The sequence below is a fragment of the Protomyctophum parallelum genome (genome assembly GCF_964188405.1).
Source record: "Protomyctophum parallelum genome assembly, chromosome: 1".
Classification (NCBI taxonomy): Eukaryota; Metazoa; Chordata; class Actinopteri; order Myctophiformes; family Myctophidae; genus Protomyctophum; species Protomyctophum parallelum.
The window spans coordinates 75,968,993-76,257,350 of NC_139697.1; the positions used below are offsets into that span (position 1 = coordinate 75,968,993).

The 288,358-nt window shown below is 41.7% G+C and overlaps 9 protein-coding genes, 1 long non-coding RNA gene and 1 pseudogene across 16 annotated transcripts in view; 4 read left to right on the forward strand and 7 right to left on the reverse strand.

Annotated features, from left to right (window-relative positions):
- Positions 1-100,734: 100,734 nt before the first annotated feature.
- Positions 100,735-108,307, reverse strand: LOC310866737 (putative fibroblast growth factor 1). Its single transcript, XM_083776457.1, has 4 exons — positions 108,140-108,307; positions 104,528-104,783; positions 103,769-103,872; positions 100,735-102,158 (listed from the first exon to the last, which is right to left on the reverse strand). The coding sequence occupies exons 1-4, from the start codon at positions 108,164-108,166 to the stop codon at positions 101,973-101,975; spliced, it is 573 nt and encodes a 190-aa protein (XP_083632583.1). The 5' UTR covers positions 108,167-108,307; the 3' UTR covers positions 100,735-101,972.
- A 678-nt stretch (positions 108,308-108,985) lies between these two features.
- LOC310863508 (ADP/ATP translocase 3-like) lies at positions 108,986-109,936 on the forward strand (the record flags this gene model as incomplete). The annotated part of the gene is made up of 1 exon (XM_083771910.1): positions 108,986-109,936. The coding sequence occupies exon 1, from the start codon at positions 108,998-109,000 to the stop codon at positions 109,934-109,936; it is 939 nt and encodes a 312-aa protein (XP_083628036.1). The 5' UTR covers positions 108,986-108,997.
- A 2,990-nt stretch (positions 109,937-112,926) lies between these two features.
- LOC310862685 lies at positions 112,927-121,219 on the reverse strand. 3 transcript variants are annotated; one of them, XR_014569600.1, is made up of 12 exons: positions 119,078-119,176; positions 118,215-118,273; positions 117,917-118,010; positions 117,621-117,679; positions 116,743-116,836; positions 116,447-116,505; positions 116,152-116,245; positions 114,687-114,743; positions 114,382-114,475; positions 114,101-114,159; positions 113,805-113,896; positions 112,927-112,972 (listed from the first exon to the last, which is right to left on the reverse strand). It is a non-coding gene; the product is annotated as an uncharacterized lncRNA (long non-coding RNA). The 3 variants fall into 3 exon arrangements; XR_014569601.1 differs by lacking the exons at positions 112,927-112,972; positions 113,805-113,896; positions 114,101-114,159; positions 114,382-114,475; positions 114,687-114,743 and adding exons at positions 115,573-115,666; positions 115,871-115,929; XR_014569599.1 differs by lacking the exons at positions 116,152-116,245; positions 116,447-116,505; positions 116,743-116,836; ... (2 more) ...; positions 118,215-118,273; positions 119,078-119,176 and adding exons at positions 120,234-120,322; positions 120,538-120,600; positions 120,818-121,219.
- A 4,360-nt stretch (positions 121,220-125,579) lies between these two features.
- Positions 125,580-132,363, forward strand: LOC310862912 (ras-related protein Rab-34-like). Its single transcript, XM_083771033.1, has 10 exons — positions 125,580-125,695; positions 126,205-126,296; positions 126,437-126,502; positions 127,262-127,363; positions 127,846-127,910; positions 129,625-129,676; positions 129,790-129,871; positions 130,607-130,697; positions 131,159-131,266; positions 131,696-132,363. Exons 1-10 carry the CDS (start codon positions 125,651-125,653, stop codon positions 131,755-131,757), a joined length of 765 nt encoding a protein of 254 aa, XP_083627159.1. The 5' UTR covers positions 125,580-125,650; the 3' UTR covers positions 131,758-132,363.
- A 1,215-nt stretch (positions 132,364-133,578) lies between these two features.
- Positions 133,579-160,712, reverse strand: LOC310860944 (transcription elongation factor SPT6-like). Its single transcript, XM_083768162.1, has 33 exons — positions 160,598-160,712; positions 158,544-158,648; positions 156,889-157,083; positions 155,858-155,931; positions 155,148-155,331; positions 153,471-153,552; positions 152,532-152,787; positions 151,843-151,944; positions 151,376-151,489; positions 150,866-150,955; positions 150,227-150,369; positions 149,941-150,086; positions 149,598-149,708; positions 149,033-149,162; positions 147,349-147,850; positions 145,865-146,001; positions 145,474-145,591; positions 145,263-145,339; positions 145,015-145,150; positions 144,134-144,271; positions 143,144-143,311; positions 141,808-142,143; positions 141,442-141,589; positions 140,645-141,124; positions 140,017-140,162; positions 138,830-138,922; positions 138,262-138,375; positions 138,017-138,141; positions 137,582-137,694; positions 137,394-137,471; positions 137,007-137,188; positions 136,356-136,636; positions 133,579-135,884 (listed from the first exon to the last, which is right to left on the reverse strand). The coding sequence occupies exons 2-33, from the start codon at positions 158,644-158,646 to the stop codon at positions 135,695-135,697; spliced, it is 5,292 nt and encodes a 1,763-aa protein (XP_083624288.1). The 5' UTR covers positions 158,647-158,648; positions 160,598-160,712; the 3' UTR covers positions 133,579-135,694.
- A 1,590-nt stretch (positions 160,713-162,302) lies between these two features.
- LOC310854970 lies at positions 162,303-194,979 on the reverse strand (annotated as a pseudogene). The gene is made up of 9 exons: positions 194,967-194,979; positions 192,994-193,138; positions 192,223-192,395; positions 191,849-191,855; positions 165,343-165,392; positions 164,847-164,914; positions 163,820-164,053; positions 162,976-163,259; positions 162,303-162,752 (listed from the first exon to the last, which is right to left on the reverse strand). The product of its transcript is annotated as an uncharacterized misc_RNA (transcript).
- Positions 194,980-195,755: 776 nt separating this feature from the next.
- LOC310875261 (putative monooxygenase p33MONOX) lies at positions 195,756-211,442 on the reverse strand. Of its 2 annotated transcripts, none has more exons than XM_083788440.1 (9): positions 211,143-211,442; positions 209,509-209,649; positions 207,279-207,343; positions 205,634-205,797; positions 204,813-204,936; positions 204,059-204,186; positions 201,814-201,917; positions 201,512-201,687; positions 195,756-198,147 (listed from the first exon to the last, which is right to left on the reverse strand). In XM_083788440.1, exons 3-9 carry the CDS (start codon positions 207,301-207,303, stop codon positions 197,945-197,947), a joined length of 924 nt encoding a protein of 307 aa, XP_083644566.1. In that variant the 5' UTR covers positions 207,304-207,343; positions 209,509-209,649; positions 211,143-211,442; the 3' UTR covers positions 195,756-197,944. The 2 variants fall into 2 exon arrangements, with proteins under 2 accessions (XP_083644566.1, XP_083644565.1); XM_083788439.1 differs by having other exon boundaries at positions 195,756-198,150; positions 211,143-211,433.
- A 1,294-nt stretch (positions 211,443-212,736) lies between these two features.
- Positions 212,737-213,414, forward strand: LOC310854979 (charged multivesicular body protein 5-like; the record flags this gene model as incomplete). The annotated part of the gene is made up of 1 exon (XM_083759768.1): positions 212,737-213,414. One exon carries the CDS (start codon positions 212,737-212,739, stop codon positions 213,412-213,414), a length of 678 nt encoding a protein of 225 aa, XP_083615894.1.
- Positions 213,415-221,794: 8,380 nt separating this feature from the next.
- LOC310854984 (von Willebrand factor A domain-containing protein 7-like) lies at positions 221,795-228,101 on the forward strand (the record flags this gene model as incomplete). The annotated part of the gene is made up of 8 exons (XM_083759780.1): positions 221,795-222,097; positions 222,192-222,285; positions 222,914-223,048; positions 223,315-223,366; positions 223,961-224,133; positions 224,364-224,373; positions 224,897-225,047; positions 225,313-228,101. The coding sequence occupies 8 exons, from the start codon at positions 221,795-221,797 to the stop codon at positions 225,757-225,759; spliced, it is 1,365 nt and encodes a 454-aa protein (XP_083615906.1). The 3' UTR covers positions 225,760-228,101.
- coro6 (coronin 6) lies at positions 227,137-265,082 on the reverse strand. 2 transcript variants are annotated; one of them, XM_083764377.1, is made up of 12 exons: positions 264,898-265,082; positions 263,722-263,867; positions 260,600-260,799; positions 253,499-253,621; positions 247,425-247,554; positions 239,958-240,136; positions 239,231-239,350; positions 238,634-238,738; positions 236,793-236,938; positions 235,807-235,864; positions 229,585-229,812; positions 227,137-228,228 (listed from the first exon to the last, which is right to left on the reverse strand). In XM_083764377.1, exons 3-12 carry the CDS (start codon positions 260,795-260,797, stop codon positions 228,106-228,108), a joined length of 1,410 nt encoding a protein of 469 aa, XP_083620503.1. In that variant the 5' UTR covers positions 260,798-260,799; positions 263,722-263,867; positions 264,898-265,082; the 3' UTR covers positions 227,137-228,105. The 2 variants fall into 2 exon arrangements, with proteins under 2 accessions (XP_083620503.1, XP_083620502.1); XM_083764376.1 differs by lacking the exon at positions 263,722-263,867.
- A 3,629-nt stretch (positions 265,083-268,711) lies between these two features.
- Positions 268,712-288,358, reverse strand: part of ssh2b (slingshot protein phosphatase 2b) — a 40,268-nt gene continuing 20,621 nt past the window's right edge. The window contains exons 1-14 of one of the 2 annotated variants that reach the window (XM_083764558.1): positions 287,498-287,922; positions 281,962-282,074; positions 281,548-281,612; positions 280,863-280,984; positions 280,176-280,241; positions 279,227-279,292; positions 278,682-278,876; positions 276,909-277,002; positions 276,156-276,284; positions 275,145-275,191; positions 274,665-274,811; positions 273,945-274,145; positions 272,769-273,843; positions 268,712-272,145 (exon numbers count right to left, since the gene is read on the reverse strand). In XM_083764558.1, the coding sequence (XP_083620684.1) occupies positions 270,751-272,145; positions 272,769-273,843; positions 273,945-274,145; positions 274,665-274,811; positions 275,145-275,191; positions 276,156-276,284; positions 276,909-277,002; positions 278,682-278,876; positions 279,227-279,292; positions 280,176-280,241; positions 280,863-280,984; positions 281,548-281,612; positions 281,962-282,074; positions 287,498-287,595 (3,813 nt within the window). In that variant the 5' untranslated portion in view covers positions 287,596-287,922 and the 3' untranslated portion in view covers positions 268,712-270,750. Of the gene's footprint in view, positions 272,146-272,768; positions 273,844-273,944; positions 274,146-274,664; positions 274,812-275,144; positions 275,192-276,155; positions 276,285-276,908; positions 277,003-278,681; positions 278,877-279,226; positions 279,293-280,175; positions 280,242-280,862; positions 280,985-281,547; positions 281,613-281,961; positions 282,075-287,497; positions 287,923-288,358 lie in introns of those variants that run through there. The other variant, XM_083764557.1, reaches the window with a different exon arrangement.

Here is a 288,358-nt window from a genome sequence, read left to right on the forward strand (position 1 = left end):
ACGGTGTGCTATAGTATGCCGTACGATATGGGCTATAGCTCATGGTCCAAAATGATGAAAAACGAGGATTTTAAAAAAATCAAAAAAACGATGGGCTATAACCCATCGTTTTTTTCATTTTTTCATTTTTTTCAAATCCTCAAAAATGATGAAAAACGGCTTGCTATAGTATGCCGTACGATTTGGGCTATAGCCCATGGTCCAAAATGATGAAAAACGAGGTTAAAAAAAGAATCAAAAATTAAAAAAAAGATGGGCTATATATAACCCATCGTTTTTTTCATTTTTTCATTTTTTTCAAATCCTCAAAAATGATGAAAAACGGCGTGCTATAGTATGCCGTATGATTTGGGCTAAAGCCCATGGTCCAAAATGATGAAAAACAAGGTAAATTTTTTTTATCAAAAATTCGAAAAAGATGGGCTATAACCCATCGTTTTTTTCATTTTTTCATTTTTTTCAAATCCTCAAAAATGATGAAAAACGGTGTGCTATAGTATGCCGTACGATATGGGCTATAGCTCATGGTCCAAAATGATGAAAAACGAGGTTAACAAAAAAAATAAAAAATTCAAAAAAGATGGGCTATAACCCATCGTTCTTTTCATTTTTTCATTTTTTTTCAAATCCTCAAAAATGATGAAATACGGCGTGCTATAGTATGCCGTACGATTTGGGCTATAGCCCATGGTCCAAAATGATAAAAAACGAGGATAAAAAAAATAATCAAAAATTCAAAAAAACGATGGGCTATAACCCATCGTTGTTTTCATTTTTTCATTTTTTTCAAATCCTCAAAAATGATGAAAAACGGCGTGCTATAGTATGCCGTACGATATGGGCTATAGCCCATGGTCCAAAATGATGAAAAACAAGGTTAATTTTTTTTATCAAAAATTCGAAAAAGATGGGCTATAACCCATCGTTTTTTTTCATTTTTTCATTTTTTTCAAATCCTCAAAAATGATGAAAAACGGTGTGCTATAGTATGCCGTACGATATGGGCTATAGCTCATGGTCCAAAATGATGAAAAACGAGGATTTTAAAAAAATCAAAAAAACGATGGGCTATAACCCATCGTTTTTTTCATTTTTTCATTTTTTTCGAATCCTCAAAAAGGATGAAAAACGGCTTGCTATAGTATGCCGTACGATTTGGGCTATAGCCCATGGTCCAAAATGATGAAAAACGAGGTTAAAAAAAAGAATCAAAAATAAAATAAAAGATGGGCTATAACCCATCGTTTTTTTCATTTTTTCATTTTTTTAAATCCTCAAAAATGATGAAAAACGGCGTGCTATAGTATGCCGTACGATTTGGGCTATAGCCCATGGTCCAAAATGATGAAAAACGAGGATAAAAAAAAAATAAAAAAAACGATGGGCTATAACCCATCGTTTTTTTCATTTTTTTCATTTTTTTCAAATCCTCAAAAATGATGAAAAACGGCGTGCTATAGTATGCCGTACGATTTGGGCTATAGCCCATGGTCCAAAATGATGAAAAACGAGGTTAAAAAAAAGAATAAAAAATAAAAAAAAAAGATGGGCTATAACCCATCGTTTTTTTCATTTTTTTCAAATCCTCAAAAATGATGAAAAACGGCGTGCTATAGTATGCCGTACGATTTGGGCTATAGCCCATGGTCCAAAATGATGAAAAACGAGGATATAAAAAAAATAAAAAAAACGATGGGCTATAACCCATCGTTTTTTTCATTTTTTTCATTTTTTTCAAATCCTCAAAAATGATGAAAAACGGCGTGCTATAGTATGCCGTACGATTTGGGCTATAGCCCATGGTCCAAAATGATGAAAAACGAGGGGAAAAAATCAAAAAAACGATGGGCTATAACCCATCGTTTTTTTCATTTTTTCATTTTTTTCAAATGCTCAAAAATGATGAAAAACGGCGTGCTATAGTATGCCGTACGATTTGGGCTATAGCCCATGGTCCAAAATGATGAAAAACGAGGTTAACAAAAAAAATCAAAAATTCAAAAAAGATGGGCTATAACCCATCGTTTTTTTCATTTTTTCATTTTTTTCAAATCCTCAAAAATGCTGAAAAACGGCGTGCTATAGTATGCCGTACGATTTGGGCTATAGCCCATGGTCCAAAATGATGAAAAACGAGGGGAAAAAATCAAAAAAACGATGGGCTATAACCCATCGTTTTTTTCATTTTTTCATTTTTTTCAAATGCTCAAAAATGATGAAAAACGGCGTGCTATAGTATGCCGTACGATTTGGGCTATAGCCCATGGTCCAAAATGATGAAAAACGAGGTTAACAAAAAAAATCAAAAATTCAAAAAAGATGGGCTATAACCCATCGTTTTTTTCATTTTTTCATTTTTTTCAAATCCTCAAAAATGATGAAAAACGGCGTGCTATAGTATGCCGTACGATTTGGGCTATAGCCCATGGTCCAAAATGATGAAAAACAAGCTAATTTTTTTTTATCAAAAATTCGAAAAAGATGGGCTATAACCCATCGTTTTTTTCATTTTTTCATTTTTTTCAAATCCTCAAAAATGATGAAAAACGGTGTGCTATAGTATGCCGTACGATATGGGCTATAGCTCATGGTCCAAAATGATGAAAAACGAGGATTTTAAAAAAATCAAAAAAACGATGGGCTATAACCCATCGTTTTTTTCATTTTTTCATTTTTTTCAAATCCTCAAAAATGATGAAAAACGGCTTGCTATAGTATGCCGTACGATTTGGGCTATAGCCCATGGTCCAAAATGATGAAAAACGAGGTTAAAAAAAGAATCAAAAATTAAAAAAAAGATGGGCTATATATAACCCATCGTTTTTTTCATTTTTTCATTTTTTTCAAATCCTCAAAAATGATGAAAAACGGCGTGCTATAGTATGCCGTACGATTTGGGCTAAAGCCCATGGTCCAAAATGATGAAAAACAAGGTAAATTTTTTTTATCAAAAAATCGAAAAAGATGGGCTATAACCCATCGTTTTTTTCATTTTTTCATTTTTTTCAAATCCTCAAAAGTGATGAAAAACGGCTTGCTATAGTATGCCATACGATTTGGGCTATAGCCCATGGTCCAAAATGATGAAAAACGAGGTTAAAAAAAAGAATCAAAAATAAAAAAAAAGATGGGCTATAACCCATCGTTTTTTTCATTTTTTCATTTTTTTCAAATCCTCAAAAATTATGAAAAACGGCGTGCTATAGTATGCCGTACGATTTGGGCTATAGCCCATGGTCCAAAATGATGAAAAACGAGGATAAAAAAAAATTCAAAAATTCAAAAAAGATGGGCTATAACCCATCGTTTTTTTCATTTTTTCATTTTTTTCAAATCCTCAAAAATGATGAAAAATGGCGTGCTATAGTATGCCGTACGATTTGGGCTATAGCCCATGGTCCAAAATGATGAAAAACGAGGTTAAAAAAAATAATCACAAATTAAAAAAAAAGATGGGCTATAACCCATAGTTTTTTTCATTTTTTCATTTTTTTCAAATCCTCAAAAATTATGAAAAACGGTGTGCTATAGTATGCCGTACGATATGGGCTATAGCCCATGGTCCAAAATGATGAAAAATGAGGATAAAAAAAAAAGTCAAAAAAACGATGGGCTATAACCCATCGTTTTTTTCATTTTTTCATTTTTTTCAAATCCTCAAAAGTGATGAAAAACGGCTTGCTATAGTATGCCATACGATTTGGGCTATAGCCCATGGTCCAAAATGATGAAAAACGAGGTTAAAAAAAAGAATAAAAAATAAAAAAAAAGATGGGCTATAACCCATCGTTTTTTTCATTTTTTCATTTTTTTCAAATCCTCAAAAATTATGAAAAACGGCGTGCTATAGTATGCCGTACGATTTGGGCTATAGCCCATGGTCCAAAATGATGAAAAACGAGGATAAAAAAAAATTCAAAAATTCAAAAAAGATGGGCTATAACCCATCGTTTTTTTCATTTTTTCATTTTTTTCAAATCCTCAAAAATGATGAAAAATGGCGTGCTATAGTATGCCGTACGATTTGGGCTATAGCCCATGGTCCAAAATGATGAAAAACGAGGTTAAAAAAAATAATCAAAAATTCAAAAAAAAGATGGGCTATAACCCATAGTTTTTTTCATTTTTTCATTTTTTTCAAATCCTCAAAAATTATGAAAAACGGTGTGCTATAGTATGCCGTACGATATGGGCTATAGCCCATGGTCCAAAATGATGAAAAACGAGGATAAAATAAAAAGTCAAAAAAACGATGGGCTATAACCCATCGTTTTTTTCATTTTTTCATTTTTTTCAAATCCTCAAAAATGATGAAAAACGGCGTGCTATAGTATGCCGTACGATATGGGCTATAGCCCATGGTCCAAAATGATGAAAAACGAGGTTAAAAAAAAGAATAAAAAATAAAAAAAAGATGGGCTATAACCCATCGTTTTTTTCATTTTTTTCAAATCCTCAAAAATGATGAAAAACGGCTTGCTATAGTATGCCGTACGATTTGGGCTATAGCCCATGGTCCAAAATGATGAAAAACGAGGTTAAAAAAAGAATCAAAAATTAAAAAAAAGATGGGCTATATATAACCCATCGTTTTTTTCATTTTTTCATTTTTTTCAAATCCTCAAAAATGATGAAAAACGGCGTGCTATAGTATGCCGTACGATTTGGGCTAAAGCCCATGGTCCAAAATGATGAAAAACAAGGTAAATTTTTTTTATCAAAAATTCGAAAAAGATGGGCTATAACCCATCGTTTTTTTCATTTTTTCATTTTTTTCAAATCCTCAAAAATGATGAAAAACGGTGTGCTATAGTATGCCGTACGATATGGGCTATAGCTCATGGTCCAAAATGATGAAAAACGAGGTTAACAAAAAAAATAAAAAATTCAAAAAAGATGGGCTATAACCCATCGTTCTTTTCATTTTTTCATTTTTTTCAAATCCTCAAAAATGATGAAATACGGCGTGCTATAGTATGCCGTACGATTTGGGCTATAGCCCATGGTCCAAAATGATAAAAAACGAGGATAAAAAAAATAATCAAAAATTCAAAAAAACGATGGGCTATAACCCATCGTTGTTTTCATTTTTTCATTTTTTTCAAATCCTCAAAAATGATGAAAAACGGCGTGCTATAGTATGCCGTACGATATGGGCTATAGCCCATGGTCCAAAATGATGAAAAACAAGGTTAATTTTTTTTATCAAAAATTCGAAAAAGATGGGCTATAACCCATCGTTTTTTTTCATTTTTTCATTTTTTTCAAATCCTCAAAAATGATGAAAAACGGTGTGCTATAGTATGCCGTACGATATGGGCTATAGCTCATGGTCCAAAATGATGAAAAACGAGGATTTTAAAAAAATCAAAAAAACGATGGGCTATAACCCATCGTTTTTTTCATTTTTTCATTTTTTTCGAATCCTCAAAAAGGATGAAAAACGGCTTGCTATAGTATGCCGTACGATTTGGGCTATAGCCCATGGTCCAAAATGATGAAAAACGAGGTTAAAAAAAAGAATCAAAAATAAAATAAAAGATGGGCTATAACCCATCGTTTTTTTCATTTTTTCATTTTTTTAAATCCTCAAAAATGATGAAAAACGGCGTGCTATAGTATGCCGTACGATTTGGGCTATAGCCCATGGTCCAAAATGATGAAAAACGAGGATAAAAAAAAAATAAAAAAAACGATGGGCTATAACCCATCGTTTTTTTCATTTTTTTCATTTTTTTCAAATCCTCAAAAATGATGAAAAACGGCGTGCTATAGTATGCCGTACGATTTGGGCTATAGCCCATGGTCCAAAATGATGAAAAACGAGGTTAAAAAAAAGAATAAAAAATAAAAAAAAAAGATGGGCTATAACCCATCGTTTTTTTCATTTTTTTCAAATCCTCAAAAATGATGAAAAACGGCGTGCTATAGTATGCCGTACGATTTGGGCTATAGCCCATGGTCCAAAATGATGAAAAACGAGGATATAAAAAAAATAAAAAAAACGATGGGCTATAACCCATCGTTTTTTTCATTTTTTTCATTTTTTTCAAATCCTCAAAAATGATGAAAAACGGCGTGCTATAGTATGCCGTACGATTTGGGCTATAGCCCATGGTCCAAAATGATGAAAAACGAGGGGAAAAAATCAAAAAAACGATGGGCTATAACCCATCGTTTTTTTCATTTTTTCATTTTTTTCAAATGCTCAAAAATGATGAAAAACGGCGTGCTATAGTATGCCGTACGATTTGGGCTATAGCCCATGGTCCAAAATGATGAAAAACGAGGTTAACAAAAAAAATCAAAAATTCAAAAAAGATGGGCTATAACCCATCGTTTTTTTCATTTTTTCATTTTTTTCAAATCCTCAAAAATGATGAAAAACGGCGTGCTATAGTATGCCGTACGATTTGGGCTATAGCCCATGGTCCAAAATGATGAAAAACAAGCTAATTTTTTTTTATCAAAAATTCGAAAAAGATGGGCTATAACCCATCGTTTTTTTCATTTTTTCATTTTTTTCAAATCCTCAAAAATGATGAAAAACGGTGTGCTATAGTATGCCGTACGATATGGGCTATAGCTCATGGTCCAAAATGATGAAAAACGAGGATTTTAAAAAAATCAAAAAAACGATGGGCTATAACCCATCGTTTTTTTCATTTTTTCATTTTTTTCAAATCCTCAAAAATGATGAAAAACGGCTTGCTATAGTATGCCGTACGATTTGGGCTATAGCCCATGGTCCAAAATGATGAAAAACGAGGTTAAAAAAAGAATCAAAAATTAAAAAAAAGATGGGCTATATATAACCCATCGTTTTTTTCATTTTTTCATTTTTTTCAAATCCTCAAAAATGATGAAAAACGGCGTGCTATAGTATGCCGTATGATTTGGGCTAAAGCCCATGGTCCAAAATGATGAAAAACAAGGTAAATTTTTTTTATCAAAAATTCGAAAAAGATGGGCTATAACCCATCGTTTTTTTCATTTTTTCATTTTTTTCAAATCCTCAAAAATGATGAAAAACGGTGTGCTATAGTATGCCGTACGATATGGGCTATAGCTCATGGTCCAAAATGATGAAAAACGAGGTTAACAAAAAAAATAAAAAATTCAAAAAAGATGGGCTATAACCCATCGTTCTTTTCATTTTTTCATTTTTTTTCAAATCCTCAAAAATGATGAAATACGGCGTGCTATAGTATGCCGTACGATTTGGGCTATAGCCCATGGTCCAAAATGATAAAAAACGAGGATAAAAAAAATAATCAAAAATTCAAAAAAACGATGGGCTATAACCCATCGTTGTTTTCATTTTTTCATTTTTTTCAAATCCTCAAAAATGATGAAAAACGGCGTGCTATAGTATGCCGTACGATATGGGCTATAGCCCATGGTCCAAAATGATGAAAAACAAGGTTAATTTTTTTTATCAAAAATTCGAAAAAGATGGGCTATAACCCATCGTTTTTTTTCATTTTTTCATTTTTTTCAAATCCTCAAAAATGATGAAAAACGGTGTGCTATAGTATGCCGTACGATATGGGCTATAGCTCATGGTCCAAAATGATGAAAAACGAGGATTTTAAAAAAATCAAAAAAACGATGGGCTATAACCCATCGTTTTTTTCATTTTTTCATTTTTTTCGAATCCTCAAAAAGGATGAAAAACGGCTTGCTATAGTATGCCGTACGATTTGGGCTATAGCCCATGGTCCAAAATGATGAAAAACGAGGTTAAAAAAAAGAATCAAAAATAAAATAAAAGATGGGCTATAACCCATCGTTTTTTTCATTTTTTCATTTTTTTAAATCCTCAAAAATGATGAAAAACGGCGTGCTATAGTATGCCGTACGATTTGGGCTATAGCCCATGGTCCAAAATGATGAAAAACGAGGATAAAAAAAAAATAAAAAAAACGATGGGCTATAACCCATCGTTTTTTTCATTTTTTTCATTTTTTTCAAATCCTCAAAAATGATGAAAAACGGCGTGCTATAGTATGCCGTACGATTTGGGCTATAGCCCATGGTCCAAAATGATGAAAAACGAGGTTAAAAAAAAGAATAAAAAATAAAAAAAAAAGATGGGCTATAACCCATCGTTTTTTTCATTTTTTTCAAATCCTCAAAAATGATGAAAAACGGCGTGCTATAGTATGCCGTACGATTTGGGCTATAGCCCATGGTCCAAAATGATGAAAAACGAGGATATAAAAAAAATAAAAAAAACGATGGGCTATAACCCATCGTTTTTTTCATTTTTTTCATTTTTTTCAAATCCTCAAAAATGATGAAAAACGGCGTGCTATAGTATGCCGTACGATTTGGGCTATAGCCCATGGTCCAAAATGATGAAAAACGAGGGGAAAAAATCAAAAAAACGATGGGCTATAACCCATCGTTTTTTTCATTTTTTCATTTTTTTCAAATGCTCAAAAATGATGAAAAACGGCGTGCTATAGTATGCCGTACGATTTGGGCTATAGCCCATGGTCCAAAATGATGAAAAACGAGGTTAACAAAAAAAATCAAAAATTCAAAAAAGATGGGCTATAACCCATCGTTTTTTTCATTTTTTCATTTTTTTCAAATCCTCAAAAATGCTGAAAAACGGCGTGCTATAGTATGCCGTACGATTTGGGCTATAGCCCATGGTCCAAAATGATGAAAAACGAGGGGAAAAAATCAAAAAAACGATGGGCTATAACCCATCGTTTTTTTCATTTTTTCATTTTTTTCAAATGCTCAAAAATGATGAAAAACGGCGTGCTATAGTATGCCGTACGATTTGGGCTATAGCCCATGGTCCAAAATGATGAAAAACGAGGTTAACAAAAAAAATCAAAAATTCAAAAAAGATGGGCTATAACCCATCGTTTTTTTCATTTTTTCATTTTTTTCAAATCCTCAAAAATGATGAAAAACGGCGTGCTATAGTATGCCGTACGATTTGGGCTATAGCCCATGGTCCAAAATGATGAAAAACAAGCTAATTTTTTTTTATCAAAAATTCGAAAAAGATGGGCTATAACCCATCGTTTTTTTCATTTTTTCATTTTTTTCAAATCCTCAAAAATGATGAAAAACGGTGTGCTATAGTATGCCGTACGATATGGGCTATAGCTCATGGTCCAAAATGATGAAAAACGAGGATTTTAAAAAAATCAAAAAAACGATGGGCTATAACCCATCGTTTTTTTCATTTTTTCATTTTTTTCAAATCCTCAAAAATGATGAAAAACGGCTTGCTATAGTATGCCGTACGATTTGGGCTATAGCCCATGGTCCAAAATGATGAAAAACGAGGTTAAAAAAAGAATCAAAAATTAAAAAAAAGATGGGCTATATATAACCCATCGTTTTTTTCATTTTTTCATTTTTTTCAAATCCTCAAAAATGATGAAAAACGGCGTGCTATAGTATGCCGTACGATTTGGGCTAAAGCCCATGGTCCAAAATGATGAAAAACAAGGTAAATTTTTTTTATCAAAAAATCGAAAAAGATGGGCTATAACCCATCGTTTTTTTCATTTTTTCATTTTTTTCAAATCCTCAAAAGTGATGAAAAACGGCTTGCTATAGTATGCCATACGATTTGGGCTATAGCCCATGGTCCAAAATGATGAAAAACGAGGTTAAAAAAAAGAATCAAAAATAAAAAAAAAGATGGGCTATAACCCATCGTTTTTTTCATTTTTTCATTTTTTTCAAATCCTCAAAAATGATGAAAAATGGCGTGCTATAGTATGCCGTACGATTTGGGCTATAGCCCATGGTCCAAAATGATGAAAAACGAGGTTAAAAAAAATAATCACAAATTAAAAAAAAAGATGGGCTATAACCCATAGTTTTTTTCATTTTTTCATTTTTTTCAAATCCTCAAAAATTATGAAAAACGGTGTGCTATAGTATGCCGTACGATATGGGCTATAGCCCATGGTCCAAAATGATGAAAAATGAGGATAAAAAAAAAAGTCAAAAAAACGATGGGCTATAACCCATCGTTTTTTTCATTTTTTCATTTTTTTCAAATCCTCAAAAGTGATGAAAAACGGCTTGCTATAGTATGCCATACGATTTGGGCTATAGCCCATGGTCCAAAATGATGAAAAACGAGGTTAAAAAAAAGAATAAAAAATAAAAAAAAAGATGGGCTATAACCCATCGTTTTTTTCATTTTTTCATTTTTTTCAAATCCTCAAAAATTATGAAAAACGGCGTGCTATAGTATGCCGTACGATTTGGGCTATAGCCCATGGTCCAAAATGATGAAAAACGAGGATAAAAAAAAATTCAAAAATTCAAAAAAGATGGGCTATAACCCATCGTTTTTTTCATTTTTTCATTTTTTTCAAATCCTCAAAAATGATGAAAAATGGCGTGCTATAGTATGCCGTACGATTTGGGCTATAGCCCATGGTCCAAAATGATGAAAAACGAGGTTAAAAAAAATAATCAAAAATTCAAAAAAAAGATGGGCTATAACCCATAGTTTTTTTCATTTTTTCATTTTTTTCAAATCCTCAAAAATTATGAAAAACGGTGTGCTATAGTATGCCGTACGATATGGGCTATAGCCCATGGTCCAAAATGATGAAAAACGAGGATAAAATAAAAAGTCAAAAAAACGATGGGCTATAACCCATCGTTTTTTTCATTTTTTCATTTTTTTCAAATCCTCAAAAATGATGAAAAACGGCGTGCTATAGTATGCCGTACGATATGGGCTATAGCCCATGGTCCAAAATGATGAAAAACGAGGTTAAAAAAAAGAATAAAAAATAAAAAAAAGATGGGCTATAACCCATCGTTTTTTTCATTTTTTTCAAATCCTCAAAAATGATGAAAAACGGCGTGCTATAGTATGCCGTACGATTTGGGCTATAGCCCATGGTCCAAAATGATGAAAAACGAGGATATAAAAAAAATAAAAAAAACGATGGGCTATAACCCATCGTTTTTTTCATTTTTTTCATTTTTTTCAAATCCTCAAAAATGATGAAAAACGGCGTGCTATAGTATGCCGTACGATTTGGGCTATAGCCCATGGTCCAAAATGATGAAAAACGAGGGGAAAAAATCAAAAAAACGATGGGCTATAACCCATCGTTTTTTTTCATTTTTTCTTTTTTTTCAAATGCTCAAAAATGATGAAAAACGGCGTGCTATAGTATGCCGTACGATTTGGGCTATAGCCCATGGTCCAAAATGATGAAAAACGAGGTTAACAAAAGAAATCAAAAATTCAAAAAAGATGGGCTATAACCCATCGTTTTTTTCATTTTTTCATTTTTTTCAAATCCTCAAAAATGATGAAAAACGGCTTGCTATAGTATGCCATACGATTTGGGCTATAGCCCATGGTCCAAAATGATGAAAAACGAGGTTAAAAAAAAGAAAAAAAAAAAAAAAAAAAGATGGGCTATAACCCATCGTTTTTTTCATTTTTTCATTTTTTTCAAATCCTCAAAAATTATGAAAAACGGCGTGCTATAGTATGCCGTACGATTTGGGCTATAGCCCATGGTCCAAAATGATGAAAAACGAGGATAAAAATTTTTTCAAAAATTCAAAAAAAGATGGGCTATAACCCATCGTTTTTTTCATTTTTTCATTTTTTTCAAATCCTCAAAAATTATGAAAAACGGCGTGCTATAGTATGCCGTACGATTTGGGCTATAGCCCATGGTCCAAAATGATGAAAAACGAGGATAAAAAAAAATTCAAAAAGATGGGCTATAACCCATCGTTTTTTTCATTTTTTCATTTTTTTCAAATCCTCAAAAATGATGAAAAATGGCGTGCTATAGTATGCCGTACGATTTAGGCTATAGCCCATGGTCCAAAATGATGAAAAACGAGGTTAAAAAAAATAATCAAAAATTCAAAAAAAAGATGGGCTATAACCCATAGTTTATTTCATTTTTTCATTTTTTTCAAATCCTCAAAAATTATGAAAAACGGTGTGCTATAGTATGCCGTACGATATGGGCTATAGCCCATGGTCCAAAATGATGAAAAACGAGGATAAAAAAAAAAGTCAAAAAAACGATGGGCTATAACCCATCGTTTTTTTCATTTTTTCATTTTTTTCAAATCCTCAAAAGTGATGAAAAACGGCTTGCTATAGTATGCCATACGATTTGGGCTATAGCCCATGGTCCAAAATGATGAAAAACGAGGTTAAAAAAAAGAATCAAAAATAAAAAAAAAGATGGGCTATAACCCATCGTTTTTTTCATTTTTTCATTTTTTTCAAATCCTCAAAAATTATGAAAAACGGCGTGCTATAGTATGCCGTACGATTTGGGCTATAGCCCATGGTCCAAAATGATGAAAAACGAGGATAAAAAAAAATTCAAAAATTCAAAAAAGATGGGCTATAACCCATCGTTTTTTTCATTTTTTCATTTTTTTCAAATCCTCAAAAATGATGAAAAATGGCGTGCTATAGTATGCCGTACGATTTGGGCTATAGCCCATGGTCCAAAATGATGAAAAACGAGGTTAAAAAAAATAATCAAAAATTCAAAAAAAAGATGGGCTATAACCCATAGTTTTTTTCATTTTTTCATTTTTTTCAAATCCTCAAAAATTATGAAAAACGGTGTGCTATAGTATGCCGTACGATATGGGCTATAGCCCATGGTCCAAAATGATGAAAAACGAGGATAAAATAAAAAGTAAAAAAAACGATGGGCTATAACCCATCGTTTTTTTCATTTTTTCATTTTTTTCAAATCCTCAAAAATGATGAAAAACGGCGTGCTATAGTATGCCGTACGATATGGGCTATAGACCATGGTCCAAAATGATGAAAAACGAGGTTAAAAAAAAGAATCAAAAATAAAAAAAAGATGGGCTATAACCCATCGTTTTTTTCATTTTTTTCAAATCCTCAAAAATGATGAAAAACGGCGTGCTATAGTATGCCGTACGATTTGGGCTATAGCCCATGGTCCAAAATGATGAAAAACGAGGATATAAAAAAAATAAAAAAAACGATGGGCTATAACCCATCGTTTTTTTCATTTTTTTCATTTTTTTCAAATCCTCAAAAATGATGAAAAACGGCGTGCTATAGTATGCCGTACGATTTGGGCTATAGCCCATGGTCCAAAATGATGAAAAACGAGGGGAAAAAAACAAAAAAACGATGGGCTATAACCCATCGTTTTTTTTCATTTTTTCTTTTTTTTCAAATGCTCAAAAATGATGAAAAACGGCGTGCTATAGTATGCCGTACGATTTGGGCTATAGCCCATGGTCCAAAATGATGAAAAACGAGGTTAACAAAAACAATCAAAAATTCAAAAAAGATGGGCTATAACCCATCGTTTTTTTCATTTTTTCATTTTTTTCAAATCCTCAAAAATGATGAAAAACGGCTTGCTATAGTATGCCATACGATTTGGGCTATAGCCCATGGTCCAAAATGATGAAAAACGAGGTTAAAAAAAAGAAAAAAAAAAAAAAAAAAGATGGGCTATAACCCATCGTTTTTTTCATTTTTTCATTTTTTTCAAATCCTCAAAAATTATGAAAAACGGCGTGCTATAGTATGCCGTACGATTTGGGCTATAGCCCATGGTCCAAAATGATGAAAAACGAGGATAAAAAAAAATTCAAAAATTCAAAAAAAGATGGGCTATAACCCATCGTTTTTTTCATTTTTTCATTTTTTTCAAATCCTCAAAAATGATGAAAAATGGCGTGCTATAGTATGCCGTACGATTTGGGCTATAGCCCATGGTCCAAAATGATGAAAAACGAGGTTAAAAAAAATAATCAAAAATTCAAAAAAAAAGATGGGCTATAACCCATAGTTTTTTTCATTTTTTCATTTTTTTCAAATCCTCAAAAATTATGAAAAACGGTGTGCTATAGTATGCCGTACGATATGGGCTATAGCCCATGGTCCAAAATGATGAAAAACGAGGATAAAAAAAAAAGTCAAAAAAACGATGGGCTATAACCCATCGTTTTTTTCATTTTTTCATTTTTTTCAAATCCTCAAAAATGATGAAAAACGGCGTGCTATAGTATGCCGTACGATATGGGCTATAGCCCATGGTCCAAAATGATGAAAAACGAGGTTAAAAAAAAGAATCAAAAATAAAAAAAAAGTTGGGCTATAACCCATCGTTTTTTTCATTTTTTTCAAATCCTCAAAAATGATGAAAAACGGCGTGCTATAGTATGCCGTACGATATGGGCTATAGCCCATGGTCCAAAATGATGAAAAACGAGGTTAAAAAAAAGAATCAAAAATTCAAAAAAAGATGGGCTATAACCCATCATTTTTTTCATTTTTTCATTTTTTTCAAATCCTCAAAAATGATGAAAAACGGCGTGCTATAGTATGCCGTACGATTTGGGCTATAGCCCATGGTCCAAAATGATGAAAAACGAGGATAAAAAAAAAATAAAAAAAACAATGGGCTATAACCCATCGTTTTTTTCATTTTTTTCAAATCCTCAAAAATGATGAAAAACGGCTTGCTATAGTATGCCGTACGATTTGGGCTATAGCCCATGGTCCAAAATGATGAAAAACGAGGTTAAAAAAAATAATCAAAAATTCGAAAAAGATAGGCTATAACCCATAGTTTTTTTTTTTTTTCATTTTTTTCAAATCCTCAAAAATGATGAAAAATGGCGTGCTATAGTATGCCGTACGATATGGGCTATAGCCCATGGTCCAAAATGATGAAAAACGAGGTTAAAAAAAAGAATTAAAAAAAAAAAAAAAAGATGGGCTATAACCCATCGTTTTTTTCATTTTTTCATTTTTTTCAAATCCTCAAAAATTATGAAAAACGGCGTGCTATAGGAAGGCCGTACGATTTGGGCTATAGCCCATGGTCCAAAATGATGAAAAACGAGGATTAAAAAAAAATCAAAAATTCAAAAAAAGATGGGCTATAACCCATCGTTTTTTTCATTTTTTTCAAATCCTCAAAAATGATGAAAAACGGCGTGCTATAGTATGCCGTACGATATGGGCTATAGCCCATGGTCCAAAATGATGAAAAACGAGGTTAAAAAAAGAATCAAAAATTCAAAAAAAGATGGGCTATAACCCATCGTTTTTTTCATTTTTTCATTTTTTTCAAATCCTCAAAAATGATGAAAAATGGCGTGCTATAGTATGCCGTACGATTTGGGCTATAGCCCATGGTCCAAAATGATGAAAAACGAGGTTAAAAAAAATAATCAAAAATTAAAAAAAAAAGATGGGCTATAACCCATATTTTTTTTCATTTTTTCATTTTTTTCAAATCCTCAAAAATTATGAAAAACGGTGTGCTATAGTATGCCGTACGATATGGGCTATAGCCCATGGTCCAAAATGATGAAAAACGAGGATAAAAAAAAGAATCAAAAATTCAAAAACAGATGGGCTATAACCCATCGTTTTTTTCATTTTTTCATTTTTTTCAAATCCTCAAAAATGATGAAAAATGGCGTGCTATAGTATGCCGTACGATTTGGGCTATAGCCCATGGTTTTTTTTTTTTTCATATTTTTCAAATCCTCAAAAATGATGAAAAATGGCGTGCTATAGTATGCCGTACGATATGGGCTATAGCCCATGGTCCAAAATGATGAAAAACGAGGTAAAAAAAAAGAATTAAAAAAAAAAAAAAAAGATGGGCTATAACACATCGTTTTTTTCATTTTTTCATTTTTTTCAAATCCTCAAAAATTATGAAAAACGGCGTGCTATAGTATGCCGTACGATTTGGGCTATAGCCCATGGTCCAAAATGATGAAAAACGAGGATTAAACCCATCGTTTTTTTCATTTTTTTCAAATCCTCAAAAATGATGAAAAACGGCTTGCTATAGTATGCCGTACGATTTGGGCTATAGCCCATGGTCCAAAATGATGAAAAACGAGGTTAAAAAAAATAATCAAAAATTCGAAAAAGATGGGCTATAACCCATAGTTTTTTTTTTTTTTCATTTTTTTTAAATCCTCAAAAATGATGAAAAATGGCGTGCTATAGTATGCCGTACGATATGGGCTATAGCCCATGGTCCAAAATGATGAAAAACGAGGTTAAAAAAAAGAATAAAAAAAAAAAAAAAAAGATGGGCTATAACCCATCGTTTTTTTCATTTTTTCATTTTTTTCAAATCCTCAAAAATTATGAAAAACGGCGTGCTATAGGAAGGCCGTACGATTTGGGCTATAGCCAATGGTCCAAAATGATGAAAAACGAGGATTAAAAAAAAATCAAAAATTCAAAAAAAGATGGGCTATAACCCATCGTTTTTTTTCATTTTTTCATTTTTTTCAAATCCTCAAAAATGATGAAAAACGGCGTGCTATAGTATGCCGTACGATATGGGCTATAGCCCATGGGCCAAAATGATGAAAAACGAGGTTAAAAAAAGAATCAAAAATTCAAAGAAAGATGGGCTATAACCCATCGTTTTTTTAATTTTTTCATTTTTTTTCAAATCCTCAAAAATGATGAAAAATGGCGTGCTATAGTATGCCGTACGATTTGGGCTATAGCCCATGGTCCAAAATGATGAAAAACGAGGTTAAAAAAAATAATCAAAAATTTAAAAAAAAAGATGGGCTATAACCCATATTTTTTTTCATTTTTTCATTTTTTTCAAATCCTCAAAAATTATGAAAAACGGTGTGCTATAGTATGCCGTACGATATGGGCTATAGCCCATGGTCCAAAATGATGAAAAACGAGGATAAAAAAAAGAATCAAAAATTCAAAAACAGATGGGCTATAACCCATCGTTTTTTTCATTTTTTCATTTTTTTCAAATCCTCAAAAATGATGAAAAATGGCGTGCTATAGTATGCCGTACGATTTGGGCTATAGCCCATGGTTTGTTTTTTTTTCATATTTTTCAAATCCTCAAAAATGATGAAAAATGGCGTGCTATAGTATGCCGTACGATATGGGCTATAGCCCATGGTCCAAAATGATGAAAAACGAGGTTAAAAAAAAGAATTAAAAAAAAAAAAAAAAGATGGGCTATAACCCATCGTTTTTTTCATTTTTTCATTTTTTTCAAATCCTCAAAAATTATGAAAAACGGCGTGCTATAGTATGCCGTACGATTTGGGCTATAGCCCATGGTCCAAAATGATGAAAAACGAGGATAAAAAAAAAAAAAAAAAAACGATGGGCTATAACCCATCGTTTTTTTCATTTTTTCATTTTTTTCAAATCCTCAAAAATGATGAAAAACGGCTTGCTATAGTATGCCGTACGATTTGGGCTATAGCCCATGGTCCAAAATGATGAAAAACGAGGTTAAAAAAAATAATCAAAAATTCAAAAAAAGATGGGCTATAACCCATAGTTTTTTTCATTTTTTTCATTTTTTTCAAATCCTCAAAAATTATGAAAAACGGTGTGCTATAGTATGCCGTACGATATGGGCTATAGCCCATGGTCCAAAATGATGAAAAACGAGGTAAAAAAAAAATCAAAAATTCAAAAAATATGGGCTATAACCCATCGTTTTTTTTATTTTTTCATTTTTTTCAAATCCTCAAAAATGATGAAAAACGGCGTGCTATAGTATGCCGTACGATATGGGCTATAGCCCATGGTCCAAAATGATGAAAAACGAGGTTAAAAAAAAGAAAAAAAAAAAAAAAAAAGATGGGCTATAACCCATCGTTTTTTTTATTTTTTCATTTTTTTTCAAAAGCTCAAAAATGATGAAAAACGGCGTGCTATAGTATGCCGTACGATTTGGGCTATAGCCCATGGTCCAAAATGATGAAAAACGAGGATTAATTTTTTTTTTTTTTAAACAATGGGCTATAACCCATTGTTTTTTTCATTTTTTCATTTTTTTCAAATCCTCAAAAATGATGAAAAATGGCTTGCTATAGTATGCCCTACGATTTGGGCTATAGCCCATGGTCCAAAATGATGAAAAACGAGGTTAAAAATAATAATCGAAAATTCGAAAAAGATGGGCTATAACCCATCGTTTTTTTTATTTTTTCATTTTTTTCAAATCCTCAAAAATGATGAAAAACGGCGTGCTATAGTATGCCGTACGATATGGGCTATAGCCCATGGTCCAAAATGATGAAAAACGAGGTTAAAAAAAAGAATCAAAAATTAAAAAAAGATGGGCTATAACCCATCGTTTTTTTCATTTTTTCATTTTTTTCAAATCCTCAAAAATGATGAAAAACGGCGTGCTATAGTATGCCGTACGATTTGGGCTATAGCCCATGGTACAAAATGATGAAAAACGAGGTTAAAAAAACAGAATCAAAAATTTAAAAAAAAAGATGGGCTATAACCCATCTTTTTTTTCATTTTTTCATCTTTTTTCAAATCCTCAAAAATGATGAAAGACGGCGTGCTATAGTATGCCGTACGATTTGGGCTATAGCCCATGGTCCAAAATGATGAAAAACGAGGATAAAAAAAAAATCAAAAAAACGATGGGCTATAACCCATCGTTTTTTTCATTTTTTCATTTTTTTCAAATCCTCAAAAATGATGAAAAACGGCGTGATAAAGTATGCCGTACGATTTGGGCTATAGCCCATGGTCCAAAATGATGAAAAACGAGGATAAAAAAAAAAAAAAAAAAACGATGGGCTATAACCCATCGTTTTTTTCATTTTTTCATTTTTTTCAAATCCTCAAAAATGATGAAAAACGGCTTGCTATAGTATGCCGTACGATTTGGGCTATAGCCCATGGTCCAAAATGATGAAAAACGAGGTTAAAAAAAAGAATAAAAAATTCAAAAAAAGATGGGCTATAACCCATCGTTTTTTTCATTTTTTCATTTTTTTCAAATCCTCAAAAATGATGAAAAATGGCTTGCTATAGTATGCCGTACGATTTGGGCTATAGCCCATGGTCCAAAATGATGAAAAACGAGGTTAAAAAAAATAATCAAAAATTCAAAAAAAAAGATGGGCTATAACCCATAGTTTTTTTCATTTTTTCATTTTTTTCAAATCCTCAAAAATTATGAAAAACGGTGTGCTATAGTATGCCGTACGATATGGGCTATAGCCCATGGTCCAAAATGATGAAAAACGAGGATTAAAAAAAAGAAAAAAAATGATGGGCCATAACCCATCGTTTTTTTTCATTTTTTCATTTTTTTTAAATCCTCAAAAATGATGAAAAACGGCTTGCTATAGTATGCCGTACGATTTGGGCTATAGCCCATGGTCCAAAATGATGAAAAACGAGGTTAAAAAAAAATCAAAAATTCTAAAAATATGGGCTATAACCCATCGTTTTTTTCATTTTTTCATTTTTTTCAAATCCTCAAAAATGATGAAAAACGGCTTGCTATAGTATGCCGTACGATTTGGGCTATAGCCCATGGTCCAAAATGATGAAAAACGAGGTTAAAAAAAAATCAAAAATTCTAAAAATATGGGCTATAACCCATCGTTTTTTTCATTTTTTCATTTTTTTCAAATCCTCAAAAATTATGAAAAACGGTGTGCTATAGTATGCCGTACGATATGGGCTATAGCCCATGGTCCAAAATGATGAAAAACGAGGATAAAAAAAAAAAAAAAAAAACGATGGGCTATAACCCATCGTTTTTTTCATTTTTTCATTTTTTTCAAATCCTCAAAAATGATGAAAAACGGCTTGCTATAGTATGCCGTACGATTAGGGCTATAGCCCATGGTCCAAAATGATGAAAAACGAGGTTAAAAAAAAGAATCAAAAATTCAAAAAAAGATGGGCTATAACCCATCGTTTTTTTCATTTTTTCATTTTTTTCAAATCCTCAAAAATGATGAAAAATGGCTTGCTATAGTATGCCGTACGATTTGGGCTATAGCCCATGGTCCAAAATGATGAAAAACGAGGTTAAAAAAAAGAATCAAAAATTCAAAAAAAGATGGGCTATAACCCATCGTTTTTTTCATTTTTTCATTTTTTTCAAATCCTCAAAAATGATGAAAAACGGTGTGCTATAGTATGCCGTACGATATGGGCTATAGCCCATGGTCCAAAATGATGAAAAACGAGGTTAAAAAAAAAACAAAAATTCTAAAAATATGGGCTATAACCCATCGTTTTTTTCATTTTTTCATTTTTTTCAAATCCTCAAAAATTATGAAAAACGGTGTGCTATAGTATGCCGTACGATATGGGCTATAGCCCATGGTCCAAAATGATGAGAAACGAGGATAAAAAAAAATAAAAAAAAACGATGGGCTATAACCCATCGTTTTTTTCATTTTTTCATTTTTTTTCAAATCCTCAAAAATGATGAAAAACGGCTTGCTATAGTATGCCGTATGATTTGGGCTATAGCCCATGGTCCAAAATGATGAAAAACGAGGTTAAAAAAAATCAAAAATTCTAAAAATATGGGCTATAACCCATCGTTTTTTTCATTTTTTCCAAATCCTCAAAAATGATGAAAAATGGCGTGCTATAGTATGCCGTACGATTTGGGCTATATCCCATGGTCCAAAATGATGAAAAACGAGGTTAAAAAAAATAATCAAAAATTAAACAAAAAGATGGGCTATAACCCATAGTTTTTTTCATTTTTTCATTTTTTTCAAATCCTCAAAAATTATGAAAAACGGTGTGCTATAGTATGCCGTACGATATGGGCTATAGCCCATGGTCCAAAATGATGAAAAACGAGGATAAAAAAAAAAAAAAAAAAACGATGGGCTATAACCCATCGTTTTTTTTATTTTTTCATTTTTTTCAAATCCTCAAAAATGATGAAAAACGGCTTGCTATAGTATGCCGTACGATTTGGGCTATAGCCCATGGTCCAAAATGATGAAAAACGAGGTTAAAAAAAAATCAAAAATTCTAAAAATATGGGCTATAACCCATCGTTTTTTTCATTTTTTCATTTTTTTCAAATCCTCAAAAATTATGAAAAACGGTGTGCTATAGTATGCCGTACGATATGGGCTATAGCCCATGGTCCAAAATGATGAAAAACGAGGATAAAAAAAAAAAAAAAAAAACGATGGGCTATAACCCATCGTTTTTTTCATTTTTTCATTTTTTTCAAATCCTCAAAAATGATGAAAAACGGCGTGCTATAGTATGCCGTACGGTATGGGCTATAGCCCATGGTCCAAAATGATGAAAAACGAGGTTAAAAAAAAGAATCAAAAATTAAAAAAAAGATGGGCTATAACCCATCGTTTTTTTCATTTTTTCATTTTTTTCAAATCCTCAAAAATGATGAAAAACGGCGTGCTATAGTATGCCGTACGATTTGGGCTATAGCCCATGGTCCAAAATGATGAAAAACGAGGATAAAAAAGAAATCAAAAAAACGATGGGCTATAACCCATCGTTTTTTTCATTTTTTCATTTTTTTCAAATCCTCAAAAATGATGAAAAACGGCTTGCTATAGTATGCCGTACGATTTGGGCTATAGCCTATGGTCCAAAATGATGAAAAACGAGGTAAAAAAAAATAATCAAAAATTCGAAAAAGATGGGCTATAACCCATAGTTTTTTTTTTTTTTCATTTTTTTTAAATCCTCAAAAATGATGAAAAACGGCGTGCTATAGTATGCCGTACGATATGGGCTATAGCTCATGGTCCAAAATGATGAAAACGAGGATTTAAAAAAAAACAACAAAACGATGGGCTATAACCCATCGTTTTTTTCATTTTTTCATTTTTTTCAAATCCTCAAAAATGATGAAAAACGGCTTGCTATAGTATGCCGTACGATTTGGGCTATAGCCCATGGTCCAAAATGATGAAAAACGAGGTTAAAAAAAAGAATCAAAAATTAAAAAAAAGATGGGCTATAACCCATCGTTTTTTTCATTTTTTCATTTTTTTCAAATCCTCAAAAATGATGAAAAATGGCTTGCTATAGTATGCCCTACGATTTGGGCTATAGCCCATGGTCCAAAATGATGAAAAACGAGGTTAAAAAAAATTATCGAAAATTCGAAAAAGATGGGCTATAACCCATCGTTTTTTTTATTTTTTCATTTTTTTCAAATCCTCAAAAATGATTAAAAACGGCGTGCTATAGTATGCCGTACGATATGGGCTATAGCCCATGGTCCAAAATGATGAAAAACGAGGTTAAAAAAAAGAATCCAAAATTAAAAAAAGATGGGCTATAACCCATCGTTTTTTTTATTTTTTCATTTTTTTCAAATCCTCAAAAATGATGAAAAACGGCGTGCTATAGTATGCCGTACGATTTGGGCTATAGCCCATGGTCCAAAATGATTAAAAACGAGGTTAAAAAAACAGAATCAAAAATTAAAAAAAAGATGGGCTATAACCCATCTTTTTTTCCATTTTTTTCAAATCCTCAAAAATGATGAAAGACGGCGTGCTATAGTATGCCGTACGATTTGGGCTATAGCCCATGGTCCAAAATGATGAAAAACGAGGATAAAAAAAAAATCTAAAAAATGATGGGCTATAACCCATCGTTTTTTTTCATTTTTTCATTTTTTTCAAATCCTCAAAAATGATGAAAAACGGCGTGATAAAGTATGCCGTACGATTTGGGCTATAGCCCATGGTCCAAAATGATGAAAAACGAGGATAAAAAAAAAATCTAAAAAACGATGGGCTATAACCCATCGTTTTTTTCATTTTTTCATTTTTTTCAAATCCTCAAAAATGATGAAAAACGGCTTGCTATAGTATGCCGTACGATTTGGGCTATAGCCCATGGTCCAAAATGATGAAAAATGAGGTTAAAAAAAAAATCAAAAATTCGAAAAAGATGGGCTATAACCCATAGTTTTTTTTTTTTTTCATTTTTTTCAAATCCTCAAAAATGATGAAAAACGGCGTGCTATAGTATGCCGTACGATATGGGCTATAGCTCATGGTCCAAAATGATGAAAACGAGGATTTAAAAAAAAACGATGGGCTATAACCCATCGTTTTTTTCATTTTTTCATTTTTTTCAAATCCTCAAAAATGATGAAAAACGGCTTGCTATAGTATGCCGTACGATTTGGGCTAAAGCCCATGGTCCAAAATGATAAAAAACGAGGTTAAAAAAAAGTCAAAAATTCAAAAAAAGATGGGCTATAACCCATCGTTGTTTTTCATTTTTTCATTTTTTTTAAATCCTCAAAGATTATGAAAAACGGCTTGCTATAGTATGCCGTACGATTTGGGCTATAGCCCATGGTCCAAAATGATGAAAAACGAGGTTAAAAAAAAAATCAAAAATTCGAAAAAGATGGGCTATAACCCATAGTTTTCTTTTTTTTCATTTTTTTCAAATCCTCAAAGATTATGAAAAACGGTGTGCTATAGTATGCCGTACGATATGGGCTATAGCCCATGCTCCAAAATGATGAAAAATGAGGATTAAAAAAAAAAAAAAAAAAACGATGGGCTATAACCCATCGTTTTTTTCATTTTTTCATTTTTTTCAAATACTCAAAAATGATGAAAAACGGCTTGCTATAGTATGCCGTACGATTTGGGCTATAGCCCATGGTCCAAAATGATGAAAAACTAGGTTAAAAAAAAGAATAAAAAATAAAAAAAAAGATGGGCTATAACCCATCGTTTTTTTCATTTTTTCATTTTTTTCAAAAGCTCAAAAATGATGAAAAACGGCTTGCTATAGTATGCCGTACGATTAGGGCTATAGCCCATGGTCCAAAATGATGAAAAACGAGGTTAAAAAAAATCAAAAATTCAAAAAATATGGGCTATAACCCATCGTTTTTTTCATTTTTTCATTTTTTTCAAATCCTCAAAAATGATGAAAAACGGCGTGCTATAGTATGCCGTACGATTTGGGCTATAGCCCATGGTCCAAAATGATGAAAAACGAGGTTAAAAAAAAGAATCAAAAATTCAAAAAAAGATGGGCTATAACCCATCGTTTTTTTCATTTTTTCATTTTTTTCAAATCCTCAAAAATGATGAAAAATGGCTTGCTATAGTATGCCGTACGATTTGGGCTATAGCCCATGGTCCAAAATGATGAAAAACGAGGTTAAAAAAAAGAATCAAAAATTCAAAAAAAGATGGGCTATAACCCATCGTTTTTTTCATTTTTTCATTTTTTTCAAATCCTCAAAAATGATGAAAAACGGCTTGCTATAGTATGCCGTACGATTTGGGCTAAAGCCCATGGTCCAAAATGATAAAAAACGAGGTTAAAAAAAAAAGTCAAAAATTCAAAAAAAGATGGGCTATAACCCATCGTTGTTTTTCATTTTTTCATTTTTTTTAAATCCTCAAAGATTATGAAAAACGGTGTGCTATAGTATGCCGTACGATATGGGCTATAGCCCATGCTCCAAAATAATGAAAAACGAGGATTAAAAAAAAAAAAAAAAAAACGATGGGCTATAACCCATCGTTTTTTTCATTTTTTCATTTTTTTCAAATCCTCAAAAATTATGAAAAACGGCTTGCTATAGTATGCCGTACGATTTGGGCTATAGCCCATGGTCCAAAATGATGAAAAACGAGGTTAAAAAAAAAATCAAAAATTCGAAAAAGATGGGCTATAACCCATAGTTTTTTTTTTTTCATTTTTTTCAAATCCTCAAAGATTATGAAAAACGGTGTGCTATAGTATGCCGTACGATATGGGCTATAGCCCATGCTCCAAAATGATGAAAAATGAGGATTAAAAAAAAAAAAAAAAAAACGATGGGCTATAACCCATCGTTTTTTTCATTTTTTCATTTTTTTCAAATACTCAAAAATGATGAAAAACGGCTTGCTATAGTATGCCGTACGATTTGGGCTATAGCCCATGGTCCAAAATGATGAAAAACTAGGTTAAAAAAAAGAATAAAAAATAAAAAAAAAGATGGGCTATAACCCATCGTTTTTTTCATTTTTTCATTTTTTTCAAAAGCTCAAAAATGATGAAAAACGGCGTGCTATAGTATGCCGTAAGATTTGGGCTATAGCCCATGGTCCAAAATGATGAAAAACGAGGATTAAAAAAAAAATCTAAAAAACCATGGGCTATAACCCATCGTTTTTTTTATTTTTTCATTTTTTTCAAATCCTCAAAAATGATGAAAAACGGCTTGCTATAGTATGCCCTACGATTTGGGCTATAGCCCATGGTCCAAAATGATGAAAAACGAGGTTAAAAAAAATAATCAAAAATTCGAAAAAGATGGGCTATAACCCATCGTTTTTTTTATTTTTTCATTTTTTTCAAATCCTCAAAAATGATGAAAAACGGCGTGCTATAGTATGCCGTACGATATGGGCTATAGCTTATGGTCCAAAATGATGAAAAACGAGGTTAAAAAAAAGAATCAAAAATTAAAAAAAGATGGGCTATAACCCATCGTTTTTTTCATTTTTTCATTTTTTTCAAATCCTCAAAAATGATGAAAAACGGCGTGCTATAGTATGCCGTACGATTTGGGCTATAGCCCATGGTCCAAAATGATGAAAAACGAGGATAAAAAAAAAATCAAAAAAACGATGGGCTATAACCCATCGTTTTTTTCATTTTTTCCAAATCCTCAAAAATTATGAAAAACGGCTTGCTATAGTATGCCGTACGATTTGGGCTATAGCCCATGGTCCAAAATGATGAAAAACGAGGTTAAAAAAAATAATCAAAAATTCGAAAAAGATGGGCTATAACCCATAGTTTTTTTTTTTTTTTTTTTTTTTCAAATCCTCAAAAATGATGAAAAACGGCGTGCTATAGTATGCCGTACGATATGGGCTATAGCCCATGGTCCAAAATGATGAAAAACGAGGTTAAAAAAAAGAATCAAAAATTTAAAAAAAGATGGGCTATAACCCATCGTTTTTTTCTTTTTTTCATTTTTTTCAAATCCTCAAAAATGATGAAAAACGGCTTGCTATAGTATGCCGTACGATTAGGGCTATAGCCCATGGTCCAAAATGATGAAAAACGAGGTTAAAAAAAAATCAAAATTTCAAAAAATATGGGCTATAACCCATCGTTTTTTTCATTTTTTTCAAATCCTCAAAAATGATGAAAAACGGCGTGCTATAGTATGCCGTACGATATGGGCTATTAGTGGAGGATATTAATGACACGATCGTTCACTTTATGGTACAAGCACCAAGTTTAGTGCTTCAGAACCTACTCTCTCAGAAAAGTACGTTGTCCACTTGAAAAAACTAAATGGCCACCATTTTTCAAGATGGCCGCCAAATGAAAAGGGCCTTTTGTGGCGGTTCTGGACAACCGTGGGTCCGACCGACTCGAGACCGGGCACTGCACTCCCTGTGGGTGTGTGGAACGTGTGTGTCGAATTTGAAGTCGGTGGGGCGAACGGTTCTCGAGTTATGTGGATTACAGATGTACAGACACACACACAGACTTGAATATATGTCAATGGGCAATGCCCATTGGGGTTTTTTTTAGATGATGGGTAAGAAGAGAGAGATGTGATGTCAGGTGGTGTGGGCTAAGAAGTGGTCAGGGCTATTTGAGATGTACAGTAAGTGCAAAGAGAGATGGTGAGGGAGGGAGAAAATTATTTGTACCAATTGACCAGACAATAGACAGTGGTGTAACAGGTTAAGGTGAGTATAGAGATGGAAATGTTCTAGCAAGAGAAGCCAATGTATTGAGAATATGGGACATATTATGGGGCAGGAAATATTTGTGACAGAAGGCTACCAGTGAGAGGGAAGATGTATACGATGGTAGTGAGACCAGCCATGCCGTACGGTTGGAAACGGTGGCACTGATGAAAAGGAGGCACAGCTGGAGGTGGCAGAATTAAGGATGCTATGGTTCTCATTAGGAGTGAAAAGGAAGGACATAATCAGAAATTACTGAATTAGAGGATCAGCCCAGGTTAGAAGGTTTGGGGATAAAGCAAGAGAGGTGAGGTTGAGATGGTTTAGACATGTGAAAAGGAGGGATGAGGGTACATTGGGAGAAGGATGCTGAAGATGTAGCTGCCAGGTAAGAGGATGGCCAAAGACGAGGTTTAAGGATGCTGTGAGAGATGACATGAAGGTGGCAGGTCACAGAGGAAGATGCAGAAAACAAAACCAAATGGGGTCCATGTGTGGTCCAGCACTATGGAATGTAAAATTCAAGCATGTGCTAATGAAAAGTATTTAAAATATATAGTTTTGATGCTCATCCTAGATCCTACTACTATAGGGGATGCAAAGCAATATGTCCGTTTATCCGTCCGACTTCTCCTACCAAATCACTCCGTTATCACACATCTCTCTATGCACAAAAATTATGCATGCCACAGAAATCCATCTGCACTACATTGCATCCATTTCATATTTACTGTACAAATATTGCTTTTGTATGACATACTGTTATTGCACAACATTTCACTGTGACACAAATTACATTACAATTTCCACATTAACCGACCCCTCCCTTTTCCCTGCACGTGCACACACACACACACACACACACACACACGGTACTGTACAGTACACTATAGTATGTTACAGTACAGTATGGTAAAGTACAGTACGGTACAGTAACGTGCGGTACGGCATGGTACAGTATGATACCATAAAGTATGGTACAATACAGTATGATGCCGTACAGTACAGTACGGTACGGTACAGTACAGTACGGTACAGTATGGTACCATGCAGTACGGTACAGTACAGTACAGTACGGTACAGTATGGTACAGTATGATACCATACAGTAAGGTACAGTACGGTACAGTATGGTACCATGCCGTAAGGTACAGTACGGTACAGTATGGTACAGTACAGTACAGTACGGTACGATACAGTATGATACGATACAGTAAGGTACGGTACAGTATGGTACAGTACGGTACAGTATGGTACCATGCAGTACGGTACAGTACAGTACAGTACAGTACAGTACAGTACAGTACAGTACGGTACGGTACGGTACGGTACGGTACGGTACGGTACGGTACGGTACTGTACTGTACTGTACTGTACAGTACAGTACAGTACAGTACAGTACAGTACAGTACAGTATGGTACAGTATGGTAGAGTATGATGCCCTACAGTGCCGTACAGTATTATACAGTAGTATGGTACAGTACATCACAAAGGTATAGCCAAATATATGCTGAAATGCAAAACCAGTCTAATTTTGGTGGCCATCTGGAAATATCACCGCCATATTGGATTTTTGGATGGCTCGGTTAAAAAAGTTAAAGAGTTGACCAAAGGAATGTTAACGGCAAATGTCACGCTTGTATCACCAAGCGAACAACCGTTCCAATGATCTGCTAATTGCACAAATTCTGTGTGTGTATACGTCTGTAATACACGTAACTCGAGAACCGTTCGCCCCACCGACTTCAGATTCGACACACACGTTCCACACCCCCACAGGGAGTGCAGTGCCCGGTCTCGAGTCGGTCGGACTCACGGTTGTCCAGAACCGCCACAAAAGGCCTTTTTCATTTGGCGGCCATCTTGAAAAATGGTGTCCATTTTGTTTTTTCAAGTGGACAACGTACTTTTCTGAGAGAGTAGGTTCCGAAGCACTCGTGTGCCAATTTTTGTGCTTGTACCATAAAGTGAACGATTCTCATGAAATATTGACTTAATATCCTCCACTATATAGCCCATGGTCCAAAATGATGAAAAACGAGGTTAAAAAAAAGAATCAAAAATTAAAAAAAAGATGGGCTATAACCCATCGTTTTTTTCATTTTTTCATTTTTTTCAAATCCTCAAAAATGATGAAAAACGGCGTGCTATAGTATGCCGTACGATTTGGGCTATAGCCCATGGTCCAAAATGATGAAAAACGAGGATAAAAAACAAAACAAAAAAACGATGGGCTATAACCCATCATTTTTTTCATTTTTTCATTTTTTTCAAATCCTCAAAAATGATGAAAAACGGCTTGCTATAGTATGCCGTACGATTTGGGCTATAGCCCATGGTCCAAAATGATGAAAAACGAGGTTAAAAAAAATAATCAAAAATTCAAAAAAGATGGGCTATAACCCATAGTTTTTTATTTTTTTCATTTTTTTCAAATCCTCAAAAATTATGAAAAACGGCGTGCTATAGTATGCCGTACGATATGGGCTATAGCTCATGGTCCAAAATGATGAAAACGAGGATTTTAAAAAAAACAAAAAAAACGATGGGCTATAACCCATCGTTTTTTTCATTTTTTCATTTTTTTCAAATCCTCAAAAATGATGAAAAACGGCTTGCTATAGTATGCCGTACGATTTGGGCTAAAGCCCATGGTCCAAAATGATGAAAAACGAGGTTAAAAAAAAAAGTCAAAAATTCAAAAAAAGATGGGCTATAACCCATCGTTTTTTTCATTTTTTCATTTTTTTTAAATCCTCAAAGATTATGAAAAACGGTGTGCTATAGTATGCCGTACGATATGGGCTATAGCCCATGCTCCAAAATGATAAAAAACGAGGATAAAAAATAATAAAAAAAAACGATGGGCTATAACCCATCGTTTTTTTCCATTTTTTCATTTTTTTCAAATCCTCAAAAATGATAAAAAACGGCTTGCTATAGTATGCCCTACGATTTGGGCTATAGCCCATGGTCCAAAATGATGAAAAACGAGGTTAAAGAAAATAATCAAAAATTCGAAAAAGTTGGGCTATAACCCATATATATATTTTTATTTTTATTTTTTTCAAATCCTCAAAAATGATGAAAAACGGCGTGCTATAGTATGCCGTACGATTAGGGCTATAGCCCATGGTCCAAAATGATGAAAAGCGAGGTAAAAAAAAAAAATCTAAAATTCAAAAAATATGGGCTATAACCCATCGTTTTTTTTATTTTTTCATTTTTTTCAAATCCTCAAAAATGATGAAAAACGGCGTGCTATAGTATGCCGTACGATATGGGCTATAGCCCATGGTCCAAAATGATGAAAACGAGGATTTTAAAAAAAACAAAAAAAACGATGGGCTATAACCCATCGTTTTTTTCATTTTTTCATTTTTTTCAAATCCTCAAAAATGATGAAAAACGGCTTGCTATAGTATGCCGTACGATTTGGGCTAAAGCCCATGGTCCAAAATGATGAAAAACGAGGTTAAAAAAAAAAGTCAAAAATTCAAAAAAAGATGGGCTATAACCCATCGTTTTTTTCATTTTTTCATTTTTTTTAAATCCTCAAAGATTATGAAAAACGGTGTGCTATAGTATGCCGTACGATATGGGCTATAGCCCATGCTCCAAAATGATAAAAAACGAGGATAAAAAAAAAAAACGATGGGCTATAACCCATCGTTTTTTTCATTTTTTCATTTTTTTCAAATACTCAAAAATGATGAAAAACGGCTTGCTATAGTATGCCGTACGATTTGGGCTATAGCCCATGGTCCAAAATGATGAAAAACGAGGTTAAAAAAAAGAATCAAAAATAAAAATAAAGATGGGCTATAACCCATCGTTTTTTTCATTTTTTCATTTTTTTCAAAAGCTCAAAAATGATGAAAAACGGCGTGCTATAGTATGCCGTACGATTTGGGCTATAGCCCATGGTCCAAAATGATGAAAAACGAGGATTAAAAAAAAAAAAAAAAAAACGTTTTTTTCATTTTTTAATTTTTTTCAAATCCTCAAAAATGATGAAAAACGGCTTGCTATAGTATGCCCTACGATTTGGGCTATAGCCCATGGTCCAAAATGATGAAAAACGAGGTTAAAAAAAATAATCAAAAATTCGAAAAAGATGGGCTATAACCCATATATTTTTTTTTTTTTCATTTTTTTTCAAATCCTCAAAAATGATGAAAAACGGCGTGCTATAGTATGCCGTACGATTAGGGCTATAGCCCATGGTCCAAAATGATGAAAAGCGAGGTTAAAAAGAAAATCAAAAATTCAAAAAATATGGGCTATAACCCATCGTTTTTTTTATTTTTTCATTTTTTTCAAATCCTCAAAAATGATGAAAAACGGCGTGCTATAGTATGCCGTACGATATGGGCTATAGCCCATGGTCCAAAATGATGAAAAACGAGGTTAAAAAAAAGAATCAAAAATTAAAAAAAGATGGGCTATAACCCATCGTTTTTTTCATTTTTTTATTTTTTTCAAATCCTCAAAAATGATGAGAAACGGCGTGCTATAGTATGCCGTACGATTTGGGCTATAGCCCATGGTCCAAAATGATGAAAAACGAGGATAAAAAAAAATAAAAAAAACGATGGGCTATAACCCATCGTTTTTTTCATTTTTTCATTTTTTTCAAATCCTCAAAAATGATGAAAAACGGCTTGCTATAGTATGCCGTACGATTTGGGCTATAGCCCATGGTCCAAAATGATGAAAAACGAGGTTAAAAAAAATAATCAAAAATTCGAAAAAGATGGGCTATAACCCATAGTTTTTTTTTTTTTTTCATTTTTTTCAAATCCTCAAAAATTATGAAAAACGGCGTGCTATAGTATGCCGTACGATATGGGCTATAGCCCATGGTCCAAAATGATGAAAAACGAGGTTAAAAAAAAGAATCAAAAATTTAAAAAAGATGGGCTATAACCCATCGTTTTTTTTATTTTTTCATTTTTTTCAAATCCTCAAAAATGATGAAAAACGGCGTGCTATAGTATGCCGTACGATATGGGCTATAGCCCATGGTCCAAAATGATGAAAAACGAGGTTAAAAAAAAGAATCAAAAATTAAAAAAAGATGGGCTATAACCCATCGTTTTTTTCATTTTTTCATTTTTTTCAAATCCTCAAAAATGATGAAAAACGGCTTGCTATAGTATGCCGTACGATTTGGGCTATAGCCCATGGTCCAAAATGATGAAAAACGAGGTTAAAAAAAATAATCAAAAATTCGAAAAAGATGGGCTATAACCCATATTTTTTTTTTTTTTTTCATTTTTTTCAAATCCTCAAAAATTATGAAAAACGGCGTGCTATAGTATGCCGTACGATATGGGCTATAGCCCATGGTCCAAAATGATGAAAAACGAGGTTAAAAAAAAGAATCAAAAATTTAAAAACGATGGGCTATAACCCATCGTTTTTTTATTTTTTCATTTTTTTCAAATCCTCAAAAATGATGAAAAACGGCGTGCTATAGTATGCCGTACGGTATGGGCTATAGCCCATGGTCCAAAAAGATGCAAAACGAGGATAAAAAAAAATTCAAAAAAAAATGGGCTATAACCCATCGTTTTTTTCATTTTTTCATTTTTTTTCAAATCCTCAAAAATGATGAAAAATGGCGTGCTATAGTATGCCGTACGATTTGGGCTATAGCCCATGGTCCAAAATGATGAAAAACGAGGTTAAAAAAAAAGTTCAAAAATTAAAAAAATGTAGGGCTATAACCCATGTTTATTTTTTTTATTTTTATTTTTTATCCTCAAAAATGATGAAAAACTGCGTGCTATAGTATGCCGTACGGTAGGGGCTATAACCCATGTTCAAAAATAATGAAAAACGAGGTTAAAAAGTAAGTACAAAAATTCAAAAAACGATGTTTTTTGAAAAAAATTCAAATCCTCAAAAATGATGAAAAACGACGTGCTATAGTATGCCGTACGGTAGGGGTTATAGCCCATGTTCAAAAATGATGAAAAACAAGGTTTTAAAAAAATCTAAAAATCTAAAAACGATGGGCTATATCCCTTTTTTTCCCTTTTTTTTTTCAAATCCTCAAAAATGATGAAAAACGGCGTGCTATAGTATGCCGTACGGTATGGGCTATAGCCCATGGTCAAAAATGATGAAAAACGAGGTTAATTTTTTTTCTCCAAAAATTCAAAAAACGATGGGCTATAACCCATGTTTTTTGAATTTTGGAACTTTTTTTCAAATCCTCAAAAATGATGAAAAACGGCGTGCTATATATAGTATGCCGTACGGTAGGGGCTATAGCCCATGTTCAAAAATGATGAAAAACGAGGTTAAAAAACAAATTCAAAAATTCAAAAAACGATGGGCTATAACCCATGTTTTTTTAATTTTGATTATTTTTTTCAAATCCTCAAAAATGATGAAAAACGGCGTGCTATAGTATGCCGTACGGTATGGGCTATAGCCCATGGTCAAAAATGATGAAAAACGAGGTTAATTTTTTTTCTCCAAAAATTCAAAAAACGATGGGCTATAACCCATGTTTTTTGAATTTTGGAACTTTTTTTCAAATCCTCAAAAATGATGAAAAACGGCGTGCTATAGTATGCCGTACGGTAGGGGCTATAGCCCATGTTCAAAAATGATGAAAAACGAGGTTAAAAAACAAATTCAAAAATTCAAAAAACGATGGGCTATAACCCATGTTTTTTGAATTTTTTCATTTTTTTCAAATCCTCAAAAATTATGAAAAACGGCGTGCTATAGTATGCCATACGATTAGGGCTATAGCCCATGGTCCAAAATGATGAAAAACGAGGTAAAAAAAAAAGTTCAAAAATTAAAAAAATGTAGGGCTATAACCAATGTTTATTTTTTATTTTTTATTTTTTTATCCTCAAAAATGATGAAAAACGGCGTGCTATAGTGTGCCGTACGGTAGGGGCTATAGCCCATGTTCAAAAATGATGAAAAACGAGGTTAAAAATCAAAATCAAAAATTCAAAAAACGATGGGCTATAACCCATGTTTTTTTGTTTGTTTTTTAATCCTCAAAAATGATGAAAAACCGTGTGGTGAAACGAGGTAAATTTCTTTTTCAAAAATTCAAAAAACGATGGGCTATAACCCATGTTTTTTGAATTTTTGAATTTTTTTCAAATCCTCAAAAATTATGAAAAACTGCGTGCTATAGTATGCCGTACGGTAGGGGCTATAACCCATGTTCAAAAATAATGAAAAACGAGGTTAAAAAGGAAGTACAAAAATTCAAAAAACGATGTTTTTTGAAAAAAATTCAAATCCTCAAAAATGATGAAAAACGACGTGCTATAGTATGCCGTACGGTAGGGGTTATAGCCCATGTTCAAAAATGATGAAAAACAAGGTTTTAAAAAAATCTAAAAATCTAAAAACGATGGGCTATATCCCTTTTTTTCCCTTTTTTTTTCAAATCCTCAAAAATGATGAAAAACGGCGTGCTATAGTATGCCGTACGGTATGGGCTATAGCCCATGGTCAAAAATGATGAAAAACGAGGTTAATTTTTTTTCTCCAAAAATTCAAAAAACGATGGGCTATAACCCATGTTTTTTGAATTTTGGAACTTTTTTTCAAATCCTCAAAAATGATGAAAAACGGCGTGCTATAGTATGCCGTACGGTAGGGGCTATAGCCCATGTTCAAAAATGATGAAAAACGAGGTTAAAAAACAAATTCAAAAATTCAAAAAACGATGGGCTATAACCCATGTTTTTTGAATTTTGATTTTTTTTTTCAAATCCTCAAAAATGATGAAAAACGGCGTGCTATAGTATGCCGTACGGTATGGGCTATAGCCCATGGTCAAAAATGATGAAAAACGAGGTTAATTTTTTTTCTCCAAAAATTCAAAAAACGATGGGCTATAACCCATGTTTTTTGAATTTTGGAACTTTTTTTCAAATCCTCAAAAATGATGAAAAACGGCGTGCTATAGTATGCCGTACGGTAGGGGCTATAGCCCATGTTCAAAAATGATGAAAAACGAGGTTAAAAAACAAATTCAAAAATTCAAAAAACGATGGGCTATAACCCATGTTTTTTGAATTTTTTCATTTTTTTCAAATCCTCAAAAATTATGAAAAACGGCGTGCTATAGTATGCCATACGATTAGGGCTATAGCCCATGGTCCAAAATGATGAAAAACGAGGTAAAAAAAAAATCAAAAATTCAAAAAATATGGGCTATAACCCATCGTTTTTTTCATTTTTTCATTTTTTTCAAATCCTCAAAAATAATGAAAAACGGCGTGCTATAGTATGCCGTACGATATGGGCTATAGCCCATGGTCCAAAATGATGAAAAACGAGGTTAAAAAAAAGAATCAAAAATTAAAAAAAAGATGGGCTATAACCCATCGTTTTTTTCATTTTTTCATTTTTTTCAAATCCTCAAAAATGATTAAAAACGGCGTGCTATAGTATGCCGTACGATTTGGGCTATAGCCCATGGTCCAAAATGATGAAAAACGAGGATAAAAAAAAAATAAAAAAAACGATGGGCTATAACCCATCGTTTTTTTCATTTTTTCATTTTTTTCAAATCCTCAAAAATGATGAAAAACGGCTTGCTATAGTATGCCGTACGATTTGGGCTATTGCCCATGGTCCAAAATGATGAAAAACGAGGTTAAAAAAAATAATAAAAAATTCGAAAAAGATGGGCTATAACCCATAGTTTTTTTTTCATTTTTTTCAAATCCTCAAAAATGATGAAAAACGGCTTGCTATAGTATGCCGTACGATTTGGGCTAAAGCCCATGGTCCAAAATGATGAAAAACGAGGTAAAAAAAAAAAGTCAAAAATTAAAAAAAAGATGGGCTATAACCCATCGTTTTTTTCATTTTTTCATTTTTTTTAAATCCTCAAAGATTATGAAAAACGGTGTGCTATAGTATGCCGTACGATATGGGCTATAGCCCATGGTCCAAAATGATGAAAAACGAGGTTAAAAAAAAGAATCAAAAATTCAAAAAAAGATGGGCTATAACCCATCGTTTTTTTCATTTTTTCATTTTTTTCAAATCCTCAAAAATGATGAAAAATGGCGTGCTATAGTATGCCGTACGATTTGGGCTATAGCCCATGGTCCAAAATGATGAAAAACGAGGTTAAACAAAATAATCAAAAATTCAAAAAAAAGATGGGCTATAACCCATCGTTTTTTTTCATTTTTTCATTTTTTTCAAATCCTCAAAAATTATGAAAAACGGTGTGCTATAGTATGCCGTACGATATGGGCTATAGCCCATGGTCCAAAATGATGAAAAACGAGGATAAAAAAAAAACGATGGGCTATAACCCATCGTTTTTTTAATTTTTTAATTTTTTTCAAATACTCAAAAATGATGAAAAACGGCTTGCTATAGTATGCCGTACGGTATGGGCTATAGCCCATGGTCAAAAATGATGAAAAACGAGGTTAATTTTTTTTCTCCAAAAATTCAAAAAACGATAGGCTATAACCCATGTTTTTTGAATTTTGGAACTTTTTTTCAAATCCTCAAAAATGATGAAAAACGGCGTGCTATAGTATGCCGTACGGTAGGGGCTATAGCCCATGTTCAAAAATGATGAAAAACGAGGTTAAAAAACAAATTCAAAAATTCAAAAAACGATGGGCTATAACCCATGTTTTTTGAATTTTGATTTTTTTTTTAAATCCTCAAAAATGATGAAAAACGGCGTGCTATAGTATGCCGTACGGTATGGGCTATAGCCCATGTTCAAAAATGATGAAAAACGAGGTAAAAAAAAATTAAAAATTCAAAAAAAGATGGGCTATAACCCATCGTTTTTTTCATTTTTTCATTTTTTTCAAATCCTCAAAAATTATGAAAAACGGCGTGCTATAGTATGCCATACGATTAGGGCTATAGCCCATGGTCCAAAATGATGAAAAACGAGGTAAAAAAAAAATCAAAAATTCAAAAAATATGGGCTATAACCCATCGTTTTTTTTATTTTTTCATTTTTTTCAAATCCTCAAAAATGATGAAAAACGGCGTGCTATAGTATGCCGTACGATATGGGCTATAGCCCATGGTCCAAAATGATGAAAAACGAGGTTAAAAAAAATAATCAAAAATTAAAAAAAAGATGGGCTATAACCCATCGTTTTTTTTATTTTTTCATTTTTTTCAAATCCTCAAAAATGATGAAAAACGGCGTGCTATAGTATGCCGTACGATTTGGGCTATAGCCCATGGTCCAAAATGATGAAAAACGAGGATAAAAAATAAATAAAAAAAACGATGGGCTATAACCCATCGTTTTTTTCATTTTTTCATTTTTTTCAAATCCTCAAAAATGATGAAAAACGGCTTGCTATAGTATGCCGTACGATTTGGGCTATAGCCCATGGTCCAAAATGATGAAAAACGAGGTTAAAAAAAATAATCAAAAATTCGAAAAAGATGGGCTATAACCCATAGTTTTTTTTTCATTTTTTTCAAATCCTCAAAAATGATGAAAAACGTCTTGCTATAGTATGCCGTACGATTTGGGCTAAAGCCCATGGTCCAAAATGATGAAAAACGAGGTTAAAAAAAAAAGTCAAGAATTCAAAAAAAGATGGGCTATAACCCATCGTTTTTTTCATTTTTTCATTTTTTTTTAATCCTCAAAGATTATGAAAAACGGTGTTATAGTATGCCGTACGATATGGGCTATAGCCCATGGTCCAAAATGATGAAAAACGAGGTTAAAAAAAAGAATCAAAAATTCAAAAAAAGATGGGCTATAACCCATCGTTTTTTTCATTTTTTCATTTTTTTCAAATCCTCAAAAATGATGGAAAATGGCGTGCTATAGTATGCCGTACGATTTGGGCTATAGCCCATGGTCCAAAATGATGAAAAACGAGGTTAAAAAAAATAATCAAAAATTAAAAAAAAAAGATGGGCTATAACCCATCGTTTTTTTCATTTTTTCATTTTTTTCAAATCCTCAAAAATGATGAAAAACGGCTTGCTATAGTATGCCGTACGATTTGGGCTATAGCCCATGGTCCAAAATGATGAAAAACGAGGTTAAAAAAAAATCAAAAATTCAAAAAAAGATGGGCTATAACCCATCGTTTTTTTTCATTTTTTCATTTTTTTCAAATCCTCAAAAATGATGAAAAATGGCGTGCTATAGTATGCCGTACGATTTGGGCTATAGCCCATGGTCCAAAATGATGAAAAACGAGGTTAAAAAAATAATCAAAAATTCAAAAGAAAAGATGGGCTATAACCCATCGTTTTTTTCATTTTTTCATTTTTTTCAAATCCTCAAAAATTATGAAAAACGGTGTGCTATAGTATGCCGTACGATATGGGCTATAGCCCATGGTCCAAAATGATGAAAAACGAGGATAAAAAAAAAACGATGGGCTATAACCCATCGTTTTTTTAATTTTTTAATTTTTTTCAAATACTCAAAAATGATGAAAAACGGCTTGCTATAGTATGCCGTACGATTTGGGCTATAGCCCATGGTCCAAAATGATGAAAAACGAGGTTAAAAAAAATAATCAAAATTTCAAAAAAAGATGGGCTATAACCCATCGTTGTTTTAATTTTTTAATTTTTTTCAAATCCTCAAAAATGATGAAAAACGGCGTGCTATAGTATGCCGTACGATATGGGTTATAGCCCATGGTCCAAAATGATGAAAAACGAGGATATATTTTTTTTAAACGATGGGCTATAACCCATCGTTTTTTTTTATTTTTTATTTTTTTTCAAATCCTCAAAAATGATGAAAAATGGCGTGCTATAGTATGCCGTACGATTTGGGCTATAGCCCATGGTCCAAAATGATGAAAAACGAGGTTAAAAAAAATAATCAAAAATTCAAAAAAAAAGATGGGCTATAACCCATCGTTTTTTTTTCATTTTTTTCAAATCCTCAAAAATGATGAAAAATGGCGTGCTATAGTATGCCGTACGATTTGGGCTATAGCCCATGGTCCAAAATGATGAAAAACGAGGTTAAAAAATAATCAAAAATTAAAAAAAAAGATGGGCTATAACCCATCGTTTTTTTCATTTTTTCATTTTTTTCAAATCCTCAAAAATTATGAAAAACGGTGTGCTATAGTATGCCGTACGATATGGGCTATAGCCCATGGTCCAAAATGATGAAAAACGAGGATAAAAAAAAAACGATGGGCTATAACCCATCGTTTTTTTAATTTTTTCATTTTTTTCAAATACTCAAAAATGATGAAAAACGGCTTGCTATAGTATGCCGTACGATTTGGGCTATAGCCCATGGTCCAAAATGATGAAAAACGAGGTTAAAAAAAATAATCAAAATTTCAAAAAAAGATGGGCTATAACCCATCGTTGTTTTAATTTTTTTATTTTTTTCAAATCCTCAAAAATTATGAAAAACGGTGTGCTATAGTATGCCGTACGATATGGGCTATAGCCCATGCTCCAAAATGATGAAAAACGAGGGAAGAAAATAAAAAAAACAATGTGTTTTCATTGCCAAAATGTGGTCCAAAATGTGGTCCAAAATGATGAAAAACGAGGTTAAAAAAATTATCAAAAATTCGAAAAAGATGGGCTATAACCCATAGTTTTTTAATTTTTTAATTTTTTTCAAATCCTCAAAAATGATGAAAAACGGCGTGCTATAGTATGCCGTACGGTATGGGCTATAGCCCATGGTCAAAAATGATGAAAAACGAGGTAAATTTTTTTTCTCCAAAAATTCAAAAAACGATGGGCTATAACCCATGTTTTTTGAATTTTTGAACTTTTTTTCAAATCCTCAAAAATGATGAAAAACGGCGTGCTATAGTATGCCGTACGGTAGGGGCTATAGCCCATGTTCAAAAATGATGAAAAACGAGGTTAAAAAACAATTTCAAAATTTCAAAAAACGATGGGCTATAACCCATGTTTTTTGAATTTTTGATTTTTTTTCAAATCCTCAAAAATGATGAAAAACGGCGTGCTATAGTATGCCGTACGGTAGGGGCTATAGCCCATGGTCCAAAATGATGAAAAACGAGGATTTAAAAAAAAATCAAAAAAACGATGGGCTATAACCCATCGTTTTTTTTCATTTTTTCATTTTTTTCAAATCCTCAAAAATGATGAAAAACGGCTTGCTATAGTATGCCGTACGATTTGGGCTATAGCCCATGGTCCAAAATGATGAAAAACGAGGTTAAAAAAAAGAATCAAAAATTCAAAAAAAGATGGGCTATAACCCATCGTTTTTTTCATTTTTTAATTTTTTTCTAATCCTCAAAAATTATGAAAAACGGCGTGCTATAGTATGTCGTACGATATGGGCTATAGCCCATGGTCCAAAATGATGAAAAACGAGGTTAAAAAAAAAGTTAAAAAATTCTAAAAACGATGGGCTATAACCCATGTTTTTTTGTTTTCTTTTTTAATCCTCAAAAATGATGAAAAACCGTGTGGTAAAACGAGGTAAATTTCTTTTTCAAAAATTCAAAAAACGATGGGCTATAACCCATGTTTTTTGAATTTTTGAAATTTTTTCGAATCCTCAAAAATGATGAAAAACTGCGTGCTATAGTATGCAGACGGTAGGGGCTATAACCCATGTTCAAAAATAATGAAAAACGAGGTTAAAAAGTAAGTTCAAAAATTCAAAAAACGATGTTTTTTGAAAAAAATTCAAATCCTCAAAAATGATGAAAAACGGCGTGCTATAGTATGCCGTACGGTATGGGCTATAGCCCATGGTCAAAAATGATGAAAAACGAGGTTAATTTTTTTTCTCCAAAAATTAAAAAAACGATGGGCTATAACCCATGTTTTTTTAATTTTGGAACTTTTTTTCAAATCCTCAAAAATGATGAAAAACGGCGTGCTATAGTATGCCGTACGGTAGGGGCTATAGTCCATGTTCAAAAATGATGAAAAACGAGGTTAAAAAACAAATTCAAAAATTCAAAAAACGATGGGCTATAACCCATGTTTTTTGAATTTTGAATTTTTTTTCAAATCCTCAAAAATGATGAAAAACGGCGTGCTATAGTATGCCGTACGGTATGGGCTATAGCCCATGGTCAAAAATGATGAAAAACGAGGTAAATTTCTTTTCTCCAAAAATTCAAACAACGATGGGCTATAACCCATGTTTTTTGAATTTTTGAACTTTTTTTCAAATCCTCAAAAATGATGAAAAACGGCGTGCTATAGTATGCCGTACGGTAGGGGCTATAGCCCATGTTCAAAAATGATGAAAAACGAGGTTAAAAAACAAATTCAAAAATTCAAAAAACGATGGGCTATAACCCATGTTTTTTGAATTTTAGATTTTTTTTCAAATCCTCAAAAATGATGAAAAACGGCGTGCTATAGTATGCCGTACGGTATGGGCTATAGCCCATGGTCAAAAATGATGAAAAACGAGGTTAATTTTTTTTCTCCAAAAATTCAAAAAACGATGGGCTATAACCCATGTTTTTTGAATTTTGGAACTTTTTTTCAAATCCTCAAAAATGATGAAAAACGGCGTGCTATAGTATGCCGTACGGTAGGGGCTATAGCCCATGTTCAAAAATGATGAAAAACGAGGTAAAAAAAAAATCAAAAATTCAAAAAAAGATGGGCTATAACCCATCGTTTTTTTTTCATTTTTTTCAAATCCTCAAAAATGATGAAAAATGGCGTGCTATAGTATGCCGTACGATTTGGGCTATAGCCCATGGTCCAAAATGATGAAAAACGAGGTTAAAAAAATAATCAAAAATTCAAAAAAAAAGATGGGCTATAACCCATCGTTTTTTTCATTTTTTCATTTTTTTCAAATCTTCAAAAATTATGAAAAACGGTGTGCTATAGTATGCCGTACGATATGGGCTATAGCCCATGGTCCAAAATGATGAAAAACGAGGATAAAAAAAAAACGATGGGCTATAACCCATCGTTTTTTTAATTTTTTAATTTTTTTCAAATACTCAAAAATGATGAAAAACGGCTTGCTATAGTATGCCGTACGATTTGGGCTATAGCCCATGGTCCAAAATGATGAAAAACGAGGTTAAAAAAAATAATCAAAATTTCAAAAAAAGATGGGCTATAACCCATCGTTGTTTTAATTTTTTAATTTTTTTCAAATCCTCAAAAATGATGAAAAACGGCGTGCTATAGTATGCCGTACGATATGGGTTATAGCCCATGGTCCAAAATGATGAAAAACGAGGATATATTTTTTTTAAACGATGGGCTATAACCCATCGTTTCTTTTAATTTTTAATTTTTTTTCAAATCCTCAAAAATGATGAAAAATGGCGTGCTATAGTATGCCGTACGATTTGGGCTATAGCCCATGGTCCAAAATGATGAAAAACGAGGTAAAAAAAAATAATCAAAAATTAAAAAAAAAAGATGGGCTATAACCCATCGTTTTTTTTCATTTTTTCATTTTTTTCAAATCCTCAAAAATGATGAAAAATGGCGTGCTATAGTATGCCGTACGATTTGGGCTATAGCCCATGGTCCAAAATGATGAAAAACGAGGTAAAAAAATAATCAAAAATTCAAAAAAAAGATGGGCTATAACCCATCGTTTTTTTCATTTTTTCATTTTTTTCAAATCCTCAAAAATTATGAAAAACGGTGTGCTATAGTATGCCGTACGATATGGGCTATAGCCCATGGTCCAAAATGATGAAAAACGAGGATAAAAAAAAAACGATGGGCTATAACCCATCGTTTTTTTAATTTTTTCATTTTTTTCAAATACTCAAAAATGATGAAAAACGGCTTGCTATAGTATGCCGTACGATTTGGGCTATAGCCAATGGTCCAAAATGATGAAAAACGAGGTTAAAAAAAATAATCAAAAATTCAAAAAAAGATGGGCTATAACCCATAGTTTTTTAATTTTTTAATTTTTTTCAAATCCTCAAAAATGATGAAAAACGGCGTGCTATAGTATGCCGTACGGTATGGGCTATAGCCCATGGTCAAAAATGATGAAAAACGAGGTAAATTTTTTTTCTCCAAAAATTCAAAAAACGATGGGCTATAACCCATGTTTTTTGAATTTTTGAACTTTTTTTCAAATCCTCAAAAATGATGAAAAACGGCGTGCTATAGTATGCCGTACGGTAGGGGCTATAGCCCATGTTCAAAAATGATGAAAAACGAGGTTAAAAAACAATTTCAAAATTTCAAAAAACGATGGGCTATAACCCATGTTTTTTGAATTTTTGATTTTTTTTCAAATCCTCAAAAATGATGAAAAACGGCGTGCTATAGTATGCCGTACGGTAGGGGCTATAGCCCATGGTCCAAAATGATGAAAAACGAGGATTTAAAAAAAAATCAAAAAAACGATGGGCTATAACCCATCGTTTTTTTCATTTTTTCATTTTTTTCAAATCCTCAAAAATGATGAAAAACGGCTTGCTATAGTATGCCGTACGATTTGGGCTATAGCCCATGGTCCAAAATGATGAAAAACGAGGTTAAAAAAAAGAATCAAAAATTCAAAAAAAGATGGGCTATAACCCATCGTTTTTTTCATTTTTTCATTTTTTTCTAATCCTCAAAAATTATGAAAAACGGCGTGCTATAGTATGTCGTACGATATGGGCTATAGCCCATGGTCCAAAATGATGAAAAACGAGGTTAAAAAAAAAGTTAAAAAATTCAAAAAACGATGAGCTATAACCCATGTTTTTTTGTTTTCTTTTTTAATCCTCAAAAATGATGAAAAACCGTGTGGTAAAACGAGGTAAATTTCTTTTTCAAAAATTCAAAAAACGATGGGCTATAACCCATGTTTTTTGAATTTTTGAATTTTTTTCAAATCCTCAAAAATGATGAAAAACTGCGTGCTATAGTATGCCGTACGGTAGGGGCTATAACCCATGTTCAAAAATAATGAAAAACGAGGTTAAAAAGTAAGTTCAAAAATTCAAAAAACGATGTTTTTTGAAAAAAATTCAAATCCTCAAAAATGATGAAAAACGGCGTGCTATAGTATGCCGTACGGTATGGGCTATAGCCCATGGTCAAAAATGATGAAAAACGAGGTTAATTTTTTTTCTCCAAAAATTCAAAAAACGATGGGCTATAACCCATGTTTTTTGAATTTTGGAACTTTTTTTCAAATCCTCAAAAATGATGAAAAACGGCGTGCTATAGTATGCCGTACGGTATGGGCTATAGCCCATGGTCAAAAATGATGAAAAACGAGGTAAATTTTTTTTCTCCAAAAATTCAAACAACGATGGGCTATAACCCATGTTTTTTGAATTTTTGAACTTTTTTTCAAATCCTCAAAAATGATGAAAAACGGCGTGCTATAGTATGCCGTACGGTAGGGGCTATAGCCCATGTTCAAAAATGATGAAAAACGAGGTTTAAAAACAAATTAAAAAATTCAAAAAACGATGGGCTATAACCCATGTTTTTTGAATTTTAGATTTTTTTTCAAATCCTCAAAAATGATGAAAAACGGCGTGCTATAGTATGCCGTACGGTATGGGCTATAGCCCATGGTCAAAAATGATGAAAAACGAGGTTAATTTTTTTTCTCCAAAAATTCAAAAAACGATGGGCTATAACCCATGTTTTTTGAATTTTGGAACTTTTTTTCAAATCCTCAAAAATGATGAAAAACGGCGTGCTATAGTATGCCGTACGGTAGGGGCTATAGCCCATGTTCAAAAATGATGAAAAACGAGGTTAAAAAACAAATTCAAAAATTCAAAAAACGATGGGCTATAACCCATGTTTTTTGAATTTTGAATTTTTTTTCAAATCCTCAAAAATGATGAAAAACGGCGTGCTATAGTATGCCGTACGGTATGGGCTATAGCCCATGTTCAAAAATGATGAAAAACGAGGTTAAAAAAAACGATGGGCTTTATATAACCCATGTTTGTTGTTTGTTTTTTTCAAATCCTCAAAAATGATGAAAAACGGCGTGCTACAGTATGCTCTACGATATGGGCTATTAGACGAGCGTCTAAAAATGGGATAAAAAACGTCTAAAAATATACGTCTAAAACACGTCTAAAAATAGACGTGTTTTAGACGTCTATTTTTAGACATTTGTTAGACAAAATGATGAAAAACGAGGATAAAAAAAAAAATCAAAAAATCAAAAAAAGATGGGCTATAACCCATGTTTTTTGAATTTTATAATTTTTTTCAAATCCTCAAAAATGTGGAAAAACGGCGTGCTATAGTATGCCGTACGGTAGGGGCTGTAGCCCATGTTCAAAAATGATGAAAAACGAGGTTATTTCTTTTTTTTTTTATTCAAAAAACGATGGGCTATAACCCTTTTTTTTTTTTTTTTAATCCTCAAAAATGATGAAAAATGGCGTGCTATAGTATGCCGTACGGTAGGGGATAGCCCATGTTCAAAAATTATGAAAAACGAGGTTAATTCTAGAAACTCTATTCACACTTTTTATTATTCAGCTTACTGTGGAGACACATGCTGGAACTTTTTTTATTTTTAAATGTTTTGTATTTTATGAGTTATTTAAAGATGGAGTGCCGTGATTTCTTTCCACACTTAAACATGATCATCAGGTGTATTTAAGTGTATATGAGGTATAACTTTTTCAAAAAAGTGTACAGTATTTGTTAAAATGATGCTTTTATGTGGACACACCCACCAGTTCATTAGGTATGCGTGAGTTTAACCATAGCACCACCCACCTAATCCAGTCCCTCCGCCTCCTCCTTTAAGACCACCCACTTGTCCTAGTCCCTCCCCCTCCTTATAAAAGGACAGCCCATGGCTCTGCCCTTTTGTTTACAAAATGGCAAATAGGTGTCTGTAATGTAACAAAAACTCATGTTTTTGTGAATGTTAGAAGTGAACACTTCCCAAATTTCTGAGATATCGTATAGGCACCAATGTGCACTTACACTGCCACCATCCATGTATTTATTTATGTATTTATTTATTTCCTCCAATTATATTGACCCTATTGTCGCAATCAGCTCAGCTCATCATCCAATTCGATCATAGTTTAACAGCAGAAACAATTAGTTTGATATATAATTTAGCCTACAATATATTGTAGGCTATTGATTTCCTCCAGCTAAGCACCCTGGCATTAAAACTGTCCTTTATCTGACTGCATTGAGTTTCAGCAAAAGTCGCCAGATTTAAAGAAACAAGCGGCCAGGTCCACAAAAATAGGTCACAGAAATTGCTGTGAATATTTAGGAAAACGTTTCAACAACACCAATCCTTTTAACAACATATTAATCTGAGGGTCCTTCACATGAACCATTGGTCAAGTCAACCACATCTCCCCTGAAAGTTACTTATATTAAAACAAGCCCAAGTCGCTTGTAATAGCCAGACATGGCAACATGACTTCCAGCGCGACACAACATACTTCTAATTATTGACTTTACAGCCTCGTATAAGTATTAGGACCTACATACATATTGACTACAACAGCCAACAAGAATGCACACTGTGACACTACACTCTGTATCAAAGCCCGACCACTGTGATTATAAAAGAAACAACCTACTCCTTGAGAAGAGCATGAGCAACTATACAGCAGAGCAGGTAGGCTATAAAACTGGTTTGTTGTGGTTTTCCTTGATTAATCCTGAGGACCCGACGTGAACATTTACTTGCTTCCAATCTAACGAAAAACAGTCTGCTCTGCTGTGAACTGGTAATGTGTGAAATGACTGTTAGACACAGAGCAGCAAAAGCTAACTGGCTGTGTTCAGTTCACACGTGTGTATGTGGCAGGCAGCTCCGCCCACAGAGGTTGTCGTATTTAAAAAATATGTATAGAGGGGGAGGTGCGTGTGTGCGTGCAATATTTTTACGTCACACTATCCGTGTTTACTTCATTGGCCCGTTTGACCGTCAAGGGTTCAGCCTCCAGGAAGAAACCCTAAATACAAAGTTATTACACCATTGGACATAAAAACGACTCTAGGGTGTCTAATGAAGTACTGTCACCCCATAGACACATGAAAAGCTGGAAAAATACAAAAATTGTGGCACTCCATCTTTAACTTAAACACCCAATGCATTCTCTATGGCAATAGAACAAACTTTGGCATGCTACTAGCATACTTACACCTAGCAACCCCATTCTAGCCTACTTAGGTTCATCTTACGGTGGACATGTTTGCCTGAAAATAAATCTTTGAAATGTTTCATAGTTTTAGAAATATAGTGCTTTCAAATTTACAATGGGGCTCACTGGCACAAATTGGCATGTCAATAATCACTTTCACCTAGAAACTCCATTCACACTTTTTATTATTCAGCTTACTGTGGAGACACATGCTGGAACATTTTTTTTAAATGTTTTGTAGTTTATGAGTTATTTAACTTAAACCCCAAAGCATTATCTATGGCAATAGCACAAACTTTGGCATGCTACTAGTCCTACATACTTACACCTAGCAACCCCATTCTAGCCTACTTAGGTTCATCTTACGGTGGACATGTTTGCCTGAAATGGAATCTTTGAAATGTTTCATAGTTTTAGAAATATAGTGCTTTCAAATTTGAGACATTTACAATAGGGCTCAATGGCAGACATTGGCACGTCAAAAAAGCACTTTCACCTAGAAACTCCATTCACACTGTCGTGTAATTTCTACTTCAAGTTACACTAAAAACTTAGACAAAATAGACAAATAAGGCTGAAGAGTTGGCGTCAAAGCCTCAGACGGTCGGATGAGGAAAAACACGCAGAGATGTGAACTGAAGATCCATGGATTGTATTTATTGCAGTCAGACCAAGAACACAGCAGAGCTTCCCCGTGGACCAGGCGAGCTGGCCCACGGGAGCAGGACAGCCTAACCACTCTCGTGGCTCGCCTCCTATAAGACTCCCCTAACATTATTTTCAGGTGCTTATATGCTCACATCAAACATTGGTGTCCCTGGGAGGACAGACGGTATTTTTACATACGAATGTCATTGAGATGCAGATAGAGTGACGTATGAGACTTAATCAACGGGCCTCTTGGTTTAAACAATAGCATGCTAATTCCTGTCACACCTAGCAGAGCCAGGTACTGTATATGCACAGACTGCAATATTGATTCCCACAGTGACTTTAGCATAGGTAGAATTATGCGTCCAGATACGACAACACTTTATTATTTTTTATTTCAGTCAGACAACTCACGAATAGATTAAACAATATTTATTGAAGAATGAGTAATGAGTGTGCATATGATATTTGACTTGGCGTTCGGCTCTGCTGGATTTCTCCCTGCTCGGCATGATTAAGCAACATCATAAAACATAAGAGCAGGGAGATAGATATACAATAACCCCCCCATGGGGAGCATAGATAGCAGAGCCCACCGGTGGTGCTGGGGTGGTGGTGGGAGAAAACATCACATACAACCGGGGAACCATGAGCAGAGGAAGGCAGGAAGAGGATGGAGTCTAGTGAGCTTAAGTAGCCTGCCCACTTAGTCAGCTGACTGCCGCATCAGCGAATGACGTGAGAGACTTGCACACACGTATACTCCCACATAGTAATGCAGCATGTTAACCCCTTGAGCATAGTATGGGCCTTTGAGCAAGCAAGAACCTCCCTTGAGGTTGACTGACTGAACTGACTCCGCCGCTCCGCGTGCTGCGTTTGATTTCAGTCAGACAACTCACGAATAGATTAAACAATATTTATTGAAGAATGAGTAATGAGTGTGCATATGATATTTGACTTGGCGTTCGGCTCTGCTGGATTTCTCCCTGCTCGGCATGATTAAGCAACATCATAAAACATAAGAGCAGGGAGATAGATATACAATAACCCCCCAACACACATACCTTTCGGTGAACTCTCACCGTCGATCCGGGCAGGTGACCCACTATGAATGCACAGTGACGAAATGCAAATATGCATTTCTGGAGCCTGCACGGATTGCTAACCCCCCCAACAAAGCAGAACCGAGAACGCCCTACGGGCACACCCGGGCAGATGTCCCACGCATCCGGGCAGATATCCCACACGATAGTGACGAAATGCAACGGCTATGCATTTCTGGATCTTGCGCGGATATTTTAACTTTACGTGAGCTATGTGTAGCCATGACTGCGAGCCGTGAGGCTTATCTGTGAGAAAGTAATGTGTGGGGTGAAAGCCGGACTCAAAACCCATTGGTTTGGAGTACAAGCATATACTAACCTTAAGCTTAAGCTGAAAAAGGCCAGCATGGCTGCGCTCGCCGATAGGCCATTCCTCTATGCCACTATAGAGGAATATTCTACGCTGCTTTTGCAGGGCTTACGTGTAGTGCAACGCCAATGTTCCTCTACTGCCAGTATGAGGACACACCATTGGCCCAATTACGCCGACGTTCCTTATGAGGAAACGCCATCAGCCTACGGGAATTCTCAACCGATACACATCCGGGCAGATGTCCCACTCGATAGTGACTCGAGAGTGCAAGCTATGCATTTCTGGATCCTGCACGGATACACGTGAGCTACGTGTAACTATGGCGCATGCCATAGCCGTGAGGCTTACCTGAACTATTTCACAGATCTTACATGTAGTGCAACCATTTATGTTACCCCAACGTTCCTCTAACGCCAGAGTGAGGAAACCACAATTACCCCGATGTTCCTTTAATGCCACTGTAGAGGAACATCAACAAACCATTATTAACATTAGCTTGTGACATGCCACCAATTGAACTACCCCCAGCGACCACCGTATATGAAGGTAATAAGATTACCATTCCTGATCGAATACAGCACTTGCACTCATTACATCCTGAATAAACAACTGAAAGCTCTTCCGATTAGATGCACATGATGATGATTCATGGGCAGATGAGGACCATGGCCTGAGTTTCAGGTGGCGACTGGTGCATCAGCGTGGCAGTAGAATCGGGAGTAGCCAGGGAATGTGCTGAGGAGACCGATAGCCGATTAAGCAGGGCTTACGCCACCTTACGGAATCCGGAACGCAGCCGGAGCAGGTTGCCCAATGTAGAACTAAAAGACACGAGCAGAGACAGAGTTACTTATACTTCATCCTGACTGAATGAATTAAAGAGTGAATAGGGGATCCTAAGCACGGAGAGACTTCCCACACCCACGAGCCGAGATACCAATACTTAAAGAGAAGCCTTAGATCTTAATCCTAAACTATTTAAACACCCAAGTGATAATAATAATAATAAACTTTATTTGTATAGCACCTTTCATCCATAAATGCAGCTCAAAGTGCTTCACAGGGCAGGACACAAAAATATAATACAATAAAACACAAGTAGTTAAAATGATAGAACAATGGCAAAGAACGAAATTGAATATAAGAACATAAAATAAATAGAAACAAATAAAAACACCACATGCAGCAAATCAGTCAGGGCAGGGTAGGAACGTGCATAGTAAAACTCAAGTAAAAGCAAGAGTGAAGAGGTGAGACTTGAGTTGAGATTAAAAAATGTCTACAGAGGGTGCGTGTCTGAGCTCGAATGGAAGTTTATTCCAGGCTGTTGGGCCGTAAAAGCAAAAAGCTGCCTCTTTTTGTGCACATTCTTTTAGGCACTTCAAGTAGGCCAGCATTGGAGGACCTGATAGAGACCCTTTATGAATTAACTTACATGAGCGGCATATGCTCTCAAGCGGCCTTTGAGCAATTGATTCTGAGCTTTAAAGAAGTTAAGCTTCATGTCATGCAGACCCGAGAACTGTTCGATACCACTCTCGTCCAGAACTAAGATGAGATGACCCATGCAAGCAATCTATAATGCTGGAGGATCGACGGCGCTGCAGCCTGCACATGGGTGATGGTGATGGACTTACTTCTTCGCTAGATACTAGAACCATCACTTCCGAAGAAACCCCAACCGGCCCACGCCGGCTGAAGAAGCATTGGTGAATCTCCTGACTGAGCGACCCGGGACATCTGTGATTGTGCTGAAAGAAAGCTTTGGACCAAAAGATCATCTGGGGGTCATGACCTGATGAACGAATGAGCCACAAATAACAGATAAAACATGATATGCTTTGAGAGAAAGCATGCCTATATATGTGCCTGTCCTGAATAGCCACTTTTTTGTATTAAATATTAGTTATTATTAATAATTAATTAATATTATTAATTAATTTAACACAACATTAACAGCTTCTATGAAGAAGCAATGACAAAGGCTACAGTTGATTGACAACATCTATGCAATTAACTATGAATTGATTACTGTCATCCAATGCCATTAGTTGCAATAACTAAGATGAGCAGAAACTGCGACGTTGAATAGGTTAACAAGATATACTGGCCATCTTGCACGACTATAGACTACTTAACATAGACGTTTAATGAGCACCATGAGCCAAACATTTGGATCCGTCGTCCTGATGACACACTGCATGAGGTCACACAACTAACCAGGGGTGGCCTTAGGAATCTGGAGGCTCGTTTCGAGACCAGATATGAGGCCTCCATGTATACCCATGACATAATTATCCTGTTGGGTTAGGGTTAGGGTTACACTTGGATACATTTTGGTTACATTTTCCTAATGCTGTTACTCAATACTATAGTGGCACTGAGCGACATCAAATCAATTACTGATCTGAATACAACTGGCAGAGTACATTCCCCAGACTGCACCGGGGAAACCACAACCGATAGGTCGCACAAGCACTGCGACACGGAAGCCAAGCTTGCTGCGAACATAGACATAGTCTATGGCTGCCTTCCTTCGACCCAGATCCTCTCACGGATAAGTGATGAATTATGCTTAGGAGTTTCAATTTAGAGCTCCTGGCAGTGGATGTTAGCTGTGCAGAAATGAAGCAACACGGCGAGCTGCTAACCTACCACCTTCTGAAACATCTTCAGTCCCACGAAGCAACTGCCATTACCTAATCCCACTCAAGGACTGATCAACAGAACATACAATATGAATCTGAGACATTAAAGTGACAAATGGGCAATGGGACGCACGGTGACAAGACACTATATACGTATACGTATATATTGATCTGAACTTCTGACCTCAAAGAGAGTGAGGAGGGTATACACTAGAGTGACTAGACCGACAGCTAGATAGGCTTGAGGGGCGGACGGAGGCAGCAGTTTGTTAAGGCTTTCAACTCTTCTCCAAGACAGCTCAACCCGTATAGAGAAGCTGAGACATGATACCACGACAAAGGAAGTACTAAGTAAATGCCCATTAAGAAATACATCCAAAATAAACAGCTAGAAACTAATCTTACAGAAGTAAATAAACTAGACAGAAGGCTATGACACTTGACATGAGATTACTGCAAATGCAATTTGCAATCTTAACCTACTTTAATATGACACTGGACATAACTGAATCGATTGAGATGAATTAACAATAACTTATGATACTATCCTGAATGGAAACATGGAAAACTTTAAGAATAATAACTATGCCACATATAAATTCAAAACTGAAACATAATAAATCACAGGGAGAAAGGGTGCTAGCTTTAGCATTAGTTTAGCATGAACGAACCCTCATGGCAATGAGGAACCTCAACAACCACATGGCTACAAAGCAGTAAAGCGCCACATCTATAGAGATTGCCATTAAGGTAGTTAACTCACGTCAATACTTTCAAGCACATATAGAAAGTGTTAAGTAATACTAGAGTATGCGTGTGACTGAAGTCTTGCTTCAAAATGAATGAAACTGAAGACAAACAGGCAGCAGAGTTGCCAGATCTTGCGAAAGAAAGCAACTAGGTGTAGAACCATCCCATACCTAGGACTCGCCACGTGAGAACTTAGTTTACAATATATATTCCCTAATGACTACAATGACTTGAAACAATACATTTCATGGACAAGGTCATTTGGATCTATGACAGAACCCCAGAACAACGGTTTACTAAAGAAAACAAGCCCAAAGTTGCTTATAAAAGCGCATGTGACAACCACTGCACATGAGTTGAGGACCCATAGCTGGAGGGGACAAGCACTGCACCTGAGCTGACTTGGCAAAACATCAGCAAAATGAAAGCGTGGCTTTGACTGTAGACACTAGACACGTACCACATTACAATAGAAGCTGCAGCACTGTCTGTGCATCCGGCTTAATTACCAGAACAGGCTATTATGAAGCTTGTTGAAGCCACATAATCGAGCTCAGCAGCATTAGCAGAATCATAACAACTTAATATTTTGCATACAACCTGCAGGCCCTTATCACAGCATGGACAGAAGCTGAGAAGCATAATTTAAGCAGCAGTAGCTGCACACGCGGACAGCAAAGGCAGCAGCAATAACCACGAGGAACAGAAAACATCACATACAACCGGGGAACCATGAGCAGAGGAAGGCAGGAAGAGCATGGAGTCTAGTGAGCTTAAGTAGCCTGCCCACTTAGTCAGCTGACTGCCGCATCAGCGAATGACGTGAGAGACTTGCACACACGTATACTCCCACATAGTAATGCAGCATGTTAACCCCTTGAGCATAGTATGGGCCTTTGAGCAAGCAAGAACCTCCCTTGAGGTTGACTGACTGAACTGACTCCGCCGCTCCGCGTGCTGCGTTTGATTATTACCAGGCGCTTGTAAAAATCTAGGGAATGAATGCAATTCTAATTCAGCTTCATGTAAAATCCTGCTGGAAGCGATCATTTATCCAAATAGTTTCAAAGAACACTGAAATGTTTAAAACTGTCGTTTCTGAGAAGGGGCAGTATGGACCACAAGGCCAAGAACGATAACTGTATGTTTTTCTATGGCAGAGATATACCACAACTAATTGTAATGCCAGTAGACATTGACAGTGGTGAACGGCAGTCGCTGGCATCTATTTCAGAGGAATTAGAATAATGCAAACTCTTAACAGGCAATCAAATTCTGTATTGTGTAGGCCATTCTGTAGCTCATTATTAAATGTGCCAATTGTTATTGAGTCATAACAAATCTTTCAAATATCACTTAATCAAATTAAAGTAGCCTACCATCAGTGTATGACTTACACTAAAATACAGTAGCATACACATACCCTGTCCCATAATGACTATATACTAATACTATATATATATATATATATATATATATATATATATATATATACTAATATATTATTTTTAAACTCATATCTTTTAAAATTCATGGATATAATAGAAACTAAAACTGCCCTTATAATGTACAAAGTAAGGAATAATCAACTACCTGGAAATATTAAGCATATAAGCAATGCCCAAGTGTGAACCAGTTTAAAAAAAGATATAAAGAATACATTATTAAGAGGTATAGAGAGGAAGAGTTACAAAACACTGACTTATCATTTAGATAATTGTACTTAATTGATTGTATGTATATATATATATATATATATATATAAAATATACCATATGTATGTATTATATTAAATATATAAATATTTTTTTATTGATCATAATATGATATATAGAATAGATTATATTATAGCGCATATACAATGACTTACACTATTACACTATTTAATGTACTTGGTTTCTCTGTCAAGCGATGACGCTGAAATTAAGCTATAAAGGGGTAGGGTTATATAAGTTTTTTACTTCAACCTACTCCTTTCTGAACATACAAAAGTTAAAAAAATAAAATAAATAAAAAAAGAATAAAAAAAGAAGAGAACAAAAACAATTATACTTACGCGGCCAGTGTGGCTTGTTTATTATTATTATAATTATTATTATTATTTTCTCTTATTGTTTATACTTTGGGAATATTATTATTATTATTATTATTTCTATATTGTACTTCTGTTAATTCTTTGACTTGTTATGTTCAGAATAAAGTTTTTCATTCATTCATTCATTCATAAAATATATGAACCATGTTAGGTTATTATTAATACAAGTGAACTTTATATGCACAGGGTTTGAGACACTGCAATTTCCTGACATTTAAACATCACCCTCTAGTCTAGTATGTCCTAGGAGGAGCTGAAGACATGGTGGAAGATCATTCTAGAGGTCCTTTGTTGTCTATTCTGACACCTGTGACCTGACACACAGCCTCTTTGGACTTTGTCAACAGCTACAGTGAAATTGTTCATTTTTTACTGGACAGTGTGACAATGAATTGAGTGATAACATTTCCTTGTAAACAAACGGTGGCAACGGTGAGACAGACAGCAGTGCAAGGATTTGAACCCTGATTCTAGCAATGTAGAATGTATCAACTACCACTGCTTGTTTTCTGACATCACCATCCGTACTTCATGTCAATACAGAAAATATTAAAATAGGGAGGAGTAACCTGTGTTGCAATTAAATAAAGAACCGTCCAAAGCATCAACTCTAAATATTATACTAGTTAGCAGCATGCTGAACACAAAGCATCCAATTATGTACACTACAAATAAAGGCCTACACAACACAAACGGTACACCCTAGTGAACAGCAAACAAGAACATTGTCACGGTGGCAGAAAGACTGAACCCAAATGCAGAACAGAGTAGTTTAAAAAACAAAGTATTTATTTAAAAAACCCTGACAAACATAGGTTGCCCCATTTGACATTTACAGCAATACTATAAAATTGTAACTCTAAGAGTATACAAATGGAACCAAATGGATCTGCCCTATCTTCTACAGAGCATAGGAGCAATAAATAAATAAAATATCAAGTACAGTAAACATATCTGCAATGCATATTGTCTAAAACCATCAATCACTCATTTGATTTCTCACTGTTGTAGCATTTGGCAATTCTGGCCTATAGCATCAAACACATTTTTACCCATTATAAAATGTTGCCTAGTTGCGCAAGCAGAGCAAGCAAGTAATGTTGTTTGTCCGGTGCTCCACATCGGAGCGGACATATACATTATATTATACAAAGAGGCATTTCCTTGAATCCACCTGACAATGAAACATATCTTTATTACGTCACCAGCCAGTTATACCCTGGCATTGGTACATATCTTCATCACATCATACGCAGCTACGGACATACGCATCAAACGACCCAAGTATCCACAGTATACTGCTTCAACTTACTTGCGCAAGCAGAGCATCCAAGTAATGTTGTTTTTCCGGTGTTCTGATGCGTATGTCCGTGGCTGCATATGACGTAATGATTAATTTGTGCTTGATATGGCATTGGTTTCACATTACATACATGTATACATAGGGGCATGACCTTTAATCCACCCGACACTGAAACATATCATTATTACGTCACAATCGACAAGCTCTACTGGTTTCCTTTATCATGGTGTCTCACAGAGTCCATGATGTTATCTGTGCTGCTTAGTTTAGTTCAGTTTAGTTTTATTTTCAGAATAAAAATTGGACATAGAGTACATTGGCTACCTTACTTACTTACTTAAAAAAAAAAAAAAAAAAAAAAAAGGTTTTGTTGTACAGTTTTGTAGCAAAGGCTTGTCAATATCTGATGTGAGAAAGCACATGGGGCCATACAGGGGAAACCCTTTACTTGTACAGTTTGTGGTAAAAGCTTTGTTTCAACTTTATTATGTGTCCTGCCTTGATCTCCTTGCCCCTCCATTCTTCCCTTTATTTTTTACTTGGAAAAACGACGCGATGGGAACTGTGCAGTGTGCACAAAAACACAGTTAATTCACCCACTTTTTTACTTTTTTTACTTTACCGATTCTGAAGAGAAATATTAAATAATAAAAATTGGCATATAGGCAAGACAATTAGGAAATTGTTAGGATAGTTTATGTGTGGTTATAGGGCCAGGTTAGAGTTAGCGAGTTGATCTACAAGCTCACAACGTGTTGCTTGCAGCACGACGCATTGTGAGCTTGGCATTTGCCATTATTCCTTTTGATGTCCTCACAAGTATAGTTAATACCAATATGCATGTGTGTCACTTCTTGCGTATGTTGTATGTTCTTTTATTTATTTTTTAGGTTTGTTTCTAAAGTGTAGTTTCTTATTTGGGCTTGTTGTACAAACCTATGGTTCTCAAACATTATCATGTCTTTATGAAAAGATTTTTGTCTAGCCTACCAAATTTGAACACTCACCACCTGATACTGGCCGGTGATCTGAATTGTTTTATAGACAATCTTCTTGACAGGTCTAGTACCAGAGTAGCCGTGCCCTCAAAGATGTCTAAAACCTTTTCTACCTTTATGAACCAGTGTGGCTGCATCGATCCATGGAGATTTCTACACCCAACGGTAAAAAAGTTTTCTTATTTTAGTCATGTCCACCATTCGTACACACGCATAGACTATTTCTTTCTTGATAGGGTTTTGCTGCCGTCCCTGGTCTCAGCAGACTACTCTGCTATAACCGTCTCTGACCATGCCCCTGTAATCCTCGATCTAACCTTTAGGTCTAGGCCCAAGGAGACTCGGGTTTGGAGGTTGGATGTTTCTCTACTCTCGTCTGATGAGTTTTGCAGTACTATCTCACAAGCTATAGACGTCTTCCTTATGACTAACAAGAATAGTGAAACTTCACCTCATTACTATGGGAGACATTAAAGGCAAATATCAGGGGAGTAATAATTTCGTATACGGCACATGCCAACAAGCTTCGTCTCGTTAGACAAAGAGAACTGTTAGCTCTTATCACTGATATTGATTATCATTATGCCATTGGTCCGACTCCGGAGCTTTACAAGGACAGAGTTGCATACCAGACAGAATACAACCTTTTAACAACTAGGGATGCAGAGCGGCTTCTTCTCAGATCTCGTGGTACTTTGTATGAGCATGGGGACAAAGCGGGGCGTCTTCTCGCTCACCAGTTAAAGAGTAGATCGGCCTCACAATCAATTTCCCAGATTCGTGACAGTTCAGAATCACTGACTACAGATCCCAAATTAATAAATAACACTTTTAAGACATTTTACTCCCAACTCTATACGTCCCAGGCGCCAGAGGACAACTTGACTATGCTAGAGTTTTTCTCAAAACAAACTATTCCCAAGATTTCCTCAGAGGATTGTCGTGGTCTAGATCGACCTCTGGCGCTTGGAGAGATTATATCAGCTATCCGGCTGATGCAAAGTGGGAAGTCTCCGGGCCCTGACGGCTTTCCGGTAGAATTTTTTAAGAAATTCACAGACCAGTTGGCTCCTCTGCTCCTAGAAATGTTTGAGGACTCGTTACAAGAGGGTGTTCTACCACCGACCCTTACACAGGCATCCATTTCTTTACTTCTTAAAAAGGATAAAGATCCCACTTGCTGCTCTTCGTATCGTCCAATTTCACTTCTCAATGTGGATGTAAAAATATTGGCTAAAGTGCTAGCGGGTAGACTGGAAACGGTTCTTCCCACGGTAATATCTGAAGATCAGACGGGCTTCATAAAGAATCGCCACTCTTTTGCTAATGTCCGTAGACTACTGAGCATCGTCAACTCAAACATTATCATGGCCAGGACCCCCAAATTAATATGTAATTGTCGGCATATAGCCATATGAAAACCATCTTGCCAGGGTCCCCCGTACCAGATTTGTATTTAAATTTGTGTTGTTAAAATAAAATGTTTAAATTTTCCCCCTTTCCGCCCCCTGGGAAATAACAGATCTACAGCGTGTTGTGAGCTTGTAGATAGGCTATTTTCAAATAACCAACGTAACGTAGCTTTAAGGTGCTCATGTAGCTAATAGTCACTTCTTTTGGGCTTATTTTCATAGACCTGGTTGCTTTATCTCTTGCAGAATCTGGCAACAGTGCTCAGTGCGTTGTTTCCCTGGGTTCTCAGGTGAAAGGGAGCCCAATGAGAACAAGCAGCTCCCAGTGTCCCATCAGGCCACTGAGCCTCTCCTGCTTCGCAAGCCCACACAAAGATTGTTTCAGTGCCGGGGACGCTTTTGGAGAAATTCAACCCAAACACTATAATGACCTGCAAGCTTTGGAAAAACAGGGACATGAGCAGGGCGGGTGTCATTAGCTCAGTAATACCGGGAAAGCCTGCCCTATATGTTGTTATACCTTTAAAGGATAATTCCGGAGTATCCGTTTCCTTACAGAATTCTGATGTTATTATATCTATTAACCAGTGGTAAAGGTGAAAAAGAAAAGAAAATGCGACAATATTTTGATTTAGTTTACATCTGTCTTTCAGAATCATGAATGTCTGACTGAAATATGTCCACAGAGTTTCGTTCCAAATAGGCTTTCGTCTATGGCGAGCGGCCTTCACCTCACCTGCATAATATTCCTCATATATAATATTCCTCAATAGTCATATCCAGTGGACACCACTCAAGCTAATCAGGCTGTCTCTTGTTTCTGTGAGGTACTTGGAATTATGTCTCTTGTACTCTTGTTATGTGAATGTGTTTCTGAACAAGCGCCAAAGTCAGACGCAGTGATAATTCAAATGAGAGAGACAGACAAAGAGAGAAGGTGAGGGAGAGAGGGAAAGATGCGGCGTATATTTCCTGTGGTAACTTCACATTAAGAAAGGCACAAACTCCCTTTATATCACACTCTCTTCAATATGGCTACATTTCTCCACCACTGCTGGCAGAAGAGGAAGAGAACCCTTTTAACATGACCATAGGGCAAACTGCCAACAGCTCCATCTCCTGACATGACATAATATGACAACTATGGCATGACCATTAAAAGCAAGACCATATACAACACTTCCTGTTGTGAATGGTGCTCTGAAACAACACCGGGTACAGAGCGTGGAGTTCCACACTGCTCTAAAGAGCTGCTTCACTCCCATGCCAAAATAATAATCATGCAGAAGAGAAGAGAAGAGAAGAGAAGAGAAGAGAAGAGAAGAGAAGAGAAGAGAAGAGAAGAGAAAATATCACAACTACAAAACTGTTTCAGCCATGCCAAAAACAGGCACAATTGACCATCAACGTCACAATCCGTGAATCAATTATATTCCTCTGAGATAGACGCCTGCTGGTATCAAAGAGACGGAGACCATGAAGAGGACCAGCAGCAGCCACGGTTCACATACATGAACTAATAATATAAAGACGGAACAAAAAGCAGGTGATGACAGACAGTATGTGCATTATGCTCAGTGTGTGACCACAACACAGGGTCCGATGGTAAACATGTGTGGGTGGGTGGGGTGGTGTGGGCTTGTCTGGCTTCCTGCAGGTTGAAAGCTATGCGCTTTATTTTTATTTCTGTCTGTCTGTCTGTCTGTCTGTCTGTCTGTCTGTCTGTCTGTCTGTCTGTCTGTCTGTCTGTCTGTCTGTCTGTCTTTCTGAGAGACAGACAGAAAGTCATGTAGGAAAAGAGAAGTCGTGTATATTTATAGCTGTATAGCTATAAAAAAAAACCTGTCTCTTTTGGTTCTCACCCTGTGCTCAACGGGGACAACTTGCATCAGAGAAAATAATATCTGTGCACTTCAGGGCGGAAGACAAAGGTGGAAACATCATCAGTCACCCCATGGCCCTTTCTGAAACCAGTCCCTTGACTTGAAGTGCTCTCAGGAGGTTCCCTCGTCAGGAAGTGCCCCTCCAGCTGAATCAAGTTCCCTTGATTAGGGTGCTGGGTATAAAAAACTCGCCCTCCTTGTGCAGAAACAGGAAACAGACACCATTCGTTGCCATGGTTAACATCATGCAATTGTGTTACCTGTTATTTTGTTTGTACAGTTATATTGCATCGTGTATGTTTGTGTGATTGTGTGGATTTCATTCGTATGGAAAAAGGAAATGCAGCGTGACTGTCAAAAATGACATGTCATATACATCCATGGTGTTTATAAATCATTGTTAAAAGTTGTTTTGTTTGTGTGGTTTCATTTATAGTTTTTCACGGTGGGGTAAATAAAGACAATCGAGTCTAGATCGGCACAGACTCGCTCTTGAGGGCTTTATAAGCCACTTCCACTCAAGGCTGCTTGGTTTCGGACGAAACTTAATATGGCGCAGCCTCGCGTGAACACGTATATCGAGGGCAAGTGTGTAGGGCGAGTGGCGAGGAGCTGGTTTCAGAAAGGGGGCATTTCTTGGCCTTGGGTGTGGCTCTGGGTGTGGCTCTCAACCTGTCTGGTCAGCCACAGTATGAGGCTTATGAGGCTTGGTGCTTGTACAGTCAGTACAGCAGCAGCATTGTACAAAGTGACAGCCCCCCATCAAAGACACCGGGGCTCGAATAAAAGGACGTTTTATGGCTCTCCCCCTTCAAAGAACAGTTTGAGGAGTTCAAAGCGCACACACATACGCACACACACACGCACACACAAGGAGAGAGGCGAGGCAAGAGCTGTGGATGGAAAGTTCAGCACAAAAAGAGAGAGAGAGAGAGAGAGAGAGAGAGAGAGAGGAGATAAAAGGGAAAGGGGGGGCCCTCAAAAGCTATTTGATATCTGTCATGAAAGAGTGAGTCTAACCTGCCCCACTCTGTGTTTCCACCTCGCCAGTAAATCTTGGCCACGGGCTTGTCATTCTCTTCCATGGACTTACTACCGTTCTGACCGCAGACAGACAGCCAATGGCTTTTGATCAGCTGTGCCCGTTATGTGTACGCTTGCTTTTTCTCTTTCTTTTTTTTTTACCACAGACGGTGAACACACGTGTTTTGCTTCTTTTTTTGACATGCATGACGATGATGTTATCTAAATTGAGTAGTAATGAACATTCTGATAAGGCAGTGGTTCTCAACCAGTGGTCCGGGGACCCCCAGTGGTCCTTTGAAGGGGTTCCAGGTGGTCCCCAGCTAAATAATGGAGAGTTGGTAACCAAATGGACCCTTGTAGATCTTTAACTCTTGAGAGTGTAAAATTAAACCAAATGGAACCACTAACAACTGTATACATATTGTATGCATTGGCCATTCCAAAATAGCAGATATACAAACTTGTACATGTGCTATTTCGGATTTTCTTTTTATATTGAGTCTTTTTAAATGGGAGACTGGGAAGAGGTCAGGCAGGTATAGGCTCTGTGCACAGCTGTATAGTCCCATGCAGGTTCCCAGAAGTTGGAATACCAGTTCACTACTCCAGAATTGTCCGTATCCCATATAGCTTTGTTTAATTGGCTCGTAATTAGATCTACAGTTCACACATTATGAAGGTGTCTGATTGGCTCGTCATTAGATCTACAGTGTTCCATTCACCTCCACCACCTGTTCTCTCCCCTCCATAGGATTGCATCCAGTTTAGTTCAATGATGTGCTATCAAAGCCCATTGCTTTCAGCGTGTTAATCAATATTGAGTGATTTACATACGGTGTCAAATGCCTTTTGGAGATCCAGTAAAATGTGTTAATATTACTAATGTTATAATATCATTCAAAACGTAATTTTAAAGGGTAAGACCACTTTTCTGGAGGTTTGGGTTGTTGGGTTGTTTGGGTTTGGGTTGTTTGGGTTGTTCACTCCCAATCTTCCGCCGTAGTCTGAAAACCCACCTTTTTAGACTCCATCATGGCCCATAGCACTTACCCTACCCCCTTAGATAGCATCTGATACAGACTTATAGCATGTTATGTAGACGGCACTATAATTGCATTGTATATAGTCATAGCACGCCATAGTACATATGTACTGTATAGCATAGTAGTATATATATAGCTTATATGTATAGTCTCATAATATAGATATTCCACTGTTACTTTCTTAGCTTACGCATGTTTTATGATAAATGCTTTTGTGATGTATTCCCATGCTTTTGTTCCTGATTATTGTAAGTCGCTCTGGATTAAGAGCGTCTGCTAAATGCCTAAATTGTAAATTGTAAATTGTTTTCTTACCTTGTTATGATCAAACTAGTCCATTCTATGAATTATTTCGCTCTGTAACGGGGAAACGACTCTCAAAGTCACTCTTTTAGCACATAAACGAACGCAACAAAAGCTGATTCTAACAGTATATCAGAGTATATTACATTCTATCAGTATATATCAGGGAAAACTCATGCAGTGTTGTTTTTAATAAAAAAAATCAACTTTGTCTTGTTTTGACTATTTTGTGTAGAAAGAAGATCCAGATATTATTGGAATGCAGTTGAGCCATTACATGTAAACAAACGGATTTGATGTTGTCTGCTTGTCAGTAGAAAACATACACAATGGACGTGTTTAAGGGAGACACATTAGAAGACACTTTAGAAGAAGTGTCTGACTGTGTCTGGGACTGCTCGTCTGCGAGGCTGCAACTGGGTGCCTCTCAAACAGCTTGTTTTTTAAGATGACCCCGCGAGAGTTGGGAACGCCACAGTACCGCTTCAGTATATCTCCAAACTAAATAGTACCTTTATAAATCTATCTTCAAAGACGAAAATAATGCAGCATGAGTTTTCCTGATGTGATACTGTCAGAATCAGCTTTTGTTGTGTTCGTTTCTCCGTTTATGTGCCTTTGAGAGCCCCGTTAAAATGGAAGTCAATAAGACTCTATTTTTAATTTGCTATTAAACTGCACAACAGAGCGAAATAATTTATGGAATGGACTAGTTTGATCCTAACAAGGTATAAAAAAAACACCCCAGACCTCTAGAAAAGTAGTCTTACCCTTTAAGCATTTCTTTTTCATAACATAACTTCAACCCCCAAAATGAAGTTGATTTCCATACCAAATAATATAGGGTTATTACTTTCACTAAACATAGAATAAGCACCAACATACGTTTTCCTCATCTTATAAATTGTACCTCTAAGATTACAGAGTTGTTTTCAAACCATTTCTTTGAAAACGTGTGGAAAAACTGTGAGTTTTTGGTACTTTAGGTACGTTTTGATGGTACACTCAAGTAAATATTGCATTCCGGACTTTTACCTGTTTTACTTTTATTGAGTATTTCTTACATTGTACTGATACTTTTACTTAAGTAACAAAATTGAGTACTTTTGGTTGTAGGTGGCTATATCCCCCCTTAACCATCCCACCACCAGCAGCACCACCCACCTCCTCTCCTCCTCCTCCTCCTCCTCCTCCTCCTCCTCCTCCCAGTAACAAAGGCCTGCTTCTCTGCTCTGCTGGACGTCCTGCCTCGGCCTCCAGGCCCAAAACGCCTCCTGTTTACAATTTGACTATTGCTCCACTCCGAGAGAGACAGAGACAGAGACAGAGAGAGAGAGAGAGAGAGAGAGAGAGAGAGAGAGAGAAAAGCGAGAGAGAGAGAGAGAGAGAGAGAGAGAGAGAGAGAGAGAGAGAGAGAGAGAGAGAGAGGCCACAAAGGTAGTGTTTTGTCCGACAGGAACAAGGGAGCTATTAGGGGAGAGACAGAGGGGGGAGGGAGGTAGGAAGGAAGGAAGGGAGATCTATGGAGAGAGAGAGAGAGAGAGAGAGAGAGAGAGAGAGAGAGAGAGAGAGAGAGAGAGAGAAGGAGAGAAGGAAAGAAGGAAAGAAGGAGAGAAGGAGAAGGCCCCATTAGGGATTAGCTATAGGCCAGCTGCTCCTTTTGGTGGCAGGCAGACATAAAGAGACATTTCTATTCTGACAGGAAGAGCAAGTGGAAGAGCATAAAGAGAGGGAGGCAGTCAGGGAGACACAGGAAGCTAACGATGCCAGCCGTGTTTACAGTACACTACCCATTATACAGTACGTCTCTCGGGTGGAAACCTCATATGTCCAAAACTGTTACTGATTCAAATTAAATCATATAGCGCAGTCGTTATATTAACATTGATTTTACAATTATAAAATGTCAAACTGGGGGTCCTTGAAATTAAACAGGTTGAGAGAATCACTGCTAATTTTGAGGTACTTGAGTGCTTGAGTGTTTCGAATTTCCAATACGTTTCCTGCTACTTCACTACATCTCTAATCCAAATATTGTACTCTTACCAAAGTATTGTAGATCTACTTAAGTTAAAAAAATGAATTTTAGTATTTTAAATTTCCAATACTTTTCAAAAAACATTTTAGTCGACTAAATCAACTGTAGATTTAGTCGATAAAATCGTTGTTGACTTTCTGTTTTCTTTCATTTCGGTATAGATGCAAATTAGCATCCAGCGAATAGTGATGCTGGGCAAAGTACAACAATGTGAAAACACAGCATTCGAATCATGAGCTGCTGTGATAGGAGAATGATATCAAATACATGTTTGCTGAGAACCTGAGAAGTTCAGCAGCTGATGGAGAGCCACTGGCGTAACATAAGGGGGTGCAGCCAGTGCAGTGCACTGGGGCCCAGCGCCCCCTAGGGGCCCATGAAGGGGGAAGAAGAAGAGAAGAAAACGAGTCAGGACGAGACGACGGTGAAAGGCAAGCCTGGTTTCAGAGGCTATCGGTCGCAGGAAGAGTAACACCAAGGATAAGTCAGCGATGTCACTGACTGACTGGTTTATAAACAGCTTCAAGTCCATAATACTTCCCTGTTGCATAACAGTGACATCACTGTCCTCTCCTTGTTATCTTTACCACCTTGTTTCACAGTCTATCTATGCCTCTATGGTGTGTATACTGTGTTCATGGCGCGCTGTCTGTGCCTGTCGTCAGCACAACAGGCTCAGCTGTAGACTATTTTGTCACGTTCCGTCGCGCTAATGAAACACTAGATGGGAATCATGGGATTATTATGTCATGTCAGCAGTCAGCACTATCAGAAGATAACCCAGGTAAAGATATCTGTCACTCTGCAAGTTTAACTAAAGTTTGTCCAAAGTAATTTCTGATAGCCAGGCTGCAGCCCTGCAGTCCTACAGATTGATTGAAAGTGAAACATGCAAATACATACATACAGATTGAATTAATATTTATATATCAGATCGCATCACAACCCCCCCCCCCCCCCCCCCCCCCCCCCCCCCCCATGCCACAGATTTTGGGAGGCCCACACAAGATATCTGCACTGGGGCCCACTGTGGCCCAGTTACGCCACTGTGGAGAGCCCTCAGACCCATACTCTACCACAGGACCACCCCGGCTCAACCAGAGACACCAGCACACACCACGCTGGCCAAAGGAAAGGAGCCTGACATCAGACCAGTTGAACAGAGCCCAGCCTATATACAAGAGGTCAGCCTACCAGAACCCAGCCTATACCAGAGCTCAGCCTATACCAGAGATCAGCCTACCAGAGACCAGCCTACCAGAGCCCAGCCTACCAGAGCTCAGCCTATACCAGAGCTCAGCCTATACCAGAGCTCAGCCTACCAGAGCCCAGCCTACCAGAGCTCAGCCTATACCAGAGCTCAGCCTATACCAGAGATCAGCCTACCAGAGACCAGCCTACCAGAGATCAGCCTACCAGAGCTCAGCCTATACCAGAGCTCAGCCTATACCAGAGATCAGCCTACCAGAGACCAGCCTACCAGAGCCCAGCCTACCAGAGCTCAGCCTATACCAGAGCTCAGCCTATACCAGAGATCAGCCTACCAGAGACCAGCCTACCAGAGATCAGCCTACCAGAGCTCAGCCTATACCAGAGCTCAGCCTATACCAGAGATCAGCCTACCAGAGACCAGCCTACCAGAGATCAGCCTACCAGAGCTCAACCTATACCAGAGCTCAGCCTACCAGAGCTCAGCCTACCAGAGCTCAGCCTATACCAGAGCTCAGCCTACCAGAGCTCAGCCTATACCAGAGCTCAGCCTATACCAGAGCTCAGCCTACCAGAGCTCAGCCTATACCAGAGCTCAGCCTATACCAGAGATCAGCCTACCAGAGCTCAGCCTATACCAGAGCTCAGCCTACCAGAGCTCAGCCTATACCAGAGCTCAGCCTACCAGAGCTCAGCCTATACCAGAGCTCAGCCTATACCAGAGCTCAGCCTACCAGAGCTCAGCCTACCAGAGCTCAGCCTATACCAGAGCTCAGCCTATACCAGAGCTCAGCCTATACCAGAGCTCAGCCTATACCAGAGCTCAGCCTACCAGAGCTCAGCCTATACCAGAGCTCAGCCTATACCAGAGCTCAGCCTATACCAGAGATCAGCCTACCAGAGCTCAGCCTACCAGAGATCAGCCTATACCAGAGCTCAGCCTACCAGAGATCAGCCTATACCAGAGTTCAGCCTATACCAGAGCTCAGCCTACCAGAGCTCAGCCTATACCAGAGCTCAGCCTACCAGAGATCAGCCTATACCAGAGTTCAGCCTATACCAGAGCTCAGCCTACCAGAGCTCAGCCTATACCAGAGCTCAGCCTACCAGAGCTCAGCCTACCAGAGCTCAGCCTACCAGAGCTCAGCCTATACCAGAGCTCAGCCTATACCAGAGCTCAGCCTACCAGAGCTCAGCCTATACCAGAGCTCAGCCTACCAGAGCTCAGCCTACCAGAGCTCAGCCTATACCAGAGATCAGCCTATACCAGAGATCAGCCTATACCAGAGTTCAGCCTACCAGAGCTCAGCCTATACCAGAGCTCAGCCTATACCAGAGCTCAGCCTACCAGAGCTCAGCCTATACCAGAGCTCAGCCTACCAGAGCTCAGCTTACCAGAGCTCAGCCTACCAGAGCTCAGCCTACCAGAGCCAGAACTCAGCCTACTAGAGCCCAGCCTACCAGAATCCAGCCTACTAGAACCCAACCTACCAGAGTCCAGCCAACTTGACAGACTGTTGCTTGCTCCTACTAGTTCGAATTGTATGTTGATATTGTTTTTTTTAAATATGTTTGCTTTGTTTTTGCTGCAATTTATACTTTGGCAATACTGTAATTACATTCATGCCAATGATGCTATTTGAATTGAATTGAAAAATTGAGAGAATGAGAGTGAGAGAGAGAGACAGAGAGAGAGAGAGAGAGAGAAGTTTCCCTTTCCTTTCCCTGTTGTCTTTCTCTCCTTTCGTTCTCCATATGGCAGCCATTTGTCTGGAGGAGGTCTGTCAGACATAAATAATAGCTTATGAAAAAAGCCGGGGGTGATGGAGGGGGGCCGGGTGCTTTCTCCCTCCTGAGGGACGGGATCTCCGGAGGACTGGTGTCCTTCACAGAGAGGGAGACAGAGACAGAGACAGAGAGGAAATACAAACCGTTGACGAATAAAACAGTGAGATCCCAGGCAGGAGAAGTCATGTATAGCCTACTGTATGTAGGAATGTTGGAAAGAGAGCTGGAGAGTCCAATGACATGTGCACACCGTACCAACCCACCGACAGTCAGTCAGAGACATGTGCACACCGTACCAACCCACCGACAGAGACATGTGCACACCGTATACCAACCCACCGACAGAGACATGTGCACACCGTATACCAACCCACCGACAGAGACATGTGCACACCGTACCAACCCACCGACAGAGACATGTGCACACCGTACCAACCCACCGACAGAGACATGTGCACACCGTACCAACCCACCGACAGAGACATGTGCACACCGTACCAACCCACCGACAGAGACATGTGTGCACACCGTACCAACCCACCGACAGTCAGTCAGAGATATGTGCACACCGTACCAACCCACCGACAGTCAGAGACATGTGCACACCGTACCAACCCACCGACAGTCAGTCAGAGACATGTGCACACCGTACCAACCCACCGACAGAGACATGTGCACACCGTACCAACCCACCGACAGAGACATGTGCACACCGTACCAACCCACCGACAGAGACATGTGCACACCGTACCAACCCACCGACAGAGACATGTGCACACCGGGCGTACAAACCCACCGACAGTCAGTCAGAGACATGTGCACACCGTACCAACCCACCGACAGAGACGTGCACACCGTACCAACCCACCGACAGTCAGTCCGGCCTCCTGCAAGCTATTATTCACCCAAGTCTTGGTTTTCAAGCGCCAGTGTGTTTTATCATGACACTGAGGCTGCACGCCTGCACGCCTCTCAGAGAAATGTGTTGTCGAGTTCTTAAGACCAGTGGATTCCCGGATGTCCGAGAGGGTTTGGATCGATTGACCGTGGGGACCTGTGTGTGTGTGTGTGTGTGTGTGCGCGCGCGTGTTAGAGAGAGAGAGAGAGAGTGCAAGGCAGAGTAATGAACATTAAGAAGTTAAGAACCTCTCGTGTTTATGTGCAATGGCAGCGACGACTTTCATCTGAAACCAATTAGTTCCGAGCCACGAAGACAACACCAAGCCATGCGTTTTAAAAACATCCACTCTCTGCCCATCCCTCTCTCTCTCTCTCTCTCTCTCTCTCTCTCTCTCTCTCTCTCTCTGCATGCTTCCTCTGTCCACCCTGCCTCTCTGCTCAGCCTAGAGTAGTGGAGACTCCCTCTCTCTCTTGTGTTGTGTTTGTGTCACACACACACACACACACACACACACACACACACACACACACACACACACACACACACAGGCTCAAGGCATCGTGATTAACATTCGCCCCAATTCTCTGAGGGACACGCATTCTAAGCCCTTCCTTCCTGCTCCGAGTGGAATTCTCATTAGCTGATAACTGCTTTTCAAGAGACTGCTGCATTCCACTGCTGGATACCAGGGGGGATACCAGGGGACTGGATACCAGGGGCCTTCCACTGCTGGATACCAGGGGCCTTCCACTGCTGGATACCAGGGGCCTTCCACTGCTGGATACCAGGGGCCTTTCACTGCTGGATACCAGGAGCCTTCCACTGCTGGATACCAGGGGCCTTCCACTGCTGGATACCAGGGGCCTTCTGCTGGATACCAGGGGCCTTCCACTGCTGGATACCAGGGGCCTTCTGCTGGATACCAGGGGCCTTCTGCTGGATACCAGGGGCCTTCTGCTGGATACCAGGGGCCTTCCACTGCTGGATACCAGGGGCCTTCTGCTGGATACCAGGGGCCTTCCACTGCTGGATACCAGGGGCCTTCTGCTGGATACCAGGGGCCTTCTGCTGGATACCAGGGGCCTTCTTCTGGATACCAGGGGCCTTCCACTGCTGGATACCAGGGGCCTTCCACTACTGGATACCAGGGGCCTTCCACTACTGGATACCAGGGGCCTTCCACTACTGGATACCAGGGGCCTTCCACTGCTGGATACCAGGGGCCTTCTGCTGGATACCAGGGGCCTTCTGCTGGATACCAGGGGCGCGGCGCGAAGTGTCGCTGTGAGCTTGTAGGTGCTATCTTTGAGTAGAGCGCCGCAGTCCCACCCCCTATCAGAACTACGAGGGCCCAGGAAATAATTCCCCGTTCATTTTCCCCATAGACTTTTCAAAAAGTATTTATTTAAAGACGTTTACGCCGGGGACAAAACCAACTCAGGACAACACAATGTTTTGGGCAGATCAAAAAATTTGTAAGAAGAAAAAAAGGGCAGGGTACAACACTTTTTGTTTTGTTTTTCTTCTTACTAATTATTTGATCGGCCCAAAACATTGTGTTTATTGTCATGTTTTGTCACAAGAGTTGGCTTTGTCCACGGTGTAAACATCTTTAAATAAATGCTTTTTGAAACGACTATGGGGAAGATTAATGGGGAATTATTTCCTGGGCCCTCGTCGTTCTGAAAGGGGGCGGGACTCCGACGGTATAGCACATTTTGTTTGGGGATGCACTGGAACCCCTCCAAGGGCTCATGGGGGTCCCCGAACCCCACTTAGGTAACCACTGTCTGTATAGCACAACATGTAACCAGACGGGTCAATTTTGCCGGGTTTAAGGTAAGTGCATGATCAGATGGGTGCGCTGTAAAAAGAAAAAAAAACTTTAAAGATGGAGTGCCGTGATTTTTTTCCACACTTAAACATGATCATCAGGTGTATTTAGGTGTATATGAGGTATAATTTTTTCAAAAAAGTGTACAGTATTTGTTAAAATGATAGCTTTATGTGGACACACCCACCAGTTCATTAGGTATGCGTGAGTTTAACCGTAGCACCACCCACCTAATCCAGTCCCTCCGCCTCCTCCTTTAAGACCACCCACTTGTCCTAGTCCCTCCCCCTCCTTATAAAAGGACAGCCCATGGCTCTGCCCTTTTGTTTACAAAATGACAAGAACTCATGTTTTTGTGAATGTTAGAAGTGAACACTTCCCATATTTCTGAGATATTGTATAAGCACCATTATGCACTTATACTGCCACCATCCATGTATAGGCATATAATCCACGCATCCATACCATATCAGATCTGTTTTTTCTGATTTTTTATAATCATTTATTTATTTCCTCCAATTATATTGACCCTATTGTCACAATCAGCTCAGCTCATCATCCAATTAAATCATAGTTTAACAGCAGAAACAATTAGTTTGATAGATCATTTAGCATGAATAATTTTATTAATTTGCCAATATATTGTAGGCTATTGATTTCCTCCAGCTAAGCACCCTGGCATTAAAACTGTCCTTTATTGACACAAAACACTTGCACTGCCCTAGGCACATGATGCTCTGGACAGAAGACTCTCCACTCTTGCTCTGATCAAACTCAATTTACAACATGAATGTTCCTTCTGACTGCATTGAGTTTCAGCAAAAGTCGCCAGATTTAAAGAAACAAGCGGCCAAGTCCACAAAAATAAGTCACAGAAATTGCCTTGAATATTTATGAAAACGTTTCAACAACACCAATCCTTTTAACAACATATTAATCTGAGGGTCCTTCACATGAACCATTGGTCAAGTTAACCACATCTCCCCTGAAAGTTACTTATATGAAAACAAGCCCATGTCGCTTGTAATAGCCAGACATGGCAACATGACTTCCAGCGCGACACAACAACAGATTCTAATTCTTGACTTTACAGCCTCGTATACGTATTAGGACCTACATACAACAGCCAACAAGAATGCACTGTGACACTACACTCTGTATCAAAGCCCGACCACTGTGATTATAAAAGAAACAACCTACTCCTTGAGAACAACAAGAGCAACAACTACAGCAGAGCAGGTAGACTATAAGGCTGGTTTGTTGTGGTTTCCTTGATTATCCTGAGGACCCGACGTGAACATTTACTTGCTTCCAATCTAACGAAAAACAGTCTGCTCTGCTGTGAACTGGTAATGTGTGAAATGACTGTTTGAAAATCTGCCACACAGTTAGGCACAGAGCAACAAACTGGCTGGCTGCGCCGTTCAGTTCACACGTGTGTATGTGGCAGGCAGCTCCGCCCACAGAGGTTGTCGTATTTAAAAATTATATATAGAGGGGGAGGTGCGTGTGTGCGTGCAACTTTTTTACGTCACACTATCCGTGTTTACTTCATTGGCCCGTTTGACCGTCAAGTGTTCAGCCTCCAGGAAGAAACCCTAAATACAAAGTTATTGCACCATTGCACATAAAAACAACTCCAGGGTGTCTAATGAAGTACTGTCACCCCATAGACACATGAAAAGCTGGAAAAATACAAAAATTGTGGCACTCCATCTTTAAAATATTCAAGTGGGCCCTGATCCGACCGACCGTCAGACCGACAGACAGAGAGACAGACAGACCATCGGCGGTGATATCCTTTCTGGATATATCCTGTCGCATAGAGGAAGAGAGTGCTTCTCTTGTTATTAGATTCTCACCAGAAAAAAAAGGTTCTGAAAAAAAGGCACTGAAACCTAACTCTCCCACATCACAATCATATCTCACTCACTCACTTCCCTGGACCTGGGAGAGAGACAGAAAGGGAGGGAGAGAGAGTGAAAGAAAGAGAGAGAGATAGTGAAAGAAAGAGAGAGAGAGAGAGAGAGAGAGTTAGTTATCTTAAGTGTCTCTCGAAGACACTAGATGGCGCAGACCCACAGAACTTTTTCATACACTCACAAGAAAATTATTGGATCGTGGAGCTGTCGCTCAAGGTGAGGTCACTGACTGACCCAGCCCTTCAGGTACAAAAGCGGTGGGCTGGCTCCGCCACCTCATTCCTGTACTTCTCTGCATAAGATGCACGCATCTCTCTTGCTAAAGAATTTATGAGAGAAATTATGAAAATCATGAAAAACTACTTCATTTGAAAGCCGTTTCACTCGGAAACCGTAAAGCAGAAAGTGAATAATCGCCATGTACTATAACAGGTCCCCGCAAATGTTATTTAATTCACCCACCAAAAGTTACATTTTGTTTAGAGAAATGAGGCGCAAATCAAGCTTGTTTTGATCCAAAAAGAAGAATCCGAGATATTACGATTCTAAAAACTGTGTTCCCATATAGACAGCATAAGCCAGCAGAATTGTCACTTACGTATTTTAATTTTATAAAAAAAATTCATCACACCCAAACCAGAGTGTTAAGAGCATTTATCTTAATCTGAGCCCTAAAAATTCTGAATTTTCTGAATTTTCACATTCCGAAAATCCACACGTACAGACAATTGCGCATGGTTTGTTTCCATATGCGCTCTAGAGACTCACTAAGCTGTTTACACAGATATTTTGGGTGTAAAGGACTTTCCAAACTTCCCACGTTAGTTAGTAGTCTAGAATAAGGCATTCTAATGACATACAGCAAGCTTTGGTCCTGAATCGTATAAGTCTGCATCCGAGCAGACTTGAGAAAGAGCGTCCCTCCACAAAATACACAGACAAAACAAAATAATACTGAATCAGACTATACCAACGTGGGAAAGTTTGTAAAATTCGTAATTTGTCGATGTGATCAACACGGATCTGCACCATTTCCCATCTTCCATCGTGATTGGCTAAGATTGGCGTCCAAATCTCACATGATTGGTCTGTTTTAAACAAAATGCCACAAATCACAAACACAGTGTGCAATTTCCGTGAAATTATAAACGCACACTTACACTAGGCCGAGGACTACTTGCCAATTTTTTTTCTCCAAATCAGCCTCACGGTGGCGCTATAACAGAGCAATTCCTGTTTTTACCTATAAATGCATCGATCTGTATACAGATGCTATGAGTGATCTGGCTCTGCATTTCCTCTACAAAATGAAGAAAACAAACAAACGTGTTATAAACATGTTTATATTACTAAACATTGTGCCAAACATCACACACACTCCTATCCTCCTGGTGGAGACCTGTGCCCAGAAGGGCACTTTTTCCTAGTTGTTTTTCATGAAAAACAACATACTATATTAATATTATATATTAGTGTTAGAAAATGTTTTGAAATAATAACAATTGAAATCAAATTGTATTGGCTATAGCACAAATGGCTATAGAACAAAATGGCTATAGCGCAAATGGCTATAGCGCAAATGGCTATAGCACAAATGGCTATAGCACAAATGGCTATAGAACAAATGGCTATAGCACAAATTGTCATGGTCTGTCGCTCTACAGACCATGCCACCACATCAGCCACTCCCACTCTCCATTCCCCCTTTCAGTCCTTGTCACACACCTATTTCCACCCCCTCTTCAGCCCAACAGTGCCATGCCCATTCCACACCTGAGAACACTTCTGCAATCACCCTGCTCCCTATAAAACTGGACTCATTACACAAACACACTGTCAGGACATACATTGTTGTTCCAGTGATCTGCCTTGGACTTCTGGTTGCTATTTCCCTCCTAAAAGGTATCTTGGATTGCATATGCTTTGTGTGACTTCTGGTTTATGCAGTTATGCTTTGAAAGTATGCATTTTTGGACTTCTGTGTTTTTGCATTTTTCCTTCACTGCGAACCGTGACAGTATGTCCTGACCATAATGAACCCAGCAGAGCTAAAGCTTTTTCATAGAAAGGTGGCAGAATTAGAAAATGTGGTTTCTCGTCTCTTGGCCTCTCCACCTAAACTGCGTACTGAACTCCAAGTGGAGATATCAATACAGCAGCATTGGTTCAAGGAGAGACCATGGGTAAGCCATTTTGTCCCCCACCTGGATGTGGTGCGTGGGAGGCTTAAGGACTTTGAAGACGCCTCAATACCACATGTTTCTCAGCCAGCTCCCAACTCCATTAGGCTTGGAGTAGTGAGTCTGCAATCAGCCTGCCCTGTTCCAGACCAACAAAGGAACCAACCCTTGGACTTATTTTCATATTTTTGTAAACATGTGAAAATACCTGTGTACTCTGAGCCGGTTCAAGTCCAGGACCCATTTGAGGCGTCGCGCCTAGCCTTTTGTGTGGGGAACCGTGGGCCTGCTAGGGGAAGGCGTGGTTGCCATGGCCCTCTACATCCCCAGCGGTCGTCACTGCCCAGCACTTCGCTGCCTGGTGTCCAGACCACCCTTCTGCCCAGCACACCGCCGCCCAGCCTGCCTGGCTCTCCGCTGCCCGGCTCTCCGCCACCCAGCCTGCCTGGCTCTCCGCTGCCCGGCTCTCCGCCGCCCAGCCTGCCTGGCTCTCCGCTGCCTGGCTCTCCGCTGCCCAGCCTGCCCAGCTCTCCACCACTTCCTGTACCTGCAGTCCAAGCTCCAGAATCTGCAGCATCCTCCTCTCCTGGGTGTGCAGTGTCCTCTGGGGTCCCGTCTGCAGCATCCTCCTCCTTGCCTGGGTGTGCAGCGTCCTCTCCTGGGTGTGCAGCATCCTCTCCTGGGTGTGCAGTGTCCTCTGGGGTCCCGTCTGCAGCATTCTCCTCCTCGCCTGGGTGTGCAGCGTCCTCCTCTCCTGGTTGTGCAGCATCCTCCTCTCCTGGGTGTGCAGCATCCTCCTCTCCTGGGTGTGCAGCATCCTCCTCTCCTGGGTGTGCAGCATCCTCTCCTGGGTGTGCAGCATCCTCTCCTGGGTGTGCAGCACCCTCCATGTCTCCTCGGTGTGCAGCTCTGCCTACAGCACCTCCGGCCCCACCTCCTGAGGCTGCAGCTCCGCCTGCAGCCCTCCCTCCTGAGTCTGCAGCAATGGCTCCTGCAGGCCTGACACCTGCAGCTCTGGCTCCAGAGCCTGCAGCTCCTCCTGTGGTGTCGCCTCTGCCTGCAGCCTCTCCTGTGGCGTCGCCTCTGCCTGCGGCATTCCTGGCGTCGCCTCCAGCCTCTGCGGCATCCCTGGCGGCTCCTCCCAAATTCTACATCTCGGCTCCGCCTCCTGGCCGACCTCCAGGCGACGCATCCTTCGTCTCCTCTCGACCTCCTGTCCGACCTCCAGACGACGCGACCTTCGTCTCCTCTCGACCTCCGGGCCGACCTCCAGATCCGTCCTTCTTCTCGTCTCGGCCTCCTGGCCGACCTCCAGATCCATCCTTGGTCTCGTCTCAGCCTCCTGGCCGACCTCCAGATCCGTCCTTCGTCTCGTCTCAGCCTCCTGGCCGACCTCCAGATCCGTCCTTCGTCTCGTCTCGGCCTCCTGGCCGACCTCCAGATCCGTCTTTCGTCTCGTCTCGGCCTCCTGGCCGACCTCCAGATCCGTCTTTCGTCTCGTCTCGGCCTCCTGGCCGACCTCCAGATCCGTCCTTCGTCTCGTCTCGGCCTCCTGGCCGACCTCCAGATCCGTCCTTCGTCTCATCTCGGCCTCCCAGTCGTCCGCCCGACGACAACTTGACCTCCTCGTCTCGGCCTCCCGGTCGTCCGCCCGACGACAACTTGACCGTCTCGTCCCAGCCCCCAGGCCGTCCACCTGACGCCTCATCCCAGCATCCTGGCCGCCCACCTGACGTCATCTGCTCAGCATCAATTCCCTTCCCCCAGACCCCCTCCACCCACCCTGCTCTGTGTTCCGGGCCAGCATGGTGGGACGTCTGGAAGCCGTCCCTTAAGGGGGAGGTACTGTCATGGTCTGTCGCTCTACAGACCATGCCACCACATCAGCCACTCCCACTCTCCATTCCCCCTTTCAGTCCTTGTCACACACCTATTTCCACCCCCTCTTCAGCCCAACAGTGCCATGCCCATTCCACACCTGAGAACACTTCTGCAATCACCCTGCTCCCTATAAAACTGGACTCATTACACAAACACACTGTCAGGACATACATTGTTGTTCCAGTGATCTGCCTTGGACTTCTGGTTGCTATTTCCCTCCTAAAAGGTATCTTGGATTGCATATGCTTTGTGTGACTTCTGGTTTATGCAGTTATGCTTTGAAAGTATGCATTTTTGGACTTCTGTGTTTTTGCATTTTTGCTCCTGAAGTTTTGCCTTTTTTTGGATTTACATCTTGCATTGACTATTTACTTTGGCTGTATGCTTCTCTGCTTTAATAAATACTTTAATTTAAGACTATTCTGCGTTTGGCTCTGCACTTGGGTTCAGTCCTTCACTGCGAACCGTGACACAAATGGCTATAGAACAAATGGATATAGAACAAATGGCTATAGAACTAATGGCTATAGCACAAATGGCTATAGCACAAATGGCTATACAAATGTCTATAGCACAAATGGATATAGCACAAATGGCTATAGCACAAATGGCTATAGAACAAATGGCTATAGCGCAAATGGCTATAGCGCAAATGGCTATAGAGCAAATGGATATAGCGCAAATGGCTATAGAGCAAATGGCTATAGCGCAAATGGCTATAGCACAAATGGCTATAGCACAAATGGCTATAGAGCAAATGGCTATAGAGCAAATGGCTATAGCGCAAATGGCTATAGAGCAAATGGCTATAGCGCAAATGGCTATAGAGCAAATGGCTATAGAGCAAATGGCTATAGCGCAAATGGCTATAGAGCAAATGGCTATAGAGCAAATGGCTATAGCACAAATGGCTATAGCACAAATGGCTATAGCACAAATGGCTATAGAGCAAATGGCTATAGAGAAAATGGCTATAGAGAAAATGGCTATAGCGCAAATGGCTATAGCACAAATGGCTATAGAACAAATGGCTATAGCACAAATGGCTATAGCACAAATGGCTATAGAACAAATGGCTATAGCACAAATGACTTGCACAAATGGCTATAGCACAAATGGCTATAGCACAAATGGCTATAGCACAAATGGCTATAGAACAAATGGCTATAGAGCAAATGGCTATAGCGCAAATGGCTATAGCGCAAATGGCTATAGAGCAAATGGCTATAGCGCAAATGGTTATAGCGCAAATGGCTATAGCGCAAATGGCTATAGAGCAAATGGCTATAGAGCAAATGGCTATAGAGCAAATGGCTATAGCGCAAATGGCTATAGCGCAAATGGCTATAGCACAAATGGCTATAGCACAAATGGCTATAGCACAAATGGCTATAGAGCAAATGGCTATAGAACCAGTGCTCTATAGTGAACATGCCCACCCACCTCAGTGAACTGTAGCTCTCTTGTTCAGTCATTTGTCTGTCTCCTCTCTCTCTCTCTCTCGCTCTCTCTCTCTCTCTCTCTCTCTCTCTCCCTCCCCAGGAACACTTCCTCTCAGCCTGTAAAGTGATCACCGGATGGATGGCTACTTCACCCCCCCCCCCCCCCCCCACCCCCTCCTTCCTCCCCTCCTTCATCCTCCCCTCCTATCTCTCTCAGTGGTGGAAGATAGTTTGGGGTTTTTTTACTTAAAGGACCACTCCACCTACATTCAACCTATATCGTCATATTAAGGGTCCTCACTGCTCATTATAATAGAATACCAGAGTCCTGCCGTCACTGGCTCACCCCCTTACCTGGGTTGCGGAAGTAATTTCTCTAACAGGGTCAACTGAGAATCGTCTTGTATACGAATTGTGGTCCAAAAGAATAAACAAACTGTCTCTGCGATATTGTTGGGGAGGTGGCTCTGTTCGTTCACTTATAACTCATAATTGAAATGAAACAGTCTGTTTCTGGTGAACATTTTAAATTCGGCGGCAGTAACATTAGCGTCAGTTGATTCTTCATATCCATATACTGTATGAGTGAAACCATCGGGATCATTGTTTATTGTTGGAACACATTCTTATTTGACGCAATATAATAAAAGTCTATTGGAATTCAGAATGGGGAAAGAAATACGCAAACCGGGTGTGAAATTAGTCTACGAAGTCTGCCGTAATCTGCCGTAAGACATCATCATCATACGCGGAAGATATGCGGGAATGCCTACTGAGTGGCAAAAAACTCAATTCTGGCCATGACAGCCCATACATCCAAACAGAAAAGTCCTATCTGATTGCATTAAACAACCTTAAACTCACTTTTCCACTCACTTTGCCTGCATGCGCATATAACCTCTATAGCTAAACAGAACAGCTAACTATTGGTGAAGCCTGTTTGCGGGAATCTCATGTTCTTGGTTGGGGTTGCAGTGGATAATGAGTTGTAAAATGGTTCCATTTGTACACTCTCAGAGTTACGCAGGTCTTTAAAATAAAATAATACGTTTGATAATCACTATAACCAATGTTTCTGAAGCCCCTGAGGCTTTCTGCACAATTTTACTTTTGGTAGTTTTGATGCCAATACTTTTGTACTTTCACGTATACTTTTCAAGTATATTTTTAATTCCGGTCTTTTACTTGTATTTCTATAATATGTTTTACTTACATAATGATATTGCGGTATTGCTACTTTTACTTTAAGTAAAACAGAGTACTTCCCCCCCCCCCCCCCATGCACGGGGGCTTGCATGGTCAGACAGGCCGAGGGGCCCCTCCATCTCTCCACTGGCTGACTCCACTTCTTTTCAAATCGGGGTCTTCCGCTGTCGCATTCATAGCCCTCATGGTCCTGTACACACACACACACACACACACACACTGCACACACACACACACACACACACACACACACACACAGAAACAGAAACACGTGGAAACTGACAGCCAGGCACAATCAGTCTCAGACACAAACAAAGGTACAAAAGGCACACTAATATTTTTACATGCACCATATATACCACACACACACACACACACACACACACACACACACACACACACACACACACACACACACACACACACACACACACACACACACACACACACACACACACACACACACACACACACCAGGGGTGGGGAGGAGTAAGGGCAGGGGGTCCGGGAGGCAGGGGGGGGCAACCGGAGGCACGCTTCTAGACTTGTGGATGAGGCAGAAAAGCCATTATGGATTGTTATGGTTGGCTGATCGCTCCCATTCAGCCACTGAGCTGCACACAAAGGCACCCCCCCACCACCCCCACCCCCTCCAAAACACTACCATCATCACAACCCCTACCGGCCTACCCCACCTCTCAAGAGTAGTGTACATATGATTTGATATGATCACAGAGGTGCGTGCGTTTTGTGTGTGTGTGTGTGTGTGTGTGTGTGTGTGTGTGTGTGTGTGTGTGTGTGTGTGTGTGTGTGTGTGTGTGTGTGTGTTCACTGTTTATATACAGCAAGAACATACGTTTGGAATTACACTTAGAACTATAGACAAAGTGGTCCTCGGAGCACAGGTCTCCGCCAGGTCAGGTAGATTATTGTGGGCCAATCAGACTGGAATATAACAAATCGGACAGATCCGTCTTGATCACATGACCACATAGAGACCGGTGGTGCCCGTGTTTGTTCCCAGTCCCACAGCAGTCCCACTGTAGATAGGCCAGGGGTTTTCAACCCTTTTCCTATCAAGGCCCATATGTATTCAGCATTTGAGGCACGGACCACCATTTTGATGAGATTTAGACTCTCAGACCAAGAATATTTTGTTGTCGTTGTGGGGTACGATTTAGTAAATAAAAAATAACAATTCTTCAACATTCTCTAATTGCGTAAACGTCTTGTAAATTAAGTAATGCAGATGTTTAGCAATAATTTAACATGAAACCAAATGGACCAAACCAAACCAAAAATAAAGATCTGATAAGGGTCCCTTTGGGTACCAACTCTCCCATCATTTATAGCTGGGGAGGGACCACCTGACTGGAACCCCCTCAAGGACCACCGGTGGTGAACCACTGAAGTATAGGATATAGTCAAAGACTGACTCACTTCCCCCAGTGTGGAATATGCAACTATCAGTCCAGCTGTGTACAAACCTCTGCCTCTTCCTGACACGAGTCAACACAGGAATGTATGCTTCCCCGTTTTCCCACGGCCAGTGCTGTGCAGATGTTTCATTTTTGACCTGTTGTTTTTTTACAGTCAAAATCCGGTACGGATGACACAGGGCTCCGGAATTCTTTGGAATGAATTACACTTTTTTTTTTACCATCAGTTTGCAATGAGGTCATCGTGTGATTGGTTGGTGTTATGTAGTGACATGGATTGCTGATGTTCAAATACATTACAATGGAAATGTACTTAAACTCAGTGGTGGAAAAAGCACTCAAATGTTTAATTTAATTAAAAGTATCAATAATGCAATCTAAAAATACTCCTTTACAAGTACATGTCCAGAATTCGTTCATGAATGCAATACTATGACGTAGATAGGCCCAAAATTGGCGGAGCCCACCACTTTTCCAACCCGGACGGAGGGGTGAAAAGGGAGTATGAGCTCGGTGAGCAACTCCATGCAAGTGGATGGGAGGGGAATTCCGGTGCCGTCTCTGTTATTTATAACTCTATGGTCTGGGAGGCAAAATCTCATCAAATGGTGGTCCGTACGAGGCTCAAATGCCAAATAAACAATGGACTTTGATATGAAAAGGGTTGAAAACCACCGACCTATTAATAGAATGCCATAAAGACCTGATGCCTTTTCCCACAGGTGAACATGAGTCCACACAGTACCAGCCCTTAATTGGACTGGGCTCATGTCTCCTCCCACATACTGAAGGAAGTGACCTACTGTTCGTACAGTCAGAGGGTGACTTCCTCCCTTTGTGTCTGTCTGACACACACACACACACACACACACACGCCGCCCACTAATGTAGTGCCCATGTGACGTTGATCAAAAGATATTTTTAACTCCTTTTCTGTGTTGCCAGGTGAGGGCTATGAATAGCGTTCTGTTGCGTAATAGCTTGACACATTTCAAAATAAAGGGTTACAGTTGTCTTTTTACCCTCTGTGTATGGAAAGTGTGTGTGTGTGTGTGTGTGTGTGTGTGTGTGTGTGTGTGTGTGTGTGTGTGTGTGTGTGTGTGTGTGTGTGTGTGTGTGTGTGTGTGTGTGTGTGTGATAAGTTTATATCTCTTGTCTCATTGTTGAACTGATAAATAAAGGCTTTTTAATCAACTGTAGTCGACTAAAACTAGACAAAAAATAAAACATTTCAGATGATTAAAATATGACTAAAAATGTATTAAAAGTATTATTTTCCTTGGCACAACATATTTTCAGATGGGGGTCCGCCTTGATGTGAAAAGGTCAAATGAACATCTTAATATATTGTACACTTTGATTGATTGATTACTTTAGTGCAGTGCTTTTTTAAGTGATTGTAATGTCTGATTGTTGTGTTGTCATGTATTGTTCTGTTGTATGTGGGGAAAAAAGAAAAGAAAGAAAATTCAATAAATATATGCCCACGACTCACGAGTGCCTTGATTGCTAGTTTGTTCTTGCATGTTTGGCATTTTTTTCCCATTGTACCTATACGCTTGTGTCATAGACAGTACAGTATATGTACTTCTAATGTGTGAGGGGTCATGATTTTTCAATGACTTTTTTCATTTATTTTATATAGTTTTTTATTTGAAAGTGAAAATAATACATAGTGTTTTGCCAATTATTTGGGGGCCCGCTTGCAATACCCTCACCGCAGCCCACAGGTTTAGAATCACTGGAGATAGCACAGCGTTACAGAGCACAGAGCAAATCAAAAGACTATGACTAAAACTGAAATCAAAATGTGATTGCTGTAAAAATCACCGCTGAACAGAGATGGGAGGATTTTTTCCGAGTGACGGTGGCGTGTTGTAGGTTAATGTTAGTTCAACTCCCAAAGTCAGAGAGGACAGCACGGGAGGAGAGGAATGGGACAGCATGGGGTTAATGACCTGTGTGGGTTCACTCTAGTTCACGCAGATCTATATCGGGTTTCATTTCCCCTGCGCTGGAATTTGTCCAGCGTCCCCCTATGAGCGTCCCAGAGCAGATACAACTCATTTAACCCCCCCTATGAGCGTCCCAGAGCAGATACAACTCATTTAACCCCCCCTATGAGCGTCCCAGAGCAGAGTACAACTCATTTAACCCCCCCTATGAGTGTCCCAGAGCAGAGTACAACTCATTTAACCCCCCCTATGAGCGTCCCAGAGCAGAGTACAACTCATTTAACCCCCCCTATGAGTGTCCCAGAGCAGAGTACAACTCATTTAACCCCCCCTATGAGCGTCCCAGAGCAGAGTACAACTCATTTAACCCCCCCTATGAGCGTCCCAGAGCAAAGTACAACTCATTTAACCCGCCCTAGGCTATGAGTGTCCCAGAGCAGAGGACAACTCATTTAACCCGCCGAGACCGCTCCAGGAAACCATCTGTGTGTCCTTTTATGTACTTTGGACCCCAAAAAATCCGATATCATTTTCATTTTGGGTTGTCCTTGACATGAAATAAAGTGTGAGAACCACATAAAACTATGAATATACTTTTTATTTTTATTTATTTATTTTAAAACTGTTAGAAGTCATTTTGTAGAATCGGCCTCAGGTCTGGTTGAAGGGGAACGCCGTTTGATTTAAGCGTTCCTGTGTTAATCTTATGGTCTGGGGGGAAGGGGGGGTAGAGTCTCTGATTCAAAATGACTCGGGCAATGCCAGAAAGCAGAGACAGAGCAACAGTGTTGATGACGAAAAATATAAAGACTATAAATATATTATATTGACAATTTGGTCAACAAATAAACTAGACTAAATGTTAGGGAGGTACTAGTGGAGATTGAGAAGAGATCCAGTATATCTAAAAGACAAGTAATTTTATGTTTGGTTACACTGAAAATATTTTTAAACTATTTTCAGCAGGCAACCAAGTGTAAAATCAGCCATTATGATGCCATCAAGACCCGACAAAATACATTTTAGTCGACAAAATCAACAGTAGATTCAAATAGTAGATAGTAGTAGATAAAAATAGACTAACAAACATTTCAGATGACTAACGTATAACTAAAACTAAATAGATTTTACTCAAACTCTAGCTGTCTCAAAATCAACACTAGAGCAGAGAGCTTAATGCTGGTGGTGGGGTTGTGATCAGAAGGTGCATATGGAGCTGCATGCTCCCACAGACGCATGGAACCCAGAAGAGCACTCATAAAGGTGAGAGCATTTATTCACAGACAATCAGACTGACATTTCAATGCTGCTGTTGATGTTCCTCAGAGTCATGACTCTGAGGAACATGCGGCATAGCACCGAAATGCCAGTCTTATTATTAAAGGCCTTCAATATAATGTCCGAGCTGCAGTGGTGGGCAAAATATACTCACATTTCAATTACTTTAGTAAATGATTCAATACTGCAATGTAGAAACACTCCCAGAACTCCTTTCCTTTCAGTATTTGCGATTATATTGTGGGTGAAGTATAAGAGGGAGAGCTTACGCAAGATGCAGTGACTGTTTTAGGATTCTGTTAAAGAAACCCAGGCGCACAAGCAAGCGATCTCTTTTGTACACTGGGTCTCACCACCTCCATGGCTCTGTTGAGGAACCTGGCCTACAAATTCATGTGCAGACTGGATCTCTCATTGAATGGATTAATTGGACAAATTAATGACAGACCCTGGCCGTAGTTCTGTCAGGTATACATCTATGATTAGAGGACACTGGCATGAGTGCCTCTCTTAGATTATAACCTGGGGCTGGGTAAATGTACTGTATTGTATCCTTTTTCTTTTCTTTATTCTTTTTATATGTGATGTATTGTTTTTACCTTGTGGGCCATGAGCCTGTAATAAAGTTTATATATAAGCATGCGTTGCCAGATTGAATGAATCCCAATAAGAACACACTCGCCCAATCTCGCTCCTTATACCCCTTAAGGCCTATATTATCCCGAAACGGCTTGCCTTTTTTGGGGCCATTTTGAAAAACATTATAAAATAGTTCACACTAGCCTAGATCTACAGGCTCACAACGTGTCGATGTAGACGGCTAGTTGAACTATTTTTTTAATGTTTTTCAAAATAGCAAAATAAATGGATAATAAGTTAAGACCTAAAGGGTAATGTTATTATGCACAAGATGAATTGTTTTTCATATAGTGCCTTATCTTTGCATTCCATATCAGATTACAATATCATCCAACTCAGTAATAATAGTTTATTATTTAATTTGAAATAACTTGCAGTAAACGGTATGCTAGATAGGCTGCAGTAGGTAAGGGATAATGTATGGCTGAGTGGTCATTGTTTATAGATAAATCACCAACAGGGTGGTTAATCAGCCTGAAGGAAATAAGAGAAAGTGATATGGCCTGATGTCAGCTGAGTATTTACCACGTACTCATTTAGTCACCTGTGATAATCTGTTCATAAGTTCTCTTTACATTTTGTGAATGAAGCCTTATTTTGTAAGTTCATCATCATTAATCACAATGCTTTTGTTCATTGAGGTCTAGCCTTGGAAATGTGGCAGTTTAGTAGGCCCTATACTACCAGTATAACAGAATACTCCCAGTAGGCCCTATAGAGCGTCGCAGTCCCTCCCCCTTTCAGAACGACGAGTGGCCCAGGAAATGAAATGCAATGCATTTCTCCCATAGGATTTTCTTTAAGTATTTATTTAAAGACGGTTACGCCGCGGACAAAGCCAACTCGGATCGTGACAAATCATGACAATGAACACAATATTTTGGGCCGATCAAATCATTAGAAAGAAGAAAATAAAGGCAGGAGACAACACTATTTGTTTTGTTTTTCTTCTTATAAATTATTTGATCGGCCCAAAACATTGTGTTCATTGTCATGATTTGTCACGATCCGAGTTGGCTTTGTCCGCGGCGTAACCGTCTTTAAATAAATACTTAAAGAAAATCCTATGGGAGAAATGCATTGCATTTCATTTCCTGGGCCACTCGTCGTTCTGAAAGGGGGAGGGACTGCGACGCTCTATACTACCTAGTATATACCAGAATACTCCCAGTACCTAGTAGGCCCTATACTACCTAGTATATACCAGAATACTCCCAGTACCAGAATAACTCCCAGTATTTGTACTTTACTTGAGTATTTCCAATTTCACCACATTATTTTTGGAGAGGTCCCCAGATTTTGAGACATTTTTAATACCTCAAAAAAGAAAAGAAAAAGATCATTACTGCACCAAAATAATCAACAACTACAGAAACAGAAACTAGTCAATCACTGGCTAAATTGTCCAAAAATATAAGAAGAGGCCATTAAATGGGGACCCGTAGATTAATATGCATGTCAAACTGGGGGTCCTTGAAATTAGGTTTGAGAATCTTTACAAGCTCAGAAAGCGAGGCCTTGTGAGCTTGTAGATCTGCTATTTTCACAATATGTATCTGTGGAACCGAAAATTGAACGTCTCGACCAATTCCTTTAAACAAAATGATCATTTTGGGGGGTCACAGCCTGAAAAGGTTGAAAAACCATGGTTCCCAAACGTTTTCTGGTCAAGGACCCCCACATTGACATTAACTACCCCCATTTGAAAGGATTCTCAAACCGGAGGACCCCCAGTTTGACATGCATATTAATCTACGGACACCCATTTAATGGAATTTCTATCTCTGCGACCCCCAATTTATATTGTAAAATCAATGTTAATTTAACTCTGAGGGCTGTATTTTGCGTGTCTTAAGTACCAGGTCTTATTACTTAACTTAAGACCTGGAGGCGTGGTCAATGCTCTTTGGCCACTCAGAATAGCCAAATGGCATTGATCACGCCTACAGGTCTTAAGTTAAGTAATAAGACCTGGTACTTAAGACACGCAAAATACAGTGAGAGTGTATGGAATGAAACAGACCCTAACCAAACGGACCCCTGGGGCTGGGGGTCCCCGGACCCCACTTTGGGAACCACTGCCTTAGACGACCCCTACTGCAACATGCGTGCTGAAGATGCTGCGCTGTGTTTCTGTATAGACGACAACATGCATGGGTGAAAGCCCTCCCCTACATAAACAGAGGCTGAAATGTCCACTAACAACTGACTTGGGTGAATATGTTCAAATAGCCATAAAACACGATGGGAACGCACTTCCCCTGTGTGCGACTTTGTGTGTGTATTACCTCGGAAACATTTTGTCTTTTGTAATCGGTGTGCTCTCTTTCTCTTGCTTCTCTCTGGGGAGGCACGCACGCACGCACGCACGCACGCACACGCACACGCACGCACACACACACACACACACACACACACACACACACACACACACACACACACACACACACACACACACACACACACACACACACACACACACACACACACACACACACACACACACTTGCCCAGGGCACACAGTGTACAGTTACTCACATCCCCAGGAAGCGGAGAGGATGACATCACCCTTATCATCTTCTCTGGGCCCATGGGAGACCATGCAGGAGAGAGAGACATAAGATAGAGAGAGCAAGAGAGAGAGAGATGGAGATAGAGAAGGAGAGTGAAAGTGAGACTGCAGCTGAGGCAGAGAGATGGGGAGGCGAGAGAGAGAGAGTGAGAAAGACAGGGGGGTGAGACAGATTCTGTGATGAGAGTGATTCCGACGTCACGTTCAGCATGACAGAAGAATATGACGAGATGGTGCTCCAAATGAACACGCAAAAACACGTACTGCATTGCATGTGCACTTTTTACACATTATGTAATGTGAGCATGAGCATCGATCATAAAAGACCCGTTTTGTGTATTTTGAATTTCTGATGTCATTTCTTATATGTTGATGAATAGGAATAGGACCCCAATGGAAACAAGACTGCAAGGACCTTTTTGTGTAATCCTAATTTGCCATTTTTTACTATTTTAAAACATTTTAAAATAGTTAAAATAGCTGATTCTAAAATATTAGCACAACTTTAGTTCAACTCTATCACATGGAACTATTTTTTGGGCGTAGTGATATGGATACAAAAAACATAGTTCTGTGTGATAGAGGGGTAAAAAATGAACGAGAGTTGCAGCACTATAGGTCAACAATACAAATGACGCTAGTTTTGTGGATTAATTTACTTCTAATGCGTGGCCCCCTGTGCCCCCCACAAAATGACCGGAACTATTTAACATCGCACCAAAACTAGAGCAGAACTCCCACCGCGGACTCGGGCAATCAATTAATACAGTTGCAAACACTATATTAATGGCAAGTATTTCATACAGCTAAAGTAACTACCCCTTTAAGTAAATTGTACCGAGTATGTCCTCCAACACTGGTATTTGGTGTCCATCCTCTTTTTGTGAATGGCCTGTTTGCTTTGTGACGCCATGTAAAGTGACCTTTACTTGTGCAGCACTATATTCCAGTGTGGTAATTATACACACAGACAGAACAGAGCGACTGTCCCATGCTTATGTGGGCCTGTGGGCAAAACGAAAAACAAAACAAAAACACACACACACCACATTTCCACAAGCCCATCCGCTTCGTGTAGCCTGGCATCATGACCAACCCTCCCACTGCTATATTGAGTGAAGCGCTATTTTGAGAGGGCAGTTACTTGGTATTTATTTTCGGTAAAATTACACGGACACGGAAAAAAGAAAACAGTGGCAGGGGAGAGATGGTTTTCAGAAGAGATTTCCCCTCATCCTGCATCCCTTTAAAGTTTTTTAACCCATTTAGCTGAGACCTGAGGCAGATTCTTTAAGAATGTCTTCTAAATCCAAACAGATTTCTGAAAAACGTATCAGTGGTGCTGAAACTTGCTCATGTAAAGGACCCCCAATGATTTGCACACATTTTTACTTTTTTTTTCATAACCTAAAATGACAGATTCCCGGTTTTACACTAGCCATTACAAGCAACACATGCTTATTTGTATATCGGATATTTACATCTTACGATGTAGCATAAAGCATTTAGAATGCAGATAAAAAATAGCAGCTGGCTGAATTATCCGAGAGCCCCTGATATAAAAAAGGAGAAAGCTGCCAAGGAGCTATAGGGCATGTGAAAACAACTCTCCCACACTGCTATTCCAGCAAGTTATGCTAATGTTTTTTTGCTAGTAATATCCTGGCCTCTCTCGCTATCACTATTTTAATGACGTCACGTGCAATTCCTATACAGGCATGGATGTTCCCGCACATGAGAGCACAGAACAGCTCCATTTACATTGCAGACACCTCTGTCATTTAGTTCATGAACATGTCAGCCGTTGTTCTCTTTGGACTGCTTCAGAACATCTGACAGTATGCCTATACCTATACAGTACTTGGTCACAACATTGACCATTGATATGCATCCAGCCAGGGTCATTCCTGTTAATTCCAGCCTGGTCGCCAGTGAAAACCTACATGACTGTATATGTTTGGCAAGAACGTACAGTGATGGGTGGGAAGACGTTGGGATTCCGATTTTATGGGGACCAGTTTAGAATTGTGGTCGTCCGTAGGTGCCTTTTGAGAGCGGTTTTGAAGGAGTTAATGGATTTCCATGTCTTAATGACTGTTGGTAGGGCGTTCCACCTTTTGGTGGCTTGTTTGTGCCGAATCTGGGTTGCACAAGGTTTGTTGAACTCCCTCTGGTGTTGTGGGTGTGGACATCGTTGACATTAAGGAAGTATTTAGACAGGTACATGGGTATCTTGGTGGTGTAGCGAATCTTGTGGACCAGACCCATTGCAAGATGCTGTACTCTGTCGTCAACCCCAAGTCATTCCAGCCATGTCAAAGTGGGCTGGGGTGAGGTGGGTTCGGGGAGTGAGGCCAAGTAGTAGCCTGACCAGTTTGTTTTGGGAAGTCAAACTTCCCGACAACCTCAGGGAGGGAACTGAGATAGACTCACGACACGAAAGACGTGGTCTCTCTCTGGTTATTACTTTCTCGCTGTCTCTCTCTCTCTCTCTCTCTCTCTTTCTGGACCCCCCCTTGATCCTTTAACGCCCCCTTCCCCCTCTCCAGTTCCTCCCTCCCTCTCGCCTACATGTGGCTGTGGGACAATGGACCACTTCAAAAGGCGAGGTTTTGCCTTCAGACATTCCCGTCAGACACGGGACAATTATAGCCCGCTCCTCCGGCCCGAAACCACAAAAAAAGGGAGGAGGAGGATGCTCTTTAAAAAACGGGAGGAAGAGGAAGAGAGAAAAGAGGGTGAAAAAGAAAATGTGAATGAGGGGGTGGTATTGTGGAAGAGACCGGGGGGCGGGGGGTCAGATTCACCCAGTCAACCTTTGGGCCGGCTGTACTGTAGTTGAGTGGGTAGAGAGGTCGTCTCGTGGTAATCAAATGTGTGCGTCACCCGTTCTTCTCCCGGCCTATGTGTCAAAGTGTCTCCGAGCAAGGCACTTACTGTAACTCCTAACTCCTTAGTGTCTATATGGTACTGGTCAGTGTATCCCCATAGCATGGTCAATATGTCATGATACTGACATGAAAAACCATGATATACTGACGTGAAAAACTATGATACTGTCATGATACTGACCATGATACTGACCATGATACTGACATGATACTGAACATGATACTGACATGATACTGACCATGATACTGACATGATACTGACATGATACTGACCATGATACTGACCTGATACTGACCATGATACTGACATGATACTGACCGTGATACCGACATGATACTGACCACATGATATTGACATGATACTGACATGATATTGACCATGATACTGACATGATACTGACCATGATACTGACATGATACTGACCATGATACTGACATGATACTGACCATGATACTGACCATGATACCGTCATGATACCGACATGATACTGACCATGATACTGAGTTACTGACCACATGATATTGACATGATACCGACATGATATTGACCATGATACTGACCATAATACTTACATGATACTGACCATGATATTGACATGGTACTGACCGTTATACTGACATGATACTGACCATTATACTGACATGATACTGACCATGATATTGATATGATACTGACCATAATACTGACATGATTTAGTCACCAGAGGACTTTAGAATCGCTGATTGTATTGCGATGCCAGTTGAGCAAGTGTCTTGCTCAATTCAACAACACAAAGCCAAGGAGGAGCCGGGAATCAAACCGGGAACCTGTCGATATAGCTACCTGCTGCTAATCCAGTATGGCAATCAAAACACAGTGAATTACATCAAGGAGGGAGGGGGACAGAAATGGACAGACAGACAGACACACGGGAAGAAAGAGACGTTTGTCCTCCGTATCCTGTGCACCGACGCAGCCAACAATGCAAGCCAGAAACACCACAATCTGTCTGTGACGAGTGGAATGCGAAGCATTTGCCATAAATAGAGCTCCCTGACCGTCTGTTTGTTCAAACTTTTACAAATCTATTTTTCCTTCGTGGCTGGCCCGGGTCTGGGGTTCTTTCTCTTTGTTGTCCTCCTTCATCTTCTGAATGACAGGAAGAGGGGAGGGGAAGAGGAAGAGATAAACATTTTGAAACGCAGACGTCTCTCTTCCCTCGCCGTAGACTAGAGGACAGCAGGCAGGGAGAGACGTGGGCGTTACCGCTCGTGTTGCTTACGTACTGTACTCTCAACTCACTCCCCAGAATAGCCTTTATTCCATGGGCCGCTTCTAGGGAAAATGCAAGAAGACCATAGTGTTGTATATCAGCGCTTCCCAAATACTGGGTTGGGAAGCGTTAGGAAGACACTTTTTTATGGGTCCCTACATTTTGTTTTGAATTATTATTTCAAAAACATTAAAAAAAAAAAAAAAAAAAACAGTTCCGTGCTCTGCTCAGCCAATCAGCTGATCGCAATCTGTGCTCATACGGACAGATCTCAGCCAATCAGCTGAGCGCATTCCAGACATATACACACAATGCTGTGAATAGGAGCGCCGCTCAATTTCTTTTCGAATTAATTTGAAATATTCCAAACATATTCCAAATTTAAAATTATAAAAATTTAAAAAAAAGATGTAGAAGCTTGCAGCGTGGCACAAAGTGACGCGCTGTGACAAGTGACAACCAATGTTTTTTAGAGCACCGGTTCCAGAAAGTGGGGCCACAAACGTAGCCAAATAATACTCTCAAAGCCATCATTGACAAACTCATTAAAAATGCATTCAACCCATTTCTGTAAACCGGGTAGAGGTGAGCAGCTCTTCTTCCTACCCTCCAAAAAAAAGAAAATAATACTGCCTCACAAGCGTCATCAGGAAGGACATCACACTGACTTTGAATTGGACGGTTAATAAAAGGTGTTTCCGCTGAGAGGCAGAGGGGAGTTGACTGGATGTTGAGTCATCCATGGAGAAGATAAGCAGCACATCATAGAGGGAGGGGGGGTGAACGCCATGATTCACCTTCGTAGCAGTAGTAGTAGTAGTAGTAGTAGTAATGGCTTAAATAGAATACTCTGATCATGGTCAGTATCATGGTCAGTACCATGGTCAGTATCATGGCAGTATTATGGTCAGTATCATGGTCAGTACCATGGTCAGTATCATGGCAGTATTATGGTCAGTATTATGGTCAGTACCATGGTCAGTATTATGGTCAGTACCATGGTCAGTATTATGGTCAGTATCATGGTCAGTACCATGGTCAGTATCATGGCAGTATTATGGTCAGTATTATGGTCAGTACCATGGTCAGTATTATGGTCAGTACCATGGTCAGTATTATGGTCAGTATTATGGTCAGTGGTGATACTGCATGCATCCACTATACGGCAGGTGCTGGACAAACGGTAATACAGGAAGAAACAAGAATTGATGACATCAATTCATTACCAGCTGCTGCCTTATATCCCATGGCTGAGAGGTCAGCTAGAGGCACAAAGTGTGTGGTTGCCTAGAGACGAGGCAGCCAATCAGGACGATAGCTTGTCAGTACAGCCGATGAGAAACATAGTTCTCAACTACAGCAAGTGGGCGTGAAAGCACCACAGAGAGAACATTGACCAGATGTGCTTGCACAGCAGCTGGTAAAAATAGAGTAAACTGGTAAATAAGACTCAGCTCCACTAGTTTATTGCTTCAACGATTTGATCCAGTTGGATCTTCTTCAATAATAATATACAATATATTATTCCTGAAGAATGCTGTTTGAAGTTGTAAGATGCGTGTCATAGATTGACTCCCAAAAATAAGGAACAAAGTGTGTCCTTTTATCAGTTCAAAAAGGGACATGACTTTTAGTTTCCAAATAAGGGAGGATTCGGTAGGGACGGTCAGCAACCCTGCTCGCCGCTATTCCATTTAGGGTAGATTTGAGCTATTGTGGGCGTCATCGCATCAATGTGTTTCCGTGCATCAATTTATTATTGATATATGGATATATTATTTAGAGACATTAGAGTCGGGAAGAACATATCAGTGTGTGCGTGTGTGTGTGTGTGTGTGTGTGTGTGTGTGTGTGTGTGTGTGTGTGTGTGTGTGTGTGTGTGTGTGTGTGTGTGTGTGTGTGTGTGTGTGTGTGTGTGTGTGTGTGTGTGTGTGTGTGTGTGTGAGAGTGTGTGCGTGCATGCGCGTATGCAATGTACATGTGCGCAAGTGATGATGACAATCTCGGTTCAAACCACTGAGGTCTGGTGATGTTGTAAAGGTTAACAAAACAACTCACCCCGTCCCCGCTTTTCCTCCCGGGATTTTCCCCAGTGAGGGGTGGGAGAGGCCAGACGGTCGGCAACCTTTCCAGGAGTATCTTTTTAATATTTTTACAAAAATAATACAAACAGCCAAATGAGCCAAATAGCATATTACAAGTTATGAATCGTGAACCTAAGGCAACAATTGTAAAGGTTGTTTGCTGTAGTAGTACATAAGGCAGTGTGTTGAATCTGCATATAGGGCCTTGCGCCTTGCCCCCCCTCCCACCCCTCACTGGGGACATTTCCGGGAGGAAAACGGGCAAGCACGGGTGAGTTGTCCAGTATTCGGTGTAAGGACCAGCACAGCCTCTAGGCGGCGTCAAACAGGGCTTTTAGACTTCTCGTTCCTCAAGGAACTATAGTAATATTCTTAGCGTTCAAATAACTCTCAGAGCGCACAAATGTACCCAAATGGGAGGGTTAATTTGGTTACACACTCTCAGTTACATTAACACTGAGGGTTTACATGAGTTAACCCATTACCCCTGGGGACCTATACCACGGGTCCAGTTTTTCCAGTATCAATAGCCTACTGTAAAATACTCTGTTACAAGTAAAACTCCGGAATTCAAAATGTATTGTGTAAAAGTACAAAGGTTTTGGCATGAAAATGTACTTAAAGTAGGCCCTACCAAAAAGTAAAACTACTCATTATGCAGTCTTTTTTTGCTATTAATTTAATGTTGTTTTTGTTTATGTTTATTTTTGTAAAAGGTTGTTGAAAGTGTATTTTTTTCCCTTCTGAAAGGCCATTGAATTGGCCTCAGGTTAAACCAAAACATGGGCCATCCAAATGGGTTAAACCAAACTTGGGTTAAACCAAAACAAAGACAAATCTTGCAGAATGTATTTTTTTGCTATTAATTGAATGTTGTTTTTGTTTATTTTTGTAAAAAGTGTATTTTTTTTTCACTTCTGAAAGGCCATTGAATTGGCCTCAGGTCTTAATGAGTTAAACCAAAACAAAGACAAAGGCAAATCTTGTCTTTGACAAATGCCATCCTGTCTTCCGGCATGCAGAATAAATGAGAGAGAGAGAGAGAGAGAGAGAGAGAGAGAGAGAGAGAGAGAGAGAGAGAGAGAGAGAGAGAGAGAGCCATTAGAATGTGTCTATCCAGCACAAAGCATGTATTAATAAAGCATTTGCTGTTTGGGTCAGCCACAAGCATCCTGAGAAGAATTCCATGAGCTCTCTCTCTCTTTCTCTGCAGATGGAGGGGCCCGTGTCAGCAGTTCCACTTGGATCAGCTGAGAGATACAGCTCCATCTCAATGAATTAGAATATTGTGTGAAAGTTAAAGTTCTTCCGTAAAATAATTCAAAATGTGAAACTTTCATTTATTCTCAATTCATTGTGCATAATAAAGTATTTAAAACCTTTTTTTGTTTTAATCTAGATGATTATGGCGTACAGCTCATGAAAATCAAAAGATCCTCAAGTTCTCACTGGTACAGTATAGGTTATACTCAATGCACTTTACAACATTTTTACCTTTTTAAGACACGTGTACACAAAATTATAAAACCTTATAACACTATCTTAGCCGGCATATCAAAATGAAACAAAATAAAATTAGTACTCAAAACCACCGTTGCAGGCCTGATACTGTATTGTGAGTCAAAGCGGGCAAACTTACATTTCAGGAGAATGGTGATGGTGGTGTTGTGACTTGTGAGCACTGTGTGTGTCTTTGATGCACTGTAGTGGCCTACACGTGCAGGTTGTCTGTGAGCAAAGACTGAGCAGAGTCTGTCAGATGAGATGAGGAGGGGCAGATCCCACGTTGCCAGAGGAAGGTTAGAGCATTTTGCCTGGTAGCTCAACCCGCTATCTGGGATGTCTTGCTGCAGGCGACGTCCTCTTCAGGAAGGTTTAGTAGCTTAGAAGTGGACTGCTTTAGCTAAACAGGCTACCTCCTCCCACTATCATGATACACTGTCCTACTAGCTTAGCCAACTAGCATGCAAACAGCATACACATGAGTCACACTTCTGAAAGCACTGTTCATCAACCAGTCCAACTCAACTCTACAGATTACTTTGTCACCAATCTAAAGTCTAGTAAACAACCTGTGTTACATTCTTCTCATCAGCAAACATTTCTCCTTCCTTCACTCTGTCCGTCTGTGCCCCACAGCTGTGCCCAATTCACTCATACACAAACACACACACACACACACTTCCTTCAAATAAGTAAAATCAGACCCGTCTGAACGGAGTGGTGGTGCTGTACTAGTACTACTGTACTGTACTGTACTGTACTGTACTGTACTGTACTGTACTGTACTGTACTGTACTGTACTGTACTGTACTGTACTGTACTGTACTGTACTGTACTGTACAAGCCCTCCTCCCTGGCCTGTGTGTGTGTGTGTGTGTGTGTGTGTGTGTGTGCGTGCGTGTGTTAGGCTGTGCAACAGTGACACTTGGTGGCCAACAAACGCTATTGCATAGTCTGTACTGCTTACACTAAAAAAATCAGCTTCCCATCATGCACCTGTGCACAGTGTGAAGTTCAACAGCTAGGGATAGTGAGGGACACACATTGCTGATCCTTGGAGTGGCCGCACCGCTCAAAAATAAAAATCTTTACAAACAGGTAAACCGACAAACAAAGGGTTACATTTCTTTCTTTTTTTTTCTTCTTCTTTTTTTTAACAGTAAACATGAAAAAAATACCAACTGGGATCTTGCTCGTCTTTGTGATTTTGTGATTGGAATTGCGTTGCTTTTCTGGAAATGGAAGTTCCAAAGGGATTTCAATAGGTAGACAAGACATGCTGTACACATTTACACTAGTATGTAATGACCGGTGTGGAAGGAGGGAGGAGGAGGGAACCACAGACAGGCAGGCAGGCAGACAAGCAGACAGACAGACAGGCAGGCAGGCAGACAGACAGACAGGCAGACAGGCAGGCAGGCATAGGCAGGCATAGGCAGACAGACAGACAGGCAAGCAGACAGGCAGGCAGGCAGGCACACAGACAGACAGACAGACAGACAGACAGACAGACAGACAGACAGACAGACAGACAGACAGACAGACAGACAGAGGCTAGAAAGTGGGAGACAGACAGGAAGAGAATTTGAAGAAAAGGAAATTAACAGATGAGTGTGTGCGTGCGTGCTTGTGTGGTCTTTGTACTTGTACAGTATCTGCTGTATGAATATTATGTGCAGGCATGTGTGTGTGTGTGTGTGTGTGTGTGTGTGTGTGTGTGTGTGTGTGTGTGTGTGTGTGTGTGTGTGTGTGTGTGTGTGTGTGTGTGTGTGTGTGTGTGTGTGTGTGTGTGTGTGTGTGTGTGTGTGTGTGTGTGTCTGCTAAAGTGGTTTGTGTTGCAGGGATGATGTTGGCTGCAGCCAGTCTGCAGGGAGGCCCACAGGAAGTCACTTCTTGTTCACATTACAGCAAACTGTCCTGCACTGGACAGTGCAGGACAGTTAGAGTCAGTACAGTGCAGGACAGTTAGAGTCAGTACAGTGCAGGACAGTTAGAGTCAGTACAGTGCAGGACAGTTAGAGTCAGTACAGTGCAGGACAGTTAGAGTCAGTACAGTGCAGGACAGTTAGAGTCAGTACAGTGCAGGACAGTTAGAGTCAGTACAGTGCAGGACAGTTAGAGTCAGTACAGTGCAGGACAGTTAGAGTCAGTACAGTGCAGGACAGTTAGAGTCAGTACAGTGAAGGACAGTTAGAGTCAGTACAGTGCAGGACAGTTAGAGTCAGTAAAGTGCAGGACAGTTAGAGTCAGTACAGTGCAGGACAGTTAGAGTCAGTACAGTGCAGGACAGTTAGTCAGTACATTGCAGGACAGTTAGAGTCAGTACAGTGCAGGACAGTGCAGGACAGTTAGAGTCCAGGACAGTGCAGTCCAGGACATTGATTGATTGAATTATGTATTAACAGTTTGCAGAATGGGTACATTTCACATTAAAGCACCACTCAATACAAAGACTGTTACTGTGGATGACACACTGATAAAGCATTACACTTGTTTACAACAGGGTCCATTTTCAATTAATCAGAAAAAAAGGGACAGGACAGGACAGTGCATGAGTCATTACAGTGCAGTCCAGGACAGTGCATGACAGTGCAGTCCAGGACAGTGCAGTGCAGTCCAGGACAGGACAGTGCATGAGTCATGACAGTGCAGTCTAGGACAGTGCATGAGTCATGACAGTGCAGTCCAGTGCATGAGTCAGGACAGTGCAGTCCAGGACAATGCAGGACAGTGCAGTCCTGCCTGGTCTCCTGGCTGCACTACCCTGTCCTGCACTGTCCTGTCCTGTCATGGCCAGTGTCTGTGGCCAAGACGCTGTTAACCCTCTATTGGTAATATAACAAACCAGAGCTCAACTGTACTGGTCTGTAGGTTCCTTCAACACTGAAGGAACCAACAGACCAGTTGAGAACACTTTCCTATTTCGCAATAGGGCGACCACAGCCAGAGGGCTCCTCAGTCCTTGTCCTGCAGAGGACCTCTTCATACGATCCTCGGAATTGTGCGTGTGTGCGCGTGTGTTCGTTCATTCCTGCCCAGCCTGCCCTTTCTAATTTCCTTTTAGATGTTCCGAAGCCAAAAAGGACCAAGAGAATCAATTCTAACCGTTCCAACCAACATCCACATTCCAACGACAAAGACCTTAACCTCTAGAATCACAGAGAAGCCAGGAACCAGAGCGATCCTCTTTAATACCTTTAAACCACATACCACTGTTTCCTGACCCCCCCCTCCCCCCACGACTCTCTGCCCAGTGGTGTAAAGTAAGTAAAGTACATTTATTTACTAAAGTACTTGAGTTTTGAGTAACGGTAACTCAAGTTTTGAGGTTTCTTTTCATTTTACTTTTTTTTCTACTGGAATATTTCAAATTTGCAAAAGGCCTACTTTTACTTCTAGGCTACTCCACTACATCTCAGAGGCAAATATTGTGCTAATATACTCCACTACAATTATTTGAAATACTAGTAATATAGTAGTATACTAGTTGCTTTGAAGATTTTGAATATTATTACAAAACGTATACATTCACCATTTCACACACATAATAATGTGCGTTGGCTAGTATCTACAAGCTCACGACGCCATTTTCAAAAGAGTTGTTACATAGGTCTACACATTGATCCAGTCTGCATAATGAGTTAACATTATTTTTGGTACATTAAGTACATTTTGATGCCAATACGTTTGTAAATTTTTAATACCAGACTTTTACTTGTAAGTACCAGTAATCCTACGTTGTGGTATTGATACATTTACTTAAATACTTCTTCCACCACTGCCTCGGGCCAATCGGAAAGCCTCACTTCTCTGAAACAGCATTTTAGGGGCCATGATCTGTTTCAGCCATTACACATAAGTGCGGATTAGCGTGTGCGTTAAGGAATGCAAGTGAGCTCTTGCTTCCAAAAATGTGGCGAAAGTACTTAAGCTAAGAATGAGTGGAGGGCTTTTTCCTTGCCGTCAGGCACCGTGTACTGACAACTGGATTTTTCTCTCCTACTGAAATTCAGTTTCTATAATGTTTCATTCGGTATACGGGTAAAATACATAACTCTATGGTAAAATGACATACAAGGTGAAATTCTCAGTGTAAATGTATCTAAATGTAAATGTGAGAGTGCACAACATGGAACCAAATGTACCCGTAACACTCTCAGAGTTACAGACCTGTTATGGTCATTCACTTTTTACGCATTTCTGATCATATTAGTGTCCACTCTGTGTATATGTCCATGGCAAAAATTGAATTTTTATTTTCATCCAGGCCAGGCCTGGACTGGACTGGACTGGACTGGCCACTTGATGTACAGCCAGGTAGAGTATCTGCTTGCCGGTTGTGGTGGGCCGGTCTGGGCCAGGGCCGAATTCTTGACCCAGTCCAGCACTGTGTCCATAGTCCATCCCACAAGCCAGAATAGTGATTACCCCTACACAGGAAGCACTTAAGAAGGAACACAAGGAAATAAAGAACTAAACCACGACGACTGCAGTGGAGTCAAGACATAACATATAGCAAGGAAGCACTGGGAACAGAGGTATGAATACACAAGGACTAGCTAGACACAGGTGAACTTACTCACTGGTTAGACAAGACATGCAGGTAGAGATCAGCAACAGAGGAAACCCAGGAGACACTAGATAGGCCTACTACTAAATAAAAAGGTACAGTAAGTGTAAAGTAAAACATTAACTTCTGTCCCAGCCAGGGACCCAAGGAAGACAAGATTGTGTTTCCAAACAGTTTCAATATACGAGTATTTTTGTGGGGAGCTATAGCCCTTCTTATGGCCAGCTTTGTCTGTTTGTGTGAACACAAACACGATTTTATATAGCGATGATTTGATTGGCTGAGAAAAGTACATCAGTACATTTCCATCAGGCCCAATCAGAATTTTTAGTTGTTGAGAAAGGGGTTCCACAATCTTTATTAATGATTTATCAAAAATTATGTCTAACTGCTCTATGCATTTATATGACGATACCGTCATTTATACATCAGAATCAGATCCAGATATATCCAAAATACGAAGATCGTTACAATCAGAATTTTGTTTGGTTCAGGAATGGCTTTCAAACAACAACTTAGTTGTAAACAAACAGAAGTCTTGTAGTATGCTTTTTGGCACTAGATACCATCTTAACCGTGCTCCGTCTGTTGTGATGTTTAAATACCTGGGTCTTTGGTTGGATTCTGAGCTCTCCTTTGGACCTCGTATTGAGTTTATTAAAACTAGGATTAATATTAGTCTCAAGATAATGTACAGGTCTATAAATTGCTTTACTTTCACAATAAGAAAACGCATTGTTCAACAACTCTTATTTCCTGTTATTGATTATGGTGATATCATTTATCAGAATACTACTGAAGCTCATCTCCATTCATTAAATGTTGTGTATAATAGTATCTGTAGATTTGTCTTGAGGTGTCCCTATCAGACACACCACTGTGTCATGTATGATACCTTAAATTGCCTCCTCAAACGAGGAGGCAATTCCACTGGTTGCTTTTCATTTTTAAGTGCATTTACTTTAATTTAATTTAAAACAGTTATTAGTTACATATAACTCTAGATACCCTCTTAGACATACTCAACAACTTTATTTTTCTGTACGCCTAACGAAATTGGGAGACGTGCTTTTCAGTTTAAAGCTCCATCTGATTGGAACAACTTTCTTTGAGATCAATTACATCATTTAACATTTTCAAGGCTTCTTTACTTGTAGACCTGAAACCCATTTGTACTTATTTTTGGAGAGAGGTGTGTACTTTAATGCTTGATTATTCAAAATTATTCTTTATTTATTATTTTCATTATTAGTATCACTATTATTAGTATTTTGTTAGGTGTTTCAGTGCAGTTGCTTCTGGTCTTGATGTAGTGTTTGAATGGTTTGGAGAGCATACTATGTTTTGGTGCCCGAGGACCCCCTCTAAAACGAGATGATACATCTCAAGGGGCTATCCTCTAAAGGAAATAACATTTAAATATATACATATTGAGGATAAAAAGTGACGTTTCTGCCCTCACACAGTGAAGATGCCGAAAGTGAAAGGCTGGAATGACATTTGTGATAATTTGATTGGCTGAGCATGGAATGTGATGTATGATGACATGTGTGATTAAAAGAAAATGTTCAAGCAGATGTACAAGCTCACAGCATGCATGGCACAGATGTACAAGCTCACACACAGCATGCATGGCACAGATGTACAAGCTCACACACAGCATGCATGGCACAGATGTACAAGCTCACACACAGCATGCATGGCACAGATGTACAAGCTCACACACAGCATGCATGGCACAGATGTACAAGCTCACAGCATGCATGGCACGAAGTGATGCAATGAAAGTGTGAGCTCATCAGAAATGTACCTGGACTTTTTAGTCCAGAGATGCTTGACCGGGAGAGGGTGGAAATGCTTCTAATTAAAAAGAGATAGCATTCCAACCATGTACTCAATTCTGAGCAACAGGAGTGGACACATAACTAACTCAAAGAAATACTTTGGCGCCATCGTGTGTTTGTGCTGTGGTAATTCGTGGCACACACAATAAAGAGTAGAAAATAACTTTATTAATAATTCATATTATAGGTCTCCACTGTAATGCATTAACATATTGCATTCATACATTAGTAATTACTTAAAAAGGGTGACTGAACAGCCATTTTTGGTCTTTAATTATATATATATATAAATTGCATAAACACAATCTATGCATCATTATTCAACATCAATAAATATTCACAATTAAGACTTCCAACAATAATTGTATGAAAAGCAATATGCTTGTTCTAAGAAAGGGAATAAAGATAATAATGGAATAAGTTTCACAGGGTCCATTATTACTTTGTTGTAACCACCATAGATTTAACACAGTACTCAATAAGGTTATGCGTGAGGCTGTGAGCCGTTTCTTGATCTTTTGAATAAGGCAACAACCATTTTTTATCACAGGTGACTTATTTATCAGACCTAACTAGGATAGAAAACTAGCAGCAGTCCTGGGTTCTAATAAGATAGAAAGCCAGCAGTACTAGAGGTCCTGGTAGAATAGAAAACCAGCCGTTCTAGAGCAGTGGTTCTCCATTTGATGCTCACTTTGCGCCCACGGCATAACTTCACGCCACATTGTAAGCTTGTAGATCGCCTATTCTCACTACTATTTAAACATTTGTTTTCTAATATTCGGAATTGCTTAGATTTGTCTTTGATTTCTTCAAGAAATTACTGAAAGAAGATGTTTTTAATTCATGAGAACAAAATGGTAGGCCTATAGGAAAAAATAGGGACCCATAAAAATGTGTCCGCGACCCACAAATGGGTCCGGACCGACTCTTTGGGATGGAAATAGAAATTAAATACTAAACTAGGTTTAAATGTGACCACTATCCTACGGCAGAGTGTTGTACAACTGGTGGTTCATGGGTTTGCTGGCGTGCTTGTCCTGTTCTGAACAGATTCTAGCTGATCATCAAAGACACATTTTGGATGCCCTTCTTACTGTGCATTCATTGTCATAATCACAAATATCCCTGCATATGTACCTGCATTATACAGAATAAATTAATCTGTGTATGTATATATATATATTAAATGAAGCATTCTGGCTAATACTTTCACTATTATATACAGTTTCTCATGAAGTGGATATTATTTTGTAGGTGGAATACGCTGTGCACACACACACACACACACACACACACACACACACACACACACACACACACACACACACACACACACACACACACACACACGCACACACACACACACGCACACATACACGCACACACAGTTGATTTACAGGCTGCCTACAGGCCTGGGCAGGAAATAGATGGCCTTCTGCCCCTGGTGGGTGTTTGGTCCTGGCTTGGGTTCACCGCTCCGCTTCAGAGCCACATACCAGCTGTACTTCTGAGAGTGATACGTGTTGTAGTGGTTCTCCTCGTACTTCTCACAGAAGTAGCACTCATCCGTCAATGCCAGCTGCGAGCAAGAGACACTCATGTTCAGTTTTGAGGTACTTTTGCTTTACCCGAGTGTTTCCTTTTCTTGGCACCTTATACTGCTCTACTCCACTACACCTTTAACTCAAATGCGATTATTTGACAGCTGCAAAGTTACTAGAAAAACTGTTACAATATGCATTAAAAAACATAGATTCACTGGTAAACGATTATGTATTGATGAAGCACAGCGCACGCCTCAGATGTAATCAGCTGTCAGCTGATTGTATCAATCAGCCTGGCTTCCTCATTCACATCTCAGCTGATCATTACGTCACACATCCATACTCCAATCAGAGATCACGCTCAAACATAGCGTTCCCTTTAAATACGGCTTTGCATTCACTTCATCTCTGCTTGTCATCCGCTGCTGCTTAGCTGCCTCCTCCACCCCAGCCTCCACCTTTTGATCAGAGTCTGGCATAGGCTCAAACACTATTTAGCTGCTTCAAGCTAAATATCAATGTCAATGTATTGCTTATGTAATACTATCGTATCCCTATGAGGGTTTTGCTTAACGTTCCCTGATTTTGGTTAGCATGCTGATTAGACAAAATTCAGAGAACATCTCCCAGAGCGGAGCCTTTAACGCCAAGTTTAACTATAATATTCCATTCGTTGCAATAAAAGGTTAATCTACTTTGACGTGAGTGTTTCTCTCAGAGTTATAGGTTAAGCTACGCAGCAGCACACAATGTAATTCAAATCAGCCCCACCTTTACCAACTGTAACATTAAACATGAATGCATTATTGTGAAATGATCTTTTTGAGTACTACAGGACTTTTAATTTCTACATTGTGGACGTGCTGTTTTTTATCAAGTAAAACATCATAGTATTTATTCCACCACAGTTAACAACTGTGTATGACATATGAAGCCTACTGTACACACAGCAGTCTAATGTACAGTTCATATTTAACTAATGCGTATGACATATGTAGCCTACTGTACGCACAGCAGTCTAATGTACAGTTCATATTTAACTAATGCGTATGACGCACGCACAATGTACAGTTCATATTTAACTACTGTGTATGACATATGCACTGTACGCACAGCAACAGTTTAATGCGTCACATCTAAAAGGTATCTGACGTTCTACCTTACTCATCATCTTATGATTTATAGCATTATGGACCCATGGCACCACTTTCACTATTGCTCATGCTGATTACAAGGTTATGCGGAAAATACTAAATACTTCTATCCTGTAGTTTTCCACTGCTCCGCAGTAAGCTGGAAAGAAATGGCCTCCTCTATAAAATATCGCTGTGATTCTTGACTTTATCTAATTTAAAGGGTACTGTATCTGTTTTCACAAAATAAATGTACCCATTGACACATACGTTTACCTTGTACTTAATCAACATTGCAGAGTCCCTGAAAGTATGAATGAATATTATATTTTACCTACCGTGTGGGCATGTGTTTCTTTTTTTGTGTTTGGCTATAATTAATGAATGTGACTCCGGATTAGTTCTTTATCTGATGTTTGGTACCATATATGTCCCGGCGCCCAAGAAGAGTTGCCTATTATGACCAATAGAAAACCAATGGATCAATATTTGACCTATGAGCCTATACTCACCGATCCGTAGAGGTGTCCGTCTGTGTTCATGGCCAGGTAGCGGCCTGTCTCCTCCCCCCTGAGGACCACCACCCCTGCACTCACTGCCTTCACTCGCAAGATGTCTGCAGGAACCAACACACAACAGAGACAATGTCAAGATGTCTGCAGGAACCAACACACAACAGAGAGACAATGTCAAGATGTCTGCAGGAACCAACACACAACAGAGAGACAATGTCAAGATGTCTGCAGGAACCAACACACAACAGAGAGACAATGTCAAGATGTCTGCAGGAACCAACACACAACAGATATGTAGACCAATGATTCAATGTCTACAGATACTGCTGTATGTAGGTTCACATCGCTGCCATTGAGCTAAACAACACAATAATCTACACGTCAATTTGACTGCAGGGGGCTCCTGATGACACCTGCCTCTGCCCACTCTGTAGCATAATTATATCTATTTGCTTACCCCCACCAGCATTCCTACATCTCACACAAGCTGAGACATCCCAAACGTGTTGTGCATGTGTGCACACAAACAAACGCAAAAGGTAAACTTATTCTAATAGCAAATAGCAAAAATAGCAGATCTACGAGCACACAATGCCTCACATCGTGATGCGTTGTCAGCTTGTAGATATAGGACGTTTTGGAAATGTTTGGATCTTGAAAAATGTTGGCTATTCTTGAAAATGTTATGATTTCCATACAGCATGTTTAACAGGGTTTTACATTGTAAAATACATCAAACGTGTGTTTCTGTCTCACCGTAGGGGTCATTGTCCTGCCTGCCTCCGCTCACGGTCCCGTCGGGCAGCATCCTCAGGTGGAAGCCTCCGTTCTGGCAGTACAGTCTGGTCAGGGAGCAGCGCTGGTCGAGCCGCGGCAGCAGGACGTCCCCCGCCGTGCCGGGTAGCGTGGTGACGTCTCCCTCGCTCATCATCATCCCGTACAGCGTGGCCGCCGGTGGTGGAGGAGGAAAGGCTCCGCCGGACGACCCCAACAGAAGCCCCGCCGCCTGTGGCTGGAAGGATGGAGGAGGGCGGTCGTTCAGCGACAGAAGAAGATCCATAACCTTTTACTATATGATCACCTGCTCTGCGTTTTGTTATTGCTCTGGGACAGGAACAGGAACAGACCGGCTGCCGTAGGTGGTTTGATGAGAGTCAGTCTGTCTGTCTGTGTTTGCCTCCTCTCTCTAATCTCTCTGTGCCTTTTAAGGCATTCTGCTTTACGTATGAACCGACGCAGCCAGCCAGCCAGCCTGCCAGGGGAATCAGATGTGGTCGAGGGCCAAGTCAAATCTACATGACCGGACTTGTTTTCAAAGCCGGCATCACTGAGATTCTTTCTGGTAAATGACTTCCAGATGATGGTGATGTCATCTTCACCTGAAATCAAAGGCTATAGCCTAGGCTTTACAGAAGGACCGGCACAGAGTCATATAAAACAACATCCCCGAAGCAGAGGCTTCTAACCATGGCTTCTCAGCTGAACAATATACAATATTTGAATATTACTTAACCATTAACCCCCAGCATCTGTATTGTGGGGGATACCATTGCTGAAAATAGCAGATCGAGAAGGTCACAACCTGACGCAAGAAAACAGAAAATACACTAGAGAGCCCTGAGGGTCGGGACCCCGCGAAGTTGTTCACTTCAAATCAAGGACAAAATTGCTGTTTTTAAGTGAAAAGATTTAACTAAAGATATTACAGCAGAATCTGTTTATCATCAGGGTAAAAGTCGTCAAACCCTGCCTAGACTAGACCTCCCTACACCAGGCAAACAATCAATGCAATTGTTAAGGAGCACCAATAAAACATTTGAAAGTTGAACAATTCAATTTGAAGTGAAATACATTACCATGCTGTCAAAACAAACATTTACATCTCCTAATGTGCATAATAGGGCCTAGACAGTTCACAGTTCACACCTGTCACTCAACCATTTCAAATCAACCTGGCTGGCAACCAAATCCAATTCTCTCAACTCCACGAGAACGAATAAAAAAGGGAGGAAAAAAAGAAAAAACAACTGTCCAATTTCACTGCCAAAATATCTGAGTAATCTCATACATCCTTCCTGGAAAGAGAGAGAGAGAGAGAGAGAGAGAGAGAGAGAGAGAGAGAGAGAGAGAGAGAGAGAGAGAGAGAGAGAGAGAGAGAGAGATATCCCATTCCCAGCAGCAGCTGTCATGACGACTGTACACAAGTCTGCGGATGTGGGAGAAACAGAAGAGAAAGGAATTAAGAGAAGAGAAGAGACCACATGGACAGGAGGAATGTGAGGCATACAGTACACACTCACACAGGCTGCTGCTTTTTTCCCCTGAGCGAGTGAGCGAGAGGCTGGGAGCTGCACAGCTCTGTTCTGTTGTGTTACGGGATGTGAGGTTTTGGTTTCCCCTCGCAGGGACCTTTGGACAGACCTCCTAGTGCGAATGACGTCAACCCAACGCACCGACCCATGGAGAGTGGGTGACAGGAGACTACGTGACCTCTGTGCGTGTGTGTGTGTGTGTGTGTGTGTGTGTGTGTCAGAGGTACACTTTGAGTGACATTCATGTATGAATTTTCATTTCAAGGATCCTCGTATCTGTACACTCTCAGAGTTACAGACCTGTAAGGGTCCATTTGGAACCCCCTCAAGGTACCCTGAGGGTCCCTAGACGGTTAGACCCCACTTTGACCTCCAAATAACTAAATACATGTGCATTCAATATAATAAGGCTATCACCCGACCCGAGTCAGACCAGAGAGATGTTTTTGTGTCCCTAATTGTCCTACAATAGGCTATTCAACATAAAACAACAACACAACCGATGATTCTTACGTCATTTAACTCTGGGGTCGGGTGGTACTTTGAGTCACGACTGAAAGTACCACGACACACTTTCCCCACATCTAAGTTGACCGCGCTGCACTGTGAGCAGTGTTGTGAGCTTGTAGATCGGCTTTTTTCAGCATGAAACCAAGTCTAAAATCTGACATTACGACACCATTAAGGCCTACCAAAATACATTTTTGTCGACAAAATCAACTGTAGATTAGGTCGACTAAAATCACATGTTTAGTCGCCCAAAACTAAAGCATTTCATATGACTAAAACGAAATAGAATTGTATTCAAAAGACTACAACTAAATAAAAAATTGCTGTCAAAATCAACACTGGTTGATCATGAATGAATGCTCCTGACTCCAGTAGTGAATACTGCTAGACTCAAATAAACTGCCACCAAGATGATACATGTAACACGAGACTGGACGACAGCCCTTGCAAACATCACAGCCAGGTATACCAGGAACTACAACTGCCATGATTCAGTCAACCCATCACAGTGGTCCCCAGGTTGAAGAGGTTAAAGACTCATTCATAAGTCTGAATTTTCTGTGGTGAGGTGACCACCGAACTACAACATGACGTCATGAGCCGCAGTGAAGAGCAAACCACCGCCCCAGCCCTTCTCTCTGTTTTTTAGTCACCACCGCTCAACGTTATTTCAGCTCCGGTGGTCACCTCACCACCGAAAATGCAGACTATGAATGAGCCTTAAGTCTGGTTCACAATCGGTTGAAAATCCCTGCTCTACAAGCTCTTGGGACAGATTGTAGATTTGCTATTTTCACCAAACGATCGCCCCATAATTGGGATACTAGGTTTCAAATCCCAGCAAGCACGGTCAGGACCTGGATGAATTGGTGACGTCTTGATTGCGGTCTGGCCCAGAATAAGCTATATTATTTCAACTGGTGAAGATCATCCCCATATGGGCTGTGATCTGGCCTAGTCCTGAATTGATTGATTAATTGAAATATTTATTAACAGTTTGCAGAATTACAGTACATTTCAAGCACAACTCAATACAAAGACTGTTAACTGTGAGTGGACGACCCAATAAAGCATTACTCTTGTTTACAAGAGGGTCGTCACTGGAGATCATCATCATGATGTCATTCGGCTTGCTGGGATTGCTAAAGCAGTGGTTCTCAAACGTTGTCTCTGGTCACCCCTTTAGGACTTAAAAGTGTGACCAGAGACAGTTTGAGAACCACTGCTTAGCTAAGTAACATTTTCATCTTGAATTACATTGTTTTTATACCTTACATATATGTCATATTATGGTATACATTAATATGCAAATATTTTCCCTATAAGATACAGTATGTCACAAGTATGAGAGAATATCAGTTCCCATTTAGGATAGACTGAAAATAACTACACTCGATGTTTAACCATTAGAGCCCAGGCCAGCATGGCAGCATCCCTATTGTGGTAAATTCAGCAAACCTCTTCACCACAAATAGCAGGTCTACACCTTGTTTTCCAGATGGTGCCCCCCTGTCCCACTGGCTTGTCCCATCCCCAAGTCTCTTACCTGTGGATGTCCCATGTGAGCCAGCATGATGTCCTCTTGTCCTCACTGAATGAATGAATGGGTGAAGCTGTGGCTTGGTGCCTACGTGCCAGACGTCCCTTTCGTTCGTTGGTTGGTTCGCTGCTCTCCAGAGATGTGCCTCCCCCTTCCACGTTTCCCTGCTGTGGTGGCTGCTCCTGGCAATGTTCAGGAATCTGAACAAGCGTCTCTATTTGTACACCGTCACTGCCGTCCCTCTTCTATCAACGTCACAGGATCACTTTCAGCTGGTTGATGGTGGAGCTAAATTTACCACGCTGGTAAGTGTGTGACAGAGAGAGAGTGTGTGACAGAGAGAGAGAGAAAGAGAGAGAGGGGAGGGGGGCAGAGAGAAAGAACTAGTAATTGAGACAAAGTGACATATACAGTAAATGTCTCGGCTGTGGGAGCCAAGAAGCAGTGGGAAATGATCCGTCCATGTAGGGGACAGTCTGTCTGTCCTGCGATACATTCCTGTCAGCCTCCTCCTGGAGACACTGTACTTCCAGCAACACAATACAAACATTTGTTGTATTCAGAAAGAAAGCTGAATTCATTTCCCAGAATATACCCGCCTCAGAACCCCAATATTACCCTCCCCCTGCATTCCAGTTCCTGTAACACTGAGGTCAGCTTCTGTAAAAGACATAACATTGTGATATAGTGTTTAGGCCGGCTTTAGGGACCTTGAAGTCTTATGCAAAGGTTAAAATGTGGTTTAGATCCATATATGGGCTATAATATCTCGTTATGACGACGAGATATGAGGAAACTAGGTTTAAAAGCGTGCTCCCACTCTCAGTCTCTTTTGTCTGTGTGCATCCACGTTGTCTTCACTGCATGTTGCTTGTTGTAAAATCTATATTCAACATCTTTACAACCATGAATGAAACCGTTGTGTCATTCGCCAAGGACTTCTTGGCTGGCGGCGTCTCAGCTGCCATCTCGAAGACCGCCGTCGCCCCCATTGAGAGAGTGAAGCTTCTCCTTCAGGTCCAGCATGTCAGCAAGCAGATCGCAGCAGATCAGCAGTACAAGGGTATCATAGATTGCTTCGTCCGCATTCCCAAGGAGCAGGGCGTCCTCTCCTTCTGGAGAGGTAACCTCGCTAATGTCATCAGATACTTCCCCACTCAAGCTCTTAACTTTGCCTTTAAGGACAATTACAAGAAGATCTTCCTCGATGGTGTCGACAAGAAGACCCAGTTCTGGAGATATTTCGCCGGCAACCTGGCCTCCGGTGGTGCGGCCGGAGCCACCTCCCTGTGTTTCGTATACCCACTCGACTTTGCCAGAACCCGTCTGGCCGCCGACGTCGGCAAGGCGTCGGAGAGAGAGTTCAACGGCCTGGTAGACTGCCTGGGGAAGATACTCAAGTCTGACGGTCCTAAAGGCCTGTACCAGGGCTTCAATGTGTCCGTGCAGGGCATCATTATCTACAGGGCTGCCTACTTTGGCATGTACGACACAGCCAAAGGTATGCTTCCTGGAGATCCCAAGAACACACACATCTTGGTCAGCTGGGCAATCGCCCAGTCTGTGACCGCTGTTGCCGGCATAGTGTCCTACCCCTTCGACACGGTCCGTAGGCGCATGATGATGCAGTCTGGGCGCAAAGGAGCCGACATCATGTACACTGGGACCATTGACTGCTGGCAAAAGATTGCGCGTGACGAGGGCTCCAAGGCTTTCTTCAAGGGAGCCTTGTCCAACGTTTTCCGAGGCATGGGTGGTGCTTTCGTCCTGGTGCTATACGATGAGATGAAGAAGGTCCTTTAAAACAACAATGTCAAAATATGCCTACGGATGACATCATTTTAACAGCAGACAGTTAGCTAGTTATTAATCCCCACACCACAGTATAATAATATATTAAATAAAGTATAAAGATGACAACACCAGACCTGGCCTTCTGATCGTGTCTATCACCAATGGGTCGAAATGGAGGTGAAGGTAACATTTGCGTTCAATCACAAAACGAAAGTCGTTAACAAAAAGCAAAAAGCAATATAAATAAGAGACTGGCTGTAAAAAGCCATGAAGTTCTACACTATACTATACGAATGATATTCCTGTTAAAAGGACATATGCACCGTTCTTTCATTCAGCAGGTTTGTATGATTACTTTATTAATTTATTCTGAAATATGCAACTTAGTGCGTCTGAGCTTTAGAAATATTAGTGAAACATGTTAGTCAAGATGGAAAGGAAAGACGAGTGATAACCAAGTAGAGACGCCTGTGTGGTTTGAGCGGGAAGTGGAAGACAGACAGATTATTTAAGTCAAGCAGTCATCTTTTTCCTTTCTTTTTTTTCCCCTTCTTGAAGGTCAGTTATTTCAAAACAGATGTCATCAATATTAAGTCCGACAAGACCCGGCCAGCCGGCCCTCATCAAACCCTGTACACTCAATACACTGCCACCGCTGTCACCCTTAGATCTCCATATATGGAGCTAATCTGTTCTGACATTATTATGTTGATCTGACCACATCAAACCCTGGCCAGTACAGACTTCATTCCATATGCTGATCTGACCCCCCATGCCAAAGTGCCAGTGCTCGCCCAGCAGTCTGCTGTCACCCGGTGGATGCGTGCAGGTGACCTCGCCCGTTTCTCGCCCTCTGGTGTCTTAGTGGTTATTAGGCCAATTCCAATAAAAGCATAAATATCTATTTAAAACTTTTTTTTTAAATTAAGTCGTTTAAAATAAATCAAAGAAATTCCATAAATTAGAAAACAAAACAAGTGTTTAAAAAGTAGCTCTACATTCTACAAGCTCGCACCACGATTAGCTTGCATCTGCTTATTCACTATAGGGTCCCAGCTACTAGCCTGGTTAATAAACCAGACTCTGGTTTATTAACCAGGCTACCCAGCTACGGGAAAAACGTCTAATTTCTCTCCCGTATTAACTACTAGGATGTAACGCTACAGCAGTTGTTCATGACGGCCACCAGGGAGTGCCATTTGTCAAGGAGAGGACATCGTAAATAATTCAGTTCATTCAAGTGACAAGTCACATGCTATGACATTTTCTAAATGTTGCCATATAGCAGCTTTGGAACAAATTGAGGTGATACACCTTCATGAACACATTGTGAAGAAAGCTATAGTGGTAGGCTTGTTTTTGCTAATTTGCCACATATTTCACCAACTTTCTCCAACTAAGCCCAGATTGTTCAACCATGTCATGTGACATGTCAGTTGAAATCCACTCTCCAAAATATGCTAATGTGAAAACTCACAATACATGGAGGGGCCGTTTTGCCAACATCCATTGGGACTTCCTATTCAGGTTCTATACAGTATGATTTGGGGTCCATGGAACGGTTTAGGAAACCTAGCTGGCTTGACAGGGTAACAGATATTGTACTGTAGGTAGTATGTACAGATTAAGACTGACACATTCATAGTATGCCTTCTGCCCCCCTGTACAGATCCCAATTTCTGTGGTACAGTATAGCTGTACATATTCACCAATTTGATACTGTAGGCTACTTTCAGAAACCTTTAAATAAAAACCTGTTCAAGTCATAAAGTCATGTTAGCACTTTTAGATTGAAAACCTACACTTTCAGACATCCTAGGCCAGACATTTTTTCAAAATATCAGACCAAGCTCACATCAGGTTGCGCTTCAGCCATTTTTGCACAATGGAATACAAAGTCTCATCATAATACCTAGGGTCTAATCATTGCATTATACTCTCAACGACATGCATTTGATTCTTTCCATGATTCCTGAAGTTTACTTGGCATCAATGTCTAGATTTTAATAAATGTATTAAAAGGCAAACAACGAATTCTGTCCAATACATTTTTTATTAAAATATTCAACCAAGAAATTCACACTGGGGTCCTTAAACAAGCAAAAGTAATTAAGAATCTTCCAAAAGTGCCTTGTGGAACAGGATACGTGCACACATCAATCCCATAACAAGTCTTCAACACGTTGACCACAGCAGTAGTCTGATCTATGGAAAGAGTTCAGAGTCAAATTCTGATCAATCATTTTCCAGGCAACAATCTCCAGTGCTGCTTGATGTTAACGTTCAGAAAACCGAGTCTCACCACTAAACAATCTGACGGTAATTCCAGCTATTTCAGTTTAAGTTTCATCACAGTTAACAATTCAATCCCCCCCTCCCAGTTAAATTTAAGGACCAAATACCTGAGTGCGTGAAATCTCCCTTCAGCAAACTTCAGTTCATATCGAGCACTGGATGACACCTAAAGCAAAAAAACAAGTGTAAATGGAAGTGGGCAATTTAAACGTTTTGCAAAGTTTCATATTGTTAAATTAACTCAACGATGAATGTGTAAAGCTTTTAAGTCTCAGAACATGAGGAAAATCGTCAGTTGTCGCATCGGACGGCACTTCCTATTAAAGTTGTCATCACTGACAAAGCTTTATTAATCTGAAATTTTAACATTTCATTCATCAAGCCTTACAAGATGTGACTTCTCCTTGGATGCAGCGCAGACCCACCAGGCCGTCAGCCGTTGTCGGAATTTAACCGGAAGCGCATCACCATGCCAACTCCACCTGAGGAATGACCAAAATTTAACCTGTTTAAAACCATGTCATTTAAGATTTGCGCTACAAGCATTTTATGCCACGTTAACGTTCAGAAAACCGAGTCTCACCACTAAAAAATCTGACGGTAATTCCAGCTTATTTCAGTTTAAATTTCATCACAGTTAACAGTTGCCAATTCAATCCCCCCCCCTCCCAGTTAAATTTAAGGAACAAATACCTGAGTCCGTGAAATCTCCCTTCAGCAAACTTCAGTTCATAGAGCACTGGATGATACCTAAAGAAAAAAACAAGTGTAAATGGAAGTGGGCAATTTAAAAGTTTTGCAAAGTTTCTATTTGTTAAAGGACAACTTTAGTTTTTTTCAACCAAGGTTCATGTTTTAGGTTGTTAGAGAAACTAAAAGATGAGTATTCTTTTTTTTCCATTTGCTGCTTTTTCGTTTTAGGGATTTTAGCTGTTTTTGACAGGGGGGCGGGGGCATTCGAGCATGGGGCTAAATATGTAATTTTTTTACAACATTTTATAGCGATTTCTTTTTTAATTATTTACTATAGTCCTAATAAACCCCTGGAAATTTCATCTGGCCACAAAACATCACGAGATCTACTGAATGTGTCAAACTGACATTGAGCCTATGACACAGTGTGGCTTCCCCCCAGTAGGCTACCTTCACATTCAGTAGATCCTGTTATTTATTTGTGGCCAGATGTAATTTCCTGGGGTTTATTAGGGCTATAGTAAATAATAATAAAAAAATCTCCATAATATTTGTAAAAAAAGAAATACATATTTAGCACCATGCTCGAATGCCCCCGCCCCTGTACAAAACAGCTAAAATCCCTAAAACGAAAGAAAGCAGCAAATGGAAAAAAAAAAAACTCATCTTTTACTTTCTCTAAAAACAACCTAAAACATGAACCTTGGTTGAAAAAAACTAAAGTTGTCCTTTAAATTAACTCAGAAGGATGAATGTGTAAAGCTTTGAAGACTCAGAACATGAGGAAAATCGTCAGTTGTCGCATCGGACGGCACTTCCTATTAAAGTTGTCATCACCGACAAAGCTTTATTAATCTGAAATTTTAACATTTCATTCATCAAGCCTTACAAGATGTGACTTCTCCTTGGATGCAGCTCAGACCCACCAGGCCGTCAGCCAGTCAGAATTTAACCGGAAGCGCATCACCATGCCAACTCCACCTGAGGAATGACAAAGATTTAACCCGTTTAAAACCATGTCATTTAAGATTTGCACTACAAGCATTTGATGCCACGTTAACGTTCAGAAAACCGAGTCTCACCACTAAACAATCTGACGGTAATTCAAGCTATTTCAGTTTAAGTTTCATCAAAGTTAACAGTTGCCAATCCCCCTCCTCCAAGTTTAATTTAAGCACCATATACCTGAGTCCGTGAAATCTCCCTTCAGCAAACTTCAGTTCATATCGAGCACTGGATGATACCTAAAGAAAAAAACAAGTGTAAATGGAAGTGGGCAATTTAAACGTTTTGCAAAGTTTCATATTGTTAAATTAACTCCAACGATGAATGTGTAAAGCTTTTAAGTCTCAGAACATGAGGAAAATCGTCAGTTGTCGCATCGGACGGCACTTCCTATTAAAGTTGTCATCACCGACAAAGCTTTATTAATCTGAAATTTTAACATTTCATTCATCAAGCCTTACAAGATGTGACTTCTCCTTGGATGCAGCGCAGACCCACCAGGCCGTCAGCCATTGTCGGAATTTAACCGGAAGCGCATCACCATGCCAACTCCACCTGAGGAATGACCAAAATTTAACCCGTTTAAAACCATGTCATTTAAGATTTGCGCTACAAGCATTTTATGCCACGTTAACGTTCAGAAAACCGAGTCTCACCACTAAACAATCTGACGGTAATTCCAGCTTATTTCAGTTTAAATTTCATCACAGTTAACAGTTGCCAATTCAATCCCCCCCCCTCCCAGTTAAATTTAAGGAACAAATACCTGAGTCCGTGAAATCTCCCTTCAGCAAACTTCAGTTCATAGAGCACTGGATGATACCTAAAGAAAAAAACAAGTGTAAATGGAAGTGGGCAATTTAAAAGTTTTGCAAAGTTTCTATTTGTTAAAGGACAACTTTAGTTTTTTTCAACCAAGGTTCATGTTTTAGGTTGTTAGAGAAACTAAAAGATGAGTATTCTTTTTTTTCCATTTGCTGCTTTTTCGTTTTAGGGATTTTAGCTGTTTTTGACAGGGGGGCGGGGGCATTCGAGCATGGGGCTAAATATGTAATTTTTTTACAACATTTTATAGCGATTTCTTTTTTAATTATTTACTATAGTCCTAATAAACCCCTGGAAATTTCATCTGGCCACAAAACATCACGAGATCTACTGAATGTGTCAAACTGACATTGAGCCTATGACACAGTGTGGCTTCCCGCCAGTAGGCTACCTTCACATTCAGTAGATCCTGTTATTTATTTGTGGCCAGATGTAATTTCCTGGGGTTTATTAGGGCTATAGTAAATAATAATAAAAAAATCTCCATAATATTTGTAAAAAAAAAATACATATTTAGCACCATGCTCGAATGCCCCCGCCCCTGTACAAAACAGCTAAAATCCCTAAAACGAAAGAAAGCAGCAAATGGAAAAAAAAATAACTCATCTTTTACTTTCTCTAAAAACAACCTAAAACATGAACCTTGGTTGAAAAAAACTAAAGTTGTCCTTTAAATTAACTCAGAAGGATGAATGTGTAAAGCTTTGAAGACTCAGAACATGAGGAAAATCGTCAGTTGTCGCATCGGACGGCACTTCCTATTAAAGTTGTCATCACCGACAAAGCTTTATTAATCTGAAATTTTAACATTTCATTCATCAAGCCTTACAAGATGTGACTTCTCCTTGGATGCAGCTCAGACCCACCAGGCCGTCAGCCAGTCAGAATTTAACCGGAAGCGCATCACCATGCCAACTCCACCTGAGGAATGACAAAGATTTAACCCGTTTAAAACCATGTCATTTAAGATTTGCACTACAAGCATTTGATGCCACGTTAACGTTCAGAAAACCGAGTCTCACCACTAAACAATCTGACGGTAATTCCAGCTATTTCAGTTTAAGTTTCATCAAAGTTAACAGTTGCCAATCCCCCTCCTCCAAGTTTAATTTAAGCACCATATACCTGAGTCCGTGAAATCTCCCTTCAGCAAACTTCAGTTCATATCGAGCACTGGATGATACCTAAAGAAAAAAACAAGTGTAAATGGAAGTGGGCAATTTAAACGTTTTGCAAAGTTTCATATTGTTAAATTAACTCCAACGATGAATGTGTAAAGCTTTTAAGTCTCAGAACATGAGGAAAATCGTCAGTTGTCGCATCGGACGGCACTTCCTATTAAAGTTGTCATCACCGACAAAGCTTTATTAATCTGAAATTTTAACATTTCATTCATCAAGCCTTACAAGATGTGACTTCTCCTTGGATGCAGCGCAGACCCACCAGGCCGTCAGCCATTGTCGGAATTTAACCGGAAGCGCATCACCATGCCAACTCCACCTGAGGAATGACCAAAATTTAACCCGTTTAAAACCATGTCATTTAAGATTTGCGCTACAAGCATTTTATGCCACGTTAACGTTCAGAAAACCGAGTCTCACCACTAAACAATCTGACGGTAATTCCAGCTATTTCAGTTTAAGTTTCATCACAGTTAACAGTTGCCAATCCCCCTCCAAGTTTAATTTAAGCACCATATACCTGAGTCCGTGAAATCTCCCTTCAGCAAACTTCAGTTCATATCGAGCACTGGATGATACCTAAAGAAAAAAACAAGTGTAAATGGAAGTGGGCAATTTAAAAGTTTTGCAAAGTTTCATATTGTTAAATTAACTCAGACGGTGAATGTGTAAAGCTTTGAAGACTCAGAACATGAGGAAAATAGTCAGTTGTCGCATCGGACGGCACTTTTCATGTTATCACAGACAAAGCTTTATTAATCTGCAATTCTAACATTTCATTACAGCCTTTTCATTTAATTCATCAACAAGCCTTACAAGATGTGATTTCTCCTTGGATGCAGCGCAGACCCACCAGGCCGTCAGCCATTGTCAGAATTTAACCGGAAGCGCATCACCATGCCAACTCCACCTGAGGAATGACCAAAATTTAACCCGTTTAAAACCATGTCATTTAAGATTTGCACTACAATCATTTGATGCCACGTTAACGTTCAGAAAACCGAGTCTCACCACTAAACAATCTGACGGTAATTCCAGCTATTTCAGTTTAAGTTTCATCACAGTTAACAGTTGCCAATCCCCCTCCTCCGAGTTTAATTTAAGCACCATATACCTGAGTCTGTGAAATCTCCCTTCAGCAAACTTCAGTTCATATCGAGCACTGGATGACACCTAAAGGAAAAAAACAAGTGTAAATGGAAGTGGGCAATTTAAACGTTTTGCAAAGTTTCATATTGTTAAATTAACTCCAACGATGAATGTGTAAAGCTTTTAAGTCTCAGAACATGAGGAAAATCGTCAGTTGTCGCATCGGACGGCACTTCCTATTAAAGTTGTCATCACCGACAAAGCTTTATCAATCTGAAATGTTAACATTTCATTCATCAAGCCTTACAAGATGTGACTTCTCCTTGGATGCAGCGCAGACCCACCAGGCCGTCAGCCATTGTCGGAATTTAACCGGAAGCGCATAACCATGCCAACTCCAACTGAGGAATGACCAAAATTTAACCAGTTTAAAACCATGTCATTTAAGATTTGCACTACAAGCATTTTATGCCACGTTAACGTTCAGAAAACCGAGTCTCACCACTAAACAATCTGACGGTAATTCCAGCTATTTCAGTTTAAGTTTCATCACAGTTAACAGTTGCCAATCCCCCTCCTCCGAGTTTAATTTAAGCACCATATACCTGAGTCCGTGAAATCTCCCTTCAGCAAACTTCAGTTCATATCGAGCACTGGATGATACCTAAAGAAAAAAACAAGTGTAAATGGAAGTGGGCAATTTAAAAGATTTGCAAAGTTTCATATTGTTAAATTAACTCAGACGGTGAATGTGTAAAGCTTTGAAGACTCAGAACATGAAGAAAATAGTCAGTTGTCGCATCGGACGGCACTTTTCATGTTATCACAGACAAAGCTTTATTAATCTGCAATTCTAACATTTCATTACAGCCTTTTCATTTAATTCATCAACAAGCCTTACAAGATGTGATTTCTCCTTGGATGCAGCGCAGACCCACCAGGCCGTCAGCCATTGTCAGAATTTAACCGGAAGCGCATCACCATGCCAACTCCACCTGAGGAATGACCAAAATTTAACCCGTTTAAAACCATGTCATTTAAGATTTGCACTACAATCATTTGATGCCACGTTAACGTTCAGAAAACCGAGTCTCACCACTAAACAATCTGACGGTAATTCCAGCTATTTCAGTTTAAGTTTCATCACAGTTAACAGTTGCCAATCCCCCTCCTCCGAGTTTAATTTAAGCACCATATACCTGAGTCCGTGAAATCTCCCTTCAGCAAACTTCAGTTCATATCGAGCACTGGATGACACCTAAAGAAAAAAACAAGTGTAAATGGAAGTGGGCAATTTAAACGTTTTGCAAAGTTTCATATTGTTAAATTAACTCCAACGATGAATGTGTAAAGCTTTTAAGTCTCAGAACATGAGGAAAATCGTCAGTTGTCGCATCGGACGGCACTTCCTATTAAAGTTGTCATCACCGACAAAGCTTTATTAATCTGAAATTTTAACATTTCATTCATCAAGCCTTACAAGATGTGACTTCTCCTTGGATGCAGCGCAGACCTACCAGGCCGTCAGCCATTGTCGGAATTTAACCGGAAGCGCATCACCATGCCAACTCCACCTGAGGAATGACCAAAATTTAACCAGTTTAAAACCATGTCATTTAAGATTTGCACTACAAGCATTTTATGCCACGTTAACGTTCAGAAAACCGAGTCTCACCACTAAACAATCTGACGGTAATTCCAGCTATTTCAGTTTAAGTTTCATCACAGTTAACTGTTGCCAATTCCCCCACCCCCCCTCCCAGTTAAATTTAAGGACCAAATACCTGAGTCCGTGAAATCTCCCTTCAGAAAACTTCAGTTCATATCGAGCACTGGATACCTAAAGCAAAAAAACAAGTGTAAATGGAAGTGGGCAATTTAAACGTTTTGCAAAGTTTCATATTGTTAAATTAACTCAACGATGATTGTGTAAAGCTTTTAAGTCTCAGAACATGAGGAAAATCGTCAGTTGTCGCATCGGACGGCACTTCCTATTAAAGTTGTCATCACCGACAAAGCTTTATTAATCTGAAATTTTAACATTTCATTCATCAAGCCTTACAAGATGTGACTTCTCCTTGGATGCAGCGCAGACCCACCAGGCCGTCAGCCATTGTCGGAATTTAACCGGAAGCGCATCACCATGCCAACTCCACCTGAGGAATGACCAAAATTTAACCCGTTTAAAACCATGTCATTTAAGATTTGCACTACAAGCATTTTATGCCACGTTAACGTTCAGAAAACCGAGTCTCACCACTAAACAATCTGACGGTAATTCCAGCTATTTCAGTTTAAGTTTCATCACAGTTAACTGTTGCCAATTCCCCCACCCCCCCTCCCAGTTAAATTTAAGGACCAAATACCTGAGTCCGTGAAATCTCCCTTCAGAAAACTTCAGTTCATATCGAGCACTGGATACCTAAAGCAAAAAAACAAGTGTAAATGGAAGTGGGCAATTTAAACGTTTTGCAAAGTTTCATATTGTTAAATTAACTCAACGATGATTGTGTAAAGCTTTTAAGTCTCAGAACATGAGGAAAATCGTCAGTTGTCGCATCGGACGGCACTTCCTATTAAAGTTGTCATCACCGACAAAGCTTTATTAATCTGAAATTTTAACATTTCATTCATCAAGCCTTACAAGATGTGACTTCTCCTTGGATGCAGCGCAGACCCACCAGGCCGTCAGCCATTGTCGGAATTTAACCGGAAGCGCATCACCATGCCAACTCCACCTGAGGAATGACCAAAATTTAACCCGTTTAAAACCATGTCATTTAAGATTTGCGCTACAAGCATTTTATGCCACGTTAACGTTCAGAAAACCGAGTCTCACCACTAAAAAATCTGACGGTAATTCCAGCTTATTTCAGTTTAAATTTCATCACAGTTAACAGTTGCCAATCCCCCTCCTCCAAGTTTAATTTAAGCACCATATACCTGAGTCTGTGAAATCTCCCTTCAGCAAACTTCAGTTCATATCGAGCACTGGATGATACCTAAAGAAAAAAATTGTAAATGGAAGTGGGCAATTTAAAAGTTTTGCAAAGTTTCATATTGTTAAATTAACTCAGACGATGAATGTGTAAAGCTTTGAAGACTCAGAACATGAGGAAAATCGTCAGTTGTCGCATCAGAAGGCACTTCCTATTCAAGTTCTCATCACTGACAAAGCTTTATTACACCACCTGCAACTTTCCAAGAACCAACCTTACAAGATTATGAGAGGTCTCCTCAAGCCTGCAGACACACCAGGCTGGCAGCCATTGTCAGCATTTAATCAGAAGGGCAAAGCCATCTCCACCTAAGGAATGAACAGTCATTTAAACAGATTGAGAATGGAGTAAAGTGATTGACACAGTTAACAATGCAGAACAACTTGTCAGTGTTCAGAAAACCAAAGGGTCACCACTAAACAATCTGCCGGTAATTCCAGCTAATTTCAGTTTAGATTTCATCATAACTGACACGATGATGCTGCTTGCTAATAGTTTAAATGAACAGCAAATATTTACTTACTGCCATACAGCCTCCACAACTCTGTGCATGCATGTTTTATTGCACTGGGTCAGCATCACCAGCCTTGAGAAAAACACAAGTGGGCAGAATGGTGAAGACATGCATAATGTCATTATAAGATAAATGCTTATTACAAACTTCTCGATGTTTCAGAAAACCTTTAAAACACCACTAAACAATCTGACGGTAATTCCACCTTATAAAGTTTAGCTTTCATCAAAACAATTAGAATTAAATATATTTCGAGACACTGCTAGTTTGATTTATAGTAGTTACTTACATGCGTGACCCATCCATATATTGCCCTACGTCAGATGTGACGTGACTGCTCGAGGAGTCGAGGGCCTTGCATGAGGAAGGACTGGACTACCTTCCTCAAACGCTCATGAAGAATTCTAGCTAAAGCAGCATTCACAAACTTACTCCAGTCTGAATGAATGCATGCTGCTAGAAGGGGGGGAAATCCATTCGTTTAGTTGCTCAACTAACATAACGTTGTTTAATGGCTTTCTGCGGTCTAGATCGCAACGGCCATTGCATAACCGGAGGGGCATCGTATCGGACTATAGTTCAGCAGTCGTAAATAACGAACACCAACGGTATTATTGAGCTATCCTACTAAAGTAAACGCACGGCTATAATAACAGAAGCGACATAAAAACAGAACACACGTCCACACAGCACGGAGAGCAGGCGCGGTCAGAGGAACGACAGCGTGGTCTCAAAGTATTTATAGTCTACCGTCGCCTGAATAACGCGTCACACGAGGGGAAACAAATAAAACTGCCTCCAACCAACCATGCAACCAACCAGCGAGCGAACACACAGCGTAATACAAAATAGAATAAGTGAACTACAGCAGGGAAACTTATACAATTAAACAATGCAACATCGTTCGAGTATTTGTAAATTGTTATAACCGTGACAATGACAATGCATTCATGCAGTGTGTGAAAGCCTTCGCTAGATGGCGCCATATCTCCAGAAACGCATTTAGTATAGCCTAACATGCACATGCACATACATCAATATAGTAAATCATCATCAATTCATCATCATCATAATCACCACCACCAGTGCGCCACCATCATATTCATAAACTTCATTGTTTTGTTTTTAGATCCGTCGTTAGATCCTTTGTTATTGTTATTCTTGTTGTTGCTGTTGTTTCACAAGACTTAAGTGGAACGGTTGGAAATTGGAATTGGAACCGATTGATTGATTGAAATATTTATTAACAGTTTGTAGAATTTACAGTACATTTTAAGCACAAACTCAATACAAAGACTGTCAACTGTGAGTGGACGACCCAATTAAGCATTACACTTGTTTACAACAGGGTCCACATTGTTCAATTCATCAAAACATTTAAAGACATACAGACATTTAGAGACATACAAATAGACATTTCTATGTAGCTAAAGTACAGAACAGGAATTCATCATATGGGAAGCAAAAAAGGGAAAAGATACAATATACAGTGAGGGAAAATGGGGGGGTGGGGGGGATTCAGATTTTACAGAGGCCAGTTTCGAATTGCAGCCATCCGTAGGTGCCCTTTGAGAGCGGTTTTGAAGGAGTCAAGGGATTCACATGTCTTAATAACTGTTGGTAGGGCGTTCCACATTTTGGTGGCATAGGAGCGAAAAGAATTTAGTCCCTTGTTTGTGCCGAATCTGGGTTGTACATGGTTTGTTGCACTCCCTCTGGTGTTGTGGGTGTGGACTTCGTTTACATTAAGGAAGTATTTAGACAGGTACATGGGTATCTTGGTGGTGTATCGCATCTTGTGGACCAGACCCATTGCAAGATGCTGTACTCTGTCGTCGACCCTAAGCCATCCCAGCCTGTCAAAGTGGGCAGGGGTGAGGTGGGTTCGGGGGGTGAGGCCAAGTAGGAGCCTGACCAGTTTGTTTTGGGAGGTCTGGAGCCTTGTTTTAAGGGCCTTTGAGGTGCTGTGGTACCAAGAGGTGGAGGCATAGTCAAAGAAACCTGTTAACCTCCTGTTAAGGTCTTCAAGGTGTTTTTGCTGACCAGTGAGGAGATCCTGTAAAGGAATCTTGTTCTTTGATTGACTTTTTTGATTACGTTGGTGGCCATTTTATCACCGGAAAGATTGGCCTCCAGGATGGAACCTAGGTAGGTAATTTCATCTTTTCGTGTGATAATATTGTCACCCACTCTAACCAAGAAGCCATCTGCCTTGCTGAGTTTACTATTTGATCCGAAGAGGATGGATTCAGTTTTTCCCAGGTGTAAGGATAGTTTGTTATCAGCGAGCCAGGTGCAGATTCTACCGAGTTCAGAGCTGAGGGTCTTTTCAACCTGCAGTTTGTTCCTGTCCGAGACCAGCAGTGCTGAGTCATCTGCGAACAGGAACAAGTTGCAGTCACAAGCTGAAGTCATGTCGTTAACATAAATTAGGAACAGTAAAGGCCCTAGTATGCTTCCTTGTGGGACGCCACAGCTCACTGGGAGGGGAGGGGACAGTGTTCCGTTCACCTCCACCATCTGTTCTCTCCCCTCCAGGTAGGATTGCATCCAGCTCACTGATGTGCTATCAAAACCAATAGCTTTAAGCTTGTTAACCAGTATGGAGTGGTTCACGGTGTCAAAAGCCTTTTGGAGGTCCAGCATGACCATGCCGCAGTATTTTCCAGCATCCACCTCGTGTTTGATGTGATCGCTCAAATAGAGGAGGCATGTGTCAGTGGAGTGGGATGTTCTGAAACCAGATTGGAACTCGTACAGCAATGTATTAGAGGCAAGATACTTTTCAACCTGTTCATAGACTATTTTTTCCATCACTTTCGAGATGGAGTCAAACTAAATGGAATGCCTCCACTTGTACATTCCAGGCAAGAGTTATTGTCCGGTTGTGTTGTGTGACAGCCTAAGGCGGAATCGGCCACAGACGGGATTAAAACACTTCTTTATTGAAAACAGGTAAGCGGCCTCTCAAACATTTGGGGCATCAGAGGGTATAGGACATTAAGGACAAGCCAAGGTATATTTTGCATTTGACTTGACTACCTGTCACCGTTCGTTCGGAATCCCAAGATTTCAGCGTCCTTTCTCCCCCTCAGGGAAATTAACACAGGTCTCTCATAGACTGAAAAGGTCTAAATCGATACAGCTACGACTTTTTACGAGAAATCTAGGCGTGGTGTGTGTGATAGCCCTGAAACATGACTGCCATGATGATTATCATGACAGTCATGCAGAAACTTAGCCCTGTTTTTGGCGCTCGCTGCATTTACAAGATTTCCGTATATATAAACATTCAGATTTCAAATATAAAGTACTCACAATTTGTCCCACGGGTGTTAGTTAGTAGCAGCGATTAGAATTGCTGCATCCCGCGTTCTTTAATAAAAAGCTTTTTTAACCGAGCGCCCCGGCTACTTTTTTCAAACGGGGTTCGTTTGGGAAATCCACAGTTGCACACCGGGAGCGCACTCGCCTATTAGTCTGTATCGGCAGGGCGGTCAGCGTACCTATATCGAACACATCGAGTGCCACCCTCCTCTCGACCGATAGGGGCGCGTAGTTGAAAGCCAATGGCAAAATAACAGCTCGGATAAAAATGCTTTTTGTTAAACAACGCGGGATGCAGAAATTCTAATCGCTGGAGCTGCAACTAACTAACACCCGTGGGATAAATTGTGAGTACTTTATATTTGAATTCCGAATGTTTATATATACAGAAATTTTGTAAATGCAGCGAGCGCCAAAAACAGGATGCAGTTACTTCATGACTCTCGTATGAATACGAGAGTCATGAACCATGTCTAGGTGTGTGATGTGTCGTGTGCCCCCAGCTCAAATTATGTTTGGCGTTCACAGAGTTCACACCGCCTGAAAAGGTTGAGAACCACGAGATTCGGTCACAAACCGTGAAAAAGAGGTGGACTTTCAAACTGACCACAGCAGCATGCAGGGAGGAGTGATGGTTACCATGGTTACATGATGATCACAGAGACGATCGAGAGACCAGCGCAGATGTCTCTCCCGTTCCCTCTATAACCACCGTCCGTCGGTCTTCCTGCAGTGCATTATTATTATTTATGTACTTATGGAGTCCATAAATAAGGAGTAACCGGATGAATGTTTCTAAGAAAACGGGACTGTTTGTTTTCCTTTTTTCCCTGTTTTTACACTTCGATCTTCTTGTTTGCATTTTCCCCCAACAGCCAGCCTTCAAAATATGCCTAAACTTCAAGGTACAGATGAAATGATCTTTAGGAAAACCTACTACGATAGTCTATATGAATTATACGGAATGTTCTATAACTTCTGTCTTGTGTTGTGAGTGATGTGTTAGCCTAAATTGCTTTACATTCAATACATCATTTCTAAACGATATCCTCTGCTGCTCTTTAATTGCATTTTCTCTGCAGCCTATAGTAGTCCAATTTAACAAATGATTAATCCACACATTCTGTCACTTTGGCAGCAAGCTAAAGCAATATGCTGCCATATATATTTGCACCTTAGTCATACAGTAGACATGTTACATTGGCCAAATGAGTCTGTTGATTATGCATTCTCGATTGCCTATTATAGTGCTGAGATAGTGACTAAAAGGTATCATCGTGATTCGTGACAGGGCAAACATAATGACAATGTTTACCTCATGCTATGCTCTGCAGCTCTTGTCATGGAGACAGCTGCGTAGTAAACAGATAAATTACCTCTGGAGCCAAGAGGTAATTTAATTGTCTAGTCTAGAGAACAATATAGTTCTCAAACTTTTACAAGCAACTTAAAAATAGTCTTGGCTGGGGTGCAAGTAGACATTAAAATGACCCAAAACATGCTTGGTATCAAATGGGTGTCCTTGAAATTAAAAGGGTTGAGAACTTGTCTACACAACTATGGTTATGCATTAATTATCCAACATTTCCTTCAGGCAACTATTCAATTCAGTACATGAATTGATTGTGTCAGTAGTAAAGTACAGTGTTTTTTTTAGGTGTTGTTGAACTTGAAAGCTGAAAAGAAAAACGGGTTCTTTCTCTCTTCTAGTGAACGTGAGTGACGTCATGTTAGTGTGAGTGAAAGCTGCTGAAGACCTGAGGTTGTGCATATCTGCTTCACTCTCATTCAGGCTATGTTGCCTGTGAAACAAGACCGGATCATTACTCACCTCCCTAAGGTAGAACACGCACACACATACACACACACACACACACACACACACACACACACACACACACACACACACACACACACACACACACACACACGCACACACACCCTCACACACACACACACACACACACACACACACACACACACGCATTACACACAAATATCCCAAATTACAGCTATTCTGGTGTGCTTTATGATGTAAAGCATCGTAAAATCAGTACTTAATATGATGGTTTATTGCGACCGCAAATCACATTTACTATTAAAACGTGCATTTCCTGTCAGTCCGTCTGTCCATCACCCACCCCATGCCTCCATATATGGTTAATTTGTTGATATGGGAGAAAAAAATAAACCTGGTCCTAGATTATTGTATTTCAAGATTAGGTCAGTTATTTGTCCTAAATATTTGTTTTAATATATTTTTGGTTAATCTTACATCATACATATACTGTACATATATCATCATCACATACATATCCTCCCTGTTCCTGTTGTGTTTGACCTTTGCAGGCCTTTAGTCCAAATGCTGCGCTGGACACCAAAGATGGCTTCCATAAACAGGTGACGGCTGCCTGCCAAGAACAGAAGACCTCTACAGAGGGGTGAGAACCCTCTTTCCCCCTCCACACAGACACACACGAATGCACGCACACACACACACACACACACACACACACACACACACACACAGACTGACTGACTGAATCAGTATTTATATGGACTCTTGTTTTTGTGTTCCCAGCTTAAACATTGCCAAGGTGATTGTAGTGGGTGATGTTGCGGTTGGGAAGACATGTCTAATCAGCAGGTATGGAAGCTATCAGGATTCATCCAGCCCGAATCTGTTTGTGTTCACCTCACCACATGAACCCTAGTGCAGTGCTTCTAGTTTAGTTTAGTTTATTGCGATCATCATAAACTATATAACGTCATTACAAATGATGTTACATCCCACATTTATTTTTTTGGTTAATCGAAAAGGCATAGGCCGAAGCTCAAACCTTAATAATACTGTCTGTTTAAAATTTGCAACCGTTCATATTGAATGGTTCTCAAATCTTTTCATGTCAAGGACCCCCAAATTGATATGAATTTGGCTGCGGACCCCCATCTAAAAATGTTAACAACAATAATCCAATATGCCTTTCCTTTTCCATATTCTAGAATGCACATTCTCTGGCCAATTTAAAATGCCAGTGTAATATGTATTCACTGTATTCAAACATTCAACAAATTGAACAAACGTTTTTGCAGGCACATAATAATCAGAGAAAGAACCTGCCGTTGTACCATTGTAGTCCAAACCACATTCACAGGTGAAGACAGATTGTACACACCAGCATATAAATGACGCTTTACAGTATGTTTCTGGGACTTGTGCATGGGTTCCTTAATTGGTTTGAACAGGTGCGAAAGAAGAAAACTGACATCATTTCTTTCATGTCCTGTGAGGTCGTTTTGTTGTAGACAGGTGGATCAGCTCTCTGTTAGTAAATTAGAGTGATGGCACCGGTGTAATGAGAACGTTCACGGTTTCAAGCGGTTTCCGTTTCTACCTGTCCTGTAGGTTCTGCAAGAATGCGTTTGATAAGAACTACAAGGCAACCATAGGGGTGGACTTTGAGATGGAGCGCTTTGAGGTGCTAGGAGTGCCCTTCAGTTTACAGCTGTGAGCATATATCATGGAACTTCACACACACACACACACACACACACACACACACACACACACACACACACACGTTCATGTTACTATATTGTGATCAACATTAGTAGATCAGCTATTTTCTGGTTTGTGGCATTCGCCGCACAACTAACCTGACCTCTACATGTCTAATCATAAATGTAACTGTAATGTAGCTGACTGTAAACCTGTATTTAAAATCCTCTTTAAACCTTGAAACAGCCATTTCTCATATGTCTCTACTATACTCGTGGGGACATTTGTAATTTGATGGACATTCGGTCCTCACAACTCACTCACAAGTATAGTAAGGCGCACGCACACACACACACACACACACACACACACACACACACACACACACACACACACACACACACACACACACACACACACACACACACGTGATACATAACCGCTAAGGGCCACTAACTCTCTGTTCCCTCTCTCTCTGCCACTGTGGTCAGGTGGGACACAGCAGGACAGGAGCGCTTCAAGTGCATCGCCTCTACATATTACAGAGGAGCACAGGGTAAATGTCCTCTACATATTACAGAGGAGCACAGGGTAAATGTCCTCTACATGTTACAGAGGAGCACAGGGTAAATGTCCTCTACATGTTACAGAGGAGCACAGGGTAAATGTCCTCTACATATTACAGAGGAGCACAGGGTAAATGTCCTCTACATGTTACAGAGGAGCACAGGGTAAATGTCCTCTACATATTACAGAGGAGCACAGGGTAAATGTCCTCTACATGTTACAGAGGAGCACAGGGTAAATGTCCTCTACATATTACAGAGGAGCACAGGGTAAATGTCCTCTACATATTACAGAGGAGCACAGGGTAAATGTCCTCTACATATTACAGAGGAGCACAGGGTAAATGTCCTCTACATATTACAGAGGAGCACAGGGTAAATGTCCTCTACATGTTACAGAGGAGCACAGGGTAAATGTCCTCTACATGTTACAGAGGAGCACAGGGTAAATGTCCTCTACATGTTACAGAGGAGCACAGGGTAACTGTCCTCTACATATTACAGAGGAGCACAGGGTAAATGTCCTCTACATGTTACAGAGGAGCACAGGGTAAATGTCCTCTACATGTTACAGAGGAGCACAGGATAACTGTCCTCTACATATTACAGAGGAGCACAGGGTAAATGTCCTCTACATGTTACAGAGGAGCACAGGGTAACTGTCCTCTACATATTACAGAGGAGCACAGGGTAAATGTCCTCTACATGTTACAGAGGAGCACAGGGTAAATGTCCTCTACATATTACAGAGGAGCACAGGGTAAATGTCCTCTACATATTACAGAGGAGCACAGGGTAAATGTCCTCTACATATTACAGAGGAGCACAGGATAACTGTCCTCTACATATTACAGAGGAGCACAGGGTAAATGTCCTCTACATGTTACAGAGGAGCACAGGGTAAATGTCCTCTACATGTTACAGAGGAGCACAGGGTAAATGTCCTCTACATATTACAGAGGAGCACAGGGTAAATGTCCTCTACATGTTACAGAGGAGCACAGGGTAAATGTCCTCTACATGTTACAGAGGAGCACAGGGTAAATGTCCTCTACATGTTACAGAGGAGCACAGGGTAAATGTCCTCTACATATTACAGAGGAGCACAGGGTAAATGTCCTCTACATGTTACAGAGGAGCACAGGGTAAATGTCCTCTACATGTTACAGAGGAGCACAGGGTAAATGTCCTCTACATATTACAGAGGAGCACAGGGTAAATGTCCTCTACATGTTACAGAGGAGCACAGGGTAAATGTCCTCTACATGTTACAGAGGAGCACAGGGTAAATGTCCTCTACATATTACAGAGGAGCACAGGGTAAATGTCCTCTACATGTTACAGAGGAGCACAGGGTAAATGTCCTCTACATGTTACAGAGGAGCACAGGGTAAATGTCCTCTACATATTACAGATGAGCACAGGATAACTGTTGTGAATTGTTTCAATGAATAAAATGAAACATCGAACAATTTAGGACTGAGAGGCGGGATAAACACTGGTACCTATATTTATATAAAGCTAATGCTCCCTGCCTATATTTGCCCGAGTTTAAATAAAGGTGATGATGATGATGATGATGACATAAAAAATGTGATATACACTCACTCAAGCACACGTAAACAAATGCACGCACGCACACACACAAGCGTTTCTTTGTACTAGTACTGTTACTAATGTGCCTGTCCATTCATATTTTCCCAGCTATCATAGTGGTATTTGACTTGAGCAATGTCGGGTCTTTAGTACATGCCAGGTAAGCCTTATTATTGTTATCTTATGCAACTGAAGTACAATATTACACAATTATCAATTATTTAAGTATTTGTAACCCCTTTCCCCCCTTCTCTCTGTGCGTGTGTTGTGTAGGCAGTGGCTGGAGGATGCTATGGTGGAGAATGACCCATCCAGTGTGTTGCTGTTCCTTGTCGGTACCAAGAAGGACCTCAGTGTGGGTGGCATTAACAACTCAATCAATGCATAATCATTTATACTTAACCGTGTGAACGTCTTATTTTTGGATAGAGCAGTGATACCCAAACCATGGCCTGGGAGAAAGGACCATTTTTGGGTCGCAAATTTAATTTAAAAAAACTGAATCTGACTTCTTCAGAAAAACTAAAACAAATAATATATCTTAAATAAGTTTCTTATCTACAATTGATTGATTGATTGACTTAATACTTTATGTAAACAGCACAGAGGTACAGTACAGTAAAACAGTCTAAAATGATAACACAACAAAGTGTAGATTTAATAATATTAATTTTCCATTGACAATGAATGGAGAATGTACGCGGACGAGCAAATCGACATGTTACGTCATGATGATGTACGATGATAAGAGCGCCCCTTACTTCACACGGGGGTGATTTTTATTATCTTTCTGACCTAAAGTTAACACAATCAACAGCCAATGAATGGCGCCACAAGCCCTTGTCAGGGCTTCAAACCCAGTACCACACAGTCCAGTTTCCCTGTTAGGCCCTGGAGAGCCAAGGGCCCCTGGACCCCAGCCCCACTGGCCCAATGGCTGATTTGGCACTGACCGAGAGACATGGTTGTGTTGGTGGAGCCTGTGGTTCACCTGCCTGTTCTTCCCCTGCTGTAAACTCCACCATGCACTGTCTCTCTCTCTCTCTCTCTCTCTCTCTCTCTCTCTCTCTCTCTCTCTCTCTCTCTGCAGTCTCCTGAGCAGCTGGCTCACATAGAGCAGGAGGCTGTCAGACTGTCAGAGGAGATCAAAGCCGAGTACTGGCCTGTGTCCGCTAAGTCAGGTGGGACACTCACACAGTCGCACACATTTGTATGAATATACCGTACTTGTGAGGACATCAAATGGATGTAAGCTCACAATGGCAATTTTATTAACACAAGAGCGGTGCCCGTTAACCATCATTGTGATGTCAGAACAGGCCAGCTCCATATACGGAGATCTAGGGGTGATCATTTGGGCTCCGTCCAGAGCCCGGGCAGAGGCTTTTGTGTCATTGTGATGTCAGAACAGGCCAGCTCCATATATGGAGATATAAATTGGGCCCTGTCCATAGGCCTGTATGCTTAACTTCTCTTCTCATATACAGCTATATTTCTGTCTTTCTTTTGTCAGGGGACGGTATCAGGAACTTATTCTGTCTTATTTCTTTTGTCAGGGGACGGTATCAGGGACTTATTCTGTCTTCTTTCCTTTGTCAGGGGACGGTATCAGGGACTTATTTTGTCTTCTTTCTTTTGTCAGGGGACGGTATCAGGGACTTATTCTTCCGCGTGGCGTCTCTGACGTTTGAAGCCAACGTCCTGTCGGAGCTCGAGAGGAACGACTCGAGGAACGTTGGTGATATTATCCGTGAGTTGGCTTCCTCAAATAATGACTCGTTAATCCAGTGGTTCTCCACTGTTTCCATGTCAAGTACAGATACGCAAAAACTGTAGTTACGTAACAGCACTCAATTAAACATACAGAAAGAAAAACTGTCAACCACCAACTGTGAATGCCATGTAATAACTTTGAAGTGGGACCAAACCATAGGCCAATTGTGTGACTTTGCTGGCTATGTGACTTCCCTATGGCTTTGTAAAACAAGTGTCTCTTGACAGTGTCAGCAGACAAAAATTAAGCATCTTCAAATGTCATATACATATAAAACAGTTTACTGTGTTGCTTGCATGGAATGCTTGTGATCACGACTGTAAGTTCATTTTCATGTTACATGTTTCAAAGTGTCTCCTAATGTGAAATGTACAGCACGTGATTTCATTTGGTTACTCTCCCCAGGAATCACTGGGAGCACAGAGGAGAAATGCAAACCCACCAACAGGAAAGCTAATTGTTGCTGAAAGAAGAAAAAAACTTCAGCCACTCTGGAGATTTGAGGGACGACTGAAGTCACTGAACTCACGACCGACAAGAAAAACAGAAAAGCACATGGATCAGATAATTCACTTAAGTGCCGACAACACGCGCAAACACAAGACAGACTTTGTATTTCTTTAGTCGTGCCCTTGAAAAGTAAAGTATAATAAGGGCACGGTCGCTCCTGTTCACTTCCATCTACAATAGTATGTGAGCGTAGAGGGGAGGAAATGTCATTTGCGGTGGCAAAGCAAATTCACACACGTCGGCTTTGCCTGGAGTTCAACTTTGGTGAACTTTGACCACCAGGCCTCAATCAATAGCAAATAGTGGTTGAGCCTACTTGGTGAAATGTCTTCTGCGTGTGAATAAGACGTCAGCAACGGACATAAAGTCTCTTTGTGTTCTCCTCCTGGCTGTCATGTGTCTCTCTCTCTGTGCTAATGTGATGCACACACCGTCTCCCATGACTGCTCTCACTACTCGCGCGCACGGCTCGTCTTCCCTCTGACATTAGGAACTCTCATGATCTAAAAAAATGGAGGGATTGTTTTTGGAGACCGTGTTTACATCTGTGACCAATTGATTTACTCTCCCACAATAAAACAATAAAGCATTTGTTGGGTGCTATGTTAGGGTTCAGGGTTCCCAACCTTTTCTGGATCAGGGCCCACCCATATGTCCACTTAACACGGAGTGTTGGTCAGATGGGGTGGACCTCGTGTATTTTCAGAGCAAGTTTGGGTTTAGGTTTTCTGAGCCCAATTGCACCCAAAACAAACTGAACTTTTAACATTCAGTAGATTTTCTGTGGTCTGCGGTTTTCTTGCTCACACAAGTGCTCTGATTTGCCTGTGGATTGTGAGGTAAGAGTCCACAAATGCCATGACATAGGAATCTGCCAGTTTTCACGGTTTTGCCTGTTTTCATTGCAGCTCAAAAGGCTTCAGAACACACAAAGACAATCCCAGACCACAGAAAATCCACTCAAAGTTCAGGTTGTGTGGGTGTAATTGAGGTCATAAAATAAATAAAAATGTATGTCATGAAACCTTTAATGATCAATCAATCGATTGTGTTCTGCCTTGGATCAATGGAAATACATTTCTTATTTATCTGTAGGCCTATCACAAATGAAAACACATTTTTCAAGGTTTTAAAAGAAAACATGCCTTGACAAATTTTTACATTTAGTATTGGTTATATCATCAATAAAATGTGTTTTTGATGATGGCCTAAAAGTCATGAATCGCTGCTCTGGCACTAACCACATCATATACCGTAATTTCCGGACTATAAGCCGCGGCTTTTTACCCATGATTTGAACCCTGCGGCTTATACAACGGTGCGGCTAATCTATGGATTTTTACAGCTAACGCAGAGCCATCTCAGGCTCTGAGCTAACGTAGCTGCGGCTTATAGTCCGGTGCGGCTTGTATATGGGATTTTCCCTAAATTTGGCTGGTGCGGCTTATATTCAGGTGCGGTTTATAGTCCGGAAATTACGGTATATGTGTAGGATGACCAATATATTTTTATGGATAATTGATTATATTATAAATGATATACCAGAGATATTGTTGCTGCAATCCTCCTTCTCAAAATAGGAACACTAAATTGCATAACTTAAGTGTCAAATGACTAAATTGCATAACTTTGTGGCAAATATACGGAAATTCCCTACATTCTTTGCCCGGCGTGATCCCAGTTCTACAAATAATACATTCCAACACAGACTTACTCCATGACAAATTGGCCTTCAGTGTTGTGTTTGTGTCCATATTAACAACAAACAAGCCTTGGGATTCCATATTAACACTTTTATTAAAGGGATCACAGGTGGAAAAGGTCAACAGCAGTAGAATAGCAGAGAAATCACCTCCTACCACCGATAACCAATCGCAACCTCTTGGGAGATAGCTGGATAGTCACAGTAAATGCACCACAGAAAGGTCAAAATGCATTCGTACTCTAAAGTAATTTGGAATTTACTCAGCCATTTGTTTAAAAATAAACGTTTATTGATCCGTTACTTTTCAGTCTCCTAAATAAAGCTCAGCAATGCATACTGGCACCATCTGTTTGGACTGGGACACACACACACACACAGTAATAAAATAAAATAATAAAAAAAGAACATTAGCCAGAATGCTTAACATTTTGTGAGGCATGCCGACAGCCCAAGAAATGGCTCATGGAGATCATAAAAGAATCAATGTTTTCAAACATACTGTTAAAACTATATTAAAGAATATTCTACCGTTGTGGAGTTAAGCTGGATAATGAACTGGTTTTGTCAGTAATCATCTGCTGCTCTTAGTGTAAGATTGTGTAAAGAATAGTTATTTATGCTTAAATAAATCTGGGCCCCTGCTTTTCAATGGGCAGCTGTAATCCTCTTTTCAAAAAGCACAATACCTGCCATGACCTACATCACGTTACTCTTTTTTTTTTTACTTGTGGGATGAAGTTCAGTAATGATGTACCATGAGATCAAATGCTAGTGTACATGGCAAATGAAAAAAACATCCACTGATTTGCAAACTAACCAGACCAAGCACATTAAAAACTGATGCTTTGCTAAACTAGCATGGACACTCAACACAGCAGGGAACACTCACGTTACATCTGCCAGCAAAGTAATTGACACAGCAAAAGCAACAAAAAAAGTATTAAGTGTAACTCCTCACTATTCCACCATTAACTCTCAAGTTAACGTCATGCGAGCAATGTTACCATACTTATCTGTAACATGGTCATTTCTATCATAGGAACAGTTCTCTTAGAGGGCCTCTTTAACAGTCAGCACGAGAATACATAAAGAGTCAAGACCTTTTATCAAAATACATATTAGGCTCTCTGATAATACGGTTCTGGTTGGTAGACCCAGTAGCAGGCTTTTGTTACACAAGGGAGAAACTTAAAGGTGCCATGAATGGGTTTTTTTTCTGTCACTTCTCCCTGGTTTCTAGACATTATTCAGCCCCCTCATTTGAAGGAGTCATCATAGTGAATAACATGACAGACCAGACTGTCTGCATGTGCTACCTGTGTTGTGTGATTGCCTTGACAGATGTGAAGAGTGCAGGTTTCTGGCTCAAACTGGAAAAAGGTGTCTTTATTCATGTTGCATATGAAAACAAAACAACGTGGTCAATTAGCTGATCAGCTTGGCAAAGCGCTCGTTTGGCAAAATCCACCCGTCACAAGGAGGGGGCGGGGGAACTGGTGGGTTTTTGAAACTACAAACTAGGGGGGGAAAGTCATGATTGCCCACTGTCAAAACCACTAAATTAACCAAACGAAAGCCACCAATTACCAATGATGATGATAACGGCTGTTATCAATATATACAGTAGGTCCATGTCCTATTTGCAATCGCAGTCAGTCATTTCAAGTGTATTTGTGTCATTATCACGACTTGCTGAGTGACATGATACAGTGTTATGTTTACTATATAAAATACCATGTGGCCAGAACCAGCAACAGAAGCTGAGGGAGGAGAGATATTCATTAAAAGAACAGGCAAGATAGGAGAAAACCGATGGGACACAAGGGAACATAAAAGAAACTCATACAGGGTGTGGATGGCAGCAGGACAGTGGTTCTCAAACCTTTTCATTTCAAGGGCCCCTGTGACTCTCTGAGGGTCCCTGGACCCCACTTTGGAAACCACTGTTGCAGGAGATGGGAGTAAAAGTTTGACTGCAGGTGGACAACGAGATGGATGCAATGAAGGGAGCGGGAGCGTGGGGTGACCAACAACACACTGGTTGGTTGGAAAGCCACCCAAAAAAGAGAGGAACAAATGACAACTAATGAAGTGTATGTAGATGAGGAGATGGTAAAAAATGGAAGGACTAAGGTCTTGGGTGAGGGGGGAGCAGAGCTGCAGGGACAAAAGCGCCCCCTCTGCCTGTCCTATCGGTCCATTTCGTCCAGCAGGGGCGTGGCGTCTCCAGCGATGGACATGGGCGTGCTCTCGATCATGGGGCTCGGCGACGGCCGTGGGGTCATACGTGGTGTCTTCTTCCTGCCCTCTGCCTCCTTCTCCTTCAGCCACTGCTCGGCCATCTTGCCCCAGTCCACTGCTGAGCTGCTGGTGGTGGATCTGAAAATAGACACATGCATTCGTTAAGTACAGGGCTGATGTGATTGATATGTATTTGGACGCCCCTTTGAGTCCCCCTTAAGAAATAGTTCAATGTTTGGCAAAGATTTGTCAAAAACGTTTTGAAAATAGGCTTTCTAGTTTCTACAAGCACAAAGTTTGTAGATTGAGCTAGTCGATTTTGAATCTACAAGCTCGTGAGCTTTTAAATCTTCAAATAGCAGTGTTTTAAACCGTTCCTCATTTTGTTCTACATTATGGGTCGCGACTGAATATCTCCCTCCTTTTTCATACATTAAAAATAAAATCTAACAATTTTTCCAAAGAATTGCATGAATACATTTAAAACAATCAAAAGAAATTCAAAACAATTCCACAAATGTAACTTTTACGTGTAAGTGACAAGCTCGCAACACGCCGACCCTTTAGGGCCACAGGCTAAAAAGTTCAGGAACTACTTGCTCTACATACTTTGGCTGCGACGGCTGTGGCGTCACTGGCGTGCGGCCCCTGGACGAGGTGGTGGAAGAGGGCGTGCCGGACGAGTGTGCGCTATGGTGAGCGCTGTGATGTCCGCCGTGGTGCGACGAGTGTCCTCCTCCTCCGCCGTGGTGATGTGAGTGGGCGTGAGCCGGCTGCGGGGTGGAGCCGGGATACTGCGGCGTGCCCTGGGCCTGGTGGCTGGGCGTCGTGTACGAGTAGCTGGGCGTCAACATGGGCGTGGTCATGGGCTGCTGAGGCGTGGCGAACACCTGCGAGGAACATGGTGGGTTGTTTGATTGGGGTTCATCTTTGCGTTATATTACAAAATATAACGCTTAAAGAGTCAAATAATAGATCCATAATATAAATTAGTTATGATAATTTTACGTTTTCCATAGTGGCGTGTCAAGGTTGATTTATACTTATTGCGCACTGAATATAGCTGATTTACAAGCTCACAAAATGTTTCAGCGCAAGCTTGTAGACGTGCCGATTTCTACAGGCAAAACAGTGTGCCGCCAAGTGTACAATGGGCCCTTTATAAATCCCTGACACTGCAAACTAAGCACCTAGTGAAACACACATGGCTGTGCATTTCACTTTTACGGTGAAGAAAACATGTCCCCGTCTCACACTCACGTGATAGGCCGAGGAGCTGCCTCCGCCGCCTCCCCCGGTGCTGCCACCGTAACCGTACTGACTGGAGCCCCACTGGGCCGGCGTGGTGTTGGGGTTCTGGCCCTGGCCCGTCACCGCCGCGATGGCACTGAACATCTGGTTGGTCATGGTGCGTGGCAGAGCGTTGACGGCTCGCGTCAGGTCTGGCAGGGAAGAAACGAGAGGAGAAAAAAAAGAAGTTGGACTAACTCAAAACAGCATGTGAGATAGAACCAGGAGGACGTTAACACACCGTCCTTCCCGGTTCCCGCTGAGCTGTAGGAGTTGCTAATGCAGTGACAGAGTTCACCCAAACCCTACCAGTTTCCCCAGCCAAGCCATCCATGGAGGCAAAACCCGGTAACTTACCCGCAATGTTAATATTAGCCGGCGTGGCATTTAGTGACGCAGGTGTCCTTGTTCTGCTGCTGTTGCTTGGGGTGATGCCTTTAACAGAAAAATATGATATAAAATAAATAAGGTGTGATAGGGAATTGATAAACCTTGACATCTGTAAATATGTGCATTCTAGTAGTAGTACTAGCATGGTTACACACCTGGTAAGGGCTCTTGGTAATGGTCTTTGAACCAGCGGAACAGTCCGTTAACTGAAGGGAACATCTGAGAGCGATAACGGAATCCATCTGGGGTGATGGTCACATATTCAACCCTGAGGAAGCACCACAGTAACCACAGCATGTAGGGTTAGGTCAAACATCAAGTTCAAAACATCCGCTTTAATGTTAATTAGCTTTCCTGCATAGCCCTTTTTTTTATGGTATTAAGCAACAGCAATGCCAAATAATTTAATTAACTACATTTATCATTCAAGTTGAGGGAAATAAAATGTATTCAATTTACAAAATGGATAGGAAAATGATGGCTAAACATTTACAACACTAAAACACAGCGCCAAAGTGAGCGCTTATATGGAGAAATGTAGAAGCTAGGCTGTTTTAGTTGTTGACAAAGTTGAAGACATTGACACTGACCGTGGTTTCCCACGAGGCTGGTAGCCAAGAATGAATTTCCCTGGCAGGTCTTTACAGGCCGAAATAAAATATGGAATAAATGTGGGTTTCTCCCTCTTCGTCTTGACCAACATCTCTTCCATTTTCTAGTGGAGAAAGGAAGACAGAATCAGCACTGAAAAAAGGGCAGTAGTACAAGTATTATCTAACTACAACACAGTTAATACAGAAAAATTACAGTTGAGCCAAAGACTCACTAACATTACCTTCCTGTCTCCTCCATTACAATCGTGGAAGTACTTGTGTGTTAGTAGATCCCGGGCAAAGGCGGCCATTGGCTGAATGAAGCGAGCGGTGATCTCATCGAGATCTTCAAACTCCTGCAGAAGGAAGAAAGCAGCAGCTCTTTTAGAGCATCCACAGGCACGATGCCACCACCATGATTCTACTGTACACGCACAAGCACGTCGCCCACTGTACAATGCATACAATCAGTGTTCATTTTCACAGCACATTTTGATGTAGTTTTAGCTATAGTCTTTTGAATAAAATCCCATTTAGTAGCCATACTAAATGGAACGTGTTGTGAGCTGGTAGAACGGCTATTTTCGGAGCGTGATGCCCACACATAGCCAAGCATAACATACTGTAGTTTTCTTAAATCTAAAATATTATGGAGGGATTAGTGCAGTAGTACTGTAGATCCTACTCAGGAGTAGATTCTACTGGATCTCTTCTCCACTAGTCCCAGAACATAACATATTAGTCTATTTTTTATTTGTTGACAGTCGACAAAATGAACACCGCATACGATAACAAGCGAGTGCCACCAACCTCTGTGCCGATCCATAGCGTGTGTCCCAAGCTGAAGGCGTTCTCCTTGCCTTCTTCTCTCACGTCCACGTGCTGGTAAATTCCATCTCCCACCTACCAAATCACAGCATAACAAAGAATGATGCAGTGTGGCCTGTGGCTCACTGGTTCTGGCACCCTTCTGTGACAGTTGAATGTTGTCTGGGCTAACTACCAAGGGTTCTGACGAGTCTGACGACGATTGCAGGGGAAATTATTAATCAAGCGATCATCAGATAAAACATCAGTGATGAAAATCAAACAAAAAGAATGTAACCATTTGAATAATCACTCAGTGATGCAAAAAATTATATTATACTATGCACTCTAAAAACTGAACATATTTCTGTCTCGCTGCTGCAACTTGTGGAAAATGTGGGTATCATAGAATGAGCACAAAAGGACCAAATATACAAAGGTTCTGAATTTGATTGGGCTATATAGACATCACAAAAACCATAAATTCTGGGTGTACAGCAAATGCTGTACGTTTCTGTCGTTTCTGTCGTTTCTTTATTGCTTGTTTTCTCCGAAAAACACTCCAAAGTGGTTTTAGTCCAATCCGCCCGACGTTCAGATGTAGATTTCTGATCGCATCGTGCAAGCCAAATTACTGCTTGTGGTGAAAACTAAGACATGTCGGCTGATACTCGGAAAAACGTTTTGATCCTCCTCTCGGGCGGAAGTGGTTGGCGCGAATACACACAGATATACCCTGGCTGCCTGCAGTCATTTCAAATGAACACCAGGGAGCGCTGAAAATGTTGCGTTTCTCAAGCCTTCCAAAATGTTCAAACGCTTCCGTCATACAGTCTGTATAACGGAAGCGCTGAAGTGAATGGAAATGACAAAAACTGCTTCCAGAATCGGCTTTCATGCGATGGCCCATATGGTGATAAATATCGTCGAGACGATATGCCTTTTCAGAGATATCGTATATATCGTGATAAAGTGAATGCACAGTCAATGATTTGCAGTTCTATACCTTAACGTATTCAATGCCAGACAAAATATTTTAATTCACCCAGTGCCAGTGATTTTGCGGGTTTTTTTCTTACTTTTTAAGTAGTCACAGAATATTTATGTCCACTATGATTGATCCCCCAACCGTTGATAATTACTTCCTTTCACTGGCTGTCCGGAATGACAAGGTAAGCATCAGTGCTTACCTTCCAGGTCACAGTGAGGTGGTTCTCCCCTTTGCTGCTGGGCCTGATGACCAGGTCTCCCTGGTCTAAGGACTCCATCATCTTCTCTGCCTGCTTGAAACTGATGTTGTGGAAGCTGGGGTGGGCGATCACACGCTTTATGTAGGCTGGAAGAGAACATATCAGTTATTAGTAGTGCACATAGCGTTCTGAGTTCTTATTTTATTTTTTCACTTAGTTTCTCAGTCTGGTACTGATCCTATTTCCAAGATTCAGCCCCTGCCATGGCTTCTGATAGGTCAGTGAGGGGGTGGGGGTTTGGGACCATTGGCTACCCATGTAAAATTCGAGTCACTTCCTGACTTGCCTACGTAATTGGTGACATTTGGAAATGCGGGTCAAATAGGACCATGGCCAGACAGACAAAGTGAGGAAAAAGTATGCAGAACGGAGCGAATCACTCGATTGCAGGCTAACACATTCCATCTATTGAGACCACATTGTCATGGCGAGTGTAATAGGATTTGTAATCTACTTGGTTCATTCTTGAACTTTTGTACTTTCTGTACTTGTCTATAAGAGAAAAAGAAAAAGAGTAAAGTTATAATAATAATTAATAATTGCTGCGTTGCTGCTCTGTCATACTGACGTGTTCGCTGTTGTTTCTTCTTCAGTTCCTCCTCCCTCTTCTGGTCCTCTGTCTCAACGTCAAAGTCGTAGTAACTGTCCTTGGGGAGCTTCCACTCGTTGCTCTTGTCCATCAGGTCGGAGGTGCGACACGTCAGGTCAACACTGAACTTCTCGATGTCGATCTTCATGATCCGGCAGTGGACCGTCATGCCCACCTTGACCCTCTCCTCTGGGTGTTTGACCACCTTGTCGCTGAGGAACTTGGTGGGGATGAAGCCCTGGACGCCGTTGTCCAACCTCATCCGAACACCGATGGCCTGGCCCGGACAGGAGCCGCTGTCAAAGTGGTTCCACACCTCGCTGAGCTCAGGGAAGTTGTCCTGCTGGCAGAAGGGACACTGCCACAGCCCTGTGGAGTCGTTGCGGATGGCCTGGTCGTAGCTCTCCCCTTGGGGCCGCCGGTGAGCGATGCCCGTCACGTTGCTGGTGATAAGCTTCCCTGGGAATCAAAGAAAAGGGTGTTCATGGATACAGCAGCAGCTGCCTTTTGTAGAAAATTAAGATTCTAATGATGACTGAAATACATGCACAGTGAAATAAGTGCTTCATATGACTACTTATTGCTTCCTTTTTATTGGGACAGCCCCAAATGTAATCCATTAATAAACTCTGCTGTTATGTTTCATGCTTTTACATTGCATGTACGACATATGACTGATATTTGGGCAAGATTTCAGCCCAAAACTACTGATACAAAGTTTTTGGCAAAATTAGTCTCATCTCAGAGCCTCTTCTAATCTAGACCGTTTGGGTTACCTATATAGAAGGTCTCTGGCGTCTCCTTTGTGAGCAGGTTAAAGACCTCCTCGGTGTTGGGTTGTCTGTAGGTAACTCTCAGGTCTTTGTACCTGCAGCTCAGCTCAGCGCGGATGTCATAAAGAGTGATCCCCTTGTTGCCATAACCCTACAGGGGCAGAGCAAACAAAACATAGTCATAATGGGTGAAGGCAAGTGACGTACAGTATACGCCATGCCACTCCGTTTAATTGACGAGAATTTAATAACAGAAATATATTTCAGGTGACTAAAATATGACTAAAACCAAATCAAAATTTGCTACTGTCAAAATCAACACTAGTGAGAGCTGTAAGCAAAGCAGCTGTGCTCCGCAGGGACACTCGCCTGTCTCTCCAGCTCCTCTGCGAAGGCGTCCAAGTCCAGGTCTTTGAGACGCTCGGGGTTCTCCAGGATCTCCTCCAGGGCTCCGGCCGGGTTGGCGTCCTCCGCCGACTCGTCATACTCCAGGGCGTCCACGGCCATCTTCCTAGCCCACTCGTACGTCTCTGGGTGGACCCGGGAACCGTCCAGAACCTCGATGTACGAGTCTGTGCTGTCTCCGAGTGACGCCGTGTCAATCTTGATGAAACCGGCACAGTTGATGAAGACCTTGGGCCCCATGTGGCACATGGTGACCAGCTGGGTCCTGTTTTCCAGACGAGTGTTGTTCTGTTTCAGAATCTGAAAAGACAGGGGGAAATCTGCATAAATAGGCACACTAATATATAGCAGGTATTGGGGACAATAATCTCTAGGCACCTGACGATTCGATTACGATTCGGAGGGCTGCAATGTGATTATAAATCGATTACCGATGCATCGCGAGTCGCGACTACAATACTAAAATAATCGGTTTTATTTACCACCCCTAGCAGGTATAGTAAAATGCAGCTCAGAAAAGGAAATCTCACATGTAGCCGGTGCAGTTTGAATTCAGAAACATTAGATTTTTATTAAGGATCTTGATTTTTATTAAGGATCCCCATTAGCTGGTGCCATAGCAACCAGCTAGTCTTCCTAAAACAGAACTGCATGTTACCAATCTTTGGCTCATAACATGCCCTGCTCCACAGTCCACCCTGTCACATCTGAACCATAGACTGTAAAAAAAATATGGACAAAGCGTTCTCCGGGTCTGATATGGACGTAAGATGAAGCCTGTCAGTCCTTGAATTGTAAATCGCCATCTTTCTAGATCAATTTGGGCCCAGCTGGGCATTGGCTGGCCCAGACAACGAGGCGGGACTTCCCCCCTTCTTCTTCGTTGGTTTTTATTTTTACTCGAGCAGGGGGTGGCTCCCGATCATAGACTGTAACGGTAGCCACGCCCCTCAGAACATACTCGACTTTATGGTAATTATTTTAATAAATTGGACCATAATTTTCCAAAAAGAATATTATGACATGAGAAATGAGACTTTAAACTAGTGACTGGAAGCAGAAAGTATTCATGATCATGTTTATTAAGGTAAAGTTGGGCCCAAATACATGGACCTCTATGGAGATATGGGGCTTTTTGGGCCCAATGACAGCGCCACAACAGGCCATTATAAGAACTTTCAGGAAGTCCCGAATCCCGATTTCCTTAGTGGCTTCACAAAATTTCTGTCTGACTGCCCCCCTGATCTGAACCAGGCCTGTCCCATATTAATAGGTGCTCATGCTGAGGAGGATCACACACCTTGAGGAGGTGAGAGCCCTTCCTGGGTCCAAGGCCGCACACAAACTGGACCAGGCTCTGGGTGTAAGGATGGGCGATGGCTCTGTTCACATCCACTCCAACCTCGTTCACCCGGTTGATGAATTCACAGTACAGAGCGTTGAGCAGGTCTTCTTTCACGACTTGCTCCTGATGGACGGGGGGGGAAAAAAAAGAAAAAGGGACAGGGTAACATTGCAGTTATTCAGTTAAAGGACTGCATCCTACCGTTGGTTGCAGGGGCATACTAGTTTGGGAACTATGCCATGTTTGGGAACTATGCCATGAATGTCTTTATTTTTAGTGTTTGTTTGTTTACATTCATTACAACATTACAGAACTTTCCTGAATAATTTAGTTAATGTAAATGTTTAGTTAAAGTATTTTACCCCATATTTCCAGGCATATAGCAATCATACTGTGCAATGAGGGAGCGCTTAAACCAGTGTGCTATCAATGCACCAAGACAGACTGGAGCGAAGGTGTCACGTGACAAAAAGAATAGATCTATAAGCTAACAACTCACTGCATTTTACCATGTTACATGGACAAAACCAATGTATTTATCAGAAACGTCTTATCTCCATATTTGAACTTTGTGGGTTTTTTGTAAATTGACGCCCTACTTGATCATACAGCGTCACACAAAAGCATCAAAAGTAGTGGATCCACAAGGTCGAAATACGGCGCATAGCAACACATTCTCAGCTTGTAGATCTACTACTTTTGCTATTTCTTTTGTTTTGGACACATGAGGTTTCCTCCCGGCAGAGACAAAATGTGTCTCTGTCGGGAGGAAACCTCATGTATTTAATATACACAACAACATTTTCCAAAACATTTGAGTAATGCCAAACCTTTTCGTGCTCCAGTTTTTCTAAATTTCAAAAAGCATGTCATGGCCGTGGGAGCAATGCATATAGCACTTGCACCGCCTGACCTCCACCCTCCACGCCCCCCGTCACCTCTCACCTGCAGAGGGTGCAGTTTGAGGCAGAGGATGTCCTCGTCGGTGCTGCAGACCTGAGAGTACTCCACCAGAGGATCCTGGATCTTCCTGGCTATGGACACAGCCTGGCGCAGCAGGGGAGGGTAGTCTCGGAAATCAGCCTGGACACACGGGGGACAGACAGAGAGGGAGGACAGGACACGCATATATTACAACACGTCTGGTAGGAGAAGAAGATGACGCCATTAGCTGTGGCAGTGCTGTGGTAACTTGTGGGTGTTCGTCAACTTTTACAAGTTTGGGCAGACATGAAATACATCATAGTATATGATTTTTCAGGTGCAGAAACATTGTTTTTGGCTAATTGTGTTGAGCCACTGAATACATACCTGGCTCAGGTACTAGTGCTAAAACCTGATTATATAGAGCGTCGCAGTCCCGCCCCCTACCTGGGCCCAGGAAATGATTCCCCGTTCATTTTCCTCAGACATTTCAAAAAGTATTTATTTAAATAACTTTTAAGCCTCTTACAAAGCCAACTCCAGTTGTGACAAATCATGACAACACAATTTTTCGGGCCAAACAAATAATTAGAAAGAAGAAAAAAACGGCAGGTTAAAACACTTTTTGTTGTTTTTCTTCTTCTTATTATTTGTTTGGTCCAAAATATTGTGTTTGTTGTCATGATTTGTCACAACTCCAGTTGGCTTTGTCTGCGGCGTAACAGTCTTTAAATAAATACTTTGTGAAATGTCTATGGGAAAAATGCATTGGGAATTATTTCCTGGGCATGGCGTCGTCATGAAAGGGGGCAGGACTGCGACGCTCTATAAGTCTATAGGCTTCTTACATAGGCTCCTTGGGAAAACACTGCCGGTGTGTGTGTGTGTGTTCTATTATTTACCTCAGACTTCTTGCTATTCATGTACAGTGTTGCCAGTTCATTGTCGACCAGCTCCACTCCCACAGGGGACATAGAGGTTTCTTGTTCAAGCTCACTGACGGCCCGTTTGATGTCCTCCATTATCATATGAGCATCTCTTCAGACATGTGAAAAACAAGCTTGGCATCAGTACTAAGAAAACCACCCGTAATTAAGCTGGTTTAAAATAAATAAAAATAATAGAACAAGGAAAAAAAAAAACCACTCACCTATTCTCTCCAGCAACAGCCACCACATGAGGTTTCTTGCCGGTCAGAAACTTCTTCAGGTTTTCAATATCAATAGCCTGAGAATGATAGGAAGAACTAATATCAGCCCAACACAATGTAAATATAAGTTCAAATGCATGTTCAAGCATTTTCTGCAGAAAATGCGGCTGCCTCGACCATGGCCCTTGAATCCACTTTTTCCGTTGCCTACCTTTTTCTCTCTCTCGTCTTCTCTGAAGGCGTTCTTCCTCTTCATGAAGTGGGGCAGACGTAGGAAGTCAATCACCTCTCCTTCACCGTTGATGAGAGCACAGAACACGGGCGTATCCCTGTAGCAACCACATGCAAGGATGCAAGTCATGATTTATATTTTACTCTATTTTTGAAGACATACAATAACACAACTTAAGACAGAAAAGCAATACAAATATCCCACAAGACAAACTATGAGAAAAAGCACATAACAAAAACATAAAAAAGGTATATACTGTCTGTATATACACACCTACATACAGTGATACATACATAGCACATAGTGCCTTTATCAACACCAAAAAACCAGATTATAACCATACTAGTATCCCACCCTGTGGGACACCCACCTGCCCTCGGTGAAGGCGACTCCCAGGGCTCGGATGCCTTTGCCTTGACTCTCATCCAGGTCATCATCCTCCTCCACCTGCTGGTCTGGCCTGTACGGAGCCACCTTCAGCCAGTTGTACAACCGTCTACAGCAGGACTACAAACACAGACAGATAGCGGTGTGATCACACACCGTAAAGAATAGGACTACAAACACAGAAAGATAGCGGTGTGATCACACACCGTAAAGAATAGGACTACAAACACAGACAGATAGCGGTGTGATCACACACCGTAAAGAATAGGACTACAAACACAGACAGATAGCGGTGTGATCACACACCGTAAAGAATAGGACTACAAACACAGACAGATAGCGGTGTGATCACACACCGTAAAGAATAGGACTACAAACACAGACAGATAGCGGTGTGATCACACACCTTAAAGAATAGAACTACAAACACAGACAGATCGCAGTGTGATCACACACCGTAAAGAATAGAACTACAAACACAGACAGATAGCGTTGTGATCACACGCCATAAAGAATAGGACTACAAACACAGACAGATAACGTTATGGTCACACACACCGTAAAGAATAGGAACTGCGTTACGCCATTGGTTTCTACAGACCGTAAATGTAGCGAATTTTTCAGCGATTTCAAATCCGCCTTCTTTCTATATCCGGTCCCGAAATGGAAGCGGAAATTAATGGAAATGCTAGTGGTTGTGAGTTGTGACCAGAGCAGGGCTGGGTCAATGGGTGAGCCCACCCCTCGTACAGTACAACACCCTATTTTATCTTCAATTTTAAAATACATGGGACCATCATTTACCAAAAACTCATATCATGGTGATTGAAAAAGGACTTTAAACTATGGAAGCATAAAGTATTCATGACAATGTTTATTAGGACAGGTAATGAAATGTGTAAATTCATTCAAAAACCCATCCGCTTGAATAGAGCGTTATTGCTTCGGACCCCAGCAGGGGGAAAACAGCGAGACTACAGGCCTATGAACTGTCACTTCCTATATTGCCTCAATGTACAAGCCGGATCCTAGCCCCTTGGTTATGATACAGGAGAGTATTGGATATCAGGTAAGGCTGAACGATTAATCGTTTTCAAACGGAAATTGTGATTTGAAAACCACGCGATTTTTTATTAATTAATTTATATAATCATAATATTCAGTCTGATCCAGTGTTTACGACACTTCTGTGCTGTGCTCTCTATTCTCACCAATCAGAAGTGTGACTGCAGTGCATGTGTACACGCACTCGCCCAGTGCCCAAAACAAATTGTTGTTTGTCATTTTCGTTGATGGCTGATAGAACAGCAGCGGCAAAGCATGCCTTCTGCAGAGCCCGTTTTTCCCAAAATCGTTCAGGTAGGGATGGGTCCGATTCATCGATAATCGTTAATATTGAATTATACTACCGGTAATAGATTTTCATTTTGGACGCATTTACACATCCCTAATACCAGGTTCACTTACCCGGACAATGTTCTCCTTGGCCTCAGCAATGAGCTTGTTCTTGAGCTCCTTGGACATCTGAGGGTAGAGGAACTGGGTGAGGGCTCTCTCTATGGCCAAGGTCCTCTGCCTGTTCCATTCTTGCACCTGGTGGCTGAACTCATCCCTGTAGTAGAACTGTTTGATCTCATCATAGTATGTCTGGTCACCGGCAAACCCTTTGATGCCGAGCAAGTCAATACAGATATCTATGGTCAGCAGCCCCTCTTCCTCAGCCAAGCACATCTTGAGGAACTGATCCCCGTTCAGCTCTTTCACAGGCTTGTTCTTGAGGTACTTGAACGAGTAGGCAGGGTGAGCCTCGTCTATCTCCTTCTTGCCTTTCTTGGTGGGCTTGATGTTGACCTTGGCCCTCTCCTGGAAGGTCTGCCTGAGGACGTGTCGAACTAGTGGCTCCCGTGCGATTTGCATTGCCACCATATACCTGGTCCCTTCAAGCACTGCCTCGGGAGTGGCGAACTGACTAGAGGAATAAACAAGAGGGGTGGCAATTAGGGATGTCAGTAACGGATAGTTTCCCAGCCGGTTAGCCGATAGGATTAACCGGGTCATTAACGGATAGTGGTTGATTTTTATCTTTTTTTTAATAGGCTACCCCAAATGTAATATGCATGTATAGGCTACAAGCTACATAATTAAAGTTGGTAGACGAATGGCATACATTTATTTATGCTCCTTTTTTAAAAGACAAACAAAAAAGCAACATTTAACAATATAAATAAATTGTTGTAGGCTTCTGGCTTAATCATCAATAAACAACGCATCGCATCTGCATGATGCATGCATCTGCGCGTCTACAGTACAGAGGTCCGCCGGTTCTAGTCCAACAAAACAAATAAATCCAGTCCAGATCTGAGCAACCTATACCTATAAAGCCACTGGACGCATGAGCTAAGCCTTTTTTTATTATTAAGGAAGATCAGCATGCATGATGATGTCACCGTGTTCCGTTTGTTGACTTTTCGCTGACGAGAAAACCCTCAAACATCGATAGCACATGGCTAACTTACTAGGCGTAAAAGCCGTGCCAGTGTGGGGACTCGGGAGACGGATAGGAGGAGGAGGAGGAACCGGCAGCGGCTGTAAGCGTTCTCCCTCCAGGCCAAATGGCCAATAATGGATTTAATAATGCAGGTCTCTGCATTGATACGGTCGACATGTGTTCATCTCGTCTCGCTGTCAGTCGCTTACATTTCGACTACCGCAAAGCTACCGTTGTAGCCAACTAGCCATTGAAGTACAACAGAGAACTTTGTGACATTGAGGGGGCAGAAAACAGTGCCCGAGCTCTGTTCATGCAGCCTGGAGTGTGACAAGCTGGGCGGCGCAAATAGCAATTTTAGGCATGTGTGCAACATGACAACTGTTTTAAAGTATTGTACAGTGACAACTACAGTCTCTGTAATGTTTATGTTGTACTATTACTAAAAACGATCTAAAATAAATTAACAAAAAAAACAAATTAACCGTTTAAGCTGATAAAAAATATCCGGACGGCTAACCGGTTAGCCGGTTAACCCCTGACATCCCTAGTGGCAATCAGTCAGTGTGCGATATTTCTTTCCTCTCCATTTCCACACTCAAGGTCTGAGAATAAATATGCAGAGATGTTGTTTTTAAGGGTCTGAATGGCGGGGGATCTAACCTGCAGCAGTAATCTTTAGCCAACTCCACAGGTTCAGCTGGGAACTGCTCCGTCTCGTGGCGCTGGTAGCTGTCTCGCAGATTTTCTCCGAACTGCTCTGGTGTCAAGCCAAACTTTTTGGCTAAACCATCTGATAGAGGCAGAGTGTAACACGAAACGTTAACAAGAGTGTGTGAGAGATGTTAGATATTGTAAATCAATCAATAAACCATTTTAACCGCACCGCTCAATAAAATAATGATGTTGTTACATGTATAGCAATAATGAATGAGAAACAGAGGTAGCATCCGGATTCAAAGGTAAAACAATGTATAGGTTGCACCCGGTGTCATAGTTCAGAAGGGGATCTCTGATAATAAAATTTAAAAAGAGGTCCCGCACAGTTCCATCTGGAACTTGCAAAAAGAAGTGTGCTCTTTATTAAGTCAACGTTTCGGTCGTAAGACCTTCATCAGGACAGACAATCCTTTGAGGTGTGCATAGGCCTTCTTCTAAATAAAAATTCAAAGGAAAAAGTCTGACTGTGCTGTACAACCATGGGCCAGTGATGACAGAATTTACTCACCAAGTCCCACGCTCTGGCAGATGGTGTACATGTCCCTGCGTGACGCCTGCTTCAAATCTGGTCCTTTTTGCTCCTCCTCTTCCTCCTCTACTTCCACCTCCTCCTCCTCACCTGCCAAACCACAAGCTTTTTATCTCTCCATCACTGGTCCTTCTATGCACCATCCAATTTTCACAGCAAATTCTGATTTTGTCATAGTGTTTTGAATAACACACCATTTAGTTTTAGTCCTATTTAGTCATCTGAAATTGTTTAGCCTTAGTCGACTAAATATCAAAAACCTTAGTCTTAGTCAACAAAGTTAACACTGCCACCCATCCACCCTTTAATAAATCCTTCTTACCATCCTCGTTCACCTCCTTGATCTTCTTGAGTCTCTTCTTGACGACCTTCGCAGAGTTCTGCATCTTAGGGATGTCTCTGCCGTAGTACAACAGGAAGTGGTGGTACACGTCGCTCAGTTCATCGAGACTCTGGACGTCTTTCAGCCTGCAGCAAAACAGCAGAACAGCTTTGACTGCGGTGTCATAAATATATCTTCATGACCTGAGTTCCCTGGCTGAGCGCCTCGGTAGTCGGTCCGGTCAATCGCGGGTGTTCTTTTAAATGTTTAACCATGGTATAGATACCTCTCCATGTCGGAGGTATCCAGGGGACGGATGCCATCTGCCAGGGGTTTGTCGGGGTCTGCAGAGATCTGCTCAAACTGGTAGGACTGCATCCTCTGGAAGAGCCGCGTCAGGTTCTGCTTGCGGCTCTTCAGCTGAGTCCACTGGGGGGGAGGGGGAGGTTAGTTAAGTTGTTGATTAGGACGCCAGTAAGTGAACAAAAAGCGCAAAACACTCACGAATACACGAATTAGCACACTCCCGGACCGCAAAGAGCTCTTTCGCTTTGTGTGGTGTAGATCTCTACAAATGTAAACACCCAAAGTGTGAACACACAATAGTTTGTTTTCAGAAGAGTATCATACTGCGAAAGCTGTATGGAGTAACTTTATGATCATTTATTGCCGTTTTGGAACTCTTAGAACTGGCCACTGTTTACTGTTTATCTGTTTGGTGGATAGCTGCTATAAAGTTTTGCTTGAAAATTCCTTGCATTGCGCAGACAAATGGCATGAAGGTGGGAGGATAATGACATAATTTTCATTTTTGGGTGAATTATTTCTCATAGTAAAGTATTAAAAATAATTGGAATAATTGTTGTCTAGCAAAATGTCATGACATGGTAAAATAAACAACTACAGAGCAATACACAAATCATACCTTCTCATCCCATTGCCACACCTTCCACAGGTCATTGATATTAAGCTCTGGCTCCACATACTCCTTCCTGTAGAACGCTATGAATGGAACCTGGACAAGAGAGACAGGCACAAAATTAAACTGGTTTCTGGACAGCGTACCATTTGTCCTGTCTTTAACCCATTAAAATTGAGAAAGCATCAAGCAGATATCTGTTATTTTGTTCAACTTGTTTCTGGGGGTCCCTGGAACAAAATATTTTGAGATGGGAGTCGGCAGCCTGAGCCAAATATAGACATGAAAACGCTTGAGAACCACTTATATAGCAACGTAGGTTTTTCAGAAAACTGTTAGGATTCGGAATCGGCCTCAAATCTTAATGGGTTAAGCCATCTTGACAAGCTTTAACACTAGCCATGTGCTTAAGTTCTGGTATAGATCACATGGTATGGGTTAGTCTGAAGAGATGAGGAAAGAAATATGTGTAAGAAAATGTGAAACAGTGTAAGACAGATGAAATGTACCGGGTACCTCAAAGTGCTGGTTCCTCATAAAGTTGAGGGCCTCCTTAATCTTGGCAATTGTGCTTGGGCCTTTCCTGCTGAAGTTTGTGGTCGTCCCTCTGTCTAGGTAATCTGTGCTCTCCTGATTAAGAAACAGATGTTTCACATTGTGTCACATTTTAATCTATAGATCTTGTGGGATAATGACAATTGGCATGCGAGTTACATTTTGTATAACAAGCTGCTAATCTTTAGCTGGTAATTTTCTTAGGCGGTGTAAATATTATAGTTCTAACAAATTTAAGACAAATCAAATGATCTCTCCTTCAAGCTAACACAATATCACCTAACAAACTTTTAGCCTCAATTTTCTAATATGGTTGTTTGTCTCACATCGACACAGACGTGCAACTGGGAACACAATATGTATATCTTGGCACAAAATGACAACCGTGTGCGTATATCTCATCATTCACAGCTGATGTACAGTAGTACCTGCATGGAAATCGTTAGGGTGGAGAAGCCATGTCTAAATATCCATTCTGCTTCCTCCTCCAACTCGTCATCCTCAGCAGACTTAACGGGGATTGAGCGTATCTACACGACGGAACACAAAATGGTGAGAGAACAGATGAAAGAAACGAAAGGTCTCAGATGTCATACATGTCAATTGACTGATCCAAAGCACCAAAACCAAACCGTGCAGGTACAAGAACACACACAAATAGGCCTGTCACTTCTTTTTTTTAATATATATATATTTTTTATCCCACGATTTTGTAATCCATTTTTCACCCCTGTGTCAATCATATATGGGGGACATGGGGAGAGCAACGGACTTGAACTCATGCTTCCTTCATGCCTGAGTGTCCAAGTTGCTCCTTTACACCTGACAGGGGGGAGTTTCCCTGGTTGGACGTAGCGCGTGGAAGGAACGCGTTATTCCAATCATTTCCTTTTCCCCTCCATCAGGCGTATACGTATAAGGTTAAGTATTAAGGTCATTAAATATGTGTTATTTGTCATATCTGCCCCCCCCCCCTGTGCAAGCCTTTTACGAAGGCTAAAAGGTAAACTGAAATGTAATTTTGATTCAAAATGTTCCACCGTTCAACGACGCAATACTTTGAGTGACAATTCACCGCCAAGTAAAATGTCAGCCGTGACAGCCGTAGAACACACACCTGGAACCTCTCGGGCATGTCGGTGGAGCGGATCTCGTTGTCCTGGTCTGTCATGTGACTGCTCTCCAGCTCGCTGGGCTCGTAGATCTCAAAGATACTCTTCCTGCCCTGCCGCCTCTTGGTCTGCTTCTTGGGTCGGTCCCAGCCCTCCTCCTCCTGGTCCTCCTCCTCTTCCTCGCCCCCCTCGTAGGCGTCGGTCACAAAGTCGTTGTAGTCGAAGTCCCCGCCGAAGATCTCCTGGGCCTCCTGCAGGGCTCTGGGGGTACATCGACACGGGACGGTGATGTAACAGTAGCGTGAATAAAGCCCAAACCACACCAATGGGTCGCCATGCAACCAAACGGTTGCGAGTACACGCATGCTGATGCATGTAGTTGCAAGGAACCATTGAATTACTTGGCTCGACTTGCGTCGACATGGGCGACCATGCGGTGACGTGCAACAAGACAGTGCTGCGACGAGCGCTGAAACGGTTTTGTTGCGTCTCAACCCATTGGTGTGGTCGCGCTTTAGACTAAAACAAAAAGACTAAGGGTTTTCATATTTAGTCGAATAATACTAAAATTTTACAATTTACAATTTACAATTTCAGAAACAGGACTAAAACTAAATGATGTGTTATTCAAAAGACAAAGACTAAATCAGAATTTGCTGTCAAAATGAACACTGCCCTATATATATATTCATAGCATTTTCCTCCCATTACATCTAGTTTAGTTTAATTTCGTTATCACCGACTGTATGCTTTGTCACGCTGTCTATTTTGTTCTTAATTTCCTGTGTGCGGTATTCCATTTGCCGTTTTAAAAACACACTTGTTAGGCCCTGTGCTCTTCTTACGTCAGCTGATGTGCCATTTCTTATTCACTTCAAACTGAACCAAAAGTTAACTATTTTCGGGCTGCTTGAGAACCTCCCCGCTACTCTGCTGACACTCACGCGTCAGTGTATGCAGAGAATTTCTTGCCCCTCTTCTTGGTGATGGGTTGGCCGTCATCGTCCACAATGAAGTCATCGATGTCTACAAGGAGATAAAAAAAAGAACAGTAAAGATCCGAGTGTGCAAGAGTCCTTCTGAAAAGAAAAGGTCAAGGTTTGGTATTCCATGATAGCTTCACCAGTTCTGAATAAACCAGTGGTGGAAAGTAATTAAGTACAATTTTGAGGTATTCGTGCATTACTTGAGTATTTATCATTTCCAATACTTTTACTTCTACTCCACTACATCTCAGATCCAAATATTGTACTTTTACTCCACTACAATTATTTGAAAACTTTAGTTACTACGTAGATTTTGATTATTACAAAACATACATTAACTACTTCAGCCCTATATACCTTTCAGCCATTTGAAAGGTATATATATATATATATATATATATATATATATATTTGAAAAAATAGCCGATCTACAAGCTCACAATGAGTCACATCGCAACACATTGTGAGCTCGTAGATCCATCTTTTCTCAAAAGATTTTCAGATTTGAAAACTTGAAACGGGACATTCTGCATAATGAATGAGAGTACTTTTACTCTTGGTACTTTAAGTACATTTTTGATGTCATTACTTTTGTACCCATTTTGAATTCCGGACTTTCACTTGTATGAGTACATTTCTATATTGCAGTATTCCCCAACGCATGTCGGACCAACGCATGTCGGACCAACGCATGTCGGACCAACGCATGTCGGGAGCAACTGGTGATTTGCGCATGTCAGACTTTTGGTGTGTCGGATAAGCATGTGCACCCCTTATTCCCCACCATTGGAATACACCCTTGTGTCCACCCACCTGACTCCTCATCCTCCCCTTGTGTCCACCCACCTGACTCCTCATCCTCCCCTTGTGTCCACCCACCTGACTCCTCTCCCTCCCCTTGTGTCCACCCACCTGACTCCTCTCCCTCCCCTTGTGTCCACCCACCTGACTCCTCATCCTCCCCTTGTGTCCACCCACCTGACTCCTCATCCTCCCCTTGTGTCCACCCACCTGACTCCTCATCCTCCCCTTGTGTCCACCCACCTGACTCCTCATCCTCCCCTTGTGTCCACCCACCTGACTCCTCATCCTCCCCTTGTGTCCACCCACCTGACTCCTCATCCTCCCCTTGTGTCCACCCACCTGACTCCTCATCCTCTCCCTCCCCTTGTGTCCACCCACCTGACTCCTCTCCCTCCCCTTGTGTCCACCCACCTGACTCCTCTCCCTCCCCTTGTGTCCACCCACCTGACTCCTCATCCTCCTTGTGTCCACCCACCTGACTCCTCATCCTCCCCTTGTGTCCACCCACCTGACTCCTCTCCCTCCCCTTGTGTCCACCCACCTGACTCCTCATCCTCCCCTTGTGTCCACCCACCTGACTCTTCATCCTCTCCCTCCCCTTGTGTCCACCCACCTGACTCCTCTCCCTCCCCTTGTGTCCACCCACCTGACTCCTCATCCTCCCCTTGTGTCCACCCACCTGACTCCTCATCCTCTCCCTCCCCTTGTGTCCACCCACCTGACTCCTCATCCTCTCCCTCCCCTTGTGTCCACCCACCTGACTCCTCTCCCTCCCCTTGTGTCCACCCACCTGACTCCTCATCCTCTCCCTACACCCTTGTGTCCACCCACCTGACTCCTCATCCTCTCCCTCCTCCTCATCGGCACGCTGAAGCGGTGCATCGACCGTCTCTCCCTCCTCCAGCTCGCCGTCCCCCTCTTCGCCAGTGAAGATCTCGCCGGCGATCGTGTCCCTCGCCTCATCATCGTCATCGTCATCATCATCCAAGGTCTTCAAGCGGTCATACTTCTTTTTCTGGAAAAAGGGCAGGAAAAGTTTTTTTAATTATGAGGTAATGATTATTATATATGGCAGTGGTTTTAAACCGGTGGTCCGGGGAACACCACCAGTCCTTGATGGAGTTCCAGGTGGTCCCCAGCTAAATGATGATTCAAGAGTTGGTAAACCAAATGTACACTTTAACTCTTGAGTTAAATTATTAATTAAACATCTGCAGTACTTTATTTAGAAGAAGTCTATACAATTAGAGAATGTAGAAGAATTGTTATTTTGATCAAAGTTTGTCTGTTATCTCTCCTATGGTACAATGTATCAACTTCAATACAGCATGGAATCTTATCCAACGATGTTTTGGGTCTGAAAGGCTAAATCTCATCAAATGGTGGTCCGTGGCTCAAATAAATAATGGACCTTGATGTGAAAAATGCCATTACTGCATTCTTTAAACTAGGTGGAATTGATTGCGAGCAGGTGATCAAAATATGGGATGATAAACATTTGTCTATCATCACAATAAGTAAAGACAGAAATATGGCCTTACCCTCCTTTTCACTTTAACACCTAAGTTCTCCTCAATGAGGTCTAGATCGTCGTCATCTAGGTAGTCATCAAAACCTGCAAAAGAGAATATTAAGTCTCAAGACAGTTCCCTGGAAACACCGTTTTTCAGGACTGTGCCTGAATGAGAAGAAGTAGATGCACAGAAATCAGCAGTTTAGCCGTTACAAATCAAGACGTTTTTTATTCCACCGACACAATCTTTAATTGTAATCAAAACTAAACTGGTAGATCCTAATGCCCCTAATGTGCAGCTCGTCGCAACGTCCAGAGAAACCACAGTACATATTACTGCAGGGTATTCCAAAGCGTGTAGATCTGCTACTTTCTGTATATATTCGAGTTTGATAGTTTTGATGTAGTTGGGGTTTACAACACAGCAATGAGAACCAAAATGAAAATGGGGCTTGGCATTAATGTGCTTATTGTTATAGGCTACTGAAATAGCCCTTGTAGTGCTTCAAGGCTGTCCAATTCATCATATACACATGTTTATATGTTCATTATGATTGGCTGGAATCTTTAAGAACACATCTATAAAACGGTGTGATAAACCATTTTAGAAGCTCCCTAGTCTGTCCCTCCACCCCAGGTCTCTGGCTGACTACTAATATATCCACCAAGTTGGACAATGACACTAATGGCAGGTACACACAGTCACACACACACACACACACTGTAGTACTTTTTAAAGTCATGGAATCGTTAAGTATTTCACACTACACAAATCTCTTATTGTTTTGGTTTTACACGATTGGTCACATTGGGATCACATGCGGTCTATCGACATATTCAAGTGAGATGTGTTGGCTTTATAGACTATTATTTAACAGCAAAATTAATATAGCTACCAATATGTACAGTATGACACGTGAATTAGTGTGTGTGGGGGGGGGGCTGCTTCATCTTTCTCTCTTAGCTACTTGAGTCTGTCCTGAAAAACGTTGGAAGACCTATGGTTTAAATGCACTTATGTTTTCATGTTTAGTCAGATTTAGGTCAGGAGGCACTTACTGCGCTTCTTCCGTCGGTGTTTGACTTCCTCGTCGGAGTCACTGCCTGCTTCACTCCCACCACTACGACTCCCTTTAGGGCTACCGCCACCGCCACCGCCTCCCTCCTCCTCCTCCTCTTCGTCTCCATCATCAATGAGACCCCTCAGGTTTCCTCTCTCGTCCTGGTCCTCTGTGTTCTCCTCTTCATCTTCATCTGTTGTGGAACATCCCAGGAGGAGTGGATCAATAACAGAACTCACACCGCTTGCCACCACACAGTCCCAAGCCCACACGAACAGCCCTCACTCACACACGCATTAGTAAGTCAGCCTTCACTGTCAGTGGCCCAACATCCTGGAATAAACTCCAAAATTCTTTAAAAGTGAGCTCCCTGCCATAATTCGGTCAGTTCAAAGGAATGCTTCAAAACAGCATCACCAAAACTCTTGAAAATGGTCCTCAAACAATGTCTATTTCTCAAACTCTACTATACTTATATACTTGTGGGGACATTTGTTCTTCAGAAGTACGGTAAGTAATACAAACAGTCACAGGTAGCCTGGAAAGTGGAAACCAGACAAACACATGGAATAAAGCTAAATAAAATCTCATGAAAGTCTAATGATGTAATGATGTTTAAGTATTATCATTCTAAAGCTATGTTGCTCTGCTGTTCCACACACAGCCAAGCAGATTTGAGGTTTTAAAGATGGAGTGCCACAATTTTTGTGTCTATGAGGTGACAGTACTTCATTAGACACCCTGGAGTCGTTTTTATGTGCAATGGTGTATAGAGCACCGAAGTATGACGTCAATATCGGTAGAGGGCGCAAGTCCACAGGTTTGTGTACTTTATATTTGCATTATAATCCCCATAGGGGGATTTCAGATCGCCTCATAAGAACTGTGATGTCTTGTCACCCCGGCCGCTTCATTCATATGGATATGAAGAATAAACTGAGTTAGTTAATACATTTTCGCTAGAAGCAGACTGCATCATATATGAGTGACTGACTGTTGCAAACGATACAGACACCTGACAATAACGCCGAGACAGCTTGTTTATTTTTGGACCACAACGCTTATAGTAGACGATATCAAGATGATCCCATGTATTCTCCATGGAGAAATTACTTCCGCAAACCAGGGGAATCGAAGGGATGAGCGAGTTACGTCAGGACTTCGGTGCTCTATTTACTTTGTATTTAGGGTTTCTTCCTGGAGGCTGAACCCTTGACAGTCAAACGGGCCAATGAAATAAACAGTAATTATAGTGAAATCACATTATCAGCCCCTCCCCTAAATCATACAACTACAGCTGTGGGTGCTGCTTCAGTTCAGGTGGATCACCACCCACCAGGCAAACCAGGCATACTTAATGAACTGGTGGGCGTGTCCATTTTAACAAATACTGTACACTTTTTGGAAAAAGTTCTTCCTCCTTATATTATAATACTTGATGATCTTGTTTTAGGGTGGAAAAAAATCGTGGCACTTTTTTTTGTTGCTTTTATGACATATTATAATGATCCGAGACCATTTATGTCATGGGAAATGTATTCTATTGATAGTTGGATCACTTCAAATACTCTTTGATCTTAAAATGAACAAATAACTGAAAATAGCTGACATGCTTCCATAGAACACGTCAGCAGAAGATTCAGTTAATCTTACCGTCGTCCTCCATAAACCTCTGAGTCTTTTTGGGCTTCAAGTCCTTCTCTTCAAACTCTTCCTCCTCAGACTCCTCCGCCTCACTTTCGATAAAGTCCGACATCTCTGAAAGTCCGGAGAAATTAACACAAACGTCAGTATAAATAGAATACCAAGTTTTCCATAATATGTTTCTCCGGTTCGGTACAGTCTTGTTCGGGTCTAGTTTAGATAAACAAGTATGGCAATTGGCAAGTTGTTAGTGACTCACTGTAAAGCTTTTATTTTAACATTATGAAATATCAGGTACTGTTATGGGCTGTGACAAGGCTGTGATGTATCTTTTCTAGCCATCAGCTTTTTTGAGGGGCACCTAGTACCTCCAATGCATGGCTTTCTGAAATTACGTCATAGCTTGGCTTAACTATAAATTCCCTGTTGCCAAGTCTATGGACTTAAATGTTATGTTAAAATGCATTTAAGGCCAAAGATTTCAATAAATGCTACAAAACCTGCAAATGCACTAAAGGTAAATAGTGTCATGACAGGGGGTTTGATTGATTGATTTATTTATTAACAGTTTGTAGAATTTACAGTACATTTTAAGCACAAACTCAATACAAAGACTGTCAACTGTGAGTGGACGACCCAATTAAGCATTACACTTGTTTACAACAGGGTCCACATTGTTCAATTCATCAAAACATTTAAAGACATACAAACATTTAGAGACATACAAATAAACATTTCTATGTAGCTAAAGTACAGAACAGGAATTCATCATATGGGAAGCAAAAAAGGGAAAAGATACAATATACAGTGAGGGAAAATGGGGGGGGGGGGGGGGGTGGGGGGGATTCAGATTTTACAGAGGCCAGTTTCGAATTGCAGCCATCCGTAGGTGCCCTTTGAGAGCGGTTTTGAAGGAGTCAAGGGATTCACATGTCTTAATGACTGTTGGTAGGGCGTTCCACATTTTGGTGGCATAGGAGCGAAAATAATTTAGTCCCTTGTTTGTGCCGAATCTGGGTTGTACATGGTTTGTTGCACTCCCTCTGGTGTTGTGGGTGTGGACTTCGTTTACATTAAGGAAGTATTTAGACAGGTACATGGGTATCTTGGTGGTGTATCGAATCTTGTGGACCAGACCCATTGCAAGATGCTGTACTGTAACTCTGTCGTCGACCCTAAGCCATCCCAGCCTGTCAAAGTGGGCAGGGGTGAGGTGGGTTCGGGTGAGGCCAAGTAGGAGCCTGACCAGTTTGTTTTGGGAGGTCTGGAGCCTTGTTTTAAGGGCCTTTGAGGTGCTGTGGTACCAAGAGGTGGATGCATAGTCAAAGAAACCTTGTACGAGGGCTCCTGTTAAGGTCTTCAAGGTGTTTTTGCTGACCAGTGAGGAGATCCTGTTCTTTGATTGACTTTTTTGATTACGTTGGTGGCCATTTTATCACCGGAAAGATTGGCCTCCAGGATGGAACCTAGGTAGGTAATTTGATCTTTTCGTGTGATAATATTGTCACCCACTCGGGTAGATCTATCTGTGTTATTCAATGATCCTGCAAGTGAGTAACAATATACCTAGTTCAAGACAAAGTACGGTCGTTTTGGGGCCAGTTATAATAATCCATCGCACGCATAAAATGACAAGAACGGTCCTAAACAATCACACCGAAATGCGACCTTGTTGTGAGTGTCTGATTTGAGTCACTTGACTGTTTCTGTGTTGACTAGCGTTAGCCACGAACTAATACTGCTAGCCATGTTAGCGGAAACAAACGTTATCTTATCCTGCATGCGATCAAGCGACGTGTCAGTCCGTTAAATATGGGTGAATTGGTTGGAATGGATTTCCAGTGGATTTAAACCAAGGGCCACCAAGAGAACAAAGTAACGACAGAAGGTATAACAAGGCCTCTCTGAGCCACAACGCCGCTCGTGCTAACACGTTTAGCATCACATCATGTTAGCCTGCATTGAGGCGTCAATATTAGCAGCAACTCTGGGCCATTTTTTACAACGTAACAAACACCCCTGTGAAAAAAAATAACACAGGGTTTAAATGTAAATAAATATACCTCCGCAGAGAGGAGTGGGTTCAGTTCAACGATGGTTTTCTGACGATCTTCAGAATGTTGTTGAGTCAAAACTGTAATGGTAACCCAGTCCTCCACTCCTCCAGCAGCGTGACGTCATGTCCGGGATGCAGTGAGCACGGCTCGTCTTCGAATTCTTTCAGAAGCGAGCTGGCGTCCCCTGCTGGCGGACATCTACCATACTCTACTGCCATGTTTTCATGTTCTTGATAGTCAGTGTGCCATTATATCAACATGACGTTTGAATACGACATCACTCTTTTCGTAAATTACATGTTATAACTGTTGTCTGTCCATAGGCTTATACATACATTTATGTTATTTCCCATCAGGATGTAGCCTAATTGTCAGTTATCATCAGTTTGAATGTGTCAAATTATGTGCAGGCTGTAATTTGTATGTGAGTGGCCTTAACTTCTTTAGAAAACTATCTCTCACACTTATGCCAGTGTGGTTGCCTACTGTACCAGTCTGCTCTACACATCAGTGGTTTTCAACACCTTTGTCATATCAATTCAAGTTCAAGGCCCATTATATATTTGCATTTGAGCCACGGACCACCATTTGACCCGAAACTAAAGAATACACATTTCCACGCTGTATTTGTTGGTACCATAGGCAGTGGCAGCCAATATGTTTCAATCGTTTCAATTGAAACGGGCCTCGAGCCTCCACCCCCCCCCCCCCTTTTTTTGTAAAATAAATAGTAGAAATAGTAGTAGTATAGTAGTAGTAAGGTAGTAGGCTAGTAGTAGTAATATTGCATTGCATTGCAGCCTTCCAATCAACCTTGTCAATTATTCAGCCTCATCCTGTACCACTGGCAGCAGCTAATAATCACTGCAGGTAGGCTACTCGACCTGTCACGTTGACCTGTGTTTGGTTGTAATTGTTCCATTAAAATGTTCTTATTTTGATCTTAAGACCCAATAACTGCATGTCAAGTCTCCAGGTTTTCTTGAGAATATGAGTCCAACTAGTAGGCCTACTATGTTTTATTTGCAAGGGCCCACCATAACTCTTGTACAAATGGAACACTCTCTGATTGACTCTGAGTTACAGACCTGTTATGGTCATTCAGGGCTATCTCTGTGTTTATGGCAAAAATATAATTGACAAAAAATGTCCATGACTATGAGGCTTTTCTCCCCCTATACACCAATGTCTTGGCGGACAATAGCTGCATGTATAAGCTTACAGTGCCTGGCAACGTGAAGCAAGCTTGTAGATCTATTTAATACTTTTTGACTATTTCTTCTGAATGTTCACCTATTATGACATCCCCAAGTGTGAAAGTGATAATCAGCAAGCAATGCACACTATAGGATGGAAATGCCACAATTGGCATCGAAGGCTTGGAGAACATTATTATGCAATTGCCCCCCCCCCCCACCCCCACACAAAATGCAGTGAAAGCATGACATAAATAATATTTAAAATATATTTATTTAATAATCAACCACATAAACATTTAGAAGCATTACTACAGTACGATGAATTTCACATAATTTACTTAAAAATAAAAAAAAGTTAATTATTTTCCCTTCCATTAAATGTGTAATTGATTTAGAAATGTGCAGATAATTTGGCTGTATTCACTTATTCTGTATTGGTTTACATTTACTTAGTGTTGCACATTAAGCGGAGTCGCGTTCAAACACCCCAGTTAGGGAACCACTGTACTAGTCTAGGGGGCTAGTAGGGGGGCCAGTATCAGTGTGATAGCCACAGTCAGGCAAAGATAGGAGGGCTGAGTGGCCTTAGTGGCCTTAGCTATAGCAGCTGGAGTGACGGGGTGCGGTAATGAGCCGGTGGTTTGGGTGGTGGCAGTTTCCCTGGCAGTGTAGAAACAGGTGCCCACGTTGCCCACTTTGTCCACCACCTGCAGCTCTACATCGGGTGAACAACAGGAGGCGCTGTAGGACACCAGGGTTATGTTCTGGTTTTGCATGCCGCTCACTGCCACACTGGTGTTCAGTGCTCCGTTGCCCTGCTTGCTGATGCGTTCCACACCCGTGCCCTGGGGGCCGTTGCTGACGCTGGCAGAGAGTCGCCACGTAGACAAACTGCAGTTGGACTCGTAACATTGGGGGTCCAGGGCAGCCAGCTGACACACTGGCCGAGTTAAATCTGTCACCTATACGGGATGAGAAGGAAACATCAGTCAATTAAACGCGCTGTAATAAGCTTACAACGCGCCATTTTGTCATGCGTTGTGAGCTTGTAGATCAGCAGAACAATTTAGATTTGTATTTATTTATTTTGCCTATAATGCCAGGCAGAAAATAGGGATGACAGGTTGAAAGTGGTTAAAGGGAGATAGTTGATACAACTGTAATGTCACTGTTTGGGAGACTTACCGTGTTAACGATGGAAAAACGCAGCACAGCGTAGTTGGTATCCGTGCCCCCAGGCGCCTCAGCCTCGATGGTTAAGGTGACGTCACTCCCAGATGGTGTATTAAGACGGGCCATGAGGGTCACTGTACCATTGGCACTGCCTCCATCTGTGAGGAGGATGCTGGTTGGTCAAACCCACGGTCATTGGTGGCTCGGATGGTGACGTTTCCCCCTGTGCCGTTAATCGCCACAGTGAAAGGCACCAGGAACGGAGTTCCTGGCTCTAAGACGCCATCTGAATCAGCCTAAATGTATTGAAGAATGATACAACAATTACTGGGAGTTGTGATAAGCACTTTTCAAACTGGATATAGACTATAACAACACTGTGGCCTCCTTGTCCAATCTTCAGATATCCATAGTTAGTTTGTGTGCAGTTTGTAAATGAGGCATATCACAATTTAATGTTAAGTGGTGAAGCATCAATACAGGCGGTCTGCTTGTGTGTTAACAGTGTAGCTTATTCTTTACCAATAACCAAATAGATAAGATGGAAGTAGTATCTCTTATGATACATGCATAATAGAGTTTACAATAGTGTTACTGACCATGATACTGACAACGATACTGATAGTATCGTGGTCAGTATCATGTATGTCACTCATTGACTAAAAATATTTCACTTTTTAAAATCATTTCATTCCCTGAAGAAGGCTGAAAGGCCGAAACGTTGGATACTAATAAATATACAGCATCGTGGCTACGAGTGTGCGGCCTTTTTCTCTTTTTTACTTTTTTAAATGATGACATGAAAAGGTTTGAGAACCAGTTTTTTTTGTCATGGCAGGTCATGGCAGGTGCTCACCGTGACAGTCAGGCTGGAAGCCTTTAAGTTGGTAGCAGACTGTCTCTGGAAGTCAACAGCTGACGCTCTGGACTCTCTGCTGCCGCCCAGCCTCCCCTTCACGCGCACCACAAACTCCGTCGATGGGACCCTGTCCACCTGGACTAGGTAGTCTCCATCCTCCGCTAACCTCTGCTGCCCCAGATGTTTCCACCAGAGACACCCCCGTGACCGCTGCCGAGTCACTCCCCGTGACTGTCACCAACAATGAACCATTAACACCTTTAATGGCAAATGAAAGAAATATGGATATCTTATGCTGCATCATCCAGTCAATTTCTGAGGGAAAGAAAAAGAGTCTCCTTCAGCGCCACCTGGTGGTCACCAGTTTAGGCTCTGAGTGCCAATTCTCCAAATTTAAAAAAAATGTAAAAAAATAAAAAGAATTTTTTTTATTTTTTATTTTTTTTATACGTCTTTACGGGCATGGCAACCAGTGCATAGTTGATTTAGATACGGGATGACGTCCCTGGCACTTAAATTAAAAAGCTTCCTTTAGCTACACCCTGGCCCAACTGGACCAGAGGGATTTGAACTGCCAGACAACAACATCCTTAAGCACTTGAACTTTAGCATCCATATTTGTCGATCTACAAGCTATTTTTGTCGAAGCGATGTGGTGTAGAGCAGGGGTTCTCAAAGTGGGTGAAGTGATGTGGTGTCATAGTGGGTGAAGTGATGTGGTGTAGAGCAGGGGTTCTCAAAGTGGGTGAAGTGATGTGGTGTCATAGTGGGTGAAGTGATGTGGTGTAGAGCAGGGGTTCTCAAAGTGGGTGAAGTGATGTGGTGTCATAGTGGGTGAAGTGATGTGGTGTAGAGCAGGGGTTCTCAAAGTGGGTGCCGCGGCACACTACCGACCGACCAATCCTTAGATTTTTCACAGCAAGTTATGTGATACTCAATTTTTAAAAACTGACACAAATTTGAAAACTTCTAATAAACATAATTATAAACAATGCATACCAGCTCTAGGACGGGTCTCTAGAACATCATATCCTGTGAAATGGCTCTGGGCCAATTCCACAAAGTCAAACAGGAAGTCAATGTCACTTTGACCTGAAAATAAAAATGTTATACAGTATATGAAAGAAAATGATATGCTTGCAATAGGTGCATAGGACAATTAGACATATAGCCAGTGTGTCTTTTCACACTTTTTAGAATACTGAGAGAGCATAGAGACTCATTTTATTGTTTTGGTAGATCTGGCCGTAGAAAAACCCGAACCATGCAATGTGTCTTGCATAGTAGAATTTCACTGATTGATATTTATTGATGTAAATGTATACATTTATTCAAGAAATATCAGTCATATGTAATATACTACTTTTTTTTTTTTGTTGCCATTATTATTATTATTTAATTATAATTAGCTGTTTAAAAGGGAAAGCTACAGACAGCTACAAACAGCTAACTCACTAATAAGAATAAGCTGCTGATTTATTAGGTTCTCAAGATGACCAAATAGGTAAAATGCACGTCACCTATGACCTTCAGAGTGTAGGGTTGTTTAGCTGCATGGTTCTGAAGTTTCCTACAGCCAGGATGGAACCCAGCGGTCCTGTGCTATCAGCACTGCTCTGAGACACTCCTGTGAACACAACACACGCATTGGAAACCAACAGAGCACAGTGACAGGCTGACGGCAAGCAAGTGACCTTTTTCACCGCAGCCATATTGACGTAAAGTAGTTGTGTTATGTAACTTCCTTCACAGGTGTTATTGTTCCTCAAACTGAAGGGTTAGCTGCCCCTGCAGTACATTCTGTCCAGGGTACATTTTGGATGTGTAGTATACACATGAATTAATCTTAAGATCTATGTTGTTGATCCTCCTGTCAGTGACGTCTGGTGGCCTAAATTATCAATGGATGACATGTAAATGTGCGCAGCGTCCCTCACACAAGAGACGCACACACGCACGCACCCATCATTGCTGCTTTTCACTACAGTCAATGGGCATGTGTGGCTACTTCAGTTCAGATACAAAAATTTAATTATTTGTCGCTCAAATACCGGCAGAAGTGGATGTCTCAGTGGTGCATGAGTTGACAGTTTTGCATGCGTGTGAAGAAGGTCATTTGTGTGCATCCCACGCTCATTGCGTGAGAGTTGGCAGCTCCGTTTTACCTTCTGGGTTTATAAGAGTGAAACTCATGGAGCGTCCTGTGATGTAGATGATTAGGTTTGTAACTGTTAGCGGGCCTTCCTGTGGTTCTGGCAGCTTGCAGAATGGTCACCTACAGTAGTATAGAAACAAAAAGGATTAATCTGTTCCTAGTAGGCTACTAAAGCCACATTGGTGGCAGTGAGAGGTAACTGTTTTGATCCTCACCAGTATGACTATGACTACCAGTAGGGGCGCTGTTGTGCCAGAAACAGAGAGAGAGAGAGATAGTATTAGTGCTGCACTGTTGCCTGCTAATGAGAGAGAGGAGAGGGGGGGGGGGGGGGGGGGGGGGGGGGGGGGGGAGTTGCACCACTCAGTTCACATGGGTGTGATTTTCTTGTGATAGTGTATGTGGTTTTAGATATTTTAGCAGTGTCCATGGTGTCATGGACGCTGGGCTCACTTACCCAGATGATCCTAAGAGTTTTGCGAAAAAAATGCTAAATGTATAAACCAACTAGAAAATTCGCAATTTAAAAAAATTGCAGAGTGTGGTTGCCGCAGTGGCTTACATATGCCCCTCCCACTAGTATTGCCAGCCAATTACAATTTCAAGTCACGCCTTAGATCATGCGTAAGTAATTCGGAGGGGATTTAACCCCCGAAATTCATGTTTTTGCGACAAACGGTTACATTTCTCGCATTTGCGGCGCCCCCTATGGATGAAAATGGAATTGCTTTTAGAACTTGGTTGATTGAACCACCCCGGACATGTGATTCAAATTTGGGATGGATTGGACATTCCGTTCGTGATTTATGGCATTTTTTGTGATATAGGCCCCTCCTACTAACTTCGGAAGACGATTACGGCCGAACGATACGCACTTTCAAAATTCTGCAGTTCAGTTTTAATTGGATGGGTCCAGAGATCACGTGTGCCGATTTCTGTGAGATTTGGACAAAATCTGTAGGAGGAAAAGCAAAAAGTGTGTTTTGGACAAAATTCAAAATGGCGGAAAATCTATCATGGCGGAAATGGGCGTGGCCTATATGGGGAGATGCGTCATGACCCAAGGAATCCAGGGAAAAAATATTTTTTATTTTACGACCTACGGTTCAAGAGTTATAAGCCAAAAGGTAAAGTGGGCTGTTATAGCGCCACCATGAGGCCGACCGATAAAATTTTAGGGTTAAATAATTTTAGGGATAATGTTGAATTATCCCTAAAAGTTTTGTAACTATAGTGATTACAGTCTCCGAGGAACAAATACTTGAATGTGAATTTTTGCCTTTTCCCATTCATGTCAATGGGGAAATTTAAAAATCACTTTCACCTAGAAACTACATTCACACTTTGTTATTCAGCTTACTGTGGAGACACATGCTGGAACTTTTTAGTATTGAGTTTGTGCTTGAAATGTACTGTAATTCGACAATCAATCAATCAATCACTGACCTTGAGCAGTATAAATGACCTTCATAAGATTAGTAAATGACCTTCACCAGTATATATGACCTTCACCAGTATATATGACCTTGACCAGTATAAATGACCTTGACCAGTATAAATGACCTTGACCAGTATGCGGTCCGTGACCATGGACTATAGCCTTTCTCTTTTCCGCGATTTTCACCTTTTTTTTTTCAAATCCTCCGAAATCGAAAAAAAACGACATACTATTGTATGACCTCCGAGACCATGGATTAATGACCTTGACATGTATTAATGACCTTGACATGTATAAATGACCTTCACCAGTATAAATGACCTTGATCAGTATAAATGACCTTCACCAGTATAAATGACCTTGATCAGTATAAATGACCTTGACCAGTATAAATGACCTTGATCAGTGTAAATTACCGTGACCAGTATAAATTACCTTGACCAGTATGCAGTCCGACACCATAGACTATATCCCTTCACTTTTCCGCGATTTTCACCTTTTTTAAAATCCTCAACAATGATGAAGAATCGCGCACTATAGCGCGCCGCTCAATGACCTCTGAGACCATGGACCAATGAACCATGTAAATACAACACATTGAGCAGGGCACTGCAGGGAGTTGAACCCCGTTCAATGAACCATGTAAATACAACACATTGAGCAGGGCACTGCAGGGAGTTGAACCCCGTTCAATGAACCATGTAAATACAACACATTGAGCAGGGAGTTGAACCCCATTCAATGAACCATGTAAATACAACACATTGAGCAGGGCACTGCAGGGAGTTGAACCCCGTTCCGGTAAACCAGAAGTACGACACCAGTGCCTTAGGTTTTGTGTTGTCCTTTACAGGTCCTTTCGTTGAAATGTAAATTTTACATTTCAAACAGTAAAGTAATGTATAAAGAAGAGAAACACAAAAGCACAAAAATAACATTTTCGAATTACCTTTGCTTTGAGTTTTTAAACTTTCTCTTTTGCCGACCTCCCACATTTCATTCGATGATTAACAAAAAACAGTGTTGGATCTGTAAGGATCCATTTGGTTACACGTGCGTGCGTGTGTACATGCTTCGATAACCAGTGTTGGACCTGTAAGGGTCAATTTGGTTACATGTGTTACACTCTCAAAGTTAAAGACCTGTAAGGGTCTATTTGGTTACATGTGTTACACTCTCAGAATGACAGACCTGTAAGGGTCCATTTGGTTACATGTGTTACACTCTCAGACTTACAGACATGGACCAAATGGTCCATTTGGTTACACTAGACCTGTACGTGCCCGTCGGCCACCATATATACTCTCAGAGTTAGAGCTGTAAGGGTCCATTTGGTTACATGTGTTACACTCTCAGAGTTACATTTGGTTAGCGTGTGCATGCACATGTGCGCCCGTGCGTGTGTAGGTGCATGTGTGTGTGCGTGCGTGTGTGCACGCTTCAATAACCACTGTTGGACCCCATGGGGATCAAGGACCTCAGGGAGCCACCCATAATTCACAACGATCACAGCGAACTCTGTTGCGTCACAACTGGTGGCCAACAGTCATAACCAACACCGCCGCCGACCCACAGGAGAATACCATCGCACAGTGGTATCAGACCAACCACCATCAGCCAGCCCTCAAACCAAACCCTTCGACCTAGAAGAACTCGAAACTGCAATGGGAAAGTTGAGCACCTGGGACCTAACGCAAAGACCTGGCTCGTGGGGATACTGAATAAATGCATGGCACAGAAAACCATCCCTTCTGTCTGGAGAAAGGCCAAAGTGGTTGCAATCCCCAAACCTGGCAAAGACCCATCATCCCCAAAGAGCTACCGACCCATTTCCCTCCTCTGCATCACCTACAAGAGAGGCTGCTACTCCAACGCCTCATGCCACTCATAGACACCAAGCTGACTAAAGACCAAGCTGGTTTCCGTCCCGGCCGCTCCTGTGCTGGACAGAGCTCAACCTCACCCAACCTCTGGCTTGCTCAGCTCGCATTCTGAGCTGGCTGGCTTGCCAGAAAGGCTGGTTCTGTTGCTGCAAGGCAGGGCGGAGCAGACTGGGCCAGGCAGACAGAGAGCCAGGCCTCGAGAGAGGCCTGGCTGAGCTGACTGAGCAAGGCTAGTATGGCTGCAGTGGCTGACTGCAAGGGCTGATATGCTCTGGCTTGGCAGCCTGACTTTCTACACTGGCTGACTGGCGGAGCTGACTGGGCAGGCTTGCTGGCTAGCTGGCTTGCTGAGCTCCCTGAGGGAAGCTTTGGGATGGATCTCTAGGGGCATCGGCTTGTGTTGAGCCTTCCAACGGCGTCTACCTTGATCTCCGTCCTAAGAAAGAAAGACAGAAAAAGAAAGACACGCACAAACCCAACTATGCAGCTTCCACCTGAGGAACCGAGACGCGAAAAAAGAACTGAGCGTCACTTGGGATGGTCACAAACTCTCCAACCATACCCACCCCATGTATCTTGGAGTTACACTGGACAGGACCCTCTTCTTCAAAAAACACCTGGAGAACACAAAAGCCACGGTCAACACCCACAATAACATCCTGTGAAAACTAGTGAACTCCAAGAGGGGCGCAGACCCACAAACAATCCGTGCAACTGCCATGGCCCTGTCTTTCTCTACAGCAGAGTATGCCTGCTCAAGCTGGAGCCGATCACGTCACACCAAATTGGTCGACACAGCCCTAAATGACACCTGTCGCATCAACACGGGATGCGTCAAGACAACACCTGTCCCGTGCCTTTATGCACTAGCCGGCACCTCCCCCCGCACATCAGACAACTGTGTATCGCTCAAGATGAATGGAGAACACAGGAGATAGACAGTGAAGTTGGGAATGAACGAAGGAAAGTCTGGAATTAAATGATAGAGAACACCTCACACACACATAGTTTCCTTTCGTGGCTGTTTACATTCGAGGGTTGCCGGTCCTCTCGAACGGAACAGTTTAACGTCATGCCCAGGACGAAAAGATATAGAGAACACCAACATGACAAATAACAGCAGGAAGGCATGGGCCACAATCCACCGTCTTGGCAAAGACCACACCACCCATAATTCACAACGGTCACAGCAAACTCTATTGCATCACAACTGGTGTAGTTATTGGATGGAGCCCGCACACCACCAAAAAAAGAAAAACAACATACTATAGTATGCCCTCCGTGACCATGGACTTTAGCCTTTCGCTTTTCTGCGATTTAACCTTTTTTCAAATCCTCAACAATGATGAAGAATCGTGCACTATAGCGTGCCACTTAATGACCTTGACCAATATCAATGACCTTGAGCAGTATAAATTACCTTCAATAAGACTAGTAAATGACCTTGACCAGTATAAATGACCTTGACAAGTACAAATGACCTTGACCAGTATAAATGACCTTCACCAGTAGAAATGACCGTGACCAGTATATGACTGTGACCAGTATACATGACCTTCATGAGACTAGTAAATGACCTTGACCAGTATAAATGACCTTTATAAGACTAGTAAATGATCTTCACCAGTATAAATGACCTTGACCAGTATGCGGTCCGTGACCATGGACTATAGCCTTTTGCTTTTCCTTGATTTTCACCTTTAAAAAATCCTCAACAATGATGAAGAATCGCGCACTATAGCGCGCCGCTCAATGACCTGAGACCATGGACCAATGAATGAAATACAACACATTGAGCAGGGCACTGCAGGGAGTTGAACCCCGTTCCGGTAAACCAGAAGTCCGACACCAGTGCCTTAGTTTTTGTGTTGTTGTTCATTTAAAGGTCCAGGTGTGCATACGCATGTGCGCCTGTGCGTGTGTAGGTGCATGTGTGTGTGCACGCTTCAATGACCACTGTTGGACCCAATGGCGATCAAGGACCTCAGGGAGCCACCCATAATTCACAACGGTCACAGCAAACTCTGTTGCATCACAACTGGTGGCCAACAGTCGTAACCAACACCGCCGCCGACCCACAGGAGAATACCATCGCACAGTGGTATCAGACCAACCACAATCAGCCAGCCCTCAAACCAAACCATTCGACCTAGAAGAACTCGAAACCCGGAAAAGCAGCAGGGATTGATGACATACTGGCAGAAATTATACAGCACCTGGAACCTAACGCAAAGACCTGGCTCGTGGGGATGCTGAACACATGCATGGCACAGAAAACCATCCCTTCTGTCTGGAGAAAGGTCAAAGTGGTTGCAATCCCCAAACCTGGCAAAGACCCATCATCCTCAAAGAGCTACCGACCCATTTCCCTCCTCTGCATCACCTACAAGAGAGGCTGCTACTCCAACGCCTCATATCACTCATAGACACCAAGCTGACTAAAGACCAAGCTGGTTTCCGTCCCGTCCTGTGCTGGACAGAGCTCAACCTCACCCAACACATTGAGGATGGGTTTGAGGGAAAACAAATAACTGGAGCAGCAACTGGAGGGCGAAGCAAGCACGCAGGCAGCTTGTGCCTGCCTGCCTTCCTGCCTGCCTTCCTCATGTGGAAACTGCATAGTTGACTTTGTGTGTGTCTTTCTTTTTCTGTCTGTCTTTCTTAGGATGAAGATCAAGGTAGACGCCGTTGGAAGGCTCAACACAAGCTGATGCCCCTAGAGATCCATCCCAAAGCTTCCCTCAGGGAGCCCAGCAAGCCAGCTAGCCAGCAAGCCCGCCCAGTCAGCCAACGCAGCCAGCCAGCTCCGCCAGTCAGCCAGTGTAGAAAGTCAGGCTGACAAGCCAGAGCATATCAGCCCTTGCAGTCCGCCATTGCAGCCATACCAGCCTTGCTCAGTCAGCTCAGCCAGGCCTCTCTCGAGGCCTGGCTCTCTGTCTGCCTGGCCCGGTCTGCCCTGCCCTGCCTTGCAGCAACAGAACCAGCCTTGCTAGCAAGCCAGCCAGCTCAGAATACGAGCTCAGCAAGCCAACGCAGCTGGCAAGCACGTCTAAACCAGTTTCAGACAGGCAGGCCAAGGCAGACAGACAGGAAGACCGAGGCGCCTAGGCAGGCAGACAGGCCAGGAAGGCAACAAAGTGCAGGCAGGGGGACTATCCGGCCTAAGGCTGCGCTGCAAGGGTTGGAGCCTGGCCAGCTCCTGCTGGTCTTGGCTGAGTGGCTGTGGCTGCACAGTAAGGCTGCGGTAACCTAGTCTGGGCTTGCTGCTGCACTGGCTTGCTCAGCTCGCATTCTGAGCTGGCTGGCTTGCCAGAAAGGCTGGTTCTGTTGCTGCAAGGCAGGGCAGGGCAGACCGGGCCAGGCAGACAGAGAGCCAGGCCTCGAGAGAGGCCTGGCTGAGCTGACTGAGCAAGGCTGGTATGGCTGCAGTGGCTGACTGCAACGGCTGATATGCTCTGGCTTGGCAGCCTGACTTTCTACACTGGCTGACTGGCGGAGCCGACTGGCTGCGTTCGCTGACTGGGCAGGCTTGCTGGCTAGCTGGCTTGCTGAACTCCCTGAGGGAAGCTTTGGGATGGATCTCTAGGGGCATCGGCTTGTGTTGAGCCTTCCAACGGCGTCTACCTTGATCTCCGTCCTAAGAAAGAAAGACAGAAAAAGAAAGACACACACAAACCCAACTATGCAGCTTGCACCTGAGGAACCGAGACGCGAAAAACCGCCACCGACCCACAGGAGAATACCATCGCACAGTGGTATCAGACCAACCTCAATCAGCCAGCCCTCAAACCAAACCCTTCGACCTAGAAGAACTCGAAACTGCAATGGGAAAGTTGAAACCCGGAAAAGCAGCAGGGATTGATGACATACTGGCAGAAATGATACAGCACCTGGGACCTAACGCAAAGACCTGGCTCGTGGGGATACTGAATACATGCATGGCACAGAAAACCATCCCTTCTGTCTGGAGAAAGGCCAAAGTGGTTGCAATCCCCAAACCTGGCAAAGACCCATCATCCCCAAAGAGCTACCGACCCATTTCCCTCCTCTGCATCACCTACAAGAGAGGCTGCTACTCCTGTTTACATTCGAGGGTTGCCGGTCCTCTCGAACGGAACAGTTTAACGTCATGCCCAGGACGAAAAGATATAGAGAACACCAACATGACAAATAACAGCAGGAAGGCATGAGCCACAATCCACCGTCTTGGCAAAGACCACACCACCCATAATTCACAACGGTCACAGCAAACTCTGTTGCATCACAACTGGTGTAGGTATTGGATGGAGCCCGCACATCACAGGTGTAAAAAAAACGTTCTGTATTGAAATACTGACAACGTTTCGATCTATTTGATCTTCATCAGGTCAAGTGTACACAAAACATACACTTTTATACTAAGGGAGTGCCCCCATCAACCAATCAAAACACCACATTTTGGTGCCCCTCCCATCACTGCAGGTGTGACACATCAACCCTGAGTGAGTATGTGGGGACCCAGACATATTGATGTAAATATAGTCTGTTCAGAAATGTTAGTGCCTCTCATAGAGCTTGTAGGTGATGCAGAGGAAGGAAATGGGTCGGTAGCTCTTCGGGGATAATGGGTCTTTGCCAGGTTTAGGGATTGCAACCACTTTGGCCTTTCTCCAGACAGAAGGGATGGTTTTCTGTGCCATGCACGTGTTCAGCATCCCCACAAGCCAGGTCTTTGCGCTAGGTCCCAGGTGCTGTATAATTTCTTCCAGCATGTCATCAATCCCTGCTGCTTTTCCGGGTTTCAACTTTCCCATTGCAGTTTCAAGTTCTTCTAGGTCGAAGGGTTTGGTTTGAGGACTGGCTGATTGTGGTTGGTCTGATACCACTGTGCGATGGTATTCTATGTGGGTCGGTGGCGGTGTTGGTTACGACTGTTGGCCACCAGTTGTGACCAACACCGCCACCGACCCACAGGAGAATACCATCACACAGTGGTATCAGACCAACCTCAATCAGCCAGCCCTCAAACCAAACCCTTCGACCTAGAAGAACTCGAAACTGCAATGGGAAAGTTGAAACCCGGAAAAGCAGCAGGGATTGATGACATACTGGCAGAAATGATACAGCACCTGGGACCTAACGCAAAGACCTGGCTCGTGGGGATACTGAATAAATGCATGGCACAGAAAACCATCCCTTCTGTCTGGAGAAAGGCCAAAGTGGTTGCAATCCCCAAACCTGGCAAAGACCCATCACCCCCAAAGAGCTACCGACCCATTTCCCTCCTCTGCATCACCTACAAGAGAGGCTGCTACTCCAACGCCTCATACCACTCATAGACACCAAGCTGACTAAAGACCAAGCTGGTTTCCGTCCCGTCCTGTGCTGGACAGAGCTCAACCTCACCCAACACATTGAGGATGGGTTTGAGGGAAAACAAATAACTGGAGCAGCATTCAGAGATCTCTCTGCTGCCTACGACACTGTCCAACACCGCACAATGGTCAGGAAAAGCCTCCTCAACAACAGGCGCTTCTATGTCCACTTAAATGACCAGAGGAGTAAATGGAAAGCCCAAAAGAACGGCCTACCACAAGGTAGCCTGCTCGCCCCCTCCTTTTCAATATCTACACAAACGTCCAGCCACTACCCAAAGTAGTAGTACTGGAATGAAATGATAGAACACCTCACACACACATAGTTTCCTTTCGTGGCTGTTTACATTCGAGGGTCGCCGGTCCTCTCGAACGGAACAGTTTAACGTCATGCCCAGGACGAAAAGATATAGAGAACACCAACATGACAAATAACAGCAGGAAGGCATGGGCCACAATCCACCGTCTTGGCAAAGACCACACCACCCATAATTCACAACGGTCACAGCAAACTCTATTGCATCACAACTGGTGTAGTTATTGGATGGAGCCCGCACACCACCAAAAAAAGAAAAACAACATACTATAGTATGCCCTCCGTGACCATGGACTTTAGCCTTTCGCTTTTCTGCGATTTAACCTTTTTTCAAATCCTCAACAATGATGAAGAATCGTGCACTATAGCATGCCACTTAATGACCTTGACCAATATCAATGACCTTGAGCAGTATAAATTACCTTCAATAAGACTAGTAAATTACCTTGACCAGTATAAATGACCTTGACAAGTACAAATGACCTTGACCAGTATAAATGACCTTCACCAGTAGAAATGACCGTGACCAGTATATGACTGTGACCAGTATACATGACCTTCATGAGACTAGTAAATGACCGTGACCAGTATAAATGACCTTTATAAGACTAGTAAATGATCTTCACCAGTATAAATGACCTTGACCAGTATGCGGTCCGTGACCATGGACTATAGCCTTTTGCTTTTCCTTGATTTTCACCTTTAAAAAATCCTCAACAATGATGAAGAATCGCGCACTATAGCGCGCCGCTCAATGACCTGAGACCATGGACCAATGAATGAAATACAACACATTGAGCAGGGCACTGCAGGGAGTTGAACCCCGTTCCGGTAAACCAGAAGTCCGACACCAGTGCCTTAGTTTTTGTGTTGTTGTTCATTTAAAGGTCCAGGTGTGCATACGCATGTGCGCCTGTGCGTGTGTAGGTGCATGTGTGCATGTGTGTGTGCACGCTTCAATGACCACTGTTGGACCCCATGGGGATCAAGGACCTCAGGGAGCCACCCATAATTCACAACGGTCACAGCGAACTCTGTTGCATCACAACTGGTGGCCAACAGTCGTAACCAACACCGCCGCCGACCCACAGGAGAATACCATCGCACAGTGGTATCAGACCAACCACAATCAGCCAGCCCTCAAACCAAACCCTTCGACCTAGAAGAACTCGAAACTGCAATGGGAAAGTTGAAACCCGGAAAAGCAGCAGGGATTGATGACATACTGGCAGAAATTATACAGCACCTGGAACCTAACGCAAAGACCTGGCTCGTGGGGATGCTGAACACATGCATGGCACAGAAAACCATCCCTTCTGTCTGGAGAAAGGCCAAAGTGGTTGCAATCCCCAAACCTGGCAAAGACCCATCATCCTCAAAGAGCTACCGACCCATGTCCCTCCTCTGCATCACCTACAAGAGAGGCTGCTACTCCAACGCCTCATACCACTCATAGACACCAAGCTGACTAAAGACCAAGCTGGTTTCCGTCCCGTCCTGTGCTGGACAGAGCTCAACCTCACCCAACACATTGAGGATGGGTTTGAGGGAAAACAAATAACTGGAGCAGCAACTGGAGGGCGAAGCAAGCACGCAGGCAGCTTGTGCCTGCCTGCGTGCCTGCCTGCCTTCCTGCCTGCCTGCCTTCCTCATGTGGAAGGTGCATAGTTGACTTTGTGTGTGTCTTTCTTTTTCTGTCTGTCTTTCTTAGGATGAAGATCAAGGTAGACGCCGTTGGAAGGCTCAACACAAGCCGATGCCCTTAGAGATCCATCCCAAAGCTTCCCTCAGGGAGCCCAGCAAGCCAGCTAGCCAGCAAGCCCGCCCAGTCAGCCAACGCAGCCAGCAAGCTCTGCCAGTCAGCCAGTGTAGAAAGTCAGGCTGACAAGCCAGAGCATATCAGCCCTTGCAGTCCGCCATTGCAGCCATACCAGCCTTGCTCAGTCAGCTCAGCCAGGCCTCTCTCGAGGCCTGGCTCTCTGTCTGCCTGGCCCGGTCTTCCCTGCCCTGCCTTGCAGCAACAGAACCAGCCTTGCTAGCAAGCCAGCCAGCTCAGAATACGAGCTCAGCAAGCCAACGCAGCTGGCAAGCACGCAGTTAGTCTAAACCAGTTTCAGACAGGCAGGCCAAGGCAGACAGACAGGAAGACCGAGGCGCCTAGGCAGGCAGACAGGCCAGGAAGGCAACAAAGTGCAGGCAGGGGGACTATCCGGCCTAAGGCTGCGCTGCAAGGGTTGGAGCCTGGCCAGCTCCTGCTGGTCTTGGCTGAGTGGCTGTGGCTGCACAGTAAGGCTGCGGTAACCTAGTCTGGGCTTGCTGCTGCACTGGCTTGCTCAGCTCGCATTCTGAGCTGGCTGGCTTGCCAGAAAGGCTGGTTCTGTTGCTGCAAGGCAGGGCAGGGCAGACCGGGCCAGGCAGACAGAGAGCCAGGCCTCGAGAGAGGCCTGGCTGAGCTGACTGAGCAAGGCTGGTATGGCTGCAGTGGCTGACTGCAAGGGCTGATATGCTCTGGCTTGGCAGCCTGACTTTCTACACTGGCTGACTGGCGGAGCTGACTGGCTGCGTTCGCTGACTGGGCAGGCTTGCTGGCTAGCTGGCTTGCTGAACTCCCTGAGGGAAGCTTTGGGATGTATCTCTAGGGGCATCGGCTTGTGTTGAGCCTTCCAACGGCGTCTACCTTGATCTCCGTCCTAAGAAAGAAAGACAGAAAAAGAAAGACACACACAAACCCAACTATGCAGCTTGCACCTGAGGAACCGAGACGCGAAAAACCGCCACCGACCCACAGGAGAATACCATCGCACAGTGGTATCAGACCAACCTCAATCAGCCAGCCCTCAAACCAAACCCTTCGACCTAGAAGAACTCGAAACTGCAATGGGAAAGTTGAAACCCGGAAAAGCAGCAGGGATTGATGACATACTGGCAGAAATGATACAGCACCTGGGACCTAACGCAAAGACCTGGCTCGTGGGGATACTGAATACATGCATGGCACAGAAAACCATCCCTTCTGTCTGGAGAAAGGCCAAAGTGGTTGCAATCCCCAAACCTGGCAAAGACCCATCATCCCCAAAGAGCTACCGACCCATTTCCCTCCTCTGCATCACCTACAAGAGAGGCTGCTACTCCTGTTTACATTCGAGGGTTGCCGGTCCTCTCGAACGGAACAGTTTAACGTCATGCCCAGGACGAAAAGATATAGAGAACACCAACATGACAAATAACAGCAGGAAGGCATGAGCCACAATCCACCGTCTTGGCAAAGAACACACCACCCATAATTCACAACGGTCACAGCAAACTCTGTTGCATCACAACTGGTGTAGGTATTGGATGGAGCCCGCACATCACAGGTGTAAAAAAAACGTTCTGTATTGAAATACTGACAACGTTTCGATCTATTTGATCTTCATCAGGTCATGTGTACACAAAACATACACTTTTATACTAAGGGAGTGCCCCCATCAACCAATCAAAACACCACATTTTGGTGCCCCTCCCATCACTGCAGGTGTGACACGTCAACCCTGAGTGAGTATGTGGGGACCCAGACATATTGATGTAAATATAGTCTGTTCAGAAATGTTAGTGCCTCTCATAGAGCTTGTAGGTGATGCAGAGGAAGGAAATGGGTCGGTAGCTCTTCGGGGATAATGGGTCTTTGCCAGGTTTAGGGATTGCAACCACTTTGGCCTTTCTCCAGACAGAAGGGATGGTTTTCTGTGCCATGCACGTGTTCAGCATCCCCACAAGCCAGGTCTTTGCGCTAGGTCCCAGGTGCTGTATCATTTCTTCCAGCATGTCATCAATCCCTGCTGCTTTTCCGGGTTTCAACTTTCCCATTGCAGTTTCAAGTTCTTCTAGGTCGAAGGGTTTGGTTTGAGGACTGGCTGATTGTGGTTGGTCTGATACCACTGTGCGATGGTATTCTATGTGGGTCGGTGGCGGTGTTGGTTACGACTGTTGGCCACCAGTTGTGACCAACACCGCCACCGACCCACAGGAGAATACCATCACACAGTGGTATCAGACCAACCTCAATCAGCCAGCCCTCAAACCAAACCCTTCGACCTAGAAGAACTCGAAACTGCAATGGGAAAGTTGAAACCCGGAAAAGCAGCAGGGATTGATGACATACTGGCAGAAATGATACAGCACCTGGGACCTAACGCAAAGACCTGGCTCGTGGGGATACTGAATAAATGCATGGCACAGAAAACCATCCCTTCTGTCTGGAGAAAGGCCAAAGTGGTTGCAATCCCCAAACCTGGCAAAGACCCATCACCCCCAAAGAGCTACCGACCCATTTCCCTCCTCTGCATCACCTACAAGAGAGGCTGCTACTCCAACGCCTCATACCACTCATAGACACCAAGCTGACTAAAGACCAAGCTGGTTTCCGTCCCGTCCTGTGCTGGACAGAGCTCAACCTCACCCAACACATTGAGGATGGGTTTGAGGGAAAACAAATAACTGGAGCAGCATTCAGAGATCTCTCTGCTGCCTACGACACTGTCCAACACCGCACAATGGTCAGGAAAAGCCTCCTCAACAACAGGCGCTTCTATGTCCACTTAAATGACCAGAGGAGTAAATGGAAAGCCCAAAAGAACGGCCTACCACAAGGTAGCCTGCTCGCCCCCTCCTTTTCAATATCTACACAAACGTCCAGCCACTACCCAAAGTAGTAGTACTGGAATGAAATGATAGAACACCTCACACACACATAGTTTCCTTTCGTGGCTGTTTACATTCGAGGGTCGCCGGTCCTCTCGAACGGAACAGTTTAACGTCATGCCCAGGACGAAAAGATATAGAGAACACCAACATGACAAATAACAGCAGGAAGGCATGGGCCACAATCCACCGTCTTGGCAAAGACCACACCACCCATAATTCACAACGGTCACAGCAAACTCTATTGCATCACAACTGGTGTAGTTATTGGATGGAGCCCGCACACCACCAAAAAAAGAAAAACAACATACTATAGTATGCCCTCCGTGACCATGGACTTTAGCCTTTCGCTTTTCTGCGATTTAACCTTTTTTCAAATCCTCAACAATGATGAAGAATCGTGCACTATAGCATGCCACTTAATGACCTTGACCAATATCAATGACCTTGAGCAGTATAAATTACCTTCAATAAGACTAGTAAATTACCTTGACCAGTATAAATGACCTTGACAAGTACAAATGACCTTGACCAGTATAAATGACCTTCACCAGTAGAAATGACCGTGACCAGTATATGACTGTGACCAGTATACATGACCTTCATGAGACTAGTAAATGACCGTGACCAGTATAAATGACCTTTATAAGACTAGTAAATGATCTTCACCAGTATAAATGACCTTGACCAGTATGCGGTCCGTGACCATGGACTATAGCCTTTTGCTTTTCCTTGATTTTCACCTTTAAAAAATCCTCAACAATGATGAAGAATCACGCACTATAGCGCGCCGCTCAATGACCTGAGACCATGGACCAATGAATGAAATACAACACATTGAGCAGGGCACTGCAGGGAGTTGAACCCCGTTCCGGTAAACCAGAAGTCCGACACCAGTGCCTTAGTTTTTGTGTTGTTGTTCATTTAAAGGTCCAGGTGTGCATACGCATGTGCGCCTGTGCGTGTGTAGGTGCATGTGTGCATGTGTGTGTGCACGCTTCAATGACCACTGTTGGACCCCATGGGGATCAAGGACCTCAGGGAGCCACCCATAATTCACAACGGTCACAGCGAACTCTGTTGCATCACAACTGGTGGCCAACAGTCGTAACCAACACCGCCGCCGACCCACAGGAGAATACCATCGCACAGTGGTATCAGACCAACCACAATCAGCCAGCCCTCAAACCAAACCCTTCGACCTAGAAGAACTCGAAACTGCAATGGGAAAGTTGAAACCCGGAAAAGCAGCAGGGATTGATGACATACTGGCAGAAATTATACAGCACCTGGAACCTAACGCAAAGACCTGGCTCGTGGGGATGCTGAACACATGCATGGCACAGAAAACCATCCCTTCTGTCTGGAGAAAGGCCAAAGTGGTTGCAATCCCCAAACCTGGCAAAGACCCATCATCCTCAAAGAGCTACCGACCCATGTCCCTCCTCTGCATCACCTACAAGAGAGGCTGCTACTCCAACGCCTCATACCACTCATAGACACCAAGCTGACTAAAGACCAAGCTGGTTTCCGTCCCGTCCTGTGCTGGACAGAGCTCAACCTCACCCAACACATTGAGGATGGGTTTGAGGGAAAACAAATAACTGGAGCAGCAACTGGAGGGCGAAGCAAGCACGCAGGCAGCTTGTGCCTGCCTGCGTGCCTGCCTGCCTTCCTGCCTGCCTGCCTTCCTCATGTGGAAGGTGCATAGTTGACTTTGTGTGTGTCTTTCTTTTTCTGTCTGTCTTTCTTAGGATGAAGATCAAGGTAGACGCCGTTGGAAGGCTCAACACAAGCCGATGCCCTTAGAGATCCATCCCAAAGCTTCCCTCGGGGAGCCCAGCAAGCCAGCTAGCCAGCAAGCCCGCCCAGTCAGCCAACGCAGCCAGCAAGCTCTGCCAGTCAGCCAGTGTAGAAAGTCAGGCTGACAAGCCAGAGCATATCAGCCCTTGCAGTCCGCCATTGCAGCCATACCAGCCTTGCTCAGTCAGCTCAGCCAGGCCTCTCTCGAGGCCTGGCTCTCTGTCTGCCTGGCCCGGTCTTCCCTGCCCTGCCTTGCAGCAACAGAACCAGCCTTGCTAGCAAGCCAGCCAGCTCAGAATACGAGCTCAGCAAGCCAACGCAGCTGGCAAGCACGCAGTTAGTCTAAACCAGTTTCAGACAGGCAGGCCAAGGCAGACAGACAGGAAGACCGAGGCGCCTAGGCAGGCAGACAGGCCAGGAAGGCAACAAAGTGCAGGCAGGGGGACTATCCGGCCTAAGGCTGCGCTGCAAGGGTTGGAGCCTGGCCAGCTCCTGCTGGTCTTGGCTGAGTGGCTGTGGCTGCACAGTAAGGCTGCGGTAACCTAGTCTGGGCTTGCTGCTGCACTGGCTTGCTCAGCTCGCATTCTGAGCTGGCTGGCTTGCCAGAAAGGCTGGTTCTGTTGCTGCAAGGCAGGGCAGGGCAGACCGGGCCAGGCAGACAGAGAGCCAGGCCTCGAGAGAGGCCTGGCTGAGCTGACTGAGCAAGGCTGGTATGGCTGCAGTGGCTGACTGCAAGGGCTGATATGCTCTGGCTTGGCAGCCTGACTTTCTACACTGGCTGACTGGCGGAGCTGACTGGCTGCGTTCGCTGACTGGGCAGGCTTGCTGGCTAGCTGGCTTGCTGAACTCCCTGAGGGAAGCTTTGGGATGTATCTCTAGGGGCATCGGCTTGTGTTGAGCCTTCCAACGGCGTCTACCTTGATCTCCGTCCTAAGAAAGAAAGACAGAAAAAGAAAGACACACACAAACCCAACTATGCAGCTTGCACCTGAGGAACCGAGACGCGAAAAACCGCCACCGACCCACAGGAGAATACCATCGCACAGTGGTATCAGACCAACCTCAATCAGCCAGCCCTCAAACCAAACCCTTCGACCTAGAAGAACTCGAAACTGCAATGGGAAAGTTGAAACCCGGAAAAGCAGCAGGGATTGATGACATACTGGCAGAAATTATACAGCACCTGGGACCTAACGCAAAGACCTGGCTCGTGGGGATACTGAATACATGCATGGCACAGAAAACCATCCCTTCTGTCTGGAGAAAGGCCAAAGTGGTTGCAATCCCCAAACCTGGCAAAGACCCATCATCCCCAAAGAGCTACCGACCCATTTCCCTCCTCTGCATCACCTACAAGAGAGGCTGCTACTCCTGTTTACATTCGAGGGTTGCCGGTCCTCTCGAACGGAACAGTTTAACGTCATGCCCAGGACGAAAAGATATAGAGAACACCAACATGACAAATAACAGCAGGAAGGCATGAGCCACAATCCACCGTCTTGGCAAAGAACACACCACCCATAATTCACAACGGTCACAGCAAACTCTGTTGCATCACAACTGGTGTAGGTATTGGATGGAGCCCGCACATCACAGGTGTAAAAAAAACTTTCTGTATTGAAATACTGACAACGTTTCGATCTATTTGATCTTCATCAGGTCATGTGTACACAAAACATACACTTTTATACTAAGGGAGTGCCCCCATCAACCAATCAAAACACCACATTTTGGTGCCCCTCCCATCACTGCAGGTGTGACACGTCAACCCTGAGTGAGTATGTGGGGACCCAGACATATTGATGTAAATATAGTCTGTTCAGAAATGTTAGTGCCTCTCATAGAGCTTGTAGGTGATGCAGAGGAAGGAAATGGGTCGGTAGCTCTTCGGGGATAATGGGTCTTTGCCAGGTTTAGGGATTGCAACCACTTTGGCCTTTCTCCAGACAGAAGGGATGGTTTTCTGTGCCATGCACGTGTTCAGCATCCCCACAAGCCAGGTCTTTGCGCTATTGCCCAGGTGCTGTATCATTTCTTCCAGCATGTCATCAATCCCTGCTGCTTTTCCGGGTTTCAACTTTCCCATTGCAGTTTCAAGTTCTTCTAGGAATCTAGGTCGAAGGGTTTGGTTTGAGGACTGGCTGATTGTGGTTGGTCTGATACCACTGTGCGATGGTATTCTATGTGGGTCGGTGGCGGTGTTGGTTACGACTGTTGGCCACCAGTTGTGACCAACACCGCCACCGACCCACAGGAGAATACCATCACACAGTGGTATCAGACCAACCTCAATCAGCCAGCCCTCAAACCAAACCCTTCGACCTAGAAGAACTCGAAACTGCAATGGGAAAGTTGAAACCCGGAAAAGCAGCAGGGATTGATGACATACTGGCAGAAATGATACAGCACCTGGGACCTAACGCAAAGACCTGGCTCGTGGGGATACTGAATAAATGCATGGCACAGAAAACCATCCCTTCTGTCTGGAGAAAGGCCAAAGTGGTTGCAATCCCCAAACCTGGCAAAGACCCATCACCCCCAAAGAGCTACCGACCCATTTCCCTCCTCTGCATCACCTACAAGAGAGGCTGCTACTCCAACGCCTCATACCACTCACAGACACCAAGCTGACTAAAGACCAAGCTGGTTTCCGTCCTGGCCGCTCCTGTGCTGGACAGAGCTCAACCTCACCCAACACATGGAGGATGGGTTTGAGGGAAAACAAATAACTGGAGCAGCATTCAGAGATCTCTCTGCTGCCTATGACACTGTCCAACACCGCACAATGGTCGGGAAAAGCCTCCTCAACAACAGGCGCTTCTATGTCCAGTTAAATGACCAGAGGAGTAAATGGAAAGCCCAAAAGAACGGCCTACCACAAGGTAGCCTGCTCGTCCCCTCCTTTTCAATATCTACACAAACGTCCAGCCACTACCCAAAGTAGTAGTACTGGAATGAAATGATAGAACACCTCACACACACAGTTTCCTTTCGTGGCTGTTTACATTCGAGGGTCGCCGGTCCTCTCGAACGGAACAGTTTAACGTCATGCCCAGGACGAAAAGATATAGAGAACACCAACATGACAAATAACAGCAGGAAGGCATGGGCCACAATCCACCGTCTTGGGGGGAAAAAAATAGCTGATCAATAAGCCCCAAACGCGTTGCACTGTGACCCGTTTTGAGCTTGTACATCGGCTATTTTTGCTACAACAGCAATATGCAACGTGGCCCTCTGGAGTGAGAGTGGAAATAGTGGAAATATAGTCTCCATCGTCAAAGTTGCCCACCCCCATTCTAAACACTACAACATGCAGAGGAGAAGTCATAACAGAACCATCTAAACACTACAACATGCAGAGGAGAAGTCATAACAGAACCATCTAAACACTACAGCATGCAGAAGAGAAGTCATAACAGAACCATCTAAACACTACAACATGCAGAGGAGAAGTCATAACAGAACCATCTAAACACTACAGCATGCAGAGGAGAAGTCATAACAGAACCATCTAAACACTACAGCATGCAGAGAAGTCATAACAGAACCATCTAAACACTACAGCATGCAGAGGAGAAGTCATAACAGAACCATCTAATCACTACAGCATGCAGAGGGGAAGTCATAACAGAACTATCTAAACACTACAGCATGCAGAGGAGAAGTCATAACAGAACCATCTAAACACTACAGCATGCAGAGGAGAAGTCATAACAGAACCATCTAAACACTACAGCATGCAGAGGGGAAGTCATAACAGAACCATCTAAACACTACAACATGCAGAGGAGAAGTCATAACAGAACCATCTAAATACTACAACATGCAGTCATAACAGAACCATCTAAACACTACAGCATGCAGTCATAACAGAACCATCTAAACACTACTCTGTTCACCTCTAGTCGGTTATTTATTCAGCCACGGACCACCATTTGAGGCCATTTAGCCTCTCAGACCCATTTAAGCCACTGACCACCATTGTGAGCATAGAGTATATTATGAATAGAGAAAAGGCACCCAGAGGAAACCCTGAGGCCAAATGGACATAGTGGCCGAATGAAGGTATTGCAGCCTGGCCCCAAACACATGAACGCGCTGGTCCGTTGACTATCATTGTGCACGTTCACGACGGCAGCACGCTAGCTAGCTAACGAACACGCTAGTTCGTTAGCTAGCTAGCGTGCTGCCGTCATGAACCAGAATGCTCTGTTCCTACTGTGTTGTGTTCATATATGTTACTAACTACATTATAAAACCATGATCCAGTAGCCCAATGGATACCGTCGATGGTATGTGAACAACCGGGCCCGGGTTCACTTCCCAGTCGATGACCGAGTTTATTTTCTTCTTAACAAACACAACTGTTTGTTTGCATCAAGTCGAGGTCCTTTATTCATTCGGTATCTGAGCCACGGGACCACCATTTTTAGGCTCAAATACTGAATGAATAATGGACCTCGACGAGAAAAGCTAAAACAATTGTGTTAGTTTGGTAAGAAATGAAGCTAAACTCTCAGTCCTCAATGGGGACTCGAACCCGGGCCCTGGCCTTTGTCTACTAGGCGCCGACGGTAACCATTGGGCTACTGGAACACGGTTTTACAGAGTGGCACGAACATAATATATAAACATCACAACAAAGTTATCATAAAGTGATCACAGATGTTTGAACAACAACAACGTTAAGTATTAAATAACATTTAACGTACCTGCTTGCTGCGGACACGACGACGCCACGGCGGACATGGTGACGTGGCAAAATCAAAACAACACTGAGCAAAACCCCCCTCCACGCGTCTCTTCCGTATTTGAGGGGTTGGCGTCACTTCCTTCCGGGTGTGACGTGAGGCCACGCCCGCGAGTCTTTTGCCGCGTTTTTCTTGTAGGCATATATTATTGTAGTCATCTACGTTACATCCGGGTCCCGTCCGCTTCTATAGCTTCATATTATTATGATTCTGAACGCGTGAATCTTTTTATTTTTTACAATAACGTTATTTTTCAGAAAGGAAGCCATTGAGGCTTAAAATGTGTCTTAATGCTTCCAACTCGAGTATAATTATTATTAATGTAAACTGTAAAGTGTCCACGACAAAGAAAATGTATGACGTGAAGCTTCCTTGAGTAAGACCCGGAAGCGGGTTACGTCACGGCTTAAATAGTCAAGTCAAGACATGAGTCCCTTTCCTGGCAGCGTCCTCAGTGGTCTAGCGGTCTAGACGCCCGACCTCTTAATACAACTTTATAGAACTTCACGGGTTCAAACCCCTTTGATGTTTTTCTCAATCATTGATTCACAATATACCAGAATGCACGTTTAATCATAATACATAAAGCCAGGGCTGCCATATTTCAGAAAATGTCAAGAGTGAGACTCTAGTGTCTTAATGTGTTCGACGCCGTCCGAAGGGCGGCGGCGAAAAAAATTGGCTTTTTTTAATGTCGATTTGGCCCGTTTTAACGTTGATATTTAACCTTAACACTGATGTCTTCACCTCCATGCCAGCTGCTCTCCCTGCACTGACAGCCTCCTCATGCTTAAAGTAGAAATGAAAAAGATATCTATCTATCTATCTATGCTCCTCAGACCCAGCCAGCCAGCCAGCAAGCCACACACATAGTACTCAGACCCAGCCAGCCAGCCACACACATAGTGCTCAGACCCAGCCAGCCAGAAAGCCACACACATAGTGCTCAGACCCAGCCAGCCAGCAAGCCAGCAAGCCACACACATAGTGCTCAGACCCAGCCAGCCAGCAAGCCACACACATAGTGCTCAGACCCAGCCAGCCACACACATAGCTCCGTAAGGGAGTGGTTGCACCACTCAAGAAATCTTCAAAAAACTGAAGATGCTACTGGAGATTGGAGAACCTGATTTGGACATGATCTGATGCAGGACAATGTCACTATGACAGAAAGAGAAGATAGGTCTGGCCACATTCATTCACCCCATAATCTCAGTGGAAATTGGGGAATATGTCAGAAAACTGGAATGTGGGAAAATTCCTTATTTTTACATTTTCTTAGTTCAAACACATCTGTGGGCTCTCTCTCTCTCTATGAACAGAAACAAGTTGCGATGCGGCCCCTCCACCTTCACTTCACTTCACACACACACACACACACACACACACACACACACACACACACACACGACTTTGTCCCTATAATGTGCACGGGCTATGGCACCGTTCCACTTCCTCATATCACGCAAGTATAGAAGAGAGATAGTCACAGGTCACTTACTCACTTGTTGTAACTTGTGGGGGCTATATTGTCTTCCATGAAAAATATTTCGAAGCGATGTTAAACTCTGCATGGCTCACTCACTGTTTACCCTCCTGCATATATCACATCGGCTATTTTACCGTTTGTGAGGACGCATGAGCGTGCGTTATTACGTGGCGGAGCCGCAGAGAAAATTGTTATTTATCATTATAATGCGTGTGAAATGGCATGTGTGGCGTGGTGCGTGGTAAAGGGTTAAATTGCGTGACTGTTACACTCAAAGGGTGAGACATGGCAGCTCTGATAAAGCAGACAGCCCTGTGATTAAACCTTCAGCATTACATTACACTGCAACCCCACTGTGGCTAATACCTTTTTATTCACAATGCCAAGTTATTGTACTCCTAATAATATATCATGGTGTAGTCTAGCTCTGGTTTGATTGATTGATTTAAATATTTTATTAATAGTTTGTTGAATTACAGTACATTTCAAGCACAAACTCAATACAAAGACTGTTAACTGTGAGTGGACGACCCAATTAAGCATTACACTTGTTTAAGAGGGTCCACATTGTTCAATTCATCAAAAGTCCACATTGTTCAATTCATCAAAAAACAACATTATTACAAACCTACATTATGTGGGATCCTTTAGCTTACAAACGGAGTGACATTTCTGGCCACAACGTGGGTGTCGCTGGGCTGTGGCGCTGCCAACTGACTTTTGTGTTTCCCTCTGCTTCATGATCACCTTAGTTCCTTTATTACAGCGAATCAAAGGTGTGTGAAATACTTCTGTAATTAATGACTTGCTGACTATCTCGCGATTTTAGCCTGGATTTAGTGTTCACGCCACATAGGCTATACATTGAAGACCACATATAGGCTATAGCCTACATGAAGACCCGACTCCAGCAGCAGAACTGACAGGTAGGCTACAGTACCAAAAAAAAGCCCTATCTTGACCACAGAAACGCCCCTAAAAGACACGGTATCCTACCGTCGGTATACGTGTAACATAGTGTGTATATACAAATTGGCAGATTTTATTTTTTATTTTGCACGTCACTTTCTGACTTTCCAAAGGAAACGTTTTAATGCCTTATTGCTGTGTTGTTGGTGATTTGTGGATTCGTTTTTAGATCAATCAGGGATCTGTTAATAACTTAATACTGTACTGCAGTCTGCAGTTGTTCCCAAATCCACATTTGTTGAGCCCCCATTAGACCCCCATTAGACACTATACTTGATAGGCCTATGTATCAAACAAATTTGGCTAATAATAAATAAATTAACATAATTTCAAACATTAAACCATTTAAACTTCTTCACCTGAACTGAACCAGCTCGGTGAAATAACTCAGTACTCAAAACATGTTAATTGATATCAATTTTATTTATAACTGCCAATGTCATGTAAATGTACAACGCACAAAATGTATGTCACCATAACCAAACATGTATTTCTACTTGATAAACCTTATTTATTGGAAGACGGAGCACTTGCAGCATAGATTTTGAGTCTATAATTTTGTTCTAAATACCTGCAAATTGACAAATTGTACATAACTCCTGTACTGGACGCTTTATCGTATAAAGTAAAGAAAATAAAGAACCAGACCACGTGATTAGACAAAAAGTCTCTGCAAGCTGATAAAAAAAACAAAAAAAAAAACAGTTTCTTACCCAAACTTACAAGTGAAACTTCAGTAGTATTTAACCCATTCTGACCTGAGATCAGATTCATACGAGGTTTCCACATGGACACACACTGGTCTGATTAACCCATTCTGACCTGAGATCAGATTCATACGAGGTTTCCACATGGACACACACTGGTCTGATTAACACGGTTCTGAATGTGAAAATCTGACATAACATTTCTATGTTCCGCATCTAGAGCCATACTGTAAAATAGATTCCAGCCTCACAAGAACTATGCATACATTTCACCTGGGCTGGTGGTGATTCACATTAAATGCCGGCAAAGCCATCCATCCTTTAATCACTTGAAACATGTGAAATTACAAATGTTCAAAAACAGCCTCACAATGCTGTGTTGTGAGATTGTAGATCAGCCATTTTTACAATTGAACATTGTTGTGCGACTAAGTGTATATATTATGTAGGACTTAAGAGGTTAATTACAAAATGATGTAACAATAACTGAACGACTTCTACAAACATCTGTCAAAGGCGTCACAAACTAGAAAATTCGCAATTTAAAAAAATTGCAGAGTGTGGTTGCCGCAGTGGCTTACATATGCCCCTCCCACTAGTATTGCCAGCCAATTACAATTTCAAGTCACGCCTTAGATCATGCGTAAGTAATTCGGAGGGGATTTAACCCCCGAAATTCATGTTTTTGCGACAAACGGTTACATTTCTCGCATTTGCGGCGCCCCCTATGGATGAAAATAGAATTGCTTTTAGAACTTGGTTGATTGAACCACCCCGGACATGTGATTGAAATGTGGGATGGATTGGACATTCCGTTCGTGATTTATGGCATTTTTTGTGCTATAGGCCCCTCCTACTAACTTCGGAAGACGATTACGGCCGAACGATACGCACTTTAAAAATTCTGCAGTTCAGTTTTAATTGGATGGGTCCAGAGATCACGTGTGCCGATTTCTGTGAGATTTGGACAAAATCTGTAGGAGGAAAAGCAAAAAGTGTGTTTTGGACAAAATTCAAAATGGCGGAAAATCTATCATGGCGGAAATGGGCGTGGCCTATATGGGGAGATGCGTCATGACCAAAGGAATCCAGGGAAAAAATAATTTTGATTTTACGACCTACGGTTCAAGTTATAAGTTATAAGAGTTATAAGCCAAAAGGTAAAGTGGGCTGTTATAGCGCCACCATGAGGCCGACCGATAAAATTGTAGGGTTAAATAATTTTAGGGATAATGTTGAATTATCCCTAAAAGTTTTGTAACTATAGTGATTACAGTCTCCGAGGAACAAATACTTGAATGTGAATTTTTGCCTTTTCCCATTCATGTCAATGGGGAAATTTAATTCACTAATAAATTCATATCAATTAAACAATACAACATTTCTCTTAACAAAATACAAGCACACGATTCCCGATTTTTCCGGTCAATTTGACATATGGCTCAAGTGCGTACAGCGTACAGTGTGGGAGGTATAAAGCGTCAAAATAAAGACTACTCCAGTGAAATAATAAAGTGTCACAGTTACAAGAGTCTGGTTGCCCATTCGGGCAACCACACTAATTAATTGTTTACAAACATTGAGACTGGGCGGGTGACTGTTTCATGTAATCAATTCCCAACAGATCTCCAACCCTGCGTTGGTTTCAGTCCATTCAACCTACTCTTGTGTGTAGGCTAGTGAGGTGCACCCTAGGAGACATTTATACTTCAAAGCGCAACAGTGTTGCATGTAGAGAACAGCTGATATACAAGCTCGCATCGCCGTGCACAAACAGGCTCTTCATGAGCCTTCATGAGGAGGTTTGGTTTTGAGGACAATTGCTTTGAATCGCTATTATTGTTCAAACACAACAGAAACCAAGGATTATATATTTCAAGGGCAAGAGATCACAATAAAAATCCTAATCATTCTTCCTCCACACTGGTAGAAAAGCACCATCTGAAAGTTCGATGGTGCATTTTCTACACGTGAGTGCAGTTGGAACTTTTCCATTGCATCTTTTGAGAGGAAGGGTTCTTCTGCTGCCGTTATGCGCACGCATGTTGTTGCATATCAGTGTGACGTCGTATGTTAAGGCGTCTATACCCGAATACTCTATGGTCTATACACACTGGCAGTACCTAAACTCTGCAATGACACAGATGCTTTCCAGGTTTTATATAGTAGAAAACATGTATTTAGATTTTGACAGAACCAGAAGTTGGATTTAAATACTGGCCAGGCAGAGGATAAATTTCCCTAAGTCAACTATTTGATGGAGAAGTTTAAAATAATTTAACAAGCTAGAGCTTGGTTTGCCTGGTGGAGAGGAAGGAACTGTTTGGATTGGAATAACGATAAGTCCTACCTCGGAAACTCCCCGCTGTCAGGTGATAAGAAGCGGGCCTGCTCACTCCTCATGAATTGAAGGATATGAGCTCAGTTTGGGGCTCTCCCAGGTTGGCAGGATTACAGTCACCAGGGGACATACATTACCCTCTAACTGTTTAGAGTGGGGGACAAAAAGTAGAATTTTTATTCACGTCGTTTAAACTGAGGCATGGATTATGAGGTATATCATGAGGTCAATAAGAATACTGTTGATGGATTAGAATGTAATACAGTATTATAGCACAGAACACTCCCTGGAATTAAAAGTAAACTGTCAGATTAATTTCTCTTCAGATAGACCATCTCATGGTACGTAAGTTAATGGTGATCCATAACAATTCACTGTTTACCCTTTTTGGAACTCAAAGAACTGTTCACCATTGACTCAAGTCATTTAGGAGAAAATGGCTACAAATTAAGCATTGCTGTAAAATAAAAAATGTATTCCCCTTATTTCTCTTATTTTTTAACTACCCTACCTGGATCTCTAAAGGGAACTAGGATGTACGATGAGGGCTCGTCTGGTGTTCCAACTTTACTGTCAAAGAGAGAGGTCACTGCCTTCACCGCCTCAATGTCATCACTCATGCTTGGCGTGGCGTCGATCACAAAACAGAGAGCTTTATTAGATCCCTTGGAGATCCCCATCAACCTGACAGAAGAGACATGGAAAACACCTTTTTCACTTCAACCCTATGCATGCCTATTCTGGGGGGAACATTTGCCAAAAATAGCAATCTACAAGCTCAAAGCAGGTCAAAGAGATTTGGTGGTGGTGGTGGTGGAGACAACTAAGTAGCATTTTTATTCAAGTCGTTTAAACTTTTGATGCTACGTGCCACATTTGAGCTTGTAGATCGGCTATTTTTGGTGAAGATTGGAAAAAGAGGGCTGTATAGTTGTAACTGTAATCCGTTTCACCAAGACTGGAGGATTTACGTGGTTAAAGGAGTATAGTTCACACCAAAAAATATTTTCAATTACACACCCCAGCCTTGATTTCATGAGATTTGTGTTTATGTCACATTCCTGAGCCAATAAGTTTGTGACCGGGACAGAATTATCGTTCAGTAGGAGACTCAGTACTGGAGGCTCCGCCAGTCAGACCAGTCTGAAGTTAGTGGTTCTGTACTGTACAAGCCCTCCTTCCTGGCCTGTGTGTGTGTGTGTGTGTGTGTGTGTGTGTGTGTGTGTGTGTGTGTGTGTGTGTGTGTGTGTGTGTGTGTCTGCTCGGAGTCGGACAGACCGACAGGGACACGTATACACAACGTATTGCCAGATGTGCTGCTTCAGAATGGAGATGACCGTGGCTGGAGGTCGGTTTGTCCTTGTTGATCCCGCCTTTTGGCTCAATCCCGCTTGTCCGGTCGGCAGGGCCTCCATGGCTGCATTTCCCTGTTCACAGTTAGATTTGAGAACATACAGTACTAAGTGATCAAATGGTTTAAAATGCCTTTAACCCAGGGGTGTCGAACTCAACTTGGGGTGAGGGCCGCATTGGTCAAAAGGTCACTTGATGGGGGCCACAACCAGTTGCGGACGCACGCTCGATGTCTCAGTCAGTCACTGCTATATCTATCTATCTATCTATCTATCAATCAATCAATCTATCTTGCTATGCTATGCTATGCTCAGACCCAGCCAGCCAGCCAGCTTGAGTGGCGCAACCACTCCGTAAGGGAGTGGTTGCACCACTCAAAAAATCTTCAAAGAACTGAAGAGGCTGGAGATTGGAGAACCTGATTTGGACATGATCTGATGCAGGACAATGTCACTATGACAGAAAGAGAACATGGGTCTGGCCACATTCATTCACCCCATAATCGACTTGTCTTAGACTAAACCATGGGGGGTCTTCAACAGGGGGTCTGGGAATATTAGACAGAAATAGCACAGTAACAAGGTTGAGCTGTTGAAGTGTGAATTGAAGACCCCGGTCTTTCTATACTAAAATGGACCTGAGTTGGCACTGTGCTCGGTGCAAGAAGTCCCAGAGGGAGTGGAAAGTGTGGTGTGGTTAACAAAAGGTGCATACCGGTAGTTATAAAACAATCAAGATGTAATTTGTTAAAAATGTAGTGTTAAATCTACAGTATGTTAGATAATTGTAGTAATTATCTGAGGATAATATAGTTTAACTTGTTGGCATAATCTACAAACAAGTGCTGTTAAAATACTTATCAGGGGTCACCAACATGTCCGTACATGGACAAATGTGTCTGTGGCAAAGACTTGGTCTTGTCCGTGGGAAATTCTAGATTTCATAACACCCACTTCTTTCTTCAGAATATGTATGGCAATTATTTATTATGATACTATATGGCATATTAGGAGTACAACTAGTACTAGTGGTTCTCAAATGTTTTATTTGCAAAGACCCCATTAACTCTGAAAGTGTTCAAATTCATTTCAACACTCTCATAGGTCCATGGTAGGAGAGATAACAGGCACACATTGACCAAAATAACAATTCTTCTACATTATCAACAATTCTACAATTCTACAATTGTGTACTGTAGACTTCTTGTAAATTAAGGTATGCAATGCAGATGTTTAACAATAATGTAACTCTTGAGAGTGTAAAGTGAAACCAAATCCATTCATTTGGTTTCATTTTAACTCTCAAGGGTTAAAGATCTATAAGGGTCCATTTGCTTACCAACTCTCCATCCTTTAGCATGGGGACCACCTGGAACCCCCTCAACCACTAGTGGTCCCCGGACCACTGGTTGAGAACCACTGCTCTGCATCTACCAGACTAGAGAGAGGATGACACTCAAATAATGGCACATTTTGAAAAGGAATTCAAAGATAGACATTTCAACAAGATAGATAAACAGGGAAAATATATTCCCTCATTTGGCCCAACTAGGTTGAGATCTGATGACTAATTTGATTGATTTTTAATCAATCGATGACTGTGAAAGCATATAATTATTCTCATCATTACTATAGTATTTGCATATTATTATTATTCTGGTGAATTAACTTGTTACTTGCTTATTCTCCATACTGATTGATAAGTTGAAGTCCATCGGTTTTGATGTGGGCTGGATGATGAGATCCTATCTGTAGAGGAGAGAACAGGGTGGTGGAGGTGAACGGAGCCTTGTCCTGTAATCAGAAAAAGTCAACCAAAGATCAGGTTTCTATTCAGGATCTCCTCGTGGTGGTCAGTTAAGTAGTAACTAGGAACACACCGAGAATGGAGTGAGGACACTACCTGGAACACTCATAGTCACTCAGTCACGTCGAACTACAGTATGCATGTGGTACGAACAGATTATGTTTTTGCATATTACTGTATAGCCTATATTGTCTTGATTAATTGAATACACACAACCATAATGGCACATGACCTGACTGTGGATCAGGAGGTAGAGCAGGTCGTCCAATGATCCATGGGTCGGCGGTTCGAATCCCGGCTCCTCCTGTCTACATGTTGAAGTGTACTTGGGCAAGACACTGAACCCCAAATTGCTCCCAATGTGCTGGTTGGTACAGGTGTATGAATGTGTATGAATGGTTGAATGTAATGCACAATCTATGTAAAGCGCCTTGGATAAAGGCGCTATATAAATGCATGCACCATTTAGGGTTAACCTTCCAAAAATGTCTGTAACCTTATTTATAACACCCACTATAAACTAGATTTTCCAGGATCTTCCAAGTCCTTAGAGTCTCACTCAAATCAAAATAGCTAAGGCAGTGTAATGAGAATTAAATAGAATTTATTCCCATATTTACAACACGTGTATGGGGGATTTTCAGTCATATACACGCATGAACATTGATCAAACAAACAAAATCAAGGATCAATCCAAAACATCACTCAGTCAACTTCAATCCACATGGCAGTAGAGTGGACAAGTTTTAAAATGTGTCCTTTTACAGTCAGGGATGATGTAAAGGTTATTTACTCAAATCATATATGTAACTAAAGATTTCTGGGAATGTGATTGGCACCGCAGCCTCGCTCGGCCACTAACAACAATATTCAGAAAGACAAGAGGACAAAGCGATAACTTTACTTAATTTGCAAGGGTAAACAACACTGGCCATGATACAAAGACATTTCATCCGGGTTAATTGCGCTCTTGAAAAAATCTTGTATTTCAAACTTTTCCATTCGGTTTGATTTTGCTTGAACAACCTCTGCCATCAACAGCTTTGGAAATCAATTGGAAATGAGTTACAGGAGTGCATTAAAACATGTGACCACAAGAGTTATCTTGACTTATATTTTGTCCCACATGTATGTGAAAATATTTAATCCAGCTTTAAACAAAAACAAAAAAGGTTATAAAATGTCAAAAACCCAACTTCATACAAATAATCTCAAGTTTCTGAAATGAATTATTTTACTTCTATATACACCGGAACATGATCATTCATTGCAACAGGAAATAAACATCTAAACAATAAAGTGGGATGTCCCAGTGAGCAGGAGGCAGCCAATTACTATTACTAGTATTTGTTCTAGGTTAATCCATCAAGAAATAGTGACAAAGCCATCTTTGCTTCAACCTCAAAACAGCATTAATGGCCTTCCTCAATTTGTCTGTCCTTACGTCATCTCTCCCAACCTTGGTGAAATTCCTCATTTGTGTAAACGGATACTATGGGGGTTTCGAAAGATGTAATGAAACATAGTTTGCATGGTTCACCGACAACACCACAGGAATGATGATACATTACCAGCATTTTATTCCACTCGTCCCCCATCTGTGGGTTTATGCCTGATGTATACTTAAGGTAGCTGCATACTACCATTTTAGCTGACAACCTGGGCTAAAGGGTGATGACCTAAAATGTGAGTTTGATACTGCGCTCAACTTTCACCTAAAAGGTGAGTAAGTTATCACCTAGTGAGAGCGGCGAGTCTCTCATCACCGCGGTGTGACATCAGTCACGTCATGTTGCAGTTTTCAGTGGTCACCTTATCACCTAAAACTGGAGTATGAAAAGGCCATAAGTATAATTCAAGCTTTACTTTCACTTGGACTATTGTGCATCCACAGCTTGCACTATAGCTACAAGCATGTAATTGGTTTTTGAAGGTATAGACGTGACATCAAGATCGACAGCACCAGACAAGACCAATCAAATGAATTGACTTACAACAGGTTTGCAATTTTGGGTTTCATACTGTGTATATATATATACAAGGCAATGTTTAGTAAAGAATGATTTGGAAACGATTTAAAATGGGGTAGATGAAGATGATCAGTATTTTTCCTGTCTACACATAATGGCAGTGAGATGAGATTAATAAATCAGAATAACCAACATTAGCACTTGGTCATCACTGACGGACAAGCAGACGCAAGCGAGTAGACAGACTATGGTTAGTGCAGTGGTAAGGTCTGAGGGACATTCAACACATACAGCAAAAATATTATAAATCCACTATACACACACACGCACACACACACACAACACACACACACAGGACCATAGTGCATGGTAAACAGGGAGCAAAAGCTAGTTTCTGAACACCGATCAAATACCAAGAAATTACCAAGAAAGGATTTCAAATAAAGTGCTTTTACACTGCAAGGTTACACTTGGTCGTTAGCCCCAAGTCATTGAGAGATGGAGAGAACGTTTGAGGGTTGGCGATTTACTGGAAGTGGGCTTGGTTCCCCGGAACAATCTTAAAAGGTATTGGAAACATGTTTAAAAAAAACAAAACAAAAAAAGTTATTTGCTTGTTTTGTTGCAGATGGCCCTGTTGTTCTGCCCCGTAGTGATAGAAAGCAGACGATTCTAAATCAGACCAGACCAGTGGTTCTCAAAGTGGGGTCGTGGTAACCCCAGGGGTCCTTGGGTGTCCAGCTAAACCCAGGGGTCCTTGGGTGTCCAGCTAAACCCAGGGGTCCTTGGGTGTCCAGCTAAACTGTTGATAGTTAGGAAACCAAAAGGAACTGTATAGATCTGTAGCTCAAGAGAATATACAAATGGAACCAAAGGGTTCCAATTCTACACTCAAGAGGGGGGGGGGGGTGTCTGTGGCCTAATCATAGGGGCCACAACACAACTGGAGGTCTGTGAAATTAAAACATTTGAGAACCACTGCCAAGTAATACAAGTAATACATTGATTGAAATGCGGCTGCCAGTTTGCTGCTAATGGGACTAAGGTGAATCTGCTTTTGGGAAAGCTAATGAGTGAGGCGAGACGAGGAGTGACACCTCCGTTCTAGAAGCCAGAGGGAGCGAGGATGTTCATGTCTCGCGGTTTCAGTTTGTGGGGCCTCTTCTTCCGCGCCTCCACCGTGGGTATCTCCATGACGGGCGGGGCTGCCTTCTGTGTGGTATCGTCAGCCAGTCGAGTGGCTTGGGCCTTCATCACTTCCATGGCGGAGGGCTTTTGGGCACCGCGGTATGCCTGCAACGCAAAGCCTGCTGGAAAAAAAGAAAATAACAACATTTTAATTAATTAGCAGGAATATTTAACCACTTTAATGCAGGTGTCCCCATTTTGGGCTAATTAGATTAAAACTTTTCTGGAGTGAATGTTGGTGTCAAACAGTTCTATATTATACACACACAGCACATAATACAGTTAACTCTATACATCTTGAATGGGAGACATTGAAGAATAGTTAAAAGGACCATACCAGCCAACTGACTAGTACTACTACAGTATGACTCACACATTAGTGCTGATTTTGTCAAAAGCAAGAGGTGCATTCAAAAGACTGAAAAAGACCTGGAGCTCAAACAGCATCACGAGAAGAACCAAGCTAAAACTGTACAGGACACTAGTGATGCCAGTACTGCTATACGGATGTGAAACATGGACAATGAACAAAGGAGACAACAAGGCAGTTGACATGTTTCATAACAGATGCCTACGAAGAATACTCCGTATACACTGGCAAGATCACGTCAGCACTAAAGACTTGCTAGAAAGAGCTGAGATGAAGCCGCCGAGTGAGGAAGTGAAGCTGCGTAGATGGAAGATGATTGGACACGTACTACGACAGGACCACAAGAATGACTGCCACACAGCATTGACATGGCAGGCACAAGAAGGGAAACAGAGAAAAGGAAGACCAAAGATCACCTGAAGGCGCACCGTTGAGAAAGAAAGACAAGAAGCAGGATGGAAATCATGGACTGAAGTGAGGATTGCAGCAGCTGACCGTGAAAAGTGGAAGCGCTCTGTGACGGCCTTATGTGCCACAAGTGCCTATCCAAGTGGATAGGTAACAGGTAACAGTGCTGATTTTGCAACGTGTTGTGAGTTTATACATCTGCCATTTTCAGCATGCAACCCAGTGTTGCATGCTGACAAAATAAACTGTAGATTTAGTCACCTAAGATCTTATATTTAGTCGACTAAAACTAAAACATTTCAGGCGACTAAAATATGACTAAAACTAAATGAAATTTTGTTCAAAAGACTGACTAAAACTAAATCAAGATTTACTGTAAAAATCAATACTGCAGTCAATTTGATGTTACTGCTGACCAATGTCCAGTCAGTGTTTACTTGTGAGGAAGCAACTGGATACCATTAATTTAATCCTAAATCTCAATGTTTAGCCAGAATGTACTTATTTATTATTATTAATAGTAGTAGTACTAACAATAATTAATATGGTTTTAACACAGAAATGTAATTTCCCCCCAAATTACCTGTCATTGTTTTGTAATGTTTTCTCTGTCTCTCATACACATAACAATTAGACTTTTCCCATACATTGAAAGGCATGGCTTCAAACTCAAACAAACGGAGACAACAAATGATCTTGACCATTTTCGAATCCCTTCAGAAACGGATCAATCATCGTGATTTTGTGTTCAGTACCTACCAAAAGTCATCCTGAAAAGTGATTCCAATATTTTCCAAGTCAGTATAAACCAGCCCAAATTCAGTATTAAGTCAAGTGTATCACACATCACAAGTCCACAGCTTTACATCCCTGGTTGATGAAAAATGTGAATCTGAGTTGTAATAAATGTGCAAGATGGTCTCTGTGACGTTGGTGTAGGGAGGGAAAAAAAAGAATTGGAGCACAGATCACTGTTTGCCTTAGGTTTGAAGGTCATTCAATGGCTCCTTTATTCAAACAGTGTATGGCAATGTTTACACAGACTGCCACCTAACTTGAATTTGTGCTGCAGCTAATTTATAGAAACTGATGGTCAATAACGACACCACTTGTGGTGGATATGCAGCTTTATGGAAAACCTTGTGTGGCGACACAAATATAAATTATTACCGGTAAATATCTCAAACAGGAATCTGATAATTTCATATGGGTGGAAATTATTATTGAAAACCTGATTAACAGAAATTAAATAATTCGTAGTACTTGAAGGCTTTATTCTGAGTTCCCCCCCCTCCCAAATGTTCTTATTGATTAGTTAAGTAGCGACTAGGCATCTCCTCTGATGCAAGTGATGTCGCCAGTCTGCCTTCCCTGTGGAGTGCATAATAACACACTGATGCTGCAGTCTTCACCCCACTGAACAGCCCTGACCAGTCTGTACCCCACTGACCAGTCTGTACCCCACTGAACAGCCACCCTGACCAGTCTGCACCCCACTGAACAGCCACCCTGACCAGTCTGTACCCCACTGAACAGCCACCCTGACCAGTCTGCACCCCACTGAACAGCCACCCTGACCAGTCTGCACCCCACTGAACAGCCACCCTGACCAGTCTGTACCCCACTGAACAGCCACCCTGACCAGTCTGCACCCCACTGAACAGCCACCCTGACCAGTCTGTACCCCACTGAACAGCCACCCTGACCAGTCTGTACCCCACTGAACAGCCACCCTGACCAGTCTGCACCCCACTGAACAGCCACCCTGACCAGTCTGTACCCCACTGAACAGCCACCCTGACCAGTCTGCACCACACTGAACAGCCACCCTGACCAGTCTGTACCCCACTGAACAGCCACCCTGACCAGTGTGCACTCTGCACCCCACTGAACAGCCACCCTGACCAGTCTGTACCCCACTGAACAGCCACCCTGACCAGTGTGCACTCTGCACCCCACTGAACAGCCACCCTAACCAGTCTCCACCCCACTGAACAGCCACCCTGACCAGTCTGAACCCCACTGAACAGCCACCCTGACCAGTCTTCACCCCACTGAACAGCCACCCTGACCAGTCTGTACCCCACTGAACAGCCACCCTGACCAGTCTCCACCCCACTGAACAGCCACCCTGACCAGTCTGAACCCCACTGAACAGCCACCCTGACCAGTCTTCACCCCACTGAACAGCCACCCTGACCAGTCTGCACTCTGCACCCCACTGAACAGCCACCCTGACCAGTCTGCACCCCACTGAACAGCCACCCTGACCAGTCTGTGCAGTGACACAGATCACCCTCAGGCGACCATTCTGAGCTTTTTGCTTAAGGCTAAAATTACCCCAGGTCATGAACGGAGGTAAAAGCCCTCAGTATTAAATCGCTCTTGGTCTTTTTTCTTTTTATTCACTCGAAACATCATTTTATGAACCGTGATCAGCAATGCTTTAGTTATCAGCCGTTAACAGCTGAACTGAATAACTGAGGGGCAGTGTGTGTTTAGACCTCGGACCGAGCAGGAGCTCTCTACAGAACTTAGTTTATTTCCCAGAGAAGGACAGAGACTTTTATTTTCTTTCCCTTTCCTGAACAGTTTTGATTTAATTAATGCCCTGGGAAATGAAGAACCTGTGTTTGTGTCTGTCACTACACCCACACAGCTCTCTCATACAACCCAAGCCTGTTACAATGCGCGTCTGTGTTTACCTGTGGTTGTGGACTCAGATCCCAGGTCAGAGGTTGGCTTATAGTCGAGAGGTCGCGGTCCAAACACGCCCCACCTTTCCACCACTCCACCTCCTGCAGCAGCACCATCTGCTCCACTGTCCCCACTGGCGTTGGAACCCAGACTCATCTCTGACCCTGTGCTACTGAACCAGCTCCTGCACACGCACACACGTTACTAGGGCATATGGCCAACACTGACACAGACAATAAATGGGCAAACACACAGGAATGTAGCAATGCCTTTCTGTCCATTAACATGTGTTTGTGTGTGGATACCGTACCTGCGGTTTTGTTTAGGCGAGCTGTGGGGGGTATTGGAGGGGGTGGACTGAGTGGATGAGGTCTGTTTCTCCTCCTTTACCTCCATGCTCTGAATCTGCATCTTCTGCACGACACAAAAAACATGGTCGTTGAATCCATGGACCATTCACACACTGTACAATCCTGTAGCGTTAAAGGACAATTCCGTATTAACCGTTTTCTTACCTTAATCTGTCTATCCAATAATGAGTGGTAGAGGCAAAACGTTACATACCAACATCCAGAGTGCATCGCAGCTCCGACCGTGCGCGCTGGGTCTTAGGCTAAATCGCTAATTTTGATCGCTCGGACGATCAAAAATATTCAGCTATAGTGTAGATCTAACCTAATACAAACATTAAATGCCATTGACAATGAATGGAGAATTTACGTCATATGTGTCTGCGCAAAAGGTATGTTTGTCCTACAAAAACATTAAATTCCCATTGGCAATGAATGGAGAATTTCATCAATTTCATATGTAAACATTACTAGACGAGCAAATTGGCTATTTCGGTCCTAGACAAAGCAATAGATGATAAAAGCGCCCCTCACTTCACACGGGTGTGATTTTTGTCTTTCATAATGACCAAAGACGTGCAGTGTTTTGCCCCAACAGGGCTTCTGTAACAAGGCGAGCGAGCCCAAGACCCAGCCAGCACGCATGCTCTGAGCTGCGAACCCCTCTGTTTCTCCCCCGCCTCTTACACTCGTTATTGGATATAACAACATAAGATTAAGAAAACGGTTAATCTGGAATAATCTGGCAGACAAATCTGCTACAGGAAAAAGAATATCCATGGATCCACTTTTTTGCTGTATTGTTGAAATTTGTTTGTAACAAACCCTTGGAAATAAATCTTCCACACCAAAGTTCCAGACTAATATCTACTCAGTTATATTAGTTGAACCCCGGAAGCGTTGCAAATAGTCATGTTCGAGCCAAAATGCAGTGGTTTGACAGTACTGATCATACGACTAGATACAAGACAGATGGATTCTACTGAGAGAGTTTATACACAGGTTAATCTATTTTTTTCTATAAATCAAGTTGTGAAGTGGGCCACTCACAATTATTATATAATCGTCTAATCGCAATTATTTGAGCTAATTGCCCATTAGCTTGCATAATCGTCATAATAGTTTCCATGTTGAAAAATGTCAATAGGTTTTCAAACATTTTCAAAAATCTGTGGAAATAACTGATCTACAAGCTCACAACACATTGTGAGCTTTTAGATCGGCAATTTTTGAGGGCCGCTAGCAAGTACTATGCCCAGCATACACATAAAAACCTAAGCTAATAGAAATGCGAAAATGGAAGCCATCGTTCTCACGATAATGAAAATCTAAACATTTTTGTAAAAAAAAATCTTGTTTCAAAAATAATCTGCCTAATGATGATGTCACTGGAAGACGGTTTCTAAACTGCCCACAGCCCTCCTATGAGACACAGACTGAGTAGAAAAAATCGTGCCATTTTATCATGATTATTAGTGAGGACCTATTATATGAAGATAGGTTGAAAAGTGGTCCTTTAAGAAGTGAGGACAGAAGTGAAGATGGAAAAGTGAAGAGGCAGTATATGATAAGAGCGCCCCTCACTTCACACGGGTGTGATTGTTTTAAGTATATTTGTAAGTTATTACATTTGTCAGTAATTTCTTTGTATAATTATGTTTGTCATATCTGCCCTGTGCAACTTCAAGGCCTAAAAGCTAAACAGAAATGTACATTTTGTTCACGTGTTCCAATGACAAAAACACAATAATTATGAAACAAAAGTCATAATCGTGACGGCCCCTCCAAGGATTCTCCGGTGTTGTGTTGTGTGTGCTAATGGGACCAAAGGGAAGTGTAAGGGTCCAGAGATACACATGAGCTGTTATCATGACTTACTGTACAATGTGGTTAAAACAGACAGTTTAAATATCTGAATTATGACCTGGTGTGAATTGCTTGCATTCCAGATAAATGCTTAAATTAATCAAAGGGTGGTTGTTTTGTAGATTTGTAACTTCAGTTGAGGCTAGCTCAATTTGGATTGTAGCTTTGTATATCCATGTCACTGGCTTCCGACTTCCGTTGAACATGAATGGCGTAGCTTTGCATCATGCCAGTGTGAGCACAGTGTCCTTGAGCAAGACACCGAACGACACAAACGTGTACCGTTCCATGTAGAGAGTGCATGTGCCAGGGCCCAGCAGGGGCCCAGGTCTAACGTACCTGGAAGGAGTCCGGCATACGGTGGTGGTATCGCGTCTCCTCCGCGGTGAGTCCCTTGTGTGGAGTGTAGCTAGTGTCAGTGAGGCCAGCCTTCTGCTCAAAGCTGTACATGCTATCATGGGTCTGCTCTACTCGGAGAGAGAGAGAGAGAGAGAGAGGTGTCAAGTTTATTTGTATGTCCCACACTGGACAATTCATATTACAGCAGGTGATGAAAAGAAACTCTAAAAACACAGAACATACAGTAAACTTTACATAAACAAGGACAGACAGACATTATCACAACAACAAACAACAATAATATTACATTTTGAATATGAAGTGCAACCATCCTCCCCACCCACCCCTGAAACTAGACAGCAGCGACCTCCTCTTGCTTCCCTTGTTGATGATGGCACGAATGGAGGTAGGTATGAATGAGCGTGTATATAGCGGCAGAACAGAAAGTGTTTCCAGGCAGTATACAACTTTATTCAACTTTTAAAATAATTCTTATAAATACTACTGCACAAGAACAACATATAATGTAAAGAATACGACTCCACACACCTGCATGCTCCAACAGTGTGTATTATATTGTATTCATTGACATGACAACGTTACATTTACAAGTGCCTACTGTATTACCGCTTATTGGTTAGGATTCACTATGGGAACAGTTTTACAGTGTGCACAACTTATGAAACATTTTACTACTTAAAAGAATACATGTATAATTATATACAGTATATAAAATAAAAAAAGGACATCTCACTAGTGATGAGAGAGTTCATGATGATGGAGGAGGAGGATGCCTTGGTTTTCACTACCGCTGGTGACCTGGTGGGGGCGGTGTCAGACACTGTGGTCTGGCTCGAGGAAACAACAGCCCCATCCTCCTGCAAAACACACACCATGGGAAATAAGAACTTAACCACTAAACCACCTGAACAAATAGGTTGCATATTACAGTATATTATATTATCATTAATACAGCACTAGTATTTAGAATTGTTCCATATGGACTTTAATATATTATGCTTCTTTGAAGCAGTTTTTATAGTTCATTTTTATAGCATCTGTGTATCCATGTATTGTGAATTTGTGTTGTCTTTTTAATCATTGCACAAAATAAGTTTCCAAAAGGAAAAATAAAGTTCTTTGAAGTTGAAGTTGTTGAGCGGAGTCCCTCATGGCTCTATACTAGTGTCTTCACTGTCTTGTCTAATGTCTCTCCACATTAAATACCGACGCTGAAAATAGCCGATCGACAAGCTCACAACCTGTCACAATGTGACATGTTGTGGGCTTGTCGATCTGCTATTTTCTGCAAATGTTTTTCCAGCATACGGTTGCTGGGGTTTAAGTGATTAAGAGAGCTAGGAGAACCACGTTTTCCCCCCTTACCCAGGTTCTGGAACGGCCAAAGCAATCCAACTCACAAAACACAAACCAACAAATCTTTGCTAAATCAAAGTATTTCACATGTATTGTTCTGCGTAGCCCCAGTCGTTAAGACTAGCTGCTGTGTTTGGATTTCAGATTTGTTAATTATATTTCCGTGTAGTATAAATATGTATGGGTTCGTCCGCTAACCTCGGACAGGTTAGAAAACTTCCTCTCCGGTATGATTGGCCGTCTCCACAGGTTGTTTATGCTGAAGTCAGGAGGGGTGGTGGACATGGGAGCCTCCAGGTTGTCGTCGTAGCTGAAGGCTCGACGGGACATCCCGAGAGACATCCCTCCCATGCCTTCTATGGCTGTGGACAGGAGAGCAGTGATTATCAACCTGTACAGACCCCAGGAAGAATAGTCTCCACTACAGTGTAGACTAATGGGGATCCTTAATAGACTAAACTAAACTACGAGAGGAAGGGACATCCCTCCCATACAGGAGCCTTCTATGGCTGTGGACATGAGAGCAGTGATTATTAGAGATGTCCCGATACTGTATCGGTATCAGAAAAGTATCGGTATCGGCCCTTATTTGTCATATCGGGGAATATCGGTTTCGACACTGTGGCAAGTAAATAAAATGTTGGGGCATGTGGAGTTTGCCCAAACTGCTATAAACACAACACGAGATATATAGCTAGATAGCTATAAACACAACACTGGTATCGGTTAACACAGAAATGGTCGGGATCGGATCGGAAGCGATAGGGACATCCCTAGTGATTACCATCCTGTACGAGAGGCAGGGACATCCCTCCCATACAGGAGCCTTCTATGGCTGTGGAGATGAGAGCAGTGATTATCATCCTGTTGAGATGGGGACCACAAGTGGGCTATGAGGATATTAGTCAAATCATTCAAATCATTGAATAATCACTAAGATTGTAATGTTAGGATAACATAAATATTGATTATGTAGATGAATGTATGTAAAGGAAAATGCCTTTACAACTTTTTTTCATTTCATTGTGATACCAATAAGAACTTACCAATAAGTATACTACGTTAGTCCCATTGATCCAAGTCAGAACACAATCGATTGACTGAATGATGATTAAAATAAACATGCTCTGAAAATCCCCACCCATCTGAACACTTCCGGCTGCCGGTGGTCAGATGGGTGGGCCACGAAAGCTTTTAAAATGTTCAAGTGGGCCCTGTCCCAAAAGAGCTTGAGATCCCCGGACATCGTAGAGGACACTTGGCACTGTGGCAGTTAGAGACGTTGGAACATCTGGCTCGAGAGGGACTATTTCCTGGTTAATGTGATCTCCGTGTACATACAACGGTGTAAAAAACAAGCACTGACAAAGCCGTTCCCACTGCTTTGAAAACCAAGTCAGATGCCATTCCTCAATATGAGTAACGAGGATTTCTGCTGTTTAATGTGTAAGCTTAGCCTACTGTGGGCATTCTGCACTTAATAGTTAACTTACATCATGTGGGGTGTGGATGTTCTGCTGTGTACTCTCACTATTAATTGTTTAAAATGGGCAATATGTCATTTATAACTGCCAAAGATTTAATTGTTCATCAAGGACTCAGATTTACAAACCAGAGACAACTGAAAAGGGGGAATCATGTGAGGAAATCCTCAGTGTCAAAGAGTGCACAAATGTGACCAACTGAAACAAATGTTTTTGGAATAATCCTGATTGTCTCTTATGGAGGTTTTGGGGAGTTTGTTGCTGTATACTTTGTTGTATAAATACATATACGTTTGGGGGTCGTTGGCAGGAAAATGATTGAGAAGCACTGAGATACAGGATACAGAACCACTACGCACCTGGTAAGTCTCTGGAGCCGGACATGTTTCTGGTGAGTTCTGAACAAGGTCTACAAAGACAGGGCCTAGAAAGAGAGAAATGTATTTGTTTAATTATTAAAATCTGACCTCCTTCCTATGTAGAGAGGGAACAAAGAGCCTGTGTCTGTCTCTTCTGTTTGACTGAATGAATGACACAAAAGGCAAAGTTTAACTGTACAGGCTGAAAGCTGTAACCTGGAACCTGCCAGGGAAAATGAAACAAGACTCCAACAACAAAAACAACAACCAATTGTTGCTGCCAGGCAATGAAAGCTGTACCGTTAAGACTTATGTTGATGTTATTGTGTGCTTGGCAACACCGACAAAACACTATTTTGAGTATATGCATTTCTTGACTGTGTAAAGACACTTTGGTTAAAATCGAGAGAATAATAAAAAAAAGAGATGATTGAGGTTTGCGTTGAAAAGGTCTAAGGTGAAGAGCCTAATCGAGATACGAAGAAGAAGAGATGTTGGTGCAGGCAGGGTTTTCACTCTCAGTGCATTTGTTTCATTTATCCACGTACTGTGGCAACTTTAGTTTTTCATGACCACAATTCAACCAGCCATTGTTCTACATCGTGGAATAGAATATAGGATGCATTAAACTAATACGGATACAGTAACATATCTCATATGCTGTTCTTTGTTGAATACTGTACAAGTAAATTAATTTCGGTTACATCCCATCTGCTTTTATTTTTTAGATATTTTAGGGGCTTTTCTGCCAAACAGTACAGCCTTATATTTAAAAATAATGTGTCATTTGTTTGCAATATGTGTATTGCATATTTTGTTGGGTAAAAAATTGCACATGCACGTGCAAGAAGAAATAGTGTGTGTGAATCTGTGATGTCCCACAGTTTACATGATTCAGCAGATTTGCATGACAACTGCATTAGTCAAAACAGTGCCAGTATGAGTGAGTCAAAGGGTGTGGAATATATGACCAGTGACAGACCATAGTCACAAAATGGTCACACTTTATTATATCAAGGAAGCAGGATTTTTTTATTCAATGTCCCCTGCTTGAATAATCTATCTATATGTACGGGAATAATACAAAAAAACTTTAATTATAAATTATTTAGATTCCTGACATTAGTATTGTACTGTATCAATGTCTGTTAGAAGTAGACTATACAATACTGTACATAGGTATTACTCTAAATAGGAAACCTGCACCTAATCATTTGGAGGGGTCAAGAAGAGCCAAGCCTCTTTGATGTTTATTTTGGCAAGTTATGGATCAAAGCCAAACCGAGCGCTCAATTAATTTGCAGGCAAATATTAAACTTCATGCCAGGGATTAACAACTATCCTTTTGAACTGCTATGAGTGCATACTTTTTACACATGTGACCCCAGTGACACATCACTATTACAACCACTGTCTGCTATTATCCCCAGGCAGGCGATAGATATTGCAGTATCAAATGCCAAAGCCAAATGATTATACAAGCAAAATAGCAGATCTACAAGATCGTAGATAGGCTATTTTCGACAAAGAGGTTTGGTGTAGACAGGGAAAGTAAAAGCAGACAAAGTACAGATAGGTCAAGTTTACTATTGACAGTTAATGGTTAAATGTTTGAAAATACACATTAACATGAATCCAATGTACACTGATGACAGTGCAGTCAAACAAAGAAATCTATGAAAAGGTTTAATATGAAACACAATTTTATACAATATGTGATGGGGGTCCCTGCTTCATCTCTCTCTCAGCTAAGGGGTCCTTAGATCCAAAAACAAGACCCCTGGAGTAAATGACAGTCTCCACAGCCAGGCCATCTAGGCCTAGCATTCCCATACTTGATCCTACTGCTATATGATATGCCTGAGGCACTCTTGTCTTTATTATTACACACATTATATTTGATATAGGTATGTTTTGATATTTGATATTTTTTACTCGTAAACATTGCAATGTGTGTGAAATAATTTGACCCACCCTTTTACACCCTGTGAATTTGTGATGTGAAATGTTTGAGTTGAGGTGCTGCCACAGTGACGGTACTTTGTTTGGGATTTGGTATTTTGGTTTGAACTACCGGTACTCCCTCTAAGCAGGGGGACAAAATATAAACTAGCATGTTGTGATTTGAGAAATGCAGAGGTCAACCTTGGACTTAGAGAGGACAAACTGGTAGGCAGGTGGGAAGCAGACAGACAGTATCAGACCGTAGACTAGACAGAGCAATACCTACCAGTGCTTGTAGAGGTGTTGTGTGTGGAATGAGTGGAGTGGCTGGTGAAGTTGCCGCTACAATAGGCTGGGTTGTTCTGTGTCAGTCACACACACCTTATGGCAGTGCATCGTGGGTATAGCGGCCGGGTCAGGGAAGCAGCTGTGGAGTGGAGAAATCAGAAATCGGCGGTCAGGCAATCAGTGCTGTGTCGTGATGATAGCATCACATCTTCATATCCAAAATAAAATTCCAAATTAGAAAAATGGTGTCTTGTAAAGTAAACTATACATGATTAGAACATGCGACAATGAAAGTCTGTAGACTCTATATCCAGTCATTTTGGGTCTTAAAGGACCATGTCACCACTTTTCAACCTATCTTCATTTAATTAGTTCTCACTAATGATCATGATAAAATAGCAACATCTTTTTTCCTACCTATTACTTATCTGTTTCTCATGGGAGGGCTGTGGGCTGTTCAGAAACCCGTCAAAACAGTGACATCATCAATAGGGAATCCAAGCTAATAGAAAATGCCGGCTTTCTATTCCTGAAAAGTTGCAATGCAAAAATGGAAGCTATCGTTCTACCGTTAATAAAAATCAAAATGTTATATATATATAAATCTTATTAAAAAAAATCTGCCTAATGATGATGTCACTGGTGTGAGTAGATTTTTTTTTCCTATTTTATCATGAACATTAGTGAGGATAAAGTATATAAAGATATGTTGAAAAGTGGTGAAGTGGTCCTTTAAACAAGAAGTTGAAGGATAAAATTAAGTCTGATATTGATGTACCGTACATATTCACATATATATATATATGTATAGGCTTCTTTGCATTACTTAAGATAATTACAAAAATATATAATATATAACGTATATATATTTGGACAAAATAGGCAAATTTTACATCGAGGTGCCCAGAGCAGATGTCCCTATGTGCCAAGTCTGCCCAACTATCCTGTATCCGATTGGACTGGAGGATTACTTCATGTCGGGTGGGATTATTACGTAATAGCATGTGCCAGCAGATCGATGTACATCGAACATTGTATTATTTGTTCCTGATCGATTAAATACTTAACAGATTTAAAAATATATATATACATCTAGGCTGGTAACCTATGTAAGGCACCAACCATTAAAATAACATACCGGTACATTAAAACAACGAATTGAACGTATATTGCCATTGCGGGTCATTGCCAAGACACTTGACTACAGGCAACAATAAACAACGGTTGCCCTAGCTGGCTCTCTAGTAGTAATTTATATAAATAAATATTAATTTCAGAGTGCATCAGATCAACATTAAAATGTGTGTTAAGAATTATGTGACACTGTGAGACCAGATGTTTTATTATTCGATGAAAGGCCCAAGTTCAACTGTCTAGGTTGTGGTGACGAAGCAGCCATCAAGAGCTGGACAAAACACTGGCATCCTCCTAAATGTCGCTCACAGAAAATGGCAGATCTACAAGCTCACAACGCGTCGCACCGCGACGTGTTGTGAGCTTGTAGATCTGCCATTTTCTGCCATCCTCCTAAAAAACTGATAGTTTGGTTACACATGGGAAAGGGAAACCGTTGGTTGGTAACTATGCTGAGGCTCATCACGTTATGTGTAAAACTTCATCTTCTCCACTTACCTCTAATGGCGGACTGACCGCACGCTAGCAGGACACAGATGGCCGTGAGCTGTCTCTGTCGACGGCGAAGAGGCAGTTGTACGTACGGAGTCTCAGACACACGGCCGCGGCGGCCATTCTAGTCTATCCAACAAAACTATAATAAAATGAGGGGATGTTTCTTTCCGGCCGCTAGCTAAATAACTCCTGTACGTGGCTTGATCTCGCGACTCGCGAGACTAGCTAGGTCAGTGGTTCTTTTGTTCAGTCTCTGGTTCGTTGCTAGGGAACAAGCTCGAGGTCCATGAGATCCAACCCAACTTCCTCCTGTTCGCCCAGTCTGCTCTGAGTCTGGACTGGTACAAAATGAAATTAATCGGAACCTTCAACCTCTCCCTCCTCAAATAAGGTTCCTCTTCGTAGGCTTAATGCGTGAAGTCTGACAGTCTGATGCAATAATAGCCAATCAATTTTCATTTCAAAGCTAGGCTACACTACAATACAGGAGCAAGTGGACATGCTATGTGCAGAGCAGAGAGCATGAAACAGCACCACCTGCTGTAGGTCCCATGTTAAGTAAGCACCACCAGTTGCTGGCTTGTTTTTATTTTTGTGATTAATCTTTTTGTGACACATGTGCGTTTCCTTGCATCCGGCATGGGCACAAGAGGTCATTTTTTGTTGCCACCCCCTAGTTTTTCTCTGAAATGACACCTCTGAAGGCAACAGACAAAACATTCATAATATTATAATGTTTCACTATATTTAGATGTAGAAAAATCCGTGGAGTGGTACCCTGTAGGCCAGGTGTAGTGTATAGGCGATCAATGCTGAGGTGTCAAGCTGCACTTAATGTGACAGCTCAGCTATGGCTGCACCCAGCGGCCCAGGGCACCCCTCCGTGGATTCGTCTATGGGTGAAGCGTTCATAGAAGCCAGGCCAGGTTAAGGTCTATATGGCTCCACATCCAGGTCCTCTGTGAACAATGCAAGTTGGGAATGCATTGTATCATGCAAATGTGTATTGCGTATGCCCATATACAGTATGTACAGTAGGCTATGTATGTTTGCCCATATATGGGCATATTGTTCAGATAGGCTGTTCAGGACAACCACCAATCCAACTGACTTCTCACCGGCTCCCCAGTCAATTGCTTCCTCGACAATACGCACATCAAGTCTGAAGTCAATCGCACGCACGCACGCACACATGCACGCACGCAAAGAGTGAGAGAGAGAGACTTCACACGTTTATAGATAGATGTTTGTGTGTGTGGATCTGCATACTTGGGCAAAATGTCACGGGATATACGTACAGATAAACTCTGTCCCTTCGGTGCCATGTGGTAAAGAAGTGAGTTAGATGCAGAACAGGTGATGTCAGCAAGTTCCAGCGTCACATTGTGATTGGCTGAGAGGCTATATGACATGCATTGGTGAACCAAGGGAATTTATAAGCAGAATGTCTGAAGGTGTTATGGAGCACAAAGTGTAAACCACATGCCTGTACTGACATCTGTCTGAATTTGCTTCTGGGTGTATTTCTAGATATTTAGTGACAGCTAAGAATCTACATTATTTGGTTCTCTGTAACCACAGCATTTTCATTTAAAAAATGAATCGTATGTTTGGCCGAGGCTCGACCACAAAAACCAAGAATGCACAACCCACCCTCACAGACTGCATAGGAAACGTGGACTCTCGAGCTGAGTCCATTGACAAGAAAATTGCCAGACTAGATGCTGAACTGGTGAAGTACAAGAATCAGCTGAAAACAATGAAAGATGGGCCTTCAAACAACATGGTGAAGCAGAAGGCAATGAGAGTCCTGAAGCATAAGAAAATGTATGAGGGCCAGAAAGACAACCTCATGCAGCAGTCATTTAACATGGAACAAGCAAACTACACAATCCAGACTCTCAAAGACACTAAAACCACAGTTGACGCCATGAAGACAGGTGCCAGGGAAATGAAGCAAGCATACAGGAAAGTGAACATCGACCAGATCGAGGATCTTCAGGACCAGCTGGAAGAAATGATGGCAGACGCCAACGAGGTGCAGGAGACACTGAGCAGAAGCTACGGCATGCCCGAAATAGATGAAGACGACCTGGAAGCGGAGCTTGATGCCTTGGGCGATGAGCTGCTGCTGGATGACGATAGCTCCTACCTGGATGAGGCCTCCTCGTCGCCATCCATCCCAGAGGGCTTGCCCAGTGACATGACCACCGACAAGGATGGCGCTCTGGTGGATGAATTTGGCCTTCCACGGATTCCTGCAACCAGTGTGTAAATGATCTGCATTTTGTGGTGAATTGCATATAGAGAGCAGAAAAGGCGGCATGATGCACGTTTCAGAAAGAGCATGTGGTTTGTATGCATTTATTCCGTAGTGAGGAACCCTAAACCTTAGTTAGGAATGCATTCAGTTAGTTTGCACTGAATGTATTAATTTGACCTAATCACTCAAGACAGATTCAGAGCTCCACAGCTGAATCTGTCAGCAACTCTGTGTTACGTGTAGAGTTTAGTTTGTTGTTAGTAGGAATGAAAACAAAGACGCACCACAGGGATGGGAGGGCTGAAAGAGAGTGAATGGGCCGATATCCGGTCTCTACACGGGCAGTACCCCCCCTTTTTTCACACTTTTTTGCCGATGGTTCCCAGATTGGATTTGACCAGACCATCCATCCTTCCATCTTCAACCGCTTATCCGTAGTCAGGTCGCAGGGCAACAGCTCTACCAGAGAACGAGGCGTTCCAAGGCCAGTGAGTAATCCCTAGCTCCTGCTGCGCCTTGGACTACCCCAGGATATCCTCCCAGTGGGACGTGCTTGTATTTGTGACCTTATTCTTTCGGTCATGACCCCACTTCATGACCATATGTGAGAGTATGAACGATGATTGCTCGGTAGACAGATTTAGGTAGGTAGATTTGACCAGACCAATGGTTGAATCTCATGTGATTTACACCATTGGACCCATATCGAATTCATTGACCCTAGGTTGCCATTTTCAAAATGGCCAGCCTGCACCATTCCATTCAATGTAGCCAAGCCCAATATTTGCATTGCATTGATTGATTGATTGAAATATTTATTAACAAAATTACAATACATTTGTATTTACACCATTGGACCCATATCGAATTCATTGACCCTAGGTTGCTATTTTAAAAATTTCAAGAGCCAGCCAACATTCCATTCAATGTAGCCAAGCCCAATATTTGCATTGCATTAATTGATTGATATATTTATTAACAGAATTACAATACATTTCAAGCACAAACTCAATACAAAGACTGTTTGTATTGTTTGTACTGTTTGTATTGCAAGTGTACTTCTCAGTGAAAGGGAAAAAAATCACACACGTGTGAAGTGAGGGGCTTCTACTATGATGTCACTGCTTAAAGCAAACATTAAAAGCCCATAGACATGGCTGCCACATATGGCAAAGTCACTTTCATTGCAGATTCACTGCCACTATATATACACTACAACAGTGGTTCCCAAGTGGGGTCCGGGGACCCCTAGGGGTCCTTGAGAGAGTTCCAGGGTGTCCCCAGCTAAATGATAGTTAGGAACCATTAACCAAATGGACCCTTTATGGGTCTGTAACTTGTCTCAGATAGTGTACAAATGGAACATTTCAACCCTGAAAATGGTTGAGAATCACTGCTAGAGCTGTAAAACCTTCTCTTATGGGGGTCCCTGGCATATATTTTCAAATGGGGGGTCCGCAGCCTAATGAGTATAATTTTGGCGGTCCTTGACATGAAAAGGTTTGGGAACCCCTGCATTACAAGACATGAATGCAGTGTTATTAAATGATCTCTACAATGACAAGTCATGCCTGTCATTCGTCAGTGTCATCCGCCGTAAATAGCAGACCTACAGTACAAACTAACTAGCTTAGCTTGTAGGATGGCTATTTCCGGCACGCAACACTGATGAAGTATGGATAGGGCTTAAACAGCAAGGCATTCAAGGTCCACATAGCACAGATGCATGTAAACATACAACACATATTGTGGGTGCTCTCTGCTAAATTCTGTAACAAGCAGGGGTCATCGCCATCTTGGCTTGTGGTGGACATTTTTGTCAACATATTGTTTTTGCCATGAGTGGACAATAATATTACCAGAAACACAAATAGATCACTGAATAAAACAGGTCTGTAACTCTGATGCCTAGAAAATGAATTTCGTTCCCGCGTCATGGGCACTACTCATTCAATGCATTTTTTCATAGATAATACCCTTCTGAACTTTGGGTTAAAAGTTATACTCATAATATCCTGCAGTATTTTGTCACAGGCCAGAAATGTATATAAAAGTATATAACCAAAAAACGAAAATCTTGTGCTGCTGTTTTTGCTTGTAAAATGTGTTATATTGATTTTGGCAACACAACATTTTTATATGTCATAAATACATATACCTAACATCTGAAACAAGTACTGGTGCCTTAGTTTACTCATATGTGAATCTAGATCATGAAATGTAGCAAATTTGTAAAAAAAATAAAAAATAAACGCTTCAACTAACGTTATTGGCACCCAGCACAATGAAACATACACATAGTAAATTTAGCCAAAAGGTTATGTTTCATACATTCAAATTTTCACAACCTACTGTGTAATGATAGGTAGAAAAGAAAACAGCGCACCTTGGCCCAAAATGGCTGATGGTCTATCAAAATGTTACCACGCCCCCCTAAATTGGAATAATGCAAAACATTTACAAGACTAAAAATAAATGCAGAATTATTTCAACATATTGTATGCAACATTTATTATTATTTCCATGCCAATCAATATTAAAGGGACAAAATGTGGCCCGGATGTAGCCCATCTCGATGCAAGCTGCGACCATGAGACCCGTTTCTGAATTCGTCTATAGGGCGAGCAGGAAAGGTGACAGAACTGAGCCCTGGGGAGCGCCCGTGATGTACACCAGCACCTCTGAACAAACAACCCTAAGTCTCACATACTGCAGTCTGAGCGAGAGATTCTTAGATCTTAGATCCATGCCACCAAACCAAACGTGACAATGATCATCCCCTGTATCGCTTCTTCAACCTCATGCCATCAGGACAAAGATACAGAACCTTACCCTGGAAAAAGGTTCGTTTCAGCAGGAGTTTTGTCCCCTCAGCCATAGCGGCATTAAACAAACTGCCCCGCCGATAGGATGGTTCTGTACACAGTGGGGAACTCATGTTTTTTTGTATTGTCTTGGTGTTATTTTTTTCTGTACTATGTGCTGTTTTTGTTGTTGGTGTTGAACAGACCTGTGAAGATGAATATCCTTTGGGACAATAAAGATTATTATTATTATTATTAAACCATTCCCCCCCCCCCCCCCCCATCAACAAAAGCTTCTGCAAGCAGCTGTGACTGGATAGTTTTGAAGACATTGGAGAAGTTAAAAAAGCATGATTCTAACTGTATTGCCCAGGGTGTCAAGGTGCATGAATGCCTTGTTTAGCATGTAGAATAGATGACATCGTCAAACATCAAACCCAATGGCCACCTGGTGTTTAAAATAGACACGTTTGTCAAAAATGTCAAAAGTTCACTCGTTTTCACATAGCCATAGGGTTCCAGACACACCCAATCAGACACATAGTCTTGTCCATTTTTTGCATTATTCAATTTAGGAGGTGTGGTAACAATTTGATAGATTTGTCGCCTTTTTTTATATAACTTATTTATTGGTTTTTAAGACAAGACAGAAAAAACAAACTTACAATACATATAACACCACAAACGTACAAAAAAAATGAAAATGAAAAAAAAAAACAGGCATCGACTTTGCGTTTCAAATTTGTTACATACATTTTTCTAGGCATTTACAATTGTCTCTCATTCCCCTATACCCTTAAATATTGTCCATTTATACCATTTGTCCTCCAGATTTGTAGCCTTTGTGGGCAGAGGTGCACTGCTTTTCTTTTCTACCTTTCATTACACAGTAGGTTGTGGCAATTTTTATGTATGAAATATAAGCTTTTGGCTAAATTTACTATGTGTATGCTTCATGTGCTGTGTGCCAATCACTTAAGTTGAAGCATTTATGATCTAGATTCACATATGAGTAAACTAAGGGGCCCTTGTTTCAGATGTTAGGTATATGTATTTATGACATTTGAGAAAGATTTTGTGTTGCCAAAATCAATATAACACATTTTACAAGCAAAAACAGCAGCACAAGATTTTCATTTTTTGGTTATATACATTTCTGGCTTGTGACAAAATACTGCAGGATATTATGAGTAGAACTTTTAACCCAAAGTCCAGAAGGGTTCAAGGGTATTATCTATGAAAGAATGCATTGAATGTGTAGTGCCCATGCTGCGGGAACGAAACTGAATGAAAAGGGACCTCACAATATGGCCTATGGCCACATGGTTTAGTCTAAGACACACAAAAACACTCCCGGAATCACCCAACCATCACTGAGAGGGCTATCTTAAATGCCACTGTGCATGTGTACAAAACCTTGCCCTGCAGGGAGTCTGGCAGCAGGGAGTCTGGCAGCAGGTAGACATTTCACTACAACATTATTTGTTATATCATTATTATTTTAAAAGGAAATCACACTTGTGTGAAGTGAGGGGCACTATTATCATAACACTTCATTATACATCAGCCAATCTAACACTAAATATAATATTGAAAATATTTTTCCCTCTTTTTGTGTCAACATTGCTGTCATAACAGGCTTGACAACCCCATGCAACAGAGTGCTGGCCCTCCTGTGATGCATCAAAATATACATCACGTTTTTGCTTTAAACTATTCTCCAAATGCATCTATAAGGGAAGCCTTCAACTTTAATTGGGAACAAAAAAGTATTAAATATTTGGGTATAAACATAACGAAAAAATTGTCCACACTATATAAAGCCAACTACGAAAAATTAAATCAGGAGATAAAAAGAGATATTGAACAATGGGCTACTTAATTGCCACTAGACCTGAACTCAAGATTGGAGGCAGTTAAAATAAATGTATTATCCAGATTGCTCTTTCTATTCCAATCCTTACCTGTAGAGGTCCCACAAGGGCAATTTATTACATGGGACAGAATGATTTCTAGGTTTGTGTGGGCCGGGCAGAGGCCAAAGGTCAGATTTCAAACCCAAAGGAGAGAGGCGGCATGAGTCTTCCCAATTTAAAAATGTACTATTATGCGGCCCAGCTACGATATGTAGGATGTTGGTGTAAACCAGATTATAATATTATCTGGTTTACTATTGCTATATTATAGCAAAATGGAAAGATATGGAAAAGGAATTCGACAAACATCCCATTCAGAATATTATAGGAGACAAAGAAAAGTTTAAGAAAATAAAACACTGTATTGATCGAATCACCCTATTTACACTAGAGATCTGGTTTAAAATAGTTAAAATATATGGGTTAGAAGAGGATATAAATATTTTTAAATGGATGGCGTTTGATAGTTCATTTAAACCTGCAGGGCATGATAAGGGATTTAAAATATGGAGTAATAGAGGAATGACAGTCTGGTGTGTTTTGGAGAAAAATGGGCCATTGGAGAGTTTCACAGATTTGAGTATTAAATACATTTCTTCAGGTATCTGCAACTAAGGGATTATTATTATTATACTAAGGAATTCAAAGGGAGGCCCTCCATAGAATTGAATGGTATTGTCCAAATTATTAAAAATATATACAAGGGGAAAAAGATTAAAATTATATCAGCAATATATACAACTTTGTCATTCAACGGAATATATTACAAAGGAAATGGGAAGCAGAACTAAACATAGAAATTACAGAAAAAGATTGGATACATATGTGGAAAATGCACCAATCATCTACCAATTCATGGATATGGAGGGTATTCTCTTGGAAAAATCTATGCAGATTATTTAAAACACCAAAAATCAAGAGCAATCAGTTAAAGCAACAGATACAATGTTGGAGAGGTTGTGGAGATGTAAATGTGGATCACTCAAATAACAGAAGACATATCACAGGTTGTTTTCTAATCACTTACTTTTCGATGTGCACAGAGTGCACAGTATATTATTTTATCTGAGGATCTAGCTCTGAAGTATCGCGAGATTTGGCTGCCAGACAGGAAACGGTGGGAAGTATCGCGATACTTGCGTTCAGAAAGTTACTTTGTGCTCTTTAGATACCATACCTCTATAGAGCGTCGCAGTCCCGCCCCCTTTCAGAACGACGAGTGGCCCAGGAAATTATTCTCCATTCATTTTCTCCATAGGCTTTTCAAAAAGTATTTATTTAAAGACGGTTACACCGCGGACAAAGCCAACTCGGATCGTGACAAACCATGACAATAATGTTTTGGGCCAAACAAATAATTAGTAAGAAGAAAAACAAAACAAATAGTGTTGTATCCTGCCTTTATTTTCTTCTTTCAAATTATTTGATCGGCACAAAATATTGTGTTTGTTGTCATGATTTGTCACGATCCGAGTTGGCTTTGTCCACGGCGTAACCGTCTTTATATAAATACTTTTTGAAAAGCCTATGGAGAAAATTAATGGAGAATAATTTCCTGGGCCACTCGTCGTTCTGAAAGGGGGTGGGACTGCGACGCTCTATAAAAATTACACAGTGTACACATCGAATAGCAACACAGCAGACAATAATGTGTTACATGTCTTTTCCAGAAGTGATTACTAGGTCTCAATTGTTCATCATAAATAATGTTTGTTATGATCTGGTCCAGCCGGCTCCATTCACTGCCATGTATTCATTGCACGTGTGAGTTTTGCTCCCATGAAAGTGTCCATGAAAGTGTCATGGCGCAGCCCAGTCACGTGACCACTTCTCTTCCTTCTCAGAGCTTCCTTGCAGCCTACCAGGAATTCTCAATCACTCACCTCTCACACACCTTCCACACCTCACACTCTACAGGAGCACCTCACACAAGAACAAAGGGATACAGTAACAGTACTATACCTATATACACATTCAAACATATGAAGACCGCAGGGTCGTAGCATACACATGGGTGTGCACGCACACACACACGCACACGGTGCCACACTCACACACACACGTATGCATGCATATTTCAGACATGTCACCAATATGCACACAATGACCATGTAGCTGCTATGAATGAAAACAAATAATTTTTCCCCCCATATCTATCCCACAGCAAGCATTGCAATGAGGAACTCTCCGGGACTGGCAGTATTGATTCTCCTTCTTCTGCAGACCAGAGGAGCTCTGGGGTTTGAGATCCTACCAGGTGACTCCCTGACCCTGACTCACTCTATGTTGTAAGATGTATCTGATAGGGGATTCACACTATGGTCCCGGGTGCGCACTCGGGACCACTTGGCAGATGTTGTGGTAGTGTGAATGATGCGTACCGTTCCCGGGAGCGGATCGCCCAACCGTCCCCGGGACCGCATGGGGGGCGGGTCTCTGGACCGTTGAAGTGTATTCAGATATGGATCGTTCCAATGTGAATGAATGCGTACCTAAAGAAGGAAGTGGACTGTTTTTTTTTAAAGAACGTGACATAATCTCTAGTCGACGAGCCAAGCCTGAGAAGCCTCAACAAAAAAAAACACAGCCGCTGCACGACGCGTAACACCAGCGCATTTCTCAACGCCGCCCGTCTCCTGTTGAATCTGCGTATATGCGCAGCACCGCAGTACGCGCTGATCTTATTCTGCGGACTACACGTGGCTCTTGGGCTTTGCTTGGCACAGTTTCCAAAGTAAAACAAAATAATAATAATGCTGAAGTAGAATCCATAGCAAACTAATACACTGGAGCACAGAACTGACTGACACAGTGAATAGCAGGCAGGCTGACAGTGAAGTAGTATAACGGCAAAAAGCCAAAGAGGCAATGCAATGCAGTGTGTCTGGATTTATTTGAGACAATGTCGCAGAGTTGATGGTCAGTGTCCGTGCGCGCCAGCCATCAAACAAACCGCCGTCTGGAGGATTAAAGTGTGTTATGCAAGTGTACCCGGTGCGCTGTTGAATCTCGGGCAATGTGAATCATGGCCATCGGGGACCTGGCAACCGTATTCGGAAACGGTTCCAATGAAACGGATTCAGTCCGTCTCAGTGTGAATCCCCTATGAAATGCCACTCTACAGGTGTGCCGAAACCTTGCCCTAGAGGCAGGTAGACACTTCACGTCACCAGTAAGGATTGTCATCAATTACACACCCCAGCCTTGATTTCATGAGATTTGTGTTTATGTCACATTCCTGAGCCAATAAGTGACAGTGTGACCGGGACAGTGTCATTGTTCAGTAGGTCGAGTAGGAGACTCAGTACTGGAGGCTCCACCAGTCAGAAGTTAGTGCTTCTGTACTCCTGTACTGTACAAGCCCTTCTTCCTGGCCTGTGTGTGTGTGTGTGTGTGTGTGTGTGTGTGTGTGTGTGTGTGTGTGTGTGTGTGTGTGTGTGTGTGTGTGTGTGTGTGTGTGTGTGTGTATATAGGGCTGAAGTGGTAATCTAACAACTAGAGTAAAAGTACTATATTTGTCTCTGAGATGTGGTGGAGGAGTAGAAGTAAAAGTGCAGATAATTGGAAATACTCCAGTAAAGTAAAAAAAAAAAACCCACAAAATTGTAGTACAGTACTTGAGTTACCACTGTCCATTTGACTTCTTCTGGTAGTGTTTATACCGGTATTTGGATGGGTTTTTTTCCACTGCAGCGACAACAGCCTTTGACAGCTGAAGCTGTCATTGTGGCCTGTTCCTCACCGAGGTCCTCGAAGACCTTCCGCCAAGCCATTAGATATATCAAGTGGCGAAATGTACGAGTGGACCTCCACCTCCACCATGCGCTCAACGAGAGCTACCATTTTGACGAGGAGAGTTTCACTGTGGGAAGGAGAATCATCACACATGGTCTGTCCGCAGTCAAAGCCGACAACAAGCAAGGGAACTTTGAAGCAGCCAGGCAGATGCTGGGGGAAATATTACACACCTTACAGGTATGTCTCATATCGTTGTCGTTATCGTTGTTCTGTTTGACAATTAATTTTTCCCAATTAATCTTGGTGTAAATTGTTTTCCTCTAATGTGAAGGACTTCTACAGTCACTCTAACTGGGTGGAACTGGGCAACAAACTCCCAAACTCCAACCTAATCAGATCTGACACCAGCATTGGCAACATTGCAGGTAGCCTACCAATATCTGTTTGGTTTAACCCATTCTGACCGGGGAAATAGCAGATGTACAAGCTCATATCGCGCCACCGAGTGGCGCGATACGAGCTTGTAGGTCTGCTATTTTTGAAAAATCGAAGACACTTTTAGAATCTGATCTCAGGTCAGAATGGGTTAATAATGAAACTGTCAGGATGTAATAGACATTTTTAGAATCTGATCTCAGGTCAGAATGGGTTAATATACAAAATGTGTTTAGCAAAAATCTAAAATCGAGTTTCTGCTCTGTTATCCAGTGAGTGCGTGCACAGTTTTCGCTTCGATCGGGCACTATGATCGTTAATTGCAAAATAAAAGTGTCAGGAAATTATAGGATGCATGAGATACTTGACCGTGTAAGTTTATGAAATGCTTTATAATGGTGTGTTATTAAGGTTAAAGCAGTATTAATATTTATGAGTGTTTACAACTATAATTATAAATGTGTCATAATGTTTAAAATGCATTGTGTATATGGGCTTCATAGAAAGCATTACCCAGAAAAACAGAGAAACAGAAAACATCAGATACCCAGTGTTGCGCAATTGTGGTGATAATTTGCCATTTGTGCAAAAATAATTTGTGGAACTACTTTTCTACAGATGTTAACAGGGCAACCTGCCAGAACTGTGATGGAGATGACTGTAGGAACAATATTTTGGAAGACATCATACAGGAGAAAGTACTGACTTCAGGATACTATGGCATTTTGCCGTTCATCTCAACCAAACCAAAAGGTAAGAGACTCTAGTACAGTCACCTGTAGAGCACCGAAGTCTGACATCACTCAACACCCAGGGCTAGTGGCAGTGACATCAGGACTTCAGTACTCTATATTCAATGGTGAAAAAAGTACTCGCATTCATATCTGGGTATTTGGCTCGATAGAAAATGTACATTTAAATATCATACTGACCTTACAGCCAAACTAAAACAGCCAATTGTTTTTCTTTACAGAAAGAAAGCTAACTTCCCAATGATCTGTGATATGTGATCTCGGCAGCATTGCAAATGAGGGTGAACCTCAATGCTTTTTTCGAGAATAAATATTATTGGTGTCCAAATGTACTGAAAGTACCAAAAGTAGAAAGTACTCATTATGCAGAATGTTCCATTCCAAGTTGTCAAATGTATAAATTATTATAATTTTTTCAAAATGGCCGATTTACAAGCTCACAATGGACTTGTAGATCTGCTATTTTCAAATGGTCGAATTTAAAAGTGGTTAAGTATGTTTTGTAAACACTCCATGAAGTATTTTTTGAGTGGTACAGCCACTCCATTGCGTAGCTATATTTGTCCCTGTTGGTCTGTCCGTCCGAGCAGTGTCACTCACACACACACACACACACACACACACACACACACACACTACACTCCTTTAACCACATAAATTACAACTATACCGCCCTCTTTTTCCGACTCTACCAAAAATAGCCGATATACAAGCTCAAATGCGGCACGTAGCAGCACAAGTTTAAACAACTTGAATAAAAATGCTACTTACTGTAGTTGTCTCTACCACCACCACCAAATCTCTTTGACCTGCTTTGAGCTTGTAGATCTGCTATTTTTGGCAAATGTTCCCCCCAGAATAGGCATGCATGGGGTTGAAGTGAAAAAGGTGTTTTCCATGTCTCTTCTGTCAGGTTGATGGGGATCTCCAAGGGATCTAATAAAGCTCTCTGTTTTGTGATCGACGCCACGCCAAGCATGAGTGATGACATTGAGGCGGTGAAGGCAGTGACCTCTCTCTTTGACAGTAAAGTTGGAACACCAGACGAGCCCTCATCGTACATCCTAGTTCCCTTTAGAGATCCAGGTAGGGTAGTTAAAAAATAAGAGAAATATATAAGGGGAATACATTTTTTATTTTACAGCAATGCTTAATTTGTAGTCATTTTCAAAGGACTTGAGTCAATGGTGAACAGTTCTTTGAGTTCCAAAAAGGGTAAATAAAACAGTGAATTGTTATGGATCACCATTAACTTACGTACCATGAGATGGTCTATCTGAAGAGAAATTAATTAATTCGTTTATTTTTAATTCCAGGGCGTGTTCTGTGCTATATACTGTATTACATTCTAATCCATCAACAGTATTCTTATTGACCTCATGATATACCTCATAATCCATGCCTCAAAAGTTTAAACGACGTGAATACAAAATTCTACTTTTTGTCCCCCACTCTGAACGTTAGAGCAACAGATACAGATAACACTCGGCCAAATAAGATGTAGAGCGTCACCACATGCACACAAGCAGACCGCCTGTATTGATGCTTCACCACTTAACATAAATTGCGATTTGCCTCATTTACAAACTGCACACAAACACAAGCTAACTATGGATATCTGAAGATTGGACAAGGAGGCCACAGCGTTATTATAGTCTATATCCAGTTTGAAAAGTGCTTATCACAACTCCCAGTAATTGTTGTATCATTCTTCAATACATTTAGGCTGATTCAGATGGCGTCTTAGAGCCAGGAACTCCGTTCCTGGTGCCTTTCACTGTGGCGATTAACGGCACAGGGGGAAACCTCACCATCCGAGCCACCAATGACCCTGGGTTTGACCAACCAGCATCCTCCTCACAGATGGAGGCAGTGCCAATGGTACAGTGACCCTCATGGCCCGTCGTAATACACCATCTGGGAGTGACGTCACCTTAACCATCGAGGCTGAGGCGCCTGGGGGCACGGATACCAACTACGCTGTGCTGCGTTTTTACACCGTAAGTCTCCCAAACAGTGACATTACAGTTGTATGAACTATCTCCCTTTAACCACTTTCAACCTGGCATCCCTATTTTGTGCCTGTCATTATAGACGACATGAATAAATACAAATCTAAATTGTTCTGCTGATCTACAAGCTCACAACGCATCACAAAATGGCGCGTTGTAAGCTTATTACAACGCGTTATTAACACTGTTGCTTTGGTGGCTTAAGTAATTTTAATTGACTGATGGCTTCATGTTTCCTTCTCATCCCGTATAGGTGACAGATTTCACTCGGCCAGTGTGTCAGCTGGCTGCCCTGGACCCCCAATGTTCCGAGTCCAACTGCAGTTTGTCTACGTGGCGACTCTCTGCCAGCGTCAGCGACGGCCCCCAGGGCACGGGTGTGGAACGCGTCAGCCTCAAGCAGGGCAACGGAGCACTGAACACCATGAATGTGGCAGTGAGCGGCACGCAAAACCAGAACATAACCCTGGTGTCCTACAGCGCCTCCTGTTGTTCACCCGATGTAGAGCTGCAGGTGGTGGACGGAGTGGGCAACGTGGGCACCTGTTTCTACACTGCCAGGGAAACTGCCACCACCCAAACCACCGGCTCATTACCGCACCCCGTCACTCCAGCTGCTATAGCTAAGGCCACTCAGCCCTCCTATCTTTGCCTGACTGTGGCTATCACACTGATACTGGCCCCCCTACTAGCCCCCTAGTGCAGTGGTTCCCTAACTGGGGTGTTTGAACGCGACTCCACAAAATCCCCCAGATTAGCTTAATGTGCAACATCGTTTTCTCACTCAACAGTAAATGAACCAATACAGAATAAGGGAATACAGCCAAAGTATCTGCACATTTCTAAAGTGACAATTTAAAGTGCTTTTGAATGCTAAAATGGCCAAATTGTCAAATATTACGCACATATCTATCAATTACACATTTTATGGAAGGGAAAATTCTGGGTTTAGTTCACCGTTAATATTAACTTTTTTATTTTCAAGTAAATTATGTGAAATCCATCATACTGTAGTAATGCTTCTAAATGTTTATGTGGTTGATTATTAAATTAAGCAATATTACACGAGAGTGTGTGGGTTAACGTGATTATTGGCACGACAGGGATGTCAGGAACGAGACATAGTCGAGTTCCGCAAGCATCACTGAAGTGGCAATAATCACGTTAAACAACACCCTCGAGTGTAATATTGCAATTCTACCACAGTTACCCTTAAAACTAAGAAAATCGCTGAAAGAATATATTTTTTTAATGACAGATGTAGTCACTACGACCACAAATGTCCCAAGAAACTAGCTAGCCTAGCCACCGAGTTTGCTAGCGCTCTGGGAGAACAGAGCATGCTGAATTATTTGTTTTGATTATGGTGAACAGTGCTTGTTTAACCCACGGCTAGAAGGCTGTTTCAACCAATCAGATTGCTTCCTCGAAACGACCTGTGGTAGAATAAATATATTTTAAATATTATTTATGTCATTATTTCACTGCATTCTGTGTGGGCGTGGGGGGGGCGATTACATAATAATATTCTCCAAGCCTTCGATGCCAATTGTGGCATTTCCATGTCATAATAGGTGAACATTCAGAAGAAAGTCAAAAAGTATTAAATAGATCTACAAGCTTGCTTCACGTTGCCAGGCACTGTAAGCGTATACATGTAGCTATTTTCCGCCAAGACATTGGTGTATAGGGGGAGAAAAGCCTCATAGTCATGGACATTTTTTGTCAATTATATTTTTGCCATAAACACAGAGATAGCCCTGAATGACCATAACAGGTCTGTAACTCAGAGTCAATCAGAGAGTGTTCCATTTGTACAAAAGTTATGGTGGGCCCTTGCAAATAAAACATAGTACTAGTTGGACTCATAATGTGACATAGTGTCATTCATATTCTCAAGAAAACCTGGAGACTTGACATGCAGTTATTGGGTCTTAAGATCAAAATAAGAACCTTTTAATGGCGTATAAAACAGCACAAGAACAAGTCTTTGCTACAGACACATTAGTCCATGTACGGACATGGATGACCCCTGAAAATGTAAATGATCAAACCAAGATGATGAACGAGACAAATGTAAAAAAAGGTTGTTTTTTTATTTACTGTTTTACTGATGTCCTCACGTCTCATCTATATCCCTTTACAGAACACACAAAACTTTTCACTTTTTTTGGTTTTCACATCTTTTTCTTTTTTGTTGCTTATTTGCTTTGTCACTATTTACATTTTGAAACGTTCGTCAGAGACTCTGAGAAATGCATTTTATGATGGTCAGTGATAGTCGGATACGGGGGGTGTGTGTGTATGAAGGTGAGTCTGGATTTGCATGTGCGGAGTGTGCATGTGCACGTTTGGTTGAGGTGCGCGTATATTTATGGTGTTATGGCTCCGAGTTTGTTTTAAAGATATTATTTAGGGCTTTATTGGATAGTGTACAGTATGGTGACAGGAAATGGGGGAGAGAGAGATGGGGAGTGACACGCAGCAATGGTCGTCGGAATCGGGAGTGGAACCCGAGACACGCTGTCAGCCTAGGAGCCTGGACCGGCTCAGAGACTTTATATTATTAGGAACCAACTTTTGAAATACGTTGCAGATGTAGTTTGACATTCTTTCTATACCAAGACAACTGATCAATGTACAATGTACAACACAGTACAATCTCCAGTGTTCATTTAGCTAGAGTGTTCAAATTGTAACTCATTGTAGCCCATTTCAGAAGACTTTACCACTTATTATTATTATTATTATTGATCACATAAGTTATCAAGCCATAACGCCATAGAGTTGCACAGGGACCGGATGGCTAGAGATTACAAGGCAGTAGCGGGCTTATTGAATGTTATTGTAGGTGGTTGCTATGGTTCCTGGCAAATATATGAATATACCGTCATTCAGTGTGTGTGTGTGTGTGTGTGTGTGTGTGTGTGTGTGCCTGTGTGTATGTGTGTGTGTGTGTGTGTGTGTGTGTGTGTGCGTGCGTGCGCCTGCCAGTGTGTGTGTGTGTGTGTGTGTGTGTGTGTGTGGGGGGGGGGGGGGGGGCATGTCAGTCAGTGCCATTGGTGTACTGGGAGAGCTTATTCTCCAGGTCACAGATTCTCTTCTCCTGAGACAAAACTGTGGCCTTCAGATTCTGTATCTCCTCCAGCAACCTCTCAATCAGCTGAGGCTGGAGAGGAGAGGATAGTAGAGGAAAGGAAAGGATGGAAGGAGAGCATGAGAGGAGGATGGGAGGAGACGATTGGAGGGGAGAGGAGGGGAGAGGATAGGGGAGGAGGTGACAAGGAGGGGATAGGGGAGGAGGTGACAAGGAGGGGATAGGGGAGGAGGTGACAAGGAGGGGATAGGGGAGGAGGTGACAAGGAGGGGATAGGGGAGGAGGTGACAAGGAGGGGATAGGGGAGGAGGTGACAAGGAGGGGATAGGGGAGGAGGTGACAAGGAGGGGATAGGGGAGGCGAGAGGAGTGGAAGGAAAAGGAGACGATCAAAGAGGAGAGGAGGGAGAATAGACAAGGAGAAAGCAGATGTAAGGAGTAAGGGAGAACCAGAAAGGAGTTGAGAGGTTTTAGGTAGAGAGTTTAGAAATAGTGTAAGACAAGAGAAAGGAGCCCGAGAGAGGAAATAGGAAGGGGAGGAACAAAGGCAGGATAAAAGAACAAAAGTGGAAAGGACAGATCAGGGATAAATCAAACCAGGGAGCAGCTTGAAGCAAAGCTTTAGGTTTAGGATAAAGCAAACAGGTACAAAAAGAGGAGAGATAAACAGAAAAGTGTTCAACCATGACAGCAAGATGCATATTTGTGCATCGTGCATATAAGTAACCATGTGGTCTGGCATGATTAGCTAATTGAGCACTACTCGGAGTATACTTCACACTTGACAGAACAAAAAGGTTAGAGTTATATTCAGTATTAGGCATATTATTCTGTATGTTTTTGCATAGACCATAATGCCTTGGAACAGTACTTCGGTCTTTGTAACAGGTTCTGGTTTACAGAACGTTCGTGTGTTTAAGGGAGTTTGTTGGCAAGTTTTGTAATGAGAAACAGGTTAGTGCTCAAATATTTGAAAACCGCAAAAATGGTACATTTTAAATGGTGGTATTAGTATATAATATAATTAAATGTCAGTATGTCACCACATTTCATATTTAAAAAAGAATGAATGGGTGGCACCACAAAATTGCCGGCACTGCTATGCCCTATTATAGAGAGCAGGCTAGGCATTATTTATGGACCATGTACAGTAAGGGCCCATTCATACTCATACTACAACATTATGTCATTCACCACGGAGTAGCAACTCACTGCTCACCCTGACACATCTCTCTGTTTTTACTGACTGACATCTCCCCTTTCACTCTGGGCTATCACCCCGTTCACTGATTGGTCTAGAAGATGGGTGGGCGGACATCACCGCGAGTATGATGGACTCGACACCGTTTAGGTGATAGGGTTATCACCTTAAAAGGTGAGTTGCTTATCACCTAAAAGTGGAGTATGAATAAGCCTTTAGACAACTTACCGGCAGACTGTTGGCATCGCAGGTGGACATGCTGCGACGGGTTGAGGGTCTGGAGTCCAGAACATTCTTCTTGGACACTTTGAGTGTTTGACTCTTTGGCGGCACGTAGCCCTGCCTCATTGACACCAGGATGGGGTCATCGTCCCGGCCTTCCAGCCACTCCTCTGGCTCCATGGCTGGCTCTGGCCCTGCCGTGTCAGGGTACAGGTCGTCCTGGAACAGATCCGACTGGGGCGAGAGAGGAAGAGAGAGAGGGGGGCGGAGAGGGAAATTCTTATTTGTTTACTGTACGTATGTCGGGTGACGTTCATAAAGGACAAATTCCCAGCATGAAAGACAAAAAATCACACCAGTGTGAACCAAGTGGTGCAACTCCCGTCTATTGGTTCTTTGTATCGTTCCAGGTTCAGGTTCAGGTTCAGGTTTATTTGTCATTTGTATAGATACAGAGTATACATACAATGACATTTATTTTGCTCAGAGCACTCTCAGTCTTACATACACAGGACATAAACAAACATCTATAGTGCAAGAAAAGACAAAAACAGGAAAAGGAAAGTGCAAGTGAAGTGAAGTGCAATACAGTTCAAGGTCAGCTGTTCAGCAGCCTGACTGCCTGGGGGTAAAAACTGTTACTGAGACGGGTGGTACGAGATTTGATGCTCTGGTAGCGTTTTTCGGAGGGGAGTAGTTTGAACAGGGTATTTGCGGGGTGGCTGGTGTCTTCCATGATGTTATGGGCTTTTTTCATACAGCGAGTGGTGTAGATGTTATGGAGATTGGGTAATTCTGTAGTGCCGATGATTTTAGCTGCTGTTTTAATGGTCCTCTGCAACCTCTTGCAATCCTGAGCGGTCGTGTTACCGTACCACACTGTGATACAGCCAGTTAAGACACTTTCAATTATACAGCGATAAAAGTTCACTAGTCCTTTTGTACTTAAGCCAATTTTTTTAACGCGCCTCAGAAAGTACAGTCGCTGCTGCGCCTTCTTGAGGATGTACTCGTTGTTGAGTGACCATGTGAATGTGTCTGTGATATGTATGCCCAGGAATTTAAAGTTATCAACTATGTCGACAGATGACCCTTTGATGGAAATGGGGGTGTGGATGCCTTTGGACTTCCTAAAGTCTACAATGATTTCTTTGGTCTTATTGGTGTTAAGTGAGAGGTTGTTGTTATCGCACCATAGAGTTAGATCCTCTATCTCCCTCCTATAGGCCCTCTCATCACCGTCGGTTATTAGTCCGATCACTGTGATATCATCCGCAAATTTAATTATGATGTTATTCTCGTATCTGGCGACACAATCAAACGTAAACAAGCTGTACAGCAGAGGACTGAGGCAGCAGCCTTGGGGCGCACCGGTTCTGGTGAGAATTGTGGATGAGCTTCTCTCTCCTATGCGAACACACTGGGGCCTACCCGTCAGAAAATCAAATAGCCAGTTACAGATGGAGCTGCCCACACCAAGGCCACTGAGTTTCAACACTAATTTAGATGGTACAATAGTGTTAAATGCGGAACTATAGTCTATGAACAGTAGTCTGACATAAGAGCTTTTCTTTTCTAGATGTACCAGGGCAGTGTGTAAAGCAAGAGAGATTGCATCATCCACAGATCTATTTGCACAATAAGCAAACTGTAAAGGATCAATACTAGCAGGAATTATGCTCTTGATATAAGAGAACCATTTTCTCCAGGCATTTCATGAGAACAGATGTCAAAGCAACTTGACCAATTTGTATCATTCCAATTTCTTCTCTGTATCGTTCCAATTTCTTCTCTGTATCGTTTGCGTCCAGCAGGTGGCAGCCATGTCACATACTTCTCTCGTTCCAATTTCACGCATGTGCACACCACTCGTGCTTACACAGGTACACACATCACAAACAGGTACACAGGTACACGGACATTGCATGCTGGATGTAGAAGTGGTTGCACCCATAGACTGTAAAAAATATGGACAAAGCGTTCCCCGGGTCTAACATGAACGTAAAATGAAGCCTGTAATAATATGCTAATTCCTGATGTAAGTCGCCATCTTTTGGTACCAGCTGGCCATTGGCTGGCTCCGTTTTGTACCAGCTGGTCATTGGCTGCCCAGACAACGAGGCGGGTCTTCCCCCCTTCTTCTCCGTTGGTTTTTATTTTGACTCGAGTGGGAGGAGAAGACTCTTGAGTGGGAGGGGAATCCCGATCATAGACTGTAACGGTAGCCACGCCCCTCAGAACATACGCGACTTTATGGTCATTTTTTTAATTAATGGGACCATAATTTTCCAAAAAGAATATTATGACATTAGAAATGAGACTTTAAACTAGTGACTGGAAGAAGAAAGTATTCATGACCATGTTTATTAAGGTAATACAGTCTAGGTGAAGTTGGGCCAAAATACATGGGCCTCTATGGAGCTATGGGGCTTTTTGGGTCCAGTCCAGCGCCACAACAGGCCATTATATGAACTACCGATTTCAAATGAGGCTTCACGAAATATCTGGCTGACTGCCCCCCTGGTTGCACCACTTAAAAAAACACTCCTTGGGCTAAAAACGGCCATAGCCAAGTGGCAATGGCCGTTTTTAGCCCAATGAGTGTTGTTTTGTGCAAAACTAATGCTTGGAATGGATTCAGAATCATGAAAACCCCCTATAGGCCATATTGTGAGGTACCTTTTCGTTCAGTTTCGTTCCCGTGTCATGGGCACTACACATTCAATGCATTTTTTCATAGATAATACCCTTCTGGACTTTGGGTTAAAAGTTCTACTCATAATATCCTGCAGTATTTTGTCACAAGCCAGAAATGTATATAACCAAAAAACGAAAATCTTGTGCTGCTGTTTTTGCTTGTAAAATGTGTTATATTGATTTTGGCAACACAAAATCTTGCTCAAATGTCATAAATACATATACCTAACATCTGAAACAAGTACTGGTGCCTTAGTTTACTCATATGTGAATCTAGATCATGAAATGTAGCAAATTTGTTAAAGAAAATGCTTCAACTTAAGTGATTGGCACAAAAGCTTATATTTCATACATAAAAGTTGTCACAACCTACTGTGTAATGAAAGGTAGCACCTCGGCCCACAAAGGCTACAAATCTATCAAATTGTTACCACAGCCCCCTAAATTGAATGGTTACTATACTTTGGTCCGACAGTTCAAGTTCAAGTTTATTCAGGGTTATTTTTTTGTTGACCAAAAGGGAGTGTTTGGCAGAAGTCTCAGCTTATAATGCCAGCCCTTTTAATATTCAAAATAGCTATAAAAAGGATGAAGATGCAACAAAAAAACTAAACAGACAGAAAAACAAAACAAGCATAACAAAACAAAAACAAGACAAAACAAAACATACAAACAAAAAACGGAAAAGGACAACAAAAATTATAATAATAATAATAAGTATTTTGGTTATTCTTTTGATATCAATCCACTTTGTAGTTGTCTATCATATTATTTTTAAGAGTTTTTTTTAATAAATGTAATGAGCTGCTTAATTATACCTCTTTATTGAGGCTGTTCCATAATTTTACTCCTGCGAATGTTAAAGATCTTTGTTTGCCATTAAATGGCAAACAAAAATAAAAACCAGAACAAATTTTGTTCTGGTTTTTATTTTTGAATAAATGCATGTACCTCTGAGATTATATCTTGTTTGTCATGCACCTGAGCATGAGCTACAAACACTTGAGCAACAAGTTGTCACGTTCTTCGAAAGCATTGACATGCCCATCTCAAGCAACAACATCTCGGCCACACACTACCTCGAAAGGACAGCACATCTAAGCCTGTTATTATAGTTCGTTTTGCTAACCGAAAAGGCAAGAATGTCAAAATATCCACCGCAGGGTCTGAGACCAGAGCCATTTAAATGCAACTTTAAATGCTTAGCATACGAAGCATAATAAGCATACTAAGCATCACTGCTTCGTCTCAACCATTACTCAATGGCTCTCGTCTCAGACCCCACGGTGGATATTTTGACATTCCGTTTTTTATTTTCTTTTTGGAATGTTGCCACTGCTGTTGGAGCAGCCATAAACTAAACAGGTTCATCTCTATGTTCTGGGCATCTTTGTAATGTTAGGGTTAGTAAAAAGCAGGTAAAAGAGTAACGTTTGATTTGAGGCAGACTAACATCAGTCACTCTACCGTTCACTATAGTAGAAGAGGTGCGACTATATGACATGACCAAGAGGGTACCTCCAACATAAATGCTGAGTTAGTGGAGAATGTAGACAACTACAAGTTTCTAGTTTCCGAGTGCACCTAAACAGGTCGTTGGACTGGTCTGACTACTCTGATGCACTGATGATGTGTTCTTCTCGAATGCTTTTAGCGTATGCAACAGGATGCTGCAAATGGCTGGTGAGGAAGACGCGGGCTCTGTCGTGGGGACCTCACATGGAGTGGATGGTTTAGGTGCATGCAGCGATGAAGCTGTACACCATAATGGCAAACCCGAGTGTTCTTGATAGATTTAATCATGAATTGGAACATTCCAATGTGTTTCTAATGATTAAAATACATAACATCGACTTGACTGAAAGTGTCAAAAGTTAAGTTATAACTCGTTTTCACATAGCCACCATCTTGGAAATGCTAATTAGGGTACCAGACACACCCCATTGTAAGTATTCCAACATGTTTGTAATGGTCAAATAACTAAATAAATAGACACCGCATTTGTAGCTCATCTGGTTCAAATGTTACAGCCAAAACTGTTTTAGGTGGCAGCCATATTGGATTTGGCCGCCATGGCGACCCCGAAGGTCACAGGCTCGGGCGCCCTAGCTTAATCATTAGAGCATGCCCTGGGATACATCCGGGCCAAATTTTGTCATGTGTATGTTTCATTGTGCTGGGTGCCAATAACATTAGTTGAAGCGTTTTTTTTTTATATATATACATTTCTGGCCTGTGACAAAATACTGCAGGATATTACGATTAAAACTTTTAACCCAAAGTTCAGAAGGGTATTATCTATGAAATAATGCATTGAATGAGTAGTGCCCATAACACGGGAACGGCCTACTAGTTTAAATGGTCAGGAGGTGCACGCACATCCCGGGTTATTTCAACGGGTGCTCGAACAAATAAAAACAGACAACAAAAGAAAGAATAAGTCTGCACACCGTTTTGTAAGCTCCCTAAAACGTTATTTACCAAGGCGGGGTAAAAAACACATTTCCGCCTCTGTGGCCTTCATCAGGTATATTGGATAGCAGCGCTGTAGTGCAGGTATATATAGAGGTATAAGTGTGCAGACACAAATCAATGAGAAGCACTCACACCTGTGGACACTGGACAGTCCCTATTTGGGCATGAACTTGGCTCAGAACAGAGAATGAAGCCATTAGGCTGTCCCTGTGTGGCCACCAGGGGAAGAGATCATACACACATATACAAACATCATATCAACCCCCTGGTTTGACACATCACATGCTACTTAAAGCATAATGAAATTTGGAAAATGTTGCCTTATATAGGTTGTCTTATGTTTGTCAACTTGTCTATGGTGTGGCCACATATAACTGGCGTTAACTGGCATTAAGCTATTCAATTGGAAGACTTATCATACCAAAATATAAACAAGAGACAGTAGGAATGCAAAAATAAAAAATAAATTACGGTCACCACTATTTTGGTGGTACCAAAATAGTAGCGTTCAATCCCATGAGCTGTGCAGTTCACTGGGATTGGTCCACCTTTGTAGGGATACACACAGACCCCTTTTCCACCGGTTGGTTCCCAGTGGGAACCGGTTCAGTTCTTTTTGGTTTTTAGTCCATGAGCCAGAGGTCCAACATTTGTGGACGAACTATACACTATATTACATTGTTTATAGGATCAATACAAGTAAATAAATACATGATAACCCTTCCACAGTAGTAGCTTTTTCAAATTTTCGATTATTTTGCATATTTTCCTACATAATGCCTCATTTGCATATTAAAAAAAATAAGATTTGTAATACAATAAATCATTGTCTTCGTGTAAGTACTCAATTGGGGAAGTTTCATGGTGATAACAATCTAATATAGGTATGGTTTTGCCCACTCAATTCATAATTAACGTTTCAATTTTGGAGCTCTGGCTCATGGACTAAAAACCAAAAAGAACTGAACCGGTTCCCATTGGGAACCAACCGGTGGAAAAGGGGCCACAGTGGCTGGCCTATGCAGTCCACGCCATGAAACCTTTACATAGGCCTACCTTTCTGGGAACTGTCATTGTGATCGGTTCACACTTCTTATCAAGGAGCTTGAATAACCTGGGAGGGGAGGAGAGGATTAACATTCAACTATTAACAAAGAATTACAAATTCAACTCGTACACAACACCAGTACAAGAAAGCACCACGCACAATCGCACATCTCTTCCCCAGACTCTTCTCAGCTTTCAGTCTGTCTCAAAGCAACAATTCAACTGAAATCACTGTAAACCATGGGTCTTCAGGGGGTCCAGGACTCCAGGGAGTCTTCAGAATTACTACATTTTTCTTTTCTTTTTTAAACCACTTAAAAATAGGCTACACGAGAACATGAATCCAACATATTAATACAAAAGATTGGTTAAATAAACAAACAAAAACAGTACTACACACTACAGAGTATACTATTTTGACATGATATGTCCATTACAAACCATGATACCGACATGATACTACTGTCTATTACTAAAGGTGCAAAAGGTGCACAGCACATCTGTCCTTGTGAGGTGCCAGCCAACAGGAAAGATACTGAATGAAAAGAATGTCTAGCCGCACACTCGTAACTGCCAATGCCACACATTTATTGAGGACACAGAGTATATACTGAGGTATACTCAGGTATACTGCCTTCTTCAGGGTATACCCAGAAGAATTCTGGTACGCCACACCGTTAGGCTTGAAACAGTCTCGTCTTGCCTCACAAAACTCTGATTGGAGCCAGGTTTTATAATGTGTCACAGCATTGCACAGCAGTGGTTCCCAAAGTGGGGTCCTTGAGGGAGTTCCAGGGGGTACCCAGCTAAATGATAGTTAGGAACCAAATGGACCCTTATGGCTCTGTAACTCTGAGTGTGTACAAATGGAACCAAATGGACCAGTTAGGGTTGAATTTACAATATACATTGGGGTTAATGAGTATCATTGCGGGCTAATGAGTATCATTTTGGGGGTCCTTGACATGAAAAAGTTTGAGAACCCCTGCAGTTACCTGGCGATCTCACACTTGGTGACGTCCAGACCCCTCTTGGGCATGAAGCCCATCCCTCTCTGTGGTTCCTTAGCGGTGTAGGTACTGAGGTAGTGCACGAATGGAGGCTCCTCTGTTATCTCAAAGTAACGGATACTGCTGTCCCCCTACAGTCAAGCACACGCACGCACGCACGCACGCACGCACGCACACACACACACACACACACACACACACACACACACACACACACACACACACACACACACACACACACACACACACACACACACACACACACACACACACACACACACACACACACACACACACACACACACACACACACACACACACACACACACACACACACACACACACACACACACACACACACACACAGTGATGGGCAAGCTACTTGGAAAATGTAGTAAGCTACACTACCAGTTACTCTCTATTAAATATAGCTCAACTACAACAAAGCTATCCCCAGATAATTGTAGCAAGCTACACTATAAGCTACATGGCAAAAGTAGCTAGCTACATGGACACTACTTTTTTTTTTAATATTTTTAATCAACTTAATGATCAAGTTTCCACCGAACAAATAGCCTATAGGCAGGCAAAAATGCTGAGTTTGATTTGATATTAAAAAACAAACAGGAAACAAGCCCTCTGTCTGGCTTTTGGTGTCAACTTTTTCACATTTACTTGTATTAATGTACCTTGTGGTGTCAGGAGCCGGCTGATTCATGTGTTCAGTGTTGGGAAAGTTCTTTTTTTTATTAACTATAGTTCAGTTCACAGTTAATTTTTTTTAAAGGAACTAATTCAGTTCATAATTAAACGAATTGAACTAAAGTTCATGGTTCCAAAAAAATATTTGATTTTAATTATTATTGCCACAGCCTAGCCATTTGCACACCAGCTGAGAGACATAATTTAGACTAGAGAATGCTAGTCTCTCAAGACAGACTGTTGCCTCGATAGGCACTGTTTTACCGAATATTTGAGGATGGGATACTCAGAGAATGCTGACAGGCACTTAAATGAGATGTTAATGTCCTGTAGGTAGACTTAGAAATAAAACTAGTGTTGACTAATCAATACAAGTGTCTCTTATTTTGATGGGGCAGTTTCTGCACAAGAAGTCCGTTTGACTTGTAAACAAGCTACGATGAATGAGCTGTCAAAGTACTATAGTCACTAAACCACGTTAGCGATCAAATTTACAATATGAAAACTTTCACTTAGACAATAATGTAGGTTACACACGCTGGAATTAAACATGGAACCTGCAGGCAGCATTAGGTGAGTAATTAATTGTGTTGTGCTAGAGATAAAAGGACAGCTGCTGCGTGGGATCCTCTTGCTGCTTAACAACATAACTGTGTCAGACTCTTCTTATCTAAACCAACCAATCATGGTTTTTTTTCCAGGGATTTTTTTCCCCCACAAAACTTTATTTAACAGTCAATTTGTAACGTATAGCTTTTGTTGAAAGCTACATCACTACTTGGGTCTAAAAATAGCTACACTACAAAAAACGCTACTTGGTTCAAAAGGAGTGAAGCTACCATCAAGCTACTGATAAATGTAGTTAAGCTATGTAGCTTCGCTACTTGTAGCTAGCTACTGCCCAACACTGCACACACACACACGTGAATTAACATTATGTACAATGTATACATGTAATACAAATGCTTGCATATTGTAGACACACATGGTATCGCATGGTATCACATGGTATCGCAAAGAATATACTGTAGGTGATTATAAACCCATTAAGACCTGAGGCTGATCCTACAAATGCCTTCTAAATCACCTTTCACACTTTTCATGAACCGGTCAGTGATTGGTACCTTTCCAGAGAGGTAGACCATGTTGGCATCTGGGTCATAATAGGGTAACATGACTCCGTTGCTTGTGTCCAATTCCAGCAGTGCAATAGGATCCTCGAAATTAGTCTGTGGAGAGGGCAAACAATAAAATCATCAGTGTTTTGGGGTAATTGTTGGGTGTCCATATATGGTTTAAACTTGGAACAAAATGAGAAAATCCATATGGTTTAAAGGGACAAAATTAGAAAATGTTACTTGCATACTTAATTATTTTTGAGGACCTTTGTCTGGTTTTATTCAATATTCATAGAATATTTGGAGGGATAATGGCTGTGGCTGTGGCTGTGTGCGTGTGCGTGTGCGTGTGCGTGTGCGTGTGCGTGTGCGTGTGTGTGTGTGTGTGTGTGTGTGTGTGTGTGTGTGTGTGTGCACGTCTGTATGCACATGCCTAAGAGTGCACAGTGCATGTACAGACAGTGCATGATGTGCATTCAATGGACCACAATGGCAACAAGCCAGCTGGGGCTTCTTGTGTTCTTTAAGCATAACCTTTGACTATTATTACTAATCAATCCATCAATGTACAGAGCATGTTACAGTGCATGATGAGTCCATTACCGGGTCCCAGAGTCCCAGCTCTCTCTGGCTCATCCTCGTGAACCCCGTTGTGAAGATGTTCCCATCTCTGGTGAAGATAGCTCTCATTGGTCGAATCCCCTCGTGTGGAGCCAGACGTTCCTATTGGTCAAGCAGGGAAGGGGAGGAGCCGTCACTAAAGGCTAATTAACATTTCGCGGCACTTGACGAAAAGATACATTGTTGAACGGTATTTTAAAGATACATTGTTGAACGGTATTTTAAAGATAGATTGTTGAACGGTATTTTAAAGATACATTGTTGAACGGTATTTTAAAGATACATTGTTGAACGGTATTTTAAAGATGCATTGTTGAACGGTATTTTTTTTAAATGGTTGAAAGGGACAGACCAAGCTTCCTGAACCTCCCCACAGGGGGCGCTAAAGAGGCCTAGTACTGATCTATACTTGCTCACTGGTGTCACACGCCTGAATATAGGAAATCTACAAGCTCACAAGTTGTTGTTGCGAATTGCGATGCAATGCATTGTGTGCTTGTTTTGTGCAACACCGGAAGTAAAAATCACCCATAACATTAACCCATTAAGACCCGAGGCAGATTCTACGAAGGCCTTCTAAACCAGCAGTTCCAAAACTCTTCAGCTCGAGACCCACAACACATTTTCACTAGTGCTTAAACATTTGTTTTCTCATTTTTTCTTCACTGTGTTGCTTTCCTGTGTTTTTTATGGATTAAAACGGACTCACCGCAACCACCTCCCTCTTGCGGGGGTCGCACACGCGCAACCGTCGGTCCTTGCAGGTCGTGCAGAACAGGCTGCCGTTTCGGTTCCAGCTGACGTTGTAGATGAGGTCCGGGTGGTCGTCCATGGAGATGAGGGGCTCCCCCGTGCCCACGTTCCACACGATGATCAGGTTATCACTGCCTGAGGGTGGAGGGCACATGGGTGAGACATGGACCTGTCTTATCACTGCCTGAGGGTGGAGGGCACATGGGTGAGACATGGACCTGAAGGTTATCACTGCCTGAGGGTGGAGGGCACATGGGTGAGACATGGACCTGAAGGTTATCACTGCCTGAGGGTGGATTGATTGATTGATTGAAATATTTATTAACAGTTTGTAGAATTTACAGTACATTTTAAGCACAAACTCAATACAAAGACTGTCAACTGTGAGTGGACGACCCAATTAAGCATTACACTTGTTTACAACAGGGTCCACATTGTTCAATTCATCAAAACATTTAAAGACGTACAAACATTTAGAGACATACAAATAGACATTTCTATGTAGCTAAAGTACAGAACAGGAATTCATCATATGGGAAGCAAAAAAGGGAAAAGATACAATATACAGTGAGGGAAAATGGGGGGTGGGGGGGGTGGGGGGATTCAGATTTTACAGAGGCCAGTTTCGAATTGCAGCCATCCGTAGGTGCCCTTTGAGAGCGGTTTTGAAGGAGTCAAGGGATTCACATGTCTTAATGACTGTTGGTAGGGCGTTCCACATTTTGGTGGCATAGGAGCGAAAAGAATTTAGTCCCTTGTTTGTGCCGAATCTGGGTTGTACATGGTTTGTTGCACTCCCTCTGGTGTTGTGGGTGTGGACTTCGTTTACATTAAGGAAGTATTTAGACAGGTACATGGGTATCTTGGTGGTGTATCGAATCTTGTGGACCAGACCCATTGCAAGATGCTGTACTCTGTCGTCGACCCTAAGCCATCCCAGCCTGTCAAAGTGGGCAGGGGTGAGGTGGGTTCGGGGGGTGAGGCCAAGTAGGAGCCTGACCAGTTTGTTTTGGGAGGTCTGGAGCCTTGTTTTAAGGGCCTTTGAGGTGCTGTGGTACCAAGAGGTGGATGCATAGTCAAAGAAACCTTGTACGAGGGCTCCTGTTAAGGTCTTCAAGGTGTTTTTGCTGACCAGTGAGGAGATCCTGTAAAGGAATCTTGTTCTTTGATTGACTTTTTTGATTACGTTGGTGGCCATCTTATCACCGGAAAGATTGGCCTCCAGGATGGAACCTAGGTAGGTAATTTGATCTTTTCGTGTGATAATATTGTCACCCACTCTAACCAAGAAGCCATCTGCCTTGCTGAGATTACTATTTGATCCGAAGAGGATGGATTCAGTTTTTCCCAGGTGTAAGGATAGTTTGTTATCAGCGAGCCAGGTGCAGATTCTACCGAGTTCAGAGCTGAGGGTCTTTTCAACCTGCAGTTTGTTCCTGTCCGAGACCAGCAGTGCTGAGTCATCTGCGAACAGGAACAAGTTGCAGTCACAAGCTGAAGTCATGTCGTTAACATATATTAGGAACAGTAAAGGCCCTAGTATGCTTCCTTGTGGGACGCCACAGCTCACTGGGAGGGGAGGGGACAGTGTTCCGTTCACCTCCACCATCTGTTCTCTCCCCTCCAGGTAGGATTGCATCCAGCTCACTGATGTGCTATCAAAACCAATAGCTTTAAGCTTGTTAACCAGTATGGAGTGGTTCACGGTGTCAAAAGCCTTTTGGAGGTCCAGCATGACCATGCCGCAGTATTTTCCAGCGTCCACCTCGTGTTTGATGTGGTCGCTCAAATAGAGGAGGCATGTGTCAGTGGAGTGGGATGTTCTGAAACCAGATTGGAACTCGTACAGCAATTTATTAGTGGCAAGATACTTTTCAACCTGTTCATAGACTATTTTTTCCATCACTTTCGAGATGGAGCTTAGAATAGAAATAGGGCGGTAGTTGCCGGGTTCTAATTTACTCCCTTTTTTGTACAAGGGGGTTACTTTGGCCAGTTTAAAATCTTGGGGGACCTGTCCCTGTTTGATGGAGAGGTTAACTATGTGGGTGATGACTGGAGCTATGGAAAAGGCTGAGTCTCTGAGAAATTTGGAGGGGATATTGTCATGGCCAGTGGCCTTGTGGGGTTGGAGGGCACTCAGTTTTTTAAGTACCTCCTCGGTTGTTACCATTGCCATTTTGAAATCATCTTTACAAACACCAAGGTTTTTGTAGAAGGCTTTGATGTGCTCTACACCAAAACGCCCAGAGTGGGAGGGCAGTTTGCTAACCAGCTTTGTTGCAATGTTTGTAAAGAAGATGTTCAGGTGGTTGGCTACATCAAGCTTGTCAGTGATGAGGGTGTTATTCGATTTGATGTTTATGTTAGTAAACCTGGTTTTTAGTTTCTGACCACAGCCTAGTTGGTTGTTTAGTAACTTCCAGAGCTCCCGAGGATTGTTTTTGATTTCCTCTGCTTTATCGTTGATAAAGTTACATTTGGCAGATTTGGTCATGGCAATTACACCGTTTCTTAGCTTGTTACACTGGGTTTTTAGGTTGCACAGTTTGGTTTGGAGATTACTGTCGAAGCGCTTGGCTAGCATGGACTTGCATTTAAGAAGTTCAGAGCATTTGTTGTCTCTGGCTTTCATTGCAGTCAGTATGTCCGAATTCATCCATGGCTCCGAGCGGGTTTTGACCCTGATGGTTCTCAAAGGAGCCATGATGTTTAGTACTGATGTAAATTTGGTTTTAAAGCCAAGCCATGCTTCTTCGACTAGTGAGCTCCTGAGCACATCGGACCAATCCAGACTCTCCAGTTCAAGGTTAAAGGCCTCACTTGAGTAGGTTTTGAGGTCCCTAGATATGACTGTTTTGTGACAGTCAAACTTTAGTTTTTGTATTTTGCGGGTACAGAAAATCATAAAATGATCACTGAGCCCACATACAATAACCCCTTTCTTGGAGATTCTGGATTTGTCCGAGGTCAGAATGAGATCAATGACAGTTTGAGTAGAATCACACACTCTTGTGGGTTGGGTAATTAGCTGACTGACACCATGTAGATCACAAAACCGACTAAATGACTTAAACACAGGTGCTTCCTTGCGAAGCATATCCGTATTGCAGTCGCCAATCAGGATTTTCTCTACACATTCCTCCCCAGCTAAGCACCCCTCAAGTATATCATAGAACCCATTCTGATCGGGCGGTCTATAGACGGTGCCAACTAATACTGATTTAGCATTTTTGAAAATTAATTCAACCCACACAGTTTCAATTTCATCATGCTGTAAGTCAGTACGAGTAACATATTCAGTGTCTTTGTGAATATACATGCACACGCCACCGCCATGCCTGTTTCTGTCGTTCCTAATGATAGTATAATTCTCTATTTCTATCTCTGGGTCCCTGGTGGACTCGTCCAGCTTTGTTTCAGAGAAACTTAGGATGTTTACCTTACCGCTTTGGAATACTTGTCTCACCTCAGCCAGTTTGGGTCCAAGGCTGTTGATGTTCAGGTGAAACAAATGGATTCCTTTGACGCTGGCAATACTGTTAATGTCCTCCATGTTAAAATAGGGAGGTCCATTGTTGATGTCTGGTGGAATGTGGTGGAATGTGGTGAATGTGTGGTGAATGTGTGGGCTGAGGTGTGAGTGGGGAGGTGGAATGTGGTGAATGTGTGGTGAATGTGTGGGCTGAGGTGTGAGTGGGGAGGTGGAATGTGGTGAATGTGTGGAATGTGGTGGAATGTGGTGGGGGGCGCCGTTTAACCAGGTAATGTCTGTAGCCAGATCCATCCTTAAGGTGGCCGTGTTGACTGTAGACAGTGATACTGGGTCCTCGGCTGGGGTGGGGATGGGGGAGGGTGGCGGTCCATTGTCCTCAGTGGCCCTGGATTGACTGGGGGTGTGGGGGAGGGGGGGATGTTCCTCGATGATCGCTGCCGTTGGGTCGGTCCCAGCAAACAGGACGCCTGCAGCGGTATCCCGCGTCGATCTTGAAGTTGCGTCCATGGTCCATTCCGTGGTGGAGGCGGCGCTCTGGAGGGCGTGGAAGCCGTGGCGCGTAGCGATGGAAACGGTCGCTGTTTGCGGAAGCAACTGTTGCTGCTGTAAGTGCAGTCTCGCTTGTGAACGAGTAATCGGTCCAGGGTTGAAATGGATATCTCCCGACAGTAGCAAGCAAAGAATAATCACAGTTCTGCGATCCATTTTGCCAGACGGGGGCTTGTACTTGCGACTCGGGTCTGCTGTTAACAATGCGTGGATCGCCGCCGATCCAAAAGAAATGTGTTTACATTCCAAACCATCCAGGAGGAAAAAATCGCTATGAAACTCCTCCGCTACGTCTCCATAACGTTCCATCTCTTCTTGGTGTAAATTCCATGTTGAATCAAAGTATGCGTCCGTAATCCATAGGATGCAGAAGAGGTAAAACGCGGAAAAAGTTGTGAACATAGCTACCGGTATGCGTTGCCTTGGCTGGAGAGAGCTCCTGGGAATGCGACTGTTCAGGTCGAGTGCCGAGGTTGTACTGGAGGGCACATGGGTGAGACATGGACCTGAAGGTTATCACTGCCTGAGGGTGGAGGGCACATGGGTGAGACATGGACCTGTCTTATCACTAGGGCTGACCTCGATTAGTCGAATAGTCGACTAATCGATCGGAACGGGGCTCAGTCGACTGACCACCTCTTAGTCGACTGAGCAACAAAAAAAAAAAAAATTGTATATAAAAATACAATATTTACAAAAATATACAAAAATATTGTATTATTCCACTGGGGGACATAAACACATTTGAACATTCTGACTGTTCAAATCTCCAATGTGCATGTGGAGTGTGTCTGCCTGTGTGGCAATGTGCCACTGCCTGTGACTTGAATCGCACAGTGCGCTGGCCTGATAGACTCCAGAATCTCAATCTCACCTGCTGTGCTCAATCTGGCTAATGACAAGCCTCTCAGTTGTTTTTTGAGTGGTGCAACCACTCCTACATCCAGCAATGTCCGTGTACCTAGGTAGGTAGGTACCTGTATGTGTACCTGTATGTATGTATAAGTGAGCACGAGTATGTTACTTATTTATACCAGTAGCAGTAGGGGGCACCAGAGTACAGAGAAGAAATTGGAACGATACAGAGAAGAAATTGGAACGATACAGAGAAGAAATTGGAACGATACAGAGAAGAAATTGGAACGATACAAATTGGAATGATACAGAGAACCAATAGACGGGAGTTGCACCACTCGGTTCACACTGGTGTGATTTTCTTTTTCGCACTGTGCGATTCAAGTCACAGGCAGTGGCACATTGCCACACAGGCAGACACACTCCACATGCACATTGGAGATTTGAACAGTCAGAATGTTCAAATGTGTTTATGTCCCCCACAGACCTAGTGGAATAATACAATATTTTTGTATATTTTTGTAAATATTGTATTTTTATATACAATTTTTTGGGGCAAAAAAGAAGAAAAAAATGTTTTTTTTCTTCTTTTTTTTTGCTCAGTCGACTATTAGTCGACTAACAGCAAATGTATTCATCTATCAGTCGACTATACAAATCCTTAGTCGGGGACAGCCCTACTTATCACTGCCTGAGGGTGGAGGGCACATGGGTGAGACATGGACCTGAAGGTTATCACTGCCTGAGGGTGGAGGGCACATGGGTGAGACATGGACCTGAAGGTTATCACTGCCTGAGGGTGGAGGGCACATGGGTGAGACATGGACCTGAAGGACAATTATGGATTAACCGTGTTCTTACCTGAATCTGATGTTATCCAATAACAAGTGGTAGAGACGAAACATTATAACTTCAAACTGAGCCAACGAAGCTCTGACCGTGCTCGTTGGGTCAGACGATACATCGTTTATTTTAATCACAACGTCTAAGGCTATGTTTACAATGGTAGCCCACATCCGATTTTGGGATTATACTGCAGATTGTAATCAAAACAAAGAAAAACTAAAACGCATGGAAACAATGTTTTGTGAATCAGATTTTAACTACATTCTGAGTTTTTATGACTTAAATGGAGCTTCTAAAGAAGTCTGGAGACTCAGACACTAAAGCCTGATTTATACCTTGTGACAAATGCACATTATATTATTATTATCTGCTTTTTCCAATGTGTGTGATTGTATACGTGTGATATGAATACATGCGAAACCCTGTGATATGCGCACTTCCAATTCATGTGGGAGGTAATGGTCCTGATTAGCGTGACAGTGATTGCTGCCACACGCCACTTGACAAATAGAGGGTGTGGTGCAGGAAGAAGGGAGACCTGTGTACTAGTGTGAACGGGTGTGAGGAGGAGATCTCAGAGGCGCCAGCGTCTGTCTTTAGTGTTAAAGTTACAATAACTAACTACTAGCAACCTGCAGCCTAAACAGACAAACTGTCGAGCTCAGCCAAGCACGGAGTAAGCGGCCGTGTTGGGACGCTGGGGAGACTGTGTCGTCGGCGCTGGATCCGTGAATGAACTGCCGGTCAACGAGGAGCATCGCGGGTGAGATAAATCAGTGTTCTGTTGGATATCAATGGATTAACTTGCGCTTCATACGGATCTGAGGAACTATACTGTGGGAGCATACTGAGAGGAGGACGGTCGCGGGCCTGTTCGTGATTCAGAGCGCCCGCCTCGCGTGACGAACTTGTTTTGTTTGACTTTGTTGGGTTGATTGGGGAATTGAGTGTTGGTTTGTTTGTTTCATTGTCTGTTTATTATTTTGGTATAGTGTGTACAAGTGTGTTGTATTGCCCAATTGATTTATTTAGTCATTAAATATGTGAGTTTCATTGAGCTAAAAACCTGCCGATCCCGTCTTTTTCCTTTAGTTAATGGTTTTCTTTTCTAAACAAAAGGGCGATTGTTACAACCTTGTGTCATACACACAGACTGTAAAAAGAAGTCATACAATAGACTCAGAATGGGTTACTCACGACTTATGCATAATAATGTCACTTACGTTGACACGAAACCGTTGCACAACTTCTAAATACACAAATCCAATCTGGTCACTTGCAATGATGGCCAAAATAGGACTGAAGTGGTTAGTAATATCTAAATCTACAAAGTTAAAGTATTGAAAATTGGAAATACTCAAGTAAAGTAAAAAATAGCTAAACATTTTACTCAAGTACAGTACTTCAGCAAATGTACTTAGTTACTTTAATTTACACCACTGAGTCTGAACAAAGCCTACTGTATAAGTAGACAGAGTAGACAGTAGATACGTTTTCAAAGATTGTATAGTGCCGTTGCATTTGATTTGCGTGTGTGTGTGTGTGTGTGTGTGTGTGTGTGTGTGTGTGTGTGTGTGTGTGTATGCATACCGCATGTGTGTGTGTGTGTGTGTGTGTGTGTGTGTGTGTGTGTGTGTGTGTGTGTGTGTGTGTGTGTGAGAGAGAGAGAGTGCATACCCGCAGTGAGTAGTATGTTGCGTGCCGTAGGGTGCCAAGTGATGATGCCAACACGTTTGGAGTGTCCCTCCAGGACCACGATGGGCTCTGTGACAGGACGACTCAGGAGATTGTCTGGGATCTGCCACACCTAGCAGGACACACAGAACACTGTTACAGTACACACTCTGCCACACCTAGCAGGACACACAGAACACTGTTACAGTACACACTCTGCCACACCTAGCAGGACACACAGAACACTGTTACAGTACACACTGGGAAATGGTCATCCATTTATCCAAGTTGCTACAAAGATTGTGCACTACATTCACCCATTCACACAAACATTCATACACCGATGGCAGAGGAAACCATGCAAGGCATGACCTGCACATCGGGAGCAATTACAGGTTCAACTTCAGAGTCTTGCTCAAGGACACTTTGACACTAACTCTGGGGGAGCCCGGGATCGAACTGGGAACCTTGTGGTTCCCATCCGGCCGCTCTGCCGGCCAATGAGCGACTCGCCCACAGATGACCAAGTGTGTGTGTGTGTGTGTGTGTGTGTGTGTGTGTGTGTGACAGGGGATCAAACGGTTTAATGAGCAAATACAAATGTTACATAGAACGTGCTCATGCTCATTTACATGGATTACAGACGTACACACACAGAGACTTGGCATTTTAGTTACGAGTTACTTTGTAGATTTGATACATTTCGGCATCTGAAAATGACGCATTGTGAGCTTGTAGATCTATTTTCAAAAGATTCATATATATTTGAAAACTTGAAATGGGACAATCTGCACAATGAGTACTTTTACTTTAGGGATTTAAGTACATTTTGAAGTCAATACTTTTGTACTTCTACTCAAGGCTTACATTTTGTATTCCGAACTGAGTATTTCTATCTAAGTAGAAAGTCTCATTACTTTTTCCACCACTGTACATTTCTAAATAGTGCACGTGAGTGTGCCCTGGGGGTTCGCACAGTCAACACAGGCCACACGCGCTGCTCTGGCCTCGCCTGGCACTGTCCCGCACATAAACACATTCTAAAGATAGCCATCTTCAACCTGATTTATACTTCGTCATATGGTGGCGGCGCGCGTGCCGAAAATAGGCAATCCGAAAGTTCACGCTGTGTTGCGAGATTATGGATTGGCTATTTTTGGTCCACAGCATCATCGTGCGACGGCCCATAAACTACTAGGCTTTGGACGGAGATTAATCCACCTCTGTGAAGCGAAGCCGCCTGCCATGGTGCTGCTAACGGCTACAGTGCCATTCCAGCACAGCTGCAAGCTACTGTACCGTCCACTTATAGCATGCTGTATACTGTATATATATATATATATATATATATACACACACATGTAAAAATGAAAGTACACACCGTTGTTCTACCACATACACTAGCCTTTTTATAATTGTTCCAGTCAGGTTGTTTAAAGTCTGGCTATACAAGTCGGCGCTGTCAGGCCACACATTTGTAACAATGAGTGACATGCATTAATAAAACTAGTATGTGTCTTTAAATGCTATTATGCAAAATTCATACTCAAACACGCTCGTGCACACACACACACACACACACACACACACACACACACACACACACACACACACACACACACACACACACACACACACACACACACACACACACACACACACACACACACACACACACACACACACACACACACACACACACACACACACACACACACAAAATATCCCTGTATCTTCAAAGGGTACAAATACTAACTACCGGTAAATACCAACTAGTTATTACTATACAGCCCATGGCAGCAGCCCTATTACTAGGCTATTAGTCCTCCATTGTAACAGGGCGGATTAAATGTACTATCATTGATTATTGGTCATAACAAGGCTGATGATGGAAAAATCACACCCGTGTGAAGTGAGTGGTGCAACTCCGTGTGGGGGTGGGGTGGGGGGGGGAGGCGGAAGTTCCAGACCCACAGGAATGCACCCAGGGTGCCGGCCCGATTCCGGCGAGCCGCCCCATGTCCGAAACGGTTGAGAAATGACAGTTACCATGTGGGGGTCCTTCTACTGTACCCTCTGCTGTACTGTCACTGTACTGACCCACAGGAACGCACCCAAGGTGCCGGCCCGATTCCGGCGAGCCGCCCCGCGTACGAAACGGTTGAGAAATGACAGAGTTACCGTGTGGGGGTCCCTCTACTGTACCCTCTACTGTACAGTGACAGTACTGTACTGTCACTGTACTGCACTGGTACACCCGAAATCACCATATATACAGTTAATATGTGCGTGTGTGTTAAGTTGCGCACAGGTGTTGAAAAACAACCATGCTGTTTTCGTGCTCAGACGCACCCACCCACCCAGCCACACACATAGCTCCGTAAGGGAGTGGTTGCACCACTCAAACAAATGTGTGCCGCCCCGGCGCCCAGAATGGCGCCGGGCGGTGGACAACAGGCAGAGAAAGCGAGAGAGACAAAAGAGCGGGAACAAACCTCATGACGTTTCGACGCGTTGTGAGTTTGTAGATTAGCTTAGATTCTGCAAAGATATTTAGTGTAAAGCTAAAACACGAGGGTATAGTTAGACCGATTCACAGAGAGGTGCCCTGGGCGCGGCCATTACTGAGGTGTAATACATGGAGCAGGTGCTCTGTAGACCAGGTGTAGCTAATCAGTGCTGCTGCACTTAATGGTACACCTCAGTAATGGCCGCACCCAGGAAACCCTCTGTGAATCGGTCTATATAGAGGCTTTTCGGGGAACTGGTCAACTAAGTATGGCGTTTAGGTGGTTAAAATCATGCCACGTCTGAAGACAAAACAGCTTTTCACTGCTATATAGATAGAGCACGTCAACGTGACACAGTTTCATACTGAGCCATGCTGGTAGTATGTGAAGGTATGCTGGGTCACAAACAAGATTTTGCACAGACATGCACACACAGGCGGATGCACAGTATGCCGAGGTCTGCTATTGCACTGATTGTCAAGGTGGGGTCTGGGAACCAGAACCCACAGCAGCTCTTGAGAAGTTCCCAGGGGGTGCCCAGCAAAATGACTGAGGAACCAATATATGAACATAGGGGCCACAATCTGCATTCAAAGATTCCTAGAGTCTTTGTCATTGATCGGAGAAAAAAAAAACCCTGCAGAAATGACTAACCAATCAGGAAGTAGACAGGCAAATCGACAAATGACAAAGCTTCTAGGAAAATCTTTGAATGCAGATTGTGGCCCCTATATGTGTCTAAATATTTTGGGGAGCGTTTTACCCATTGCTGGCTGAATGAATACCAAAAGGTCATTCAAGTTTTTAGATATTATTGCTTATAGCTACTTTAAGCGTTACAGTATACTTTGTGTGACAAGTAACAAAAATAGCCAATCTACAAGCTATTTCTGAATTTAAACGACAACGTTTAGATGTCCACACAACTTCATCAGGTTATACATATCAAACATATCATTTCCCAAAAGGAAATGCATATATTTAGTCTGACTAGAAGCAGGGATAAAACATATGTCCCTTCTACAAAATAAATGACCAGAGAGGGAATATCAAAAGCAGAGGCATGGACCCCATGAATTGGCCTGTTATAGTACCACCATGAGTCCGCTTTTTACGTGGCATTTCTTCCTCTGTCTAGTGGTAATGTGTGTGCATAATTTAATGGACATCGCACGCTGTGTTCATTATTTGAGGCATTTTGTTCAAAACTGACAAATCTGCAGAACTTTGGAAGGCAATCTTAGCCAATGGGGATGGAATATGGGGACGCGGAGTGGTCCGTGTTGATCACATGATCACATCACATTTTGCAAAAGTCGGCTTCATGGTGGTGCTATAACAGGCCATTGTGGAAAAATCGGGGCAGAGTCGTTGGCATCCAGTGAGTGTGTGTGCAAAGTTTGGCATCGGCCGCGCCAACAGTGCCGGAGATTAGCTGTAGACACACGGACAGATGGAATGCAAAACATACTCTCTCCCCATGCCTTCGGCCTGGTGGAGTTACTACAGGCCGCCAAATCTTTGTGTGATAGGAACTTTTATTTATTATTATTTATTTATTTTACGTTAACCACTTGAACCCTAGCAATCCTATTCCGAGGGGAACATTAGCCGAAAATAGCCGATCTACAATCTGACAACACCAGCCTCTGCTTTTTTTTGCAAAGAGGTTTGGTTTAGAGGGGGGAAAAGGGCAGACGAGGTGAGGGTTTAAGTGGTTAAAGGTCTGAAAATACAACACATTAAAAGAAAAGATAAGTCAACAAACCAAAGACTTGAATTGACACAACACAACACAGTGCTGTCAAACAAGTCAACAAATATATGAACACCTTTATCTTTTCATCTGTGTTGTCAATAGAATGCTTACGGCCCGGGTCCATTTGAAGCCTATGGGATCATTATTCATTAATACAGTATCACTATCACAGGCTTTTACTGTTTAACCTCCACTGTATAAATGAAGCCTCAAGAAATTAATCCCATGGAGTGTCCATTTCATTCACACACATACAGATACATAGAGAGGGATAGAATTGGACTTTTCCCATCTATTCCCCCAAAATCACTTGACATGATGCAACAGCGACCCCAGCTGGGAAGCTAAAGACATTTCATGCTTGTGTGATTTAGAGACATGTACACACTAAAATTGTCAATTATTCTAAGAATTAAATTAATGGATTGTGTTATGACACACACACACACACACACACACACACACACACACACACACACACACACACACACACACACACACACACACACACACACACACACACACACACACACACACACACACACACACACACACACACACACACAGTGTGATGTGCGGTGTTGAGACGGGTCAGAACCACAGGATTTGCAGGCTCTAATCCCGTGTATAATGAAGGCCAGACAAGATCAGACAAGTGACACTGAATGAGCCGAACGTCATGGAATAGGATGAACACTCACTGAGGGATGGAGAGGAGGAGACACATGGTGACAGACACTCATGTATTGATAGATGGGTTCTTCATCTGCCAGGCGGGCAGGATGAACACACACTGAACTAACTAAGGACCACTGGGCGGGCAATTATCCGAGTCAGCTGCACACCAAATATTTGTCACACTTCACTGTCCCCCTCTTTAGCTATGTCACACACGCGCGCACACAAGCCACTATCTCTGTCTCACTCCCTCTGTCACACAGACATGCACACAAGTAAGGCTGCCATAAAGCAGTGAGAATGTGATATTGATTTGTGGGGCACCAAGGTTAAATGGGACCCCACATTATTAATGTCATCGCCAGAATGTTGTAGCCACTTAAGCCATTAAGTCTTAGATCTGAGGCCGATTCTACGAATGCCTTCTAAACCAGTAGTTACACTTTCAAGATTTTTCAAAAGTGTTGAAAAATAGCAGATACTTTATACAAGCTCTTCGTGCCGCACTGCAAGCTTGTACATCTGCTAATATCCAACGCTGAAATCTAATCTAATCTAATCTAAATGTTGTTTAGACCAGTGATTCTCAAGCATCTTCATGTCAAGGACCCCAAAATTCATAATGATATTGTCCAAGTATCGCCGTAACCCCATCTGAAAGTGTGCCAGATTTGTGTTTTTAAATGAAAGTACAATTTTTGATATTTGCACTTTACTTGAGTAATTCCAATTTCCAGATTTTCATTACAAAACATACATTAACCACTACAGCCCTATACATTTTGGCCATTTGAAAATAGCTAATCTACAAGCCCACAATGCGCTGCGATGCGATGCATTGTGGGCTGCTATTCTTTTAAGAGCTGCTATTTTCAAAAGATTTTTATACATTTGAAAACGTGTAAAATGGAACATTATGTAGTACTTTCTACTTTTGGTATACGAATACTTTTGTACTTTTACTCAAGTACATTTAGAATTCTGGACATTTACTTGTAAGTAACAGAGTATTTCTAGTACATTGCAGTATTGATACTTTTACTAAGTAAAACATGAAGTACTTTTTCCACCACTGTGTTAATCACATCTACTGGGACGTTCTCTGGCACTGATTTTGGAGGTAGTCCTACCATAGCAGTGGTGTCCTCGGAGCCGCTGGCTATGATGTTGTCATTGTGAGGGCACCAGTCGATATCAAGGACAGGCCCAGAGTGGCCCGTCACCAGCGGGTAGTTCTTATCCACGCGACCTGTCTGCAACACACAGCACAAACAACACTCTGTGTTAGATACCGTGTACATTATCTTGCACTGGCATTACTACCAAGTCTCATGACAAAGTGAAAACTCACAGTATATGCCAGGGCTATAAGCTACAAATATATATTGGCATTGGTATCAGTATTAATATTAGTATTAGTAATCAATAACCATACCGTAGATATTAGTTGGTACTGAAAATAGCAGTGTTGGGAAAATTTGTCCATTTGTACACTCAGAGAGTTACAGACCCATAAGGGTCCATTTGGTTACAAACTATGATTTAGCTGGGGACCCCCTGGAACTCCCTCAAGGACCCCTGGGGGTCCCCGGACCCCACTTTGGGAACCACTGGTTTAAGGGATAGAGAGCAGTCGCTCCCCAGATGACCAGATGAGAGATCTGGATGGTTCATAATATTGTGGCCCGAAACCATGCAAGTTTTATGAACCAACAGTATTTTTAAATCAATTGTTTAACTGAAGAAAATGATGGCACATCAATTGTTTATTTGTTCAATGCATTTGCTTAGTGTTTGTATTGGACCATTAGTCCTCTGATACGCTTATGTGGATTTGTGTATCTTATCCTATTAGTTGTTTTCCATAATGAGTTAGTGGGAACGTGTAGTTAATATTCAACTGATGGTGGTGTCACATACAGGCTATTTTATCTATGAACACACTCCCACACGCACACACGCATGCAAACACATTTGTATTATTATACTAGTGAGGACATCAGCATTTCACGGCAGTAATTTTCTGAATGCCATTTATTTTTTGTTGTTATTTTTAACCCTAAACCTAAAGCCTAAAAACAGCTGATCACTCACAACATAGATTGGCTATTTTCGGTGCACGACACCGGCGTGCAACTAAGAATAAATCAACCATAACTCAAACCCCAACCTCTGAACCTAACCCTAACCCCATACATAGCTGAATCTGTTCCTAGTGAGGACCAGGAAATTGCTCCTCGATCACAATGTCTATTTCTCAAATTCTATTACCGGTATATACTTTTGGCAAGTATAGTAAAGAAGGTTATTATAGTTAACGAGAAATAACATAAAAAAACCCAAAAAATTACTTTTTCGTTAACTGAACTAAATAAAAACTATAATAATAATAACAAAGTAATAAGTCAATAAGTCATTGAAACTGTAACGTGTTTCCAAAACAAAAAAAAATAAACTAATTCATACTAACTGAATTAGAAAAAAAGTCAAAATTAACTATAAATGACAAATCTGTGACACACACACACACACACACACACACACACACCAGAGGTGTGTATTTATAGCTTAGTGACGGGTCGTTGAAAGGGGAGTTTTTCTTGTGGCCCATTGGGGAGCTGGTGCAGCGGCGCTAGAGCCCAGGCTGCTGCCTGCTGGGTATTAATAGTCTGTCTGTTCACAAGGCCCTCCAATATATTATGTCCAACTGTCTGTCTGTCTGTCTGTCTGTCTGCTCAGCTAACCTGCCCTTTACTATCGCCAGTGGTGGAAAAGTACAAAAAATATATATTTAAGTAAAAGTAGCAATACTGCAATGTAGAAATACTCTGTTACAAATAGAAGTCCCGTATAATCATTTTACTTGAGTAAAGTTAAAAATGTATAACATTTTAAAATATAATATATTTATAATATATTGAAATACTGTAGCAGATGAGTCACAATCCATGGTCGCTTGGTTTACTTATTTTCTTTATTATTTGTGTTGTGTTGGATAATGTTGTTCTTTTTGTACAACCGGGCGCATAGGCCGACACCATTCCTTTACTCATGTACCTGTCAAATTGGAAAAGGATACTATTTTTAATATATTGTGGCAGTGGTGGAAAGTACATTTACTATATTGCACCAATTCTGCCTGCTGTTACAGTCACATTACACAACTCTTCTGACCTTAATGAACCCATCCCACTGTAGATGTAACACTAAAAGGATTTAACTTTAACGTTAACTTTAGTGTTTTTGCACCTTAATTCCATGTACAACTCACTTAAAAAAATCGTATTGCTTTTTTCTCGCACCTTAACTAATACGTATAAGCTATGCACCCACCTTTATATTTTATCTCAGGTACTATGTGTAAATATGCAGGTATTTTTTGTTTCTTGTTTGATCTCCTTTCCCACTCCCCCCCCCCCCTTCTTCTTCTTCCCCCCTTTCTTTTTTCTATGAAAATAACAACACAATGGGAACTATGCACAAAACGGAATTTCACTCACTTTTTTACCTTGTAAACCTGTGATGTGACAAGAAATCTGATTCTGATTCTGTGAGGCTCAGCAACTGTGTAACATTCATTTCAGTAGGTTTTTGTTTTCTTTCTCTGACACCAGTTGTCATTACAGCCTAAGTCTATGTAAGTATCACTCAAGAATGAATGCTGCAGTGTCCTACAGTATGTGCCCATGGATAATTTGGAACTCAACAAGTTTCAGAAACTGTATTCATTAACTGTAAAATAAAATCACACCCGTGTGAACTGAGTGGTGCAACTTCCCTCTCCCCCTGCCCTTTACCCCTTAACCCTTGGCCTACAATTCACGGAAAAAACGGAATTAATCGAAAAATCTAAACCTCCCGTTAACGGAAAAAACGGAATGACAATCAATATCAGTTATCGCGGGGTCAAAAGAGCAAAAATTAATATTTATTCGCTAATATCACTAATGTTGGATGTAATTTACCAAAAAACGGCCGAAATCCGCGTGATCGTGCGCTATCGTGCACGCGCGCCGTCTCTATGTGCGTCGCTGTAAAATTTTTTTGATATTTTGCGATCTTTTGGGGTTGATTTGAGGATAATTTGACTTAGTTATGAAAAATATAGCATTAGCTTAGCAATCCGGACCAGCCAAGCTATTGACTAGGGTCAAAATAGTACAGGATGTTGTTGATCGTTCAACCGGAAGTGACTTAGGAAGATCCGTCTATTTTAGCCAAAATCAGCATAATGATGCTTTCCCGCCATCTGGTGGCGAATCGAGAGAATACATTTGCAATGAATGAATGGAAAAAAAACATCTCTTCAATCCACCAGATCTTTCTTGTATGTTAAAACGATGAATTAAAAATATGCCAATTTGTTACCCAAACAAAAAAATTGGGACTGGCAGGGCAAGGGTTAAGGACCACTTCACCACTTTTCAACCTATCTTCATATAATAGGTCCTCACTAATAATCATGAAAAAATGGTGCAATTCTTTTCTACTCAGTCTTTCTCATAGGAGGGCTGTGGGCAGTTCAGAAACCGTCTTCCAGTGACATCATCGATGGGGAATACAAGCTAATAGAAACTGCAGGCTTTCTAGTCCTGAAAAGTTGCAATGCGAAAATGGAAGCCATCCTTCTCACGATAATGAAAATCGAAATATTTTTGTAAAAAAAAAATCTTGTTTAAAAAAAGAATCTGCCAAATGATGATGTCACTGGAAGACGGTTTCTAAACTGCCCACAGCCGTCCTATGAGACACATACTGAGTAGAAAAAAATCGTGACATTTTTTCATGATTATTAGTGAGGACCTATTATATGAAGATAGGTTGAAAAGTGGTGAAGTGGTCCTTTAAGGGGTCCATTTGGTTCCATTTGTAGACTCTGACTTCAATGAACACTGAGGACTGTGTACTCAATCTGTTCCTATGAAGCAAGCTCTGCTCCAAAACTACAGATGTCATCCATGAGTGAGCTAGTTAGTTAGTGACTGACACCTCTCTATTGAGAGGCATAACATTTACTTTGCACCCTGTCTGTTACACAGCACATGTTATATGACACAAGCTACACAATGGGTACATGACCAGGGGACATGAGCACACCATTCGATACTATGCCAGGCAGGTGTCTGCAGCCATTGTGTATTTTTAGCCAAAGTTAGGATAATAATTCCTGGGGAAATTTAACATCCAAATGACTCAGCATTACCTAATAGGTCTGCTCTGTCTGGTCCGTTGCTCTTCCCCTAATTGCATTTTTATTTCAGTGACATATGTAATACTCCCCCAGGGTGTCTAAAACTTGGGCTTGTGGCCAAGAGAGGGGACCCATGCTCTTAAAATAGTGCCCTTTGAATAAAGTTGTTTCAAAGTAAACAGCAGTATTTCTAACAGAAATCCAACTAACAGAGCTAACTATGACAGAACTGAGATTTGAATATTCACAATGCTCCAAATGCTGTGGCTATGGGTTTCTTAGAGTTATTGCAGTCCTTTGAGTTTATCAACACAGGTTGTTGGGCCAACACATAAACATGGCCAGTTTGGCCACACTCTGGACTTGGTGATATCTAGGTCTGGATATCACTTTTGAAAGGCCACTATGTGTTGTGTTTTAATCTCTGATCTAGAGAAAAACAATACAGAATATAGGCCTGCCTACTATTAAAAAAAGAAAGAAAGAAGAAAATAAATAGTAACTACTAACTAATTACTTTAACTAATATCTAATAACTTTTCAAATAATTGTAGTGGAGTAAAATACTATATTTGGATCCAAGATGTATATAAAAGTAGTGGAAATAGGAAATACTCAAGTAAAGTAAATTGTAATACATACATTAATAATTTTACCAAGATTACCTTTTTTCACTTGTCATTGGATGATGCAAAAACGATGATTTTTGCAATCCACTTTTTTCTGTGCTGCCAAAGAAAACACAACTTGTTCAAAATTTGACAGCCAGATATTTAACTAAAACTAAGACTAAGACAAATTACTCCAGTTTTTGCTTCACTACATTGGCTCCTGGTTGTTTATTAATTCTATTACTTGTGTTTATAAAGCTCTCAATGGTCTCGCACCTTCCTACCTCTGACTGCCTGCCTAGATATGTCCCAACCCGCCCGCCTCAGGTCCTCCACTACTGGCCTGCTCGATGTGCCTAAAAGAAATGATCACTAAAAAACACGGTGAAGCAGTTTTCTGCTTCTACGGGCCGACGGCGTGGAACAAACTCCCACTATACCTTCAACAGGCAGACATTTTTAAAGCACAGCTCAAGAACTACTTCTATACACTCTTTCTTATACTTGAGCTTTTAAAATCCTTGTTGTTATTCATGTCCTCACTGTATTGACTTATTCACTGCTATTATTTGTTGTTTTATGCCTTTGCTTGTCTTTATTGCTCTGTAAAGCAGAGCTTTGAGCTGCATTTCATGTCATGAAAGTGCTATACAAAGTTTTTTTATTATTATTATAATGATTTAACTAACAATAAACCTTCCTGTGAGCTGTTATTGACCTGCGTCAAAAGCTGGTTGACGTCTGACAGCCACAAGAAGGAAATATTATTTGTAACCCTGTGTGCCTACAAAGGAAATCTAAAACTGACCTGGATTAAAAATGTCATGTATTTCATATATAGTGTTCCTGTGCTCACTTTCTGCCCTCAGTCCTGTATGATGGAAACGTGATGCTGGCAGGGTGGGGGAGGGTGGACAGGGAACACTGAGTCCTAAAGCCGTCTGGAGTCTATCATACAGACAGGCAGGGAAACCCTTACATGAACAAAGTATATCACATACAAAGTCATCTCAAAGATATCATCTGGTTACATTTGTACACACTCTGAGATACAAACGGATACATTAAAAGGTCAGGATTTTGCTGTGTACATATACAGAACAGTCTGTCTTGTCTGTGTGTCTGTCCATTTGAGCACGGAATGTCCGTGACATCATGTTGACATCATCAGACGTCATCATTATGATGAAAGGCACCGCTCACTTCACACAAGTGTGATTTTTGAGGGGCTGTCCAGCTTTAAGTGTATGTGCTAACACAAACTTTGTCCTACACAAACATTAAATCCCATTGACAATGAATGGACAATTTTGAGTGTTTGTGTAAACAAAACATTGTGAGTTGGGTCCCTGCTTCAACTAAGGGGTCCTTGGCCTGAAGAATGCCATGGCCCCGACATGGATTATGTATTAGGCTTCTGGATATGGGTTCTAAGTCACAGCATTCTTTACACTTCACGCATTGAGCACAAAGTAACATCTGTTTTGGGATCAATCAAAATATGTGATTACCAAATGAGTTACCCGGATAAACTAAATATTAAAAAAATCCCACATGTGAAGTGAGAGGCGCTCTTATCATCATACATCATCATACCTCATTCCGGCCAATCAGAATTTGCGCCCTCACCTTCGTCTTCAACGTTTGTGTTAGGACAAAGTTTGTGTTTACACACACACACTTAAAGCTGAACATAGGTCCTCAAAAACCACACTGTGTGAAGTGAGGTGTACATCATTCCTCCAAAAAGTGTGTTATTGTAACAATTTACAATTACAATTCACAATTTAGGCATTTAGGAGACGCTCTTAGTCTTAATCCAGAGCGATTTACATTAAGCAGGACCAAAAAGCATGGTAATACTGTACATCACATACATAAAAAGTACAGTAGTTATCATGAATCATACATAAGCTAAGAACGTAAGTAGTGGAATATCTATATAGTGGAACTATGCAAGTATTCTTTATAGTGCTATGTCTACATACAAATGCTATAAGTCTACATAAAATGCTATCTAAGTCTAAAAATGTCAAACCATAGACTTGGCTGAAACAGGTGCCAGCGACATTATTTTCACCATGTCACTTTTTGCACTTTTTTGAGAGGCGCTAGCCCCTCCTATGCCCAGCTTTGTTTGTGATGATTTGATTGGCCAGCGTTGTGTGTTTGTGTGTACCACATAGTGACGATTTGATTTGCTGAGCACGGAGTGTGATCATGTATGATGATGTATGACGATAAGAGCGCCCCTCACTTCAGTGTGTAAGTACTATAGTAATGTTACAATGTTTGCATCCAAAGGTTCATACTTCCCCTTCTTCTTGTTTATGTACACTCTCAGAGTTAAATGAAAACTGAGGGTTTTATTGTGTGCTTGGTCGTGCAACAATGCAACATGCTTTGAGCGGCTATTGAACCCTACTCACCTTAATGACAGGTATCACCAGGAACGCCCCTCCTCCACTCGATTCCACGATAACCGCCAGGAACTTGGGGTTGACGGCGCAGAACGTGCTGTCCCACGTCACCTTGGATACGCGGATGTCGTCGTACATCTGCTCGGCCTTGACACTCTGGCCGAAGACATGCCGGAACTTACTCTGCCGTACAATGCTGCGACTCATCGCTGTGTTGATCACAGAACACATGGAAGCAGAAAAACAAGACAGGTCATAAAGGGAAGCAAGGCAGGACCAATTGAGAGCTGAGTGGCCAAACAATAGTGAAAGAAGGGCGAGGTGAGGAATGATAAATAAAAAGATTGGGGGAAACAGTCTGTACTATACAGGATTAGGACAATCATATCTGATAAAAAAAACAGTGGAAGCATAGTTCCACACATTACAAATTCAGACACATCTTTCGGTACGAAACATTGAACACTAGTCTCCTCTTATGGTTTGCACTGAGGATAAGATGTTAATCAAATTCAGTCTGACACCATTCAAGTTCAAGCTGCTTTGAATATTGATTATAACGGAGTAGGCATGTAACGATTACAAATTTTAAATCGATTCAAACTGGTGACAATTTTAATTAATTAATTTTAATTTTAATCGTGATGCAAACAGGAAAGGAAAGGTACTATGTTTACCCAGGGTAACTGGACTAAGCTCAAGAACTTGTTTACAGCCAGGCCCTGCTCATAGAACATTTCATGGTAGGGGTTCAATGCCTTCAGCGGTGGTAATTTTAACGTGCCGGTCCGGGGATACGAACTAGCGACCTTCCGATATCAAGACTGCTCCGCAAACCGTTCGGCCACCGCTGGCTAACAGCAGAGGGTGTGTAAAAAAAGAGAATGAAATACAGGCTCTTTGTAAGAGAATTGATTTTAAAAAAAGAGAAAGAAAATAGTGGATTTGTGTAAGAAATCTTTTTTGAGTCATTTGTCTGGTAAATAGAATTGCGTAATAAAATCGTGTTTAAAAAACGATTTTGTTATTCATCTCTATTTTTGGGTGCAGCCCAATCCAACCTCAATCGACTTCCAATCCAGTGTAAAAATGTAGTTTTGAAAACAGCACGCATGCACGCACGCACGCACGCACGCACGCACGCAACACACACACACACACAATACATACTGTATATATCGTACTATACAGTATGGTCCTTTAGGTCTGGCGCGCGTCACTTGAACCATAGAGCACCTATTCTGGGGGCGAACATTTAGCATAAATAGCAGGTCTACAAGCTCAGAATGTGTGACGATTGTGATGCATTGTGAGCTTAGATACCGGTAGGCTATATTCAGCAAAGAGATTTGGTGTAGACCAGGTGTTCTAAACCTTTCTGGATCAGGGCCAAATTAAAATATTGAAATTATTTGCTGCCCACCCATCTGACCACTGCTGTTGAATATCTCTTTTCTCCCCCCCAGGTTAAAAGAACAAAATACAAAGACGTTCATCATATAATTTAATTTAAAATCATAGTGTTTCTGCAATTTCCCCACTTCCACCATACCCTTACCAGTGGTCTCCAGCCCACAGGTTGAGAATCAGTGGTGTGTAGACGAAGGACAAAAGGAGCAGCTCCTTCCAAATTATGTTATTATGCAGGACCGAAACGTTGATTTAATAAAGAACATCCCTTTTGTCAGTTCCAGACAGTGTGCAGGATATTTTTCTTTGATTTGATCATTGATCCCTTTCTGAACATTATGCAGGTCTTGCAGGATAGTAAAACTCTTAAACTTAGTTTTTGTTAAAATTTTGTTTATTTTCTTTGCTGCTGGACATCTTTAGGGTAACTCTGAATTTTGAGACGTCGTGTCTACTTTTGCTGTGTCATTATTATGTTCCCCGAGGATACAGAATGAGTAGTCGAGCTGTGCTAATTACTTTTAATACATTTCTGTAACAAAGTAACACATTTCACAGCCATGTCTGATACTGGTCTATAGTCATTTTGTTCCACTATGGATCTAGTCATATGTTTTGCAATAGATACCCTATTGAAAAGCTATTATTAATATGTGAGGTGAATTGTTTTAACTCTACTGTGCTATTACAGTGGGTTGTTTTGTTGTTCCTGTCATCTTGCTGTTATGTTGTTGTCCCCGGCAACAGGCCAGAGGGGCTATAAGCCTCGAGAAAAAAAAGAGAAGAAAATACACAGGAGGCATTCTAGAAGTATGATAGCCATCAGTGAAGATATTATTAATAGCCGATTGTCCCACCAAACACTGTGTGAGAGCCAAATTGCTAAGAGACATAAGACAGAGTGGAAATACACAGACCCAGAATGCAACCTAATGTCACAAACAAAGATGTGGTAACTTTGTTGCACGTTTTCTTAAAACCAAATGGATCAAACGGGGCAACCATTTGTCAAAAAAGCAGGTATACAAGCTCACAACATGTATTGTGAGCTGTATTGTGAGCTTGTAGCAAAGAGAGATATTTGGTGTAGAGGGGGAAAAGGAGTGGGAGAAGTATAGCAGGTATACTGTATGCGCATGCATACAGTGAGTGGCAAATCGAGTGGCAAAGTGAGTTTAACGTTGTTTGACGTTATTAAATGCAATCAGATAGGACTTTTCTGTTTGGATGTACTGTCATGGCCAGAAAGTAGTTTTTTGCCACTCGGTAGGCATTCCCGCATAACTTCCGGGTACGATGATGTCACATGCATACCCTCTATAGAACCTTGGGGAACCCTGGTTGTACCATATAGGAGCCAAAAGCAAAATGCAGTCAACAAAGTATATCTCTCCCAGCTCACTCTACCTCCTAGTTCAAACCAGCCTTGGCTTCAGGAGAGCAGGTGAGTGCCATTACATATAGCCGCTGGAGGCCACCCACAAAGCAACTTAAAAAGAAGTGAGTAGACGGCGACGTTGAAATGATCACAGAAATGTTTTAAAGTTAAATACCCCTTTGAGTGGTTAAATGCTAACAGTGATATTGATGGGATCATGACACCTACGTGATGTGATGTGACACTTCACACACCAAGTGGAATGTGATGTTCACAGTGTACAATTGGTAAACCTATAACATATATGTCTGAAATATGACTTTATGAGAGCACACGGACGTACTGTATGTGTTGACACTAAAAGCCCAAATCAGAAGTAGGCCGGTTCCACTCCCCGAAGGCACTCGATAACCGGGTCAAAACTCCTCTTTTGGAACTGTGGATGACCATAAACCACCTGGCAACCAATCAGAGCAGGTTTCAGCACACCTGCGTTTTTAGAAGTGGGAATTCAAAAATAGGTGACACACACACACACACACACACACACACACACTGTATATAGTTTAACCACATGAATCGCAATTCTGGGCAAAGAATAGGTGAAAATATGGCAACAATAGTTTGTTGTAGAGGTAAAAGGGAGGGGGCCAAGAAAAGACCCCTGGGGGACCCTGGACAACAAAAGGGTGTGGTTAAAAGTGAACTGGCCTACTCTTTCTGCCAATAAATGTGGATCTAGGAATCTAGATCGAGATTATGACAAACATAATCGAAGAAGGTTAAATATATCGCCTTCAGGATCGAACACAAAGTGTTTTGTGTATTATGGAAGTTTGTATCTGCATGCTACTCACACACTGCTGTGGACCCCCCCCCTCCCCCCTATCTGGCAGAGTGAAAGAATGACATGGCCACTTTCCTAATATAGACATGCCACACTGCCCCTGTAGGCTACACTGTGCAAAGCCTGAGTGCTCATTTCACCCCGAGAGTGTACCAGGGGAACCAAATGGACCCTTTTGTACACCACCCTGTCCAAACGCTCCTTCCTTCCCAGCTCTTTTAAGTTAATGATAGGGCAACAAATGTTGACACAATTTGTCCAGAAATACCAACACAACCTGATTACAAGCACACAAAGACAGACACACAGAGAGACAGTCAGATTCTATAAGCTATTGATGAGAAATAAAGTAATTATTGGAGGGGGTGGGTGGGGGTCTCCCTCTGCCCGGTGTACATGGTGTCGTGCTCAGTGAAGAAGCCTGCACGACAGCTGCCACGACTTAGAACTAGTATGAGAGAGAAGTGCAGCGTCACAACTGTTTCTAAACTGTGTGAATGTGTGAGACACTGACAACACACTGGAGCCTGTCTATGCGTCTTTAGGGACTCCACAGAGACGCACTTTAACTAGCAGTGCAGCAAACCGGACTGACGCACTAAGCAGCGCTCTGCAGCACCCCACGCACACACAATATGAATAACAATCCACAGCAGTCAGACACTCACTCACCTTATTATGGATTATGGAGATATGAACCTCCGAATGCTCCTCTGATTCCCCCCTGATTCCCTGGATGATAGCCTTGTTGCCTCGGTCCCCGTTTAGTCCTCTTTTGTCAGACTAAATTATCCAGTTTTCTAGAGTCGGCGCGGGACCTGCTGAACAGGCGCACTGGAGAACCTATAGTGACGCTCCTCACACCGAGAGCGAGAGAGAGAGAGAGAGAGAGAGAGAGAGGGGGGGGGGGTCTATTTTAGGACGGACTGTGTCAGTTGTGGCCAATCTGTGGCGCGTCAGCCACTGGGCCAGCGCGTCAGGGAGGTCAGTCAGTGTCGGCTGTGTCGCCACTCGCCATTGTCAATGTAGTGTATCATCGCATTCGCAATAGCATGCCATCGCTATTGAAAATCGCGAATTAATTGCTCACAGTAGCCTACTTTTCAGTGATAGGCTATATGAATCTATGGTCATAAAGGCCTAATTGTACTGAAGCTGGCAGATTCTAAGAACCAATTCATGAGTTTCAAATGTAGTGTGTGCCACCTACAGATGATGTAGCCTATGTTGTGGTGGACCAACACGTGCTTGCCTTCAATTTGTGTGACTGGCGGTAGAACTAATTCATTTGTTTGCAACACCTGTTGCCTGTTGGTCCCAACATCATGGTAGGAGGGAGCTATAGTGACGTAGGACTAGGACAAAGATTTTATAACAAGAGACGACAGTACTTGTATTTTTGGAATCACCACTAGATGGCGCATCACTCAAAGATTGCGGCACGTGCACATACTGATACTGATAGTTAATTGTAAGTAACATCGTACTCATGTGTTACTTATACATGTATGTATGACAGTACATACATCTCATGAACATAAACATGAACATAAACATGCACGGTCACGCGCGTGCATACATGCATGGGCACACATGCAACCTGAAATTCTGAATGACAAATTACTGTATTGATCCATTCCATTCTTATTAAATATGATAAATAAATGAGTGAATAATTATTGTAGGCCTACTATGCATATTTATACTTTAATACTGAATTAATACTTTTTCACTGTTAAACAGACCAGTTCTGTAGAAGCATATATGTTGAATAGAATGAAAACACGTTTTTGTTTGTACAGTAAACTATGTTTTGTAAAGCAACCGTCATCACTCGGGGGCACTGGTCACCCGCATGCTTGTTACTATGGGACTTAATGGGAGTGTCGTCTCTTGTTATAGAATCTCTTTGACTAGGATTTGAAAGTCATGAATGCATTATATACTGTAAAACCATGGGCCTTGACTAAGGATTTAAAGAGGTAGGCCTACCGTATGTCACTTTAACACTTCTGGAGTCAGAATGAATTCTGTATATTGGCCATGGAGGACGGATCGACGGACAGATAGGTTTTGCAGGTTTTCATAGTAATCTGCGACCTACAGTCGCAACTCGCAATAACCAGTAAGACGTCCTAAGGTCGAGAAGCGATCCGCCTGGGTGACGGCAGACTGCTGGTCGAGCACTGGCGCTTTGGCCCTGGGGGACAGATCAATATATGGAATAAATTCTGTACTGGCCATATATGGAGCGTGTCTTGAGTGTACAGGGTTTGATGAGGTCAGATCAACATATGGAACGTCAGAAGGTCGGCTCCAGCTTTGTAGAGGACCTGGCGGATAAAGCAGAGCAAGCTGCTGCAAGGGGAGAAATTAGTACAATCTATATAGCATCACAAAGAAACACAGTGGCAAGTACATCAACCCGTCGACCCCCAAAGACAAGGATGGCAACATCGTCAGGAACAGGCTGCGTGATGGGTACAACATTTCAGCGAAGTACTCAACTGTTCTGAGCCAGATGACCCTGCTAACCCTTCACCACAGAGGATGTCCCCAACATCGACACCAGTCCCTCGACCCATGAAGAAGTGAAACGTGCCATACAAGCCATGAAGGGTGGGAAAGCTGCCGGCCTAGATAACATCCATGCCGAGATGCTGAAAGCCAACCTTACCACTTCAACAAAGGTGCTCATGGAACTCTTCAGAAACATCTGAGAAGAGGAAATAATACCTGAAGACTGGGACAAGGGACTGATTGTTAAACTGCCCAAAAAAGGTAACCTCCAAAATTGTGACAACTGGCGGGGGATCACACTGTTGTCAATGCACGTGACATCATCATCATACCCAGAAGTTATATGCGGGAATGGCAAAAAGAGTGGCAAAAAAAACTACTTTCTGACAGCCCATACATCCAAACAGAAGAGTCAATTCTGACTGCATTAATCAATGTTAAACGACATTAAACTCACTTTGACACTCGATTTGCCACTCAATTTGCTATTCACTTTATGCATGCACATACCCTCTATACCATTGAAAGTGTTTTGTAGGATCTTACTCTGCAGAATTGAATCCGCTGTCGACCAAAACCTGAGAGAGGAAGAGACAGGATTCAGGAGAGTGAGGGGCTGCACAGACCAGATCTTTGCTCTGAAGAACATCATCGAGCAGTGTGTAGAATGGAACGCCCCACTGCACATACATTTCATAGACTTTCGAAAAGCCTTCGACAGCCTACATCGTGACACCCTATGGAAGATCGCGAGAACATGTCTCCCATTCTCTTCCTGATGGCTATCGATTGGGTGATGAGGAAGACAACGGCCGATAAACCCAGGGGCATTCAGTGGACTTTGTTCTCCCAACTCGAAGACCTAGATTTTGCTGACGACCTTGCTGTTCTCGCCTCCAAATATATCCACCTGCAGGAGAAAACGGACAGACTGAACCAGTACGCCAAACAAACAGGGTGGCTCCAATGGCTCCAAAACACAAGTGATGTGCATTAATGCCACCCCAGATGCACCAATCATTGTGAATGGGGAAACCCTCGACTTTGTCGAGAAGTTCACCTGTCTTGTCAGCAAGGACAACGCAAGAAAAAAGGACACCAGAGCAATGTTAGGGAAAGCTCACGGTGCAAGGCTCCATCCTACCTGGAACTCAAAGCAGTACAGCCTAAGAACAAAGTTCCGACTGTAAAATCAGTGCTGCTGTACAGCTCGGAATGCTGGTGAGTGACAGAACTGGATATGCAAAAGTTCAATGCCTTCTACAATGGATGCCTCTGTAAAATCTGCTGCATCTTCTGGCCTGAGATCTCCTCAAATAAAGCGCTGCACAGGATGACCAGGTGCTCCAGTGTTGTCGGAAATCAAATGCCGCCGTCTACGATGGCTGGGTCATGTGCTCCAAATGGCCCAGGATCGAATCCCAAAGGTTGCACTGAGATGGACGGTCCATCTCTTCTTTTCCCTACTGGGATCCATCATGGACCCCAGTAGGGAAAATAAGTCAAGATCGAGCCAAAACCACCTGGCGAAGACCCATGACAGCTGATCTAAAGGAGATGAACCTTACATGGGACGAGGCACAACATGCAACACAAGACAGAAGAAGTATTTGTACGTCTCTAAAGTGTTAGACGTTAGAGAAAAAAAAAGTATAGTTGCACACAGGTGTGATTTTCTCCAGCTGTAACTTGATAGAGGGTGCATAACGATACTGAAAGTAGGCGACCTAGACCAACTTATGCAATTTATTGGCAATGACAATTTCGTTGCCAAGATCAATATTTTACATATTACAGGTATTCTTGAAAGCGTCGAAAACAATTCATGCCTAACCAGTTGTTACGCAAAATGCAATAAATCATCATAGCCAGTGAATCTCATTACAAAAACAGGACTAAACTGAACGTTTGCAATTATGTGTCTGTCTTCGTGGCTGGTAGGTTAATGAAACACTCACACTTGCAATAATCTAAAAATCTTTAATGGTCACAGTTTAAGCATGTGATATAAAAGAATATTTACAATGATAGTTTAAAATGAAGGGGGGGATACACATCCTTTTTTTGCACAGAACACATACACACAACACACGCACATAGCTACTCACTAAAAGCATGCTCCCCAACAGTAGAAACCATACATTTAAAGAACACGCATATAACATTACAAAATAAAGATGGGAGTAAAGTGCATGATCGACAGACCTCCCCGTCCAATTTCTGATAATAAAAAAAAACTGCAGGGGGATACTGCACTTGCCATAGGCACACCCCTGATGTGTACAAAAAGGGACAGATCAATTAAACATGTACACATCTACATGGGGAAAATTGTGCTACAGTTTCACACACACACATTGTGCTACACACTTGCACTCACACACCGGCGCAGGTCAACAGCTATAAAATCATATTAATATCATATTATGATAAACTCACTACAATATAAACCTTTACAAAAGCTAAAAAAAACAAAAACAAAACAAAAACGAGAAAATAAAAAATACATCCCCTTAAGAAAATAGGAGGAAATACACAACACACACTGGCTCCCAATAAATCCATGTTCCACAAACTCTCCCCAACCATTACACACACACACAATACACACACGCACGCATGCGCACAACAGATTCAGTGGCATCAAAACTGTTCTAGAAATGAGAGAAGTGCTTATTTCAGTTTTCCGAGTTGTGAAATTGACTCAATCGAAATTGAGTTTGTGGATGGCCTTCAGTGACATTCCAGGAATCCAGAGCCGGACATTGCAGCTGATGAGATTTGGTGCAGGCCAACTGAGGTAAAAGTGTAGTTGACAGTTTAAACTAAACTAAAATAAAATAAAAAACTGAAAAACTAAAGAAACCAACAACAAACCCCAGCCTCTTTGTATTTCAGTGTACCACTGGTATACAACCAGCTTGCTAACTCGACCTGTGTATTGTATTCTTTTGTTGTTTCATGAGATAAAACCATCAGCCTTGCTTTGGTAGCTCTCTCTACTAGTCACTTTTCTAGAGATGACAGAAAAGCTTTAGACATTTTCACTCACCATGCTGACCTACAGACACCCTCCTGGAACACAGTGGCTCAACTTAAATCTCAACTTAAACTTAAGAGAAATCTAAAATCAGAAATCACCCTCAACTTATGAGGTCCAAATCTTCAAGCCTAGCTCACTCCGAGTCTCCGACTGTGGCTCGCCCCAAGAAAGTCATCCGTGAGAACGGCACCTGTACTTTGATTGCAACATTTGTATTTGGGCTGTAGAAATGGCAAAGTCATTTTCTACATACCACTATCTGTGTTGTTTTTCTGTTCTGTAGTGATTCTACATATCTACTCATATACTGTACTCAAACCATTTTCAAAGTTAACACATTTCCTGATACCACTTAAGCCCTATAAACGTCGTCTTACGACATATAGCGAGAACATCTACAAGCTCACAAGGCATCACAGCACATTGTGAGCTTGTAGAAATATTCCCAAATTGACGATCTACATACAAGCTCATGTGTTGCAATGCTGGGCTGAGGCAAACATTAGGTTGACAATGGAGAAGAAAATAACATAACGTAAAGAGTGAACATGAAAGCTTTAATGTTATAAGCTCAGAATCATACTACGTGTATAGTTTGAGGATTATTGTGATGTGTTTTGAATTATTTGGCATGCAAATGTTTATATGAAGTCTTTTTTCCCCCCCCATGTGTATTAAGCCAGATTTATACTTTGTCGTACAATGGTGTCATGCCAAAAATATCCTGTGTTGCATCTGTGATGCGTTGTAAGCTTGTACAACTGCCATTTTCGTAACATGTCACCATCGTACGACAGAGCATGTATTAGGCTTTATTTGGAGGTTTGCTAGTAAAACTACAGGCCCAAAACTAAACATATCTTTTAAGGCAAGGAGGCAAATAATTTTCTCCAAAATGTGCACTTCTGTTCCATTTCCACCTCTCCAGTGCACACAATCACACATACAGAAAATGGCGAGGATCACATGGTGTGGTAGAGGGTGGTAGTCCGTTTCTTCAGTCTCCGCAGAGGGTGTGTCCTACCATACTGCTGCCTTGCTGCCACAGAGATCAGTCCGGGGGGCGACTGCAACAGTACTTGGCCAGAGTCGGGGACTTTCCCTCTCGGTTGGTTCTGGTGGTGGTGCGGCAGCGGGGCCAGTCCCGAATCAGCTTTTCCGCCATCACAGAGTCTCTCCGGCCCGGCACCGAGGTCTCCAGGCGGAGGCGGCTGGGAGCCGTGGACCCGCTGTTTCTTGGACTCGTCGATGGAGGCGTGGATTTGGGGTTCGGCCAAGGAACGGGCGGACGAGGCATGGCTCAGCTCCCACTCGCTCAGGTCATTGGCCAGCAGCTCCAGGCAGCCCAGCTTGGCCAGAGAAGCAGAGCGCTTCATCAGAGTGGAGGGAGGGGTGAGGCCCGCCTGGCGCATCCTGGCCTCAACCTCTCGGGCCCTCTGCCGGATGCCGTTGGCTCTCTTTCGCGGGGCGATGGCCAGGCCGTGGTCCCAGCAGCCCCGGTCCACGCGCCTGTCCCTAACGGGGCCGCCGGAGCTCACTTGCCTCAGGAAGGCCCCCAGCTCGCGCAGCGTCTCCCACGTCTCCCTCATGATAATGTCCCCCTGGGGATACTCTGCCGGGTGGTCCCAGTCCGTACTGGTCTCTTGCTCCGTCACACCCTCCAAGCACAGGAAATCCACAGAGGAAAGAGCAGTGAAGGTGGACTGCACGGAGGGGTAGAAGGAGGGGCAAGGGAGACAAGGCGACAAGGCAGAGAGAGATCTACCGTTGGTGGGGGGTTTGTGCGTGGCAGTGCTCCGGTCTTCGCCACGGAGCGTCTCCCCTTTAGCTGCAACACTGCTCTCGGCCTCCATTGGACTGCACTTCCCGAGAGCGTCACACTCCTCCTCGTCTTCCTCCTGCACAGTGCAAACAGTAGACCCCTGCAAGCAGAGGGCCGTGTCCTGAGGGTCAGCCGCCATCTCTGGGGGAGATCCGGTGGCAGGGAGGATTCCGAGGAATTGTGAACGTCGCAGAGTGCATGACGAGCCGAGGGGGGCGGAGGGAGGAGACAAGGACGGCGCCGGTGGCGAGTCCTGCTCCTGTTTCATCCGCTGCTCAAGCTGCCGTGTGACGCGCCGCACAGAACCCCGTGTCCAATCGCTGGAGAAAGGCACGGGTGTCGACTCGTCCTCCTCTTTGTTCTTCACTTCCTCCCTCGTCTCTTCAGGTTCCTCCTGCGGCAAAGCTGCCCTTTCCGCCGCATCCTGCTTCGGCCGCCTCTCTTCCTGGTCCGGGGGCCCTGGCTGGCAGGGAGGAGGGCTCAACGTGAGCGTGGCCGCTTTCAGTTCTGTGGCCAGCACAGGGTCTACCGTTTCCTAACAGCAAGGGAGAGTGCAATGCTTTAGTTTAAGGAGCAAGTATTTGTGTCAGCACACCGAGCAGTGGTTATTAAAGTGGGGTCCGGGGGCTGCGGGGCATCAATAAAAATGCACTGCTTTTCTTTGGGTTTATTCACGCACTGTGCTAAAGGCTTAACAGGTTTGTGTGAGTCTGGTTCTCTGAATCTAGAGAATATACAGTACAGAAAAAAGCATCACAGAACAGCAACAGTAACGTCAGGTGCAAGGAATCAGTAAGATAATTAACATCGAAGTACAGCAGCAGGTGCAACCTACCTAGCAATAAACTATACTGTCCACTCAGTCCACTAAGTAACTTTCGAAAGTTACTTTATTGGATACATTTACAAACAGATATTGACAAGCTCTGCTATACAAATGTTTTATGAATTTCATTAAAATGAACACTGAGGAGTTATGGAGTATGTAAGAACTAAGCAGTAGTGTTACCTTTGGCCCTGGCATTCAGTAATCCAACCTGACGCGGGTTCGACTCCCAATCCCGACGACCTTTGCTGCATGTCACAACCCCAATCTCCTGTCAGCCTACTGTAAATCCATCAATAAAGGCAGAAAAGCCCCAAAAATATATGTGTTACCTTTAACTTGTCTTCTTCCTCTTTCTGTCCTTCACTAGCGGAGTGGTCCTGAGGCAGTGGTTGCTGGTCCTTCCCAGGAGCACGTAGCTGCATGCACGGACCCTTCCCGTCCAGCGCCAGGCCCTGGAACTTCTCCCTGGCGCTGAAGAAGTTGATGTGGTCCACGGTGAGTGTAGACGGCACCACCTTGGGGTCGTGCAGAGTGGCACTGGGGTGGTCGTCGATGATGTCATCATTAGTGGAGGGCTGCTCGTCCGCTACGCTGTCCAGCGGCAGCTCCGCTGGCTGCTGGTCAGAGTCTGCTTTCACGGAAGGCACCGTTATGGACGGGCCTTGGGTCGTGGGGATTGTGCTTGGTTTTGGGGTCCTCAAGGAATCAGGCACTGAGGAGGGCATCTGTGGCTGGTGGGCGGGCGCCACCGCAGGCAAAGGGAAGCAGAGGTCCTGCGGCGCAGCATTCAGGGACGGGGAGGCGGGGAGATGGTGGATGACCGGTGGCGGGTGTGGCACGCCCACAGGGACGCTCTCGGTGACGGTCACGGTGGAGATGCCAGGCCGCTGCGCCTGGGGGACCACAGTGGCCGCCCTCGGCTGGGGAAGGGGAGGCGAGCAGGAAGACAACGAGGGGTCTTCCTCTGCGTCACAGAGGCCGTTGGAAAGAGGAGGAGACACGGGCGCCGTCGGTGCTTCGGGGCATGCCGACTGGGCGGGCCCTGCCTGGAGGTTGTCCGCCTCGTCAACAGACAGAACCGGGCTTTCGCCGGGCAAGGGATCCTTGTCTACGGCTTGACCGTCGTCCGCAGAGGAAGGTTCAACTTCCGACAGTCCGTCTGAGAGGATGCAGGCGGCGGGCACACTTGCTGGCCGTGGTGGCTGACCGCCCTCAGGAGAGGGAGTTCCCAGCGGCTGGAGCAGCTCCTCGAGGGAGGGTGGCGCCGAGCTGCCGGCCTGGTTACGAGGGTCCGATCTGCCCAGACTCTGCGCCTGAGCTACGGGGGGTTTGGCCAGGGGCTCGTGGTGCTCCGATAGGTCGCTGTCCGAGTGCGAACGCCACAGCTTGTTGTGCCGCTGCTTACTGAGGGGAGACAGAGAAGGAAAGCATATCGTTGATGTCTCGTGTGTGTGTATTGTACATATACAGTACATCTCTGAATGCAGGTTGGAGTGCGTGTGTACCTGGCCAGCAGTATGCCCTGATACTCCTCCAGCTGTCTCATGAACGAGGGGTTCGGCTTCGTAACGGCACGCCGTTCCTTGACATAATCGAACGCCCGCTCCAAGTCCCAGCCGTACTCTTTCATGGCGTAGGCGATCACCGTGGACGCAGAGCGACTGACGCCCATCTTGCAGTGCACCAAGCACTTGCCCCCGGCTTTCCTGGAACGGAGATGGAAAACAAGTTGCAGATCAGATGCACAGCCGGTCAGCAGTAACATTTGCAGTCAGCAAGATACGTGCGAAACATGATCCGAGATTGGTCAGAAAAGGGAAGGACAGGGGGGAAGAAAGCACAGAAAGCAGAAATGCAGAGGACAGAGAAGCAGTGTTGATTTCGTCGACTCAAACTATGACGATTAATTTTTCGCCGACTACCTTTTATCACTGACAAAACAAAATTAAAACTAAGTAACGACGACTAAATATAGACAATTCTGTCAACAAATAAAAACTAGACTAGAAAAACTAGAAAATAGCAGATCTACTGCAATGCGTTGCAATCGGCTATTTTCAGTATATAATCAGGCATTACGACGGCATCAAGGCCCCCAAAATACATTTCAGTTGCCAAAACGAACTGTAGATTTAGTCAACACAAATCTTAGATTTAGTCAACACTAAAACATTTCAGATGACTAAAATATGACTAAAACTAAATGGAATCAACAGTGCACTCACTTAGCTCTGGATATAAACTTGTAGGTGTCATTCCAGTAGGCCAGCAGGTCTGTGGCTTCCTCGTCATAGACGCGTATGTTGTGGTACTCAAACATTCCGGGGAAGAAGTTGTCAATCTCCCTCGTTACATTCAGAATGTACTGAACCCTGAGATGAGGGAAAAGAGAGAAAGTTAACATATAAAGTGGATGAGTTGAATGTTGGATGCTAAACTATTCCAATGGGACTGCTGGCACTAATAGTCAAATACATTTTGGAAAATAAATTCTATTGTTATGATCCATCTTAAGACCGTAACTTGCTTGTCAAGCAAGCAATTTCTCAAGACTGAATATGGCTATATTTCTAATTAACCGTTTTAGTGATGAATTTGGTGTAATATTTCTATACCCCAAATTAATAGTGATATTTTTGGCATGAGAAAGTGTGGATACGGTATGAAGGACAGAGGCCACGCTGTAAAGCGTTTTTTTGTCTCACCCGCTGTTCTGCAGCTCCTCTAGGTTCGATGCGTTCCACTCAGATCCCTGCAGAGAAAAACAAACGCCATCCTCAGACTAACTCATTTCCTTCAACAGAGCCTTTCATAATGCAACACAACATGCATGCTCTGAGCCAAGCTGCTAGCAAAACCTACCTTGAAATTGTGAGACTTGACCTCTACTATCTTTACCAGACAGATTAGAAGAAAAGTAATGCTGGATCCCCCCCCCCCTTAAAGCTGAAATCCAACAGTTATGGAAATTCACCATAGTTTATTTCATTGCACCCTGTTTTTGGAGAAAATAAAATAAAATATGGGAAGCACTTTGTAAGTGTTTGAAATGTCTTTATCCTGTGCTTCACAATAAAGATATTTGAAACCAAAGCTGAAATCCATCAGATTTATGCGCTTCCTGAGATTTGAATCCAGGTCTCCCGCGTGGAAGACAAACTTTCCACCAGTAAGCTAAAACGTAACACCCGCCTGGAGCTAGGCAAGAGAGAGATTGCACTCAGTTTAGACCCGTATAAAATCAATAGAGCAGGGAGACCACTTCCAACCACAGCACTGAAATAACCACATTAAATGGTAAATGGACTGCATTTACTGCATATAGCGCTTCCAAAACGCTTTACATTACAATGTACTTCACATTCACCCATTTACACACCGATGGCAGAGGAATCCATGCAAGGCACCGAGCTGCCCATCGGGAGAAGTTAGGGGTTCAGTGTCTTGCTCAAGGACTCTTTGGAGCCGGGAACTACAGTAATTATTTTTTCCTTTATTGCTAGGACACAGTGGAGAGAAACAGGGAGAGAGAGACTGGGAATGACACACAACAAAAGTCGTCGGGATCGGGACTCGAACATGCGACACGCTGTCAGGCATGCGCCTATGTGGCATGCGCCTGGACCGCTAGGCCAGCGGGCGCCCCGACTAATTTAGTATTCTGAATGATCCTTCAGCAACACAGGAGGTCCTTCCCTCCTTGCGTGTGAACCTACCAGGTAGACGTGCTCAAAGATCTTGGTGGGGCTGTCCATCTGGCCCAGGATCACGATCATCTCGTTGTCGATGAACTCCTTGAACTCCCGCAGGTTGCAGGTCATGTGCATCTCCAGCTCCGTACGGATCTTTAGGACACAGGCACAAAAAATAAGTCAAAGTCGGCCACGGAACTGACCAAAGATACCAGACGCCCATATCACCAGACACACAACTATCAAGGAACATTTGTTCCTTGTGCCCATGAGTCATGTCTACTAGGCCTGTCACAATTATTACATAATCACCTAATCCATGTTGAGAAGATATTTGTCATTATCTGCCCTGTGCAATTTGTGATTATGAAGCCTAAATAGCAGCCTATAAAAGGCAAACAGTAACGTTCTGATGTTCAATGCAAAAAACATCGTTATCAAAATAGTTAATCGCAATTATTTGTGTGACAATTATCAACTTAAATTTGTAATGGTGACCATCCCTGAATGTCTACGTCTGAATGTACACGGGTTCATTTGGTTTACAGTTTTCCTCCTGAAATTGACACACACACACACACACACACACACACACACACACACACACACACACACACACACACACACACACACACACACACACACACACACACACACACACACACACACACACACACACACACACACACACACACACACACACACACACACACACACACACACACACACACACACACACACACACACACACACACACACACACACACACACACACACCTCCTTGCTGGTGATGTTCTCCAGGTCCTTCTGCATCATGATCTCCCTCAGTCTGGTTTTGACCAGACGCTCTGTACGTTCTCTCTCTGTAGGTCTGTGTGGACACGGGAGGCAAGCAACATGACAACCATGCAGGGAAGTGGTCATTCCATGTCCGTCAGCAACGGAAACGGAACAAAAAAATAGATAAAAGCTAGGCTATTGACTGAAACATGAAAAATGTTAGAGTGGGACTAGTGGAGAAGAAACCTAGTAAAACTAATAAGTCATTTTAAGTTTGGTTGTACTCTGTGTTGAGCTCTGAAAATAGCAGATCTATAAGCTCACGTGTTGTAGATATGCCATTTTCAACATAGAACCAAGCGTAAAATATACCATTACGACACCATCAAAATCGACTGTATATTTATACGACTAAAACTGAGGAGCACATAGGTCCATAAGACCTATTCAACTCACAGATTGAATAAATCTGCACTAAATTAATCTATAGAAATGGGGGAATAACGTGGCAGTGCCATCTACAGGACAACATAAGCACTGTGCAAGTAAATAGTACAGTAAAGACAGAAGTGAAGAGACGGAGTGACACGCAGCAAAGGTCGTCAGGGTCGGAATCAAACCCGTGACTCGCTGTCAGGCTGCATTAGAGCCTATATGTGGCATGTGCCTCGACCACGAGGCCATCGGCGCCCCCGATCTTAGCACTCATTATGGAAGTATATATACTCCATATCTCTGTCTGCGACAAGTGGGTCAAATGTGTGTGTGTGTGTGTGTGTGTGCCATAGACTGTAAAAAAATAGGGTGTGTGCGGGCAATCCATATTCATGATGAGGAGCTGTCCTCCCTTTAATAGCCTTGTAAACAAAGGAATGTGTCGTACAGGTACAGGAGTTTGCATGGCTAACTGTTTTTAGAGAGAATGTGTGAAGAGTGCAGCGGTCGGACTAGACTGAAGTGGTTTCACTGGGCTGAGTCCGGCCACAACAGGGACAAGACATCAAGAGTGCTTTCCTGTGCACATAGTTCTGCCACGACCATGTATGGCTGTGGTGATGGCAAAAAAAAGGTCTCCATTAATTATCAATAAAATAAATGTATAAATAAAATCTTCCATATTCCGTTTGTCGAAAGGCCTTTTATAACCTTATAAGGCAAGTGTCGATAGATGTCATACAAAATATGTCGGGAGACAGAGAGGCATTTATGCCGTCGTCTGCATGGTTACCAGCTGAACGCCACAGGCTAGTTTAGTAGTTTGTTTACGTGGATGAGGACCAGTATGTTTTTCTGGACAGGTACAGACGCTATCGGATTTATGGTGGCCGCCACCGTGTAAAGACAACGTCAGTATAAACCTTCCAGTCTCAGGGCGAACACTAACCAAAAGGCCACTGAGCTGGGCTGATGCATACATTTAGCTATGCAGCAATCTCTCAAGAACAGATTCCAAGCTGCACCACCGACTGTCGGCAGGGGCATTCAGAATCAGAACGTGTGTACGCTGGGGATTAGTGGGATGAAAACATATGCACCCCAACGGAAGAGGAGGGCTGAGGGCAGAATAAAACAGGCCAAAATCCATTTATCCATATTCTATTGGGCGGCACCCCAGAGGCAACTGCAAAGGCTTTTTTGCCTATGCAGCATACTGATTCAACTCCAATGAATAGCACTTAAATAGATGTCTTGGTTTTCTATTCTATTTGTGCCACAATGAAACCAAAAACGCAAGTTTCCCCAACGTTGGAACGCGATGGGATGACTCACACGTCGGAGAAGAGTACAGGGGAGTCTGCGCGGTGCGACTCCACGTCCTGCATGGCGTTCCACTCGTTGATGCGCGTCTGGTCGGAGGAGACCCTGCTCTGGTAGTAACTGACCCACGTGAGGAACAGGCTGCCCGGGAAGTAGTTATGGCAACGGGCCACCTCGCACGCCTTGTGGAGCGACTGGAGCGCCGACCTGGGGGGGGGGGGGGGGCATCGATAAGAGGGAGAGGTGTGGGTGGTCAGAGAGGGATCATGACAGGACAAAGACGGAGTGTCATGTGACGCATGATTTAGTTTAATAGCTTAACAGTACATTTACTGTACAATTTAGAGGTATTTGTACTTTCCCTGAATATTTAATCATAAACATCACTTAGTAATATAGTCAGAATCAAAAATTAGATTAGATATTATACACAAACGTGTGTGTGGACATTCTGACCCTACTGACCAGAACCCATAGGCCAAGGGTTTAGTAGTGTCATGTGATGCATGCTTTAAAGACCGTGATGTACTCTTATCCACCAAACAATGTGAACTCACCACATGGCCTGCACTGACACGGGCTTGAACACATGGACTCTGTTATCCGTGGACACACTGAAACCTCTGTGGGGGAGGGGCAGGGGAGCAAAGAGGAGAGGTTAGACAGGGGTGACAGAGACAGAGGAGACAGAATGACAGGGGTCCAAAGGGGACATGCCAAGCCTCAATCCATTTTTGTCACGCATTCAAGAGGCACTACATAGGAACACAATTTGCCCAAAATAGTGACAGGAGGTTTAAAGTGTTTAAAGAAAACCTAGTGAAACGAAAAACACGTTTTTCACACTTTTAGAACACATCCATGGTCATCATATGGGCATACCTAACAATGGATGCCAAAAAAAGGGGACATTTTTCATTTGTGTATTTTTATATAAAAAGTCCATAAAGATTTAATTTTAATTAATTCCTGAAAACGAGTTTTTAATCTCATTCAAGATGACATCCAGACACTGCAATACTCGTTTTAAACGTAATCATCACGCTAAAATATGTAGATAACCCCCTGGCTTTGCTGCCATCTCTCTGTCACTTTGTAAACAACCACTCTGCATGCGCGCAACCACGCATGCATGAGACGGAGAGACGTCCCATAGCCTGGAGGGATAGCTCTGAATGGTTCAGAAACTGAGATCCTAGCGTTTGAGGCTGAAACGTCAAAATAAAATGTCCCAAATTAACCATTTCACCCCGTCTTTAAAAGGTTTAGGGTATAGAATTTGCCTCTGTATGGTGAAAAGAGTTACCATAAAATATTGATAAAGGAATAAAATAAAATAAAAGTATAAGTCTGTGTATATCGCAATGTGTGGTTGACAAAATCCCAAGGCACACCTGGACTCGTTTTAGGGCACACCGTTTGGGAACCACTGGATTAACCTGTCTGTCTACACTCTACAGTACATACTCCATAATTATGTGCGGTTGCTGCCATGAACTAACTTACCCATCTCCATCTAGGTGTATCAACGTGTCGCTCCATAAGGCCAACACCAGGCCGACCGAACACGAGCTGGAAGGCAGACAAGGACACTTTGGTTTAGGGTGGTGAAGTCAAATCACTCCAAATGACACAAATGCTGGTGTGATCATATTTTCTGGCAAGCAGTGGTGCTTTACTGTACTTTACTGGAGTATTGCTGGAGTGGTGCTTTACTGTACTTTACTGGAGTATTTCCAAATGTTAGTACTTTTACTTCTACTTTACTTCTAATATAGTAAACTATATTTACTAGTTACTTTGTATATTTTGCTTATTATTACAAAACATACTATAACCACGTCAGCTTTATACACATTTAGGCCATTTGAAAATAGCCGATCTACAAGCTCCTGGGCGCATTTTGAGCTTGTAGATTCAACAGATTTTTATATATTTTACATTATTTATACATTGTAACTTGTAGTTAGTAAATTTAGAATTCCGGACTTACTTATAACACGACTATTTCTACATTGCAGTATTGATACTTGATCCAAATCCAAACCGTAGGCCTGTCAATTGTTTCCATGTTGAAAAATGTTCACACATTCTCAAACGTTTTCCATAAATAGCAGAAATAGAAGATTAACCTTTTCCGCTACTCTTACATTATTAATCCTCAACTTAAATTTGCAACGGTGACAGCCCTACCTGTCTGTGGGACTGAAGTCCATGCCCAGCACCACGCTCTCTTCCGTGTCCTGCCGGCCATTTGTGGAGACCACCACCATGTAGCGGGTGCCCAGGAGCTGAGTGCTCTCCAAACGTACCGCCTAGAAGAATAATAACACTTTATTTGTATAGCACACTTTCACGACATGAAATGCAGCTCAAAGTGCTTTACGGAGAACCAAAGAAAAAGGAAAAGCAAATGCATAAAACATTAAAAAGGCAAAGCAAAAAAGGCAGTGAATATGGAAAAACATAAACAACATGAACAACAGACAGTTAAAAATCAGTTAAAAAAAATAAGTGTGGAGAAATAAGTCTTGAGCTGTGCTTTAAAGCGATCTACAGAGGCTGCCCGGAGTTTATTCCAAGCAGTCAGGCTGTAAAACAGAAAGCTGCTATAAAGTGTATTTTATATGCCATTATAGGTCAGCACCTGAGGATATTATATAGAAACGAGCAGAAGAAGAGGAAGCGAGAGAGAGAAAATAGCATAGATCTATTGTAGAACTACAAATTATGAACTACAAAAACAGGGCTTAAGTGCCAATAGGTCCCTGGTACTGGATGTTAGATTTCCCGTTCTGCAAGTGGAAGTTGGATTTGAAACTGGATTTGTGCGTGTGTTGTGTGTGCGCGTATGTGTTATGCCTGCTTGTGTGCCCACCAGTTTAATGTTGTCCTCGGGTCTGAGCAGAGTAAACATGGTCTGCAGATGCTGCTGGAGGTCTCCTAGTTTAGGCAAAAAACAGACAAGAAACAATGGCTCAGCTTTCATGATTTCCTCACGACCCTTAACATGGCAGCTTGGTCTGTCCGAAACTCCACAATACATTTTTGGCATTGGCAGCTACGAGCATGCGTTAACTCTTTTATTCTTCAGTGTTTATTTCGTTGCCTGGCACATCACTAGGAATGGTGTGCGTTGCACCCTTGGCAACTGTGTTGCTCTATGGCACATTTATTTTGTGTGCATGTAAACAAATATGTCATGTGGGTCACTGGAAAGGCACATTTCACTCACTGGAAAGGCACATTTCCGCCCTTACGTTTAACCGCATAGGAAAACCCATCATCTCACCTGCATGTTTGCTGCGAAGTTGTGAGAAGCGAGAGGCGGATGAAGGAGAGGAGCCATTTCCCCGTGGCAAAAAGAGCGCAGCTCCTTTCACCGTCAGGAAACTCTCGCTGATGCTGGACAGAGACACAAAAAGAGATAGGATGGATGAGCGACAAAGAAAAACTAGAAATAAAATAACACCCAAGGCAGGGAATGAACGTAGATCAGAGACCAAGGACACACTGGGAGCATGACAAAAATGGAAGGTATGCGCGTGACATCATCAGATTCATACCCATCATACCCAGAAGTTATGTGGGAACACCTACTGAGTGGCAAAAATGAGTTTCTGGCCTTGACAGCCCATACATCCAAACAGAAAGGTCCTATCTAATTGCATTAAACAACATTAAACAAGGGTAAACTCACTTTGCCACTTGTTTTTCCACTTACTTTATGCATGCGCATTCCCTCTATTGACCTCGTTCCTGTGTGACAGAACCTTGAGTGTACACTCTTGAGTTGCAAATGGACAACACTGTGGATTTGTTTGTGTCCCAATTCCAAAGAGTACAGTATGTTAAAAAAACTGTTTTCCCTCAAGTTGTGTTTTTGGTGGAGTGAGTGAGTGTGAAGCACAAGTTGAATGAATCACACAACAACCCTGTTTGCTTTAATTTAGGCTACTTGACAATGGCTGTGGAATAACTGCAATGAACAAAGTGCATGCGTGGAGAGATATTGGCAAAAAAAAAGCTTTGACTGTAATTTACTCCTTGTTTTAATTTAATCCATGTTTTCTTACAAAACACAGATAAGGTCCTGCATAATCAAAAATGGGAAATGACGTGCTCATGCTGCACAAAGATGCAAGTGTGTGTGTGTGTGTGTGTGTGTGTGTGTGTGTGTGTGTGCAGCCACACAGCTGGTTGTAATAACGTGCTGGCTTAACTGTACTGGACATGGGTCATAAAATGACAAGAGGCAGGAGGAGAGAGACCCAACGAGGGGGACAGACGGAGGGGTCGGGGACTCTGGGGTCATCGCAGACGAGGGGTGACGGGAAAACAACAGAATGACTGGATTAGGCCCCGTGTGGACTGAGCTCATGCTCTTAAACTTAAAGATCACACTCATGTGAGGTGAGGGGTGCCTGACTTTTAGAAGCTTGCACATATATGGCAGGGTCACTTTCATTAATTTCAGGTTTCTCACACACACACACACACACACACACACACACACACACACACACACACACACACACACACACACACACACAGTTTACTGCTGTAAACAAACATTAAAAGTCTATGAACTTTGTAATGATTAAAGGACGACCATCTCTAAGGCCTGTTAGGCCCACATTATGTATGTGTAACGCATCACTGTGTGTTGGCACATGGATCCTCCTCACCCACCACCCCAAAGGTTTAGATCGAGACTTCTAGAGGCCTTAGATATGGTCGCCTTTGAATCGTTACAGAATTGGCTGCCGCTCTGTTCAAAGTGCTCTAAACAAACATTAAGACTTGGCTGCCATACGACAAAATTTCAAAAGCCAGACGTTGGAGGGGCTAGCGCCCCTCAAAAAGCTGAACTCCGGAACTTATTTTAATGGTTTCAACCAAAGTAGTATGGTCTCAAGCACATAAGCACGAGATCTCCCCTGGCCAAGCAGGGGTTCATTCAGTCTTCAATGAGCAGTTTGGTCTCCCACCAAGGACACTGAGTTAGAATCTCACAAAGAACATAAGAATTACGGATAGCAGCTTTAAACTGTTCTCTCTCACAAAACAAATAGAACGAACAGCTAATCTCTACATTAGCTCATAAAGTCGGCTCTCTCACACAACAATTCTGACTTTACAAGCTTTGGCAGAGATCACATCCAACTTTATGGCTCATGGACAGATAGCTTAACTTGACAAGTTGGCATAGAAATGGGCCAGCTGCAGCCGTACACATTTGGAGCGTCTGTTAAATGAACAATACAATTATGCAATACTAATGGTAATGGAACTTGGACGCCTGACGTAATTAAGCGCTCATCAAATTGCACTGACATTTACGAGGTTATTTCCATGCCGGGGGAAATTAATTCAAGTTGCTGTTGTGGTTAAGAATGTCCCGCAAACAAAGAAAGATGGAACAGAACATTGTTAGTGAGAGCGGGTTTTAATTTTATTTCAGATTATTATTATTATTTAACTTTTGGGGAGATGGTGTTCTGTTCATTTAACAAATGTAACCAAGTGGACCTTTAAACACCTTAGAGTAAAATTAACTCTAAGGATTTGACAGTTAGCCCAACAACACCATTGACCTCTTACAGTCCCTATCAGATGTTGGGGTGGGGGTTTAGGGGATAAATATAGGCTGAAGGCTAAGAAGGCCGTATGGGAGCACAGGGGCTGCAAAGGGTTGCATTCTATCACCTTCTGTGGAGACAAATGACAATAGCATAACAGTGAAGAGTTTAAAAAACAACAGCCTGGTTTTATGCTAACACCTGGTTTTAAATAGGTGAGATAAGAGTAATATTAACAGTATAAATGGCAACACACTTCAAGACGTGTTTATTTTAAGACTGCGTGGTGTGGCACTAATAAAGGACCACAATGGAAGGCTCACACCGTTTTATCCCTTTTTTGTAAAATGTACAAATATGTAGCAAAAGAGGCTGAACAAACACCCGAAAGACACGCACATCCAATTACCTATGTAGGCTGGGTGCCGGATCAAAGATAGTCAGTCAGAATAAAAAAAGTCTGCACACCAATTTCAGCTCCCAATAATTCTTTACTTCGAAAGGTGGAAACGTTTCGGGCCAAAGCCCTTCCTCAGGCCCGAAACGTTACCACCTTTCTAAGTAAAGAAATTAATTATTGGGATCTGAAATTGGTGTGCAGACTTTTTTATTCTGACTCAATGTACAAATACGTCCATGTATATGCATTTTGTCAATAAAAGCATCAATTAATTAATCAACCTTTTTTTTTATTAAACCTGTGAACCAATTGCTAAGCCTGTGCTACTGCTGTGTATAAAATATAAACACCTATGTTATTTGTTCAGCCATTACAGTACTCCCCGTGGCCCAGGTCCTACAGTAGTACTTGGTGTGATATGAGTTATTATCAATATAGGCATTAAGCAGACTACTTACAATAAGCAAGCAAGGTGGTAAACGCATACACATAAATGTAGTATTTACATTAGTGCTAGCCTACATCTTGCACCTGTTGTATGTAGTACATACAACATTGGCCTGTAACACCCATCTTCCTAAAGCCTACAGACCAGAAACCCCAACCATACACAGCAGACAAGGAAATAAGATGTTATTGGCTTCTTACCACGGAATTCCCACCACACACACTGTGACACACACACCTTGCCAGGATGCCGTAATTAAACGCTGTCTCTCTGCACTTCCTTAATAAACACTGTTTGGCCTCCCCAGCCAGTCAGTGTCAGTTGCCTATATTTCCATGGAGCCGGGCTCTTCTAACAGGAAGTAGACTTTGAACTCTCTCAAGCTTAGATAAGCATAATGACTGGTCTCCTTCTCAATGGGCAACCTTACAAAGAACACAAGGAAAGCCACCAGCGTGTGAAATGGTGTACACATTTTAACCACATTAACCCATATTTTGACTTTTGAGCACGTCATTAGAGGCGCAGATTATTTTAATTTATCAAAACAGATCTACAAGCTAACAACAAGTCATGTGTGGGCTTGCAGGTCAGCTATTTTATAAGTATAGACAGCGGAAGTATAAAATATGGCTTTACTCACAAAAAACCGGGAAAGCATTTGTGTCATTTTAGTCCAGGCCTGGCACGAAAACATTTGAGAACCACTGATTTAGATTAGAAGGCATTATTTAGTAGAATCCGCCTCAAGTCTTAAATGGGTTAAGTGGTTCAAATGTGTTCTTTTGTTACTTAACACATCAGGTAGCATCCATCTATCGACATATTTCACCACATCCTGAATGAGTCTTTCTTGCTATGATGATGGCCTCAGGTGCAATTCTCTACCACATCAGCCAAAAAAAACACAACAACAGAGAAGTCTGCCAAGTTTGCCAACTGCGTGTGAGGCCATGAGTCACAGACAGGCAAACTCTTCCTCACACCGTTAGGTAGAGTCTGATATCTGACTGGGATATAGGCTCTTTCAAGACGTTGCCTCAAGATGTTGCCAAGATGATGTTGCCAAGATGTTCAAACTACAAAGTTTCTTTATTGATATTTTCCAAATCACTTATGGGTCAATAAAACAATAGCATACAAAAGAGCCAAACACGGGTCTCTCACGTGGAAAGCCAACATCTTAACCACTAAGCCAAAGGGATATCCCCATGTAATGATTCAGAGGAGATATTAAACTTTTAGGCCAACAGGCTGAGGTTGTGACTTGTGAGCCACTCTGCCACATACATTACCCATTGATTGTCAATATATTTAGTCTTTAGTAATCATAGCTTAGATTTTATTTAGCTTTTATTGAGTTTTTGTCAGTGAAAAAAGGTAGTCATCGAACATTTTTCGTCACAGTTTTAGTCTACGAAATCAACAATTTGCACATTGCAGATATGGTAGGGTAAAGTGGTTCTTGTTAAAGTGTTAATTAGCTCTATATTTTGATAGTAGTCATTGCTAAAGAGTGTTTGTTCAGTTACAGGAGTCTCCCTGTCTCTCCTTCTCTTTTCAGGTTGGGATACCTCAATTGTATCCTATCAGGAGAGATAACTCCTACAGGGTACATGATCAATAAGTTGAACCTGATACATGGATACCCTTCTGCTTGGATGACATTTGCAAGTGCAACTCAACTGCATTCTTTCCTGATTATTAAAGCGCTAAGGAGAGATGGGGAGACCCGACCCCTGTTGAACAAACAAAATATGTAGCAATAATTTGCCTATTATCAGAATATAGAGCTTGAACCTATTAACAAAAATATATATTTTTGTTTAGACTTTAGACCATAAATATGTTTTCTCTATACATAGCTAGCTAGCTACCATCTATGGCAACTCCCCACTCAGTACAGTCTGTCAGCTGTTGAGTTGACTGCAGGGTCTGTTTCAACGCTGTCCAAAATAAACACTGAATGCCCTAAATAATATTGTCTGAACACACATAATAATAATAATAATAATCTTTATTTATATAGCAACGGCTTTCATACATAAAATGCAACCCAAAGTGCTTCACAAAAAACAAGCAGCGGAATGCCAGGAAACATAAGACACACACACACACACACACAGAGAGAGAATGTAGAAGAATTGTTTTGATTTGATCAACGTTCGCCTGTTATGTCTCCTATGCCCTATGTGGTACGGTACCAACATCAATACAGTATGGAATTGTCATTGTGACAAAATCGTATGATAACATCATGTTCTAATAAGTCAGGCTAAATTTCATCAAATGGTGGTCCATGGGTGGTTCAAATACCGAATCAACAATCATGACCTTGATATGAAAAGGGTTGGAAACCACACAGATCGAAACGAATCCGCCTGCTTTGCAAACTTACTGCTGGTCGGTCTTTCCTTGAGAAATCATCCCGCAGCGAACGCAGCAGAAGCAGCCGAGCGTAGCGCTCCGTGGCGGGGTAACAACGCCGGGAGGCATCGCTGCGATGGCACTCGGTCAGCCGTCACCCAAAAAACCCAAAAATAAAACGATATAATAAATCCTCCTAAACACACGGCGCCATGGGAACTAGTCCGCTCCCCGGTTAAAGGGTTCTTCTTGGAGGGTGGGACCGGGTGCGTGCGTGTGTCACACGCCTATTTAAGCGCAGCATTCAGAAATGTTACAAATAAATATATAAAAAACGCTTAAAAGCTCCCAGAACTCAAACTAATGAGCAACAATAGGAGTGCTACAAGCGCCAGAAAAAGGTTTAAATCAATGAATGAAGTAGTCCTCATCGCGGGCAGGTGCTGTGTGTCTGTGTGTGTATGTGTCGTGTCCATCTATGGTGGTATGGCTCTACTGCATGCGTGCACTGTGTGCGACTGTGCGTGCACGTGCACGGGGCTGCGGTACAAGTCTACAGCTGGAGAGGGGAGGAGACGGCACGCATCAGCCAATCAGAGAGACACACAGCGAGACAGAGAACACGCTGATCCAGGGTCGGTTTTTAGTGTTACTTAACTTGCCTCACGCCGCTGACAGAGCGCGATAGATAGACGCAGTGGTGGAAAAAAGTACTCTAATGTAAAAAGTATCAATAATACTGCAATGCATAAATACTCTGTTACAAGTAAAGGTCCGGAATTAAAAAAAAACTTGATTAAAAAACAAAAGTATTGCCATAAGAAATAAGAATGTATTTAAATACCAAAAGTATGTAAATGCAGAATGTCCCATTTCAAGATAATTAACAAAA

What these genes read in the sequence shown, in the direction of transcription:
- LOC310866737 (XM_083776457.1), bottom strand. Translation starts at nt 108,166, where the DNA reads ATGCTGGCTCACATGGGACATCCACAG. An exon ending in CTCACATGGGACATCCACAG is followed by an intron (nt 104,784 to 108,139) that starts GTAAGAGACTTG and finishes CCATCCTTCCAG; the next exon opens with CCACAGGCGGCGGGGCTTCT. An exon ending in ACGGACACCTCTACGGATCG is followed by an intron (nt 102,159 to 103,768) that starts GTGAGTATAGGC and finishes TCTTGCTCGCAG; the next exon opens with CTGGCATTGACGGATGAGTG.
- LOC310862912 (XM_083771033.1), top strand. Translation starts at nt 125,651, where the DNA reads ATGTTGCCTGTGAAACAAGACCGGATCATTACTCACCTCCCTAAG. An exon ending in GGGTCTTTAGTACATGCCAG is followed by an intron (nt 129,677 to 129,789) that starts GTAAGCCTTATT and finishes TGTGTTGTGTAG; the next exon opens with GCAGTGGCTGGAGGATGCTA. An exon ending in GAACGTTGGTGATATTATCC is followed by an intron (nt 131,267 to 131,695) that starts GTGAGTTGGCTT and finishes TACTCTCCCCAG; the next exon opens with GAATCACTGGGAGCACAGAG.
- LOC310860944 (XM_083768162.1), bottom strand. Translation starts at nt 158,646, where the DNA reads ATGTCGGACTTTATCGAAAGTGAGGCGGAGGAGTCTGAGGAGGAAGAG. An exon ending in CCCTAACGATTTCCATGCAG is followed by an intron (nt 151,490 to 151,842) that starts GTACTACTGTAC and finishes TTTCTTAATCAG; the next exon opens with GAGAGCACAGATTACCTAGA. An exon ending in CAGAGGAGCTGGAGAGACAG is followed by an intron (nt 141,590 to 141,807) that starts GCGAGTGTCCCT and finishes CTGCCCCTGTAG; the next exon opens with GGTTATGGCAACAAGGGGAT.
- LOC310875261 (XM_083788439.1), bottom strand. Translation starts at nt 207,303, where the DNA reads ATGTCCGGCTCCAGAGACTTACCAG. An exon ending in CATGAACTCTCTCATCACTA is followed by an intron (nt 204,187 to 204,812) that starts GTGAGATGTCCT and finishes CTCTCCGAGTAG; the next exon opens with AGCAGACCCATGATAGCATG. An exon ending in ATCTGAGTCCACAACCACAG is followed by an intron (nt 198,151 to 201,511) that starts GTAAACACAGAC and finishes CTTTTTTTCCAG; the next exon opens with CAGGCTTTGCGTTGCAGGCA.
- coro6 (XM_083764376.1), bottom strand. Translation starts at nt 260,797, where the DNA reads ATGAGTCGCAGCATTGTACGGCAGAGTAAGTTCCGGCATGTCTTCGGC. An exon ending in TGGTGATACCTGTCATTAAG is followed by an intron (nt 253,622 to 260,599) that starts GTGAGTAGGGTT and finishes TGTGTGTTGCAG; the next exon opens with ACAGGTCGCGTGGATAAGAA. An exon ending in CCGAGGACACCACTGCTATG is followed by an intron (nt 247,555 to 253,498) that starts GTAGGACTACCT and finishes GTGTCCTGCTAG; the next exon opens with GTGTGGCAGATCCCAGACAA.